This window comes from Geotrypetes seraphini, chromosome 5, assembly GCF_902459505.1.
Source record: "Geotrypetes seraphini chromosome 5, aGeoSer1.1, whole genome shotgun sequence".
Classification (NCBI taxonomy): Eukaryota; Metazoa; Chordata; class Amphibia; order Gymnophiona; family Dermophiidae; genus Geotrypetes; species Geotrypetes seraphini.
In genome coordinates this window covers 270,606,434-270,850,226 of record NC_047088.1, presented here as the reverse complement: position 1 = coordinate 270,850,226, position 243,793 = coordinate 270,606,434, and the positions used below count along the sequence as shown (strand labels likewise).

General features: G+C 43.0%; 1 protein-coding gene across 2 annotated transcripts; it reads left to right on the top strand.

Annotated features, from left to right (window-relative positions):
* Positions 1-893: 893 nt before the first annotated feature.
* On the top strand, positions 894-235,274 carry OBSL1 (obscurin like cytoskeletal adaptor 1). Of its 2 annotated transcripts, XM_033947137.1 has the most exons (24): positions 894-1,031; positions 10,330-11,360; positions 41,558-41,827; positions 45,833-46,093; positions 47,060-47,362; positions 63,667-63,957; positions 86,904-87,179; positions 87,456-87,728; positions 99,910-100,185; positions 100,462-100,734; positions 108,843-109,115; positions 109,411-109,686; positions 110,364-110,639; positions 125,139-125,414; positions 148,627-148,902; positions 162,387-162,662; positions 162,751-163,017; positions 186,326-186,595; positions 187,487-187,753; positions 187,889-188,155; positions 201,427-201,539; positions 210,922-211,075; positions 223,128-223,289; positions 234,920-235,274. In XM_033947137.1, the coding sequence occupies exons 2-24, from the start codon at positions 10,334-10,336 to the stop codon at positions 235,042-235,044; spliced, it is 6,528 nt and encodes a 2,175-aa protein (XP_033803028.1). In that variant the 5' UTR covers positions 894-1,031; positions 10,330-10,333; the 3' UTR covers positions 235,045-235,274. The 2 variants fall into 2 exon arrangements, with proteins under 2 accessions (XP_033803028.1, XP_033803029.1); XM_033947138.1 differs by lacking the exon at positions 99,910-100,185.
* Positions 235,275-243,793: the final 8,519 nt, after the last annotated feature.

Sequence of the window (243,793 nt, the reverse complement as noted above, 5' to 3'; positions counted from 1 at the left end):
TTCCTCATCACTCTCCACATATCGGTTCATAGCATCTTTTAGTTTCGCAATTCCATTTTTTCATCTTCCTCCTTTCACTAATACATCTGAAAAAAATTTTGCCTCCCTTTTTTTACATGTGTAGGCATTTGCTCTTTCGCCTGCGCTTTCGCCAGACGTATCTCCCTCTTGGCTTCTTTCAGTTTCACCTGCTAGTCCTTTCAGAACTGAAAACTTTTCTCTTCCAATTTGCTTTTAACCCATCTTAAGCTCTATCTATGAGCTAGACTTGTCAGCAGGGATCATTCACCAGATACTATTCAGTTTTCTTGAATTTTATTTGTTCCAGTAGAGTACCTGGGTTATACTTTTCTATATTTACTGGGATCCACTATGATTTGCCTGTACAATTTTGGCGGTGCAGCAAATTGTAATAAAAGATAAACGAAGCTATGAGTTTATCTTGTTGGGTCTTTTTCTGCTATCATCTGATGCTGGCATGACAGGACATCCAGAACTAGGCCCTGCAGTTTTCCATCGGCTACTTCTGGAGAAGTGAGGACTTGAGGAAAGCAATGGACAAAGATCCTGGGAGGGAGGGAAAGAGTGAATGTAACTTGAGGGGGTTATAGAAGAAGTAGATTGGGGTCCATGCTAGAGGCTCCTAAATGTATTTGCCTAGGTCCCAGTATTGGGTTACTAATGCCCTGAAAATGATTCAGGGAGGAAGAAGGAGAGAGAATTCTTCCCCCTCCCCCAGGATTTTCTATACTTAGCCTCCAAGAGCTGCTGTACTGAACACAGGCACACACCCTTATCTCCCATGCAGTGTCATCACAGAGTATTTTTGGGGACAGCAGCTGCAGACATTTATAATGCTAGAAACCTCCTGCCATCCCCCTGATGTGAGACAGCAGACATAATCCCTGGCTCACTGGGGACAAGCAGAGCAGCTGAAGAAAGAGAGAAAGTCCAGCTCGTGCAGCGTTTCTTAGGAGAGGGGTCGTAGCTCCCATGTGTGGTTAAAGAGAAGACCACTTGGCCTACGGAGGGTAAGTTCTTACAGCAAAAACTTTCCTTTTTCCCTTCCCCCAACACCTTGGCATTACCCAGACCTTCAGGATCTCTGTGTACTGCTTAAAATCTGAGAAACAGCAAGTTCCCCATCTCAGCAGACATGCAGCCCTTTCCCTGTTCCTAAAATGCAGAGTCTGACCCACGAGACATGTTTCCATTTCTACATCTCTATTGCAGGGACCCATCCCATGGGACATGCTGCATGTCTCTGTCTCTCTAGAGTGCACAGTCTATCCTATATTGCTATGGGAGGGATCCCATCTCTGGAGACATGTTGCTCGCTCTCTCTCTTTTGAACTTAATGAGACACATTGCGATTTTTGAACCTCATCACATGGGACTTTCTGCCATTTTTCTTTGAAAAATGCAGTCTGTCCCTTGAGACATGTTTCTATTTCTATATCGCAGAGACTCCACCCCATGAGACATGCCGCCCTCTCTCTTTCTCTCTAGAGTCTGTCCCTTGAGACACATTTCTTTTTCTATATTGCAGAGACTTCACCCCATGAGACATAGAAACATAGAGTATGACAGCAGAAAAGGGCCATCGGCCCAACAAGTCTGCCCACTCGAAGAACCCTCTCCTGTAAGCACTTCCTCGAAGTGACCTCACATGTTTATCCCATTTTTTCTTATAACCGAACACCTTGCTGGCCTCAACTACCTGAAGTGGAAGATCATTCCAACGATCAACCACCCTTTTGGTGAAGAAATTCTTCCTAATGTCACCATGAAATCTCCCACCCTTGATTTTTAATAGATGCCCTCTAGTGGCCGTAGGTCCTGTAAGGAAAAAGATGTCTTCTTCCACCTCAATACGGCCAGTAACATATTTGAACGTCTCTATCATGTCTCCCCTCTCTCTGTGTTCCTCGAGAGAATATAGCTACAACTTACCTAGACGTTCTTCATATGGGAGATTCTTGAGTCCTGAGACCATCCTAGTGGCCATTTGCTGAACCGATTCCATTCTCAGCACATCCTTTTGATAATGTGGCCTCCAAAACTGAACACAATATTCCAGATGAGGTCTCAGCATGGACCTGTACAGCGGCATTACAACTTCAGGCTTTCGGCTGACAAAACTTCTTCGGATGCAACCCAGCATTTGTCTAGCCTTGGATGAAGCTTTATCCACTTGATTGGCATTCTTCATATCTTCACTAATGATTACTCCCAGGTCCTGTTCTGCAACAGTTCTTGTTAAGGTCTCGCCATTCAGAGTGTAAGTTCTGCATGGGTTTCCGCTACCAGGGTGCATAACCTTACACTTTTTGGCATTAAAACTCAGTTGCCAAATAGTAGACCATTGCTCCAGTAAAAGTAGGTCCTGCGTCATAGTGTCGGGCCTGGTAACTCCGCCCACTACGTTGCATACTATAGCGTCATCGGCAAATAATGCAATTTTACCTCAAAGTCCCTGAGGTAGGTCCTGTACGAAATATTAAATAGGATTGGACCCAAGACTGAGCTCTGCTGTACTCCACTGATCACTTTCGACGTTTCGGAGGGAGTACCATTTACCACCACCCTTTGAAGTCTGCCACTGAGCCAGTCTTTAACCCATGCAGTCAATGTTTCTCTGACTTCTCTCTTTCTCTCTAGTCTGTCCCTTGAGACAACTTTCTTTTTCTATATCGCAGAGACTCCACCCCATGAGACATGCCTCCCTCTCTCTTTCTCTCTAGAGTCTGTCCCTTGAGACACGTTTCTATTTCTATATTGCTGAAACTCCACCCCACGAGACATGCTTCCCTCTCTCTTTCTCTCTAGAGTCTGTCCCTTGAGACGCATTTCTTTTTCTATATCGCAGAGACTCCACCCCATGAGACATGCCTCCCTCTCTCTTTCTCTCTAGAGTCTGTACCTTGAGACACGTTTCTATTTCTATATTGTTGAAACTCCACCCCACGAGACATGCTTCCCTCTCTCTTTCTCTCTAGAGTCTATCCCTTGAAACATATTTCTATTTCTATATCGCAGAGACTCCACCCCACGAGACATGCCGCCCTCTCTCTTTCTCTCTAGAGTCTGTCCCTTGAGACACATTTCTATATCGCAGAGACCCTATCCCACAGGACATGCTGTCCTCTTTCTCTCTGTCACTCTGAAGACTCTGTCCCTTGAGAGACGTTGCTTTAGCTCACATTCAGGTACATTCGTCATGCTATTTCTATATCTCCAGAGCAGGGACCTCAGACAGACTGTGAGCCCACCGTGACAGATAGGGAAAATGCTTGAGTACCTGATTGTAAAACCGCTTAGATAACCTTGATAGGTGGTATATAAAAACCTAATAAACTTGAAACTTAATAATCCGAGAGAACATGTACCCACTTGTGCTCTCTCTGTCTCAAAAGTAGAGTTCCCCATTCCTACTATTACTTATTTCTGGAGCACTGTAAACAAACACGAGAAAGTCCCTGCTCAATATAGCTTCCATTCCATTCAAGACAAGCAAAGAGGACAAATAACTAATTAGTTCTAATTATTACAGGAAATGATTTTCCCAATATGGGTAAGACAATAAGCCGTATTTTCAAAATAGAAAGGCATCTAAAAAACAGCATAAAGTAGCACTTGAACGTTTTCTCGCAAAAATGTCAAAGTGCTGATTTTCAAAACAGACTTTTAAGATGTCTTGCAGATACGTCTAAAGGGGGCATGTTAGAGGTGTTTTTTTGGCGGGATTAGAGCAGCCTTAAGACTTGGACATCTTGCAGGGTTAATTAAACCTTTTTGAAGATGTCTGGGATGTCATTTAGACATTCAGAGATAGACCTGTTTTAAAATCACATAAGGACCAAAAAGGTACCCAAACTGCACAGATGACCACTGGATTCAAGAAGTTATGACCCCTCTCACACTCTGCCAGTGGTCACTGATCCCCTGCCACCCCCCCCCCCCAAAAAAAAAAAAAAGATATGAAAGAAACAGTATATGACAGCTGCAGATATGGGAAATCCTAGCAGAACAGCAAGCTTGTGTCTGGAGCAGGCTGGTGGATGGTGTAGTGAACCATAGAGAGGGGGATCTAGGCCTATATTCCACCTGGTGGATGGTGTAGCGAACCATAGAGAGGGGGATCTAGGCCTATATTCCACCCTACCCACTACTTTAATGGTGGAAAGTGTGAGGCAACCAAAACTCACCTGTTCCTGAAATTCATTTGACTTCTCAATCATTATAATGTTTAATAAAGATAAAACCTACTATATTGTCCTATAAGTGACACCTGCAGCCATAAGGGCTATTGAGATGGTAGACAGATGGATATAGTAGGTTTTAGGGGAGTTCTGGAGAACATACGAATAGCTTTACTGGGTCAGACCGATGGTGGCCAGTACAGATCCCAAGTAACTGGCAAAACCCCAAATAGTAGCAACATTCCATACTACCAATGCAACCCCATATCTTTCTCAATAGCAGACTAATGACTTTTCCTAAAGGAACTTATCCAAACCTATTTTAAAGCCAACTAGTTAACCTCTCTTACCATATCCTCTGGCAATGCGTTCCAGAGCTTAACTATTCTTTGAGTGAAAAAATATTTCCTCCTATTAGTTTTAAAAGTATTTCCCTGTAACTTCATCGAGTGTCCCCTAGTCTTTGTAATTTTTGATGGAGTAAAACCTCGATCCACTTGTACCCATTCTACTCCACTCAGGATTTTGTAAGCTTCAATCATATCTTCCCTCAGCCATCTATTTTCCAAGCTGAAGAGCCCTAATCTTTTTAGTCTTTCCTCATACGAGAGGAGTTCCATCCCCTTTATTATCTTGGTCGCTCTTCTTTGAACCTTTTCTAGTGCCGCTATATCTTTCTTGAGATAATGAGACCAGAACTGAATGCAATACCCCAGGTGAGGTCGCACAATGGAGCGATACAGAGGCATTATAATATCTTTAGTCTTGTTAACCATCCTTTTTAAAATAATTCTTAGCATCTCGTTTGTTTTTTTGGCTGCCGCCACACATTGGGTGGAAGGGTTCATTGCATTGTCTATGATGATACCCAAATCCTTTTCTTGGGCGCTAACCTCCAAGGTGGACCTTAGCATCTGGTAACTATGATTTGGGTTATTCTTCCCAATATACATCACTTTGCATTTGTATTTGTCGACATTAAATTTCATCTGCCACTTGGACGCTCAGTATTCCAATTTCCTAAGGTCTGCCTGCAATTTTTCACAATCTGTATGCGTTTTAACAAATTTGAACAGTTTAGTGTCATCTGCAAGTTTAATCACCTCACTCGTTGTTCCAATTTCCAGATCATTTATAAATATGTTAAATAGCACTGGTCCCATAACAGATCCCTGAAGCACTCTACTATATACCCTCCTCCATTGAGATTAATGGCCATTTAACCTTACCCTCTGTTTTCTGTCCGATAAGCAATTCCTAATCTACAACTGAAATTTGCCACCTATCCCATGACTCTTTAATTTTCTCAGAAGCCTCTCATGAGGAACTTTGTTAAAAGCTTTCTGAAAATCTAGATACACTACATCAACCAGCTCACCTTTATCCACATCTTCAAAGAAGTCAAGTGAATTGGTGAGGCAAGACCTCCCTTGGCTGAACCCATGCTGACTCTGTGCCATTAAATTATGCTTGTCTACATGGTTCACAATTTTATTATTTTTTTAATTGTTTCCACTATTTTACCCAACACTGAGGTCAGGCTTACTGGTCTGTAATTTCCCAATATCTCTCTTGGAATCCTTTTAAAAAATCAGCATAACATCGGCCACCTCCAATCTTCAGATACTACAAACTATTTTAGTGACAGGTTACAGATCATTAACAGCAGATCAGCAACTTCATGTTTGAGTTATTTTAGTACCCTGGGATGTATACCATCCAGTGAAGGTGATTTATCACTCTTTAATTCATAAATTTAGCTTAGTACATCTTCCAGATTCACCAAGATTTCTTTCAGTTCCTCTGCATCATCACACATGAAAACCATTTCAAGTTCAGGTAGATCTCTTACATCGTCTTCCATAAAGACAGAAACAAAGAATTCATTCAGTCTCTCCACTATGGCCTTATCTTCCCTTAGCGCCCCTTTCTCTCCTTGATCATCCAATGGTCCCACAGATTCCCTCATAGGTTTTCTGTTATACCTAAAAAAATTGTTACTATGAGTTTTTGTCTCTTTAGCAATTTTCTCTTCATATTCTTTTTTTTTTTTTTTTAGCTTTCTTTATCAATCCTTTGCATCTAGCTCTTGGGAAAGTTTCTCTTCATATTCTTACTTAGCTTTCTTTATCAGTGATTTGCATCTAACTTGCCGGTGCTTGTGTCTTTTCTTATTTTCTTCATTTGGATCCTTTATCCATTCTTTAAAGGATGTGTTTTTTTCAGCTCTAATAGCTTCTTTCACTTCACCTTTTAGCAATGCTAGCTCTCATTTCCACCTTTCTTAATACATGGAATATATCTGGTCTGGGCTTAAGTGATGACATTTTTCAATAATGTCCATGCCTGGTTTACAGTCTTATCCTTTGCCACTTATCCTTTTATCTTCTTTTTAACCATTTTCCTCATTTTATCATAGTTGCCCTTTTGAAAATGAACTGATACTACAGTAGATTTCTTTAATGACATCACACCACATAGCTCAAATTTGATCCATGTTATGATCACTGTTTCCCAGTGGACCCAACACAGTTACCTCTCATACTATGCCCTGCATTCCACTAAGGACCAAATGTAAAATAGCTCCCCCTCTTGTCAGTTCCTGGACCAGTTACTCCAAGAAGCAGTCATTTATGACATCTAGGAATTTTACCTCCCTAGAACTCCCTGATGTAACATTTAACCAGTCAACGTTGGGGCAATTGAAATCAGTACTTTTCACCATCCACTACTCATATACAAAATGACAGGAAGATATCTCCTAGCAGACTGATACTGCTTTATCCCAAATCATTAGCCTAAACACTCCACATCCTTAACCAAGGCAAAAAAATACCAAAATTGGGAGAAAACAGCCTCAGATGAGCTTCATGGACCAAAAAAAACCCTCCTAATACATTCCACATAAACTCCTCTTCTGGTTTTGGTTTTGTAAGGTAACACAGTTCAAACTTCAAGTGCAAAAATCTCAAAACTTGAGTTGGTCAACATAAGAACATAAGAATAGCCTTTTTTTCTTTGTATCATCTGATATTGTAACTATTAAATTTGCATAAATAAAATAAAAAAGAATAGCCTTACTGAGTCAGACCAATGGTCCATCAAGCCCAGTAGCCCGTTCTCACGGTGGCCAATTCAGGTCACTAGTATCTAGCCAAAACCCATGGAGTAGCAATATTCCATACTACCGATCCAGGGCAAGCCGTGGCTTCCCCATGTCTTTCTCAATAACAGAGTATGGACTTTTCCTCCAGGAACTTGTCCAAACCTTTCTTAAAACCAGCTACGCTATCCACTCTTACCACAACCTCTGGCAACGTGTTCCAGAGCTTAACTATTCTATGAATAAAATAAAATTTCCTACTATTGGTTTTAAAAGTATTTCCCTGTAACTTCATTGAGTGTCCCCCTAGTCTTTGTAATTTTTGACTGAGTGAAAAATCGATCCACTTGTACCCGTTCTACTCCACTCAGGATTTTGTAGACTTCAATCATAACAGGTTGCTTCGTGGTCTTCTCCTGCTGGGTCCTACCCTCTGCCGCATCACTGATGATGTCAAGGCACAGGGAAGGCCCCAGCGGGAGAAGACCATGAAGCAACCTGTTTAAAGTGCTGCCAACGCTGCTGTTTGGTGGGATGTATGTCTGTTTCATGGTGGGAGGGTTGGCAGGGTTCCGCTGCCTGGAGGGATGGGAGGGAGGGATAGAAAGATGCTGGTCATTGGTTCTGCTTCATGGGGGATGGGAGGGAGGGGGGATTTAAAGATGCTGCAGAAGGAAAGCACAGGGGATGGGTGAGAGGGGAGGAAAGATGCTGCACATGTGGGGGAGAGAAAGGAAAGAGGAAGAATCAATTGGGGTGAAGAAGAGGAAGGGAGAGATGATCATGTACATGAAAAAAATAAGACCTACCACGAAAATAAGCCCTAGTGCATTTTTTGGACCCAAAATTAATATAAGACACTGTCTTATTTTTGGAGAAACACAGTACCACAATGCAGACAGATTTTATTCCTGATACAAAATACAGTGTTCAAAATGCAAAAAAATCACTTAGCTTGCAGCTCCGTTGTTCACTCAGCAACTGTTTCCCATGGCGTCTTTTTTCAAACTAACAGCAATTCACTGTTCTGTTTAAACAAAAATGCAGAGATCCAACAATGTCATTCACATTTTGTGATTCTGGCTTCCTCAGGAATCTTCCACATGAGCAGCAAAACAATAAACTTTTGAACTGTGTTACCTTACAAAACCAAAACCAGAAGAGGAGTTTATGTGGAATGGATTGAGAGATTTTTACCCATGAAGCTCATCTGAGGTCTTTTCTCCCAATTTTGGTATTTTTTGCCTTGATTAAGGAATTGGAGTGTTTATGCTAATGATTTGGGGTAAAGTAGTCTCACTCTGCTAGCAGATACGTATATTCCTGAGTAGTGGATGGTGAAATGTACAGATATTGAGAACTTACTCATTCTCCATAGAAATTTGGGGCAATTGAAGAAATCAACCATTATTATACTGTTGCCTAATTTGCCAGCTTTCCTAATCTTCTTCATCTGTCTGCTCATTCTGTCCTGGGGATGGTAATATAACCCTACCGTTATATTCCTTCCCTTCACATTTGGATTCCACACTGCTATCTATATCATACGGAAAGTTTATTTATTTTTTTTTTTTTACGTTTTACATTTTTATTGATTTTTTCTTCATATAACAACAAGTGTGTCATAAAGATTCATACAATTATCTTAAGTATACACTTGATATATCAATAACATATTGTACATACAATATATCTTATATAATCCTTACTATAATTAGACATCATATAAACATTTTTAATAATGTTATCAACTATTATTCAATTATGAATCCCTTTCCCTCTCCTTATTTTGTTAATTGTACACAATATAACAACTATTATAATAATTTATTTATGTATTTATGATAAAGAGAATAAACCAACCCCCCCCCCTCCTTTATCCAGTATCTTATTATGGGAAAAATTTTATCAATCATTACAAAAATCTGTTAATGGTCCCCAAATCTTTTTAAACTTATCGATATAACCTTTTTGTGTTGCAAATGTACGCTCCATCTTATATACATGGCAAACTGAATTCCACCAAAAATTGTAATTTAATCTGTCATAATTTTTCCAATTATATGTTATTTGTTGTACTGCTACTCCAGTCAATATAAATAAAAGTTTGTTATTATTTGACGAGATTTGACTCTGAGCTCTCATTGCAGTACCAAACAAAATCGTATCATATGTCAAGGCTACCGGATTTTCCAACATCCTATTTATTTGAGGCCAAATTGATTTCCAAAATAGTAATATGAATGGATAATAAAATAAAAGGTGGTCTAATGTTCCCGCTTCTAGATGACAATGCCAGCATCTATTAGACTTAGAGCTATCAATTCTATGTAAACGAACAGGGGTCCAAAAGGCTCTATGTAAAAGAAAAAACCATGTTTGTCTCATAGAAGCTGATATTGTACATCTTAACCTCCAAGACCAAAGTCATACGGAAAGTTGATGAGTAGAAAGGGAAGCAAAAAATACCAGAGCAGTCGAGAAATAGTAACATAGTAAATGACGGCAGATAAAGACCTGAACGGTCCATCCAGTCTGCCCATTAGTTATATCCATTAAAAATACATGATTAAATTAACTTCTCTTCTTTGATATTTCTGGGTCATAGACTGTAAAGTCCACCTGGTATTGTCCTAGGTTCCAAATGCTGAAGTTGCCATCCAAGCTCACTCCAGCCTATCCAACCATCCTGTTTGCAGGATATCTATCATAAAGTCTGGCCAGTAACATCCTCATGTTCCAAGTTAGTAGAATTCCCATTGATGCTCTCCCCAACCCAATCCTACACCAAATCATCACATATGGGACACAGACTGTGCAAGTCTGTCTTTAATTTATATCATTTGCTTGTTTTCTACTTCACGATCTTTTGTGTTTATCCCACGCTTTTTTGAATTCCATGGTAGATATCCTGCAAACAGGATGGTTGGATAGGAACACACTGTGCAAAACCAGTCTGGCAAAACAGCATTTAGCATTCGTACTTCTGATTCCTCTAATCCTCTCCTCTTTTTGCTTCTCTAGACCAATGACGGCGGTGGCTTTACATCCTCGAAGTCTGCCAGCAGTTATGGATGACTTTGGAGGGGCTCCAAGGTTCCTGGCTTATCCTCGCACACTCACGGTATGCAGTGGCAGCCAAGCGCTTCTAAAATGCCACATTATAGGAGACCCCAGCCCTGCAGTGGTCTGGGAGAAGGCAGGAATAGTGATTGAGCCATGTGGTCGGTTCCAGCTGAAAGAAGATGGCGACCTGTATAGTCTACTGATTTCCTGTGTGACAGTGACTGACAGGGGCCAGTACACCTGCAAAGCCAAGAACAGCATTGGGGAGACCTACGCAGCCGCTACGCTGAATGTGGAGGGGTCAACGGACCAACGGCCACAAATCCTCACAAAGCCACTTTCACTGAAGGTCTGCCAGGGAGAAGATGTGTCCTTTGTGTGTGAGGTGTCTGGGCAGCCAAGCCCAAGTGTGTCCTGGGAGAAGGATGGGAAAAGGCTGTCGGATGTGTTTGAGACTTCTCATTTCTCCTTGGAGAATAGACTGCTGAAGATTCGTAATGCCCGACCCCAAGATGCTGGGATCTATGTCTGTCGAGCACATAACTCTTTTGGGGAGGCAGTGGCTGTGGCCGTGCTGCTGGTGGACCCTGCTGTACAGAAAGAGGACAAGCGTCAAAACTGCTTCACTTCCATATCAGAGCAGCATGGGAACCAGTATTCCTGCAGACCTGATACTGAATCTGATCACAGGGCCATACTCCAGAATGGTGAAGTGTCACATGCGCCCACTGCCAAGATATTCACCGTGAGTGAGGGCAAGCATGCCAAGTTTCGCTGCTATGTGACTGGCAAACCTCAACCAGAGATTGTGTGGAAGAAGGATGGACAGAGCATTGTGGCAGGCCGACGGCACCTTCTCTACGAGGACAGGGAGGGCTACTTCACACTGAAAGTGCTGTACTGTCAACAGCGGGACCACGGGCTCTATGCTTGCAGTGCTTCCAATGTTGCAGGACAAACGCTGAGTGCTGTGGAACTGTATGTGAAAGGTACAAGTCAGCATGCACCTCCCCACAGTTCTCCCTCTCTCACTCACCCCTCCCTCTTTTGTTGACGTATTTATTTAAAATTTTCTTCCCCGCCTTTCTCCAAAGCAGGTTAAAATAGAACACATACATATTATAAATTTACTCAAACATAGTACAACAAATACATCCTATCCATCCTTTCAAATATAATCATTAAAAATAGCATAACAGAGAGAGTGGTTGATCATTGGAACAAGCTTCCAGTGCAGGTGATCGAGGCAGACAGTGTGCCAGACTTTAAGAATAAATGGGATGCCCATGTGGGATCCCTACGAGGGTCATTAGGGCATAGACAGGGGGTGGGTAAGCAGAGTGGGCAGACTTGATGGGCTGGAGCCCTTTTCTGCCATCATCTTCTATGTTTCTAATGCTAATAAAATGTTCACCCCATATGAACTGTAAAATACATTTATCTTCAAAACTAATAAAATGCTTTAATAAACAGGTAAGTTTTCAACTGTTTCTTAAATGAGAGTTTCTTTCTACATAATCTTAAAAACCCTGGCAGTGTATTTCACAAATGTGGACCTATAACAGAGATAGCTGTTGCTTGAGGTTTTTTTAATTACATGTTTCACCTAATCCATCAAGCCACAACCTCATCCTGGATTGTGATCTCAAATTCCTAGAAGGAATATATTGTTTCAGAAGCTGTTGAAGGTACAAAGGCGTCCCCCCATAGATTACCACACCTCTCATAAGAACATAAGAATAGCCTTACTGGTCCGACCAGTAGCCCGTTCTCACGGTGGACTGGCAAAAAAAAAAACATGTCTTATCATGAAAACTTTTATTGATCAGGGGCTCCTTTTACAAAAAGAATTTGTCTCTCCCACTTGCATTCCTCCGTCTCTCAGCACACTCTGTCCTCTCTCTCTAACTTCCAGTCTCTTACTCACTGAGTTCCACTCTCCTCCATTGCCACACGGCTCTCTCCCTCCCTCTCTCACCAAATCCCTCCCTCTTTCATTGATTTCCACTCTCTTCTCTCACCACACCTCTCCCACTTGCATTCCTCTCTCTCACCACACTCTGTCCTCTCTCTATGACTTCCAGTCTCTTTACTCACTGAGATCCAGTGTGCTCCATTGCCACACTCCTCCCTCTCTCACTACACCCCTCCCTCTTTCATTGATTTCTACTCTCTTCTTTCACCACACCTCTCCCACTTGCATTCCTTGGTCTCTCACCACATTCTGTCCTCTCTCTATGACTTCCAGTCTCTTTTCTCACTGAGTTCCACTTTCCTACATTGCCACACTCCTCCCTCTCTCACTACACCCCTCCTTCTTTCAATGATTTCCAGTCTCTTCTCTCACCACACTTCTCCCACTTGCATATCTCCTTCTCTCACCACACTCTGTCTTCTATCTCTGACTTCCAGTCTCTTTTCCCGCTGAGTTCCACTCTCCTCCATTGCCACACGGCTCTCTCTCTCCCTCTCTCACTACACCCCTCCCTCTCTCATTGATTTCCACTCTCTTCTCTCCCCACACCTCTCCCACTTGCATTCCTCCGTCTCTCACCACACTCTGTCCTTACTCTCTGACTTCCAGTCTCTTTTCTCACTGAGTTCCACTCTCCTCCATTGCCACACTCCTCCCTCTCTCAATAGCCTCCACTCTCCTCCATTGCCACACTCCTCCTTCTCTCACTACACCCCTCCCTCTTTCATTGATTGCCACTCTCTTCTCTCACGAAACCTCTACCACTTGCATTCCTCCTTCTCTCACCACACTCTGTCCTCTCTCTCTGACTTCCAGTCTCTTTTCTCACTGAGTTCCACTCTCCTGCATTGCCACACCCCTCCCTCTCTCACTACACCCCTCCCTCTACCATTGATTTCCACCCTCTTCTCCCTACCACACCTCTCCCACTTGCATTCCTCTGTCTCTCATCACATTCTGTCCTCTCTCTCTCTCTGACTTCCAGTCTCTTTTCTCACTGAGTACCACTCTCCCCCATTGCCACACTCCTCCCTCTCTCACTAGCTTCCACTCTCCTGCATTGCCACGCTCCTCCTTCTCTCACTACACCCCTCCCTCTTCCATTGATTTCTACCCTCTTCTCTCTACCACACCTCTCCCACTTGCATTCCTCTCTCACCACACTCTGTCCTCTCTTACTGACTTTGTCTCTTTTTTGATCACACTTCTCCCTCTCTCACTATCTTCCACTCTCCTCCATTGCCCCACTCCTCCCTCTCTCACTACACCTCTTCCTCTTTCATTGATATCCACTCTCTTCTTTCACCACACCTCTCCCACTTGCATTCCTGTCTCCATCACATTCTGTCCTCTCTCTATGACTTCCAGTCTCTTTTCTCACTGAGTTCCACTCTCCTCCATTGCCACACTCCTCTCCCTCTCACTAGCTTCCACTCTCCTCCATTGCCACACTCCTCCCTCTCTCACTTGCTTCCACTCTCCTCCATTGCCACACTCCTCCTTCTCTCACTACACTCCTCTCACTTTCATTGATTTCCACTCTCTTCTCTCACCAAACCTCTGCCACTTGCATTCCTCTATCTCTCACCATACTCTGTCCTCTCTCTCTCTCTGACTTCCAGTCTCTTTTCTCACTGAGTTCCACTCTCCTCCATTGCCACACTCCTCCCTCTCTCACTAGCTTCCACTCTCCTCCATTGCCCCACTCCTCCCTCTCTCACTACACCTCTTCCTCTTTCATTGATATCCACTCTCTTCTTTCACCACACCTCTCCCACTTGCATTCCTGTCTCCATCACATTCTGTCCTCTCTCTATGACTTCCAGTCTCTTTTCTCACTGAGTTCCACTCTCCTCCATTGCCACACTCCTCTCTCTCTCACTAGCTTCCACTCTCCTCCATTGCCACACACCTCCCTCTCTCACTAGCTTCCACTCTCCTCCATTGCCACACTCCTCCTTCTCTCACTACACTCCTCTCACTTTCATTGATTTCCACTCTCTTCTCTCACCAAACCTCTGCCACTTGCATTCCTCTGTCTCTCACCACACTCTGTCCTCTCTTACTGACTTTGTCTCTTTTTTGATCACACTTCTCCCTCTCTCACTATCTTCCACTCTCCTCCATTGCCCCACTCCACCCTCTCTCACTACACCTCTTCCTCTTTCATTGATATCCATTCTCTTCTTTCACCACCCTCTCCCACTTGCATTCCTGTCTCCATCACATTCTGTCCTCTCTCTATGACTTCCAGTCTCTTTTCTCACTGAGTTTCACTCTCCTCCATTGCCACACGGCTCTCTCTCTCCCTCTCTCACCAAATCCCTCCCTCTTTCATTGATTTCCACTCTCTTTTCTCACCACACCTCTCCCACTTGCATTCCTCCGTCTCTCACCACACTCTGTCCTCTCTCTCTCTCTGACTTCCAGTCTCTTTTCTCACTGAGTTCCACTCTCCTCCATTGCCACACTCCTCCCTCTCTCACTAGCTTCCACTCTCCTCCATTGCCCCACTCCTCCCTCTCTCACTACACCTCTTCCTCTTTCATTGATATCCACTCTCTTCTTTCACCACACCTCTCCCACTTGCATTCCTGTCTCCATCACATTCTGTCCTCTCTCTATGACTTCCAGTCTCTTTTCTCACTAGGTTCCACTCTCCTCCATTGCCACACTCCTCCCTCTCTCACTAGCTTCCACTCTCCTCCATTGCCACACTCCTCCCTCTCTCACTAGCTTCCACTCTCCTCCATTGCCACACTCCTCCCTCTCTCACTAGCTTCCACTCTCCTCCATTGCCACACTCCTCCCTCTCTCACTAGCTTCCACTCTCCTCCATTGCCACACTCCTCCTTCTCTCACTACACCCCTCTCACTTTCATTGATTTCCACTCTCTTCTCTCACCAAACCTCTGCCACTTGCATTTCTCCATCTCTCACCACACTCTGTCCTCTCTCTATGACTTCCAGTCCCTTTTCTCACTGAGTTCCACTCTCCTGCATTGCCACACTCCTCTTTTTCTCATGAAACCCCTCCCTCTTTCATTGATTTCCACTCTCTTTTCTTACCACACCTCTCCCACTTGCATTCCTCTGCCTCTCACCACACTCTGTCCTCTCTCTATGACTTCCAGTCTCTTTTCTCACTGAGTTCCACTCTCCTCCATTGCCACACTTCTCCCTCTCTCACTAACTTCTACTCTCCTCCATTGCCACACTCCTCCTTCTCTCACGAAACCCCTCTCACTTTCATTGATTTCCACTCTCTTTTCTCACCAAACCTCTGCCACTTGCATTCTTCTGTCTCTCACCACACTCTGTCCTCTCTCTCTGATTTCTAGTCTCTTTTCTCACTGAGTTTCACTCTCCTCCATTGCCAAACGGCTCTCTCTCTCCCTCTCTCACCAAATCCCTCCCTCTTTCATTGATTTCCACTCTCTTTTCTCACCACACCTCTCCCACTTGCATTCCTCCGTCTCTCACCACACTCTGTCCTCTCTCTCTCTCTGGCTTCCAGTCTCTTTTCTCACTGAGTTCCACCCTCCTCCATTGCCACACTTCTCCCTCTCTCACTACACCCCTCCCTCTTTCATTGATTTCCACCCCCTTCTCTCACCACAACTCTCCCACTTGCATTCATCCATCTCTCACCACACTCTGTTCTCTCTCTCTGACTTCCAGTCTCTTTTCTCACTAAGTTCCACTGTCCTCCATTGCCCCACTCCTCCCTCTCTCACTACACCTCTTCCTCTTTCATTGATTTCCACTCTCTTTTCTCACCACACCTCTCCAACTTGCATTCCTCCGTCTCTCACCACACTCTTTCTTCTCTCTCTCTCTGACTTCCAGCCTCTTTTCTTACTGAGTTCCACATTCCTCCATTGCCACACTCCTCCTTCTCTCACTACACCCCTCCCTCTTCCATTGATTTCCACCCTCTTCTCTGTACCACACCTCTCTCACTTGCATTCCTCTATCTCTCACCACACTCTGTCCTCTATCTATGACTTCCAGTCTCTTTTCTGATCACACTTCTCCCTCTCTAACTAGCTTCCACTCTCCTCTATTGCCCCACTCCTCCCTCTCTCACTTCACCTCTTCCTCTTTCATTGATTTCCACTCTCTTCTCTCACCACATCCACTTGCATTCCTCTGTCTCTCATCACATTCTGTCCTCTCTCTATGACTTCCAGTCTCTTACTCACTGAGTTCCACTCTCCTCCATTGCCACACAGCTCTCTCTCTCCCTCTCTCACCAAATCCCTCCCTCTTTCATTGATTTCCACTCTCTTCTCTCACCACACCTCTCCCACTTGCATTCCTCTGTCTCTCACCACACTCTGTCCTCTCTCTATGACTTCCAGTCTCTTTACTCACTGAGATCCAGTGTGCTCCATTGCCACACTCCTCCCTCTCTCACTACACCCCTCTCTCTTTCATTGATTTCCACTCTCTTCTCTCACCACACCTCTCCCACTTGCATTCCTTGGTCTCTCACCACATTCTGTCCTCTCTCTGTGACTTCCAGTCTCTTTTCTCACTGAGTTCCACTCTCCTCCATTGCCACACTCCTCCCTCTCTCACTACACCCCTCCTTCTTTCAATGATTTCCAGTCTCTTCTCTCACCACACTTCTCCCACTTGCATATCTCCTTCTCTCACCACACTCTGTCTTCTCTCTCTGACTTCCAGTCTCTTTTCCCTCTGAGTTCCACTCTCCTCCATTGCCACATGGCTCTCTCTCTCCCTCTCTCACTACACCCCTCCCTCTCTCATTGATTTCCACTCTCTTCTCTCACCACACCTCTCCCACTTGCATTCCTCCGTCTCTCACCACACTCTGTCCTTACTCTCTGACTTCCAGTCTCTTTTCTCACTGAGTTCCACTCTCCTCCATTGCCACACTCCTCCCTCTCTCACTACACCCTCCTTCTTTCAATGATTTCCAGTCTCTTCTCTCACCACACTTCTCCCACTTGCATATCTCCTTCTCTCACCACACTCTGTCTTCTCTCTCTGACTTCCAGTCTCTTTTCCCTCTGAGTTCCACTCTCCTCCATTGCCACACGGCTCTCTCTCTCCCTCTCTCACTACACCCCTCCCTCTCTCATTGATTTCCACTCTCTTCTCTCACCACACCTCTCCCACTTGCATTCTTCCGTCTCTCACCACACTCTGTCCTCTCTCTCTGACTTCCAGTCTCTTTTCTCACTGAGTTCCACTCTCCTCCATTGCCACACTCCTCCCTCTCTCACTACACCCCTCCCTCTTTCATTGACTCTCACTCTCCTCTCACTCCCCCCCCCAATACTCCCTTCTTGTCATTCTTCACCCCTGATTGCCTTCTATCTGCTTTTCTCCCCCTGCTCTTCAGCCCCTAGTTCTCCTGATTGCTTCCCTATTCTCATTCAAATCTAGGAAGCTCTGTGGATATAATCATTTTCTTATAGATATCTCATAGGGGAGATTTCAAGCTGTGGAGATTGGGTCAAGGGCCACAGGCTTTTTTCCCTGCAGAGTTTGCAATAGTTTTTAATTGAATCTGAAATGGGTAAAAAGTCAATACAGTCACTCCTTTTATTTTTGCTGAAAAAGTAGTCACAACATGAGATCAGAAATTACACTCTCTCCTCCCTCATGCTCCAGAGACATCAGAGGCTCTCAGTGCTGCTAAAAGTGAGCAGAACTAAGGGCTGAACATTTTCAGACAGAACACTTTCTCTACTCCCACAAATAACCTTGAGATTATCCTCCCAGTGGAAAAATACAGAATCCCATTAATAACAGTAAAATAAAATAACATGGGTCAATATTTAAAGCACACAGTCGGTGTTTTTTAAACCCTAGTGCTGGTGATTAAATCATTCTTTTGTATCTATTGACGTTTGCTTAGCTATAGCTAATGTGCTGATGTCCAGATAGTGAAGCAGTTTGATTTGGGATTGCCTTTCTTCAGGATTTTGATACAATGGGCTCAGACCAAACTATTATAGATACAGTTTCAGGGCCACTGCTGAGAACCAAGAACTTACTTTAGATGTTCAAATGAATTCTTTAGTTAAAAAATGTCATTTTTTGTTATGGAAGCTTCGGACGATCAGACCTTATTTTGCTTTTGATGCATTTAGACTTTTGGTCCAATCCTTAGTTTGAAATATTCTAGATTAGTGGTTCCTAACCCTGTCCTGGAGGTCCACCAGGCCAATCGGGTTTTCAGGATATCCCTAATGAATATGCATGGAGCAGATTTGCATGTCTCTCACTTCCATTATATGCAAATCTCTCTCATGCATATTCATTAGGGCTAACCTGAAAACCCGATTGGCCTGGTGGTCCTCCAGGACAGGGTTGGGAACCACTGCTCTAGATTATTCTAACCTGATATATTTAGCTACAAGTAAAAAGAACATCAAAAGGATGCAGATCATCCAAAATACAGCCATCAGATTGATATTCAACTTAAATAAATTCATATTTCGAAATGCTACCGACATGTACACTGGCTGCATAGTAGATTTCTGCAGATAAAGACCCAAATGGTCCATCTAGTCTACCCAACCTGAAGCTCTCCCCAGCCCATCCTCCACCAAAAGGCCATATACAGACAAAGGCCTTAGTTCTTCAAGATTTACTATTATTTTCTGATTCTAGATCCTCTGTGTTCATCCCACGCTAATTTGAATTCTGTCACCGTTTTATCTTTCTGATCATTTTAAGTTTGCAGGTACCTTGCATTCTGTACAAGGCCTGAGATTATTTGAATTTCCATCAGTAAAGGGTTGCCGATATAAAAGATTTTTGAATTGAATACTGGCTTATCAGGCAACCTTTTGGGATTGTAATTTTGGCACATTGATTCTAACATCGGACTCATATTTAAGCATTAGGAAATATTAAAGACCTACCTTATTTTTTGCTCCATAAGACGTACTCTTTTTCCCCCCAAAAGTGGGTGGAAATGTCTGTGCGTCTTATGGAGTGAATATTGCATCACAGACCATGATGTGCAGTGTTCTCCCTATTGTCTTTTAGCCTGGCGCTTTGCCCGGCTAATTTAGGTGAGCGCCCAGCTATCTGCCAGGGAAACTTACAGTATATATGGTACCTTTTTTTGCCTTTTTAAATCCTGTGGTCCAGCGGTGAATCAGCAGGAGCGAGCTTTTTGTGTTCCTGCCCCACACTGAGCCCAGTGAGGGAGGGGTTCAGCGCAGGGCAGAAGCGCAGAAAGCTCGCTCCTGCCAATGCACCACTGGAATACCAGGATTTAAAAAGGTGAAAAATGGTATGAAGGAAGAGGGGGTAAAAAATTGTTAGTTGGCTGGGACAGATTCCTCCTGTCTCGGCCTACCACTAGACCACCAGAGGGGGGACAGGGTAAAGAGCAGGGAGGTAGGACAGGGGACAGAGCCTGGCAAGGAGGTGGGACAGGGTGCAGAGCCTTTCAAGGAGTGTGAGGTTGGGTGCAGAGCCTGGCAGCGAGTGAGGGGGGCTGGGTGCAGAGTATGGTAGGGAAGGGAGGGAAGGGGGCTAGGTTCAGAGACTGGCAGGGAGGGGGGCTGAATGCAGATCCTAGAAAACTAGAAGAGTGCTTGAACCTTAAAGTCTCTCCTCATTTGTTAATCACAGTGATGATAGTTGACTTTACATGGTTGAAATATTATTCTGCTATATTGTATTAAATATATTAGTACACCCTTTGGTTCAGAATATTTTTTTTCTTGTTTTCCTCCTCTAAACCTAGGTGCGTCCTATGGTCAGGTGCATCTTATAGTGCGAAAAATACGGTACTTATTTAGAAAAGTACTGCAAATGTGCAGTATCTTGGAATTGTGAACCTCACAGAACTGCGAGGAAGATGTGGTATATAAATGATTATGTTATGCTGCCAGCTATATAACTGCTTTTGGACAGAAGCTAATAGCAAGTTCTGACTCTGCTCCGCATGTTTGCTGCTTAGGTCACATTTCTGGCCCGGAGACAGGATGAAATATATTTTGCAGTTGCAGCTGCCGCTTTTCCAAGGATTTTACAGTTTTTCTGCTTATTTTCTTTCTGTTTTAGGGAATGTGTGTCCAATATATTTGTAGTTTGCATAATACAATAAGAAATGCATATTTATTTGATTTTATAGCCTGTCCTCCCAGAACGGGTTACATGATCTGTTTCTATTTCTCCAGTCTTGCACTGCAGGCAGTCTGGCTTCTTAGGATTGTTTTCAAGAAGTTTATATTCCATCTTCCTGAAGACATTGCAGATGCTCACAGAAAACAAAACAATCATAAAAAACATGGAAAAAGCTCCCAAAGAGGTCCAAACCCCCAAATCACCCCTATTGACCTATACAAGCATTTTTTTTCAATTAGTCCTCAACCATCTTCCATTCCCAATCCCTTTAAGGGAATAAATATTTCCTGCAAGTCCACAAATGCCAGTAAAGCATTCCAAATCTCCAGACTGAGTACTCCAATTGTCTGAGCCCTCCACATACCCTGCCTTCATTTTGCAATTGATGGAATTTGTGAAGAATTCCCTCGGGAGAACAAGGACCTCCAATTCCTTTTTGGCACATAACTTTTAAATGTATTGGTCTTTGAAGACTTAACACCTTAAAAACTAAAACCCTCAATTTGAAACAACAACAACTCTGGATCAGCAGAAGCCAATGTAGCGATTGCAATATTGGCCAAATACTTTGAAATCTATTTGGCCCAACCACCAATCTTGTTGCCATATTTTGTGTTATCTAAAGTTTCTGACTAATCCTATACTAGCAATATTCACATACAAAGCATTATGATAATCCAGATGACTTAAAACCAGATGTTACCATAGCGCCATTTACACATGTAGACAGATTCATCTGTAGAAGGCTAATGCAGAAAGCCACGCTTTACTGTACATATGGAGGTCCACAGCACACCGAGATCTCACAGCGGTAAGGACAAGCCAGAAATGTACACATAAGGGAAAGGGAAACAATTTACTGATTTTTAAAATGTGTTTATATGAGGGATTAAAAGAGAATTGGAAGATTAGGTTCTTATCTTTGGTAATCTTCCTTCTGTTAGTCTCTTCCGGAATCCATCTACTTGCGAACTGGGTCTTGCAGAAATCCAAAGACTTTTCTCTGTACTGCTCTTCCCACTTAGCTGAGGAACCCAGAGCCCCCTGTAGTTAAGTCCAAAAGCCACTGAACAGCACTGGACCAAAGCATAGGTACACAGAGGGAATGGGGAAGTTCTCCGCTAAACAACAGAAAGAACAATTAATAAACAGGCAACAAGGAAACATAGCCAGGACCATGGCAACCACATGGAACCAACTGGAAATCTACTTCCCATACACCTATCAGAACGGAATCCCCACAGAGCCTGTCTGCAGGCTAGAAGATACTGAGGCCTGAAAGGAGAAACATCTGAGGCAGAAATATGTAGGCAATACTGAGAAACACAGAGTAGGTAAAGGACGGGCCGTATGGATTGCCAAAGGTAAGAACCTAATCTTCCATTCTGTTAGGTCCCTTCCAAAATCCATACTAAAGGTGACGTACTAAAGCAATGGGTGGGACAGAAGAGCCTGCCTATAACACCGAAGCCCCAAATGCAGCATCGGATCAAGCCATCACATCCGCTCTGTAAAATCTGGTCAAGGTATGAAGAGAGGACCAAGTGGCCGCTCTACAAATCTCAGCTGGATGAATCATTCAAGACTCCACCCACAAAGTGGCAACACCTCTGATCAAATGAGCTTTGAAAGATACCGGCAGCTGCCTGCCACAGGTGATGTGAGTCGATGAAATCGTCATGCAAATCCGCCTGACAACAGAGGCCTTAGACGCCAGCCTGCCCCGTCTGGACTAGCTAGTCAGAACAAATAGATAATCAGAAAGACAGAAGTAGTGAGACAAGACTCTTCGGATATCCAGTTTCCACAAGATCTTATCCTTGTCATGTGATCCGGTGGAACAAAAGGCAGGCAGATGAACATTGTGGTTGACATGGAATTTCAAAACTACCTTTGGAAGAAAGGAACTTTAGGGAAAAAAATATAAAAGAAGCAGAGCAGATCAGAAAGACTTCTGCATGGTCCGCTAGCAGGAATGAAAAACTACACTGTGTTCCTCAGCTAAGTGGGAGGAGCAGTACAGAAAAAAGTCTGTGGATTTCTGCAAGACCCGGCTCGCAGGTAGAGATGAAACACCTTTGGTATGGATTCTGGAAGGGATGTAACAGAATCTCACTGAAATCAGTTGTTCTTATTTCCACTTCCTACATGAAAATAAAAAATTGTGGCCTCACTGCTTAACTCTGAATTAATCTGGAAAGAGAGAATGGAAATGGAATTTACATAGGTGTGATATACAAGAAATAGACAGAGACAGAGATTAAATTGAAGGTTTTTCTATCAGTACATTCAAATAGCCATTCTTAGGCGTAATCCATAACGCTGCTCACCCAGCCCTGAGACTGCATCCTGAAACATGACTTTTGGAGCTTGTTTTACTGTGAATATAACATATCTGGGATTGTTTCTCTGGTTTGATCAAATTTCGTTTATTTACGACTTACTATTTCGCTTATCAAACAAATGTCTAAGCGGCTTACGGTCTAAAATCGTTTCAAGTCATATAGACGAGTAGGGGGAGGGGAGTAAAGGGGGACGCACATGAGGGCCTTGTGTGGCTTTGGCTCAGTCTGATCATGCTGTCTGTCATTAAACAAGAAGGTTTTAAGTTTATCTTAAATTTTTGCACAGATGTTTGACATCATAAATGAAAAGGACTGGCTCGTGGCATCATAGATAATGTCTCATGTGAAGATAGTAACATAGTAACATAGTAGATGACAGCAGACAAAGACCCGAATGGTCCATCCAGTCTGCCCAACCTGATTCAATTTAAATTTTTTAATTTTTTTCTTAGCTATTTCTGGGCAAGAATCCAAATCTCTAACCGGTACTGTGCTTGGGTTCCAACTGCCGAAATCTCTGTTAAAACCTACTCCAGCCCATCTACACCTTTCCAGCCACTGAAGCCCTCCCCAGCCCATCCCCTACCAAACGGCCATACACAGACACAGACCATGCAAGTCTGCCCAGTACTGGCCTTAGTTCAATATTTAATATTATTTTCTGATTCTAGATCCTCTGTGTTCATCCCAGTCCAACTGTGTCCAACTCAGTCATACTTTTACTCTCCACCACCTCTCTCAGGAGCACATTCCAGGCATCCACTACCCTCTCCGTAAAGTAGAATTTCCTAACATTGCTCTTGAATCTACCACCCGTCAACCTCAAATTATGTCCTCTGGTTTTACCATTTTCCTTTCTCTGGAAAATATTTTGTTCTACATTAATACCCTTCAAGTATTTGAACGTCTAAATCATATCTCCTCTGTCCCTCCTTTCGTCTAGGGTAAACATATTCAGGGCTTCCTGTCTCTCCTCATACGTCTTCTGGCGCAAGCCTCCTATTATTTTTGTCGCCCTCCTCTGGATCGCTTCAAGTCTTCTTATGTCCTTCGCCAGATACGGTCTCCAAAACTGAACACAATACTCCAAGTGGGCCTTACCAATGACCTGTACAGGGGCATCAACACCTTCTTCCTTCTACTGGCTACGCCTCTCTTTATACAGCCCAGCATCCTTCTGGCAGCAGCCACTGCCTTGTCACACTGTTTTTTCGCCTTTAGATCTTCGAACACTATCACCCCAAGGTCTCTCTCCACGTCCGTGCAAATCAGCTTCTCACCTCCCAGCATATACGATTCCTTCCGATTATTAATCCCCAAATGCATTACTTTGCATTGAATTTTAGTTGCCAGGCATTAGACCATTCATCTAACTTTTGCAGATCCCTTTTCATATTTTCTACTCCCTGTTCGGTGTCTACTCTGTTACAAATCTTGGTATCATCTGCAAAAAGGTACACGTTTCCTTCTAACCCTTCAGTAATGTCACTCACAAACATATTGAATTGGATCGGCTCCAGCACCAAACCCTGAGGGACTCCACTACTCATCTTTCCTTCCTCCGAGCAACTTCCATTAACCACCACCCTCTGGCGTCTGTCCGACAGCCAGTTTCAACCCAGTTCACCACTTTGGGTCCTAACTTCAGCCCTTCAAGTTTGTTCAACAGTCTCCTATGAAGAACTGTATCAAAGGTTTTGCTGAAATCTAAGTAAATTACATCTAGCATATGTCCTTGATCCAGCTCTCTGGTCACCCAATCAAAAAATTCAATCAGGTTCGTTTGGCACGATTTACCTTTTGTAAAGCCATGTTGCCTCGGATTCTGTAACCCATTAGATTCAAGGAAGTACACTATCCTTTCTTTCAGCAACACTTCCATTATTTTTCCAACTGACGTGAGGCTCACCAGCCTGTAGTTTCCTGCTTCATCCCTGTGACCACTTTTATGAATAGGGACCACATCCGCTCTCCTCCAATCCCCAGGAATCACTCCCGTCTCCAGAGATTTGTTGAACAAGTCTTTAATAGGACTCGCCAGAACCTCTCAGAGCTTCCATAGTATCCTGGGATGGATCCCGTCTGGTCCCATTGCCTTGTCCACTTTCAGTTTTTCAAGTTGCTCATAAACACTCTCCTCCATGAATGGCGCAGAATCCACTCCATTTTCTCGTGTAACTTTGCCAGACAATCTCGGTCCTTCTCCAGGATTTTCTTCTGTGAACACAGAACAGAAGTATTTGTTTAGCACATTTGCTTTTTCCTCATCACTCTCCACATATCGGTTCCCAGCATCTTTTAGTTTAGCAATTCTATTTTTCATCTTCCTCCTTTCACTAATATATCTGAAAAAATTTTTGTCTCCCTTTTTTACATTTTTAGCCATTTGTTCTTCGCCAAACATATCTCTCTCTTGGCTTCTTTCAGTTTCACCCTGTAGTCATTTTTGCACTCCTCTTCTTGGGTTTTTTATATTTCACGAACGCCAACTATTTCACCTTTATTTTCTCCCCCACTAGTTTGGAGAACCATATCAGCTTCCTTTTTCTCTTGTTTTTATTGATTTTCTTCACTTAAAAGTCTGTAGCCATTTTTATCGCTCCTTTCAGCTTAAGCCACTGTCTTTCCACTTCTCTTATGTCCTCCCATCCTAACAGCTCTTTCTTCAGGTACTCTCCCATTGCATTAAAGTCTATACGTTTAAAATCTAGGACTTTAAGTATCGTGCGGCCGCGCTCCACTTTAGCCATTATATCAAACAAAACCGTTTGATGATCGCTACTTCCCAGGTGAGCACCCACTCACATTAGAGATGCTCTCTCCACTTGTGAGGACCAGATCCAATATCGCTTTTTCCCTTGTGGGTTCCGTCAACATTTGTCTGAGCAGAGCCTCTTGAAAGGCATCCACAATCTCTCTACTTCTTTCCGATTCCGCAGACGGAATATTCCAGTCCACATCCAGCAGGTTGCAATCTCCCAACAGCAGAACCTCCTCTTTCCACCCAAACTTTTGGATATCCACAATCAGATCCTTATCAATTTGCTGTGATCGAGTCGGAGGTCTGTAGACTACACCCACGTAGATAGAAGTTCCATCTTCTCTTTTCAGAGCAATCCATATCGCTTCTTCCTCTCCCCAGGTCCCTTGCATTTCGGTCGCTTGGATATTGATCTTTACATAGAGAGCTACTCCTCCACCTTTATGACTATCTCTGTCCTTTCTAAAAAGATTATATCTCGGTATGTTTGCATCCCATCCATGTGATTCACTGAACCATGTCTCTGTGATAGCAACAATATCTAGATCTGCCTCTAACATCAGGGCTTGCAGATCATGAACTTTGTTACTTAGACTGCGAGCATTTGTGGTCATCGCTTTCCAGCTATTTTTCAGCGATAATCTCCTTTTTCGTATGGATTTTTGTGTCGTTTCACTTTCCGTTGCAATACTAAGAAATGAGTTGCTGATATTGCTTATGTTGCAGCCTTTACTACTATCACATCTTTTCTTTTGCCGGGGGTGGTCTCTATAATTGTCCTTCGTACATACACCTTCTAGTTTAAATGCCTAGAAAAATATTGTCTAAATTTCTCTGCAAGGTTTTTTTTTCCTGCTGTAGTAATATGTAGCCCATCAGTGCAATATAGCTTCTTGTCCTTCCATGTATTTCCCATCCTCCTATGTACCTGAAGCCTCTGTGTTTTTCACTCTTTGCTCTCCCTTTCCATATGCAGGCAGTATTTCAGAAAAAGCTAAAGTCTTTACAAAAGGTTTTACGCCCTTACCAAGCTCCCGAAAAGCTTTCTATGCTGCAAGTGTGGAGTTGTTGGCCAGGTCATTTGTTCCCAGATAGATTACAACATCAGTGTTAAAATCCTTAGTTTCTTCCTTAATTATAGTCAGTATTTGCCTGGAACTCCTGGTAGCTGAGGATCCTGGAAGACATTTCACTATTTTGGACTCCTCGCCCTGTGTTCCAAGGTTAATGCCTCTGATGATGGAATCCCCCAACAGTAATAGTTTTCTGTTTTTGGCCTTTTTATTTGTGCTTAGGGTGCGCTTGTTCTCTTGAGTTACCTTCATTGGTTCCAGTCCCACCTCCCTTCTGTTTTCCTGAGTATCGCAGTGCACTAGTGGAGCGAAGGAATTCTGTAGAGGTAATATTAGTGAAGGTGGATGTTTCTGTGTTACATGTCGCAGTCTTCCTGAGCCTACTGTGACCCATTTATTCCTGGGCTGTTTTATTCTTTGAGGTAGAGGTGGTAAGTTGGTATGATTTTGTGGAGTGATGGAAGCTGCTTTAATTGTATTCAATTCCTGTTTAAGTTTGCAGAGCTCCTCCTTAATACTGGCAAGTTGAAGACAGATGGGGCAAGCCTTAAGCCTCCAAATAGTATGTCTTGGAATTAAAGCACCACAGTGATTGCATAGAATAAAGGTCATCTTGATTGCTTGTGAAGTGACTTGATTTGAGTAGTCCTGATTATATGGGTCTCTATATATGAATAGTGGTCCCTGGGGTTGGTGGGACTATAAGTCTTACCCTTATTCCTATGAAGGGAAAGGGAAAGAGGAAATAAAATTTAACAATAGAAAGAGAAGGGTTTATTTTTTGTGGTTTTTTAAAGTAAGAAACAGGGAGCAGGAGAAGAGAAATTAAGCAGATATAATGCTGAAAACCAGTGAAAAGAGCAGAATATGAAATGCTGAGAAGTTCACAGAAGATCTTAATTGCCTGATTAGATGTCATGAGAGCTATTGATGTTCATAACAAGACTAGCCGGTATCCTGATTCCGACAGTGGCCAATCCAGGTCACAGGACCTGGCAGAAACCCAAAGAGTAGCAACATTCCATGCTTCCGATCCCAGAGCAAGCACTCTGAACTTTTCCTCCAGGAACTTGTCCAACCATCTCTGTTAACCACATCCTCAGACATTGAGTTTCAGAACTTAACTATTCTTTGATTGAAACTACTACTACTATTTATTATTTCTATAGCACTACTAGACGTACGCAGCGCTGTACATTAAACATGCAAGAGAGAGTCCCTGCTCGAAAGAGCTTACAATCTAATTATGATAGACAAACAGGTCAAAAGGGTGAATCTGCTCAGGTAGGGAATTACAAAGGGGGTGATACGGCAGATAGGGTAGGGGACTATAGATATGGGTGTTTTACAAGTGGGCTGGGGTTAGGATTGAAATGGAGATTCAAAAATTGGGCTTTCAGCATGGATTTGAATACTGCCAGAGATGGAGCCTGACGTCCCGAGTCAGGCAGGTAATTCCAGGCATATGGCGCAGCAAAGTAGAAGGGGCAAGAGTTGGGAGTTGGCAGTAGAGGAGAAGGGTACAGATAAGAGAGACTTACCCAATAAACAGAGTTCCTGGTGCCAAGTATAGGGAGAAACAAGAGAGGAGATATACTGAGGAGATGTAGATTAATTAGAGGAGTTTAAACTGTATGTGGAAATGGACAAGGAGCCAATGAAGTGACTTGAGGAGAAGGGTAATGTGGGCATGGCGACACTGGCAGAATATCTAAGCAGAATGAAGGGAAGAGAGATGGTTTAGCGGAAGACCGGTGAGAAGTAAGTTGCAGGAGTCTAGGCAAGAGCTGATGAGTGTGGATGAGGGTTTTAGCAGTGTGCTCAGAAAAGAAAGATCAGATTTTAGCAATGTTGTAGAGAAAGAAATGACAAGTTTTGGCAATCTGTTGGATATGTGAAGAGAAGCAGAGAGATGAGTCAGAGCAGTGGCGTACCAAGGGGGGGGGGGGGCAGGGGGGAGGTCCGCCCAGGGTGCACGGCCCAAGGGGGTGCACAGCTGGCCACTCGCCGGGAAATAGGCTGCTGCCGGGGAAAGGCTGCCACTGCCATCATCAGGAACAAGCCGGCACTGAGTTCTCCCTCCCTGCTTCTCTTCCCCGCGAGCTGACCAACTCTAGCCGTCCGACGTCAATTCTGACTTCGGAGAGGACATTCTGGGACAGCCAATCGCTACCTGGCTGGCCTGGAACGTCCTCTCTGACGTTAGAATTGACGTCGGGCAGCGAGAGTTGGTCGGCCCGGGGGGAAGAGAAGCAGGGCGAACTCGGCACCGGCCTGTTTCCGATGGCCAGTGGCAGCCTTTCCCCGGTGGCGTGGCAGCAGCATGTTTCCCAATGGCGGTGGCATGGTGGAGGGCAGGGAGAAAGAAAGAAAGGGGGGGGGAGACAGAGAGACAGAAAGAAAGAAAGGGGGGACAGGGATCCAGAAAGAAAGAAAGGGGGCAGGGTGAAACAAAGGAAGAAAGAAAAAAAATGGGGCATGTGAAGAGAGAGAGAGAAAGACAGACATAGAGAAAGAAAGGGGGCATGGAGAGAGAAAGAAAGAAGGGGGCAGGGTGAAAGAAAGAAAGAAATGGGGCACGGAGAGAGAGAGAGAAAGACAAACATAGAGAAAGAACGGGGGCATGGGGAGAGAGAAAGAAAGAAGGGGGCAGGGTGAAAGAAAGAAAGAAATGGGGCACGGAGAGAGAGAGAGAGAGAGAAAGACAGACATACAGAAAGAAAGGGGGCATGGCAAGAGAAAGAAAGAAGGGGCAAGATGAAACAAAGAAAAAATTGGGGGAGGGAATAAGGTCTGGAGGAGAGGAAGCATACAGGAGACTGAAAGAAGGGAAGAAATGTTGGATGCACAGTCAGAAGAATAAAGTGCAACCAGAGACTGATTAAATTACCAAACAAAGCTAGGAAAAATGATTTTATTTTCAATTTAGTGATCAAAATGTGTCCGTTTTGAGAACTTATATATGCTGTCTATATTTTGCACTATGGCCCCCTTTTATTAAACTGCAATAGCGGTTTTTAGCGCAGGGAGCCTATGAGCATCGAGAACAGCGTGGGGCATTCAGTGCAGCTCCCTGCGCTAAAAAACGCTATCTCGGTTTAGTAAAAAGGGAGGGGGTATATTTGTCTATTTTTGTATAGTTGTTACTGAGGTGACATTTTATAAAGTCATCTGCCTTGACTTTGAAAACCCGCGGAATATAAATGATAATTAACATTTTCTCTGCGTACAATGTGCTTTGTGTTTTTAAAATTTTATTGTTGGTACTTGGTAGATCATTTTGACTTGGCCACAAAGGTAAGGGGGAGGGAGGGAGGGGAGCTGCTGAAAGACATCTAGTAATCCTTGCAGGCTTGACTGTGCAGGGAATTATTTTTGTAAAATCATGTTTTGTTATGTGACTGGCATTATTTAGACTTTAATTTCTAAGAATGAATAGAATGAAAATGATATAAAATTACTTGCTTGTTTTTATGTGCGTGCGCTGAAGGAAAGTGGAGAGAGAGTGGGCTGAGGACGCTGAAGGGAAATGGGGAAAAGAGTGGGGAGAAGACGCTGATTTATAAATTGACAATTGTACAGAATATTGTTTCTTTTTATACTTTAATATAATAAGTTCAATATAAAACAATTCAAGGCTTGTGTGGATGGAATCAGGTAGTTTGTGGGGATGAGGACCGAACTTACGGGGATTAGTCCAATAAAATGGTATTTTCTTATTTCTCACTATTTGTTAATTTGTAAAGTGGTGATTGTTATGTATCAGCTTTTTCAAATTTACATCTACTGTCTTTATATTTTACACAGTATTAATCAGAAAGGGATTCTTTACTCTCTGGAAACTCAGATCCATTAAAGCTTACTTCGATACATCGGCATACAGAACCCTAGTCCAATCCCTCGTACTAAGTCTACTTGACTACTGTAACATCGCTTATTTAGCAATTTCCCAAAAGAATATGCAACGTTTACAATTGATGCAAAACGCAGCAGTCAGACTGATCTTTGGGCTGAGGAAGTTTGACCACGTGACACCCTACTACCGGCAGCTGCATTGGTAAAGTTTAAATTTGCCTGCTTCTGCTTTAAGTTTTATTAGGATTTTATATACCGCCTATCAAGGTTATCTAAGCGGTTTTTACAATCAGGTGCTCAAGCATTTTCCCTCTCTGTCCCGGTGGGCTCACAATCTATCTAATGTACCTGGGGCTATGGAGGATTAAGTGACTTGCCCAGGATCACAAGGAGCAGCGTGGGGTTTGAACCCACAACCCCAGGGTGCTGAGGCTGTAGATCCAACCACTGCGCCAAGCACTACACGGACTTGCCCCTAAATACATAACTGACCTTTTCTTCTTCTCAGCCAACAGACACAAGAGAAGCTCACATTCCAATTTCGTTTCCCCCCCAGTTCGAGGTTGTAAACTGAAAAAACACCATGAACACCTTCTCTCACACCAAGCAGCATCATGGGGTAAAGACCTAGAACAATTGCTTTCACCCACTACTTATGGGGAATTTAGGAAACGTCTAAAAACTCACTTGTTCCTAAAGCATCTAGACAACTGATCCTCTTTTCTCTCTCCCCTCTATAGCGATTAACTTGTCCTTTTGATCACTCTCTCCTCAACAATGAATTTCCTCTCCTATTAATTCTCTTTCTTCCTCCCCTCTTAAAGTCAATTCAATTTGTTACCTTTGCTTAATCTTCTGTAAACCGCATAGAACTTCATGGTATTGCGATATATAAGCAGTTGTTATTATTATTATTATGTATTACTGTTTTTGTGGTGGTGTGGTTTTGCATTGTATGCAGAGTCTGGTTTCTTGGCAGTTCAGTTTAACTTTTGTCTACATATTTCTATTTTTAGTTTGTGATTATTCCATATTGGGCGAGGGTGTATCTGTCTGTGTGTATGAAAGAGACATGGCTTTCTGATAGCATTGACTGTACAGGATCAATTGACTGTACAGGATCTGGCTTGTTTAGTTTTACAATGTATGTGTTGGTGTTCTAGTGCTCACTGCAGTGTTTAAGATGCTGCCTTTTCCTAGGTACACTCTTGTGCAATATGTGGATTGTTACTAAAAATCATATTTTTCATATAGATGGGGGGGGGGTTCAAAAAATGATGGGCCCCGGGTGTCACATATGCTAGGTACGCCACTGAGTCAGAGATGACCCCAAGGTTTCAGGCTGACAAGACAGGGAGAATAGGAGCATTAGCCACAGAAATAGAGAACAGAGGAAGAGGAGAGGTTGGTGTAGGAGGAAAGATAAAGAGCTCAGTCTTGCCAAGTTTCATTTTAGGTGGCAGTGATGCATACAGGTAACAATGTCAGACGAGCAGACTGAGATTTAGGCCTGGATTCATGTAGAAATTTCAGGTGTAGAAAGGTAGATCTGCGAGTCATCAGCATAGAGGTGATGCTGAAAGTCATGGGAGGAGATTAGAGACCCAAGGGAAGAAGTATAGATGGAAAAAAGAAGAGGTCCCAGGACAGAGCCCTGAGGTACCCCGACCAATAGCGGGATGTCATTGGTGGAGAATACACCAGAGCATAAGAAGTGCAATGGGAATGATAAGAAGAAAATCATGAGATAACAAAGCCCTGAAACCCAAATGAGGGAGGCATATCGATGAGTAGGCAGTGATCTACAGTGTCAAACACTGCAGATAGATCAAGGAGGACAAGGATAGAGTAGAGGTCTTTAGAGTTGGCCAGGAATAGGTCATTGGAGAGTTTAGCAAGAGCAGTTTCCTTAGAATGAAGAGGGCCAAAGTCCGATTGAAGTGGGTCGGAGATAACTCAAGATGAAAGAAAGTCAAGACAACAGCAGTGAACAGCATGTTCAAGAAGCTTGGATAAGAAGTGGAGGATGGAGACGGTGTGATAGATGGAGGGACAAGTAGGGTTTTTTGAGAAGAGGTGTAAACCATCTAGATTGTTGAGGTAGACGGTATATCAAGAAATAAATAAACTTGGAAACTACGGCATGTTTGAAAGCATCAGGCACAGTTGCAGTGGAGAGTGATAAGTTTGGGATTTGGTAGATAGAGGGAATAAAAGTAGGAGAGATAGTGATAAGTAGATGGGTGGGATCAGAGGAACAGGTAGTGAGTTTGGAGGAGGAAAGAAAAGGTGCAGTTTTCTCTTCAGTGATTTGATAGAAGGAAGAAAAGGTAGCAGGGGTTAATAGAGGCTTGGCAGAGCAGACTGGGAGAGGGAGATGTGGAGGTGACTTGGATGGGAATTCAAGGTTAATCTTGTGAAATTTGTCATAGTACTCAGCAATAATAATAATAATAGTTTTATTTATATCCCATCATGCATTTCAGTTCAAGACAGTGTACAGTAAGCGGTGCTGATATCAGTGAATTAACATTGGTTGGAATTGGGAAGGGGTAGTTGGACAGTTATGTGGTTGGGCAGCATAGGGAGTGGGAGGGGGAACGTATAAGAAGAGGTAGGTGTTGAACCATTTTAGAGGTTCAGACAAATCTGTCAAATAAGTGTGTTTTTAGTGATTGTCTGAATGTGAGTTATGTTAATGAGCAAGATTAGGTCGCTTAGGGCTCTTCAACTTGGAAAAGAGATGGCTGAGGGGAGATACGATTGAAGTCTACAAAATCCTGAGTGGAGTAGAACGGGTACAAGTGGATTGATTTTTCACTCCGTCAAAAATTACAAAGACTAGAGGACACTCGATGAAGTTACAGGGAAATACTTTTAAAACCAGTATGAGGAAATTTTTTTTCACTCAGAGAATAGTTAAGCTCTGGAACGCGTAACCAGAGGATGTGGTAAGAGCGGATAGCGTAGCTGGTTTTAAGAAAGGTTTGGACAAGTTCCTGGAGGAAAAATCCATAGTCTGTTATTGAGAAAGACATGGGGGAAGTCACTGCTTGCCCTGTTTTGGTAGCATGGAATATTGCTACTCCTTGGGTTTTGGCCAGGTACTAGGGACCGGGATTGGCCACCGTGAGAACGGGCTACTGGGTTTGATGGACCATTGGTCTGACCCAGTAAGGCTATTCTTCTGTTCTTATGTAAGGCCAGGAGGGTAGGACGTAGGACAAACAGAAGAGCCACAGAAACTCTGGGGAACAGGGGTTGCTTTAAATGTGGAAATACATTGTTCTTATCATAGGTCCATAGAAGAAATCCACAACCTGTTCCCCAATGCTTAACATTTTTTACCTGTGGATCTCTGTAGCCTTTGATAAGGAAACGCTATTGATGTACTTCCAATCGATTTCTGAGTAGCACAAAGTAAAATCCATAAAAATAAACAACCCAACTAAGACAATGGTGACACAGATGAATCTTTTCTAGAGATGGCAAAGTGCCAGCTTGGTCCCTGGTCAAATCCTTCCATATACATTAGCATGATAACAACAAAATACAAGCTGACATACAAGACGTGGGATTAGGCAGCAGGGAATGTGTCCACTTACAGCTGTCAAATTAACATTCCAGGAGCAGTGCCAGGGAATAGGGCAGGGAGATTAGATAAAGCTCTGCAGCCAGGAATCTAATTCAGGAAACCTTAGCATGGCATTGCCAAAGGAAGACCCGAGAGGTGCATCAAGCCAGCTGCTTTGCACTGGTGTCCTCAGAAGAGACATTGGAGGAAGTATGAGTACGAAGAAAGTCATTTTGGCATGTGCCAAAGAGACTTTCCTACAATTCTGCATTGATAATCATATGCTTCACATAGATATTCCTGACATTCTTATAAAATACACACACAAAGGCATAGAGGACGGTGCTTGCCTATATTTCCACCTTCCACGGAGCAGAAATACCTTCGTTTATTTTATGGATAAAGGCTCTTTCCAGGGTAAGTACATTCTCTCTGAGATGCATCTCGACACTTTTGGTCCAATATTAAGCAGGTTGTGTGTGGGGTGCCTCAGAGCAGAGGTTTATTTTAAAGATCTGGAGGGGCATTTTCAAAAAAAGATCTAGATTTCCTGTTCGATTATGGCTGTGAGATGAATGTTTATGCACTGAAAATGTGAAAAGTCCAACTTCAGAATGAGAAAAATCCAGAGACTTCTGTCTGGTATCATTTTCAAAATCACAGCCAAATTGCTGTTACAGCCCTAGTGGTTAGGGCAGTGGACTGTGGGTTCAAATCCCATGGTAACCCTTCACAATTTAATTCTTGTATTCAGCATAACATAAGAACATAAAAAATGCCGCTGCTGGGTCAGACCAGTGGTCCATCCTGCCCAGCAGTCTGCTCACACGGTGGCCCTCAGGTCAAAGACCAGTGCTCTAAATGAGTCCAACCTCACCTGCGTACGTTCCAGTTTAGCAGGAACTTGTCCAACTTTGTCTTGAAACCCTGGAGGGTGTTTTCCCCTATAACAGACTCCAGAAGAACGTTTCAGCTTTCCACCACTCTCTGGGTGAAGAAAAATTTCCTTACATTTGTACGGAATCAATCCCCTTTCGACTTTAGAGAGTGCCCTTTCGTTCTCCCTACCTTGGAGAGGGTGAACAGTCTGTCTTTCTCTAAGTCTATTCTCTTCAGTATTTTGAACGTTTCAATCAAGTCCCCTCTCAGTTTCCTCTTTTCAACTCCTCTAGCCCGTTAACCATTTTAGTCGCTCTTCTCTGGACCCTTTTGAGTAGTACCTTGTCCTTCTTCATGTATGGGGACCAGTGCTGGACACAGTATTCCAGGTGAGGGCGCACCATGGACTGGTACAGCGGCATGATGACCCTCTCCGATCTGTTCATGATCCCCTTCTTAATCATTCCTAGCATTCTGTTCGCCCTTTTTGCTGCCGCCGCGCATTGTGCAGACAGCTTCATCGACTTGTCGATCAGAACTCCCAAGTCTCTTTCCTGGGAGGTATCTCTAAGTACCGCTCCAGACATGAAAGATATAGCAGTACTAGAAAAGGTTTAAAGAAGAGTGACCAAGATGCTAAAGGGGTCGGAACTCCTCTCGTATGAGGAATAACTAAACATGTTAGGGCTCTTCAACTTGGAAAAGAGACGGCTGAGCGGAGATATGATTGAAGTCTACAAAATTGACTCAAGAGACAGAGATAAACATTTAGAAACCCTGACTGAATCCTTCAAACAAAAAGGATACAACCCTAAAATAGTCTCCAAGAATATCGCCTCATCCCTTAAAACATCCAGAGAAAACTTACTACACTACAAAGACAAGAAAACCACAGAGAGGACCCCCTTGCTAGTGACATACAATCCAGAACTGGAAAAACTAAGAAAAATTATAAGAGCTCTACAACCACTACTCCAGGAAGATGAATTACTAAAATAAATATTCCCAGCTCCCCCTGTGCTGGCCTTCCAACAGCCACCTAATTTGAAACAAAAATTGGTGAAAAGCAAGCTCCCCACACAAACCCATGAAGAAGAGAATGGCACACATCCTTGTGGTGTGATGAACTGCAAACTGTGGACCCAACAGTCACTCATATGGGAAAAACATTCAGTATAAAGGGATCCTTCACATGTTCATCGTCTAATGTGGTAGACATTGTAAAGTGCAAAGAGGCAAGCTACATTGGTGAAAGAAGCCAAATGCTATAGACCAGAATCAACCTACATAGATCTCATATTAAGAATTGCAATACCAGCCAGGATGTCACCTCTGTCGGACAACACTGACCACTGTACCAATGATTTTATGGTGAGAATACTAAAAAGGAACTTTAAGACAATCCAAGAACCTAAAACCTTTGAAATCAAAATGTTAAGGTATTTTGACACCTACTAGACAGGACTTAACCAAGATCTGGGCTTTCTTTCCCACTATAAAGACATTTAAAACTGCTCTGTCACCTTTCTGTCTCCTGCCATCCATCTACGCCTCCCTCTTCCTATCCCCAAAATGTGTTCATGTTGTACTGATATTTGTCTAAGTTTGCTTATTTCTGATCTGAAGAAGAAGAGTTACCTTCGAAAGTTCATCAAAAAAGGCATTGAGTTAGTCCAATAAAAAAGGTGTCACCTTATTTCCTTTGTTTTATTTCTTTATATTACCTTCATGTTTATTGAAATTCTATGGGCAAATTGATGATTAGATTGGGTATTTTTCTGTTGTTCTACGATGACGATATTTTTTCTTTTATGTCGTGAGGTAGATTCTTTTGAAGAAACATTACAATTGGTAAAACATATTTCACTTATAGATACCTGTACTCATATCAACTTTTAAACCTAAGGCCCCCTTTTGCTAAGCTGTGGTAGAGGTTAATTCCGCTACATTCTCCGACACTGCTCTGATGCTCATAGGAATTCTATGAGCATCAGAGCAGCGTTGGCGCATTTAGTGCTCCAGGCCATGGTAGAAACCGAAACCGAAACCATGGTTTAGTAAAAGGGAGATAAATAGAAAAGAAATGCTGGGTTTTACTTAGCCATGGTAGAGGTTTCTCTGATGCTGCTCTGACACTCATAGAATTACTATGAGTGTTGGAGCAGCGTTGGACAATTCGTCATTCCCCTACTAAGTCCTTTCCTCACCTTCTGTTTGTCCTTTCTGTGTTCCTTTTTAAAAAATTTTGTAGTTCTATCACTCTTTCCTTTTGTTAGTTTGTCGTATTAACTTTCCCCAGTGATGTTTATATTTACTAACTCAGATGTTCTTTTTTATTTTTTTTTAATGTACCTTATATAATTACCTTTTTACTGATGTACACTGCCTAGAAGTCTGATTAGGTGGTATAATAAATTTTTAAATAAACTTGAAACTAAATTGGTATGATTTGGAGTATATTTTCCATACTAACTATGGAAATCATTCTTTCACCAGGTGACTCTAGATCAGTGGTCTCAAACTCGCGGCCCTCAGTATGTTTATCATAATCACAAAAGTAAAATAAAACAGTTTCTTGATCATATGTCTCTTTAGCTATAAATTATTATTAAGACTTAGCCAAAAGGAAAGATTTATAAACTATAAAGAGTTTTACCTCATTTCTTTAATAAAACATTAAATATTTTATCTGAGGCCTTCCAAGTACCTACAAATCCAAAATGTGGCCCTGCAAAAGGTTGGAGTTGGAGACCACTGCTCTAGACTGACCTATGAATTCCAGAAAATTAAATAACTAGAACATTCTGTTTCAAACTGCACCAACTGGGAGCTATTCATGCCTTATTAAGAACTCAACATTGTAGGATTGTTCTTCAGTGTATTCTATTTCCACAGTTTGATTATTGCAACTCTGTATAACGCCATTTTGGTTAATAATAATAATAATAATAATAATAACTTTATTTTTCTATACCGCCATAGTCAGGCGACTTCTAGGCGGTTTACAGTATAAGAAGGCTGGACATTCAGCGAATAGCAAAAATCTTAATACAATACGGTGTTATAGATCGACTTACGATACAATATAGTGAGTCTAAATACAATAACATATAATACAGTTTAAATTCAATAGTATAGAATACAGTGTGTCTAAATACAATAGCATATAAAAGTCTAAATATAATACCGTACAAGGAGTCTTAATGTAGTACGATAGTCTGGATGGGAAACTTGCGTGTTAAATTGGAGATCTATGGGCAAAGAGTATCTGAGAGATTTAGGACATCCATCAGATGGAGTCCTAAGGGTAGAGGAGATCAGAAAAGGAGGGGCTTCTTGAGAAAGAGAAGGGCGTTTGTTGAGGAGGAGTCCTAGTGAGGGAGGGGGCTGTTTTAGTCAATGAATTTTGCGAAAAGGGCGGTTTTGATTGATTTGCGGAATGCACTATAAGTCGTATTGGGTTCGTTTATGTGGTTTTTCAGCCAAATTTGTTGTCTGTTCGCTTGGAACTTAAAGGTTCTGTCCAAGAAGGATTTGTATCTGCAGCCTGTAATCTTTGGGTAAGCGAAGATGTTTTTATTTCTGGTCGTTCTAGTGGGGTTGTGTAGGCTGAAGTGAGTTGCAAAAAACATAATTACAGTTCTTACAGAACACCTCTGTAATAAAGAAAATTTGAAGGGTCCACCCCACTTCTGGAGAGTTTTTATTGGCTTTGGTTAAAGTCACATGTTAATTTTAAAATAACTTTTAAGGGGTTCTTTTACGAGTCCTAAGCAATGGCGTACCAAGGGCGGGGTGGAGGGGGGGGAGGACCGCCCCGAGTGTACACCCTAGGGGGGGTGCACAGCTGGCCTGGTCCGGAACCTCCCGAGCTGCTCTACAACAGGACCTGCACCTTAGCACGGCTGTCGTTCTTATTCCAGAGCAGAGTCAGCAGCCGCTCTGAAGTGCAGGAAGGTCCGACGATAACCCTAATCCTAACCACAAGTGACATCGGAGGGGGGTGGACTGGCAGCCACAGTCATCATGGGACTTTGCCACAACTCCCTGCGTCTGCTGGTCCACCCCCTCCGATGTCACTTACGTTTTCGGAAGCAGAGGCGGCAGACGCAATCATCGCAGGACCTTGCTGGTTTGGAGGGAAAGAGAAAGGGGCATAGAAGAGTGGTGGAGAGAGAGAAAGAGGCAGATGCTGATAGAACTGGTGTGCAGGGAAAGGGGAGAGAGACATAAGGGAGAAGGATACTGGATGGAATTGGAGGGAAAGAAAGGAAGGGGGCAGATGCTGATGGAAGTGGGGTGAAGGGAGAGGAGAGAGTGAAATGCCAGACCATTGGGATGTGGGAGAGGGAAGGGGAGGAGAGAGATGCCAGACCAATGGGGGTGAAGGGAAAGATGGAAGGGAGAGGCATACAGTTTCTGGAAGGGCCATAGAAGGAGAGAAGATGCCATATAGAAGGGGCAGAGAGAGGGTAGGTAGTGGATGAAATGAAGAGAGTGACAAGAAGACGAGGAAAGCAGAAACCAGAGAAGACAAGGAAGAAAACAATTTTCTATTTATTTATTTTTTTGCTTTAGGAAATATGTGTCACTGTTTCTGTGGTGTTGCATTGTATGCAGAGTCCAGTTTCTTGGTGGTTCAATTTAACCTTTGTCTATGTATTTCTATTTTATCCCCCCTTTTACAAAACTGTAGAGCGTTTTTTAGTGCTGGCCGTGGTGGTAACAGCTCCGACACTCTGAATTCTATGAGAGTCTGAGCTGTTACCAATAGGGCTAAAAACTGCACTACAGTTTTGTAAATGGGGGCGGGGTTAGTTTGTGATTACATATTCTATACTAGGCGAAGGAATTGTTTGTGTTCTGTGTGTTCGAAAGACGGGTTTCTGTTAGGATTGACTGTGTAGGATTGATCTGAACTAGTCTGGCTTGTTTAGTTTTACAATGGGTGTATGAATGCACTGCTCACTGCTATCTTTTCCTAGGTATACTCTTGTGTGACGTGTGGATTGTTACTAAAAATCATGTTTTTCATACAGATGGGGGGGGGGGGGGGTCACATATGCTAGGTACGCCACTGGTCCTAAGTGATGCTTCCCACAGCTTAACATTTTGTCCAGTAGAGCGTGCTCAGGCCTTCTGCGGGAGTTTTGGCGTTGGCACTTGCTATTCCTCATCTTTTTTCACAAGGCTTTAAAAACATATCTATTTTCTAGACAATAGGCTTTAATTGTTTGTGCTGTATATTAGATACATCTGCTGTGAGTTACTGTTTTGATGAGGTTTCTTGCTTTGTAATCCATCTTGCAAGATTAAAGTGGAATATAAGAGTTAGAATCGAAAATCTGCTCCTATCTCCCAGCTCTAGCATCAGACCTTTTCCTCAGCTCCCTCTGTCACCCCACCATCTGCCATCCCAGACCCCTCTAACCCTCAAGCCAGCCTAAAGCCCTTTTCTTCCACTCCTAGCCCCAGTTGGAGTCTCTCCCTCTGTCCTTAATTTCAGGCTCCAATACTACTTCTCCCTCCCTCCCTTCCAACTCTCCACTGGCATCTCCCCTCCACTTCTCTCCTTCCCTGCCTGTGGTCCTGCATCTCTTTTTCTCAATCTTCCCCCATCTACATATAGGAACAGCATTTGAAAATTGCTCCTCCTTGTGGTCACACCTAAAACTTTTTCTCCCCATGGGTAAAGTGGGATGGGACTTGAGACTTTTCCTGTGTGGTATACATGTGGCCCCTGAACTGCTCCATCTCTCTGGGGCCTTGAGGCTTGGCTGCAAATTTTAGTGTGCCATCTTGTTAATTGTTGCCTTTCCTGTCTTATAAGGAGTCACTTTCTTGACTTTTCTTTTAGTTGGCATGTATCCCCACTCTGACCTGTCTTCTCAGACCAAAACAAACATCTTTGAAATTGTTTCACAGCTGCTGCCTTCTGCCCGTCCCACATGGAAAACCCAGACATGCCCTCTTTTTAGAGGCCTGTCCGGGGTTTTGGAAGGCCCCAAGCTTGGGGCTGCATCTGGAGGGCCTCCAAGTATGCATGGATGTAACACAATGACATCACACACATTTGCGCATGCATGTGATGTCATCATGTCACATCCACGCATGTTCAGAGGCCGTCCAGATGTGGTCCGGATTCAAGGAAGAAGAGACGAAGTTTGTGTGGGGGTGGGGCAGAACGGTGTGGGCCATGTGTCCTCCTTTTTTGTTCATCAAATCTGGGAACCCTATACCTGGAAACAGGAAGTGAGGATGGGACTAAACTCAGTTAACAGCGTCCAAATTTGGTCACCCCCCAAAATTAGCACTGAGCACTATTCTATGAATTGCAGTCGAAGATGGAAACTAGATAGCGCATGGTGCCAGCATCCGGGCACAAGAATTTATAGCAATTGGAAGCTGCGTGTATCTTTGGTGAGTGCCCAAGCCACCCCTGCCCCTCCACCTTTTCAGTTGCATATTAAGACTTTCTAGAATACCAGCTAGCAGGATGTGTGCATACAGCAGTAATTTCTGGCAGCCATTTATAGACTTTGGGGGAGAGCGTCTTGCATGTTGCTAATTCTTCTTCTCCCCTTTCTGCTCTGGTTTCAGAACCACAAGTGAAGTTTCAATGCCAACTGCAGGATGCAGTGGTTTCCGAGAGGGGGGATGCTGTTCTGGAGTGCAGGGTACCAGAGGCCTCTATGTCCACCACGTGGTACATGGAGGACCGGAAGCTACAAGCAAGCCAGAAGTATGTGATAGAAGAACAGGACACAATACGGCGTCTCACTATCCATAATGCCTGCACAGATGACGATGGCATTTACCTCTGTGAGATGAAGGGTGGAGGAAGGAATATTGCAGAGGTAACAGTTAAAGGTGAGCTTGGATTCTGGCTTTATCCCTCACCAGGCTATTAAAGGAGTGTTGGAGAATCCCTGTATCTGCCACTAGTCAAAGGAAGTGGAGAACTGTCAATCTTTTCCTTCTAAATTGGCAAACAGAGCATCTCATATATTATTTCAATGGAGTATCCGCAAGCCTTTGAATATGGCTGAAAGCCCATACATAGGGAAAGAAATAGTCTACACTATATAGAATATCACAGGAGTGATATTCTGGTCTGACTGCTGATTGAGGGTAGTTGCCAACGTCCATTGACCAAGCCTTAAACAGAAATGAAATGGACTAGGGCAGAAGCCATACCATTAGGTTTGACTTGTACCCCAGAGCTACGCTTAGGACCAGCACCAACCTGAAAGCCCTTTACCATCTCCTGGAGGAAGAGATATTATGGACAATTTCAGGAGTGTCACTAGCCATTTCAGCTCTCTACCGCCATCTGCAGCTAGGAAAGGGAACACAATCCCACTGGTCTAGAGTACTAGTGCGGCCCGATTTCCGATTCACTTTGGGTGAATCGATTCGAATCGATTTAAATTTTAAAAAAATCGGCTTCCTGATTCAGACCCTGCCCCCTCGCTCCCTAAAGCAGAAACGGCAGCGCTGCTCTTGCTGGCCAGCCGCTGCCGCATCTGCTTTAGAGGGCAGGAGGGAGGGTCAGTGGGGAAGTGCTGCTGTCAGCTTCCCCCATGGCCTCCCCGAAGGACTGCACATCGCATCGCATCACATCCCCCCCCCCCGGAAGGCCTTCGTGTTCCCTCTGACCTCCCTGCAGCATTTACCTTATAGCTGCAGCCTGCAGCGAAGATCGTGGTAACAGCGTCTTTGTAAACTTGCTTTCAGTTGTTTCCTCCATCCCGATCCTGCCTCTGATGTCAGAGGAGGAGCGGGACCGCAGCAGAGGAAACAGCTGAAAGCAAGTTTACAAAGATGCCGCGATCTTCATTGCAGGCTGCAGCTATAAGGTAAACGCTGTGGGGAGGCCAGAGGGAACACAGAGACATTCCCGGGGGGAGGGGGGTGTGCAGTCCTTCAGGGGGGGGGGGCAGGTCTTCACGGGGTGGGACAGGCCTTGGGGGGTGCAGGCCTTCAAGGGGGGAACAGGCCTTTAAGGGGGGGTGCAGACCTTTAAGGGAGGGACAGGCCAGGGATGCAAGCCTTTAATGGGGGGACAGGCAGGCCTTTTAAGGAGGGACAAACAGGCTTTTAAGGGGGGGGCAAGCCTTTAAGGGGGGGACAGGCCTTCAAGGGGGGAACAGGCCTTTAAGGGTGGAACAGGCCTTTAAGGGGGGGTGCAGACCTTTAAGGGGGGGACAGGCCAGGGATGGGGGGACAAGCCTTTAATGGGGGGACAGGCAGGCCTTTTAAGGGGGGACAAACAGGCTTTTAAGGGGGGGACAGGCCTTCAAGGGGGGGAACAGGCAGCCTTTAAAGGGGGACAGGCCTTTAAGGGGGGACAGGTCTCAAAAGAGGGGACAAGTCTTCAAAGGGGGGATAGGCCAGGAATGGTGGCATAGGCCTTCAGGGGGGACAGGCAGGCCTTCAAGTGGGGGGACAGGCCTTCAGGGATGGGGGGGACAGGCCTTAAGAGGGAGGTGCAGGCCTTCAGGGGGGACAAACCTTCAGGGGAGGGGGGCCCTGGTGTAGAAGTACACAGAGGGAAGGAAGGGGGGTTCAAAGAGACGTGCATATGCTGGACTTTAGGGGGGAAGAAATAATGGGTCTAAAAATAGAGGAGAGGGAGAGAGATGATGGACAATGGGATTTAGGGAGGGAAGGAACAGAAAGGGAGAGAAGTTGGACACAAGGAATGGTGTGGAGGGGGGATAGAGATACTGGATAGGAGGGTAGTTGGGAAAAGAAAGGGAGAGATGGTGGACCCTGGGGTGGTGGGGAAGGAGGGAGAGATGCTGGATGAAAGGGTAGTTAAGTAAAGGTGGATCTGTGGATGGAGACGAAAAAAAAGAAAGATGCCAGACCTCCGGGGGAGGGAAGGGAAACAGAAGGGGAGGACAGAGATGGCAGATGGATGGTTAGAACGGAGAAAGAAGAATGAAGGAGACCCTGGCAAGCAAGTTATCAGAAGACAACCAGAGCCTGGGACCAACAAGATTTGAATAATGACCAGACAACAAAAGGTAGAAAAACTAATTATATTTTCCATTTTGTGATTACAATATGTCAGATTTGAAACGTGTATCCTGCCAGAGCTGGTGTTAGACCGCAAACATGAGCTAGGATTTGAGAGAGAGAGGAAAAGTCTTTTTTGTTTATTTTGTTTACACCACAGTGCCAGTGTGGTTAGGAGAAGGCAAAAGGAGTGAAGAGGCTATAAAAGGGGTGAAGAGGCTGTAAAATAAACCCATTATGAAAGGGAATTATAATGGCAAAACAAGGGTGATACTGAAAATACTGCTTTGATTAGTCACCCATCAGCAATCTATAAATCTTTGTATATATAAAAAATGAACACACAAAATATGATATGTGCTTAATAGTGAACGCTCAGACCCACAACTATATCCCAGTGAAATATCACAGAGAAGCTGTGTAAAGAGACCATCATTGCTTGTTCACAGTCTCACCCACCATTACTATATAACATAAGTTCTAACGACATCCACAGCTCCTGAAAAAGGAACAAAAACTACTTATCTTAGTAAGGTGGTACTGTAGTCTTTACAGCTACTCCGGGTACATTCTTAATCACCACTGCTGCACAAAATGCATGTTCACCGACCCCCCAACCCATGTTTCACCAGTTGGCTTCATCAGGAGGGGTATTACAAAACAAAATTATACCCAGTCACTACTCTCCTCACCACACCAAACAAAGTTCACCAAACGCACTAAATCATACAATAGAATGTTAAAACTCACTCAACTTCAAATTATACTTCTTACAAATTCTTATAACAGGCTTACCGGGACAAACAACTTCCTTCCTCCAGCACACAGCACACTCTGGCATCGCATTACAAACCAGCAGGCCACACCCCTTAAATACACTCCCTCTCCAAGCATTCTGAAAAACGTCACTCCATGAGAACTCATGGTTTACAATACGTAGCTAGTAAAATGAAAAACCCCCCCGATAACAGTTAAAATAAAATGGGGAGGGTTAATTATACTGACAGGACTGACTGGACATTATGGTAAGGACATAAGGGGATGAAAAATATATCGAAATAAGATTAAATATAATAGGGAGGGAGTAGGTCCAGAAACTAACCCAATAGCAATTTTTCTGTCCTAACTTTATACAGATAGTTATCTGGATTGATAGTGCTCTGATTATCGCTGCTGATTGGATAACTGCTAGCACTAGGGTTACCAGATATCCAGGAAAACCCAGACATGTCCTCTTTTTAGAGGGATTTCCAAACCCGGCAGTCTATCCAGCTTTTGGAACTGGACATTGATGCGATGACATCATGTCGAAGTCTGCTCATGTGCAGACACCCTAGAGATGCGGCCCCAAGCTTGGGGAAGGAGATGCAAGGTTTGTTTGGGGCTGGGACAGGACCAGGTGTCTTTTAAAGAGGTAATCTGGTAACTCTAGCTTGACCCACCCATGCACTGCTCTAATACTGTCTGGATGCAGCCACAACAGTCAGTAATATTTTCAGTGCATCTGTCCGGCTAGTGCTACTGAAAATCAATTCATGGCCCCAGATCCTTTTCTCAACACAGGTACTTATGTGTAAATTCTAAAGTTTTAACTTGTGCGTTGCCCTGGGGGTCTTTGGACAGAAAGATGGTTTAGAAATCTTATAATAACTAAACAACAGATTTTTCTGAATTTGGCAGGAGAGGGAGCCTCTGTAAATAAGAGAGGTGAATGTGCTGTGCTCCCCTGCACTTGGTCTTCTTTCCATGAGGAGGCACCATTTTTCTTTCCTCCCAGCGGTTTCCCAGAGCATCACAAGCTCATCTTCAGTATTTGCTTCTCAGGCTGATGTTATTCTTTTATTTTCTTAGGATCAATAGTGAAACGCCTTCCTACTAAGCTGGATGTGCTGGAGGGAGAAAACGCTGTGCTCTGCGTGGAGACGGAAGCTACCACAGATGACATATGCTGGTCCAGAAATCAACAGCAGATTCAGGAGAACCCCAGAACTGTTTTGAAAAGCTTCGGAAACACCCACCTTCTAGTGCTGGTCAATGTGACCAGGGAAGATGCTGGCAGAATTACGTTTTCTGTTAAAGAGTCTCAAACTTCAGCCCAGCTGCGAGTAAAATGTAAAGCATTTTCTTTGATGCTTTTTGTTTTTTGTGTGAGCACAATTCTAAAAATAAATTCATTTCTTTAATGCTTTGTTGAGACATAATAGGCACAATATAGATGAGGTTCCCAAAACCTAATACACAGCTGTATGAGTCCCTGCATTAATGTAGACCTGTAAAACTTTTCTCTGTAGCGGCATACACAGATTTACTGCTCTGTGTGTCTGCAGTGAACTGCATTTCAAAAGTGCACTTGCCTGATCAGCTGGAGATAATATATTTTCCAGAGACCCAGGAGAAACTCTAGAAAAATTGATTGAGACCTATGTGCAGGAGACTGCATTAGGAAGAGAGAGCAGTCACGAGGAGATGGGTTGGCTGCACAGATGGGAGAGGAGAGGAGAAAGTGAGGGAAAAGGGTGAGTAAAGGGGGTACAATCATGAGAGAAGTTTGGTGAGGAAAGAAGGAGAAAAGGGTTGTGACAAGAATGAAGAACAGAGAAGATTGTGGCAGGTGGGGGAGGGATGTGCAGTGGAGGAGAGCAATATACACTAGGGTGAGGTGGAGTGAAGGACAGAGAGGGGGTGAGAGATGTACTCATCATACACTTTGACCATCCTTAAACAAATTGAGGGGAAGGGGGACATGAAGAATGAATACCAAATGCTTTTTGACCCTTCAGAATTCTGGATACATCATACTAATATGCAGATATCATTTGTCATGCTTGCGTGAATTCTCGCACAGATAGCAAACGTGTACTCACTCCTCACACTTATGATAGCTGTTGTGCAAGTTATTGCACAGATGGGGGTGTGAATGCTGGCACTTGTGTGTATCCTGTGGAGCTCAGAGCCAGGCACTGTGAATGATTTGATCTCTTTGTTCAGCTACTGTGATGGTTGGAAGAGGAAAGGGGGATGTTTGTACTCTAAGCTCTTCAAAAGAAAATGATTAAGCTGAATTTCTGTTTGTTGCAGGTGTAGCTAGAGCCCCTCCAGGTGTTCCTGTGGCAGTGAAAATGAAAGAAAAATCAAATGCAGCTCTTCTCAGCTGGTGCCCTCCCCGCAATTTACAGGGGACCCCGCCAAGCACCTTCATCTTGGAACGTCAGGAACTGGGGGACAAAGATTGGGTGAACTGTTTCACAACAGATTGTGCGAGTGTTGTAGAAATCCAGGGAGAGAGTGTCCCATCTGAGGCCAAGTACAGATTTCGCATCTGCTCTGTGAATAAGTATGGGAAAAGTAGATATGTGGAGTTCCCTGGAAACATACACCTGGGTAATTAGGGGAAAGGGAAGGGAATGGGACTCGTATACCACCACACTCAAAGTAGATAGAAACATGATGACAGATAAAGGCCAAATGGGGCATTGGAGGATTAAATGACTTGCTCAAGGTCACAAGGAGCATGGGGTTAAGGTAGCAGCTCAACCACTAGGCTACATAGTGCTCATCTCTGGGATTAATAGTGTTCTCATCATCCACAGAGCCAAAGTGTACTGTCATTTTAAAAGATTGAAAAGTCTTGAGACCGCCCATACCATGCAGGCGATGTGCCTTCCCATTTGACATCAGCTTTGGGAACCATCAGTTTTTAGTTTTCCGCAGAGCTGAGAAACTGTGTTTTCTCCAATGCGTCAAACTCTTCTTTTGTAGCACCTTCCCATTTGTTTTTTCCTCTTAGTTTCTTCATTATTTCTTTTTTCTTTATTTTGGTAAAATCTTTTTCTACTTTTTACTGATTTTTCATTTTTGGACTTTTGGGCTCATTTCAGCCTGTTTCCAGGCTGGGAATGTCAAGCTTTTTTCCATACCATATCTACTCGACCTCCCCAGACAATTGAGTCCTTTGATTTCACGTCAGCGGTTTTTCCCTTAATGTAAAGCCTTCCAGTGGCTTCAAACCTTCCCTGTAAATTGCAACAGGACTATTTCAGCTACTGACCCATATATCTGGTATGTTGCAGGAGTGTGTGGCGCAGTGGTTGGATCTACAGCCTCAGCACCCTGGGGTTGTGGGTTCAAACCCTGCGCTGCTCCTTGTGACCCTGGGCAAGTCACTTAATCCTCCATAGCCCCAGGTACGTTAGATAGTTTGTGAACCCACCGGGACAGATAGGGACAATGCTTGAGTACCTGATTGTAAAAACCGCTTAGATAACCTTGATAGGCGGTATATAAAATCCTAATAAACTTGAAACTTGAAACTTCAGTGCCTAGGTCCTGAACACTGTCCTGACTCTTGTCCATGCTTCTCTAGACTGCAGGAGAGGTCACTCAAGGCTCGTCAGCTCCAAGTTGAAAAACTTTTCAAGGCAACTTTGGATATATTAAGGATGTCTGCTGATTCTGACACTGATGCCCAGAGACCATCTTCAGCATTGATACTGGTGCAAGTATCAACACCTCAATCAACCTCTACATCATCGGTGCTATCTCCATCGTGGGTATCAGCTAAAAGGCTAAGAAGCATTAATAATCTTCCCCATCCATGCATACATCGGTGGCATCTCAGGCATCAACACCATCAACACCTCCCAAAGACACAAAGAGACAAGATCGCTGTCCTTGCATGTGGTGTCCCCTCAGAGATGTGCCTCCTTATCAAGGTCACTAACGCCTCAGCACCCAATACATTTTGCACCATCTGTACCGGTGACTGCCATGGAACCGGTGCTATCCCTAAAGGACCAAATCAGAGAATTGGTTCATAGGGAGTTGGCTGATATGTTATAGTCCCATGCATTGCATACCCCTACCAGCCCAGTCCAAGCAATGCTTCAAAAAACCATCAAGATCCAGATATCAGATTCTATACCATCGATATTTGATGTTCAGGAGCCTGCATCATTGAGACATCGCAGTTCTTCTTCCCAGTCCAGACACTCATTGGATCGGCACCACAGAACATCTCAAAGTTCTCCTCTTGAGTTTCTCCTCGATGACAAGAGTTGACACTCTCCTGCATGCTCACCTCGATGTAAGTAAGCCTCGACACTCACCTTGACGTCCATCATGGCAATCTCCTTCTCTGAGGCAAGACATTGAAGAATATGATTCTGATTTAGCTTACCATTCCTCCTTTGATTACCCAGAGCAGTCTGCTGAGGAGTCTTATGGAATTCCATCAGATCTATCTCTTCCACCTCCTTGCAGAAGGTCACCACCAGAGTCTCTCATTTACTAATTATATCAGGCGAATGGGACAATTTCTGCCAATAAATATGGAATCAGAGTCTGAGCCTAGAGCAGAGCTCTTCAATGCATTAGACCAGTGGTTCCCAAATCTGTCCTGGGGGACCCCCAGCCAGTCAGGTTTTCAAGATATCCCTAATGAATATGCATGAGAGAGATTTGCATACCTGTCACTTCCATTATATGCAAATCTCTCTCATGCATATTCATTAGGGATATCTTGAAAACCTGACTGGCTGGGGGTCCCCCAGGACAGGTTGGGAACCTCTGCATTAGACTATAAAGAATGGCCAAAAGATTGTATGCAGCTTCCTTTCCATAATTTGATGAAGTATGCTTTTTTATAGGGTGTGATTTGTCCTGATTGAGGACTAACTGTGAACTTAAATGTTGATGATTTGACTCTTCATTGTATTGTTTTTAGGCATTATATATGTGAACATACTGTAAACTGCCTAGGAACTAGACAGTATAGAAATTTTAAAAATAAATACTATGTTCAAAAATTGGGAAGCACCCTTCTAGTTCCAGTGGCTCTATGAAAGCTGAACACTGTACAGAGTCCAATCTTGCCTGGGATTTGACAAGCCTCAGTTGCAGCACCAATCACTCCTGGTAGAGTCTGCATTGAAGAAGGCAAGCATTTCAAGAACCTATGCCAGCACTCCTCCTGTCATGGAGGGCAGAACCTTAGATAAATTTGGTCATAGACTTTTTCAAAACACCATGTTAACAGCAGAACACTCCGTTATAACTTTTACATGACCCTTTACATGAAATCTTTGGTACAGATATTATCCCACTATGAACAATACACACCTGAAGACCAACTAAATGCATTCCAGTATATTTTCAATGATCTTCTTGAAACAAGAAAGTATATGGCATGCTCTGCCATTGATGCCTTTGATGTCACCTCATGAACATCAGCACTATTCGACACAACGATTGCAGTAACGGAGATGATTGGAAATGCTGGCCCCTGGCAACTAGTAACATCCTCTACGGGCAAGCGAAGTAAACCCACCTCATTCTCACTCTCTTCTTCTTCTTCTTTTTCTCTTTAACAGGATAGCCGTTCATCAATACCACAGCTAACTCTCAGAAATAGATTTCAAATCTTACAGGATGGAACCACCGAGGAAATAGCAGAAGGGACTCATGAGGATAACCAGCTCACAACGTCAAATCCAGAGCACGCAGACCGGCCCCCTCGGAAGGAACGAAGAGTGGTAGTCATTGGTGACTCCATGCTAAGGGGCACCAAGGGACCAATTTGCAGGCCTAATTTGCAGTCACGAGAGGTCTGCTGTCTCCCTGGAGCCAGGATCCAGGATATTACCACTAGCCTAGACAAAATTCTAAAACCTAATGATCATTTTCCCATGTTTCTCATCCATGTAGGCACAAACGACACTGCTAGGAATGCCACAGAGAACACCCCCAGAGATTTTGGAGCGCTGGGAAAGAAGTTGAAGCAGGTAGGAGCACAGGTGGTCTTTTCATCAATTCTTCCAGTAAGAAACAAAGGCAGAGCTAGAGAAGAGCGTATTCAAAGGACTAACGAATGGCTCCGAGAATGGTGCATAGAAATGAACTTTGGATTCCTAAACCACGGCGAAACGCTCCAGGGACTACAAGGACCAGACGGACTCCACCTAACCAGAAGAGGTAGAAACGTATTTGGACATCGATTGGCCCACCTACTCCATAGGGCTTTAAACTAGGTAAGTTGGGGGAGGGTACATACTTATATCCCAGAGCAGTAAGAAACCACCCTGAGGAGGCAAGTCGCACTCACACTACCAAGTCTAAGGTAAGTACCAATGATATCCACAATAATTCAGGGAGAAATATCACTGATAATTTAGGAGCCACACTAGCTCGTAAAGGAATCTCTTCACAGATATGGAGGGCTATGTATGTTAATGCACACAGCTTGGGCAATAAAATTCTAGCATTAGAGACTGAGATAACAAACGCCGATCTTGACGTGATAGCGATATCCGAAACCTGGTTCACGGAATCGCATGGGTGGGATATGGTTATACCAGGGTACAATCTACTTCGTTGCGACCGAGAGGGTAAATTGGGAGGAGGAGTAGCGCTATACACTAAGGAAAGCATCAATACCACCAGAATCACAGATGTTAGATACACCGGGGAATCCCTCTGGGTGAACCTGGCCAGAGGGAATGAAAAATGCCTATACCTTGGGGTGATATATAGACCTCCCAGGCAACAGGAGGACAAAGACATGGAATTAATTGAGGACATAGAGAACATCACAGTGTGCGGGGACACAGTAATGCTAGGAGACTTCAACATGCCAGATGCAGATTGGAACACACTCTCCGCGACTACGGGTAGCAGCAAAAGAATATTAACCTCCATAAAGGGTGCACGTCTCAAGCAATTGGTATTGGAGCCCACCAGGGACCAGGCATTACTAGACCTAGTTCTCACCAATGGAGATAGTGTCACGGAAGTCTCAGTAGGAGACACACTGGCCTCCAGCGACCATAATATGGTATGGCTCAACCTCAAGAAAGGTTTCCCTAAGACAAACACAGCAACAAGGGTTCTCAACTTTAGAGGCACAGACTTCAACCGCATGGGAGATTTTGTCCATCAGGAGCTACATAAACAAGCAATATCTGACAATGTGGAGGATATGTGGTCGTCTCTGAAGTCCATCCTACACGAAGCAACAGACCGAAACATAAAGACAGTAAGTAAACGCAGGAGAAACAAAAGACCCCAATGGTTCAGTAAAGAAATTTCAGACCTAGTTAAACAGAAAAAAGACGCATTTATCACCTACAAACATTTAGGCAGAGAGGGGGCGAAAGAGGACTATCTAGACCAGTGATTCCCAACCCTGTCCTGGAGGAACACCAGGCCAATCGGGTTTTCAGGCTAGCCCTAATGAATATGCATGAGATAGATTTGCTTATGATGGAAGTGATAGGCATGCAAATTTGCTTCATGCATATTCATTAGGGCTAGCCTGAAAACCCAATTGGCCTGGTGTTCCTCCAGGACAGAGTTGGGAACCACTGATCTAGACAGATCTAAAGCTGTCAAAACAGCAGTCAGAGAAGCCAAACTCCGAATGGAGGAAGAGCTAGCACGGAAAATTAAGAAAGGGGATAAATCTTTCTTCAGCTATATTAGTGACAGGAAAAGAAAGAAAGATGGGATAGTATGCCTGAAGCAATCGGACGGTAACTTTGCGGAATCAGATTCTGAGAAGGCAGAACTACTAAACAAATACTTCTGTTCAGTGTTCACCCGCGAAGCGCCGGGAGCTGGTCCACAGCTGCAGATGGGAGATAACCAGAAAGACCCGTTTCAAGATTTCGAATTTACGCCCAGTAGCGTCTATGATGAACTATCAAGACTTAAAGTAAACAAAGCCATGGGACTGGATAACCTACATCCCAGAATGCTCAGGGAGTTAAGGGAAGTCCTGGCAGAACCATTATCTGTTCTTTTAAATCTTTCCCTAAGCACAGGAAGGGTCCCCTTGGACTGGAAAACCGCCAACGTAATCCCACTCTACAAAAAGGGCTGCAGGACAGAGACAGCAAACTACAGACCAGTGAGTCTCACGTCTATAGTGTGTAAACTCATGGAAACACTGATCAAACAGAATCTTGACACAATCCTAGACGAAGAAAAACTGCATGATCTACACCAACACGGGTTCACCCAGGGTAGATCCTGCCAATCTAATCTGATTAGCTTTTTTGACTGGGTTACTAGACAACTGGACGCCAGAGAGTCACTGGACGTGGTATATTTGGACTTCAGTAAAGCATTTGATAGCGTCCCTCATCGAAGATTACTGAACAAGCTGAAATCGATAGGATTAGGAGACACTCTAACTACATGGGTTGGGGATTGGCTGAGCGGTAGACTTCAGAAGGTGGTGGTGAACGGTACCCCATCCGAAGCATCGGACGTGATCAGTGGAGTGCCGCAGGGCTCGGTCCTGGACCCGATTCTATTTAACTTATTCATAAGAGATATGACGCAAGGACTTAGAGGAAGGATATCACTGTTCGCCGACGACGCCAAACTTTGCAACATAGTAGGCAAAAGCTTATTACCTGATAATATGACACACGACCTACTGTTGCTGGAACAATGGTCAACTACTTGGCAGCTAGGCTTCAATGCTATAAAATGCAAGATAATGCACCTGGGTAAGAGAAACCCGCGTAGAACTTATGTACTAAATGGTGAGACCTTGGTTAGGACCACGGCGGAATGCGACCTAGGGGTGATCATTAGTGAGGACATGAAGGTTGCCAATCAAGTGGAGAAGGCTTCCTCCAGGGAAAGACAAATGATGGGGTGTATCCGCAGAGGTTTCGTCAGCAGGAGACCTGAAGTTATGATGCCGTTGTACAAAGCCATGGTGAGGCCTCACTTGGAGTACTGTGTTCAGTTTTGGAGACCACACTACTGAAAGGACGTGCTGAGGATCGAGTCGGTTCAGCGAACGGCCACCAGGATGGTCTTGGGGCTCAAGGATCTCACGTATGAAGAAAGATTTAAAAAATTGCGGCTGTACTCACTTGAGGAAAGAAGAGAACGGGGAGATATGATTGAAACATATAAGTACATCATGGGACGCATCGAGTCAGAAGATGATATCTTCTGGCTCATGGGACCCTCGACCACCAGAGGGCATCCGCTGAAAATCAGGGGAGGGAAGTTTCATGGCGACTCCAGGAAGTACTTCTTCACCGAAAGAGTAGTGGATCATTGGAACAGACTCCCACGCCAGGTGATAAAGGCCAGCAGCGTGACAGATTTTAAGAGAAAATGGGATACTCACGTGGGATCTTTAAGGGAGTAAATTCAGGGGAGGGGATACTTGGAATGGGCAGACTTGGTGGGCTATAGCCCTTTTCTGCTGCTTTTTTCTATGTTTCTATTCATTGCTATGAGGTAACAGGCATGGTTCTGAGTGTCTAAGCTGGATGCCAACATCCAGGTGCATTTGGACAACATTCCATGCCTGGGGGATAAGTTATTTGGAGACAAAATTGAGGAAGCCACCCAAAAAAATTCAAAAAGCATGAGGACTCGATGACTAATGTATCATCTTCAAAGTCATCCAAGATTCAACCTCCTAACTGTTTTTATAATTCTAAACATTCCTCATACTATCCGAAATGCAGATATATTCTACCATCTACATCTTCCAAAGCTTCTCCACAAAGACAGCAAAGGGCTTAAAAATTCCAATCACAGCAAAAATCTCAACAGTCTTTTTTACTTTGTCCTGAAGAGTCTAGCCAGCATAATACAACCTATTGCTCAAACTCTCCATATAGGAGGTGGTCTCATTCACTTCCACTAATGATGGGCCCTTATAACAACAGATCATTGGGTCCTCAAAGTAGTGAGACAAAGTTATGCTCTTCACCTACAGAAAAGACCTCCAAGCTATCCTCCAAGAGAGACTCTTTCAACTCCCATCAGACCACCCTTCTTCACTGGGAGCTCTTGGCCCTCCAGCTCAATGCGATAAAACAAGTTCCTCTGCAGGAAAGGGCCCGAGGGTTCTACTCAAAATATTTCCTCATACCAAAAAATACCAGAGGTTTATTTATTTTAAAACACTTTTATTCCGCATATCTAAACAATCTATGTGGGTTAAAGAAGTACATGCATAAATCAATAAACAAATATAAAATAACACATTTCTTAAAATGCTAAAATCGTATATAAAAAAATAAGCAAAAGCTAATCATTCAACAGCTCAATTGAACAGATCTCAATTTCCAAAAGCTTTCTGAAAAAAATAAGACATAGCGGAGAGACTGAATGAATTCTTTGCCTCAGTCTTTATGGAAGAACATGTAAGAGATATAGCTGAACCAGAAATAGTTTTTAAGGGTGATGATGCGGAGGAACTGAAAGAAATCTCGGTGAATCTGAAAGATGAACTAAGCCAAATCAACAAGTTAAAAAAGTGATAAATGGCCTGAACCAGATGATATACATCCCAGGGTACTAAAAGAACTCAAACATGAAATTGCTGACCTGCTGTTAGTGATCTGTAACCTGTTGCTAAAATTGTCTGTAGTACCTGAAGATCGGAAGGTGGCCAATGTTATGCTGATTTTTTTAAAGGGTTCCAGGGGAGATCCAGGAAATTACAGACCAATAAGCTTCACTTCAGTGCCGGGCAAAATGGTGGAACAAATTATAAAAAATAAAATTGTGGAAAACGTAGATAAACATGATTTAATGAGACGGAGTCAGCATGGGTTCAGTCGAGAGAGATTATGCCTCACCAATTTCCTTCACTTTTTTGAAGGTGTGAATAAACATGTGGATAAAGGTAAGCCAGTTGATATAGTGTATTTAAATTTTCAGAAAGCTTTTGATATAGTTCCTCAAGAGAGGCTCCTGAGAAAATTAAAGAGTCATGGGATAGGTGGTAAAGTTCAGTTGTGGATTACGAATTCGTTATTGGATAGAAAACAGAGGATAGCGTTAAATGGTCATTTTTCTCAATGGAGGAGTGTAAACAGTGGAATGCCACAGGATCTGTAATGGGACTGGTGCTATTTAACTTATTTTATAAATGATCTAAAAATTGGAACGATGAGTGAGGTGATTAAATTTGGAGATGACACTATATCCCATTCAACCCACTATGAAGATATTGGGAGTAACACTGGACCAGAACCTGACCATGAAAAACCAAGTAGACTCCTTGATCAGAAAACTCTTTCACACCCTTTGGAAGCTTCGGTCCATCAGAGCTTACTTCGATGGCTCATCATTCCGTATTCTGGTACAATCCCTTATACTGAGTCAACTAGATTATTGTAACATCGCCTACTTGGCACTTCCCCAGAAGTATACGCGACGATTGAAACTAATTCAAAATGCAGCGATCAGACTACTCTGTGGATTGAAAAAGTTCGATCACGTGACACCTTCCTATCGACTTTTACACTGGCTGCCGATGGAGGCACGTGTGAAATTCAAGCTTGGTTGTTTCTGCTTCAAGGTACTCTACGGCCTAGCCCCTAAATACATAACAGACCTTTTCTCCTTCACAACCAACAGACACAAACGAAGCTCACATCTGAACTTTGTTTCTCCACCGGTCAGAGATTGTAAATTTAAAAGTCATTACCAACATCTTCTCACACATCAAGCAGCACTATGGGGTAAAGACCTCGAACAATTGCTTGTGCCCACTACCTATGTGGAATTCAGGAAATGCCTAAAAACACATCTGTTCCTGAAATACTTAGGAAACCAACCTATACAATCTCAATCCTCAACAAATGATCGCTAGAACTATCAATAATTAAGTCTGTACTTTGTTTATTCCATTTAATCTGTAACATTTCTAATCTGTAACATTTCTAAAAATTGTAAACCGCATAGAACTTCACAGTCCTGCGGTATATAAACTGTTATTATTATTATTATTATTAAACTGTTTAAAGTTGTCAAAACACATGCAGATTGTAAAACATTGCAAGCAGACCTTAGGAAATTAGAATACTGGGCGTCCAAGTGACAGATGAAATTTAATGTGGACAAATTCAAAGTGATGCATATTGGGAAGAATAACCTGAATCACAGTTGCTAGGGTCCACCTTGGGGGTTAGTACCCATGAAAAGGATCTGGGTGTCATCGTAGACAATATAATGAAATCTTCCACCCAATGTGTGGCGGCGGCCAAAAAAGCAAATAGGATGCTAGAATTATTAAAAAAGGGATGGTTAACAAGACTAAGAATGTTATAATCTTGTATCGCTCCATGGTGCGACCTCATCTGGAGTATTGGGTTCAATTCTGGTCTCCTTATCTCAAGAAAGATATAGTGGTGCTAGAAAAGGTTCATAAAAGAGCAACCGAGATGATAAAGGGGATGGACCTCCTCTCGTATGAGGAAAGACTAAAATGGTTAGGGCTCTTCAGCCTGGAAAAGAGACGGCTGAGGGGAGATATGATTGATGTCTACAAAATCCTGAGTGGAGTAGAACGGGTATCAGTGGATCGATTTTTCACTCTGTCAAAAATTACAAAGTCTAAAGGACACTCGAAATTACAAGGAAATACTTTTAAAACCAATAGTAGGAAATTTTTTTCACTCAGAGAATAGTTAAACTCTTCAATGCATTGCCAGAAGTTGTGGTAAGAGCGGATAGCATAACTGGTTTCAAGAAAGGTTTGGATAATTTCCTGGAGGAAATGTCCATAATTTGTTATTGAGAAAGACATGGGGGAAGCCACTGATTGTCCTGGATCAGTAGCAAGGAATGTTGCTACTCTTTGGAATTCTGGAATCTTGCTATTCTTTGAGGTTCTGTATGGAATGTTTCTACTCTTTGGGTTTTGGACAGATACTAGGGGCCTGGATTGGTCACCGTGAGAACGGGCTACTGGGCTTGAATGACCATTGGTCTGACCCAGTAAGGCTATTCTTATGTTCTTATGTTCCCCTGAGATAGGCAACATCTTGCAGACTATATGAATGTGGTAAAAAAAAAAAAAAAAAAAATGCTTTCTTCCTCCTGATCCAGATTGCTGCACATGGAACAGAGGCCACAGAAGTTCGCCCTGCATCAGCCACAGTTGCCATCCAAGAGAACTCCAGCCTCTCTCGATTCATCTTACCACACACTGGATCCAGACTGTTGTAGTCTGTCTGGCATCAGTTTCACTGCTGGGGCTGCCATTTAATCACCACTCCTGCTCATCATAATGAATTGTTACTATCCTCTTTTTATTCAGGGATCCAGGTCCAGACGGCATTCACCCAAGGGTACTCAAGGAACTAAGGAACGAAATAGCAGAGCCACTTCGACAAATATGTAACCTATCCTTAAAAACTGGAGAGATCCCGGAGGACTGGAAAATAGCAAATGTCACGCCCATCTTCAAAAAGGGTTCAAGGGGGGACCCGGGAAACTACAGGCCGGTGAGCTTGACCTCGGTCCTGGGAAAGATGATGGAAGCACTGATTAAGGACAGCATCTGTGAACACATAGAAAACAATGGACAGCTAAAGTCAAGTCAGCACGGCTTCTGCAAGGGTAGGTCATGCCTCACAAACTTATTGTACTTCTTTGAGGGGGTAAACAGCCAGGTGGATAAAGGGGAATCCATTGACATCATTTACCTTGACTTTCAAAAAGCCTTCAACAAGGTACCGCACGAAAGACTGCTTAAAAAGCTGTGGAAACACGGGGTGCAAGGGGAGGTCCACTGATGGATCAAAAACTGGCTGGCAGGCAGGAAACAGAGGGTTGGAGTAAAGGGCCATTACTCAGATTGGCAATGGGTCACGAGCGGAGTTCCGCAGGGTCGGTGCTGGGATCGCTCCTGTTCAATATATTTATTAATGACCTGGAGGCGGGAACAAATTGTGAAGTTATTAAATTTGCAGATGACACCAAACTCTACCGCAGGGTTGAAACCATGGAAGACTGCGAAGATCTGCAAAGGGGCCTAACGACACTAGAAGAATGGGCCAAAAAGTGGCAAATGAGCTTTAACATAGGGAAATGCAAGGTCATGCATGTAGGGAAAAAGAACCCGATGTTCAGCTACAAAATGGGAGGATCACTGCTAGGGGTAAGTAACCTTGAAAGAGACCTGGGAGTGATGGTAGACACAACTTTGAAGGCATCGGCACAGTGCGCCACAGCCTCAAGAAAAGCAAACAAAATGTTGGGTATCATTAAGAAGGGTATCACGACCAGGACGAAGGAGGTCATCCTGCCACTGTATCGTGCAATGGTGCGCCCGCATCTGGAATACTGTGTCCAGTACTGGTTGCCGTACCTCAAGAAGGACATGGCGGTACTTAAGGGAGTCCAGAGAAGAGCAACTAAACTGATAAAGGGTATGGAAAACCTCTCATATACTGACAGACTGAAAAAGCTGGGGCTGTTCTCCCTGGAAAAGCGGAGACTTAGAGGAGACATGATAGAAACCTTCAAGATCCTGAAGGGTATAGAAAAGGTAGACAGGGACAGATTTTTCAGATTATGGGGAACCACAAGTACAAGGGGGCACTCAGAGAAATTAAAAGGGGACAGGTTTAGAACAAATGCCAGAAAGTTCTTTTTCACCCAGAGGGTGGTGGATACATGGAACGCGCTTCCGGAGGCTGTGATAGGCCGGAGCACGTTACAAGGCTTCAAAGAAGGTTTGGATAGGTTCCTAGAGGATAAAGGAATTGAGGGATACAGATAGGAGTAGAGGTAGGTCATAGGGATAGTCTGGGACCACTGCTCAGGCAATGGGCCTGATGGGCCGCCGCGGGAGCGGACCGCTGGGCGAGATGGACCTCTGGTCTGCCTCAGCGGAGGCAACTTCTTATGTTCTTATGTATCTATCCCACACATTTTTTAACTTGTCACTGTTTTTGCCTCTACCACCTCCCCCGGAAGGACATTCCAGGCATCCACCAGTCTCTCCATGAGTTTTCTGATGTTCTTCCTGAACCACCTCACAATTTCATTTTATGTCTTCTAGTATTACCGTTTCTCCATCTCTTGAAGAGATTTGTTTGTAGATTAATACCCTTTAAGTTTAAATGCCTGTATCATATTTCCTCTATTCCTTCTTTCCTCTAGGGTAAACATATTCAGGTATTCAAACCTCTTCTCCTGTGTCTGTCTTGGACGACTAGACTGACATCTAGACTCAGAACATGAGCTCCAAAATACAGGTCCTGGCCTGGACATTAGGGAAACTTTCTTCTCCAGTGTGCTGGAGAGGAGCATCCCCCCATCCTGATGCCGGCCCACTTCTAGGCACCAGTATCATGCCCAGTGAACTGACAAGGCATGGGCCTCCAGAATTGGTTGGGGAAAAGCTATGGCTGGCATCAATGCCCTCGAGGCCAAGATTCTCTCCAACCCCTCCTGCAGCATGGCCAAGAACCATTCCTCAGAGGTCAAGGTAAGGCTGGTGTCCATTCAGTGACAACCTGTGTAGGTCCCAGTGCTGAATTGAATGGCTTTTTGTAGCTTAGACTAGCACATTGGCACCAACTCCACAGAGAGTGAGGGGAAGTGGCCCTCATGGTATTGGGAATTCCAATGATCCAGGGCTTCTAGCTTCAAAGGGGACCAATGTTAGTGCTTCTTTGCCTTCACTCGAAGCACGACATCATGATTCTTTGGTGGTCGATGATGATGTCTAATACAGACAAGTCCTTGGTGTCAGGTCCAATGCAGAGTGGTCTGATGGGGCCCTACTAGTGCCTGATGTCAAGGCAGGAGGGAGACCTCCACAATGCCAGTGCACCCCTAGTGTCCAATGCAGCTGCTCCAGCCATGTGGACCAATACCTCCAATGCCAATGCTGATTGATCTGCTCTGGAAGAGCCAAAAGGTTTGTTATGCAGGGATTTTCTACTTTTCTGAGTATGTTTCTGCATTTTTAAACAGAGAACACAATTAAGGGTCTCATGGTCAGGGACTACGGCATGATTGAAGTCTACAAAATCCTGAATGGAATAGAATGGGTACAAGTGGATCGATTTTTCACTCTGTTAAAAATTACAAAGACTAGGGGACACTCGATGAAGTTACAGGGAAATATTTTTAAAACCAATAGGAGGAAATATTTTTTCACTCAGAGAATAGTTAAGCTCTGGGACATGTTGCCAGAGGTTTGTGGTAAGAGCAAATAACGTAGCTGGTTTTAAGAAAAGTTTGGACAATTAGTCCCAGAAATAACTCTGTTGCACCTACTGTGCCATTTGAAACCACTGGGAGTTTTCTGTGACATCAAAGGAAAACTAGTTGCTGTCAAATCAAATAGCTGAATTATGAAAAAATAAAGAAATCTCCTCAAAGAGAGAAAAACTACCCTGGCTAGAACTTAGGCCTAAGTAGGCCTCAGGATCAGTGAAAAAAATAAGGAAACTTAAACTTGCCGAAAGCACTAATCAAATAAAGGGGTTAGGAGTAGATACCGAGAAAAAGAAATTAATGAAGGAAAAAGCTGTACCACAAAAGAAGGCACTTTGAAAACCAAAAAATAAACCTAACACTGAGGAGAGCTGACTGTATGCAACCCCTCTGCTCCACGGACAAACAAAGACTGCTGGTCCTACATGCTCACCTCAGGCGGGAAGGCATTTTCACATGTGCAGGCTTTTTAAAGTGATAGAAGCATTGGGCTCTGTCGGATGATGTCACCCCTAGATGAGAATCCATATCCTACCTGTCCTCGGTGAAACAAGGTATTTGGGAGAAATGTTATTCTTTATTTATTTAAAAATTTATAGCCTGCATATCCAACAATTCTATGCGGATCACATCAAAACATACATAATGAAGTTACAGTGGTGCCTCACACAACGAACTTAATTGGTTCCAGGAGCAAGTTTGTTATGCGAAAAGTTCGTTATGTGAAACGCGTTTTCCCATAACAATACATGTTAAAAAAAATAATTCGTTCTGCAGCATAAAATATGCTAAGATGACATAAAAAAAGATAAATTTTTTGTTATTATGTTTATTTAGATACATCTAAAAACATAATTGTTTTTTAAAACAACACACATTTTTTAAATTTAAAGACAGACTAAGTAGAGTCTAATTTTACAGTGAGAGAGGGCAGAGTCTCAGCGGCAAAAACTGGGACTTAACTGTTCATTTACATCCTTTAATTTACATTTGGTGCACTGACTTGCTGCCCTTTCTATTGTCTCCCATTGGAAAAAAACAGTCATTCCTTTGCATTTCTTTTGTGTAGCATCTCAAAGGCTACCCTGACACCCCAGTGTATGTTTGAGAAAACATCATGTTTAGCTGCTGTTTGGCTCCTGGAGCCCAAAACAGAGAGACAGACTTGACTCCCTTGTAACCATATAGTATCTCAAGTACAGGGCAGCTTTAATGCAGAAGTGTAAGCATGCATCGGATACAAAAGAACGCAAGAGCAAAGCTTAACAAATTGCCAGATGCATGAAAGAAAAGTCAATTTAATAAGGTCAGTTGGTTTCTGTACAACAATGTTTTTTTTTTTCTAGCATCGGGGAAGCGGCGAGAGTAGCTCCGCCCCCCCCAACGCATCAGCAGTAGGCGCCGGGCCCCTGCGAGCCGACGGTCCGCCACTGCACAGGGAGCCAGGCGGAGAGAGGGCAGTTAAGCGCAGTGCCTGCGCGGAAGGATGCAGCTCGGGCGACTTCGTTGTGTGAAACGAAGTTCGTTGTGGGAAGCAAGACCTGAAGTTCGTTGTGCGCAGCGTTCGCTGTGCGAGGCGTCCGTTATGCGAGGCACCACTGTATAACAAGAACATACACATACCATTAACAATAAAAATAACTCAAGAAGACTAACAACAGTCTTGTCTGATTAAAACACTAAAATCATTAAAACAAGCTTACTAAATTGCACAAAACCCCCTATAAATCAGCTCTTCTACTGAGCCTACCATTGAAATGCCAACATGCACTGATTCATGTTGCAAAAGTGTGTGCAAAGAATAGTTTTTAGCCCCTTCCTAAACTGTAACACATTGGAGGATCCAGGAGTAACTTATTCCAACAGATAATAATAATAACAACAGTTTATATACCGCAGGACCATGAAGTTCTATGTGGTTTACAATGATTAAAAGTTACAGAATGAGTAGTACTATCAGAGTTAAGATTTAGCGGTCAGTTATTGTGGGGAGAGATTGTTCAGTGTAGCTGGGGGGGTCTGTACTGAAAACATAGTATTACGGTGACCTGATAATTATACGATATATGTATATGTTTTCCTGTCCAAGTTGTGGTGAATTTACAATACACCTGCTTTGTAGCACTGAACTTGTAGCTACATTTTCAAAAGAGCACCCACGGATGGTAATTTTGATAAAAGTTCACCTAGGTGAGAAGTTTCCATTGTGTCTTCACAAAAGCTGCCAAAATGGAGCTGTGAATATTGACAGTGCTTGGGAGCAGGTACAAATAAACATGGGCTGACCAGGCTCTGGTGTGTGTCACATAAACGTGTGAAGCTTCGACTTTTCGACAAAGCCCCAAAGAAACATTTTACACAAAAGTCATAAAACAACATTCCACTCAAAAAGTTCTTAATAATGAAGTCCCCACCCCAGAAATCCATCTAGGCAGACTTCCACATTTATAGGATCAGGCAGATAATTTTCATCAATTCTCCTCTTCCTGGCTAGCTGTCAGCAATTTGCTCTCATTTCTTGAGGTCTGAACAGCCGTCATACCCTGTTCTGAGCTGAGCAAGGGACAGCTAACTTCCCCAAACCCTCTCCAATGAAAGGGCTCACTGATATTATAGTCTTTGCTTTCATTTCTGACATGTTCTCTCTCCTGTCTCAACTTTGCTTTAATCCTTCTGCTCTTTTTCAGTGCCACGGGCTCAGATACGGAGACCCTTGCAGAATATACTTGTGAGAGAAGGGGAGGATGCTAAGTTTTTCGTGGAGCTGTCAGCCTCAGTCACTGGGAGCTGGCTTGTGAATGGGAAACAGGTGAATAATGATCTTCAGGAGGAGGAGGGGAAGGGCAGAAGATGCCACGTGAAGCAGGAAAGGACCCTGCACTCCATGTTGATAGAAGGAGCCCATCACAATCAAGATGGCACCGAGGTCACATTTATTGCAGAAGGCATCAGACAGTCAGCTCTTCTACATGTACAAGGTAAACTTTACCAAGAAGCTCTCTTGCTTGGGGTGGACACTTTTCACAAACCATTTCCCAGGGGAAATATGATGCTTATGAAGACAGGCTTTTCTAAAGGAGGATCCATGGCCCTGAGTCCAGGCTAAGTATCATTGAGAGCCACATGAGGGTTGTGAAATGATCCACCTTCTTTATTTTATTCTTAATTGCTTGTCATCAATATTAAGAGACACTGAAACAGGTGATGCTGCTGAATATTGCCTCAGATCAGCCACAGAAACGTGGGCAGTAAAAGGGGGAGTGTTAGGGAAGAGTCTGGGAGAATAGACCAAAGGTCCATTAAGCCGAACGTCCTGTGCATCAAAGTTTGTGGATTTTAGTTTTGTTTTGACTTGGTCACTCCTTTGGCTTTTAAACTTTCGGAATCATATGGTATGGTTGTTTTTGGTTCACCTAATTTCATTTTACCCTGCACTTTATTATGTTGGTTGTCTTTTCAAAGCATATAAGCTGGTTTTATCCACTTCCATCCTTGCCTTCTATGGCTTCACATACTTTGAACTTACAGTTGCTTATCCTCATGATTTTTTCATCTTGCATCACATTTGTTTTATATATACTGTTCATTTGTAGAAGCACAATCTATCTATCTATCTATTCTCTCACTTTTTCTTACATTTTTCAATGGTTTTATTCCAATATATCTGTTTTAGTGATGCTTTTATTATATGGTTCTGTTTTAATATGTTCTCATTATACGCTTGTTTACATGTGCATGTCATTATGATTGTATATACAGTACTGTATGTATATTATATGTTTTACATGTGTTTTATTTTTGTTTTATATGTTCGCTTAGTGTCCCCTGAGGAAGGCGTTGTTCATACACTGAAACAGGGATCCTTGTTGGGACCATATTTTCGAATAAAGACTTTGTCATTGGTTGAAAGGATGTCTCTTTTGCCTTCTGTTGTTCTGTCCATTCCCAACGTGAGGTGTTCTTCTTTTGCCTGTCTGGGTTGCTGCTACTACACTAGGCACTTGGTGAATACTCTTGGAGAAGAAGCTAGGCCGAATGGCAGAACTTTGCACTGCAAGTGTTGATGAGCTATCCAAAACCACAGAAATTTTCTGTGATCGGGATGTATGGATATGTGTGTAGAGGCCTCTTTGAGGTCTAGAGAGCACAACTAATTGTTTTGTTCTAGAAATAGGTAAAGGGGCCCTAGAGATAGCATGCAAAACTTTTCTTTGACTAGATATTTGTTTAAGGCTTGGAGGTCGAAAATGGGATGAAGACCTCCTGTCTTCTTTGGAATTAGGAAATACCTGGATTAAAATCCCTGATTAAAACTACTTCTATGGCATTTAGCTGAAGTAGAGCTTTGATTTTCCAAAGAAGATGTTGCAATGTGAAAGGACTCTCTTGGAGGGTGGTCTGGAGAAATGGTGATAAAATGGAGAGGAACCTTTCTTGATGACTTTGATGACCCAGGTGTTTATGGTAATGAGAGTCCAGCACCAATGATATAAGAGAAGTGAGCCTCCAATGGGTTGGGGAGGAGGCTGAGAAGGAGGAATTTTAGCTATGCTCTCTAAAGACAGGTCAAAAAGACTGGGCTGGTTTATGAGGAGCCGAAGACTGGAGTTTCTGAGGTCTCTGTTGTTTTTGCTTCTTCTGCGGTAGAGGCTTAAAAGGAGAAGATGTTGTTGGATACCATCTCTTATAAGAATAAGAAGTAGATCTTTGAGGAGGCTAGTAAGTTTTTGAGTAGCATCCTCCACCTTGTCGCCAAAGAATTCTTCACTGAGACAAGGAATGTTGGCTAATCGGTCTTGAAGACTGATATCCATGTCAGAGATTTGCAGCTAAGCAAAACGTCTCGTAGCAAGACATTGCTGATACTCTGGATGACATTTCAAATGCATCAAATGCTGTTCTTGCCATAAATTTTTGTGTTTGAAGTAGACTGTGAGTAGTCTGTTGAAAATCTGTTAGGCAGTCAGATGGAATATTCTGCTAAAAATCAGCCAACTTCTTTATGAGATGTTTAAGGTAAAAAGACATGTAGAAGTTCTAATTAATAATAATAATATAATAATAACTTTATTTTTGTATACCGCCATTCCCAGAGAGTTCTAGGTGGTTCACAGCAATTAATTAAGATTACAGACAGTGAAAAAAATTGGAGTTACAATACAATAAGTGTGCAATAGTAAGGTAAAAAAAATTATTTACAGGAAAAAACGGTCGTTGAAGTTAAATTGGTTTGGTGGGCAAAATAAGAGGGGACAGTGGAGGTTCATGTGGATTGAGGGGTATTAAGGAGGTGAGAGGGTGTGTTAGGGGTTCTGTTCATGGAATAAGTGAGTTTTGAGTTTTTTTCTGAAGTCAAGGTAGGAGGGGGCGTCAAGTACAATTTGGGCAAGCCATGAGTTTAGTTTGGCTGCCTGGAAGGAGAAGGTTTTGTCGAGGAACTTTTTGAGGTGACATAATTTTAGGAGGGGGGGAAGGCAAACAGATGAATTCTGCAAGAGTTCTTATTGTTGTGATTTAGCTTGAAGTTTAGCAGAGGGTTGAGGTAGCTTGGAGATAGACCAAATACAGTTTTGTAGCAGAGGCATGCGAACTTGAATAGGACTGGATTCAAATGGCAGCCAGTGCAGTTTATGGTAGAAAGGGGTGATGTGTTCCCGTTTGTTTAAGCCAAATATAAGGCGGACGGCGGTGTTCTGAATCAGTTTTAGTCTCCTGGAGGTTTTCTTCATGGAGCCTAGATAGATGATGTTGCAATAATCCAGGATGCTGAGAATGGAGGATTGTATTAATAGGCGGAATGAGTTGTCATCGAAGTATTTTTTTATGGTGCGGAGTTTCCAGAGCACCAAGAAGCTTTTCCTAACGGTAAGATCAGTGTGTTTCTCAAGGGATAGGTGTTTGTCTAAGGTGACTCCCAGTATTTTTAGGGTTTGTTCTAGGGGGAAGTCCGATCCATTCACTTGAATTGAGGTATCTTTGATTTTGTCGTTGGGGGTGGCCAGGAAGAATTTGGTTTTGTCAGAGTTTAGTTTTAATCTATAAGATAGCATCCAGAGTTCTATCTGCCTGAGTAAGTTTGATAGTGAGTTGAGCAGCTCTAGAATGAAACTGGTTAGTGGGATGATTATCGTGATGTCATCTAAAATCATGACAACTGCCCCCCTAGAATTTAAAAAGGAACTTTTTGCATGGCTAACATCCGCCCTTGCAAACGGAACACTAAACAAAAAAATGGGACATATACTAATCACTCCAATCCCCAAAGATCAGAAAGCCTCCCCAGCACTGACACCCAATTTCAGACCCATAGCAAGCATTCCCCTCTTCACAAAGATACAGGAAGGATTGGTCAACCTTCAACTAGTCAATTACCTAGACAAATTTAACCTCCTTAACGATCACCAATCAGGATTCAGAAAAGGATACAACACAGAAACTGTCCTAGCCTCCTTGCTGAACCACCTTTATGATCTCTTTAGCAAGGGCAAAAGCGCACTGATCCTACAACTAGATCTCAGCAGCGCGTTCGACCTGGTAGACCACGAAATCATGCTACTGTGCCTTGAAGCAATGGGAATCTCGGGAAAGGCAAAGAAATGGTTCCAAGAGTTCCTAACAAATAGATCCTACCGAGTAATCAGCAATGGAAACTACTCTAAACCATGGAAAAACCCTTCAGGCGTACCTCAAGGTTCCCCCCTATCCCCCACACTTTTCAATATCTATATCGCCTCCTTAGGTCACCTACTACAAAAACTAAATTTAATATACTACATTTATGCGGATGACATATCCATCCTCATACCCTTAAACGACATCACAAAAGAAATTGTAGATAATCTCTCAAACACAATGACCGAAATCGATAAATGGACCACTAATTTCAAACTAAAACTAAACGCAGAAAAAACAAAAGTCTTTCTGGCTAGTCCCAATGACAAAATTACGAGAACATCGATAAAAATAAATAATCACGAATACGCAATTTCCAAAAACATAAAAATACTGGGCATCACTCTTGACACTCACCTAACTATGACCGACCACACAAACTCACTAGTGAAAAAATGCTTTTACACGCTATGGAAACTAAGAACCATAAAAAAATACTTTGACCCTTCTTCATTCAGGTTGCTGGTACAGGCACTGATCCTATCCCTCCTTGACTACTGCAACATCATCTACCTAGGCATCCCACAAAAAACAATAATAAAACTGAGACTAATACAAAACACCGCCGTTCGCCTAATTTTTGGACTAAGAAAAAACGATCACATCAGCCCCTACTACAAAAAACTACACTGGCTTCCAATAGAAGCGCGAATTCTATTCAAATTCGCTTGCACCTGTTTCAAACAAGCCTGGGGACTAGCACCTTCATACCTACAAACTCACTTCACCCTATACAACCCCACAAGAACGACCAGAAACAAAAACATCTTTGCATACCCAAAGATTACAGGCTGCAGATACAAATCCTTCTTGGACAGAACCTTCCAGTTCCAAGCGAACAGACAGCAAACCTGGCTGAAAAACCACATAAACGAACCAAACATGACTTATAATACTTTCCGCAAATCGATCAAAACCACCCTATTCGCTAAATTCATTGGCTAAAACGGTCCCCTCCCCACTAAGACCCCTCTCACGGATGTTCTAAATCTTTCAGACACTCATTACCCTTAGATCTCCAATTAATATGTAAGTTACCATTTAGACTATTGTACTGCATCTAGACTCTTTATTCGGTACTGTATTTAAACTTATTGTATGTTTTGAATTTGGACTCACTCTACTGTATTATATGTGGATTTACTGTATTGTATTAGTATTGTACTGTACTTGTTATTCGCTGAATGTCCAGCCTTCTTACAATGTAAACCGCCTAGAAGTCGCCTGACTATGGCGGTATAGAAAAATAAAGTTATTATTATTATTATTATCTGCATAAATGAAGAATTTAAGATTGAAGCTGTGTAGGAGGTTTCCCAGGGAGACGAGATAGATGTTGAACAGGGTGGGGGATAGGGGTGAGCCCTGGGGAACCCCACAGGAATTGGCCCAGCTGTGGGAGAAAGAGTCATTCTTGATCACCCTGTAAGATCTATTTCTAAGGAACCCCTGGAACCAATTGAGAACCTGGCCGGAGATGCCGATGTGTGCAAGGCAGTCTAGGAGAATGGTGTGGTCAACTAGGTCGAAGGCACTGCTTAGGTCAAGTTGCAAGATCAGGGCGCTGGAACCCTGGCTGAAGAGTGGGTGCAGGTGGTCAAGTAGAGAGGCTATGATGGTTTTGGTGCTATGGCCAGAGCGAAAGCCCGATTGGTTGCCGTGTAAGATGTCGAATTTGTCCAGATATGTGGTGAGTTCTGCATTTACCGCCCCTTCTGTTATTTTGGTGACTAGTGGGATGCTGGCGATAGGTCTGTAATTAGATGGGATGTTCGGAGGTTCTTTTGAATTTTTTATGATTGGAGTTATCAGGATGTGGCCTTGCTCTGCTGGGAAATTTCCTGTGAATAGTAAAGCATTGACCCATGTCAACATGTTGACTTTGAAGTGGATAGGGGTAGTTTTCATGACATTTGGGGGGCAGGTGTCCAGTTTGCAGTAGGAGTTATTGTATTTGTTGTAGTGTATGTTAAAGGATCGCCAGTCTATGGTTTTGAAATGGTTCCAACTTAGGTCAGTTCTGGACCCTAGGTCAGAGTTGGATATGTTTGTGTCATGGAGGATTGGAAAGTGCTCGTGGAGATTGGCAGGGGCAGTTATTGATGATCTTAATTTTTGTATCTTGGAATTGAAGAAGTCTGCTAGGGTGCTGGCTGTTAAGGTGGGTTCCTCCTGGGTATCGGTGAGTGTCTTGAGGTTGTAGAGTTCATTGACCAGATTGTAAAGGTTTCTACTGTTGGCTGTAACATTTCCTATTTTTTGGGCGTAGAAATTTTTTCTTTTTTCTTGGTGAAGTTTTTGTAGATTTTTACTTTTGATCTCCATATAACCCTGTGTTCCTGAGTACCAGATTTACCCATACTCTTTCTGACTTTCTTAGGTCCCTCTTTAGCAGTAGTAGCTCGGAATCAAACCATCCCTCTAGATTTGTGGCTCTAATTCTGCGGGTTTTTAAGGGGGCAATTTTGTTTAGAATGTTAGTGCTGTCTTCAGTCCAGGAGGGCATGAATTGATCTGATTCTGCGTTCTGATTTGTGATATTCTCATAGTAGGACCAGAATTCTGTCGGGTCGATCTTACCTCTGGAGGTTTGAGTTTTATTATTTCTTGTGTTATTGTTTTTGTTAGTTTTTTGTTGACAGTCAATAGTGAAATTATATAGTCTATGGTCGGACCATAGGGAGACTGACCAGTTATCTTCTTTCCAGTAGAATTTGGGGTTGGTTGGTTCTTTGGAGAAGAAAGTCACCAGGTCTAACTGATGACCTTTTTGATGGGTTTCGGTTGGGGGTGGTATGAAGTAGCCTAATTGGGAAATAAGTAACCAGAGATCTGATAATTCTGGTTGGTCTGATTGCTCTAGGGTGAATGTTGATATCTCCACATAGTAAGTTGTATGGGCCTGCTAATGAGTTGGTTATTAAAATTCCATGAAGTCCTCCTTGGCTAGGTTCCATTTTTTTGGTGGGACATAAAACAGAATAGTTGTTAGAGAGGCTGTTAGGGATTTTGAAGTGAGCGATATTGCTAATATCTCTAAGTTGGGCGACGATTCGGAGTTACGAACCGCGCAGTTTAGGTAGTCTCTGAAGATTATTGCTAATCCTCCTCCCCTTCCCCAGGTTCTGGCTAGCGTTAGAATCTTGAAGCCTGGGGGAAGACAGTCTTTGATAATAATGTTGTTGTCAGAAAGTAGCCAGGTTTCTGTGAGTAGAAAAAAGTCTGGGTTGGTTTCATTCAGCCAATCTTTGATCAGGATGGATTTGTTTCTCATCGATCTTATGTTTAGGTAGAAACCTCGTAGGTTCTGGTGGGTGGGGAGTTCGTTTGGGGAGTAGTGAGAGTAGGCAGGTTTTTTAGTGATCGTTGTTTTATAGTGCGGGGCTTGGATGAAGTGTGGAGGGCGGTGGAGTTGGGAATGGGAGTGGACCTACCTCTGGGTAGTCAATTGGTTTATAGGGTGTGGATGGTGGGAATTTGGTCTTGGCCGCACGGTGTGAGGTGTAGTGAATTGGGATTGGGGCTGGGTATAATGGGTTGGCTGTACAGATTCTGGTGCAGACAAGATAGAGTAGGAGCAATAGTGTGTATTGATGGGAGTTTGGCAGAGCCATGGCTCAGGGCTCCGGAGGGAGGGGGATAAATTATTATTATTATTTTTTTTTATTTTAGGAAGAAGAGGTCAGGGGGGAGAGGTGGGTTATAGGGGCAAGGTGGGTGAAATTTTGGAGAGGGGGAAAAGCAGTACTTGATGGGAGGGGGCAAAACAGTACTTGATGGGAGGGGGCGGAGCAGGGCTCCCACGCTTCTCTCTTCGGTGCAGAGGGGGCCGGAGAAAAAGCCAGGCTCCTCCGGTGTGGATGTCTTCAAAGGTCGGCTCTCCTGTGTCGGGAGGGGGGCGGAGCAGGGCTCCCACGCTCCTCTCCTCGGTGCAGACGGGACCGGAGAAAAAGGCAGGCTCCTCCGGTGTGGATGTCTTCAAAGGTCGGCTCTCCTGTGTCGGGAGGGGGGCGTCCTCTCCTCGGTGCAGAGGGGGCCGGAGAAAAAGGCAGGCTCCTCCGGTGTGGATTCTTCAAAGGTCGGCTCTCCTGTGTCAGGAGGGGGGTGGAGCAGGGCTCCCACGCTCCTCCCCTCGATGCAGAGGGGGCCGGAGAAAAAGGCAGGCTCCTCCGGTGTGGATGTTTTTAAAGGTTGGCTCTCCTGTGTCGGGAGGGGGCGGAGCAGGGCTCCCACGCTCCTCTCCTCGGTGCAGAGGGGGCCGGAGAACTCAGTTGGTCACATAGAGCTCTGGTAAAGACGGTAACCAAATTTAACGTAGAAACAGGATGGCAGATAAAGGCCAAATGGCCCATCCAGTCTGCCCATCTGCAGTAACCATTATCTCTGCCTCTCTCTAAGAGATCCCACTTGCCTATCCCAGGCTTTCTTGAATTCAGACACAGTCTCTGTCTCCTCCACCTCTTCCGGGAGACTGTTCCATGTATCTACTGCCTTTTCTGTAAAAAAGTATTTCCTTAGATTACTCCTGAGCCTATCACTTCCTAACTTCATCCTATGCCCTCACATTTTAGAGCTTCCTTTCAAATGAACGAGACTCAACTCGACTCATGCACATTTATATCACCTATTTAAAGCTTTATCATATCTCCCACCTTTCATCCAAAGTATACAGACTGAGATTTTTAAGTTTGTCCCTATGTGCCTTATGACGAAGACCACGCACCATTTTAGTAGCCTTCCTCTGGACTGACTCCATCGTTTTTATATCTTTTTGAAGGTGCAGCCTCTAGAATTGTACACAATATTCTAAATTAGGTCTCACCAAAATCTTATATAGGGGTATCAATACCTCTTTTTTTCTACTGGCCATACCTTTCCCTATGCACCCTAGCATACTTCTAGCTTTCACCGTCACCTTTTCAGCCTGTTTGGCCACCTTAAGGTCATCTGAAGCAGGTCAACTGAACGAATGGCTAGGCAATATTATCACACACTCCTCATCCTACCTAAGTTTCAGAAAATTAGTAAAAACAAACTTGTTTAACCGATTTGTAACCTAAGACCTCTTAAGCCTCATCTCTTCAACTCTAACTAAATTGTTTCCCAAGATCTCTTTTGCCTTACCTCTGTATCCTGCTTACCTGTATTTTGATAACTTTACATTGTACCTACATTCGTTGATTGTCCAGCTCTTCTTCGTTGTAAACCGCCTCGAACTACTATGGCTTTGGCGGTATATAAGAATAAAATTATTATTATTATTATCACATTCAATCACACCTAAGTCCCGCTCCTCTGTTGTGCAAATAAGTTCTTCACCCTCTAAACAGTACTGTTCCCTCGGGTTTTTGCAGCCAAAATGCATGATCTTGCATTTTTTTAGCATTAAATTCTAGCTGCCAAATTTCAGACCATTATTCAAGATTCACCAGGTCTTTCTTCATGTTATTCACACCATCCTGGATGTCTGCTCTATTGCAGATTTCGGTATCATCTGTAAAGAGGCAAATCTTACTCAACAGCCCTTCAGTAATATCTTTTATAAAAATGTTAAAAGAACAGGCCCAAGAACAAAACCTTGAGGCACACTACTTGTAACATCCCTTCCCTCAGAGCAGTCTCCATTGATCACTACCCTCTGTCGTCTTCCTCTCAACCAGTTCCTGACCCAGCCCGTCACTTTGGGACCCATCCCAAAGGCACTCAGTTTATTTATTAGATGTCTGTGTGGAACACTGTCAAAGGTTTTGCCAAAATCTAAATACATCACATCTAGCGCACATCCTCTATCCAATTCTCTGGTCACCCAGTCAAAGAAATTGATTGGATTTGTCTGACAAGACTTACCTCTAGTGAATCCATGTTACCACTGGTCCTGTAATCCACAGGATTCCAGAAACTTCACCATTCTCTGTTTTAAAAGTGTTTCCATTAATTTGCTTACTACAGAAATTTATCCATAGTATGACCCTCATGTCCTGGTGGTACAGTGGCATAAACCCTGGAGCTTGAAGATTTTTTTAAGAGTGGATTCAACAAGCAACAATTGGTGAGGTAGTTGCAGTTTATCAAAGCCAGGGCAAGATTGTATCCTATAGAGAGTCAATCTTCCTAGGAGCTGTAGTGATAGAGAGAGGGTTCTCCCAGACAGAGCTACAAGCAATAAACGCATGGTTGAGGAGATGGTGCGAAGAAGAGGGATTCCACTTTGTGAGGAACTGGACAACTTTTGGGGGAAGAATAAGATCTTCAGGAGGGACGGACTACACCTGAGCACGGCAGGAACGAGACTGCTAGCAAACGTCAAGAGAGAAATAGAGCAGGCTTTAAACTAAGAAGAAAGGGAAAGCCGACAGTCGACCTGACATCGACGTTTTGGACAATAGTATACAAAGAAGATACTGAGCGGGGAAAATGCTGGGAACAAGCAAAGGACAAACAACAGGAGTTCAAGGAGCAAGAGAAACTGACGAACAATAAGAAGGGCAAACAGAAAGAGCTAGAAGAACAGGAGAAATTGAGAAATCAGGTTGCGTCAAAAAAGATGCACCAAAAAGAGAGGAAGAAAGGAACAGAAATCAGGGACTGGCAGCTCAAAAAGGGGATGGCAAGATGAGTAAATCACAAGGAAAACCAGCAGGGAAAAGAATAAACCAGGACTTAAATTGCTTGTACGCAAATGCGAGGAGCCTTAAGACCAAAATGGGAGAACTAGAAGTCACAGCCAAAAAAGAGGACCTAGACATCATTGGAATCACGGAAACATGGTGGAATGAGGATAACAAATGGGACATAGTACTGCCAGGGTACAAACTCTATAGAAGAGACAGGACTCACAAGAAGGGTGGAGGAATAACACTATACATAAAAAACACCATTCACTCGACCAGAGTGGATATGGAAACAAAGGCGGAAGGATTGGAATCATTATGGGTTACATTACCAGGAAAGAATGCTTTTGACATAAAATTGGGACTGTACTATCGTCCGCCTGGACAAACGGAAGCAAACGACAAAGAACTGGCAGCAGAATTGAGATTCTCCATTCTTCACCCCTACCAACATGGCTTCAGACCCTGCTTTAGCATTGAATCCCTCCTAGTTTCCCTAATTTCAAAGGTACAACAACTACACTCACGTAACAAATTCGCTGTCCTACTACAATTCGATCTTTCCGCTGCTTTTGATGTCGTCCATCACGACAAACTACTTTACCAACTTTCCGAGATTGGAATCGACTCCACCGTCCTAATGTGGTTCTCAAACTTCTTACGCTCCCGTTCCTACACCGTCAACACAAATGGCACCATGTCCACTCCTTGGACTCCATCTTGCGGTGTCCCTCAAGGATCACCTCTTTCCCCTATTCTCTTTAACATCTACATGTCCTCCCTGAAACTCTTTCAACTATCCCCCCTGGAAACAATCTACACTTATGCAGATGACATCCTTGTCCTCCTTGAGACTGACCAGAACCTCACCAACCTCCACGAAAACATTACAGCTTGCATAATGAGACTCCGTGCCTGGTCCCTCTCGGTACAGATGAAACTAAACGAATCTAAAACAAAACTACTCTGGCTCGGCCCAAAATTCGAACACCTGCCCACACTTTTCGCACTACCCACAGGCGATACACTACAGCTCGAGTTCTCATGCAAGGTCCTTGGTATCACTATCGATTCCTCTCTCTCCCTCAATGACCACCTCAACTCCTTGGCAAAATCATGCTTTTTCAGCCTTCACATGCTGAGGAAAGCTAGATCCTACTTCAGCCAACAACACTTTGCCATCCTTGTCCAATCCATCATCCTCTCCAAACTAGATTACTGCAACGCCATCTACTTAAATCTATCAAAAAAAAGTATTCTAAGACTCTAGCTAATCCAGAATACTGCAGCCAAACTGATCTTCTCAAAATGCAAGTCTGACCATGCCTCCCCACTCCTTGCCAAACTTCACTGGCTTCCAATAATCTCCAGAATCCATTTCAAATGTTCCTGCCTGGCTTTCAAGATCATTCACGGAATCCTGCCTCCTCTTATCCCACTGTCTTTCAACTCCTCCAGTCCCGACTCCTCCAGAACTGCCCAAAGGCTAAAACTAGCCTCCCCCTCTCCACGCGGCATCCACTATTCAGGCAAACTGGGAAATCTCAGTTCAAACTGGGAAATCTCTTCAAAATCACAGGTCTTTGGAATGACCTCACCACCCCGCTGCGGAACCTGAGCTCCCTTCAGTTATTCCGCAAACAACTGAAAACCTGGCTTTTCAACAAATTGTAGCTCTATCCTTCCCCCCTTTCTCTCCCCCCTTCTACACATAAGTTCATGTAATCCTTTTTTTTCTTCTCTACACACTATTTTAAGTTCTTGTAAACCGTGTCGAGCTCCATTCTCATGGAGATGATGCGGTATATAAACTTAAGGTTTAGATTAGATTAGATTAGGCGGGAATGCAAAAACGGGAATGTGATGGTAATGGGGGATTTAAACTACCCCGGGATAGACTGGAGTATTGGAAACTCGAATTGTGCGAGGGAAACAGAATTCCTAGAGGCTGTAAGATACTGCTTTATGGATCAGCTCGTCAAGGAACCAACAAGAGGAAATGCCACTCTTGACCTAATCCTCAATGGGGACCTGCAAAGGAAGTGGAAGTAGTAGGACCACTAGGAAACAGCAATCACAACATGATCCAGTACAAATTAGAAGTAGGAACATCAAGAGGGAAGAGGACCACAGTGACAACGCTCAACTTCAAGAAAGGGAACTATGATGCTATGAGAGTAATGGTGAGAAAAAAACTCAGAAACAGCTCAAGGAAAATAGAAACCGTGGAGCAAGCCTGGTCCTTATTCAAGGGCACTGTGCAAGAAGCACAACTTATGTACATCCCCAGATTTAAAAAAGGGTACAAAAAAAAAAACGAACAAAAGACCCAGTATGGATAACAAATGAAGTGAAGAAAGCGATAGGAGACAAGAAAAAATCGTTCCGGAAATGGAAAAAGGACCAAACTGGGGAAAACTGGAAGGAACACAGGAAATGCCAAAAAGAATGTCATCGAATGGTTAGGAGAGCGAAAAGGGAATACGAAGAAAGACTAGCTGGGGAGGCAAAAAATTTCAAATCGTTCTTCAAATATGTTAAAGGGAAGCAACCGGCGAGGGAGGAAGAAGGACCGTTGGATGATGGAGACAGAAAGGGAGTGATAAAGGAGGAAAAAGAGATAACTGATAGGTTAAACAAGTTCTTCTCATCAGTCTTCACAAGCGAGGACACATCCAGTGTACCAGAACCCAAAGAGATCTTCAATGGAGACCAGGATGAAAAACTGTCGACAATAGAGGTGAGCCATGAGGATGTCCTCCAACAGATAGATAGATTGAAAAGTGGCAAATCACCAGGCCCAGACGGAATCCACCCAAGGGTACTAAAAGAACTAAGAAATGAAATAGCGGAAATACTCCAACGAGTTTGCAACCTATCCTTGAAAACTGGCGAGGTCACGGAGGACTGGAAGATAGCAAATGTTACACCTATCTTTAAAAAGGGATCGAGAGGTAACCCGGGAAACTACATGCCGGTAAGTTTGACATCGGTTCCGGGCAAGATGGTAGAAGCACTGATAAAGGACAGCATCTGTGAGCACATTGAAAGAAATGGACTAATGAAAGAGAGCCAACATGGCTTCTGCAAAGGAAGATCGTGCTTAACAAACTTACTGCACTTCTTTGAGGGGATAAACAGTCAGATGGACCACGGGGAACCCATAGACATCGTTTATCTCGACTTCCAAAAGGCCTTTGACAAGGTACCCCATGAGCGGCTGCTTAGGAAGCTGTGGAACCACGGGATGGAAGGGGATGTACACAGATGGGTTAAACACTGGTTGGCAGGCAGGAAGCAAAGGGTTGGAGTGAAGGGCCACTACTCGAACTGGAGGAGGGTCATGAGCGGAGTTCCGCAGGGGTCAGTACTTGGACCGCTGCTTTTCAATGTATTTATTAATGACCTAGAAACGGGGACGAAATGTGAAGTTATAAAATTTGCGGATGACACTAAACTCTGTAGCAGGGTTAGAACTGTGGAAGAGGGGGGCGCTAGTGGGCGCGTGCACGTATGGCAGCCTAGCGTTCTGGCTCCGGAGACCTCGTGCTTGTGCCTCGAACAAACATCATCTTTTCTTTTTTGTATTTCTTTTTTTTTTGCATTCGCCGACGTCCGAACATGTCTGCCACCAAACCCAGCAAGCGGAAGAACGCTGAGCCCACCTCCCCGCTAAAACAAAGCGCTGGTAAGTCGGACGATGAATCGTCCGCCATTTTGGCTGAGCTCCGCGGCATTCGCGAGCTCCTCACTGACACCAAGCAGGACATTGCCGAGATAAAAGAAGATCTTAGCAATCTCAACGGCGAATTCGCCAAAGCTCTTACCCGCATTGATACTCTGGAATCGAAGGCAGCTGCGACGGATGAGTCGCTCAAATTGTTGAGACGCCAGGCAGCACGTGTGACCCTGCTAGAGAGGGCCCTTGAAGACGCCGACAACAAGGCCCGGCGGAACGGTTTTCGTCTCCTCGGTCTTGCTGAGGGAAGAGAAGCTTGTGATATAGCTGAGTTCCTGGGTGCACTATTGCCACAAATCCTTAAACTACAGGATTCTACAAAGCTTGAAATTGATAGCGCTTTCCGCGTGCCACATCAGCGCCACCAACTCACCAAGTTTCCCAGGCCGATAGTTGTGACCATGCTGCGCCACAGCCAGACCATGCTCATCATGCAACATGCCAAACTCCATGGTCCGATCACATTTGAAGGCTCCAAGCTGCTTTTTGTCCCCGATTTAGCAAAAGAGTCTGCTAAAAGACGCAAACAATTCCTTGCGTATAGACCTAAATTAAAAGATATTGGCGCAAAATATGGCATTCTTTTTCCAGCTCGCATGAGAGTGACATACAACAACAAAACCACTGATTACTCTGATCCTGCTGTCCTGGCGGAGTTCCTGGAATCTATTCAGCCTTCTTCTATTGATAAAATCTGACTGTGAATATGTCTTATTCAATGTCTCACTCTGATGTCTGTTTCTTTCTGTTGTCTGTTGGCATTGACAGATTTTCATATGAATAATTGATAATGATGTTTGTTCTGATTATTATTGATCTGCCTCCGTTGCAGTTAGTTCGCTGGTCTCTATGTGCCACTCACTTACCCATAGATTATGCTAGCACGTTTGCTAGCTCCTTACACTGATGCAGTCTGTACTTTGCTTCTTATTTTATTATCACAGGTTTATACTTCTGATGCTACATTTTCTTGCAATTGCTATCATGTTTTTATTGCTTTTCATACTATACTTTTAGTGTCTTGTTCCCATTCACCACATGCCTATAAGCTGTCTATCCCTCAATGTTAAGGGTCTTAATAACCCTGTGAAAAGAGTTAAGATTCTGAAGTACATTGAAAGTTATGCTCCTGATATAGTTTTGCTTCAAGAGACCCATTTATCTATGCAAGACTCTCCTAAGCTCTCATTAAAAGGGTTTTACCCGGTGTTATTCTCTGCTGCAGTGCACAAGAAGGGAGGGGTGGTTACCTTTCTTCGTAGACGTGCTGACTTATCAATCACCTCTCACGTCACTGATAGAGATGGCAGGTGGCTGATTGCTCATGTGACTATTAATAACCTACCAATCAGCATTGTAAACATATATGCACCTAATGTGGATCTCCCTACATTCTTTGATGACATTGCAGATATTATCTCCTCCTCTTGTGGATCACACTATATATTGGGTGGAGACTTTAACCTGATTTTGAACCCTCTCCTAGACAGGAAGTCGTCTGTCCCTTATCGTAAATCGAGGTCCTGGTTCAAACTCCAAGAACTGCTGGAACATCTGAAGCTTGGAGATCCATGGAGAACATTACATTCTGGAGAATTGGACTACACTTTTTTCTCAGCACCACACGCATCTTACTCACGCATAGACTTTTTCTTGATTAGTTTCAATCTTATGTCCAAGGTTGACTCAGCCACCATTGGAGAAATTTCAGTATCTGATCATGCTCCCATTTTTTTATCTTTTGTTGATATAGGAGCACCCATAAATAAGAGGACATGGCGCTTTAACTCTTGTCTACTTTCGGATGACAGTTTTGTTTCCTTAATGCGAGGTGCCATCAAAGAATTTTTTGACTTCAATCTACCGGAAGATACGTGCTGGACTACTACCTGGGATTGCTTCAAAGCCTATATTAGGGGATTGATAATCTCCTACTCAGCAAAAAAGAAAAAGTCTCTCCTGGAACGTGAAACTGGTCTCTTGCAGAAACTACGTGCGGCTGAAGACCTTCATAAATCCTGTCCTAACGATCAGGTACTCCTGAAATCTCTGCGTGACTTGAGATTTGAATACAATTTGTTGCTCAGTTCCTCAGCTGCCAGAGACGTGTTCATGAAATCAGCTTATTACTATGCTAATATTAACAAGTGTGGTCATCAGTTAGCTGAATATGTTAAGATCAAATCTGAAAAAACTATGATTCCGGCTATTCAAGATGACAATGGTAGATTGTGGCTCAACAATACTGATATCTGCGCACAGTTTCAAAGTTTCTATACCACTCTCTACTCATCAGAGTCTCCTGATACTTCTGCTATTGATCCTTTTTTGGACGCTCTGCCTCACAACACGCTGCTGGAGGGTCAATCTGATCTCCTTTCTGCTCCGCTGTCTCAATCTCAGATTGCTGAAGCTCTGCTTTCCATGGCGAAAAAGAAGGCCCCTGGCCCTGACGGTCTCACCACTGAATTTTATCTTGCATTCCAGGATCTGCTTACTCCTATACTATTGCAGTTGTATCTTTATCTGATTGATTCTGGTCAAGTGAAAGGCACATTTACGGAAGCAACCATCATCGTCCTGTTAAAACAGGATAAAAATCCACTGTGTGTCTCCAATTATCGTCCCTTATCATTGATCAACACTGATGCGAAGATATTTGCTAAAATTTTGGCTATCAGATTGCAATCTGTTCTTCATACGATCATCCACCCTGATCAAACTGGTTTTATGAGTGGTCGTCTCTCTTCAGACAACACTAGATTGTTTGCTCATATTATTCACCAAGCCCAATTTTCTACTAAGCCTCTTCTAGCGGTTGCACTAGATGCCGAGAAGGCCTTCGATCGCATAGAGTGGCCTTTTGTATTTGCTGCCTTGAAATGGTTTGGGCTTCCGTCTGCATTTATAAACATGGTGCGGGTACTGTACATGTGCCCTTCCACCACCCTGCGCATCAATGACTTGACTTCCACTCCCTTCCGACCTACTCGGGGTACCAGACAAGGATGCCCTCTGTCCCCACTGCTGTTTAACATCGCGCTGGAACCACTCCTTATTGCCATCAGATCTGCATCTTCCATTCAAGGATTTATTAGTGGTGACTTTCATGTGAAACTGTCCGCTTATGCAGATGATGTTCTGTTATATGTTGATCCTGCATCTTTACCACATCTGTTTTCATTGCTGGACAGATACTCACGAATTTCTGGATATAAACTTAATATCTCCAAGACTGAGATAATGCCTCTTAATGACTTGGTTGATCATGACTCTTTTAGAAGCCTTCAACTGCAACCGGCTTCTCAGAAAATGAGATATTTGGGGATCCTTTTTGGTCCTTCACTCGAGGATACCCGGGAATTTAATTCTGACTTGATGTTACAGATTGCTACCTCTTTGACTGAACGATGGTCCCCGCTTAAGCTCTCGTGGTGGGGTCGTCTGGATACCATCAAGATGATTTTGACTCCTAAACTCAACTATATCCTCTCTATGATTCCTTTTTTATTGGACTCTAAGATTTACGCCAAATTGGAATCCATCATGGTTGCTTTTCTGTGGCTACGTAAACCTCCTCGTATTGCCCTGAAGAAACTCAAGGCCTCTAAGGAGAATGGTGGTGTGAACTTTCCGAGCTTATACGAGTATCATCTAGCCTTTCTTGCTCGCCAAGGATCCAGATGGTTGGCCTCTCCACCAAACGAATCACCACCGCCTTGGCTCTCCTTTGAAACTAGTTTACACTCTACTCAGTGCTTAAAACATATTTCCTTCATGGCTCCAAATCACATTATAGATGGTAATATCATTCTGGCTTCCACTGGTACTGCAATGCGGGCTGTTGACAAATGTGCGGACCTGTCATGGAATTCGTCTTCATTATCTTCTGTATGGAATAATCCTTTGGTTAAAATCCAGGGACAACATATAGAGTGGAAGTCATGGATCAAACGAGACATTTGGTCCTTCGCTCAAGTGATGGAGAACTCTACCTTGTTGCCATTCTCATGCCTGGCTACTACATATCATCTACCTGCTACCTATCATTATCGTTGGCTACAACTTCATCACTGTCTATCACTCCTTTTAAAGCTCCATCCAATATCGTCATCATCTCCATCTATTTTACTTTGGTGTTCTAAGTTTTGTGGAGCAAAGAAAGAAGCATCATCGTGGTACCATATCCTCCGGGATTATAAATTTACGTCTTGTCTATCTCTCCAGTCGACGTGGGAGGACTCTGCTCATATTACTTTTGAGCCTTCTACCTGGAAATTGGTTTGGAATTCATTGAGACGCTCCCTCAAATCCTCGTCCATGATACAGCAATCATTCTTCTTTATGCACAGGGCCTATTGGACCCCACATAAGCTTTCACTAATAGATGTGAAACACACTAACAAATGTTGGTCGTGCACCTTAGAAGTGGGCACTTTAGCTCACATGTTCTATCATTGCCCTTTAGTGTACATGTTCTGGTCTGAAGTTTGGGGGATTATTTGTAAATACTTACCTATCACATCTCCTCTTTCATATGCTGCAACTGTATTTGGTGCTCATGCTTTACCTGATGTCTTAGATAAATATCAATCACGCTTACTGTATTGTTTACTTCAGATAGCTCATAAATCAATTCTGTCCAATTGGAAAGATTTCTCATCGTTAACAGTACATTTCTGGTGGAATTTAGTCTGCCTTTCTGCCAAATTTGAAAAAGTAGCTGCAGAGAAATCTGGAAATATATCTGGTTTTAATCAGACTTGGGCTTCTATTATAGACATGTGTTAACTCATATCCTATGTTCTCATTCTGTGATAATTGATGTATATTTTCCACTGATGTTACATTTCTGCATCTTGGTGTATTCTTTTTGCTGTTTGTTATTCCTTTTCTATTTGGAAAAATTTAATAAAAAAGATTGAACACAAAAGAACTGTGGAAGAATGTGAGGACCTACAAAGGGACCTGAACAAACTGGAGGAGTGGGCGAATAAATGGCAGTTGAGCTTCAATGTAGGGAAATTCAAGGTCATTCATATAGGGAAAAAGAACCCGATGTTCAGCTACCAAATGGGGGGATTAGTACTAGAGGGAAATAACCTTGAAAAAGACTTGGGTGTGCTGGTGGACACAACAATGAAGTCAACGGCATAATGCGCAGCAGCCTCAAAGAAGGCAATCAGAATGTTGGGTATTATTAAGAAGGGTATTACAACCAGAACGAAGGAAGACATCATGCCACTGTATCGTGTGATGGTTCGACCGCATCTGGAGTACTGTGTCCAATATTTGTCGCCGTACCTGAAGAAGGACATGGAGATACTTGAGAGGGTTCAGAGAAGAGTGACAAGAATGATAAAGGGTATGGAAAACCTTTCATACGCTGAGAGGCTAGAAAGGCTGGGCTCTACACCCTGGAAAAGCAGAGACATGATAGAGTCTTATAAGATCATGAAGGGCATAGAGAAAGTGGAAAGGGACAGATTCTTCAGCCTATTGGGAACTACAAGAACAAGGGGGCACTCGGAGAAATTGAAAGGGGACAGGTTTAGATCCAATGCTAGGAAATTTTTCTTCACTCAGAGGGTGGTGGACACCTGGAATGCGCTTCCGGAGGTTGTGATAGGACAGAGTACATTAAGGGGATTCAAAGAGGAATTGGACAAGTTCCTGAAGGATACGGGGATTGAGGGATATAGACAAAGGTAGAGATAGGATCATAAAAGGGTATAGATAGAAGAATAATGGGAATTGAAAGGTTTTAGTCAAAGGATCACTTACAGGTCATAGACCTGATGGGCCGCCGCGGGAGCATACTGCTGGGCGCGATGGACCCCTGGTCTGACCCAGCGGAGGCAACTTCTTATGTTCTTACCTCTTTGAGGAGATTGTGTAGAGGCAACTTATGAAGCTCTTCAGGAGGCTCATCGTAATTCAAAACATCAAGAAGCTCTGCCCTGGGCTCAATGTCTGCCTCCAATTTCCCCAACTGTCTGACATACTTGGTAAATGAAAGTTCCTCTGGAGAAGATCTTCTTCTAGGAGGAGGAGGAGATGGCTCTGAAGGGATACCATAAGATTCCAGAGCAGACAATATAGGCTCATACTCGGTATCAGTATTGTGATGAGACAAGTTAGAATCAACTTCTTGTACCCCAGGAGATTCTTTGTAGGACAAAGATTTTCTAAGTTGAGACTGATGAGTATGAGAGCGTCAAGAAGAGCTTCTTCAATGATGTCAGTACCGATCCGATGATGATGATGAGTGACGCAGTGATCTTTTGGATCTAGAAGCATGTGATATCGATGTTCGTTGATACTGGAATAGAACATACGCAAGGTAAGGCTAGACTGAAATAGGGTACTGGTCTTTGACCTAAGGGCCGCCGTGTGAGCGGACTGCTGGGCTCGATGGACCACTGGTCTGACCCAGTAGCTGCTTCAATGCAGAGTGTCGATACTGTAATGCAGTGTCGATGCTATGATGTAGAGTGGCGCTGCATTGATGCAGACCTGAAATCAGTACCATATGGCCTCGAAGTGCTACGTTCAGGCTGAGCCAGTACCAAGGGAGTTGATGTAAGCACCAGTGCCGATGCAACTTAAAAAGGTCACCGAGCTCCCTCTAGAAAAACTCTGAAGAATTATACTAGGACTCTTGGCTCAACAACCGGTACAATTGGTCTATAGGAGGTCGAGGGATGGGAGACCTCGATGAGGATGCACCGTAGGAGACACAGCCTGCACTGTAAGGAGATCAATGGCATCGACGCTTGGCCTGCATTGAGGGGCTCGATGCTGTAGAGGCCTACAACACTTGTTGGGAGGAGGATGGCTTCTTAGTGGGCTTGCCCAATGGAGGAACAACTTCCGATGTCAATGCTGATACCACCAGTACCAATGGCTTGAATTTGTCACTAGAGTCCATGGTCGAGCCAAACAGCTTCTCCTGCTGGATATGTCGAGTCTTTAATGAGCATTTCTGTAGTGTAGAACAATGAGTACAAGTGTCTACTCAGTGCTCAAGCCCCAAACACTGTAAGCACCAACTGTACAGGACAGTGATTGAAATAGGGTTCTGGCACCAACAGCACTTTTTGAAACCTCTCAAAGGTTTAGACATGGATGGGAAAATCTTGGCTGCGAAGTCAAAAGACTCAATGAAAAATGCCGAAGTAGAAAAAAGAGGGCTGAAAGTACCAACTGAGGTATAAAAAACAAAAAATTTTATTTTTTTTATTTTTTTTACAGACCAAAGAAGAACATGACATAAGAAAACAAAGGAAAATAAAGTTGAAGGGCAAAGAAATAGAAAACAGTGATAGGAAGGCAATGTGCTCCACAGAAAACCAAGAACTGAGGTACCGTGAGCCGATGTTGGGCGGAAGAGCAAGTTGTGGCGATGCGTCAATGCACTTTTACCATTGTCCGTACTGGGCTCTGTGGATGATGCTGCCTGCTTGTCCTTCGGATCTTGCAAGGTACAAGGTGAACTGGGTTGGACACTTTTGGAAACAGGATCCTGGACTAGATGGACCTTCAGTCTGTACCAGTATGGTAACTCTTAGGATGAATACCTCTAGCTAGGGTTACCAGACATGTCTGGGGATCCGGACGGCTTTTCATAACCTGGCACTTTGTCCTAAAATCACATCAGGCAGGGAAGAAATCTGCGCATGCGCAGAGCAGGCAGCGGGGGCGGGGCTAGGGTAGGACTGAGGGTGGGATTAGGGGGGTCTGGATTTTCCAATTGGAAAATCTGGCTAGCAGTGGACTGAAGAGGTGAGTCACAAGAGGCTTGCATTTCAGGTGAGTCTACCCAAAGATTTCTAACAAAATCTGCTTTCAGAGCTCTACCATTTCCATCACCCTTAGGGGAGGATTTCAGTCCTGTTACAGGTGGGCAATTTTATTTTTCTTGGAGTAGTTCATTTTGAGCTTGACTGTGGGACAGGATGCGCTGAAGTTGTGGAAATGTGTCAGGTTCTCTTCGCCTTCAGTTCAAATTATTTATTCATTTTGTCATTTATAACACTTCCTAACCCACACAATCTGAATGTTCTTGGCTTCTTATATAAATAAATGATATGAAGCCTCCCCCCCTCCCCCCCCTCTCTGCTCTTCAGGTAATTCTCTCTTATCTGTACCCTTCTCTTCTATGGCAAACTCAAGACTCGGTTCTTGCTGCATTATATACCTGAAACAAACTGCCTGACTCAATTCTCTGGCAGTCTTCAAATCCAGACTCAAAGCCCACTTCCAAACTCCAAGACTGTCTCATCATTCCCTCACCTGAGCACTGTGTATTCATGCACCTTCTTGTCTACATCATAAGCTCTTGTGAGCAGGAACTTTCTCTTCTGTGTTTTCATGTACAATGCTGCGTATGTCTATAGAAATGATTAGTAGTAATATTTGACAGCTCTTGTGGTAACTGTTTAAAAATGAACTCAGATGCCATTCTGGTGCCTGAAGGTGTTGGTTTGTAGGTAGTTGTGAGTGAGGATGAATTCAGTTGATTTTGCAACAGTTTCTGCTGTGTATCATGATGCAGAGACTGAGCTTGAAACATGCGTTTGGGCCACTCGCTGTTGTGCTTCTCATTTGCACTTTTCCTGTGCGTGAGTGCGTGTCTCAATAAATAAATGGGTCAGTCTAGAAGATACCACCTTGGTCTGCCCATTTTATTTCACCAGACTGATACGGCTAATCCTTTTAAAGATTTTACCAAATCAGTTGGCATCTGTCAACTTACAATTAGTCACAGTAAAGCTTATCCTTTGGCATCAGTCTGGTTTACATCCACTGATGGCTTCTGCTACATTTAGTCAGTCCTTGTGAATTACGTCTCTTAGTGTCGGTCTCACTTTCAGCCAGTGACAGTGGCTCTTTCTTTTAGCCCCTCAGGTCAGCATCATGCAGATCCCAGAAGAAGAGCGCAGAAAGACCGTCGTCTCAGGCCAGTCCTTGCTCCTGGAATGTGAGGTCTCCAGTCCTGAGGCACCGGTTCACTGGTTCCGGGATGGGCAGGAAGTGCTTCCAAGCGATACTGTTTCCATCCAGTCTGAGGGCAAAAAGAGAAATCTGCTGATCTCCTGCCCTTGCCCCGAGGACTCTGGGATGTACAAGTGTGATGCACTTGATGACACAATGACATTCACAGTTGAAGTGTCAGGTAGACAGTCTGTAGATCATGTGGATGTTTATTTAGAAAGGGAAACAGAATCGCATTACTGCCACAGAATACTTTCATTCACAGTTCTCTAACTTATCAGCTTGGTCCTCCTCACTTATTCTGAGTACTGCCAACTTGACTATGAATAATAACACAGGCACGGCCAGACTGGTTCTGGGCAGTACCAGCCTGGCTGTAACAGGTTATGCTAAGATAGGTATTTACTAAGAGTTACCTTTGTTTGCACATTTCCTGTGTGTGTTTGTACTTTTGCAGAGCCACCCGTAAGAATCGTGAATACCAGTGATGATGCCATACAGGAATACATGACCGGGGAGTCTGTGGTACTGAGCTGTGAGCTGTCACGAGCGGGTGTCCTGGTGCACTGGTACCAGGATGGCGTGGAGGTAGAGACGAACAAAGACATGAGAGTGGAGAGCGATGGAGTCCATCACAGGCTGATCATTCCCTCAGCCAAGATGCAAGACTCAGGGGAGTTTGTCTGCGACGTGGGAGACGATTCTGTTTTCTACACTGTGAAAGTGACAGGTCAGGAAATTGGGGTTAGCAGTACTGAACCTCCTATCCTATGTTGTCAGTGACAGCAAATCCTGTCTCTGGGTGACATGATGAAAATTAAAACTATACTTGAAGTTTCAGGTCAATAAATAAACTTTTCAGTCAATATCTTCAATATGGGTTAACTTTAAGAATCATGTTTAAACATAGGGCCTCTTCTATTAAACTGTGCTAGCAGTTTATAGCACGGTGATCCAGACAGTTTAATAGAAGAGGGGGATAGTGTGTCCACATTTGTACTTATAATGAAGCATTCTGAGAGGATGGACTTTCCAGGACGGTCAGGGGAGTATTGGGCACGCTATTTTATGGGGGGGGAGGGGATAAAGTGAATTGGGTTTTTTTACTCTTTTATAAAAGTACAAAGACTAGGGGACACTCAATGAAGTTACATGGAAATACCTTTACAAAGAAATCAGAGGAAATATTTTTTCATTTGATGAATAGTTAAGCTTTGGAACTCCCCATCAGATGAAGTGGTAAGGGCGATTAGCATATTTGAGTTTAAAAAAAGGTTTGCAGAAGCTCCTAGAGGAAAAGTCCATAGTCTACTATTGAGACATATGTAGGGGAAGCCCTGGGATAAGTAGTATGGAATCTGGCTACTCTGGGTTATGACCTGGATTGGCCACTATTGGTAGCAGAATACTGGGCTAGATATCATGATTTAATCAGGGCTAATTGAAACCGTCTTTTAGGGCTGTTTGAAACAGTCTGCATGTGATGCTTTCTGTGAATAAGCACTCAGGGTCTATCTGCATCCACATACCAGAATCAGATTGATATAATTTCCCAGAGGCCTTTGCTGACATTGGTTATGGCAACCAAAACTGCTGATTGCTAGCAATACTAGGGCTGACAGGCTCCTCTTATAAATTCATCCGAACTCTTACCCTCCCAACCAGAGTTGGGTTCTATGAGGTCTGTAGGGCCATAGGTGACTCAGACATCTGGGGAGACTAAAGTGGGGTAGGTCTAGGGCAGAACTGGAGTGGGATGGGATGTGGTGGGCTAAGTTCAAATCCTTTTGGTGGCGACACCTATGTCAGCAGTAAAGGGACAGTGGGGGGTACTTTTGAACACAGTTTCCTCCCTAGCCTAGTTGGCGTTATACACAATGAACACACTCCAGGGAATTATGTGACAAAAATAATTGAAATAATGCACCAAAATAGTACAGTATTTGCGCAGTATTCTGGAAATATATGTAGGTAGTTTAACTGCCAAGCAGCCCAACATCTTCCTTTTGGACGTGCGAGCAGTTATATTTAGGTTGGCTGCAAAATGGCCTCAAGTCTCAGATCTGCTACCCTATAGTTTCTTGTTGAATTACCAAACCTGTGTAAATTACGTAGTATCAGCATTAGCTGTGTTGAGAACCAGGGAAGCCAGATTTCAAATCTAGCTGCTGCTTCTTAAGCTCTTAGACCCTCCATTGCCTCAGTACAAACTTCAAATCCAAGCACGATAGTCAGCCACTTTGACTGCCTGCCACCGGTTTTTAACCCAAATATCCAATGCCAGGCTATTTCCTGCAACTGGCATTGAATATCCAGGAAAAGCAGTAAAGGGGTTCGGGAAACCCCTTTTAGACTCTTAGGTAGAGGACTAGAAACCAGAACTGCCAGGGTAGCATTTTCAGAAGTGCTCCCTGTTCCAGGCGCAGGAGACAGGCAGAGCTCCAGAGTCTCAATGTGTGGATAAGGTGATGGTGCAGTGAGGAGGGTTTAGATTTGTTAGGAACTGAGCGACATACTGGGGAAGGGGGAGCCTATTCTGCAAAGATGGGCTCCTCCTTAACCAGGGTGGAACCAAGCTGCTGCCGTCAATATTTAAAAAGGAGATAGAGCAGCTTTTAAACTAGAAACTGGTGGAAGGCTGACAGTCACGCAAAAGAGCATGGTTCAGAACAAGGTATCTTTAAAAGATATCATTATAGGGAAGACAGAGCATCCTGATAGTGAGATTGCAATATAGGTCACAGTAATAATAATAATTTTATTTTGTATACCGCCATACCCAGGGAGTTCTAAGCGGTTCACAGCAGTAGACCATGTTACCAGGTTTCCTTAAATACAAAGCAGCCAATTTTAAAGATTGCAAATTATCCATGTCAATTGCTGAGCAAGTTGTAAATAGGAATGGCAAACATTGTTTGAAATGTCTGTATACAAATGTCAGAATATCAGTACTGTATAGTAAGTACTAAATGAAAAGATAGATACAGTATAATAGGAATCTCTGAGACATGGAAGATAGCCAATGGGATGTTGTGATACTGGGGTACAAATGTTATCACAGTGGATCAAATTGGTGGAAACATAGCATTACATGTTAAGGAGGGCCTTCAATCCTTCAGAAAGTGAAAGAAGGATCTGACTGAAAATAATTAGGAAGAGCACAAGGAATGGCAAGTCAAATGCAAAGTGCTGACAAGGAAGGCAAAGAGAGATCTTGAAAAGAAGATTGTGTTGGAAGCAAAAACACATAATAAAAACTTTTTTAGGTATATTAAAAGCAGGAAGCTGGGAAAAGAATCAGTTGGACTGTTAGATGACTGAGGGGTAAAAGGGGCACTCAGGGAAGACAAGGCAATAGCGGAGAGATTAAATGAATTTTTTGCTTCGGTCTTCACCATGGAAGATGTGGGGGAGATACTGGTGCCACAAATGGTATTCAATGCTGATGAGTGAGAGAAACTGATACAAATCTATGTAACACTAGAAGATGTCATGGGTCAATTTCACAAACTGAACAGTAGCAAATCACCTGGACTGGAAGGTATACATCCCAGAGTGCTGACAGAATTGAAAAATGAACTTGCAGAGCTATTGTTAGTAATTTGTAATTTATCTTTAAAGGTCATAAAAGAAATAAGGTGATACCTTTTTTATTGGACTAAGTTAGGGCTCCTTTTTCTAAACCATGGAAGAGCTTCACTGTGGGCTGGTGAGATAAATGCTCCAACACTCATTCAATTCCTATGAGTGTTGAAGCATTTACCTCAGCTGGCCCGCAATAAGAAGTTAACATAAAAACATAAGCAATGCCTCCACTGGGTCAGACCTGAGGTCCATCGTGCCCAGCAGTCCGCTCACGCGGTGGCCCAACAGGTCCAGGACCTGTGTAGTAATCCTTTATCTATACCCCTCTATCCCTTTTTCCAGCAGGAAATTGTCTTCTCCGTTTGATTCATTGACTGACAGGATTTTCACTCAACCCGGCTTTACACATCCTTAAGATCAACTCACTCCCTGCCAAAATCCCTCGTCCCAGCTTAGTGGAGCGGTACCTTTAAAGGTTTCTCAAACCCCATTCGTTCATTCTGTTTCAGTAGGGCTATCAATTTATCTAATATACACATTTTTTTCTCTTTTGATTCATTGACTGACAGGATTTTCACCCAACCCGGCTTAAAGATCCCTGAAAATCAGGGGTGGGAAATTTCATGGCGACACCAGAAAATATTTCTTCACAGTAGGGCTATCATTTGATTTAATATACACTTACTCCCTCTTTTGATTTATTGACTGACAGGGTTTTCACCCAACCCGGCTTTACACCTCCCTGCGATCAACTCACTGCCTGCCAAAATCCCTCCTCCCAGCTCACTGGAGCGGTACTTTTAGAGGTTTATTAAGCCCCATTCATTCATTCTGTTTCACTAGGGCTATCATTTGATCTAATATACATTTCTTCTCTCTTTTTATTCATTGACTCACACACAGGGTTTTCACCCAACCCGGCTTTACACTAGAGGTCTGCACGGGAACGGGGTTCCCCCCCTGGCTCATGGAACTCCCACGGGGATGCCCCCTGGCCCACGGGACTCCCACGGGGATGAAAACAGCCTACCTAAATTCTGGCGATGCAGGCATGCAGCTTACAAGTCCGGCGTCGCGGCGGGAAATAGCCATGCTGAGCAGTGAGCTCAGCATGTACACAGATGAAAGCCTTGCTTGCTGATTGGTAAGCTTGGGACAGCGGTGGCTTGGGGGCTATTCCCCGATGGCGGTGACAGCAAACCGAGTGGCTTGGGGGAGGGCATGGAGAAAGAAAGAAAGGGGGCAGACAGGGAAACAGAAAGAAGGAGGAACAGGGAGACAGAAAGAAAAAGTTGGGGGAGAGAATGAGGTCTGGAGGAGAGGAAACATACAGGAGGCTGAAAGAAAGGAAGAAAGATTGGATGCACAGTCAGAAGAAGAAAGTGCAACCAGAGACTCATGAAATCTCCAAACAGCAAAGGTAGGAAAAATGATTTTATTTTCAATTTAGTGATCAAAATGTGTCTGTTTTGAGAATTTATATCTGCTGTCTATATTTTGCACTATGGCTCCCTTTTACTAAACCGCAATATCGTTTTTTAGCGCAGGGAGCCTATGAGCATTGAGAGCAGCGCGAGGCATTCAGCGTAACTCCCTGTGCTAAAACCTACTATTGTGGTTTAGTAAAAAGGGAGGGGGTGTATTTGTCTATTTTTGTATTTTGTTACCGAGGTGACATTGCATAGAGTCATCTGCCGTGACCTCTTTGAAAAAAACCGGAATATGAATAATTAACATTTTCTCTGCCTTTCATTGTGCTTTGTGTTTTTTTAAAATTTTATTGTTGGTAGATCATTTTGACTTAGTCATTATAAAAGTAGCTCGCAAGCCCATAAAGTGTGGGCACCCCTGCTCTAAGTCTTCTTACTCTGGGGCACCAGACCTCCCTCATATAAAGGCCGGGAATGCAGAGTTGGTTCCATTCTCGGTAGGGGATGCCTTGGTAGGCTCACTGCTCAGCCACTGGGAACCCAGATTCGGTCCTGTTCTGGGTGGAGGACACTTGTGGGGTGGGGTGGGGTGGGGAGGGGGGCTAGTTTGCGCCATCGTTCAGGCTCACCACTCTGCCTCTGCTGGCAAAAGCACAGTCTGTCCCAATCTAGGGGGAGAAAACCTAGCAGGGACCAGGCTGCACCACAATACTGGCTTCTAGAAAGCACAATGGACTGGGGGGGGGGGGGTCTAGCAGTGTGTGGCACCATTTGGACCCATGTAAACTTGCACGGCCATTCAGATGCTGACCTGAGGTCCCTTTCCATCCAGCATCTGCCCCTCCTCCTCTTTCCATCCTGCATCTGCCCCTCTGTCTGCTGCTTCTGCCCAGCATCTGATCTGTCTCCTCTCTTCCTCCTTTCTGCCCCCTCTGTCATCCCATCCATCATCCACCCTTCTTTCTCCCCCTTCCATCCAGCATCTGCTCATCTTTCCCCCCCCTTTCAGCCCAGTATCTGCTTCATTTCTCTTTCTCCCCCTTCTATTCAGTGTCTGCTCCATCTTTCTCTTTCCTCCCTTCCATCCGTATCCTCCCCTTCTCTTCCTTTCCATTCAATGTCTTCCTCCCCTCTCCTTTTCTTTACATCCATCATCTGTCTTTTTCTCTCTCCCCAGGCATTCTAGCTTGTCTTATCTTTCCCCTTTCATCCAGTGTGTCTGATCCCTTCCCATTTCTATCTACAGTCTGTCTCCTCTCACCTCCTACATCCAGTATCTACCCCCTCCCACCTGACACCTCAGCCACCGCCAGACTGATGCAAATCCTTCCCTCCGATGTCAGCTCTGACTTCGGGGGAAGACTTCTGGGTCGGCTACATATGGCTTGCTGCAGGCTGCCTCCAACCCCTGCTGTTATCTGGACTCGAATGAAGTAGTGGAAGGGAGTGCATTTTTGGACACAGAAGTCATGAACTGGGGAGAGAGGAAGGGAGGGAAAGAGATGCTGAGGTGGGGGAGGGAATAGAAAGAGAGAATTGGGTGTGGGTGTGTCAATGAGAGATGGTTGTGTACATATGGCAAATGGAAGAAAGAGGAGAATTTTTGGTCGTAGGGAGGAAGGTACAGAATGTGATAGGGAAGAAAAAGATGAGAGTGAGAAATGTGGCAAGGGAACAATGGGACAGATTGAAAGGGATGCAAGAGGGAGGAATATTGGACAGTGGTGAAGGGAATGGAGGGAGAGATGTGGCATAGTGTTGGAGAGGGGTGATAGAAGGAGAAATGTTGGGCATGGGGCTGGTGGGCAGGCACGAAAGATGAGAAAGAGATAAATGCTGGACCATGGTAGGGGAATCCAATGGACAGCAACAGAAGAATTTACAGAAGATGGGAAAGCGGAAAAAAGAAACTGGGACCAACTTTATGGAAAAATAAGTCTCCAGACAATGAAGGTAAAAAATGGAATTTATTGACTAAAATATGTTAGCTTTGGGAAATGTATATGGCAGATGTCTTTGTTTTGTGTTCAAAAGAAAAGGAAATGCATTTTTGGTTTTATTTCTACAGTGTTGAAGTACTTGTTGACCCTTGCTGTGACTGGTGGGGATCCCCAAGCACCGCCAGCAGAGGACCTCCTCTAGAGATGGCCAGAACTCCCCTCCACCAAGCGCAGCAGTCGCTGGCAACATCCATGAGCCACTGAGGTGCCAGAATCTGTGACTCAAGGACGCTACTGCTGCCTGCCAAGCTTGGCAAAAGGGACCCCCGGCCAACTGCAAAGGAAGTCCTCAGCTGACAGTTTGTGGGTTCTCATCAACTGAGTATTTATATTTTATATTTACATTAGAGGTTCTGGTAGAAACCCATTTACAAAGTATGTATTCTTCCCAATTAATATTTCCAAATTAATAAAGTCTCTTTGCTTATTTGTAAATGGGTCTCTACCAGAGCCTTTAATTCAGTAGCATAATTAAATAAAATAACTATTTCTGAAGTTTATAGGGAAGGATGGTGACGGAGGGGATTCCTCGCGGGGACGGGTGGGGACAGAGGGGATTCCTCGCGGGGACGGGTGGGGACGGAGGGAATCCTCACAGGGACGGTGGGGACGGGTGGGATTTTGGCGGGGACGGGTGGGGACGGGTGGGATTTCTGTCCCCGCGCAACTCTCTACTTTACACCCTCCTGCGATCAACTCACTCCCTGCCAAAATCCCTCCTCCCAGCTCAGTGGAGCGGAACCTTTAAAGATTTCTAGAACCCTATTCATTGGTTTTGTTTCAATAGGGCTTTCAATTTATCTACATACACATCTTGTCTCATTTTCAATCATCCTGTCTTTTAGACATCCTTGCGATCAACTCATTCCCTGCCAAAATTTCTCCTCCCAGATCAGTGGAGTGGTTCCTTTAAAGGTTTATATAGCCCCATTCATGCATTATGTTTCAGTAGGGCTATCAATTGATGTAATATACATATTTTTTCTCTTTTGATTCATTGACTGACAGGGTTTTCTTCTGCGTTTTAGTAAAACCCAGCGTTAATGCATTTTTGATTAGCTTTCAAAGACAACCCTTCTTCAGATCAGAATGTAACTTTAGCTGAGAACAGCATGATCTAAATCCAAATTCCAAATCTAGTATTAGGCCTATTGTGAAGTAATACAAAATCTTAGTCACGCAGGACCTATGAAACTCTTCTGCCAGAAGTCATATAACAAGGACTTACCTAGGAAACATATCAGTGGGCATTAGAACATTAATAGACCAGGACATTTCATGCTCTCAGAATAACTGGCCTCTTTAACAAATGCAGAACACAGGCAAACTCTCACCAAAAGTAGAATATGGAACCACAAACTCAAAAAAGAAAGATGTAGACAAAACTGAAACCCCAAGAAGCCAGACTCTGATATATTTCCTTCTGAACTGTACAAAATAAAGAGAGGGGATGTCAATTTTAAAATCTGATACAGTCTACCCACTAAATTAAAAATTAATATATAAAAATAAAACTAAAATAGAAAATAAATGAATACCTTTTTTTGGATTAATGTAATAATTGTTTTGACTAGCTTTCAGGGGCCATAGACTCCTTCCTCAGTTTAGGATAGTCTGATCAAAAGGTGTCCTTTTATTTTCCATTAATGTGGACCAACACAGTTTCCACATTATTTTACCCTAAATTAAAAATAACCCCGCCCCTTTTTACAAAACCGTAGTTGTTACCACCGCAGCTGGTACTAAAAACCACACAACAGTTTTCTTAATTGTGTAGGTCTCTGGTTACTCTTTTCCTATCTTCTCTTAACTCATATTCATGTTTCATGTTGTTCTCTCCTCATCTTTTCTTTGCCTCTTCCACCACATCCATCTTTGTCATTCATTTTTCCCATTCAGCTTTCTTCTATTTTGGACTCTCTGTCCACTCAGATATTATTTATTCCTGCAGGCTCATAATCAAAAAACATAAACGTCCAAAAAGCATCCTAAATCAGCACTTGGGCATCCTAATCGCCAGGACCAAGTGCCAATAATCAAAATCATTTTTCTAGACTTCTAGCAAAGTATTCCAGCCTCTGTACATTCAGAGCACGAGATGGGAATGGTGGAGGTGTGTTATGTGTGGGCTTTGGGCAGTCTCAAGGGTGGGTTAGACATGGACATCTTGCAGCCATAATCAAACATTTTGCAAGACATCCTGGATGGAAAATATACATTTGGACCTAGACCTGTTTTAGAAGGGTCTAAGTACCACAAAGGTGCCCAAAATGACCAGACTACCACTGCATACATCAAGGTAAGACACCCCCCCCCCACTCCACCAGTGCTCACCGACCCCCTTCCACCACACAAACATTAGAACAAAAAGGTGCATACCTGGCTCTAGAACAGCAGCATATGGTATGGGGAAGCCTAGGTGACTTAAATAGCCCAGTGGGTGGGCTAGTGAACCATAGAGAGGGGGGCCCAGGCCCATGAGCCACTCTAACCATTACATTTATGGTGGAAAATGTGTGCCCACCAAAACCCTCCTCTGCTGCCATATAGGTGCCACTTGCAGCCATATTGAGGTTGTAGACAGGTGAGTAAAGTGGGTTTTGGGAATTCTGGTGAGATGTTTATCTGGCACTCTTTTTGTGAAGTTCACAGCAGTGCCCTATAAGGTGCCCCACTGCTCTATTGCTATGTCTGGGTGGCCAGTTCATCACAATGCTGGCCCCTCCCATGGCCAAAGGTCTAGTCCTGGGCATTTGAGACCTGGATGAAATTTTGGTTGAAAATGTGGTATAAAGATAGATGTCCTAAGGCTCTGGGCATCCCAATGGCCTGGACGTCCAGATAGAGGATTTGGAAAAAAAAAAAAATTATAGACATGTGGTGGTTTTCCTTATGAAAATAGGCATTTTATTACTGCTAACTTTGGACATCTAGTGCCATGTGTCCAAATCGGACTTAGACATATGTTTGAAAATGCCCCTCTTAGTATCCATCTTTTTCCTTCACCCAGGTCGTTCCATTCTGCTTCTCTTATTTCTCACAAATGTTTCCCTCTCTTTTCCCTGCCTTGCAGCATCTCCTCTCAGTCAGACATGCACAGACTTTTCTCCGTAGCTCTTTCTACATAGGCAAAGCTTGTTTGCGGTTTTAACGGATTCTTTTTCCATTTGGGACCCCTGATGAATGCGTGTTTTCCAAAACACGGACCGTGTCGGGTCCATTGGTTCGTTTGCCTTTAGGTGATGTTTTTAACTCTGTTGGTTCTCCCCTTTTGTTGCCTGCTCCCTCTCTTTTCCCTGCCTTGCAGCATCTCCTCTTCATGTTTCTCTCTCCCCACAGCCATACAGCATCTCCTCTCAGTCAGACATGCACAGACTTTTCTCCGTAGCTCTTTCTACATAGGCAAAGCTTGTTTGCGGTTTTAACGGATTCTTTTTCCATTTGGGACCCCTGATGAATGCGTGTTTTCCAAAACACGGACCGTGTCGGGTCCATTGGTTCGTTTGCCTTTAGGTGATGTTTTTAACTCTGTTGGTTCTCCCCTTTTGTTGCCTGCTCCCTCTCTTTTCCCTGCCTTGCAGCATCTCCTCTTCATGTTTCTCTCTCCCCACAGCCATACAGCATCTCCTCTCAGTCAGACATGCACAGACTTTTCTCCGTAGCTCTTTCTACATAGGCAAAGCTTGTTTGCGGTTTTAACGGATTCTTTTTCCATTTGGGACCCCTGATGAATGCGTGTTTTCCAAAACACGGACCGCGTAGGGTCCATTGGTTCGTTTGCCTTTAGGTGATGTTTTTAACTCTGTTGGTTCTCCCCTTTTGTTGCCTGCTCCCTCTCTTTTCCCTGCCATGCAGCATCTTCTCTTCATGTTTCTCTCTCCCCACAGCCATACAGCATCTCCTCTCAGTCAGACATGCACAGACTTTTCTCCGTAGCTCTTTTGCGGTTTTAACGGATTCTTTTTCCATTTGGGACCCCTGATGAATGCGTGTTTTCCAAAACACGGACCGTGTCGGGTCCATTGGTTCGTTTGCCTTTAGGTGATGTTTTATTACTAAACTTTGCCTGCATCATTGTACGCCTGTCTGCAGTTTTTCTTGTTTTGGTTTGTCTTCATATTCTTGACTGCAAACTCTGTTGGTTCTCCCCTTTTGTTGCCTGCTCCCTCTCTTTTCCCTGCCATGCAGCATCTCCTCTTCATGTTTCTCTCTCCCCACAGCCATACAGCATCTCTGTGGCCCTCTCTTTTTTTTCCCCCATGTAGTACGTTCCTTCTGTGTTTCTCTCTTATCCCTAGCCATACAGCATCTGCTATCTAGTCTCTTTCTCTTTTCTCCCATCCATGCAGCATCTCTTCTTTCTCTGCCACCTGCTCCAGCCATGAAAGATCTCCTCTCTCCCCCATGCCCCTACCATATTAATCCAGGATCTACCCCTCTATCTCCCCCCTTCCCTTTCCCCATCTCACCCACTCTACCCCAGCTATCTACAGCATCTTCTCTTTCTATCTGTCTGTCTGTCTGTCTCTCTGCCCTCATACCCTACCCCAGCCATACTGGATCTCTTCTCTCCCACCACTTCACCCAGCCATCCAGGTTCTCCTCTCTCTCTCTCTTACCTCCACCCAATATTGCCCCTCTGTCCCGCTCACATCCCACTATCCAATATCACTTCTATCTTTCTTCTTCCCATCCAACATTGCTCCTCTATCTTTCTCACCCTTTCTTTTTCCTTCCCAACATTGCCCTTCTGTCTCTCATCCCCTTAAATCCAGCATTTCCCTCTCTTCCCCCTCCATCCAGCATAGCCTGTTTCTCTGCCCCATAAGTATCCCACCCTCTTCATGCAGCATCATTCATCTTTCTTCCCCTCACCCCACCATCACCCCATATCTCTCTCTCTTCCACCCCATCCCTTCCTGATTAATCACTCCTAGACCACTACTTTCTAGAGTTCATGAACTTTTGTTCCCTCCCCTTCACTCCCTGATTTGTGCCATTGACTCAAAACAAAATGAAATCATATGAAAGCCATAGTCCTTGGTACACTGTCGACTCTGCCAGTCTCACTCTTCCTTCTCCTCACTCCCACCCATGATGTAATTTCCTGTATTGGAAGGAGGGAGGAGAAAGAGAGTGGAAGAGCTAGCAGTACGCTGAGGTCTATGGCGCCAAGTGTGGTTTAAATTTGTTTCCAGCTGGGAAGACAGCAGCATGAATCAGGAAGTGAGGGGAAGGGGAGCTTTCAGTTCTAGTTTGCTATTCAGCTGTGGATGTCAGAAAGCAGTGTGACGGGGAGGGAAAGGTAGCAGTTAAAACTTAGCCTATGTGTAGGGCCTCAACTTCTGAGGCCCTATAAATTTTCCTAATCTGTTTCCATGAGAAAAATAAGCCTTGGTAAATGTCACTTTTAATACACTTGCCAGAAGTCAGCGGCCTCTCTTTCCTGACGTAGGATGCAGTTAGTCATAATTGTAGTTAGTCATGGTGAATCATATCTCTTGGTGTTAGTTGAGATACTGGTCCTGGATGTAAACAAAACTCTTTCGAAAGAGACAGGTTCCACATTATAGGCTAACCAGTTTAAGGCATGAGCTTTCAAAGACCAGTGCGCTTCGTGAAATCTCATGCCTCAGTAAATAAATTTTCAGACTAGAAAATACCACCTTGGTCTGTCCATTTTATTTCACCAGAATGATACGGCTAATCCTTTTAAAGATTTTACCAAATCAGTTGGCATCTGTCAACTTACAATTAGTCACAGTAAAGCTTATCCTTTGGCATCAGTCTGGTTTACATCCACCGATGGCTTCTGCTACATTTAGTCAGTCCTTGTGAATTACGTCTCTTAGTGTCGGTCTCACTTTCAGCCAGTGACAGTGGCTCTTTCTTTTAGCCCCTCAGGTCAGCATCATGCAGATCCCAGAAGAAGAGCGCAGAAAGACCGTCGTCTCAGGCCAGTCCTTGCTCCTGGAATGTGAGGTCTCCAGTCCTGAGGCACCGGTTCACTGGTTCCGGGATGGGCAGGAAGTGCTTCCAAGCGATACTGTTTCCATCCAGTCTGAGGGCAAAAAGAGAAATCTGCTGATCTCCTGCCCTTGCCCCGAGGACTCTGGGATGTACAAGTGTGATGCACTTGATGACACAATGACATTCACAGTTGAAGTGTCAGGTAGACAGTCTGTAGATCATGTGGATGTTTATTTAGAAAGGGAAACAGAATCGCATTACTGCCACAGAATACTTTCATTCACAGTTCTCTAACTTATCAGCTTGGTCCTCCTCACTTATTCTGAGTACTGCCAACTTGACTATGAATAATAACACAGGCACGGCCAGACTGGTTCTGGGCAGTACCAGCCTGGCTGTAACAGGTTATGCTAAGATAGGTATTTACTAAGAGTTACCTTTGTTTGCACATTTCCTGTGTGTGTTTGTACTTTTGCAGAGCCACCCGTAAGAATCGTGAATACCAGTGATGATGCCATACAGGAATACATGACCGGGGAGTCTGTGGTACTGAGCTGTGAGCTGTCACGAGCGGGTGTCCTGGTGCACTGGTACCAGGATGGCGTGGAGGTAGAGACGAACAAAGACATGAGAGTGGAGAGCGATGGAGTCCATCACAGGCTGATCATTCCCTCAGCCAAGATGCAAGACTCAGGGGAGTTTGTCTGCGACGTGGGAGACGATTCTGTTTTCTACACTGTGAAAGTGACAGGTTAGTCATGGCTCTACCATCTTCACTATTACTGAACTTTGCACAGGAAATTGGGATTTAGGAGAGGAATCCAGTGCCTTCGGTCAGTTTATTAATCTTGAGCTTTTCTGTTATATCTGACCTAAATAGTATTCTAAAAATTCTAGCAGAATATAAGAATAGTCTGACTGATTCAGACCAGTGGTCCATCAGGCCCAGTAGCCCACCTTCGCAGTGGCCAAGCCAGATCACTAGTACCTGGCAACATTCCCTGCTTCCCCCATGTCTGTCTGAACAGCAGACTATGGATTATTCCTCCAAAAAATTGTCCAAACATTTCATAAAACCAGCTACATTAACCGCTCTTACCACATCCTCTGGCAATGCATTCTGGAGCTTCACTATTCTTTGGGTGAAAAAATATTTCCTTCTATTAGTTTTAAAAGTATTTCCCTTCTATTTCATCGAGTGTCCCCTAGTCTTTGTAATTTTTGACAGAGTGAAAAATCGATCTTGTACCCGTTCTACTCCACTCAGGATTTTGTAGACTTCAATCATATCTCCCCTTAGCCGTCTCTTTTTAGTCTTTCCACATACGAGAGGAGTTCCATTCACTTTATCATCTTGGTCGATCTTCTTTTCTAGTTCTGCTATATCTTTCTTGAGATACGGCAACCATAATTGAACGCAATACTCAAGGTGAGGTCGCACTATGGAGTGATACAGAGGCATTATAATATTCTTAGTCTTGTTAATCATCCCTTTAATAATTCTTAGCATCTTGATTGCTTTTTTGACTACCACTGCACATTGGGTGGAAGGTTTCATCATATTGTCTATAATGACACCCAAATCTTTTTCTTGGGAGCTAACCCCCAAAGTGGACCCTAGCATTTTGGTAACTATGATTTGGGATATTCTTTTACTTTAAGGAAGGCAAAGAGGCAAATGGAAAAAAGAAACAGTTAATACAGTAAAACTGGGGACAAGATATATTTTTGATATGCAAATGATAGGAGGAAGTGCCAAAATGGGATTGTGAGGTGCAAGTCTGAAGGTGAAGATTATGTAGAAGTTGATGAGGATAAAAACATAAGAATGGCCTTACTGGGTCAGACCAATGGTTTATCAAGCCCAGTAGCCCGTTCTCATGGTGACCAATCCAAGTCCCTAGTATCTAGCCAAAACCCAAGGAGTAGCAACATTCCATGCTACTGATCCAGGGCAAGCAGTGGCTTCCCTCATGGCTTTCTCAATAACAGACTATGGACTTTTCATCTAGGAAATTGTCCAAACCCTTCTTAAAACCAGCTACGCTATCTGCTCTTACCACAACCTCTGGCAATACATTCCAGAGCTTAACTATTATCTGAGTGAAAAAATATTGGTTTTAAAAGTATTTCCTTTCTATTTCATCGAGTGTCCCCTAGTCTTTGTAATTTTTGACAGAGTGAAAAATCGATCTTGTACCCGTTCTGCTCCTCTCAGGATTTTGTAGACTTCAGTCATATCTCCTCTCAGCCATCTCTTTTCCAAGCTGAAGAGCCCTAAACTTTTTAGCCTTTCCTCTTACGAGAGGAGTTCCATCCCCTTTATTATCTTGGTCGCTCTTCTTTGAACCTTTTCAGTGCCGCTATATCTTTCTTGAAATAAGGACACCAGAACTGAATGCAATACTCCAGATGAGGTCGCACCATGGAGCGATACAGGGGCATTATGACATTCTTAGTCTTGTTAACCATCCCTTTTGTAATAATTCCTAGCAACCTGTTTGCTTTTTTGATCACCGCCATACAGTAGGCGGAAGGTTTCATCGTATTGTCTACAATGACACCCGGATCCTTTCTTGGGTACCAACCCCCAAAGTGGACCCTAGCATCCGATAACTGAACTGCTTAACAATTATTTCTGTTCTGTGTTCATTGATGAAGGGCCAGGGATAGGACCACAGACAACAAATGCTAATGGGAATGGATTTGTGGTAGACCAGGACCAATTCACAGAAGACTATGTAAACTAAAAATAGACAAATTGATGGGTCCTAATGGGATACATCTGAGGGTATTCAAAGAATTCGGAGAAGTACCAGCAGCTCCATTTTCTGACCTTTTCAATGCTTTTTTAGAGTTGTCCAGGAGGACTAGAGAAAGGCAAATGTGGTCCCTCTGCAGATGAAGGGGGTTGGGAATTATAGGCCTGTTAGTCTGACCTCAGTGGTCAGTAAACTAATGAAACACTTCTAAAGCAGAAGATTGTGAGGTTTCTAGAATCAAATTGTCTACAGGACTTGAGGCAGCATGGCTTTACTACTATTAGTAGGTCCTGTGTTCTGGTTATTGGAAAGAAAATAGAGGGTAGGGTTAAATGGCCATTTAGTGGAGTGTACTGGGACATTTTTATAAATATATTTGGAAATTGTAATGACAAATGAGGTAATTAAATTTGCAGATGACCAAAACGATTGAAAGTTGTTAAAACATGCGGAGTGTTTCTGAATTCAAGAGGGCCTGAGATAGGCGCGTGGGATATCTCGGAGAGAGAAAGAGATAATGCTTACAGTGGATGGGCAGACTAGATGGGCCATTTGGCCTTTATCTGCCGTCATATTTCTATGAACTGTGAAAAATTGCAGGAAGACTTTAAGAAACTTGAAAACTGGACATTCAAATGGCAGATGAATTTTAATGTGGAGAAATGCAAAGTGATTTACATTGGGAAGATATAAAAAGGATGGTGTCGGTAATTCACATGGTGATTTTTCCGCGTTGGCTGTATGTGTTACAAACTTTGCCACTTCGTGTGAACTTGGCCTTTCCTCCAGGCTGGGATAACCCTGCTTTTCTCAGCTGGGCTACTCGCGGATTTCATCTCGTGGAACATCTGTTGACTGAGGCAGGCTGTTTGAAACCTCTTGCTGCTTTTGGGGACCGCTTGGGTGGGTGCTGGGGTGATACTTTTGCCTATTATCAAGTAAAGCATTATATTCTTTCTCTTCCACAGGATCGGCTTGCTCTACCGTGCGTCTCTGGGCTTTTTTTGAAGGGGTGGCAGTTCATTCTACTTTGGTGTTGGCGTTGTATAGGGCCCTGTCAGAGCTTTCAGGCCCTAAAGATGTATCGCATCTTCGAGAGAGCTGGGGTCATGAACTTCGCATCGATCTTAGTACTTGGGATATTCTGTGAGCCCTGCGGGGGGTCCCTAGCTTGATAACGGGAGCAGTGTATTGTGAGTGTTATTTAGAGTGATCTATAGGGCCTATTATACTCAAGTCCAATTGCATAAAATAAGAGGTATTGACTCCCCCCTTTGCTTGAAATGTGGCCGGGATCCCAATACTTTAGCTCATTCATTTTGGGATTATTGGACTATACAAGTTTTTTGGAAGTCTATCGTTCATTACTTCCGAGGCTTGTTTTTGAGACCAATTGTGGGTACCATGGAGCAGTTGGTTCTTGGTCTGCTTGGGGCTTTTTGTGGCTTTCCTCTGATGTCGTAAGGTGTGTCTTCTTGCTCGCAAATGCATTTTGCAATCCTGGACTGTTTCTGAGCTTCCCTCTTTTTGGACCTGGAGAACTCTGGTGCATACTTTGGCCACATGGGAGACCCAAGAGGCAGTTGGTCGCCCTCGTTCCCGACATCGCTTTATGCTTGTGTGGGGAGCCTATTTGGACTCCTTATCTCCTAGAAGTCACAGTCTCCTTTTGAATCCTCTTGCTTAGCCTTGTTGAGGTTCATCATGCTCACTCCCAGGATTGGTCAACACAAGCACTTCCTTTTTTTTTTCTCTTTCCCTTTGTTGCCTTGTTTGTTGGGAGGGAGGGCTTTCCTCTTGTGACTGCCAAGGGCCACCAGAACCCGGGCCTTTGGCATTTTGTAGTTTTGTTGCTTGACTTCTGTTTGCTTCATGGGACAAGGGGGGGGGATTTTGTACAGGTGGTTATTGCTGTTTGGGTAGCGTTCAGGGGAAAGGGGGGGCAGGGGGATTTCCACTCTTGTTTCACCAAAACAACGTGATAACTTTTGATTTGTTGGAAGATCTTTCCTTTGACTTTGCTGTCTTTGTTCTTTGTTGTTTTGTATTCATAATAATAAAACAGATTTGAACATAAAAAGAATGGAATTGGTCCAGAGGAAGGCTACTAAAATGGTATGTGGTCTTCATCATAAGGTGTATGAGGACAGATTTAAAGATCTCAATCCGTATACTTTGGAGGAAAGGCGGGAGAGGGGAGATATGATAGAGATGTTTAAATGCCTACGTAATGTAAATGCGCATGAGTTGAGTCTCTTTCATTTGAAAGGAAACTCTGCAATGAGAGGACATAGGATGAAATTAAGAAGTGATAGGCTCCAGAGGAAATACTTTTTTATGGAAAGGGTGGTAGATGCATGGAACAGTCTCGCAGAAGAGGTGGGGGAGACAGAGATTGGGCGAGGCACGTGGGATCTCTCAGAGAGACAAATAGATAATGGTTACTGCGGATGGGCAGACTAGATGGGCCATTTGGCCTTTATCTGCCATCATGTTTCTATATCAGGGATCTCAAAGTCCCTCCTTGAGGGCCGCAATCTAGTTGGGTTTTCAGGATTTCCCCAATGAATATGCACTGAAAGCAGTGCATGCACATAGATCTCATGCATATTCATTGGGGAAATCCTGAATACCCGATTGGATTGCGGCCCTCAAGGAGGGACTTTGAGACCCCTGTTCTATAGTTACCAGATGCTAGGATTCACATTAGGGTTCAACGCCCAAGAAAAAGATCTAGATATCATTGTAGACAATACATTGAAATCTTCAACCACATGTGCATTGGAGACCATAAAACAAACAAGATGCTAGGAATTATTAAGGAATGGTAAATAAGACCAAGAATATTATTTATTTATTTATATATTTATTTAACAATTTATATACCGCATAAAACTATGCGGTTTACACATTGCTTACATACATATTATCCTGATTGTCCTTTAGTCGCTGAACATTTGTAAAGGAAGAATAATAATGGAGAACTGGTTGTGTTAATTTAAACTAAAACTTAATAGGGGGGGAAAAAAAATTTATGGTAATAGGTAGTAATTTTAGCCAACTAACTAGTAAGAGATTCATTGTTAAAGGTATTCCCTATAAACTAGAAAGTGAGCTACAAATCCTAGGAGTCATAGTTGATCATTTACTATCTTTTGATCAAGTATCAAACAGGATGATTAAAGTGCTCTAGAAACTGAGAAGAATTAAATCGTATTTTGACTCTACTGTTAATTAATATTGCAATTTGATATATGCCAGCTGTAAAAAGAAACTCCTTAAGAGATTATAACTTTTACAAAATACAGCAGCAAGACTGATCTGCCAAACAAATTTGAAAGTATAACACCTTGCTTTATTCAGTTACATTGGCTTGCCGATAGAAGCCAGAGCAAGTTTAAAAATATGTGTGATGGTTTTTCAGATCATTAATGGTCAGGCATACATTGCAGCAAGATAGAAGGGACAGAGTCTGGAGGTGGCAGTGCAGAAGGGTACAGAGAAGAGGGACTTGTGTGATGAACAGAGTTCACAGGGGCGGGGGGGAAGCATAGGGAGAGAGAAATATGGAGAGATATTGAGGGGCTGCAGAGTGAATACAGAGTTTGAACTGTATTCGGAAATGGATGGGAAGCCAATGAAGTGACTTGAGGAGAGGGGTAAGGTGAGCGTGGTGGCTCTCACAGAATATAAGTTGTGCGGCAGAATTTTGCATGGATTGAATTGGAGAGAGATGGTTGAGTGGAACACCTGAGAGAAGCAAGTTGCAGTAGTCTAAGCGAGAAGTGATGAGAGAGTGGATAAGGGTTGTAGCAGAGTACTCGGAAAGAAGAGGTTGGATTTTAGTAATATTATAGAGGAAGAAGCAACAGGCTTTAGCAGTTTGTTGAATCTGAGCAAAGAAGAGGAGTCAAAGATAACCTTGAGGTTGCAAGCCAACAAGATAGGGAGGAGGAGAGTGTTGTCCACAGAGATAGAGAATGAGGGGAGGGGGGAACTAGGTTTAGGTTGGAAGATAAGGAGATCAGTCTTAGCCATATTCAGTTTTAGATGGTGGTGAAACATCCAGGGGGCAATGTCAGACAGGCAGGCTGAGACTCGATCCTGGATTCCTGTAGAGATATCTGGTGTAGAGAAGTAGAGCTGAAAACCATGGGAGGAGATCAATGCACCAAGGGACCAGGTAAATATGGAGAAATGGAGAGGTACCAAGACAGAGGCTGAGGTACACTGATTGACAGCGGGATAGCAGTAGAGGAGGATCCCCCATTGTATACACTGAAAGTGTGATGAGAGAGATAGGAAGAAAACCAGAAGCGAACAGAACCCTGGAATCTCAGCGAGGACAGCGTATCAAGGAGTAGGTGGTGATCAACAATACTGAAGGCAGCAGATAGATCAAGAAGGATGAGGATTGAGTAGAGGCCATTGGATCTGGCCAGGAACAGGTCATTAAAGAGTTTAGCAAGAGCAATTTCCGTGGAATGAAGTGGGCGAAAACTCAATTGAAATGGGTCAAGAATAGCTTGAAATGAAAGGAAGTCCAGGCAAAGGCAGTAAACACCACATTCTAGTACTTGGATAAGAAGGGGAGGAGGGAGGTTGTGGGTTCAAGCCCAGTACTGCTCCTGGTGACCCTGGGCAAGTCACTTAATTAAACTAAATTAAACTAAACCTTAAGCTTATATACCGCATCTTCTCTATAAAGATAGAGCTTGGCACGGTTTACAAAACATTTAAAGAAAGGAAAATATAATAAGTATTAGTGATTGTATAGAGAGCAGCGAAGTTTACATTTTGGAAAATAGTCAGGTTTTCAGATGTTTTCGAAATAATTGGAAAGAGCCCAAATTACGCAGCTGGACAGGGAAATTATTCCAAAGCTCAGTGATTTTAAAATAAAGAGATTTCCCTAATTTTCCAATATAGATAATGCCTTTTAACAAGGGGAAAGATAATTTAAGCTTTTGGATAGATCTGATAATATCAGGTCTCACAGAATTCCAGGATAGAGGAAGAGTGCCATGCAAGATCTTAAATGTTAGGTAGGCACATTTAGAGTAAACTCTAGAAATTACTGGGAGCCTGTGAAGTTTTAACAAAAGCGGGAAAACATGATCAAATTTGCTTTTTGTAAAGATCAACCTAGCCGCAGTATTCTGGAACTGTTGAAGTCTTTGAAGACTTTTCTTGGTTAGACTTAAATAGACCGAATTACAATAATCCAATCTCGAAAGAATGATTGTATAAAGACAGCAAAATGTTGTTGGTGGAAACAGGATTTCACTTTCCTCAACATAGGGAGACTAAAAAAACATTTTAAAACTTTACTTGAGAATTCAATCTGCAATGAAGATCCAGAAAGCAATGAAATGAATGAAGGCAGCTAATCTGATTTTGGGCCAAGCTATTGCCCCAGGTACGCTAGGTAGACTGTAAGCCTGCCAGGACAGATAGGGAACAATATTTGAGTACCTGAATGTAACCCACTTCGACAACCTCCGTTGATATTAAATATATAAATTTTTAATAAACTTAGAAATTGGAGATGGAGGGGCATGTGAGGTCTGGTGAGGTTTTTTTTTAGGAGAGATATAACTACGGCCTGTTTGAAGACATCAGGAACAGTTGCAGAGGAAAGCTTATGGATATGACAAATAGGAGGGATGGCAGTGGGAGAAATCAGTTGTAGTACCCTGCAAGATCAATTTTCATCACATAGTTTGAAAAGGGTTTAGTCTATTGCTGATAAACTAGGATTAGCCAAGTAAGCGTGGGAAAGCCACTGCTTTTCTCTGGATGTGAGCAGTGAGGCATGGATCTATTGATGTAATTTATGAGTTCTGGAAACGTTTTGTTTAATGATTTTGGATGGTTTTACTGTAAGTCGCCTAGGTTTTAGGCAAATAATAAATATTTTAAATAAATAAATACTCCAAGGGATCATACCAGTACTGGACTGACCACTGTAGGAGAAAGGATGCTGGAGTCGATAACCTTTGGTTTACCACAGTATGGCAATTCTTATGCACTTATATTCTTAATTAGACTTTGGTTTTCATTTGCACATGTCCTGTGTGTGTTTATGCTTTTGCAGAGCCACCCGTAAGAATCGTGAATACCAGTGATGATGCCATACAGGAATACATGACCGGGGAGTCTGTGGTACTGAGCTGTGAGCTGTCACGAGCGAGTGTCCTGGTGCACTGGTACAAGGATGGTGTGGAGGTAGAGACGAACGAAGACATGAGAGTGGAGAGCGATGGAGTCCATCACAGGCTGATCATTCCCTCAGCCAAGATGCAAGACTCAGGGGAGTTTGTCTGCGACGTGGGAGACGATTCTGTTTTCTACACTGTGAAAGTGACAGGTCAGTCGTAGGTCTGGAAGACTCAGAGCCTAATTTTAACCCCGACCACGTGATTTAAATAGCTAGGAGCCATTTGATTGGTTTGGCTTATTTAGCCCACATGCTCTGTTCTCCCAATTCACAGCAAATGCAATAAAAGCTATATGTGAAGAAATTGAATGGACATAGTAAAAGGGATATTGGATGAGGATACTGAAATCTGGTGTATATTACGTATATTGTAGATGCTTCTGAAGGTGACTATATGAGATACTGGAGTACAAAATAACCTTCTGGATCCTTCTCTCTATTTCAGACCCTGTGGTGAAAATAGTTCACCCCACTGATCACAGTGTGAAGCTGAAGTTTCAGACTTTGGATCGCATTGAACTGAAATGTGAGCTGTCTCACCCTAATGCTGAGGTTCGTTGGTTTAAGGATGGTCTGGAAGTAAATGAAACAGAGAACCTGTGCTTGGAGACTGAAGGTGCAGTCCAGCATCTTCACATCCTTAGTGCCTCCATGGAAGATTCTGGAGAATACATCTGTGATACCAGTGAAGATTCTGTCTCATTTGATGTCAAGGTGACAGGTGAGAGTCAGGTGATGCTGTTGTGAGGGCTTTAGGAGAATTGAAACTTACTCCTACTACTTCAACTAATCATTTCTCAGAATCAGCTGCTAATAACAAGCAGATTGCAAATAGAAATAAAAATAGTGGGATCAATATAGAGGTAACTAGGCTGGAAGTAAATATGCTGAATATGGCTTCTGACCGCTGTGGCACTCTCAAGTTGATGCTAGGGTGGTCCAGGGCAGAGGCAAGGCAAAGCTGGAAGTTATTCAGACTCTGCTGCTGATGAGTACCAGTGCCTGGAGAATGATGAGGCAAGTAGGACTGCACAAATACCACTGATGACTTGCCTAGATAGATACCCAGGTACCAACACTGAATACTGGCCATATCTGGTTAAATTCCAACAGCCGCGAAAGACCCTGCTTATTTGGTGCAAGTACACAGATAGAAGCCAGAACTGAATAGCCAGGACCAACTCAGCTGGAGGCAGCCATCAGCTGAATAGTGACCTGGATCTATTTGGGTGTCTTTATACAAAAGCCAAAGATCTAAAAACTGTACAACTAAAGTAGGCAAAGGTCAAATAGATATCTCAGTAGGACTCTGTGATAAGTTCCTGGAGGAAAAGTCCATAATCTGCTACTAAGTGTTAAACAACTTTCAGGATCTTCCTCTCTTTCTTTCTGTATTAGACCCTGCAGTGAGAATAGTCCACCCCAGTGACCACATTGTGAAGCTGGAATTTCAGAGTTTTGATCGCATTGAACTGAAATGTGAGCTGTCTCGTCCTAATGCCGAGGTTTGCTGGTTTAAAGATGGCCTGGAAGTAGATGAGACAGAGAATCTGCACCTGGAATATGAAGGTCCAGTCCAACGTCTTACCATCCTGAGTGCCACTAAGGAAGATTCTGGAGAATATGTCTGCGATGCTAATGATGATTTTGTCTCATTTGATGTCAAGGTAACAGGTGAGAGGTCAGGTGATACTAATGTCAGAGTCTAGGCTAGTTAAATCATGTGACTTTTCAGGACGTTTCCATAAAGTCTTACGGTTGCTCTTGTAGTCTAGTTGTACACTATATGGAAGACAAAAGGCAAGCTTACCGAAGACTTTATTAATGTCGATGGATCGTTGATTTTTTTTTATGATGTATTATTATTTTTTGTTATTTATGGCATTTTAATTTATACATCACGTCAAATCTATAGTTTAGGTGATAAGCTAACATGAACCCCCCCCAAAAAAAACAAAAAACAAAACAACAAAAACCCCAGATACATTGTAGGTGCAAGTTTTTGACTGGCCTGGATTGTGTTCTAGACATCTCTATCTTCAACAGATCAGTGCAAAAGAAGCTCCAACGCTCCATTCATCCAGGAATCATTCTGCACAGCTCTGGAAAACTCATTTGTCCAAAATAAGTCCAATTAGCATTTGCCAATAACAAGGTCTCGACTACAAACTGTTCTGGAACCTGCAACGATGTGAATTGTCCCACTGAGGTTTTAAATCTTTCCACCTGAATAATCCAAAAGAGCTGTTCTTCCTGGTGGCGAGGCAAGGACCACATTCCTTTCATACTTTGTCGATTGTGTTGTTTCAAAGAAAGAGTGAACTCTACTTTATAAAGGAGTTTTTAGTTTTGCGATAGAGTCTTTTTCATACCTAACGATTCTCTCTATTTATTTATTTGGATTAAGCTCACATCTTTTTCTTTATCAGCTCAAAGGTGAATGCAACTTTAGAGTTATAATGAATATGTTTTCATCATTAAAATATTATTTGGGTGTTTTTTAAATGTACCATGTACTGTATAATATACCTCTATTTCACAACTTATCTAAACAGTTTACAATAATCAAATAATAAGAAATAGAAAAGAGAGAGAGAGAAACCACAAAATAGTTACCTCTTTAGCAAAGGAAAAGCTTCTTTCCTGGGACTCCAGCCCAGCCCTGGGGCTCAGAAAGAGATGTTCAGCTTTCCTTCGTCTGATTTTTAGTTTCCATACGTGGTGGCCTCACATTGCTATCCCACAGAAAATAACAACCCCTTAATCACCCACTTCTTCTTCCTCTGTATCTCTATCATATCTCTTAAAAATCTCCAGTCATGGTGATTCCATATAACTATATAACTCCTTCTATTCCATGGCAACATGGCTGGTGGACAGACTGGGAGGCCCACAGACAAAAGGGTGTAGTGTAAATCAAAAGGCAATTTATTGCTAAACAGACAAAAAAAAGCAGTCTGTTTCTATCACAGACTCAGAGGTTAACATATCAACAGTCACATTAACAATGGCTTCTCCTCTCCTCATACCTACGGTAATTCAGGGTCTAGTTCTAATTGGGACAATCAAGTCTGAGCCTTCAAACATAAACTTAAAAACACAGAAATCTGATGACAGATAAAGGCCAAATAGCCCATCCAGTCTGCCCATCCGCGAATAGGGATGGACTAGTGGTAGACCATGATCAATTTTCAAAGGGTTGTGCTTGTGAGGAGCTAGCTAAAATAAAGGTAGACAAAGCGATGGGGCCGGATGGTGTACATCCGAGGGTGCTGAAGGAACGTAGGGAAGTTCTGGTGACTCTGCTGACTGACCTTTTCAATGAGTCTCTAGAGTCGGGAGTGGTACTATAGGACTGGAGAAGGGTAAATGTGGTCACTCTCCACAAAAGTGGAAGTAAGGAAGAAGAAGGGAATTACAGGCTGCTAAGTCTGACTTCCGTAGTAAGCAAATTAATGGAAACTCTTTTAAAACAGAGAATGGTCAAGTTTCTGGAATCCTGTGGATTACAAGACCGGAGGCAATATGGATTCACTAGAGGTAGGTCTTGTCAGACAAACCTGATCAATTTCTTTGACTGGGTGACCAGAGAATTGGATAGAGGGAGTACGCTAGATGTGGTGATTTAGATTCTAGCAAAGTCACATAGACATCTAATAACTAAACTAAACCTTAAATTTATAGACTGGGTCATCTTCAAAAAATGAAGCTTGACTCGGTTAACAATCATTAGGTCAGCCAGTAATAACAAAAAATAAAATGAAAAAAAATCAGATAAATCTAAATATAAAGCATAAAAAGAAATTTAAACAGAGCGAATTGTTAAATGCTTAGAAAATAAAAAGGTTTTTAGGGAAAGAGAGTTTCAATGTTTGTGTATTTCACAAGAGACAAGATCTTTGAGCGTTCCAGATTAACAGAACCAAAGGAGTGAAAATACCAAACAAGAGTTTAAAAACGATACAAGCACATTTAAATTGAATCCTGAAACAGACAGGCAGCCAGTGTAGTCTTTCCAGTAAAGGGGATATGTGGTCAAATTTCCATTTCCCAAAAATCAGCTTGGCCACAGTGATTTGTATCAATTGCAATCTTTGCAAGTTGCCCTTAGTCAATCCTAGGTAAATAGAGTTGCAGTATCCAACCGGGCTAGTATAACAGACTGTACCAAAACTGTAAAGTGTTGATGATGAAAAATGCCTTAATACTCTTCAGCATACGCAAACTAAAAAAACATTTCTTGACCAGAGAATTTATTTGATCTTTAAACATAACTGAAGAATCTAAGAGAATTCCCAAAACTTTAGAAGAAAATTCAATTTGTAATTTAATTCCTGAGGTTAGTGTTATCATAGGAGGGAGGTAATTAAGATTTGGCCCTATCCACAGAAGTTTAGTTTTTGCTTCATTTAATTTCATTTGTACCGATAGTGCCCAATTCTGAAGCTTGGAAATACAATGACTGAAAGATTAGGTTTCTTACCTCTGCTAATCTTCCTTCTTGTAAATCTCCTCTGGAGGCTAAACTCATGGGATCTTGTATCCTCTTTAGCCTCGGCTGCAGGGCTAATAAAACTTGTTCCCTCCTCTCTAGGCTATCGCCTGGTAGCTTCCTGTCATGCTCAGCTTGTCGAAAAACCAGTTATATCTAGTGCAAACAGGAAACAGAAAAAGAGAAGAGGGTGCGGGAACTCCTGCTACCAGTCAATTCTGCTCATTAGTACATCAAACACAAGGAACCATGTACAAATTGCAAAATAGATAAATCTACCTAATGCAGCCTGAAATTCAGATGGGGCCCCACCCAGGAACCCCAGCAACCCTTGAACCCAATCTAAGGGAACATGTATGGAATTCTTAATGAGTCTGATCAAAGACAGTAATCCATCTTACCAGTAACTGAAGAGGTGATCTGCGAATCGGACAAAACAAATGGGCAGGATTTCAGCCTTTAGAGGAGATTTACAAGAAGGAAGATTAGCAGAGGTAAGAAACCTAATCTTTCATTCTTGTACAATCCTCTGGAGACTGAACTCGTGGGACGTATCAAAGCAGTCCCAATTCTCAGGGGGAGCCCGATGAGCTCGCCACCAGAACGGAAACGCCAAAGGCTGCATCATCCTTAGCTGCCACATCAAGCCAGTAAAACCTGGTAAAGGTATGAAGTGAAGCCCACATGGCTGCCCTACAAATCTCAGGCGAAACCGCCAGAGACTCCACCACTGAGGAAGCCATGCCTCTGGTAGAGTGAGCCTTCTTCCCTGCTGAAATATAGGCAGTGGAAATGGCCACACGTATCCAACGCGAGATGGTTGCATAGCAGCAGGCCGACCGACAGATGGAAATCATTAGTGGCCTCCAGGTATCTCAAAAGGAGACTCCACACAACCAGAGACCACAAAACACGGTCCTTAGACTTGGAACCTGAAGGAACAAAGGCTGGCAGCCGAACATCCTGGTTGACATGGAAAGAAGAAATCAGTTCTGGAAGAAAGGAAGGCACAGTCCTCAAAATCACCACCGACACAGTGATGCGAAGAAAAGGAGCTCTGCACGACAGAGCCTGAAGCTCCGACACTCTCCACGCCAAAGTGACATCACAAGAAAAATGGTCTTAATGGTAAGCTCTGTAATGAGAGGGCATAGGATGATGTTAAGAGGCGACAGGCTCAGGAGTAATCTATGAAAATATTTTTTTACAAAAAGAGTGGTAGATACGTGGAACAGTCTCCCAGAAGAAGTGGTGGGGACAGAGACTGTGTCTGAATTCAAGAGGGCCTGGGATAGGCACGTGGGATCTCTTTGAGAGAGAAAGAGTTAATGGTTATTGTGAATGGGCAGACTAGATGGGCCATTTGGCCTTTATCTGCCATCATGTTTCTATGTTTCTAACTTGCGCCTTAAGCTTGAGCCTAGAAAAGTTACTGGAAATGAGACATCAAATACAAGAACGTCAGGAATAGAATGTTCTCAGTGATGGCCCTAATATGGTGGAACTCCCTTCCGAGGGAATTAAAACTAGAAAAGTTCAAGAAAGGCATAAAGATGATTCTCTTCACATAACATTTTAGCAAATAAAGAAACAATTAGGGGGAATAGTAACATGGAGGAAATAGCGGGCTTCTACCCACTTGGAACATGAAAGGGTGAACAGAGGAATAATACAAAGAAGAATGAATATATGATATACATCAACTATAATAGTCCATGTGCAGTACATAGCTGGTATAAATAAGTAACTCATGTATTGTAACACCATTACTGAAGCTCATGTAAAGCACTCAGAATGGACTCCCCAGTCATCAGTAGCAGAATAGAAGCTTCCAATAAACATGAAGTTAGAGCAAAACAGCTCTCCTGACTTTATGCAGTGAGTTAAGCTACTTCAACATTCAAGAGACAGTCCTGGCTCAGTAGAGCTTACAATCTAATCAGATACAAACAGGACACGAAGGGGGTTAAGGAGTTTATCAGGCTTGGGTGCTTTACAAGTGAGTGGGGATTAGGAGTTAAAAGCAACCTGGAAAACATGGGCTTTTAGCCTGAATTTGAATAGTGCCAAGGACGGAGCTTGACCTTCTGATTCAGGTGTAGGGTGCAGCAAGCGAGAAGGAACGTGGTCTGGAGTTGGCAGTAGGGGAGAAGGCTGGTCCCAGTCTGAATATTGGCTGGTGCCTGGTTAACCTCTGGGTCAGTGTGACTAGGAGTGGCTTACCAACTGCTTAATGCCACAGGCCGAATATCAAGCCTTAATTTCTTATTATTATTACAAATAAGCGATCAAGGAATTTACTGTATGTACTTGAAATTCTGATTTCATATAATTGTAGCTGTCCATTGATATTTGGGCTGAATATTACATTACATTACATTACATTACATTAGGGATTTCTATTCCGCCATTACCTTGCAGTTCAAGGCAGATTACAAAAGAATTATCCAAGATGTATTACAACAAGAACTTACAAAAAAAAAAAAAAAAATTGGTCATTTTCAAAAAGAGTAAGAAATGGGTAAGGTTATTTGTTTCGGGTAGTTAGCTTTAGTGAGAGGTGGAGTTTGAGACTTGCAGTATTATTTATTTTTTCAGAGTTTTCTTGAAGAGTATGGTCTTTATTTCTTTTCTAAAAGTCTTGTAGTCGAGGGATGCTGTCAGTAGATTGGCGATTTGGTTGTCTAGTTTGGCTGCTTGAGTGGCCAGGAGGCCATCATATAGTTTTTTCCATTTGACCTCCTTAATTGGGGGGTATGAGAATGGGGTGTGAGTTTTCCTATGTCTGGTTGCGGTGTTGTGGATGAGGCGGTTAGTCAGGTAGTTTGGACTGTCTCCGTATAAAGTCTTAAATAGTAGGCAATAGAATTTAAATTGTATTCTTGTTGGGATCGGAAGCCAGTGCGATTGGAGATATGCTTCTGTAATGTGATCATGTTTCTTTAATGAGTAGATGAGTCTTAGTGCTGTATTTTGGATAGTTTGTAGTTGTTTTGTTATGGTTGTAGGGCATGGGAGGTAGAGGATATTACAGTAGTCAAGTAGGCCTAGTATTAAGGACTGAACTATGAGCTGGAATTGAGTTTTCTCAAAGAATTTCCGAACTTTTCTTAAGTTTCTCATGACTAAGAATGACTTTTGTATTGTTTTATTGATTTGCGGTTGCATGGTGCAGCATCTGTCAATAGTTATTCCTAGCAGTTTTAGGGTGGTTTGTATGGGGTAGTTGATTGCGTTGATTTCAATGTTGGTTATGGTTGGTATTTTGTTGTTTTCTAGGAGGATGAATTTCATTTTATCTAGGTTCAATTTCAGTTTGTGATCTTTCATCCAGGTTGCTATTGATTTTAGTGTTTGGTATATTGTGTTCGTCATGGAGAGTTCAGGTTGATCGAAGGGTATGAGAATGGTAATGTCATCGGCATAGCTGTTGGAGGTTATGCCTTGTTTCTCCAGGTGAGAGCTGAGGGAGGCTGTATAGAGATTGAAGAGAGTCGGGGATAGAGGGGATCCTTGGGGAACTCCGCAGGGGTTTGACCAAGGTTCAGATTTTTGTTTGTCTGATTTTACTCTATAGGTTCTTGATTTAAGGAATCCTTCAAACCATGTGTATACTTTATCTGTGATACCTATTGTATCCAGGATTTGTAGTAGAATGTTATGGTCCACCAAGTCGAATGCAGCGGTAAGGTCTAGTTGTATGGGCATCATTTTTTTTCCTGTGCTGAGATGTTGTCTGGCTGTGTCCAAGAGAGATCCTAGTAGTGTTTCCATGCTGAAGTTGTTTCTGAAGCCGGATTGTTTGGGATGGAGTATGTTATGGTTTTCTAGGTAATTGGAGAGTAATTTGGCAACTAGTCCTTCTATTATTTTGACGTAGAGTGGAATAGAGACAATGGGTCTGTAGTTGGCTGTTTGGTCTATCGGTCCTTTGGGGTCTTTGAGGATCGGGGTGATGATGATTTCGCTGAGGTTGGTAGGGTAGTGGCAGTTTATTAGCGAGATTTGTATCCAGTTTAGAAGAAGAGCACGGAATTTTGTGCTGGATGTTTTTAGGAGATATGGTGGACAGTTGTTGAGGTCACAGGATGCATGGCTGTATTTTTTGTAGTATTTGTTGAATTCGGGCCATTGTATGTTGGGGAATTGAGACCATATTCTATCTGCTGCAGTAGAATCTCTATCTATGGGGAGAATTGTGAATTCGTTAGGATGGGTAGAGGTGTCATTGAGGGTAGCTCTTGCATTGGTAATTTTATTTTGGAAGTGTTCTGCTAATAGAGTGGCTGAGGGGGGGGGGGTAGTATTGTTAGTGGTCAGGTAGGGTTTGGTGTCGGTTAGGGTGTTTAGAATTTGGAATAGTTTTTTGGTGTCTTGGGTTTCAGTGCCTATTAGGTTGGTGTAGTGTGCTTTTCTCTTGTCCTTTAATTGTGACTTGTATTGTTTGTTGATTTTTTTCCAGGCGGATTTTGTATGATCCGAGTTCGATTTTCTCCATTTTCTCTCTAGTCGTCTACATTGTCTTTTGAGTTGTAGCAGTTCGGAGTCGAACCATTTATCTGATCTCCTGCTGGGTCTGGATTTGGTTTGCAGTGGGGCTAAATCATCAAGGGTGTTGGAGCAAAGTCTTTCCCAATGTAACATGAAGTCCTCGGGGTTGTTTTCTAGAATAGTTTCATCTATTTTAGACCAGAATATGGAGGGTTTGATGTGTTTGCGTGAGGTGTATGTTACTTTATTGAGTTTTGTTATAGTTTTTTTGTTGTTTTTGGTCCAGTTGATGTTGAAAGTGTAGGTGTAGTGGTCTGACCAGATGGATCTGGACCATGTTCCGTTAGATGTATGAATTTCTGTTAAGGATGGTTGGTGGGTCATGAAGGCTGCAATATCAAGTTGGTGGCCTTTTTCATGAGTTGTTTGTGGATTTAGCATTTGGAAGGATAAGGCTTTGAGAAATGAGAGAAAGTTGTCTACTTGTTTGGATGATTGATCATCTAGGTGTAGATTTAGGTCTCCTAGGAGTAGGTTGTAGGTTGCTATTAGTGAGTTTTGGTATATGAAGTCTTCCACTTCGGTTCTTGCTAAAGACCAGTTTCCCGGTGCTATGTAGCAGAGCATGCAGTTTAGTGTGTCTTTTAGTGTGGTGCTTGAGAGTTGGCAAGCTAAAAGATCCATGTACGGGTTAGATGTTTTCTCATTATATTAAGGGTTAGATCTTGTTTGATTAAGATTGCTAGGCCTCCGCCTCTTTTTTTTTTCTCTGCAGACCACTGTAATTTTGTATCCTTGTGGGCAGACTTCAGTTATTCTGGGGTCTGAGTCGGAGGTTAGCCAGGTTTCTGTGAGGAAAAGACAGTCCAGGTTTTCTTGTGTTATCCAGGTTTTTATAAGCTCTGTTTTTGGACCTAGCGCTCTGATATTTAAGTAGGCGCATTTGAGTGTGGATATCTCTGTGTGATAGTTGTGGGTTGTGTTTGGATATATAAGTGATTTGGTGTGCCGGTATGGTTTGGTCTTAGTGTGTGTTGGTCTTCTTCCCCATGCTGTGGTAATGGAGTGTAGAGTGTTAGATTGTAGGTTTGAGTTTCTGTCACTTGATGTTCTCTTATTTTGGAAGAGAGATTTATTTATATCTGTAGCGGGTGTAGGGAGGAGGTTATTTGCTGCTGTCTTCCCGCTGCTTAAAAGAAGGATTAACAGTATGAAGTGCTGGGCTAGTGAGGTTAGCTTCATTTTGGGGTTTTGTTTTTTTTAATTTAATTTAATTTTTTTTTGTTGTTTGGTGGTTGGTGGTTAGTGAAAGGTGGTAGAAGGGTCTTTGGTGGTTTGGCTGCTGCTTTTCGGTTGGTTATACGTTTGGTAGTGTTGTGGGGGTGGATCGCTTCTTGGTCGCTTCACAAAGGTGCTATGAGCGTCTTAGACAGCGTGCTGTTAGACGCTGAATCTTTTATTGGTTCAGCGTAGTCCCGTCAGGTGGGGAGGAGGGGCGGAGTGTGCTCCCACGCCAGCAAGCCTCCCTGCCTGCTCCTGGGTCCAGCTATGTCGGCCAAAGTGAGATTCAAATAAAGCAAAAAGAAAAAGAGACAAACTAAAAACGGGTGCTGGGAGACTCCCTGAGTCTTCCAACTGGCTCAGTGTAGTCCTGTCAGTTGGGGGGAGGGGCGGAGTGTGCTCCCATGCCGGCAAGCCCCCCTGCCTGCTCCTGGGTCCAGCGATGTGGCCAAAGTGAGTTTCAAACGAGAAACAAGAAGTAAACAGAAACTAACAGAAACACGGGTGCTGAGAGACTTCCTGAGCCTTCCAACTGGCTCAGTGTAGTCTCGTCGGGTGGGGGGAGAGGCGGAGTGCGCTCCCACGCCGGCAAGCCTCCCTGCCTGCTCCTGGGTCCAGCTATGTCGGCCAAAGTGAGATTCAAATAAAGCAAAAAGAAAAAGAGACAAACTAAAAACGGGTGCTGGGAGACTCCCTGAGTCTTCCAACTGGCTCAGTGTAGTCCTGTCAGTTGGGGGGAGGGGCGGAGTGTGCTCCCATGCCGGCAAGCCCCCCTGCCTGCTCCTGGGTCCAGCGATGTCGGCCCTGTGCAATCCCGATGGGAGGGGGGAGGGGCGGAGTGCGCTCCCACGCCGGCAAGCCTCCCTGCCTGCTTCTGGGTCCAGCAATGTGGCCAAAGTGAGTTTCAAACGAGAAACAAGAAGTAAACAGAAACTAACAGAAACACGGGTGCTGAGAGACTTCCTGAGCCTTCCAACTGGCTCAGTGTAGTCTCGTTGGGTGGGGGGAGGGGCGGAGTGCGCTCCCACGCCGGCAAGCCTCCCTGCCTGCTCCTGGGTCCAGCGATGTCGGCCCTGTGCAGTCCCGTCGGGAGGGGTGAGGGGTGGAGTGCGCTCCTAGGCCGGCAAGCCTCCCTGCCTGCTTCTGGGTCCAGCGATGTGGCCAAAGTGATATAGATGGCAAAAAGACAATGCAACTTACAGAAGGCCCTAGAAGGTCAGAGTTTCTAGAAATGACATCTCAACCCAGGGCATGAAAGCAGGGAAATGTCAGTGAGCTTCGACAGTGAAGATTGTAAAGGCAGGATATAAATAATGAACTCTAAACTATGACATGACCTGAGCAGTACATCTCAGAGGAATATAGTACGAGACATAACACCACAAATTGGGTGTGCAGAAACATCAGACATGGACACACCTGAATGTATCTCAGCCCATATGTCTAGCAGCTGTCTTCTGCTGCCATCATCATCCCCATTCCCACACTCATCAGTCTGGAGTACACCATTTTCACATATATGTACTGACACAGAGAAGCCCCTGTGAATTCCGAGTTGCCCTCAGAAATTTCAAATGCTAGCTGTACACCACCTCTAGCTAAGCCTAGGCAGTTGCTAAAAGGAAAACCAGAAACTGACATCTCCTATTTATATTTTTCTAAAGAGGCTCAGCAGGTAGGAAAAGTTAAGTCACCAAGTGTGGGACGGAAGGGACTATTTAGTTCCAAAAGGGAATATAAATATTAGGCCAGGTCAACACAGCTCCTAGCACTGCACCAATCAAAGGCAGGCCGACCCTTGAGGCTGGCCATAAAGCCAGAGAGGAGGAGGAATTATAAGCAGGTCAGCAATTGCAAGGAAAGCCGCCTCAGCTCGAGCCACACTGGACTCAGAGCCAGATCTTCTACAGCCCAGCTCAGAAGCAGTAAATGAAATAGAAATGGATTCAGAGACTGAGTTAATTTAGGGGGCTGGACTGGAATGCTGTTTAATCGATATGCTATATTGCAGTTAAAGCTGAGAGAAAAGGCTGCAGCTGGGGAAACCGCTAGAAAGTGGAGAGTTTGATCCAAAGGGAAACCTCCTGAAGGTAAAAGTTAGCTGAATGAGATGACCAAGAAAAGTTCAGCTATGAATTCTGATGAAACCCAGTGAAAGATATTAAGGTATAAGCTGAAGGGTTATTCCGAATGATTCTGGGAGGCAGAAGCCGCTCCTTTGAGCTATGCAGTAAGGCTCAAAGGTAGATTTATCAGGTTGGCTTGCTAGTGGTGGAATTCACACCATTTATTTAAGTATTGAAGGCTTATGAGTGAGGGCATGTGTTAGGCCGCAGCCATTGAGGCCTTCTACTAGAGCAGAGATTTGGGGACTGTGCAATTCCTGCCCAGGTGCTGGCTTGATAAAGCTATATTTTGGGGAGAAGTTAATCATTTTGTTTTTCTTCCATTTCTGGCTGAATTGCTGGAAGCAAGTATGAAAAGGACCAGAGATTTGAAGCTAGAAGCCAGAGAAATGAGGACCAGTAAAGGAAACTGAGACCTAAAAGCACTCAAGTGAAGATAAGCAGTTTCACAGTGAAATTATAACTGTTGCATTCTTTGTTCCCTACAAACATATTGATTTATAGTTTTTCAATAAAAATACTTCATTGTACCAAAGCAGAAGTGAATGGGACTCTTTTTCTTTTTTTTCTTGTGCATACCAATTATACTCCACTAGCCTCTAGTCTTGTTTACCTGTGATCCACCCTAGGCTGGGCACCTGCTCTGCCTATACTCGGTCACAGCGTACATATCGACTGCCCAGCCACACAAAAATACTGTGTCACACACACAAGTAACCTATTATGGAAACATTTTCTTTCATAGATACACAAGGTTTCAAGACTAAGCTGGACAAGTTCCTGTTAAGCTGGGACTTAAGCAGGTGAGGCTGGACTCATTTAGAGCTCTGGTCTTTGAGCTGAGGCCGCCGTGTGAGCGGACTGCTGGGCCGGATGGACCACTGGCCTGACTCAGCAGGTCAGCTATGTGAACACTTTCACACACAGACCAACACTTAGCAACACACATAGAGCCTGGTCATGTAAACATTTCCTTTCTCACTTCTTGGCCACGTAAGCCTGTTGGAGTGTGTAGTGACTCTCTCTCCCACCCTGAGGGGCATAATCTATAAACGGCATCCCAATTGCAGGTGGTGGTAGGTGTTCTACCGCTGCCTAACCTGCCATTTTCTAAAAAAACAAAACAAAAAACCTCGAGGCAGGCCACCTACACTGTAGGCACCTGTCGTGGGTCAGGGAGGTACCTAGAGGTGCTTTAGTTCAACCAAGGCTAAGTGTATGTGTGGTTTTACCCAGAAGTGGCCTTAACCGAGCTTAAGCAGCCCTAGGCATCTCTCTAGGTCCTAAAATGTAGGCCATTGAAATGCTGGCATACATTTCAAATAGATAAGAACATAAGAAGTTGCCTCCACTGAGGCAGACCAGAGGTCCATCTCGCCCAGCGGTCCACTCCCGCGGCGGCCCATCAGGCCCTTTTGCCTGAGCAGTGGTCCCTGACTAGCTTTATAACCTATCTCTACTCCTATTCCTGTAACTTACCTCTACTCCAATCCCTATAACCCATCTCTACACTTATCTATACCCCTCAATCCCTTTGTCCTCTAGGAACCTATCCAAGCCTTCCTTGAAGCCCTGTACAGAGCTCCTGCCTACCACAGTCTCTGGAAGCGCATTCCATGTATCCACCACCCTCTGGGTGAAAAAGAACTTCCTAGCATTTGTTCTAGACCTGTCCCCTTTCAATTTCTCCGAGTGCCCCCTTGTACTTGTGGTCCCCCTTAGTTTGAAAAATCTGTCCCTGTCTACTTTCTCTATGCCTTTCAGGATCTTGAAGGTTTCTATCATGTCTCCCCTAAGTCTCCACTTTTCCAGGGAGAACAGTCCTAACTGTTTCAATCTGTCAGTATATGAGAGATTCTCCATACCCTTTATCAGCTTAGTTGCTCTTCTCTGCACTCCCTCAAGTACTGCCATGTCCTTTTTGAGGTACGGCGACCAGTACTGGACACAGTATTCCAGATGCGGCCGCACCATTGCACGATATAGTGGCGATATAGTGCAGCCGCTAAACTGATTGCGACAAGGATATTTATTTATTTAGATTTTTATCCCGTCCTCCCAGTAGCTCAGAACGGTTTACAAGTAAACATTCACAATGGAGTGAATTGGACATACAAGATTATACAGTAGATTTAAATACTTGGACATACGAGATTGTGCAGCAGTATAAATGTAGGGACTATACAGCAAATTAAGAACAGTAGTTTAAATATAAGTAGTTTAGTTTAGATACAAGTTATTTGAGTATAGGCTGAGAGTGGACTATCTCCCTGCTGTGATCAGCTGAGTGGTCGCGGCAGGGAACTCCCGAACCCCACCACAAGTCAGCCGACTAGAGGGATGCCCACTCCCTCCCACCACCACCCCGAACCCCCCCCCCCCCACACACACACACACTGTCTGCGGCAGGAGGGATGCCTACTCCCTCCTGCCGGCACCCCCTGCAAGATCCCAGGCAGGAAGGGCTTTAGGTATCTAGCCAATCGGAGTCATAGGTCCCTCCCAGTGCATCCCAGAATGGGAGAGGCCTTAGGCATCTGAGCCAATCAGGGCCTTAGGCTCCTCCATGATGCATTCCAGAATGCACCGGGAAGCGGAAAGCCCACCATTTTTCAGTGGCAGGCCTGTCAGCCAGAGGGTGTATGCCTCCCTACAGCCAGACGTTCTGTTTACAAGGTATGGGGGGGGGGTGAGTTGGAGGTGACAGTCTTCCCTTTAGGGGGATCACCGGGTGGGGGGGTCGGTAGGTGTTTTGGGGGTGGTCTGGCAAGAGAGAGTGGGCATCCCTCCTGCCTATCGTGGTTGGGGGGAGTTTCAGGGGGGTTCTGGAAGGAGGGAGTGGGCATCCCTTCTGCCTATTATGGTTGGGTGGGTGGGTGTTTTGGGGGTGTTCCAGCAGGAGGAATTGGGCATTCCTGCCGGGGGATGCTTTAGGGGGTGGTAGCAGAAGGGAGTGTGCATCCCTCCTGTGGCCAAACTTTGCGGGGGGAGTTTTGAGAGTTCCCTGCCACTCTGGTTGCCACTGAGCTGATCGCGGCAGGGAGATTCCCTTGCTGTGATCAACTCAGCGATGAGGCAGAAATAGTCCAAAAAGGGTTCACAAAGGGAGCGCTCAGGAACCAAAACTGTACACACCACGCAAGCCGCGTGAAGGCTGACAAGATAATATCAAATATTAAGGGTGCTCTCAGTGTGAGCAAGCCTTGTCAGCCTTCATGCGGCTTGCGTGGTGTGTACAGTTTTGGTTCCTGAGCGCTCCCTTTGTGAACCCTTTTTGGACTATTTCTGCCTCATTGTTGTGTTGAGTTCAGGTTGTGGCAGTATTTTTTTGAAGTGTGTTTTGGTGATCAACTCAGCAGCAACGCGATTCTCTAACCAGCGCCTGTGACATTGACGCCGGTTAGAGAATCGGGCTGGTTAGGCAGGATTAGATGGGGTTAGGTGTCTGCACGATTCTGTATAGGATACCCATGTGTGATTCTCAAAAGCCAGTTAGACGGCTGCTGAGACTGGACGTCCTATACAGAATCAGGCCCTGAAAGCACAGATCATTTTCTGGAAGTGGGGGTCAGTTTCTTGATTTTCTGTCATGCTAAATTCATTATTATCTTAATGGTAAAATGCTTCTGTTCTATATCGTTTATTGTAAATTGGGTGTTTTTTTTGCAATCTGTGTTAAAACTGATATACAAAGCAGTATAACAAATGATTAATATGAATGAAAATGTCCAAGGCAGACACATATGTAGTCATAGCAATACGTTATATTTTGGTTTTCACAAGAGCCCTTGGTGAAAATTCTGGGCAGAGAGAATCTGAAGACACGTCTTCGCTGCTTGCCACATGAGGATTTAGCACTGCAGGTCCAGCTCTCTGTAGCCAGCGCTGATCTGAAGTGGTTCAAGGATGGGGAGAAGATCGTGGACAGCAGCCGCACCCATGTGGAGGAGCAGGGGGCTTTGCGCTCACTCCTTCTTCTAGGAGCAGAGAATGGGGACTCTGGCGAGTATCTCTGTGTCACCAATGATGATAACTGCATCTTTTCTGTCACGGTGGAAGGTAAGACATCTTTAGCTCCTGAGGAAGCTTAAAGTGCCTTTGGTCTTGCATGGCTTAGCTATGCTCCTCCCTCCCTCCCTTGGAAGTATCTGATTTCCTACATTGAGGGATAAAGCATAACACACATGACTCTGAAGAGATATCAGTGAATACATTTCTGAATATTATCATCACTACTACTACTTAAAATTTCTATTGCCTTGCCAGACTTATGCAGCATTATACATTAAACATGTAAGAGAGTCCCTGCTCAATAGAGCTTACAATAATAATAATAATATAACAGTTTATATTCCACAGGACCATGAAGTTCTATGCGGTTTACAATAATTAAAAGATGCTACAAATTGAGTGGATTTAACAAAGTTAAAAACTAGTGATTAACAGCTCTAGGGATCAGTTATTGTGGGATGAGATTGTGCAGGTTAGTTGCCTAAGTACTTTAGGAAGAGATATGTTTTTAGGTGTTTCCTAAATTCCCCATAAGTAGTAGACGTAAGCAATTGTTCTAGATCTTTACCCCATAATGCTGCCTGATGGGAGAGATGTTGATGATGTCTTTTAAATTTACATCCTCTAACCGGAGGGGAAACAAAATTAAAGTGTGAGTTTCTCTTATGTCTGTTGGCTGAGAAAGAGAAAAAGTCAGTTATGTATTTAGGGGCTAAACCGAATAGTACCTTAAAACAGAAACAACCAAACTTGAACTTCACATGTGCCTCCATCGGCAGCCAATGCAGAAGTTGGTAGGAAGGTGTAACATGGTCAAACTTCTTCAACCCGAAGATCAGTCTGATTGCTGTATTTTGCACTAGTTATATTTGCCGTATATTAAACTAAACTAAACTAAACCTTGGGTTTATATACCACACCATCTCCACGAATGCGGAGCTCGGCACGGTTTACAGGAAGAAAGATGAGAGAGGAACTACAGTGGAGAGATTAAAGAGTTAGGTGTAAAGGGGGAAGGTGAGAGGCCTAAGAGGGGGGAAGTGTTACAGTTTTGAGAATAGCCAGGTTTTTAGGTGTTTGCGGAAGAGTTGGAGGGAGCTTGAGGTTCGGAGTGGGGAGGTGAGGTTATTCCAGATCTCAGTGATTCTAAAGGGGAGGGATGACCCAAGTTTGCCTACATGGGAAATACCTTTTATGGAAGGGAAGGATAGTTTAATTCTTCAGGGAAATTGCCAAGTAGGCGATGTTACAGTAATCAAGTTGACTCAGTATGAGGGATTGTACCAGAATTCTGAATGATGACACATCAAAATATGCTCTAATGGACTGAAGCTTCCAAAGATTGAAGAAACCCTTTCTGATTATGGAGTCCACCTTGTCTTTCATGGTTAGGCTCTGGTCCAATGTTACACCCAGTACCTTCATAGTAGATTGAATAGGATAACTGAGTTTATTGATGCATAGTGATGTTTTGGTATCAAGCAGGTGTGGTGAAGCTACAAAAAATTTTGTTTTTTCTGAGTTAAGTTTCAGTCTGAATTCTGTCATCCATTGCTCCATCAAATTTAGTACTTCTGTTGCTTTGGGAGTGACTTCCAAGAGAGAGTCAGTGAATGGGATAATGATCATGAAGTCATCTGCATAGCTAAATAATTTTATCCCTAGCTGGGACAATTGCGCACCTAATGAAGCCATGTAGACATTGTAAAGCAATGGGGATAGTGGTGATCCTTGCGGCACGCCAGATGGATTGCTCCAAGTATCAGAGAGATCGTAATTGAAACGTACTTGATAGGTGCGAGACATAAGGAAACCTTGAAACCAGTCTAGCACCTCTTATCAGATATCAATTGCATCTAAGCATTGGAGTAGTTTCCCATGGTCTACTAAATCAAACGCAGAGTTCATATCGAATTGCATGATCAGGGCGTTAAGTCCCTTACTGAACAGGAGACATAAGTTATCCAAGATAGCTGCAATTACTGTCTCAGTACTGAGCAAAGGTCTAAAACCAGATTGAGTTTCATATAAGAGAGAGAATTGATTAAGATATTCCATTCATTGGGTATGTACCAATCCTTCCATGAGTTTTACAATAAATGGAATTGATGCTACTGGTCTATAGTTGGTGACTAGTGCTGAAGATTCTTTACTATTTTTTGGAACTGGGGTTATTATTATGTGGCCATTGTTAGTGAAGAATTTTCCATTTTTTAGTTTGTTGGTTAAATAATTCAGCAAAGATAGTTTAAAATCTAATGGAGCTGCTTTCATAATTTCTGGGGGACATGAGTCCAAAACACAATATGATTTTGAGTACTTGCTATATAATTTGATATAGTTATTCCATTCTAAATCTTGAAAGGAACTCCAAATCATGTCAGCTGGTATAGCATTTCCTTTTATGTTGGCTATTTGATATTCATATGTGTCATTTGTCGAAGTTATTTCTTAGGTTTTTAATTTTTGAATCGAAATGCTGTGCTAAATCATTTGCTGAAGGTAGTTTGATATTATGCACGCGTTGAGTGTGGTTTGTGGTGTTAAATAAATTCGTAACCAGGTTGAACCACTCTTTTGTATTGATTCCTTTTGGGCTAGTGTTAGATAAGTCGATTATGGAAGAGTAAAATGCTTTACGTTTTTCTTTTATCAGTTGTTTATAGATTTTTATGTTGGATCTTCAGTTGTTCCGGTCTGTCAATTTTCCTGTTTTTTTCCAAATTCTTTACAATCTACTTAAAAGACAAACAGAACAAGTAGGAGTTAGTAACCTAACCTCCATGTTTAACACCTAAACCCAATCTCTGCTATGTGATCACTACAATTGAAGACTGACAGGAAAGATAAAGACAAAATCATGTGGGCTTCACATGTTTATTTAATCTTTATATACCGCCTTTACTGGCAAGCAGGCCAAAGCAGTGAACATGAAATAAAAACAAAAAGCAAAACAGGAAATAGAATACCATAGGTTTATAGTTTATTAAAATTTTGATTAAATGCTTATCATTACATTCGAAGCATCTACTATAATAAAACGCTAAGCAAGCATGCGCTCTCCTACCTGCGTGATCTGTGATCCATGATCCGTAGGATTATGGCCGGCAGGAGTGCGCATGCACGCTTAGGGATCCTTTAATCAAGCTGCGGTAGGGTTTTAATGCGCGTAATACCGCGCGTTAAACCGCCTGCCGCGCTAGCCGCTAGTTTTTTAGTTGGCCGCAGAGGTTAGTGCGTGATAAAATGTCCGACGCGCTAACCCCTCTAGCGCGGCTTGATAAAAGGAGCCCTTAGGGTTTTATTAGCTTGGGAGGAAATACGAAAACGACCCCACACTCGCGCACCCCAAGGTATAAGCTGCGAGTCCCCAGGACTATCTTCTGCAGCAGTGCTGTGGCAATTGCGGGGTTAAGCGCCCACGTTTCAGCACTGATTTGAAGGGAGGTATGGGGAAGCATTTGCAGCTTCTGCCGGCAGCGCCAGAGCTCGGGCCTGTCACCCTTACCTGCTTGCACTCGCACACAGCAGCAGCAGGGCCGTCGTCGAAGGGAGCACAAAACATGGCAGAAATTTTTTAGCCGGTGCGGGTGGTTGTAGACACCAGGAAAGCGAGCGGAGAGGAGAGAGGAGCAGCGTGGGAGAAGGCAGGCAAGCTAGAAGGCAGGCGGACAGCGTGGGGTAGCGGCAAAAGGAAGCTCCGCCCACTCCCCAGCATCACAGCAGTGTCAGCAAGCCCGGACTCCCCCTTAAAAGGGGGGGGGAGCCAACGGCGCGCAGCAATTCGGCGCATGGTGAAGGCGAGCAGCAAAGGCACTCGCCTTAGCGAGAGCGCCTTTGCGAAGGAGTCTTGAGAAGGAGCCAAGAGCCCAGGCTGCCTAGCAGCAATTTCAAACTAATAAAAAAAAAAAACAACAACAAAAAAAACAGGTACTTTTCTTCACTTCTCATTCTTTTCTTCTCTCTCTACTCTTTCAGCTAGCTACACACCGGGCACACTCCAACACACCGAGGAACTTTAGGTACGAGAAAAGAGAAATGGAGGCAGCAGAAGCCCAGCGAAGCTTCCCAGTATACTGCATCGAGTGTCATATGTATGACTACCTCCCCTCCAGGAGACAGGCGTACATATGCAGACGATGTCAGGAACTGGATAGCCTAAAGAAGGAAGTCGGGAGACTGCAGGTCAAGGTCCAGGAGCTGGAGGGACTCCGCACCGTTGAGGAACTGTGGCAACTGAGGCAACGGAGGATACCACCAGAGAGAGCCACATGAATGAGCAGGTTAGAAAGCTCGAGAGATTCATCGAGGAGGCCTGCAAGATGGTAGAGACACAGGATCACCATCAATTCAGAAGGGAACCAACAGATGGAGGACAGAACCCACCAGACACCAGGGGGGGAAGGACCTTGCAGAGGAACTGAGGAGGCAGAGACCCATCAGAACCAGGAGGATGGATTGGAGGATCAAGTCACTGATACGGACCTGAGACCCAAGAGGAAGCTGAGAAAAGGGAAATCTGCAATCGTGGTGGGAGACTCAGTCCTGAGAGAGGTGGACAGTCACATAGCAGGAGGCAGAGAAGACCGACTCGTGACATGTCTCCCATGGGCGAGGACAAAGGACATCTCCGACAGAATCGAAAGAATCCTGAAAGGAGCTGAGACGGAGGAGACAGCAGTAATAATCCACGTTGGAACCAACAACATCAGCAGAAGGAATTACAACAGGACTACACTGACCGAGCAGTTTAAGATCCAGGGGAGGAGACTGAAGCTGAGGACAAAGAAGATAGCCTTCTCAGAGATCCTGCCAGTACCGAGGGCGGATGCAAGGAGGCAGACCGAGCTGCAAGCAATAAACGGTTGGCTGAGGAGATGGTGCGAAGAGAAGGGTTTCCACGTTGTATGGAACTGGACAACCTTCCTGGGGAAAAACAAGCTTTACAGGAGGGACGGACTGCACCTGAGCGTGGCTGAGACGAGGATGCTGGCACGCAACATCCAGACCGGCATAGACATGGCTTTAAACTGAGGACAAGGGGAAAGCCGACAGTCGATCTGACATCGACACATCGGACTACAGTATCAAACAAGGATACTGAACCGGGAAAAGGCGATAGAGGGCTCGAGACTGAGTGGACATTTAAAAAAACAAACAAACCATAGACGCAATGCAGGGGCCCAAGGAACTAATGAAACTAAAGAGGAAAAGGAGGAAACAGCCGGAGCCAGAGGGATGTCCAAAAATGGGGAAGCAGGTAGAGGATGAGATAGGCACACCACAGGAGGGGGATGAGGATGAAACAGACACACCACAGGAGGAGGATGAACGGAACGAGGCTCGGGGACTGGCAGCCCATGAGGGGGTCGGCAGGAGCACCAAACCACGAGGAAAACCAACAGAGAAGGTAAACAGCCGGGACTTAATTTGCCTATACACAAATGCTAGGAGCCTAAGAACCAAAATGGGAGAGCTAGAATTTATAGCCAGTAAGGAGGACCTAGACATAATTGGAGTCACAGAAACATGGTGGTCTGAACTGAGGCGGAAATGCAAAAACGCTAACACCATAGTTATGGGAGATTTCAACTATCCCAGGATAGACTGGTGTCTTGGAAATTAAAAATGTACAAAGGAAGCAGAGTTCCTGGAGACCATTCAGGACTGCTTCATGGAGCAACTTGTCAAGGAATCAACGAGAGGGTCAGCGATTCTGGATCTGATCCTCAATGGGCTGAAGGGACCTGCAAAGGGAGTGAGAGTAGCGGGACCATTAGGGAACAGTGATCACAACGTGATTCAGTTCAAAGTGGAAGTAGGATCACCAAAGGGAAAGAGAACCAAGGCAACAATGTTTAACTTCAAGAAAGGGAACTATGAGGCCATGAGACAAATGGTGAGGAAGAAGCTCCAAGAAAGCTCAGACTGTGGAGCAAGCCTGGTCCTTATTCAAAGATACGATAAACGAGGCACAAAACCTGTATATACCCAGATTCAGGAAAGCAAGCAAAAAGAATCCAACAAAAGACCCGGCATGGATAACCCGGCAAGGAAGTTAAGAAAGTGATAGGAGATAAGAAAAAATCGTTTCGAATGTGGAAAAAGGACAAAACCGAAGAAAATTGGAAAGAGCATAGGAAGCATCAGAAAGCATGTCACCAAGTGGTCAGGAAAGCCAAGAAAGAATACGAAGAGAGACTAGCCAAGGAAACAAGAAATTTTAAACCATTCTTCCGATATGTAAAAGGAAAACAGCCAGCGAGGGAGGAGGTGGGACCTCTGGATGAGGGGGACAGGAAGGGGGTGGTGAAGAAGGAAAAAGAGGTGGCTGATAGACTAAACGTTCTTCTCGTCGGTCTTTGCCAAAGAAGACACATCCAACATGCCGGAACCGGAAAGAATCTTCAAGGGGGATCAAGAGGGAAAATTATCATGCATGGAGGTAAGCCACGATTACGTACTCGGACAGATAGATAGATTAAAAACTGACAAATCTCCGGGCCCAGACAGAATACACCCGAGAATACTGAAAGAGCTCAGAAACGAAACAGCGGAGTTGCTGCGCAATATTTGCAACCTATCCTTGAGAACAAAGAAACATAGAAGATGATGGCAGAAAAGGGCTACAGCCCATCAAGTCTGCCCACTCTGCTTACCCACCCCCTGTCTATGCCCTAATGACCCAATTTTCTTATCTTGACCCTCGTAGGGATCCCACATGGGTATCCCATTTATTCTTAAAGTCTGGCACGCTGTCTGCCTCGATCACCTGCACTGGAAGCTTGTTCCAATGATCAACCACTCTCTCTGTGAAGAAATACTTTCTGGTGTCGCCATGAAATTTTCCGTCCCTGAGTTTAAGCGGGTGCCCTCTTGTGGCCGAGGGTCCCTTGAGAAAGAAAATATCATCTTCCACTTCGACACGTCCCATGAGGTACTTAAATGTTTCGATCATGTTTCCCCTCTCCTATGTTCCTCAAGAGTGTAGAGCTGCAATTTGTTCAGTCTCTCTTCATACGAGAGACCCTTGAGCCCCGAGATCATCCTGGTGGCCGTCCGCTGAACCGATTCAATTCTGCGCACATCTTTACTGTAATGTGGCCTCCAGAACTGCACATAGTACTCCAGATGATGTCTCACCATGGCCCTGTACAACGGCATTATGACTTCAGGCTTTCGGCTGACGAAACTTCTATTGATACAACCCAATATCTGCCTTGCCTTAGATGAAGCCTTCTCCACTTGATTGGCAGTTTTCATGTCTGCACTGATGATTACTCCTAAATCTCGTTCTGCTGAAGTCCTAGTTAAAGTTTCTCCGTTCAAGAAGTACGTCCTGCATGGATTTCCGCTTCCGAGGTGCATGACCTTACATTTCTTAGCATTGAAGCCTAGCTGCCAGGTTGAGGACCAACTTTCCAATGTAAGCAGGTCCTGCGCCATATAATTCTGTGAACTGCATTCACTTACTATATTACATAGTTTGGCGTCATCGGCGAATAGTGTTATTTTACCTTGAAGCCCTTGAGTCAGATCCCCTATGAATATGTTGAAAAGGAGTGGACCCAGGACTGAGCCCTGCGGCACTCCACTGGTCACCTCCGATGTTTTAGAGAGGGTACCATTAACCACCACCCTCTGAAGTCTGCCACTCAGCCAATCATTGACCCATGCAGTTAGTGTCTCTCCTAACCCCATTGATTCCATCTTGCTTAGCAGCCTGCGGTGTGGGACACTGTCAAAAGCTTTACTGAAGTCCAGGTACACGATGTCCAAAGACTCTCCCAAGTCCAACTTTCTTGTTACCCAGTCAAAGAAGCTGATGAGATTGGATTGGCAGGACCTACCCTTGGTGAATCCATGCTGACTGGGATCCCGAAGATTCCCTTCATTCAAGCAGATCGAGCTACAAGCAATAAACGCATGGCTGAGGAGATGGTGTGAAGAGGAAGACTTCCACTTTGTGAAGAACTGGATGACTTTTTGGGGGAAGAACAAGCTCTACAGGAGGGACGGACTGCACCTGAGCGCAGCAGGAACAAGACTGCTGGCGAACAACGTCAAGAGAGAAATAGAGAAGGCTTTAAACTGAGAAGAAGGGGAAAGCTGACAGTCGACCTGACATCGTCGCTTCAGACAAGAGTATCCACTGAAGATACTGAGAGGGAAAAATGCTGGGAAGAAACAAATGATAAACTACAGGGGTCCAAGAGTCAAGTGGAACTAGAGACCAATAAGGGGAGCTAGATAGAGAAACGGGAGATAGAGAAACAGGTGAAAACGAGGAAATAGGCTGAGGACAAAGAAGACGCACCGCAGGATGAGGAAGAACAAAACGAAATTCAGGGGCTTACAACCCATGAGGAGGACAGCAAGAAGAACAATTCACAAGGAAGAACAGCAGGGAAGAGAAAAAATCAGAACTTAAACTGCTTATACGCATACGCAAACGCAAGGAGCCTAAGGACCAAAATGGGAGAACTGGAAGTCATGGCCAAAAACGAGGACATAGACATTATTGGAATCACTGAAATATGGTGGACTGAGGACAACAAATGGGACGTAGTATTGCCAGGGTACAAACTCTACAGGAGAGACAGGACTTACAAGAAGGGTTGAGGAATAGCACTGTACATAAAGGACACCATTCAGTCGACCAGAATGGATACGGCAGCAAGGGCGGAAGGACTGGAATCATTATAGGTTAAATTACCAAGAGGAAATGGAGCTGACATAAAATTGGGACTGTACTATCGCCCTCCTGGACAAACGGAAGCGAACGACAAAGAGCTGGAAGCAGAATTGAGGCGGGAATGCAAAAGCGGAAGGGTGATAGTGATGGGGGATTTCAACTACCCCGGGATAGACTGGAACCTTGGAAATTCAAACTGCGCGAGGGAAACAGAATTCCTGGAGGCTGTGAGAGACTGCTTCATGGAACAGCTTGTCAAGGAATCAACGCGAGGGGATGCCACTCTCGACCTAATCCTCAACGGGCTAGGGGGACCTGCAAAGGAAGTGGTGGTAGGAGGACCATTAGGAAACAGCGACCACGACATGATCCGGTACAAATTAGAGGTAGGAACATCCAAAGTGAAGAGAACCACAGCAACGGCGTTCAATTTCAAGAAAGGGAACTACGATGCTATGAGAGCAATGGTGAGAAAGAAACTAAAAAACGGCTCAATACGGATGGAGACCGTAGAGAAAGCTTGGTCCCTATTCAAAGACACGGTGCAAGAAGCACAAAACCTGTACATCCCCAGGTTTAGGAAAGGATGCAAAAAAAAAAATCGGACAAAGGACCCAGTATGGATAACAAATGAAGTGAAGAAGGCGATAGGTGACAAGAAGAAATCTTTCCGAAAATGGAAAAAGGACCAAACCGAGGAAAACCGGAAGGAACATAAAACGCACCAGAAAAACTGTCATCGAGTGGTTAGGAAAGCAAAAAGAGAATACGAAGAGAGGCTGGCTGGGGAAGCAAAAAAACTTCAAAACGTTCTTCAGATACGTTAAAGGAAGGCAACCGGTGAGGGAGAAAGTAGGATCGTTGGATGATGGAGACAGAAAGGGAGTGGTAAAGGAGGAAAAAGAGATAGCTGACAGATTGAACAAATTCTTCTCGTCAGTCTTCACAAGCGAGGACACATCCTATGTACCAGAACCCGAAGAGATCATAAGTGGAGATCGAGAAGAAAAACTGGCGCATATAGAGATAAATACTTTCACTAGATCACCTTGCTTTCACTTGCTAGTGAAAGTATTTATTAACAATATCACCTTGGATAAGTAAGTTCCCTTGTGGTACAGCATATAGAGATAAGCCATGAGGATGTCCAACAGCAGATAGATAGACTGAAAAGCAACAAATTGCCGGGTCCGGACGGAATCCACCCAAGGGTTCTAAAAGAGCTAAGAAACGAAATAGCGGAAACACTCCAACAAATTTGTGACCTATCCTTGAAAACTGGGAGATCCCGGAAGACTGGAAAATAGCTAATGTCACACCTATTTTTAAAAAGGGATCAAGGGGTGACCCCGGGAACTACAGGCCGGTAAGCGTGACTTCAGTTCCGGGCAAGATGATGGAAGCACTGATAAAGGACAGCATCTGTGAGCACATAGAAACAAACAGACAACTGAAAGAGAGCCAACATGGCTTCTGCGATGGAAGGTCGTGCCAAACAAACTTACTGCACTTCTTTGAAGGAATAAACAGCAAGATGGACAAAGGGGAACCCATAGACATCATTTACCTCGACTTCCAAAAAGCCTTTGACAAGGTACCCCATGAGCGACTACTTAGGAAACTGCAAAACCACGGGGTGGAAGGGGATATATACAGATGGATTATCAACTGGTTGGCAGGCAGAAAACAAAGGGTTGGGGTGAAGGGACAATACTCGGACTGGCGGAGGGTCACGAGCGGTGTTCCACAGGGGTCGGTGCTCGGACCACTGCTGTTCAATGTGTTTATAAATGACCTGGAAACGGGGACGAAGTGTGAAGTTATAAAATTTGCAGATGACACCAAACTCTGCAGCAGGGTTAGAACCGCGGAGGAATGCGAAGACCTACAAAGGGACCTAAACAAACTAGAAGAGTGGGCAAACAAATGGCAAATGTGATTTGGTCATGCATATAGGGAAAAAGAACCCGATGTTCAGCTACAAAATGGGGGGATCGGTGCTAGGGGAAAGCAACCTTGAAAAGGACTTGGGTGTGCTAGTGGATACAACAGTGAAATCAATGGCACAATGTGCAGCAGCCTCAAAGAAAGCAAATAGAATGTTGGGTATTATTAAGAAGGGTATCACAACCAGGACGAAGGAAGTCATCATGCCGCTGTATCGAGCGATAGTGCGCCCGCACCTGGAGTATTGTGTCCAGTATTGGTCGCCGTACCTCAAGAAGGACATGGCGATGCTTGAGAGGGTCCAGAGAAGAGCGACGAAAATGATAAAAGGCATGGAAAACCTTTCATATGCAGACAGGTTAGAAAGGCTGGGGCTCTTCTTCCTGGAAAAGCGGAGACTCAGAGGAGACATGATAGTGACTTTCAAGATCATGAGAGGTATCGAGAAGGTAGACAGAGATAGATTCTTCAGACTAATGGGGATCACAAGTACAAGGGGGCACTCGGAGAAGCTGAAAGGGGACAGGTTTAGAACCAATGCTAGGAAGTTCTTTTTCACTCAGAGGGTGGTGGACACATGGAACGCACTGCCGGAGGTTGTGATGGGACAGAGTACACTACAGGGTTTTAAAGAAGGATTGGATAAATTCCTGAAAGATAGGGGGCTTGAGGGATACAGATAGAGGTAGAGATGGGATATAGAGAGAGTATAGATAGAGACCAAGGGGATTCAAGGGTTCAGACAATGATCACCGTACAGGTCATGGGCCTGATGGGCCGCCGCGGGTGCGGACTGCTGGGCGCGATGGACCTCTGGTCTGACCCAGCAGAGACAACTTCTTATGTTCTTATGTTCTTATGTTCTTAAGATCGTGTCCAATTTGCTTTTAATTAGTGTTTCCATGAGTTTGCACAGTATTGATGTGAGACTCACCGGTCTATAATTCGCAGCCTCTGCCCTGCAACCCTTTTTATGCAGAGGAACAACATTACCTAATTTCCAGTCCAGGGGAACTTTCCCCTTACTTAGGGAGAGATTGAATAGCTCAGCCAACGGTTTTGCCAGGACATCGCTCAATTCTCTGAGCACTCTTGGGTGCAAATTGTCTGGTCTCATGGCTTTGTTCACCTTGAGTCTTGCCAGTTCACTGTAAACTTCACCTGGTGTGAACTCAAAATTCTGAAATGGGTCTTCTGTGCTTTATGTTGCCTTCAACTGCGGACCGTGTCCCGGTGCCTCACATGTGAAGACTGAGCAGAAGTATTCATTCAGTAGTTCGGCTTTATCGGAATCTGCTTCCACGTAACTTCCGTCCGGTCTTCTAAGGCGTACTATCCCGTCTGTGTTCCTTTTTCTGTCACTAATATACCTGAAGAAGGATTTGTCCCCCTTTTTAATGTTTTTTGCCAGAATTTCTTCCACTCGAAGTTTTGCCTCCCTAACTGCCATTTTGACCGCTGTAGACCTGGTCCTATATTCTACCTTTGCCTCTCTTTTCTCCGTGCGCTTGTAGGATCTAGAGGCAACCCGGGGAACTACAGACCGGTGAGCTTGACCTCAGTTCCGGGGAAGATTGCTGAATCACTGATCAAGGAAAGTATCAATGAGCATATAGAAAAAAATAAACTGAAGAGAACAAGCCAGCATGGTTTCTGTAAAGGAAGATCATGCCAAACTAACCTACTGCACTTCTTTGAGGGGATAAGTGAACAATTGGACAAAGGTGACCCCTTAGACATACAGAGACAGTCCAAACTACCTGAATAACCGCCTCATCCACAACACCGCAACCAGACATAGGAAAACTCACATCCCATTCTCATACCCCCCAATTAAGGAGGTCAAACGGAAAAAAACTATATGATGGCCTCCTGGCCACTCAAGCAGCCAAACTAGACAACCAAATCGCCAATCTACTAATGGCATCCCTCGACTACAAGACTTTTAGAAAAGAAATAAAGACCATACTGTTCAAGAAAACTCTGAAAAAAGAAATAATACCGCAAGTCTCAAACTCCACCTCTCACTAAAGCCAATTTTTTTTTTTTTTTTGTAAGTTCTTGTTGTAATACATCTTGGATAATTCTTTTGTAATCCGCCTTGAACTGCAAGGTAATGGCGGAATAGAAATCCCTAATGTAATGTAATGTAATGTAATATATCTTGATTTCCAAAAACCCTTCGACAAGGTATCCCATGAGCGCCTACTGAAGAAACTGTGGAGCCATGGAGTGGAAGGGGATGTGCACAGATGGATCGAAAATTGGCTGGCGGACAGGAAGCAGAGAGTGGGTGTAAAGGGACACTACTCTGACTGGAAAGGGGTCATGAGTGGTGTCCCACAGGGGTCGGTGCTGGGGCCGCTACTGTTCAATATATTCATCAGTGACCTGGAAACAGGGGTAAAGTGCGAAGTTATTAAATTCGCGGACGACACAAAACTCTCCAGCAGGGTCAGAACTGTTGAATGCAATGAATTACAGAGAGACCTGAACAAACTGAGTGAGTGGGCAAATAGATGGCAGATGAGCTTCAATGTAGAGAAATGTAAGGTCTTGCACATAGGGAAAGGGAACCCCGTGTATAGCTATACGATGGGAGGGAGGTTACTGGGGGAAGGCAACCTAGAAAAAGACCTGGGGGTATTGGTGGATAAATCAATGAAGCCGGCAGCACAATGTGCAGCAGCCTTGAAGAAAGCGAATAGAATGCTGGGCATTATCAAAAAAGGTATCACTACCAGAATGAAGGAAGTTATCCTGCCGCTGTATCGAGCAATGGTGCGCCAGCATCTAGAGTACTGCGTCCAATACTGGTCGCCGTACCTTAAAAAGGATATGGTGATACTCGAGAGGGTTCAAAGGAGAGCAACAAGGATGATTAAGGGCATGGAGAACCTTTCATATGCCGAAAGGTTGGACAAGCTGGGGCTCTTTACCCTGGAAAAGTGGAGACTTAGAGGGGACATGATAGAGACCTATAAAATCATGAAAGGCATAGAGAAGGTGGAGAGGGACAGATTCTTCAGACTAGCAGGGACAACAAAAACACGAGGTCATTCAGAAAAATTAAGAGGAGACAGATTCAGAACAAATGCTAGGATGTTCTTCTTCACTCAGAGGGTGATGGACTTCTGGAATGCACTTCCAGGAGAGGTGATAGGACAGAGTACATTATTGAGGTTCAAAAAGGGACTGGATGACTTTCTGAAGAGGATAGCAGGGTACAGATAGAGGGTTACTTACGGGACATTAAGTAAATGGGATATAAACATCCCAGGTAAGGAGCACTTACAGGTCATGGACCTGGTGGGCCGCCGCGGGAGCGGACTGCTGGGCATGATGGACCCCTGGTCTGATCCGGCAGGGGCAATGCTTATGTTCTTATGTTCTTATTCAATCGACCGGAGTGGATGCAGCATCGACAAATGACCAACTGGAATCAATATGGATTAAAATACCAGGAAGAAAGGGAACCGAAATAAAGATGAGCCTGTACTACCGCCCACCTGGGCAAGCAGAAGCAAAGGATGAAGAACTGAGAGCCGAGTTGAGGCGAGAATATAAAAACGCAACCACCATAGTTATGGGAGATTTCAACTATCCTGGGATAGACTGGAGCCATGGAGTTTTAAAATGCTCAAAGGAATCGGAGTTCCTGGAGGCGGTACGGGACTGCTACTTGGAACAGCTTGTCAAGGATCCAACGAGAAGGCAGCTACTCTGGATTTAATCCTCAACGGACTGAGAGGACCTGCCCATGAAGTGGAAGTAATGGCACCATTAGGAAACAGTGATCACAACATGATCCAATTCAAAATGGAAATAGGTAGGCCAAAGGGGAGGAGAACCATTGCAACAACGTTCAACTTCAAGAAAGGGAACTATGATGCCATGAGACTAATGGTTAAGAGAAAACTCAAGGACAGGCCCAGAAAGGCACAGATGATGGAGCAAGCCTGGACCCTATTCAAGGACACAGTGAATGAAGCGCAAAATCTGTATATACCCAGGTTTAGAAAGGGGTGCAGAAAGAACCAAACGAGAAACCCAGCATGGTTAACCAATGAAGTTAAGAAGGTGATAGGAGACAAGAAAAAATCCTTCAGGACGTGGAAAAAGGATAAAACTGAGGAACATTGGAAAGAGCACAGGAAGCATCAAAAAGAATGTCACCGCTTGGTCAGAACAGCAAAAAAAGAGTATGAAGAGAGACTTGCCAAGGAGGCATGGAATTTTAAACCATTCTTTCGATATGTGAAAGGAAAACAACCAGGGAGGGAGGAGGTGGGACCCCTGGATGAGGGAGACAGGAAGGGAGTGGTAAAGGAGGAAAAGGAGGTGGCGGATAGATTAAACATGTTCTTCTCGTCGGTATTCACAAAAGAGGACACATCCAACGTCCGGAACCCGAAAAATTCTTCAAGGGGGACCAAGAGGAAAAATTACTGTGCATGAAAGTAAGCCTCGAGGACTTATTCAAACAGATAGATAGAATAAAAATGGACAAATCTCCGGGCCCAGACAGAATCCACCCGAGAATAATAAAAGAGCTTAGAGATGAAATAGCAGAGTTACTACAGCAGATTTGCAACCTATCCTTGAAAACAGGGGTAATCCCGGAGGACTGGAGGATAGCGAATGTTACACCTATCTTCAAGAAGGGATCCAGAGGTGACCCGGGGAATTATAGACCGGTCAGCTTAACCTCAGTTCCGGGGAAGATGGCCGAATCACTAATCAAGGACAGTATCAACGAGCATATAGAAAAAAATAAGCTGATGAGAACAAGCCAGCATGGTTTCTGTAATGGTAGGTCATGCCAGACGAACCTACTACACTTCTTTGAGGAGATAAGCGAAAAATTGGACATAGGTGACCCCATAGACGTAGTGTACCTGGATTTCCAAAAAGCCTTCGACAAGGTGCCTCACGAGCGCCTACTAAGGAAACTGTGGAACCACGGAGTGGAAGGGGACATACACAGATGTATCAGAAACTGGCTGGCAAATAGGAAACAGAGAGTAGGAGTGAAAGGTCACTATTCTGACTGGAAAGAGGTCACGAGTGGTGTCCCGCAGAGGTCAGTGCTGGGACCGCTCCTGTTCAATATATTTATTAATGACCTGGAAGCAGGGATGAAGTGCAAAATTATAAAATTTGTGGACGACACAAAACTCTCCCGTAGGGTTAGTACAGTTGAGGAATGTAGAGAACTCCAAAGGGACCTGAACAAATTGAGTGAGTGGGCAATTAAATTGCAGATGAGCTTCAATGTGCAGAAATGTAAAGTTATGCACATGGGGAAAGGAAACCCGATGTACAATTACATGATGGGGGGGATATTATTGGGGGAAGGCAACCTAGAAAGAGATTTGGGGGTTATGGTGGATAAAACAATGAAACCGGCGGCACAATGTGCCGTGGCCTTGAAAAAGGCGAACAGAATGTTAAGCATTATCAAGAAAGGTATCGCTACCAGAAGCAAGGAGGTTATCCTCCCGCTGTATAGGGTGATGGTGCAACCGCATCTGGAGTACTGCATTCAATACCGGTCGCCGTACCTTAAGAAGGATATGGTGATACTGGAGAGGGTCCAGAGAAGAGCAACAGAAATGATAAAGGGCATGGAGAACCTTTCGTATGCTGAGAGACTGGATAAGCTGGGGCTCTTTTCCCTCGAAAAGCGGAGACTTAGAGGGGATATGATAGAAACTTACAAGATCATGAAAGGTATAGAGAAGGTAGAGAGGGACAGATTCTTAAGACTGGCGGGGGCAACAATAACTAGAAGGCATTCAGAAAAATTGAAGGGAGACAGATTCAGAACAAATGCCAGGAAGTTCTTCTTTACTCAAAGGGTGGTTGACACCTGGAATGCACTTCCAGAGGAGGTAGTAAAGCAGAGTACGATTTTGGGTTTCAAAATGGGACTGGACAAATTTCTGAAGGAAAAGGAGATTGAAGGGTACAATTAGAGGGGTACTATACAGTACAAATGCTTTAGAGTAATAGATCACTTACAGGTCATCAACCTGGGGGGCCGCCGCGGGAGCGGACTGCTGGGCATGATGGACCTATGGTCTGACTCAATGGAGGCGATGCTTTTGTTATTATGTTCTTACTGGCTCACCACTGTTGGACTGTTGGGCGCACCTCACCCACCCAATGTTGCAGGATAAGTTTTTTAGTAAGCCTCAGAGCCACCAATATAAAGTGCCGATAGGGCTCAAAATTGAGTTTTTAATTAGATTTTAAATTGATGTTTCTTTACAAATTAATACTGGAAGAGAATTCCAGTGCTGCATCATGGGTAATTTGAAGGTGAGCATGTGAGGATGAAGGAATGGAGAGACGTTACTCATGTGTGTGGCACAGTGGTTAAAGCTACAGGCTCTGCACCCTGAGGTTGTGGATTCAAATCTGCGCTGCTCCTTGTGACTCTGAGCATGTCACTTAGTCCCCCCATTGCCCCAGGTACATTAGCTAGATTGTGAGCCCACCAGGACAGACAGGGAAAAATGTTTCAGTACCTGAGTCAATTCATGTAAACCGTTCTGAGCTCCCCTGTGAGAACAGGATAGAAAATTGAATAAATAAATGAACTGAGTGAGTAATTGAAGAAACTGTGTTAATAAATTAGACAAATAAACTGGAAATTGTTTAAAGATTGAAGTATTTTAAATTGGGTGTGATATTGGATTGGAAGCCAATGTAACTTTATCGAGTAATGAAATATGCTCAACCCACGGTCTTAAAAAGAAATCTAGCGGCTTTGTTTTGTAACAATTGTAAACTCTTCAATGAAACTGTATCAGTCTTGCAAAAACCATATTGCAGTAGTCAAGTCTTGAACAGAACAATGAAATTACCAAAGAAACTAAAGTAGAAAAATCAAATAAATGACACATCTAAGAACCTGAACGCCTTTTTGCATAACAAATGATACTTGAGAGTTTAAAAGATAATTCTGAATCAAATATAACTCCTAAATATTTTAAAGACTTGGGTATAAAAGGAGAACCCCATAGAATAACTGGAATGGACTGTCTTAGAGGTGTTTAAAGCATTATTGTTTTTTAACTACAAAGATATTTTTGTAAACAAATTTGAAGTTACAGGTCCGAAGCTGTAGCTGATTTTAGAAATATCAGCAAGCTGTCATTAGCATAAAAATAGCAGCTGATACTATATTGTTGGATTAAAAGTGCTAGAGATGTTAAACAATGTTAATGATCAAATAGATCCTTGTAGGAGTTGAAGAGTTCTCCAACTCAATCAGCTTTGAAAGTTCTTTCTGAAAGGAATGATCTAAACCAGTGTTCTTCAACCGCCGGTCCGTGGACCGGTGCCAGTCCGCAGAAATTTTCTGCCAGTCCACAGGGCCGGCACCTCCATTGGGCCCAAGACAGTGTTCTGCAGCCACCGGTCCACGGTGTGATCAATGCAGCATCTTCGGGCCAGCTCCCTGAATGCTATAGTGCACAAAGCCATGGGAAAAGGCTCCTACGCATGTCCTGCGCCTGAACTGGAAGCCTTCTCTCTGATGTTGCAACGTCAGAGGGAAGGCTTCCAGATGAAGCGCGGGAGGCACGTGGGGAGCCGCTGCCCACAGCTTTGTGCAATGCAGCACTCAGGGAGCCGGCCTGAAGATGCCGCGTTGATCACACCGTGGACCGTCCTGAAGATAACACTGGGGGGCAGGCCAGAAGGCAAGGCACAGCATGGAGGGAGAGAGACAACAGTAGGGGGAATGCTTTTATTTTTGTATTTAGTGATTGATTTACATCTGCTGTCTATTCAGGAAGAAATGCATTTGTTTCTTTTCCTCTGCAGAGTCTTGCATCTTAGGGTTTGTTTGTAAATATTAGTACTTTTAGTTTTTGGTCCTGCATTTGCATGGGGTTATCTGTTTTCTGGTAGGAATGAATGGTGAAAAGCATACAGTGTGCTTTGTGTATTTTAATTTTGTGGTTAACCATTATGTGTTGTTAATACGATTATATTGTGTGTGTGTATATATATGAAAAAAGGATGGAAAAAAATGGTGTTACAATTAATATTATTATGGGGGCAGGGGCTGGGGCAGAGATTGGGTGGAGATGGGCAAAACTTAGCCCAGTGTTCTTCAACTGCCGGTCCGCAGACCAGTGCTGGTCCACAAAATAATTATTTTATTTCCGCCGGTCCATAGGTGTCAAAAGGTTGAAGAACACTGATCTAAACCATTCCAGAACTGTCCAGCCTTTGTACATTTCTCCCTTCATATTCATGGGGGCTAGGGTCAAAGACGGCTCACGAATAACTTTTTGCATATTCACGGGGTTTGTGGTATAGCCCTTGCGAATACCACGAATAAAACGTATCGTTGGTATTTGCGATTGTTTAAGAAAAACAAGTTATGTATTGCAGTTCTTGCCTTGTACTGTATTATAGAACTGACCACGTACATACAAGCATATATTGTCCTATAATCCCATTATACTGTAACACGTACCGATCTCTTATTCAGGCGGTGCCTTCATCCTTGTCCTGTACATGTTCCACATGTGGTGCAGGAGGAGAAGACAAGAAAAGTGAGCACCAGGTGCCTCCTCAGGCAGTGGAATTGGATCTTCGGTGTCTTCATCCTCATCCTCGGTGCTTGGACCTGAGATGTGCTCTTCAACATCTTCATAAACGATCTGGACATAGGTACGACGAGCGAGGTGATCAAATTTGCAGACAATATGAAGTTATTCAGAGTAGTGAAGACACGGGGATTGCGAAGATCTACAACGTGACATAATCAAGCTCGAGGAATGGGCATTGACATGGTAGATGAGGTTCAACGTGGACAAGTGTAAAGTGATGCATGTTGGTAACAAAAATCTCATGCACAAATACAGGATGTCCGGGATGGTACTTGGAGAGACCTCCCAGGAAAGGGACTTGGGAGTTCTGATCGACAAGTCGATGAAGTCGTCTGCGCAATGTGCAGCGGCGGCAAAAAGGGCGAACAGAATGCTAGGAATAATAAAGAAGAGGATCACAAACAAATCGGAGAAGGTTATCATGCCGCTGTACTGGGTCATGGTGCGCCCTCACCTGGAGTACTGCGTCCAGCACTGGTCGCTGTACATGAAGAAGGACATAGTGCTACTAGAAAGAATCCAGAGAAGAGCGACTAAGATGGTTAAGGGGTTAGAGGAGCTGCCGTACAGCGAAAGATTAGAGAAACTGGGCCTCTTCTCCCTAGAACAGAGGAGATTGAGAGGGGACATGATTGAAACATTCAAGGTACTGAAGGGGATGGACTTAGTAGATAAAGACAGGTTGTTCATCCTCTCCAAGGTAGGGAGAACGAGAGGGCACTCTCTAAAGTTGAAAGGGGATAGATTTTGTACAAATGTAAGGAAGTTCTTCTTCACCCAGAGAGGGTAGAAAACTGGAACGCTATTCCGGAGTCTGTCATAGAGGAACACACCTTCCAGGGATTCAAGACAAAGTTAGACAAGTTCCTGCTGGACAAGGACGTATGCTGGTAGGGCTAGTGTCAATTAGGGCGCTGGTTTTTGACCAGAGGGCTGCCGCATGAGCGGACTGCTGGGCATGGTGGACCATTGGTCTGACCCAGCAGCGGCAATTCTTATGTTCTTATCATCTTGGGAGGAGGAGGATACGAAGGTGGGGCCTCCTCATGGGTAGCTGATGTGGAAGAGGTGGATAGAGAGTCGGGCAAGGGCTCTCGGTATCTTCTGGAAATACATTGTGATTTCAGTCTGGCTCTTCTGCTTCTTCATTTCTGGATATATATTTGTGAATGTAGGACATTGCTGCTTCTGCTAACTCCTTCACCTTCAAGGCACATACCATGGATGGTTCGATGTCATTAAAAAGTCCATGACAGCAACCTGCGTAGAGCCTCTGCAATATTGCCCAGTATAAACTTGACTTCTAGCACTTGTTCTTCTTCTCCATCCCACATAGTAATATAGTAAATGACAGCAGATAAAGACCTGAACAGCCCATCTAGTCTGCTCATTTGTTATACTCATTAAAAATATGATTAAATTAACTTGTCTCTTTTCTTTGGTATTTCTGGGCCTTAGACTGTAAAGTCCACCTGGCACTGTCCTAGGTTTCAACTGCTGAAGTTGCCATCCAAGTTCACTCCAGCCTATCCAACCATCCTGTTTGCAGGATATCTACCATAAAGTCTTAGCTTCTTTTGACAACTGATACTATTAGCTTCTTTTCATCTCCCACTATTTAGACCTCTCCCACTTGTCCTTCTCTTCCTTCGCCGCCCCCTCCTCCCTCTCTCCTTCCTTTTCACTGTAAGTCGTTTAGAGCCTGCTTAGGTTAGTGAGACACACAAATGGAAGATTAGATTAGAAAACCATTCTTCTATCTTCTGCAGATCCTTTTTCAAGTTCTCCACTCCCTCCAGGGTATCAACTCTGTTGCAAATCTTGGTATCATCCAGAAAAAGGCTAACCTTACCTTCTAACCCTTCAACAATGTCGCTCACAAACATATTGAACAGAATCGGTCCCAGCACCGATCCCTGAGGCATCCCACTACTCATGTTTCCCTCCTCCAAGCGAATTCCATTAACCACTACCCTCTGGTGTCTGTCCATCAACCAGCTTCTAATCCAGTTCACCACTTTGGGCCCTAACTTCAGCCCATGGAGTTTATTTAAGAGCCTCCTGTGAGGAACCGTGTCAAAGGATTTGCTGAAATATAAGTAAATTACATCTAGTGCACATCCTTGATCCAATTCTCTGCTCACCCAGTCAAAGAATTCAATCATATTCGTTTGGCACAATTTACCTTTAATAAACCCATTTTGCCTTGGATCTTGTAATCCAGTGTTTCTCAACACGCAGTATGCATACCCCTAGGGGTACAAGAGCCACTTGGGGGGGTACATGGCGGGAGTCTCTCACCCCCCTTCTCTAGTGGCATGCCCCCTTCAAGCCGAAGCTGACCCGGAAGGCTTCCCTCTGATGTTAGAGCTGACATCAGAGGGAAGCCTTCCCGGTCAGGCAGGGTGGCCCCACAGTTCAGGTAACACCAAGCTAACTCCAGCGACAAAGAGCCCTCCGTCTTCTTCCACCCTCCCACTGCCTGTCAGGGAGTCTGAGTCTATGCAAGGCCCGGCACTGGTGCTGGCTTAACTTATGCAGAGCCTTCAAATCTATCCGCTCGTGAGACCCTGTTGGTACCGCCCCTCTGATGCACAGCCAGTTCTTCTCTTCACTCTACAGGCTCCACATTCTTCCCTACAGCTCTCACCATTCTCTAAAGCCTTCTCCACGATACTCTACAGCTTCCCTTACAGCTAGTGCTGCTTTATTATATCCTTCTGACCTCCTTCCCCGGCATACTCACCACGTTCCCTTTATAGTACTTCCTGTTCACATAAGTTCTGGAGAAACAAAGTTGGGACAACCAGATAATAAGTATATGATGGTAAGTGAGGTCCAGATAATTAATCTATTACACTGGTCAACAACAAAACATTTTTTCTTTGCTACTTAGAACTTAAGAAGTGTTCTTAGTTAATTTAATGACCCTGATTTCAGATCTGTAATTGAAATTCAGCTAGAATGTCAGGTTTCTGAGATACATGGCACAATATTGCAAGTATGAGCTGTGTCCCACCAAACTTGTGTTAAGGAGTTTACTCTGAAAACAAACACAAAGACAATAAGGAGACATGTTACAGCATACAGTATATTTACACCTCTCTTAACTCATACAAAAGTGATGTCAGCATGTTCAGAAATGTTTGAGACACTTACTTTTACGCTTGTACTGTACATTTGTGTCTCTCTGCAAGAACCAACAATAGTTTCCCATCATACTGGGATTGAACTTTCCCTGATATCTGCTTTCCATCACCTTGATATCTTGATGAAATCTTTCCCCATTCTCATCGCTGACATCACCAAGATTAGGTGGGAAGAAGTCGAGGTGAGAATGTAAGCAGTGCATTTAAGTGATATGAATTTTAGTAACAAACCTAGTTAGCCCGTAACCCTATAGGTGTTCTAAGAAAAAGAAGAGAGCAGGTCTCACTTTGGAATTTCTGTATTAATTATGGTTCATTGAGATTTGATTGTTTTATTGTTTTACTCTTAGAATTGTTATTGTTGAGATATTCGCTATGATATTTTATGAAAAAATAAAATAATTTTTTTTAAACTTTTGCTTTTAATCTTTCCTTTTCTACTTTTAATGGAGTTCTTTTCTTGATGAATATGAACTATGTATTGTAAACCGCTTAGATCCTTTCAGACTGTTATGTGGTATATAAAGTTCTTAATAAACATAAACATAAAATACTGATGCTTCACGGTAGCGTTATTGACGAAAATGATATAAACACAAACTGACGCATAACCTAAAAACAGGATATGATAGATGAAAACTGTTTTCAGATTTAGAGTCAGCAGGAGGCCCTTGTTAAGGTACAGGTGACAGAACTCCAGTCGTAAAATGCTTGTTGACCAGTGCAGAGCCTATCATATCATCCCTGGCTTTCCTCAATTCTGTTGCTGTTTTGCTTTCACTGCCTGACCTTAGAAGTAGTTACTCCTTAAACAACCATTTTAATTTTTTTTTCAGAGCCTCCAGTTCACATTGTGAATAAGGAAAATGTTCAGACCACCATAGCAGTGCTTCAAGGGGAGAAAATAACCCTGACTGTGAAGGTCTCTGAGCCAACAGCCTCTGTTCAGTGGCTGAGGAACTGCCAACAGCTGAGCTCTGGTACAAAGGTTCAATTTAGCAACAAAGGTTTGATTCATGTTCTCATCATTGAGCAGGCCGAGATCCTAGACAGCGGTACCTATACCTGCAAAACCACTGGTGATGAGCTTCACTTCTCTGTCCAAGTGAATGGTAAGGTGCTAGATATATGAATAAACTAAATTAAATCCAGAGCTTGTGAGACCCTTAAATAGTTCTTGCTTATTGCTCAGTCCATCAAAACTTTCTGAGGGCCCTTGAGTAGTCCCAAGCTCTTCAGGACCTTCTGAGAAATGTTGGGCCTATTTCAGAAAGCTGTTTTAGGAACTTTAAGTAGTCCTGAGTTCTCAGATGAATCCTCAATAGCCCCGAGTCTTTCAGTATCCTTAAATAAACTTGACCTACGCTTTTCAAAGCCTTCTTAGAGTCTCTGAGTGGTCCTAAACTATTAGAGCCTTTCAATGGACTCAGGAAAGCCTTGAACCTGTTAGTTTTACTGGATACATTTATGGTTACTTTTCTAACTTTTCAACATCAAGACAACAGCAAACAGTGATGGTCTGTTTCTAGTAACAACAAGTTTTCAAAAAAAAATTTTGTTGAAGACACATAATTAATGATTTATAATAAAAAGTGGGGCCAATGACGATTTAGGTGAATCACAAGCTGTATGTTCATGTGAAATGAGTCACCTCTGCAGCCACTGCAGGATTTAACAGCTGCAAACGTTGATTTGAAATAACTATGAACCATTGAAGATTTAGAGCGTTGAGCATTATTAGTTTACTTATTTCTTCCAAAGCATACATGTTGAGATCTTTAAATCTATTCCCTAGCAAGGACTGTAGCAGAATGTGACTTGAGGGTGATCATTATTGAAGACATGAAAACGGCCAACCAAGTGGAGAAAGCTTCGTCCAAGGCTAGACAAATCATCGATTGTATCCGATGAAGTTTCGTCAGCCCACAAGCCCGAGGTCATAATGCCGTTGTACAGATCCATGGTGAGACCCCCCCATCTGGAATACTATGTACAATTCTGGAGGCCACATTACCACAAAGATGTGGTGAGAGTTGAGTCGGTTCAACGAATGGCCATTCGGATGGTCTCGGGTCTCAGGGATCTACCATATGAGGAACGGCTGGATAAATTGCAGCTATACTCACTCGAGGAACGCAGAGAGAGAAGTGACATGATCGAGACATTCAAATATGTCACAGGCCGTATCGAGGTGGAAGAAGATATCTTCTTTCTCAAAGGTCCCGAGGGCAACAAGAGGGCATCCACTGAAATTCAGGGGTGGGAAATTTCATGGCGACACCAGAAAGACCTTCTTCACCGAAAGGGTAATTGATCGCTGGAATAATCTTCCACTACAGGTAATTGGGGCCAGCAGCGTGCCAGACTTTAAGACAAAATGGGATTGGCACGTGGGATCTCTTCATAGAAAAAGGTAGGGGTGGGTCATTAGTGTGGGCAGACTGGATGGGCCTTGGCTCTTTTCTGCCGTCAGTTTCTATGTATCTATGTTTCTATATGCTTTGTGATGAAGATCATTGACCATTTTAGTAGCCACACTCTGGACCAACTTATATCTTTTTGGTCTCCAGAATTGATAGGCTTAAGAGCGATAAATCCCCGGGACTGGATAGCATCCATCCGAGGGTCATCAAGGAACTGAAAGGGACCATAGCTGAGCTACTTCAACTAATAGCCAATCTGTCAATCAAAATGGGAAAGATTCCGGAGGACTGGAAGGTGGCGAATGTTACGCCAATCTTCAAAAAAGGTTTGAGGGGAGATCCGGGAAACCACAGACCGGTGAGTCTGACCTCGGTACCGGGAAAGATGGTAGAGGCACTGATAAAGGACCGCATCATTGATCACCTTGATGGACATGGTCTGATGAGGACCAGCCAGCACGGTTTCAGCAAAGGCAGATCTTGTTTGATGAACTTGCACTTCTTCGAGGGAGTAAACAGGCAGATAGATAAGGGTGACCCAGTCGACATTGTATATCTGGACTTTCAGAAGGCGTTCAACAAGGTTCCACATGAACGACTACTTTGGAAAATTGCGAGCCATGGAATAGAGGGAGAAATACTCACGTGGATTAAAAACTGGCTGGAACATAGGAACAGAGAGTGAGGGTGAATGGGCAATGCTCAGACTGGATGAGTGTCACCAGTGGGGTGCCGCAGGGCTTGGTGCTTGGACCCATACTCTTCAACATCTTTATAAACAATCTGGATATAGGTACAACGAGCGAGGTGATTAAATTTGCGGACGACACAAAGTTATTCAGAGTAGTGAAGACACAGGGGGATTGCAAGATCTGCAACATGACATAACAAGGCTCGAGGAATGGGCATCGACATGGCAGATGAGATTCAACGTGGCTAAATGTAAAGTAATGCATGTCGGTAAGAAAAATCTCAGGCAAGAGTATAGGATGTCCAGGGTGGTACTTGGAGAGACCTCCCAGGAAAGGGACTTGGGAGTTCTGATCGACAAGTCGATGAAGCCGTCCACACAATGTGTGGCTGCAGCGAAAAGGGCGAACAGAATGCTAGGAATGATTAAGAAGGGGATCACGAACAGGTCGGAGAAGGTTATCATGCCCTTGTACTGGGCCATGGTGCGCCCTCACCTGGAGTACTGTGTCCAGCACTGGTCATCGTACATGAAGAAGGCCATATTAATACTCAAAAGGGTCCAGAGAAGAGCGACTAAGATGGTTAAGGGGTTGGAGGAGCTGCCGTACGGTGACAGATTAGAGAAACTGGGCCTCTTCTCCCTAGAACAGAGGAGATTGAGAGGGGACATGATTGAAACATTCAAGATGCTGAAGGGGATAGACTTAGTAGATAGGTTGTTCACCCTCTCCAAGGCAGGGAGAACAAGAGGGCACTCTTTAAAGTTGAAAGGGAATAGATTCGGTACAAACGTAAGGAAGTTCTTCTTCACCCAGAGAGTGGTGGAAAACTGGAATGCTCTCCCGGAGGCTATCATAGGGGAAAACAATCTCCAGGGATTCAAGACAAAGTTAGACAAGTTCCTACTGAGCAAGGTCGTATGCTAGTAAGGTTAGTCTCAGTTAGGGCACTGGTCTTTGACCAAAAGGGCTGCCGCGTGAATGGATTGCTGGGCGCGATGGACCACTGGTATGACCCAGCAGCGGCATCTCTTATGTTCTTATGTTCTAATACTCTACATGCCATTCCTCTCCCTGTGGACCCAAGGTGCGTCCTGACTTATGTCATCAACTTTTTTATCTCAAGATCATCAGATATGATTAACCTTAGGTCGTGTTCTTCTATTGTACACAGTTTCCAGAGTTTATTTGTGCTTTGAGTAAAATATTTTTATTTTTAAAATGTGGTATTTGGTAACTTCATGACATGTCCCTAGTCATAAGAACATAAGCACGCGCAGAAACGGGGCCTTTGATGTTAAGGCTCCATCTTGTTCCAGACATTAAACCAAAATATTTTGTTCTATGAATTCTATTAATCAGCTATAATATTAGTGTCTTTTAAAGTCTTAACTAAAAGTGTATCTAATACTGTTGACTTATAATTAATGGTTGATAAACAACGTATTGATAGACTTCTTGCCCCAACCTGTTTAAACATCTATTAGCACCAAGAACCAGTCTCAAGTCTAACTGCTGGTTTTACTTAACAGTTGGTTTACCTTGTTTTATTTAACTGTAGACTCATACTTAATGGTTGATAGACAACGTGCTGATAGACAGCTTGCCCTAACTTGTTTAAACATATATTAACACCAAGAACAATTCTCAATACTCACTCACACATCCTCTCAAAACTCACACACGAACCCTACTTATAGGCTTAGGCCCTCCAAAAAGACAGGTAACACCAACAGAGCAAAGAACTCCAGAACTAACACCCCTATCCACGCAAAAAAAAAATAAAATAAAAAAATGGCAACACTCACAACCAAATTCTGCCTAGTCCTACTACTGCCCTCCCTTCTCATAGATAAATGGAAAACAGCTGGATACCACACTCATTCTATACCCATCCTCACAACAACACACAGATTGCTTCAACCCATTAGGAAACTGCAAACCCCCAGAACCCTGATACCTTGTCCATCATCCAATCACGAAAACATTCCCGCTACCTGGGGAAAAAGACCACCATCAAAAACTAAGGCCAGCTCTCAAAAACCTCAATCACCATCCAGAACACTTATCAATACTCACACTACGCAATCTCCCACTAAACTCACATCAATAGCATGCGCATATTTGAATATACGGTCCATCAGCCCAAAGACAGAACTAATCAAAGACTGGCTGATCAAAGATAATTTAGGCTGCCTCTTCCTAGCCGAAACCTGGCTCACTTCCGACTCAGATCCTCGCATTACTGAATTCTGCCCAAACGGATACAAACTAGAGCTAGTTTGCAGAGAAAACAGAAGAGGTGGAGGTCTAGCAATCATTGTAAAAAACAACCTCAACATTAAAGTCCTAACCAAGCACTCCACCCCTCACCTAGACCTTCTTGCCTGCCAACTCTCTGACAATTCTCTCACAGAAACTCTGAACTGCCTTCTATGCTATGTCACACCAGGAAAATGGAACACCTCTAAACAAGAACTAGAAGAATTTATCTTCCAGAATTCCTTATCTTCCCCACACAACCTGATCCTAGGAGACATTAATCTCCACCTAGAAGACCACACCTCCAAACAAGTAGCAGACATTCTTTCATTGCTCAACACCCTATCTTACCAGATACTCAATCCTGAACCCACGCATGAAAAGGGCCATCAACTTGACATTGCCGCTTACACATCTCCCAACCTCAACACACAAAACATCCACATCACCAACGGCTCTTGGAATCCAACCTTATGGTCCGACCACTACAAGTACACCTTCACCATCAACTGGGTGCATAATAACATCAAACCTATTCCAAGCACAACCAGCTTCAAGTCCAGACAGAAAATCGAACCCACCACCTTCTGGGACACAGTAGACCCAGCATTAGACTTAAACAACCACAAGGAATTCATAAACACATGGCGTTCCATTAGTGAGACCGCTTTGAATAAACTAGCACCACTAAAAACAAAAAACAACATATGCAGACCATCAGACAAATGGTTTGACGCCGAACTCCTACACCTAAAGAGGTATTGCAGACAACTAGAAAGGACATGGAAAAAACAGAAACAAGACCACAATAAAACAGAATGGAGATCCCAAATCAAACAATACAAAATCAAACTGAAGGAAAAACAAAAAGACTACTACTCCAAACTCATTGGCACTGAAAAACCAGACACCAAAAAACTTTTCAGCATTGTTAAAAACCTCACGGATACCAAACCCTTCCTCACCACCCAAGGAACCCAGACTCCAACAGCTTCACAACTATCGGACCACTTCAAAAATAAAATCATCACAATCAGAGCCACATTCAACAATTCTCAAAATATCATAGAAGAGACACTAACAAAACCCACAGAAGACGAAGCCATCTCAGCAGATAGGACCTGGACCAACTTCCCAACGACACAATGGTCAGACCTGGACCGGCTGTACAAAAAATACAGCAAATCCTCCTGTGATTTGAACAACTGTCCTCCTTACCTATTAGCTACAGCATCCACCAAATTCATAGCTTGTCTCACGCTATGGTTGCAAACCACCCTCAGGGAAGGTCAGTTCCCTCTGGAACTTGGTGAAATCATAATCACCCCCATACTAAAAGACCCCAAAGGCCCAATAGACAACCCAACAAATTATAGACCAATCGCTTCTATCCCACTATACATCAAACTCATAGAGGGTCTAGTAGCACAATATCTATCCAATTACCTAGAAGACCACCACATTCTGCATCCAACTCAATCTGGTTTCAGAGCTAATCACAGCACAGAAACATTACTGGTATCTTTACTAGATATAGCCCGACAGCACCTCAGCAAAGGAAACAAGTTACTAATCATCCAACTCGACCTTTCAGCAGCATTTGACTTAGTAGATCATCTAATACTTCTCCAGATACTAGATGCCATAGGAATAACTGGTAAAGTTCACAACTGGTTCCAAGGATTCCTTCAAACAAGATCATATAGAGTTAAGTCAAAAGATCTTTTATCCGACCCCTGGACAAACCCCTGCGGAGTACCACAAGGATCCCCACTATCGCCCATGCTATTCAACCTCTTCATAGCTTCCTTAGGCACTGCCCTAGACGCCCTAAATATAACTTCTTTCAGCTACGCAGATGACATAACCATCATTCTCCCATTTGACATCCAAGACCCCATCTCCAATGGACACCTGAAAACAACACTGGAAACTGTAGAAAAATGGATGATGAACCATAAGCTGAAACTGAATGCGGAGAAAACCAAATTCCTACTACTAGAGAAGGAACAAAAGCCATCACTAACAGAACTGGAAGTAAACGCAATCAAATATCCTATACAGAGCACTCTCAAAATTCTAGGAATACAATTAGACAGACGCTGCACTATGCAGACACAGATACACAAAGTCATACAGAAGGCATTCTTCACCATGCAAAACCTAAGAAAAATAAGAAAGTTCTTTACCAAAGAACACTACAAGATCATTGTACAATCCCTCACACTCAGTACCTTGGATTACTGAAACAGCCTCTACCTACCATGCCCAAACAACATGATAAAACAACTACAGACCGTTCAGAACACAGCCATCAGACTCATCTACTGTCTCAGCAAATTTGACCACATCACCCCTGCCTATTTAGACTCTCACTGGTTTCCGATAAAAGCAAGAACTCAATTCAAGTTCTATTGTCTACTATTTAAAGTAACCCATGGAACTGCCCCCTGTTACCTAAACAACCGCCTATATCGCTACCACTCATCCAGATCAAGGAGAACTCAAAACCTATTCACCTTCCCCCCTCATAATGGTACCCGACATAAGAAACTATACGACAGTCTTCTAGCGACACAGGCAGCGAAAATTGACCCCACCATCACCAAACTAATGATCAACACAACAGACATCAAAGTGTTTCGAAAAGAAATCAAAACATTTCTATTCAAAAAATACGTCCCTACTAACTAATCTCCTCCCCTTTCGCACAAGCTCTCCCTCTCTTGAATAACACATTAGTCAACTCCTAGAACCTTTCCTTCCAATAATATTCTGATTCCTAAATAAGCATCTACCTCACTATCCAACAAACTTCTTACGTCATTGTTAGGTAACTTCTTGTCTGTAACCCGTATATACTGAAATTCTCCACTGTATCCTGTTATCACTTGATTCTCTGCTATGTAATTCTTATAATTGAATCCTCTACCACACCATGTAAAGTACATGAATCACTGTTATGTAATTTCTCTAGATAATCTTTGCTACGCAATTCTCTCGGTAATGTCCAGATCTCTTATAATTTGTAATCCGCCTAGAACCGCAAGGCACAGGCGGAATAGAAATCACTAATGTAATGTAATGTAATAAGAATTGTGGTTACTATATACAAGGCAAGCTGAATATCTTTAGATATTATAACCACACAAGATGATATTCATATAGTAGTGCTATCAGAAATATAGTGCTCAACTCATTTCAATAATGAAAACGGTATAGACCTCAGTGTTTCCCAAGATAAATCTTGTGAAACAACCTATGTCAGTAATCATACTAACATAGGAAATACATCCTTGGTCTAGTTATTTACCGTACTTTTTATGTCCAAAAATTTTTAAATATAGTTTCAAAACTTTTTAGGAAAGTGAGCACTTATCTTATTTTCTTCTGATGACTCAAAACCACCGCAGTTGCAGTTTTAGCGGTATATACATACACCGCTTACGATCAGTATCAAAATTGGTAAATATCCCAACTGGTAAATATCCCAACAGGCCCTGTTTCGCCCTACGGCTGCATCAGGGGATTATCTATAAACAAAACACATTGTTACTATGAAATACAGGAATACTTCCCATATAACACTCTATATACTAAAACTACTTACAATTTAAACATGAGCTACTGCTTCAATGATTCCTAGTAATGAAATGGCGGCTCGGCGTACTTCCGGGGTTTTAAAGGGAACATCGGAGCGATATTACACCAATCAGCTCCAAGTGCTCACAGGGCTATAACCAATCCTTATAGCTTCCGGGTTTTTCTTCAGAAAAACGCGTGCCATTCAACCCTAACATTTAAACCATATGGGGTATAAGTTTTTAATCTGTATACCCATTTCTGTTCTTTCTGTCTTAGATATAGTTTAAAGTCTCCACCTTTAGTTGAGGGGTATAGCTTTTCTATTACCCAGCAACGCATTTCTGAAAATTTATGATTATTATCAAGGCAATGCTGTACCATGGGTGCCTCAATTTTACAACAGTTAACACACGACCTGTGTTCTATAATCCTAGTCTTGAATTGTCTGGAAGTCTGCCCTATATACAATAGGTTACAAGGACAACAGATGGCGTAAATAATCCCACTAGTTTCACATGACGTCGACGAGGTTAGTCGATACTCTCTTTTATCATAAGGATTAACAAATACGAGACCTTCTTGCATATTTTCACATACTGAGCATCTACCGCATTTCCGATGCCCAATCTGACTACTTAGAGATAATCTTTCTGTCTGATCTAAAACTGCTCCCTTACTGGTTGGGCTTAACAGCTCTTGCAAATTTCTATTCCTAGAGTATGCAGTTGTAACTTGAGTGTTCTGAAAACATGAATGGACTGATAAACAGTTCCAATGACGTTTTACAATCTTAGAAAAATGCCTAGATTGTTGAGTATGTCTTAATACGCATACCAATTTTTCAGCTTCCTGTTCAGGAGTTTTATATTCTAAAAGGAGATCCCTTCTATTATATAGGGCTCTAGTGTATGCTCTTTTAATACAAGTAAGTGGATACCCCCGAGTCAGGAATTTATCACTTAATACTTGAGCTTGTTTCTTAAACTCATCTTTAGATGAACATATTCTCCGATAACGGAGAAATTGTGAATATGGAAGGCCCTCTTTTAAATGAGACGGATGAGAACTTGAAAATTCCAATAAGGTATTTTTATCAGTGATCTTCCTATATACTGATGTCTCAAACCCTTCTCTATTTTTGGTAATTGCTACATCTAAAAAAGAGATTTTCTCCATGTCCAAAGTGACATCAAATTTGATTGTAGGTAAGCATGAATTCAAAAATTCTATAAACAAAGATAAGTTTGCCACAGAATCGTCCCATAGTACAAAAATGTCGTCAATATAGCGACACCAAAGGGCTATCTTTGAAAACCACTGAGATGTGTACACAAATTGCTGTTCAAAGCTCGCCATAAACAGATTAGCTAGGGACGGTGCACAAATAGCTCCCATCGCGGTACCACTTAATTGTTGATAAATTACTCCTTGAAACATGAAGTAGTTTTTCTTTAACGATATACTCAACAATTGAACTAAAAATTCTGATGGTACTGCATGCGGACGTTCCCTCTTCTCTAGATATTCTTCAATAATTAACAAGGCTCGGTCCTGAGGGATACTTGTATATAACGACTGCACGTCCAACGTAACCAATACAGTAGTTGCACTTGGCTGAGCTGCAGATAGTATTCGCAAAAAATGTGTGGTGTCTTGTACATAAGATTGAATTAAGGGAACAAAAGGTTTCAAAAAAACATCCAAGTACTCATTAACACGCTCTAACAGGGAACCACACGATGAAACAATGGGACGGCCTGGAGGAGCAGTCAAATTTTTGTGAATTTTGGGTAAGATGTAAAAAAATGGAATATTAGGATATTGTGGACTCAAATAGTTTAATTCATTTTGTGTTATGAATCCTTGTTGATATCCTCGTCCTATTAACTTCAGTATCTCTTCTTTCAAAACATTCGTAGGATCTCTATCTAGAGGACTATATACTGATGTATTACTGAGTTGGCGCAAAATCTCTAAGGTGTATTGTTGATGGTCCAAAATCACAATCGCTCCCCCCTTGTCGGCACGTCTAATGATAATATTTTGATTAAATTTTAAAGAGTTTATAGCTTCTCTTTCTTGTTTGGAAGTATTCCATGTACAAAAAAATTTTTTTGATTCTATTCGTTCAATATCTTTCATCACCAGATCTTTGTATAAAGCTAAAGCAGGGTCTAATGGACCACTCGGAGTCCATGTCGATTTCATTCTCACTACTGAACGATCCACTTTATTATCATCAAGTTTAGAAAAATGCAGACGAAGTTGGAGTTTTCTAAAAAATTTTTCTAAATCCACTCGTAGTTGAAAAGGATCAACTCTCGATTCCGGCACAAAAGTTAGTCCCTTGGCGAGAACCGATCTCTCGGCCTCTGTTAATTCATACTGAGATAAATTCACAAGTGTTATTTGTTCGGTTGCTGCGATCGCGTGTTGGGTCGAGTGGTGTTCCGGTTGTTGCCTCTGGTTTTTCTTTGTCCTCTTCGTTTTCCTTGATAACCTCTGGCTAAAAAATTCCCCCCTTCACTACCAGATGACGAATTAGATGACAAATGGAAACGTACTGATTGTTTATTTCCTTCAGTATTTTCTTCAGGGTTAGTTTTCATCCATAAGTATACATATCCATCTTGGTAATCCCTCTCGTCTCTTTTGAATTTTTTTATTTTTTGCATCCTCAAATCTGTACGTACTTTCTCAAGTTTTGAATCTAGCAGATTTTTTTGAGATTCAAAGTCCAGATCATTCTGCATCGACATCATAGTTGACTCTATTTTGATTTTTTCTTCATTAATCTTATTTTGAGCTGTGCGGATAATCAACACCATTAGGGCCAAGGAACAACGATTAAGGATCTTGTTCCATTGAGAAACAAAATCTTCGTCGTCATTATATAGACGTGGAGCTTTCTGCATTCCAAGTCCTCTCGGTATGATCTCTCTTTTGCAATAGTCAACCAAAGAGGCACTGTGCAGTTCCTGTCTAATTAAACCTTTGTGGACATTAAACAGACTATCCCACATAGATACTGTCGAAGATGATGTATCACCAGAAAAAAGGCAAGGAGCCTGTAAAGTTGATTCCCATTCTTGTTCAGTAAAGCCCAACCCTGTTTGCCATGAAGTCGCCATTTCGAAACGCTTGATAGTTTAATTATGGTTACTATATACAAGGCAAGCTGAATATCTTTAGATATTATAACCACACAAGATGATATTCATATAGTAGTGCTATCAGAAATATAGTGCTCAACTCATTTCAATAATGAAAACGGTATAGACCTCAGTGTTTCCCAAGATAAATCTTGTGAAACAACCTATGTCAGTAATCATACTAACATAGGAAATACATCCTTGGTCTAGTTATTTACCGTACTTTTTATGTCCAAAAATTTTTAAATATAGTTTCAAAACTTTTTAGGAAAGTGAGCACTTATCTTATTTTCTTCTGATGACTCAAAACCACCGCAATTGCAGTTTTAGCGGTATATACATACACCGCTTACGATCAGTATCAAAATTGGATGTGCTGAGACTGGAATCAGTCCAGAGAATGGCCACCAGGATGGTCTCGGGACTCAAGGAGCTCCCATACGAGGAGCGGTTAGGGAAGTTGCAGCTCTACTCACTCGAGGAACGTAGAGAGAGGGGAGATATGATCGAGACATTCAAGTACCTTACAGGTCGCATCGAAGTGGAAGAGGATATCTTCTTTTTCAAGGGTCCCACGGCAACAAGGGGGCATCAGTGGAAAATCAGGGGCGGGAAACTGCACGGTGACACTAGGAAGTTCTTCTTCACCGAAAGGGTGGTTGATCGCTGGAATAGTCTTCCACTTCGGGTTATTGAGGCCAGAAGCGTGCCAGATTTTAAGGCCAAATGGGAAAAACATGTGGGATCTATCCGCAAAGATAGATAGGGAGGGTCATTGGAGTGGGCAGACTTGATGGGCCGTGGCCCTTATCTGCCGTCTATTTCTATGTTTCTATGATTGTATCTGAACGGGAAGGTCATTCCATAGTGCAGTCAATAGGAAGGAAAAAGATCGAGCAATTTTGACAGTTGATTGAGAACCTTTGACTGAAGGAAAAGATAACATGTATATGAAGAGTTCTTGCTAAGGTCTCACCATTTAGGGTGTAAGTTCTGCAAGGATTTCTGCTGCCAAGGTGCATGACCTTACACTTTTTGGCATTAAAACTTAGTTGCCAAGTTATGGACCATTGTTCCAGTAAGAGTAGGTCCTGGTCATATAGTTGGGCACTGTGCTTTTGCCTACTATGTTGCATAGTTTGAAAAGGGCAACCTGCAAACAGAAGGCTAGACATGTTGAAAACAACCAATGGGGATGACACTGGAGGACCTTACCGGACTAGCACAAAACCAATCTCTTTTTAAATCTGTAATTCATCAAGTCTCTAGGACTCGAACACGAGTTGATGGCACCTAACTACACATTATAGAAAAAAATTGATACAATTTTTCTTGCTTTTAACCATTTAATTGTTGATGTTTATTCGATTCATTGAATTTATGTGCAACTACCTTCCTAGTGTTGGTTTAAGCAAGAAAAATTGTACCAATTTTTTTCTATAAAGTTTATATATTATTGGTATTTATATTTTTGGTTTTGTGAAACGTAACTACACAAACACAAACATACTTTCAGGCTCTCAGGTGACAGTTGGTAGGGCATGAAAGATACCCTGATCTCCATGCTTTGCACACTCTGTGTATACAAAGTACAAATTAAATTGAAGAACAACAAACTCATTCAGCAAAAGCTGATCTTCTTCAAGAAAAATGTCAAAAACTGATTTGCAATGTTGAGGTCAATATTCAGCCCATGGTGGCAAGTGGTTGGTAAATCGTGTGGCTCCCGACATTGAATATCTGGGCATGTCCGCCACATAAAAGAGCTTTATAAAATGATGTACTTCAAGAGTTATGTCCATAAAAAAACAGGTGTGCACTTTTACATGAACCACATGTGTCTTTTTAAACTACCCACAACAGGGGCACCTGCTTTGGAATAGAATTCCACATTGTTTACGCGAAGAATCAAATCTTAATAACTTTAAGACGAAGCTAAAGACATTTCTCTTCCTTGATGCCTTTGAGACCTAACTGTCCTTTTAAGGGCAATCGAGCGAAAATACTATTGAGTTTAACAGCAGCCCTCCCTCTTGTTTTTTCCCTAATTGTTCTCTTTTAGTTTGCCTATTGTAGTTCTTGCCTTTTACCTTTTGTTCTTGTTTGTCTTTGTTTTTAATAGTTTTTATAGTTTACGGTTTGGGGACGTATTGTCATCTCAAACTTGTATTTTAGTTAAAGTTTGTTCTCTGTTTTTACAAATTTGTACACCGCCTAGAAGGCTGTTTGGGCGGTATAAGAAATTTTAAATAAACTTGAAACTTGAAACTTTGACCCTGTGCAGGGTTTCCCTTTGAAAATAGCCTAAATCCAGGCCTGCCTGCAAGTTGAAAATTTGCAGCATAATTTTTCCTATCATTTTCTGCACCTTCTAAATAAAAATAAAAACACATAAAACATTCTGCAAAAGTGCTGCAAAGTTTTCCCTTCAAGCCGTAGCCTCTTTTCCTGCTTCACTTAAAATCCTGTTCTCTCTCTCTAGAGGGTCAAGTGAAATTTGTAAACAAGAAGAATACTGCGGAGGACATTTTGGCATTGGAAGGTGGTAGTGCCATGCTTGTGGCTGTGTTGTCAAAGGAGTCTGCTGCAATTACCTGGTATCGACATCAGCAGGCTCTGACCACTGGACAGAAGTATGAAATGAGGCACGAGAGCTACACACACAGCCTGGTGGTGACCAGCATTGACAGAGAAGACTCAGGTCTGTACACCTGCCTCAGCAAGGATGATCAGATGCAGTTTGATGTACGAGTGAAAGGTGAGAAGAACATTTGCTATAATTATTTTTGCCTCTTCATGTATAGAGTAGCGCCCAAGTAACTCTTCTACTGTCTCTCTCTATCCAGAGCTGCCAGTGGTATTCACGCGAGGTCTGTATGACCTGACTGAACAAAGGGACAAAACTATTGTTTTCCAGTGTGAGCTGTGTAAGGTGCTGGGTGATGTAATGTGGATAAAGGATGGCCGTCTCATCAAGCCTAGCAGAAGACATATTATTAAAGCTGAGGGCCGAGAGCGTTCTCTTACCATCCTCCATGTGGATATGGCAGATGCGGGCGAGTACTCCTGTGAATCTAAGGATGATAAGACATTGGCTACACTGATTGTGGAAAGTAAGTTAGGGGTAGAATCCTTTGTGGCATTACTGACCATATATAACGTTCTCTGGATCTCTAAGCCTTAGGTAGCGATCCCTGCTGAGGTCAAGGTAGACAAAGTCATGAAGGATTACATTACATTAGTGATTTCTATTCTGCCAATGCCTTGCGGTTCAAGGCGGATTACATCAAAGTTATCAAGAATTACATTAAAAGTTTGCAGGAACAGCATAAGCGATGTCATAATATTTACTTAAGAAGTATCAAAGAGTTGTCGAGATCTTAAGGTGATAAATGTTGGGTAATAAGAATTGCAGCACAACAAAGAAAAATGGGGAGACCCAATGATCCACAATGAAAACAATCCACCAATGAAAACAAAACCAAAAACTGTGGGTACAGATGTTCTGGAGATAATTTATTAAACACTGACATATAAAACCATGAAAATTCAATTTAAAAAATACAATGATAAAAATTACAGTGATAAAAATCCAACTGGACCCTACATGGTCTGTGTTTCGGCGAACACACCTTCCTCAGGGGTCCAATGGTTTGCAAACTCACATATAAAGAATTGGACTGAAAACAGTCTATTGTCTTTAAACCTGTGAGCAAAGAACACCGCAGACAAGCTGAAATAGCAAAAAAAATGCATCTTTATATGTGAGTTTGCAAACCATTGGACCCCTGAGGAAGGCATGTTCGCCGAAACACGAACCGTGTAGGGTCATAAGAATTACCAAAGAGAAGTCGAGATCTTAAGATGCTAAGTATTGGGTAAATTAGAAGCATTTTAGACTTTGTTGGGTAGTTAGAAGCACCTTAGAGAGTGTTAAGGGTATAGAGAGGGTTGGGGGAGGTTGGGTAGGGGCTGGTTGTGCTAGATGGGTTTTATGTATTTTTTGAAGAGTATGGTTTTTGATATCTTTCTTGAAGGTTTTTTGTAGTTTGTGGTCGATGATAACAGAGTGGTGATTTGTCTGTCCAGTTTAGCTGCTTTGGAGGCTATTAGGTTGTCAAATAGTTTTTTTCGTTTGACATTTTTGGATGATGGATGTGTAAATAGTGAGTGGGTTCTCCTGTGCCTGGTTGAAGAGGATTGAGTTGTCGGTTATTCCAGTAGGTTGGACTTTCTCCGTTAATAGCCTTGAAAAGTAGGCACTAGAATTTGAAGTGTACTCTTGCTTGTATTGGAAGCCAATGTGAGTCATGGTATGCCTCTGTGATATGGTCGTATTTTTTCAGTGAGTAGATGAGTTTCAGGGCTGTATTTTGTATTGTTTGTAATTATTTTATCATGGTCGCTGGGCAGGGAGGTATAGTATGTTGCAGTCAGGGCCGGATTTTCCTACAGGCTAACTAGGCTTTAGCCTAGGGCCTCAAGATCAAGAGAGGCCTACATTCAAATTGTTAGCAAAATTAAAATTACACTATTCTAAAAACAGTGAACACTAAAACACTGAACCGAAAATAAGGAGAAATTCTACGCTTCGGGATCGGAACCGGCTCTGGGCGCAACGGGGCGCCGACTCGGCTTCTCCCTTTCTTTTTCTCGCCCTGGGAAGAGGATCGGGGAAGGAAAGACGTTAGCCCGGAAACAGCTGGGCAAAGCCCAGCCCCGCGGGGAGAGAGGCAAAACGTGGATCCGTCAGGACAGGGCGGCCCAGACTGGCATCGGGGGTGGGGGGTGGTGAGGTGGGGTGGGGGTTTCAGTGGAAGGGGGATGGGAGGTAGGCAGCCTGGCATCAGAAGGGGGGTGGGGGGGTTTAATGGAAGGCAGGCAGGCAGGATGGCATGGGGGGGTGTTCAATGGAAGGGGGATGGGAGGCAAGCGGGCATCGGAGGGGGGGTGAGGTGAGGAAGGATGCACTGGGGGCACTATGGACATAGGAAGGGGCAATGTTGCGTGTTATGTTTGATTAGTTATTGTTACAAGTACTATATATGGTGCTGAGAATAAATGTCCAAATAAGTGTTCTCGACTTTTTTTTATTTATTATCCATGTCACATTTTTTATAAAGGTTAGTACGAATAACAACATGTTTCATTTAACATATTGATATGTATCACAGTAATGATGTATTTTATTATCTCTCGTGTAATTTACAAACTTAAAAATGGGAGGTGAAAGGGCCTCATAAGTGGAATAGCCTAGGGCCTCTTTTCATCTAAATCCGGCCCTGGTTGCAGTAGTCTATTAGTCCAAGGATAAGAGATTGTACCAAAAGTAGGAATTGCTTCCTGTCGAAGAATTTTCGGATTTGTCTTAGATTTCTCATGGTCATGAACGATGCTTTTATTACTCCCAGAAGTTTTAGTGTGGGTTGAATTGGGTATGAGATCGAGTTTATTACTAGATTTGTTAAGGTTGGAGTTTTGTTGTTTTCTAGGAGGATGAAGTTTGTGTAGTCAGGGTTAAGTTTTAATTTGTGCTCTGTCATCCATGTTGCTACTGTTTCGAGTGTTCTGTGTATTGTGCTTGTCATGGTGGGTTCTGGGTGGTCGAAGGGGAGGAGAATAGAGATGTCATCTGCATAGCTGTATGAAGTTATGCCATGATTGTCTAGATAGGAGCTGAGGGAGGCTAAGTATATATTGAATAGTGTGGGTGATAGGGGTCATCCTTGGGGAACTCCGCAGAGGTTGGACCATGGTTCTGATTTTTCTTGCATTGTTTTAACCCTGTATGTTCTGGATTGTAGGAAGCCTTTGAACCATGCAAGTACTTGAAACACACCTGTTCCTAAAGTATCTAGACAACTGATCCTCTCTTCTCTCTCCCCTCTATAGTGATTAACTTGTTCTATTGATCACTCTCTCCTCAAAAATGGATTTCCTGTCCTATTAACCCTCTTTCTTCCTCCCCTCTTAAAGTCAATCAATTTGTACCTTTGCTTAATCTTTGTAAACCGCATAGAACTTCACGGTATTGCGGTATATAAGCTGTTATTATTATTATTATTACTTTGCTTGAGATTCCTATGGAGTCTAGGGTTTGTAGAAGAATGTCGTGATCTACCAGGTTGAAGGCTGCAGAGAGGTCTAGTTGTATGAGCAGGATTTTCTTGCCTGTACAGAGGTATTGTCTTGTAGTGTCCATTAGTATTTCTAGTAGGGTCTCCATGCTGTAGTTGGCTCTGAAGCCCGACTGTGTGGGGTGGAGTACGTTGTGATTATCTAGGTATGAGGCTAAAGTTTTGGCTATGAGATCTTCCATCAGTTTGACGTACAGTGGGATTGAGGCTATGGGTCTGTAGTTGGATGGTTGGTCTGTTGCTCTTTTGGGGTCTTTTAATATCAGAGTTATGATGATTTCGCTGAGTTCTTGTGGGAAATGACCCTTTAGTAGTAAAGAGTGTATCCATTGTAGAAGCAGAGAGCGGAATAATGTACTTGAGGTTTTCAGTAGGTATGGGGGGCAATTTAAGGTCGCAGGCTGCATGGCTGTATTTATTATAAAGATTGTTGAAGTCTGATCATTGTATGGGTGAGAAATGGGACAAGGTTCTATCTGCTGCGACTGGTTCTTTTTCTGTAGGGGGAAATGATGTCTCTATGTGTGTGGGTGTTCCGTTGAATGAGGCTCTGATGTTTGCGATTTTTTTTTTTTTTTTTTTGAAGTATGTGGCTAAGAGGGTGGCTGAAGGTGGGGGGGAGTTGCTGTTGGCTATGTAAGGTGTGGTGTTTGTGAGGACTTTTAGTAGCTGGAATAGCTTTTTTGTGTCTTGGGGGTCCTTCTATTTGTTTTGAGTAGTATGTCTTTCTTTTTTCTTTCAGTTTTTGTTTGTATTTTCAGTTTGTTACTATCCATGCTGTTTTTGTGGGCTCTTGGCTGCTTTTTCTCCATTTTGTTTCTAGTTGTCTACATTGTCTTTTGAGTTGGAGTAGTTCGTTGTCGAACCACTTGTCTGATTTTCTGTGGATTTTGGTTTTGGGTTTTTCTGGGGGTAGTTCGTCCAGGGTAGCAGTACTTAGATGGTTCCATTTTGAGATGAAGTCTTTGAACATAAGAACATAAGCAGTGCCTCTGCTGGGTCAGATCAGAGGTCCATCATGCCCAGCAGTCCGCTCACACGGCGGCCCATCAGGTCCAGGACCTGTATTGTATTCCTCTATCTATACCCTTCTATTCCCTTTTCCTTCAGGAAATCATCTAATCCCTTCTTGAACTTCAATACTGTACCTTGTCCTATCACGCCCTCTGGAAGCGCATTCCAGGTGTTCATCACCTGTTGGGTGAAGAAGAACTTCCTAGCATTGGTTCTGAATCTGTCCCCTTTTAATTTTGCCGAATGTTCTCTCGTACTTGTAGATTTTGAAAGTTTGAAGAATCTGTCCCTCACCACTTTCTCTATGCCCTTCATGATCTTGTACGTCTCTATCATATCCCCTCTAAGTCTCCGCTTCTCCAGGGAAAAAAGCCCCAGTTTCTCCTTTTATCAAATGTGTCACTCTCTTCTGAATCCTCTTGAGTATCGCCATATCTTTCTTTAGGTACAGCGACCAATACTGGACGCAGTACTCCAGATTGTGGCCACCACTATAGCCCAGGGCAGGGCTCTGCAGTAATTTTGATGGCTACAACAAACTGTGCATTAGCGTGTGACCCGACATGGAGCCACCCTGCAGGACTGGACTTTTCAACCGAACTCACAATCAATTCAAACAAAAATAAAGCCTCAACCCTAGGGTTGTTTAGAAAAATAGTTCTTTTTACTTGATTCGTTAAGGCAGGTAAGTACTTCCTCCAACTTTGTAACATCAGTTAGGGCTTCTTATAGCATTAAAGAGAACAAAAACAAAACTGCCAAAAAGGGCAAGAAACTAAAGCAGTTCATAATAAAGTCCCAACTTTCTTCCCCTGCTTATCAGGTCCCAATGGCTCTGGGGATCCAGCTCTTTGTACAGCCAGTACTGCCTGCTCCAAAACAGGTATTTTATTCCATCAAAATAAAGTTCAGCATTTAAGTTTCCTCGATTTCCAATCATTAAATGAAATAAAGGAAAGCCTCTGACAAACATATCTGTCTGCCAGGAATAGGAGAGTGAACCAGGTTTTGCTAACATAAAGGCCTTCAGATAGGCTTTCAAAAATTCCCTCCCAAGGTGGCAGCAAAACCTTTCCCCACCCACTCCCAGCTTCCTTCCAAAACACCATTCAAGAAAAAACAAAAACAGCACACAAACAGTTCCAAAAGAACCACACTCACTGTTTGTGGATTAAAGCCAAGTCCACCTGCATTAGTTCAAGATAATTGGAATCACAGTCAGCACAAGTCTCTTGGCAGTCCATAGGCTCTTCCTTTGGGAGTAGTAAATCTTCTGCTTGCCCAGCCTCAGCCAGTTCCATCGGTATAGGGCTGTTACTCCTGTTTGCCCTAGGTGAAGCTTTAGGGAGACAAGACCTAAACTTCCTCCCTAACCAGCTTGCTGGTTTGAATGCCACTGCTGGCTTATCTACTCTAGGGGCGTGCCCTGTTCTGAGTGTGTCAGCAGAACTCCAGGGGCCTCTTGAGCTCCCCTGGTGTTGACTTGGACAAAACTCACTCCCTTCATTTTCAGATAAATCTTGCTCCTCCTGGTGGCCACTGGCATTATCCCCCACATTATCATCCTGGGAAATCCTAGCATTTTCCTTCCGGGATTTTACTTTTACTTTATTCCTAAGCTTAGCTGGGACCTTGGCAGGCCTTGTGTCTGCCTGGTCACAAGATGCGGGAGCACCATCGCCCGATACCGTGGCAGGATAACTTCTTTCGTTCTGGTTGTAATACCCTTCTTGATTATACCTAGCATTCTATTCGCTTTCTTAGCGGCCGCTGCGCACTGTGCCGACGGCTTCATTGTCTTGTCCACTATTACCCCCAAGTCCCTTTCTTGGGTACTCTCACTCAATAACAACCCTCCCATCTTGTAGCTGTATCTCGGGTTTCTGTTTCCTACGTGCAAGACTTTACATTTTTCTACATTGAACTTCATCTGACATCTCGTCGCCCACTCCCCTAGTTTGTTTAGGTCCCTTTGTAAATCTTCACAGTCCTCTATAGTCCTAGCCCCACTAAATAGTTTGGTGTCGTCTGCTAATTTTATTTCACACTTCGTCCCTGTTTCTAGATCAGTGTTCTTCAACCTTTTTACACCTGTGGACCGGCAGAAATAAAAGAATTATTTTGTGGACCGGCAAACTACTAGGACTAAAATTTTAAAACCCCGTTTATGCCCCATCTCCGCAAGCTTGGTCCCCGCAAACCATCTGATCCCATCTGCACAAGCCGCAATTATGATTTTATATTGAACGTATTTTATTAAAGTATAAAAAGAAACAATATTCTGAACAATTGTGATTTTATAAATACAAATATACAGAGCACGGACCAACAAAACCCCTGTCTCCTCTCCCCTTCACATATATCCCCTCTACTATCAAGAAAACTGAACAAGCCAAGTTATTATAGAATGCTACATAGAAATATCATGCTAACAGAATACTGCAGTCCCCAGTTATGTCTCTAGCAGGATATATATTTCAAATCTGATATATTATAATGACAAAATAGAAATAAAATTATTTTTTTCTACCTTTTGTTGTCTCTGGTTTCTGCTTTCATCTTCTTTTCACTCTTTTCCTTCCAGCATCTGCCCGTTCCATCCAATGTCTGTCCTCTCCCCCTTCCATATGTATCTGACTTCTTTCTATGCCCCTCTTCCCTGTCCATCCAGCCTGTTCCTCCTCTCTCCTTTTTACATCATTCATTCCAGCTTCACTGCCTTCTTCATTTTTATCTCTCCTACACCAGATCTAGCATCTTTATCCCTCTCTCATTTCTCTGCTGACCCCCTTTCCAGCAACAATGTCTCTCTACTTTCTCATTCCTCTCTCTCCCCATTCCATCATCTGATCTCTCCATTCCACCCTGACCCCTTTCCCCTCCTGTAATCTTCCTGCCAGCTGTTTCCTTCCTTTTTTTCTTTATCCCTTCACTCCTTCCTTTTTTTCCTTCTCCCTTCCCTCCTCCCTCTATCCAACATTAATTCTCTTCCCATCCCTTTCCCTCCTCCCCTCCCAGCAGCATCTCTCCTTCTTCTCCCTCTATCCAACATTAACTCTCTTCCCATCTCTTTCCCTCCTCCCCTTCCAGCAGCATCTCTCCTTCTTCTCCCTTCCCTCATCCCTCTATCCAACATTAATTCTCTTCTCATCCCTTTCCCTCCTCCCCTCCCAGCAGCATCTCTCCTTCTAACTCCCTTCAAGTCCAGTAACAGCTCTCCCTTTATCCAGCAGCTTCCCAGCCTCCTACAGTGGCTTCCTCCCCTTCCAGCAGCTCTCAGTACTTGCCTGTAGGAAATTGCCGGTAAAGCACTGCCCTGGCAAGTAGGAGAGCTGGTGGGCGGGAAGACAGCCACTGTGAAGGCTCCCCAGGATCTTGCTCGCACATGCTGATCATCTCCCTCCACCTGCACCTGAATCTGCAGCTCTCTCCGTTCTACTCACAGTTTCCCCGTGGCCCTCTTCAGCAACTCGGCAGGGGCAGCAATCAAGACAGGCTGCCGACGTCGGGACCTTCACTCTCTGAGTTCCGCCTATTTTGTTTCAACTTTCTGTTTCCGAACAGGCGAGACTCAGAGAGGGAAGGCCCTGACGTCGGCAGCCTGTCTTGATCGCTTGAGGCTGGGAGGAACATTAGTCAGCAGGAACCGCAGTCGGGAGGAACTGCAGTCGGCAGGAAATTTAACTGCCGACTTGATCTCGCGGCCCTGCGTGGACCGGCAGAAATTTTCTGCGGACCGACATCGGTCCGCGGACCAGCAGTTGAAGAACTGTGTTCTAGATCATTTATAAATACATTGAATAGCAGTGGTCCAAGCACCGACCCCTGTGGAACACCACTCATGACCCTCCCCCAGTCCGAGTAGTGGCCCTTCACTCCTACCCTCTGCATCCTACCCGCCAACCAATTCCTGATCCATCTGTGTATGTCTCCTTCTACTCCATGGTTCTTCAGTTTACGAAGTAGGCGTTCATGGGGTACCTTGTCAAAAGCTTTTGGGAAGTCTAAGTACACGATGTCTATGTGGTCCCCTTTGTTTATCCGTTTGTTAATTCCTTCAAAGAAGTTCAATAAGTTTGTTAGGCACGATCTTTACTTGCAGAAGCCATGTTGGCTTGTTTTCATAAGTTTATTCCTTTCTAGATGCTCCTCGATACTATCTTTTATCAGCGCTTCCGCCATTTTCCCTGGAATCGAGGTCAGACTTACCGGTCTGTAGTTCCCCAGGTCACTTCTTTATCCCTTTTTAAAGATGGGCATAACGTTGGCTATCTTCCAATCCTCCAGGATCACACCTGTTTTCAGGGATAGGTTACAAACTTGCTATAGTAGTTCCGCTATTTCCTCCTGTAGCTCTTTCAGTACCCTAGGGTAGATTCCGTCCGGGCCCGGTGATTTGTCAGTTTTTAATTTTTCTAACTGCCTGTGTACGTCTTCAATGGATGTTAATTTTTCTGCTTGTTCTCCTTTGAAGATTTGTTCAAGTTCCGGTATGTTAGATGTGTCATTTATAAATACCGATGAAAAGAACGTGTTTAGTCTTTCTGCCACTTCTTTCTTCTCCTTCATCACTCCCTTCCTATCTCCGTCGTCCAGCGATCCAACCTCCTCCCTAGCCGGCTGCTTCCGTTTAACGTATCTGAAGAATGGTTTGAAATTTTGTGCTTCCCAGGCTAGCCTCTCTTCATGTTCTCTTTTTGCTTTTTTAACCGCGAAGTGACATTCTTTTTGATACTTCCTGTGTTTGGGTGTTTAGTGTTGGATTATGGTGTCTGTTTTTGTCCAGAAAGTGGTGGGATCTATATGTTTGTGTGAATTGTAGGTTGTCTGTTGAGTAGTTGGAATGTTTTTGTTACTGGTCCAATTGATTTCGAAGAAGTAAGTGTAGTGATCAGACCAAAGGGAATGGTTCCATTTTCCGTTTGAAGTTTGGATCTCTGGTTATGTGGTCTGTTGGGACATGTAGGCTACAATGTCTAGTTGGTGTCCTTTTTCGTGTGTGGTTTGGGGATCTAAGATTTTGTATGTTAAGGCTTCGAGATATGCTAGTAAGGTTTCTGCATTTTTGCAGGATTGGTTTTCGAGGTGGAGGTTGAGGTCTCCTAGAAGGAGGTTGTAGGTTGTCGCTAGAGAGTTTCGATAAATAAATTCTTCAAATATTGGTTTAGCTGTGCTCCAGTTACTTGGGGTTATGTAGCATAGTATGCATGTTAGTGTTTCTTTAAGTGATGTGCTTGAGAGTTGACAGGCTAGTAAGTCCATGTATTGGTTGGTTGTTTTGTCTTATATTTTTATATTTAATGTGTCTCTGGCTATGATGGCAATTCCTCCTCCTCTTTTATTTTCTCTGTATACTAATGTTATTTTGTGGCTCTTTGGGCAGACTTCAGTTATTCTGGGGTCTGTGTCAGAGGTAAGCCAAGTCTCTGTGAGGAAAAGGCAGTCTAGGTTATCTTCTTCTATCCAGTTTCTTATGCGTTCTGTTTTAGGGCCTATGGCTCCGATGTTCATATCAGCACATTTGAGAGTGGTGTATTCTATTGGTGCGTTGTGAATTGTTTTTGGGTATATGAGTGATCTTTGGTGGCGTTGTTTGTTGGTTTTTTACTTGTTGATTTTGGGGAGGGTTGGTAAGTGAAAGACTGATGGTTTGAGTTTCTGTTTATTGTGAAATGCCAGTTTGGTTGGGTAATTCCTTTGGAGTTTGCTATGATTGGTATTGGATATATATTGTTTGCAGTTGCTTTCCATTCTGTTAGGAGTAGGAGTATCAGAAGGATTGCTTGTGTATAATTTGGAGGTGTGATTCTCATGGTGGTACTAAGTGTGGTGATCATTGTTCCTAACTTATCTAGTTCGGTATGGGTTTGAGGAGTTAATCAGTTCTAATACCTTAATCAATTCTAATATTGAGTTTCTAATCTAAAATTATTTTGTCTTTTAATGGTAAAAGTTTCCAGTCTATTATAAATCTGTCATCTAGTGGCTAATTAATTCTAATACATTAATCAATTCTAATATATTGAATATTTAATCTAATATTATTCTGTCTTCTAGTGGTAATATTTCCAATCTGCTTTAAGTCTGTTATCTAGTGGTAAAAGTTTGCATTAGTCAGACTTTTAAATTCGGCAAGCATTTAACAAACTATTAAGACTTTTAAACTTTTACCTTTTTTTTTTTTGAGCTAAAACTGGTTGTTATACTTATCAGTCTATCTGTTCATTTTCTGGATTCTTCCCTCCTTCCGTTCAGTCTCTTCGCAACGGCCTTGTTAGAACTGTGGGGATTAATCCATCTGTGAGAGATGGGAGGTCTGGCCGGGATTTTTCAAATTGGTCGCTTCACTAATCCGTCGCTTCACAAAGGCGCTCACTAAGGCATAGGCGCCTTTGCCGGCACGCCGAACGGCTGTGCGCCTTTGACGCTGTTGGTTTTAAAAGAATCCCCGGCAGATTCAGAGGAGGGGCATCGTTTAAGACAAAAAAAAAGCATGAGCCAATTGGGATCTAGATAACTATTATTTTAATTATGGCAACTCATGGGCCAGCTCAGTAGCAGAGCCATGTGCTGCCATTTGCAAGATCTGGGCATGATTCCCAGTCAGGACTTCTACTCCATTAGTGGTCTGAGGCTGGGAATGCTACAGCACACAGTGATCCCATCTAGCCATCCACCGGGCACACAATTACTGGGATTCAGTCTGAAAGTTGAGTGGCTTATGGAGGGCCAGGAGCTTGCAAAATAGAGAAAACTACTACAACTAGATGTGAACATGAAATTACTTCACCACAGTTCTGATGGAAGAGTAATTTACAGTGGTTGTGGTCAGCTTGCAGACTTACAAAGTTAAGTGGAGGGGAATTTTCAAAAAGGAAGTCTAAGTCTGACTCGGATGATTCCCACTAAATGTCCAAAGTCGGAAGCATAGAAACAACCATTTTCGAACTGGATGTTCAATTTTTTATTTTTAATCACCTACTTGGACGTCTTGCCCACCAAAACGTCTAGACTAGCAGGATGTCTAATTTTATTACAAAAAACTGCACTGGCTGCCAATAGAGGCAAGGACCATCTTCAAATTTTGCTTGCCTCTGCTTCAAAACCCTAACAGGCTCCTCCCCTGTCTACCTGTCGGAACACTTTGAACTTACAGGCCCCACTCGCACACGTAGTGCCTACCTGTTTCCCGTCCCTAAAGGGTTGCATCTATAAGAGATTCCTGGATAGATCTCTAGCATTCCAAGCAGGCAAATGGAATAAATGTCTTACCACCCTCATCACTAATTCACCCTCCTATCAAACCTTCAGGAAATCAATAAAAACCTATCTCTTGGATAAATTCCTCTGACCACCCAGCCTCTCTCTCCCGACTCGCTAAGTTAACCTGAATGTCTAAATTAAACGAAACGCTATGCTAAATGGAATGTCTTATCTGTATCACCTCTATCTTATATGTAACAGTGCTGTCTTGTATGTTTCATCGCTGTAAATGTACAGTCTCTTCCCCTGTAAACCGCTCTGAACTGCGGTATACAAAAATAAAGTTATTATTATTATTATTATTATTAACTATAGTTCTTCTTTGAAGTAAGTTTAGGATCTCTCCTTGAAAGCTAAACTTAGAAGTTTTCTTTAAAGCAGTGAAGTGTGGATGGTTTCCTGGATTGTTACCAAGCTGAGCAATTACGTTGCCTTCCCTCTCAGCTGTGCATAGTAACTACAGCAACATTTCCAAGGGAAAATATGCATGATATAGTACAGTAAGACCATGTAAAATTTATACCTGCTGCACTGCACAGTCTGTTATAAGTTTGTTTTTCTGTTCATTGAGAAACCAAGTATTGCTGACCTTATTTTTGTATGAATTGTGTGTAAAGCCTGCAAAGTCAAAGTATTACTGCTCTGGTGAAGAGGACGGTGCTACTTACCTTGTTAAAGTCCAGAAGCAGGGGACTGTATTCAATTCAGTGCTGACCCAACTTGAACATCCTGATTGCGTTGTTTGAACCTTTTTGTTATAATTCCATGCAATATAAGTTTATCCTGAACTGCAAGGCTGAAGCCTGTATTTTGGTTTATTTGGCCAGTGGCTGAAATAAAGCTATGTTGTTTTGCCATTTCTGACTTAGACTCTTTACCTTGCATGCCCATTAGGCAGATACTGTGCCTGAATTAAGACCTGAAGGGTCCCTTGGAAGTAAGGGACACACTGGATCTGAGGTTTCGGTCACGTCCCCGTGAGCTCGCTGCGAGGGGTTAGACACCACACACCATTTTAGTAGCCTTCCTCTGGACTGACTCCATCCTTTCTATATCTTTTTGAAGGTGCGGCCTCCAGAATTGTACACAATATTCTAAATGAGGTTTCACCAGAGTCTTATACAGGGGCATCAATACCTTCTTTTTCCTACTGGCCATACCTCTCCCTATGCAACCTAGCATAACATAACATAAAACTCACTTGTATACTGCAAATACCATTAAGTTCTATGCGGTTCACAAAAATTAGTAATACAAATGAATAAGGGTCCAGATTCTAACTTTCAAAAGATTCCCTAAAAAAATATGTTTTTAAGGCACGACGAAATTGTTGGTATGAAATTGGAAATGTAAATATCTGAGTTAAATCCCTAGTCCATGAGGCTGCCTGAAAAGATAGCAGTCGTTCCTGAAATTTCTTGTATTTACATGCTTTAACTGAAGGGAATGAAAACAGTGGATGCGATTTTCTAAGATGTTTAGATCTTATAATAATAAAAGATTCCATGAGATACTCAGGAATTGAGCCTGTTAGTGCCTTAAAGCAAATGCAGCCGAGCTTAAACTTAACCCGCACCTCAACTGGAAGCCAATGCAGTCGACGATAAGAATCAGTAATGCGGTCAAACTTCCTCAAGTTGAAAATCAATCTGACTGCTGCATTCTGAATTATGCACAGTCTATGGAGGTTTTTCTGGGTACCAACAAGATGAACAATGTTGCAATAGTCTAACTGACTAAGGATAAGTGATTGAACCAGCAATCGAAAGGAATTAACATCAAAATATGCTCTAATAGTTCTTAGGTTCCACAAAGTATAAAAGCCCTTTCGAATCAACAAGTCAACCTGATTTTTCATTGTAAGAGTACAATCTAAAATTACACCAAGTATCTTTATGGTCGACTGGATGCTATAAGTTGTTTTATTTACAACAATTGATGCAACGTCTTTATTTAAATTTGGTGATGCAAAGAAAAACTTGGTTTTTTCCATATTAATTTTCAATTTAAATTCTGACTTCCAAAATGCAATTATCTGTAAGATCTCTACTACAGTTTGATTTACTTGAGAAAGAGAAGTATAAACAGGGATTAAAATAGTAATATCATCTGCATAACTAAATAGTTTAATTTTAAACTGAGATAATCTGTTGGCAAAGAGGCCAAATAAACATTAAAAAGTAATGGAGACAGAGGAGGCCTCTGGGGTACTCCACATTGATTACTCCAACTGTTTGAGAGCTCATTATTAAAACGTGGCCGTGTATACCTATGGCATCCAGACATTCTAACAATTTATCATGATCCACAAGATTGAATGCACTATTCAAGTCCAGTTGCAAAATCACAGCACTGGCACCTTTACTAAAAAGACTACATACATTATCTACCAAGGATGCCAGCACCTTTTCAACCTGATTGGCCACCTTAAGATCATCACATACAATCACACCCAAGTCCCGCTCTTCTGTCATGCACTTAAGCTCTTCACTCCCTAATCTGTACCATTCCCTTGGGTTTATGCAACCCAAATGCATGACCTTGCATTTCTTAGCATTGAATTTTAGCTGCCAAATTTCAGACCATTCTTCAAGCTTCGCCAAGTCTTTCTTCATGTTATTCACACCTTCCTGGATGTCTACTCTATTGCAGATTTCGGTATCACCTGTATAGAGGCAAATCTTACCCGACAACCCTTCAGCAATATTGTTTATAAAAATGTTAAAAAGAACAGGCCCAAGAACAGAACTTTAAGGCACACCACTAGTAACATCCCTTTCTTCATAGTGATCTCCATTGATTACTACCCTCTGTCGATTTCCACTCAACCAGTTCTTGACCCAGCCCATCACTTTGGGACCCATCCCGAGGGCACTCAGTTTATTTATTAGACGTCTGTGTGGAACACTGTCAAAAGCTTTGCTATACCCTAGAGCACAGGTGTCAAAGTCGGTCCTCAAGGGCCGGAATCCAGTCGGGTTTTCAGGATTTCCCCAATGAATCTGCATGAGATCTATTTGCATGCACTGCTATCAATGCATATTCATTGGGGAAATCCAGAAAACCCGACTGGATTCCGGCCCTCGAGGAGGGACTTTGACACCCCTGCCCTAGAGGAAAGGAGGGACAGGGGAGATATGATTCAGACGTTCAAGTACTTGAAAGATATTAATGTAGAATAAAATCTTTTCTAGAGAAAGGAAAATGGTAAAACTAGAGAGCATAATTTGAGGCTAAGGGGTAGTAGACTCAAGAGCAATGTAAGGAAATTCTTCTTTACGGAGAGGGTGGTGGATACCTGGAATGCGCTCCCGAGAGAGATGGTGGAGAGGAAAATAGTGATGGAGTTCAAAAAAAGAGAGGATCTAGAATCAGAAAATACAGTTCTCCCCTGAAATTCACGGGGGTTCCGTTCCAGGAACCCCCACGAATCAAGAAAAACTGCGAATAAAGATTTTTGTGGGGGAGACTGGATAGGGCAGCGTGAGAGCCAGGAGAGAGAAGCCGTAGCACCGGCAAGTGAAGGAAATCACTCGCTGTATGCTCCGACCCCCTCTTCCTGCACTAAAGTTGGGCCTTACCAATCAGAAGCTGTGTGTCAAAGCAGCTCCTGATTGGTAAGGCCCGACTTCAGTGCAGGAAGAGGTGGTCGGAGCATACAGTGAGTGATTTCCTTCATTTGCCGATGCTCTGGCTGCTCTCTCCTGCCTCTCCAGCTGTCCTCTTCTGGTCAGTGGTCGCAGTCAGAAAATACCGTGAATGATTGGGACTGTGAACCGCCGACCGTGAATGACCAGGGGAACACTGTAATAGTAAATATTGAAGAACTAAGGCCATCACTTGGCAGACTTGCACGGTCTGTGTCTGTATATGGCCACTTGGATGAGGATGAGCTGGGGAGGGCTTCAATGTCTGGGATGTGTAGATGGGCTGGAGTGAGCTTTAATGGAGACTTCATTAGTCAGAACTTAAGCACAGTACCGGGCAGATTCTTGGATTCTTGCCCAGAAATAGCTAAGAAGAAAAAAAATTTTTTTTAATTGAATCAGGTTGGACATTGATCAGGATGGACCATTCGGGTCTTTATCTGCCATCATCTACTATTTACTTAAAGATTTCAATCTGTATACTTTGAAGGAAAGGCAGGAGAGAGGAGATATGATAGAGACATGTCACTCACCAGCAGTGGACTCAATTTCTCAGATCTTACATTCTGAGAAATTGAGTCCACTGCTGGTGAGTAACATTTCATAAATTATTTGGTTTTATTGTCACTTCAATTTATTTTTGAGATACATTTAAATATCTATATAATATAAATGTGCATGAGTAGAGTCTCTTTCATTTGAAAGGAAGTTCTGGATTGAGAGAGCATAGGATGAAGTGAAGAGGTGATAGGCTCCGGAGTAATCTAAGGAAATACTTTTTTACAGAAAGAGTGGTAAATGCATGGAACAGTCTTCCGGAAGAGGTGGTGGAGACAGAGACTGTGTCTCATTTCAAGAAAGCCAGGGATAGGCACGTGGGATCTCATAGAGAGGAAGAGATAATGGTTACTACGGATGGGCAGACTGGATGGGCCATCTGGCCTTTATCTGCCATCATGTTTCTATGTTTATCATTTTTGTTGCCCTTCTCTGTATCTTTTCTAATTCTGCTATATCTTTTTTAAGATATGGCAACCAGAACTGCAATAAGTATTCGAGGTGCGGCCATACCATAGAGCGATATAAAGGCATTATAAAATTTTCATCTTTGTTTTCCATTCCTTTCCTGATCATTCCTAACATTCTATTTGCTTTCTTAGTAGCTGCTACACATTGAGCTATAGTTCGGGTTCCTATCATCTGTCATTTTGATGCCCAGTCTTCTAGTCTCACAAGCTCTTCTTGCAATTTTTCACAATCCTCTTGCGATTTAATAACTTTGAACTAGAGAATGACACGGGGACTGTTTACCGCGGTAAACTGTGGTCACCGCAATAAATCCGCAGGAATGGAGACATTTGCAACTGGTTTACCGCAGGAATGGGGACAAGACCTTTCACCGCCCCGTGGGAGCGGTGAAAAGTCTTGCTCCTGTGGTAAAAAAAAATTGCGTCCATGTCAGACTCGGCATCTTCTCCCCAGCTCCTCATGCGCCTATTTTACCTTCAGGAGCCATCCATGCAACAATGAAGACAGAAGGAACCCAAAACCAAAGCCTGAGACCAATGTGATAAGGACATAAGAACATAAGAATTGCTGCTGCTGGGTCAGACCAGTGGTCCATCGTGTCCAGCAGTCCACTCACACTGTGGCCCTCCAGTCAAAGACCAGCGCCCTGAGACTAGCCCTACCTACGTGCGTTCTGGTTCAGCAGGAACTTGTCTAACTTTGTCTTGAATCCCTGGAGGGTGTTTTCTCCTATAACAGATTCCAGAAGAGCGTTCCAGTTTGATTTGAAGAATAAAATTACCAGACAACAAAAAGTAGAAAAAAATTAATTAATTTTATAATTTGTGATTAGAATATTTCAGACTTGAAATATGTATCCTGCTAGAGCTGGTATTAGACAAAACTGGGGACCGCAAAGCCCAGGCTGTGCTTCTTTAGCTTCCAGCTGGCTTAGGGCTCTCTCTCTGACCAGTGGGCAGTTGCCCTAGTTGCACTCCCCTAACACTATTCCTGTCATGTGTGACTGCAGTATTCTGTTAGCATGATATTTCTGTGTAGCATTCTGTAGTAATTTGGTTTGTTCAGTTTTCACAATAGTGGAGGGGATATTTGTGAAAGGGAGGGGAGACAGGGGTTTTGTTGATCCTTCCTCTGTATTATTTATGTTTATAAAATGACAATTATACAGAATATTGGCTCTTTTTAAAACTTTAATAAATAAGTTCAGTATAAAATCATAACTATTTGAGGCTTGTGCAGATGGGATCTGACAGTTTGCAGGGCGGGGATGGGGACTGAGCTCATGGGGACGGGGCAGGGACGGGTCCGAGCTTGTTGGGACGGAGCAGGGGCAGGGACCGAGCTTGCGGGGATGGGGCAGGGAAGAGGACCAAGCTTGCGGGGACAGGGCAGGGATGGGGCGGGAATGGTGATAAATTTTTTCCCCATGTTATTCTCTACTTTGAACAACTTTATGTCATCACCAAATTTAATTATCTCACTAGTTATTCCTGTCTCTAGATCATTGATAAATATGTTAAAAAGCCCAGCACAGACCCCTGTGGAACCCCACTAGTTAAGCAAAAAATATGCAGAAAATTGAGAGAGCAAATCTATATATTCAAGAAATATAGTAACATAATAAATGGTTCATCCAGTCTGCCCATAAATGATACTCATTTAAAAAATACATGATTAGATGAACTTGTCTCTTTTTTGATATTTCTGGGCTGTAGACTGTAAAGTCTGGTATTGTCCTAGGTTCCAAATGCTGAAATTGCCGTCCAAGCTCACTCCAGCCTATCCAACCATCTGTAAAGTCTGGCTAGTAAAATCCTCATGTTCCAAATTAGTGGAGTTCCCATTAATGCCCACCCCAGCCCATCCTATATCAAATTACCATATATGGCACACAGACCGTGCAGGTCTGTCCAATACCGGCCTTCGTTCTTTAATTTACATTCTTCATTTTCTAATTAGAGATCCTCTATTATTTTTATCCCACACTTTTTTGAATTCGATCACTGTTTTCCTCTCTACCACTTCCCTCGGGGAGGGCATTCCAGGCAGCTACCACCCTCTCCATGAAGAAGAATTTCCTAACATTACTCCTAAGTCTTCCTCCCTGTAACCTCAAATTATGGTCTCTAGTTTTACCATTTTTTCTTCTCTAGAAAAGATTTGGTTCTATATTTAAACATCTGTATCATATCTTCCCTGTCCCTCCTCTCCTCCAGAGTATCCATATTTAAGTCTTTCAGTCTCTTCTCATACTTCATTTGGTTCAAACCTCTTACCATTTTCGTCGCCTTCCTCTGGACCGCTTCAAGTCTTTTTATATCCTTCCACAGATCCAGTTAGAGACTGCAAAATGAAAAAACACCACAAACACCTTCTCTCCTATGGGGCAAAGACCTAGACCAACTGCTTTCGCCCACTACATACGGGGAATTCAGGAAACGTCTAAAAACATACCTGTTCCAGAAATACCTAAACAATTGATCCGCTTTCCCTCTCCCTCCCCCCTCCCTATTCCACCTGAACTTACAGCACTGTTATAAATATAATCTGTTCTCTTCATCTTATTTTTTTTTTTTTTTTTTTCAGAACTGCCATCTCCGGATCAGACCCATGGTCCATCGAGTCCGGCGATCCGCACACGCGGAGGCCCAGTCAGGTATACACCTGATGTAGTTTTAGTCACCCATATCCCTCTATGCCTCTCATAAGGAGATGTGTATCTAATTTGCCTTTGAATCCCAGCACAGTGGATTCCTTAATAACCTCCTTTGGGAGAGCATTCCAGGCGTCTACCACTCGCTGCGTAAAACAGTACTTCCTGACATTTGTCCTGGACTTGTCCCCCCTTAGCTTCAAACCATGTCCTCTTGTCCGTGTCGCGTTGGACAATGTAAATAATTTATTTTCCTGCTCTATTTTATCGATGCCTTTCAGCATTTTGAACGTCTCGATCATGTCCCCTCGCAGCCTCCTCTTCTCAAGGGAGAACAGTCCCAGTTTCTTGAGTCGTTCCTCATATTCCAAGTTCTCCATACCTCTTATTAACTTCGTTGCTCGTCTCTGCACCCTCTCCAACAGTTTTATATCCTTCTTTAGGTTGGGAGACCAATGTTATGGTAACTTTACGTTGCTATTTATCCCCAACAGGTCCTGTCGGACGTTTCCTACTATTGTATTTCTATACTATTGCCTCCTGAGGTCTCTGATCTCTGTATTTCCTCTGAATATCTACTTATTGTATTTCGCTGAATGTCCAGCACTCTTGATTGTAAACCGCCTAGAAGTCGCAAGATTGTGGCGGTATAGAAGAATAAAGTTATTATTATTATTATTATACAATGATTTGGCCATTTCTTAAGAAACAAAACTCGAACCCTCCATCACTAGATTGTTAACCTCAACATCTGACTTCAATGCATTCCGTAAAGAAATCAAAACGCTGCTCTTCAAAAAGTATTTACAAGCTACCTAATCTCCCTCTCCTCTTCCACCAACCAGGTTTGCTCACTCCCTGGCACCATACCATCAATCGACAAAAAATACATATAAAAAAATAATAAATAAATAAAAAAATACCTGGAACCTAATTCACCCTACCGAAACCGATTACCTACCAACGTATGGAAACAGAATATTTGATATGTATAGTAATGTAACCTGATTTATCTTCCAATGTTATTAAGTCTATACACTCATTCTGTTATTAAGTCTATACCCTCAATCTGTATTCTCCAATGTCATGTACCCTCCTGGAAATGTCCAGCTCTCTTCTTATGTAATCCGCTTTGAACCGCAAGGCACAAGCGGAATAAAAATCACTAATGTAATGTAATGATAAGAACATAAGAATAGCCTTTCTGGGTCAGAGCAATGGTCCATCAAGCCCAGTAGCCCGTTCTCACGGTGGCCAATCCAGGTCACTAGTACCTGGCCAAAACCCAAGGAGTAGCAATATTCCAAGCAAGCAGTGGCTTCCCTCATGTCTTTCTCAATAACAGACTATGATCCAAGTAGGGCGGAAAATTTCTGGCCAATTTCAAATCTGCCTTTGTTAAGAAAGATCAATTAGAAAGCAATCGCTGCTCAGTTATTAAGTTTTTATCTACCATAGAAATATTGGGTAGTAATCAGTTCAGTTTTCATCAGCAGCATAGCACTGGAATAGTGCTCAAGGTATTTTTTAATTATATCCACTGCTAACTAGACAGAGGATTATCCATGATAGTACTTATGTTAAATTAGTGCAGCATTTGATACTGTCAACTGTTCTGTGTCACTGTGGGCACTAGGCGAGGTTCGTATGTCTAAGGAACACAATTAGGAACTGGAGCTCTTTGTTCTTGATGGGGATGTCGCAGTGGGTGCAAGTGTGGGTGGCTTGTTCTCAGCATGTTGACCCCTAATTTTCAATGGGTCTCAGGTATGGGTTTGCTAGCCACGATTTATTGATATAGCCTACGCCCAGTAGAGTCAGTGACCACATTCACAAAAGCCTACATTTAGGAATAGGTAAGAGAGGCAATAGGCACTGGACACCTTTCTGTGGTACACTCAAAGTAGTTTACACATATTATATACAGGAGGCAGTTGGGTTGGTAGAGTATAGAGTTTTTACTGTTGAGGAAGATTTTTATGTATTTGTTTACCAAAGGAAGCAATACATGGAGAATGAATAAATAAAAATACTTGAAAACTTCCCACCTTCCATGTGGTAAATGTACATGCTGATAGTTTTGCCTGTCTGGATCTTTTTTGCTTGACTGCAGCTTCTTTTTGCTGCTTCCTAGAAGCTGTCGCCCAAATGACCATCTGGCCTGGTTAAGGCAGCCCTGGCATCACTATCCCCTTTTCCTCCCATTGCTCCTCTCCCATCTCAGGAGCCCAGAGAGCATGGCTCAATCATCTCTCTGCCATCTTACATTTCCACATACATAGCACTACCCCCATTCTCCCCATCTCCTCTCTCCAAGAACCCCAGACGACAGCACCATCTCATCACCCTACACCTGCCCAGGACCAGCACACAGAAAGAACTGTCCCCATCAATTGTTTCTCAAGGCAAGACCCCCCAGGAATTTAATAATTTATTACGACTTATTAACCTCCTTTATGAAGAGATTCACCCAAGGTGGCATGCAGCAGGTATAATTCAAGAAAAAACTTACAATTCTATTAACAGCATAACAGTAGTAAAACAAAGACAATAAATGAGTCACTCAAAATTAGCAAATTGAAACCTAATAATAGGACTACTATGAAACCATATGAAAAATATACACCTTTAGCAGCACCGAAATTCAAATAACAGAGATAGACAGTAATACTTATGAAAGACCTAAGAAGCAAGCATTGAACCATTCAGATAATATACGTAGAGCTTACCATGTAGCCCAGGGACCAAGTGCAGTTATATGGGTGGTACAGAATCCGTTGGGCTAGACACGCAATCCAGCAAGTTTCCGTTTTTTTCATAAGTTATTTTTCCTACGATACAAAAAAAATGGAAACTCGCTGGATTAAGAGTACAGCCTTCAATGGAGACCACGTTGTTTAACTTGCTTTTTTACCAAACTTTCCAAACCACCCTTGAAGAAGAGTAGTTAAACTCAAGGTAAGTTTTTTGTACAGTTAAACAAGATATAAGGAGCCCATGTAAGTTAGTGTGTAGTATGCTAGTCCAGGTGCAGATTTCACCTGCTTCCTGAAGTAGAGGTAGCTTAGAATTAGACAAAGCACCTCTGGGAGTAAATTCCAGAGTATGGAGGCTACTCTTGAGAATGCTTGCTGGTGACTTTTGGTGGTCTCAAAGGTGTGTAAAGGGCTAATCTATTCTTTATATATTTGGGCCTGTTTTGTCTTCCATTTTAGTAATATTTTTGATTTTTTTGAAAATTTTATTGTAAGTTTTTTTTAGATTTTGAGTTTTATAGATGCAGAGAGGCATAATCAAAAGATACGTCTAAGTCCATTTTGGGCCTAAGTCGCTAGTCACCCAAAGTCGATAGTGTCTAAAGTCCATTCTCGAAAACTACATCTAAAATATTTTTTCCCAAAGATCGTCTAATTATACATCCAGTCGTTTGATCGGCCAGACCGCTAAGTCGTCTATCTTTATACCCCATTCTCAGCCAAAAAATTATCCAAATCAAAAACGCCTAGAACAAGACCTTTTGGACATGGGAGGGGCCAGCAAAGTGATGGACTGGACACCCAGACATGGCAACACAATAGTGGGGCACCTTACAGGGCACTGATGCGAACTTCACAAAAAGGGTGCCATATAAACATCTCACAACAACTCCCTTATAGGTCATGGTGAGCCCCCCCAAACCTACTAGACACACCTGTCTACAACCCCAATAGCCTTTATGGCTGCAGGTGGCATCTATATGGCAGTACAGCAGGGTTTGGGGGATTTGGGGAGATGCACATGTTTCACCATGAATGCAGTGGTTAGAGTAGCTTACGGGCCTGGGTCCTCCTCTCTATGGGTCACTAGTCCACCCCCCAGACTACTTAAGCCACCTCTGTGGCTTTCCTATGCTAGCTGCTGATGTTCTGGAGGCAGATATGTAAATTTTTTATGGAGGTGGGGGGGGGGGTCAGTGATCACTGGGGGAGTGTGTGGGGGTCTATACTTTGTGTCTACAGTGGTTATCTGCTCACTTTGGAGACCTTCTGGGCACTTAGACCTGGTTTTACATGGCCTAAGTCACCACACACAATTTCCATCTAGGCAGTCTTGTTACACTTTTGGTTATACTTGCAGTACGACTTAGTCTAGGCCGGCCCACGTCCCACCCAGATCCCACCCTCACCACTCCTCCTAAAATGTCCCTTTTAGCTCTGGGCGTACAGCAGCACTGAAAGGGCCTAAGTCGTTTTGAGATATGTCTAAATCCCAGTTCGATTATCAGCACTTGGACGACTTGTCTTACAGGTTGGTTTTTAGAAGTATTTCCATTTTGATTATGAGCCCCATATTGTATATATTATATTTGAAGTTTGTAGCTTTGTAAAGTGCTTAATACATCAGTACAAGCGATACATCAAGAAAATAAATCCAATCCAAATTTAGCTCTGTAAGGTATTGGTAACCAATGTAGTTTTTGTGGGAAAAGTGTGATGTGGTCACACATTCTTATTTCAGAACCCTACACACAGAAAAAGCCTATCTCCCCACTTTTCTATGATCTCATTTCCTTTTTAGGCCATATGCTTCTTTCTGAATTGTTTTCTTATAGGATTTCTTCCTTCCTTCCATGCATTTTTGTCTCTTTGTCTCTTTCCCACCCTTCCTTTCTTTTTTCTCACTCTGCCTTTTATTTCAGCTCCAAGGGCCGTTGAATTTATCTCTGAACTTCATAATATCACCGTGCTGGAAGGAGATAGTGCCACCTTTAAATGTGTGGTATCTCCAGAGGATGTTGATGTCTGCTGGCTGCTGAATGGCTCTGCATTCACTCCTGACACCAAGTACATCATGAAAAGAAATGGCATGTGCCATTCTCTCACCATTCGGAAATGCCAGATCAGTGATGGGGCCACCGTGACTGCAGTGGCTGATGGAATTATCACCAAAGCCAGACTGAATGTGCAAGGTCAGTGAGAATAACAGACAAAAGAGAAAGGTTGGTGACCCCATCTTCAGATCCAGAAAGATTGATATAATTTATGAGCACATTTGATGGGGAGGCTTACTCAAACTACTGACTCTAGGGCTCATTGAAATTACCAAGCTCAGGCTCATCATGGGATGAAGTGAACTAGCTACTCTTTGTTCAAAGCAGGGGGAATTTAAACATTGACTTCAGGGATTGAAATATTCCCCCCCCCCCCCCCGACTCTCACTTATCTCATATGTATTTGGGATAAGGGAAAGGGTTTAAGATTTAGAGTTTCAGGTTGATACCAAGTTTAATTGCAGGGTTTTAGATTTGTTTTAGGGTTACAATTAGGTCTAGAAGTTGGATTTTCTGTTTAAGATTATGATGGAAACTGGAACTAATATTAGGTGTAACACCTAAACAACTCAAATATGTCAGTTAACATATAAATGATTGGCTTAGAGTTAGGGGTGGAGTAAAGGTTTGGATTTAGGGATATGGTTTAGATTAATGGAAGAAGTTGAGTTTGGTTTAGGGGTAGAGATTGGGTTTAGTAATGAGATTAGTAGCAGGGTGTAGGCTGGAGCTGGGATTAGGGATATGGCTCAGGTTAATAACTGGAATTGGGTATTATGCTGGGATTGAAAGTAAAGTTTGGGTTAGAGTTAAGATTAAGAATACAAACTGGAGTTGGGTATGGGGGTGGAGTTTGGGTTTAGTCTGGGATTAGCAGTAGGATTTGGGATTAGGAAAGAGTTTGGGTTTAGGGCTGAATTCAAGCTTAGGAGTAGAGATTGGGTTTAGTGTGCAGAACGAGGATAATGTTTGTGGTTTGTACAGAGACTAGTATCATTAATTAGGTAATATCTATCCATTGTTTTGCAGAAGCTCAGGTCATGTTTCGGAAGAAGCTACAGAATGTGATAGCAGAAGAAATGCAAGATGTGACTCTGGAGGTAGAAGTAAGCGTGGAGGGAGCCGAGGTGCAGTGGTTGAAACAGGGAGTAGTCATTCAGCCAAGTAGAAAGTACACCCTGGAGACATCCGGCCAAAGACATATGCTGACGATTCACAATGTTACATTCTCTGACCGAGGGAATTACCGCTGTGAGAGTCTGCATGACAAGACACAGGCCAGACTGTGTGTGGATGGTGCGTATCTCCTGTAGGCCAACCTGTGAATGTCACTCTTGGGGGGGGACTGTATGTGTATGCTGCATGTCAAGGATAACCTGATTCCAGTGTTTCCATACTCCTTCTGCTTTTCTGATATCTGTAATACACCAGCTCGCAAGGTCGTGCTGCGAAACCCGCTGGTGGACATGGAGGTGTATGAAAAAGAGACTGTGACCTTCCAGCTGGCGTTATCACATCCAGGTGTGGAGGGTATGTGGATTAAAGATGGCATCCGTGTCAAACCAAATACCAGGGTCAAAGTCAGTGCCAGTGGCTGTCTACACAGTTTGACGCTCTCAGCACTCCTACTAGAAGATTCTGGAAATATTATATTCAGTGCAGAAAACATTCGGTCCAGTGCAAAGCTCACAGTGCGAGGTACGTCCTTAGCAACATATTACATAGTATTCAGTGTGTCACCTTAACCCTGTTGTCTTACTTCTCCATCACTTACTGACCCTATCCTTCCTTCATTTCGCAATGGATTAGGTTTACGCATACCAAGACAGAAATGAACTTCACTCCTAAAGCCAAAGTATGCAGAGTATGTTTGGCATGTTATTTGATTTATTTTTCCATATGTCTTTTCAACACTGCAGACTCTATTATTTTTCACTGTTTCCATGGTGTTATGGGCCCAAATTCAAAATATGAAGCCTAAACATGTGGGTATACATTGGCACGTGTAACTGATGTATGCGCATAACTTAATATGCCTAATCAGTGCTGGTAATTGGTAATTAATGCCTCATAATTGACACTAAATGGAGTTAAATGAAATTAGAGTTTCAAGTTTTTTAAATATTTGATTAATCGCTTACTCAAATATCTAAGCGATGAACAAATCTTTCAATTTACAGATAATACAGGGGTTATAAAAGACAGATGAACACTGAACAAAACATTTTAAATTAATGACTAACAAAATAAACAGAATAGGAAAACAAAGGGAAAGGCAGGGTAAAAAAAACAAACAAAAAAAACCTGTTGTAACTTCACTGGAAATGTCCAGTTAGTTCTTTTGTAATCCGCCTTGAACTGCAAGGAATAGGCGGAATAGAAGTCCCTAATATAATGTAATGTAATGAAATACATTAATAATGATAGAAAGAAGGACGATTATGGTAAAAAAAAAACAATAGGAGGGAAATAAAAGAAGTAGCCTTATGAAAATAAGCAAAAATAGGCTGGGATTCCTAAATATCATAAGCGTCTTTGAAAAGAAAGCTCTTAAGTTTACTTTTAAATTTATCTAAGTTCTTTTCTTCTCTGAGATAAATAGGGAGGGCGTTCCAAGTTTGAGGAGCTGTAACAGAGAAGATAGAGTGCTGCCATGTATTAATAACTTTAAGTGAGGGCTTAACTAATAGATGTTGGTCATTAGATCTCAGTGATCTAATTGTAAATGAAAGTTGGGGTTTTATATAATAGGGATTTGAAAGTAAGTAGATTTAGTTTATATTGAATTTGATGCGCAACTGGAAGCCAGTGCGCTTTCTTAAGAAGAGGAGTGACATGATCAAATTTCCTTGCTTTCATTATGAGTTTAATTGAGGTATTTTGAATGATCTGCAAACGTCTAATTTCTTTTTGAGCTATTCCCATAAGTAAAGCATTACAATAATCAATTTTCGAAATAACCAGGGCATACAACTTGGTAGGTACATAGCACAAAATGCATCATGAGCAGTGCATGTATTTAAAAGTGGGTGTGGTTAGGGATGGATTATGACGTATGCACCATTGTGCGCACATTAGGTGCAGGCATATCTTTCACTAAGATCTTGCCTTTGGAAGACCCTAACCTCTCTGTGGAGAAGTCCAAAGTACCTAAAACCCGTTGACAGAGGTAGAAGGTAAAGTTGTGCTATCCCCTGAACTTGGGGGCTGTGGTAGATGAGGATCCAGAATCAGGAGAAGAGGGACATCCCAGGGCGTCAAGAGAGTCCTGGCCGAGGATGAGTCCCTTAGGACAGCCAGAGCTTAAGTGGTGATGATGGATGGGAACCCTGTGGTCAATCAAGATCCTTCTAAAATGGCAATCCTGCACTTCATAATTAAGAGGTATCTGTATAGTGTGACCAAGAGAACCCTGGAGGAGGAGGAGGAGATAGAGCAGTTGTTAGAACCCCAGCCATATCACAAGGAAGTCATGCAGTTAACCCATAGTCATCTGCTAGGAAGGCACTTGGGGGAGGAGAAAACCTGAGAACAGATTTTGGCCCGGTTCTTCTGGCCAGATATATAAATGCAAATAGAATTATTCTGCCAATCTTGCCCAACCTGCCAGTTGAGTAGTCCTGCAAGGGTTCCACTGGCCCCTCTTGTGCTCATGCCACTGGTCAATACCCCTTTTGATCGAGTAGCTATGGACACTGTGCAACCTCTGGAGTGCACCACACAGGGCAACAAATATATTTTAGTCATTCTGGACTATGCCACTAGATATCACTCTGCACAACATGAAGATCAATGCAGTAGCCAAGGCTCTGTGTGCAGTCTTCTCCAGGATGGGAAACCCTATGGAAATACTGACAGACCAAGGAACCACCTTAATGTCCAGGGTGATGAAGCAGATGTGTGCCCTGCTAAAGGTGAAGACCTTATGGACATCCATTTACCATCCACAGACAATTGGCCTGGTGGAGCATTTTAATATAATTCTTAAGCAAATACTAAGAAAATTTATGGCCAAAGATGGAGAAAACTGGGATTCTCTCCTTCCATAATTGCGGTTTGTCATTCCTGAAGTACTCAAGAGCTTGATGGGGTTTTACTCCATTTGAATTGTTTGGACGGAGACTGGGAGGAATCCTGGATGTGGTTCAAGAAACCTGGAAGGAAGAACCCAGTCAAGAGAGGAATTTGTCTGAGTATGTACTTACTATGCAGGAGAGACTGGAAAAGGCCGCGGAAGATACCAAACTCTGGAGAAGGCTCAGGTGGGCCAAGTCTGAGCCTACAATCGGAAAACTGTGTAGAGAATCTTCCAGCCGAGAGACTGAGTCTTGGTCCTCCTGCCATCCTCCGAAAGCAAGTTAAAACATAGAAACATGATAGCAGATAAAGGCAAAATGGCCCATCCAGTCTGCCTATCCACAACATCCACTATCTCCTCTCCTTAAGAGATCCCATGTACCTGTCCCATGCTTTCTTGAACTCAGACACAGTCTTTGTCTCCACCACCTCTACTGGAGACTATTCCATGCATCTAGCACACTTTCTGTAAAAAAAGTATTTTCTTAGATTACTCATGAGCCTACCACCTCTTATCTTCATCCTATGCCCTCTCATTCTGGAGCTTCCTTTCAAATAAAATAGATTTGCCTCATGCACATTTATGCCACATAGGTATTTCAACATCTCTATCATATCTCACCTCTCTCGCCATTCCTCCACAGTACACATTTTGAGATCTTTGAGTCTGTCTTATATGCCATATGACATAGACCAAGATGTTAAAAAGAACAGGTCCAAGAACTGAAGCTTGAGGAACGCCATTGGTAACATCCCTTTCCTCAGAGAGATCTCCATTGACCACTACCCTCTGTCACCTGCCTTTCAACCAGTTTCTGAACCTCCAAGGATTCAAGACAAAGTTAGACAAGTTTCTGCTGAACAAGAACATGCACTGGTAGGGCTAGTCTCAGTTAGGGTGCTGGTCTTAGATCAGAGGGCCGCCGCATGAGCGGATTGCTGGGCATGATGGACCACTGGTCTGACTCAGCAGTGGCAATTCTTATGTTCTTATGTTCTTTGAGGCTCATCCCAAGGGCACTCAGTTTATTAATTAGACGCCTGTTTGGAACACTGTCAAAGGCTTGGCTAATATCTAAATACACCACATCTTGCGCACTCCCTCTAATCAATTCTCTGGTCACCCAGTCAAAGAAATTGTTCAGATTTGTCTGTTAATCCTGCCTCTAGTGAATCCATGTTGCTTCAGGTCCTGTAATCCACAGGCTTCCAGAAATGTCACTATTCTGTTTTAAAAATGTTTCTATTCATTTACTTACCACAGAAGTCAGACTTACCAGCCTGTAGTTCCCTACTTCTTCCTTACTTCCACTTTTGTGAAGAGGGACCACGTTTGCCCTTCTCCAGTTCTCCAGTACCACTCCCAATTCTAGAGAAGCATTGAAAAGATCAGCCAACAGAATCACCAGACCTTCCCTAACTTCCTCCAGTGCCCTCAGATGTACACCATCGCTTTGTCTACCTTTAGTTTAGCTAGCAAGTCATGAACACAATCCTATGAAAATCAATTAATAATAATAATAATTTTATTCTTATATACCACCAAAGCCGTGGTGGTAGTTCGAGGCGGTTTACAACAAAGAAGAGCTGGACAAACAGCGAGTACAGGTACAATGTAAGATCATCAAAATACAGGAGAGCATGATACAGAGGTGAGGCATAAGAGATTTTGGGAACAATTCGGTTAGGGTTGGAGAGGAGAGGATTGAGAGGACTTGGTTACAAATTGGTTAAACAAGTTTGTTTTTACAAGTTTTCTGAAACTTAGATAGGATGAGGAGTGCGTGATAATCTTACCCAGTCAATCGTTCAGTTGACCTGCTTGGAAGGCAAGTGTTTTGTTCAGATATCTTTTCTAACGGCAGGCCTTTAGTGTTGAGTGGTTAAATAGGTGTAGGCTGCGTGTGGGTCTGGATGGACATTCTAAGTTGAAATGGGGAACCAAGAATAAGGGGGCCGAATCTAGAATGGATTTGAAACAGAGGCAGGCAAATTTGAACACCACTCTCACTTCGAGGGGCAGCCAGTGGAGTTTTTGGTAGTAGGGAGTTAGGTGTTCCCATTTTTTTTCACCCAAAAATCAGTCGGATTGCCGAGTTTTGGATGATTCGGAGTCTTTGAGTGATTTTTTTGAAAGACCCCAGATAAATGATGTTACAGTAGTCAATTAAGCTTAGAATGGAGGATTGTACCAGTAAGCGGAGTGAGATAGTATCGAAGTACTTTCTGATGGTTCTCAATTTCCACAATGTTGAAAAGCCTCTTCTAACCAGCGAGTCTGTGTGCGCTTCAAGGGTAAGGTAGCGATCCAGAGTAACTCCCAGAATTTTTATGGAATCCGCAATCAGAAAGACTAGACCATTCAAGGAAATTGATGAATCTTTGATTTTGTCGTTCGGGCTCGCCAGGAAGAATTTGGTTTTATCAGAACTGAGTTTTAATTTGAAATCAGCCATCCATAGTTCGATTTGCTTTAAGATGGATGCCAGGTGATTCTTCGTCTCGGGTGTTAAGTTTGTTAGGGGAATGATAATGGTGATGTCGTTGGCGTAGATGTAAAATTTGATTTTTAAACTTTGCAATAGGTTACCCAGTGTGGCCAGGTAAATGTTGAACAGAGTGGGGGACAGGGGCGAGCCCTATGGGACTCCGCATGAGTTTACCCAGCTGAAGGAATGAGTGTTGTTGCTGTAAACTTGATATGATCGTTTACTCAGAAAACCCTGGAACCATTTTAATACATTACCAGAGAGACCGATTGACTCCAAACAGTCCATAAGAATAGCATGATCAACTAAGTCGAAGGCACTACTTAGGTCAAATTGCAGGACAAGTGCACTTGTGCCCTGGCTAAATAATCTGTGGAGGGAATCTAGCAGTGAGGCAATAACCATTTCAGTGCTGTGCCTGGAACGAAAACCTGACTGGTTGTCATGTAGTATACTAAATTTGTCCAGATAGGTTACTAAATCCTGGTTGACTAGGCCTTCCATCAATTTTACAAAGAAGGGAATGCTTGTGATGGGTCTGTAATTAGAAGACAGTTTAATTGATTCTTTGGGATTTTTTACTATCGGAGTGATCAGAATCTGGCCTAGGGCCTCTGGAAAAGTACCTGACCATAAAAGGGAAAAAAGCCAAGTGTGTAGCTTGGTTTTGAAGGTGGCCGGGGCGACTTTCATCACATTTGGTGGGCAACAGTCTAATTTGCAATAGGAATCAGCATATTTAGAATAGAACTTGCAGAATTGTTGCCACACCTCCATCCCTATTTGCATTTGTCTTCTACAGTCCCACTCCTAGTACTTCATCCGTGAAAAAAAGAAGAGAAATATTTTTAAACAATTCAGTCTAATCTTTATCAGCTTCTATGTATTTCTCCCCTTCACCTTTGAGTCTCACAAGGCCACTTTTACACTTCTTCTTATCACTAATATACCTAAAAAATGTTTTCTCTCCCCATTTTACTATTTTTTCTTCCATTTGCATCTTGGCTGTCCTGACCATTCAACCAGACTCTTAACTGAAGGTCCATGAAGCCCAGTATCCTATTTTCAACAGTGGCCAACCCAAGTACTTAGCTAGATCCCTAGTAGTAAAACAGATTTTATGCTGCTTATCAAAGGAATAAGCAGTGGATTTCAAGTTTCAAGTTTAATAAAAAAATTGATATACCACCTATCAGTCTTCTAAGTGGTTTGTACATAATAAAAATAGTAAAATAGGGTAACATACATTAAAACATACAGGACCTACTGGAATGATAGGATTAAGGTAAAGAATTCAGGATCTCCCTACATCTAGAAGACCCTGCAATAGATATACCCCAATCAACATTCGGCATGTTAAAATCACCTATTAGCAAACCTTCCACTTTTTTAGATTTATTCTGAATGTCTATTAGTAAATCTCTATCTACTTCTTCCATCTGTGAAGGAGGCCTGTATATCACACCAATGTTAAATATATTTACAATTCCCTCTTTCCAAATTGATCCACAATGCCTCTTCATTGCCCTGCAGATCCTGCAATTGTGTGGCTTCAATATGATCTTTAACATATAACGATACTCCCCCTCCTTTTCTTCCTACCCTGTTTTTCCTAAACAGATTATAGCCCGATATAACTACATCCCAGTCATGGTTCTCCGTGAACCAAGTCTCTGTGATCCACACTATATCCAACTCCTCTTCTTCCATCACAGCTTCGAGATCCAGAATCTTGTTTCCCATACTTCGAGCATTAGTATATACTGCTTTCCAGACATTGCCCCCTTTTCCCATCCGTGTAGAGGTTTTCAGTGATTTACTTACCTAAGGACTTATACTCACCTGGGAGCTTTGATCACCCTGCCCCATCACTTCTAGTTTAAAGCCCTCTTCAGTAGATTAGCCAGCCCGCTGGTGAAGACATTTCTTACCTTCTTTGATAGATGCACACCATCCCTGTTCAGTAGCCCTTGGAAGATCATCTCATGACACCATCTATGTAGCCACGCATTCATCTCCAGGATGCGAGCTTCTCTGCCCTGGCCTTTACCCTCAACAGGGAAAATGGATGAGAATACCACCTGTGAACCTGACTGCTTCATTTTCTCTCCCAAAGCCATAAAGTCACTTTTGACATGTTTGCAGGGGTACCTGGCAGTATCATTAGTGCCAATGTGGATGAGCAGCATTGGATAGTAGTCATTAGTTTTGATAACATAACATAACATCATACTTCTTAACCGCGTAACCATGAGTTCTACACGGTTTACAAAACATTATAAACTAAAAACTTCTTTGCCAGCACAATCAACTACTCTAGCCTGTTGCTTGCGCAGGCCTGGCTCCCTCTGAAATCAATTCCAGGTCATGTCAGAGGGAAAGCCAGTGCAAACGGCAGGCGTAGAAGCTGCTCTCACTGATGAAGATTTAGAGGTACAGGGGTGGGAAGGGATGGTGGGAGTGTGGAAGGAGCGGGGGACGGAGAGGAGGGCTCAGGAGGGGCGCCTCCTACTCTCGCCACTGTGTGCTGGAACATGAACCAAAACTTAGTCTTTAGTAAGTTGTGCAGGCTCCTGGCTGGAGTATCTTGATATTTTAAAAAGATTGCACTGGTTGTCGATTTTATTTCATATCCAATTCAAAGTTTTGAAACTTGTCTAACAAGGTGTTTATGACATCCTGCCAAATTATTTGGCAAAATGCCCAACACTATATATTCCGCCAAGGACACTGAGGTCCCAGTGTTAGACACTGGTTGTTGGTTGTTAGACACATCAAAGGGGAATATTTTACAATATGTATGGACCCAAAAGTCATGTTTCTCCATTGTCTGGTACCTTATGGTTTTATAGAAATCTATTGCAATTTAGAAAGTTGCTTAAGACACATTTGTTTGTTCAAGCTTTCTTAAGCTAATATTCTGCTTCCTGAGTTAATATTTTACTTTCTGAATATCATCTTTTTTGCAGGTAATTAGAATTGTGCTTCTTGATTGAAATAATGTGGTAAACAAGCAGCTGAAATGATATAATCATGATTTTTGCTGATGTTGGGGATCTTTATGTTGAGGTAATGTGGCTAATCGGACTCTCCCCTTCCCACTGTAGCACCTCCCTAGCAACATTTACATAGTAGATGATGACGGCAGATAAAGACCCGAATGGTCCATCCAGTCAGCCCAACCTGATTCAATTTAAATTTTTTATTTTATTTTATTTAATTAAATTTTTCTTCTTAGCTATTTCTGGGCAAGAATCCAAAGCTTTACCCGGTACTGTGCTTGGGTTCCAACTGCCAAAATCTCCGTTAAGACTTACTCCAGCCCATCTACACCCTCCCAGCCATTGAAGCCCTCCCCTGCCCATCCTCCACCAAACGGCCATACACAGACACAGACCGTGCAAGTCTGCCCAGTAACTGGCCTAGTTCAATATTTAATATTATTTTCTGATTCTAAATCTTCTGTGTTCATCCCACACTTCTTTGAACTCAGTCACAGTTTTACTCTCCACCACCTCTCTCGGGAGCGCATTCCAGGCATCCACTACCCTCTCCGTAAAGTAGAATTTCCTAACATTGCCCCTGAATCTATCACCCCTCAACCTCAAATTATGTCCTCTGGTTTTACCATTTTCCTTTCTATGGAAAAGATTTTGTTCTACGTTAATACCCTTCAAGTATTTGAACGTCTGAATCATATCTCCCCTGTCTCTCCTTTCCTCTAGGGTATACATATTCAGGGCTTCCAGTCTCTCCTCATACGTCTTCTGGCGAAAGCCTCCTATCATTTTTGTCGCCCTCCTCTGGACCGCCTCAAGTCTTCTTACGTCTTTCGCCAGATACGATCTCCAAAAATGAACACAATACTCCAAGTGGGGCCTCACCAATGACCTGTACAGGGACATCAACACCTTCTTCCTTCTACTGACCACACCTCTCTTTATACAGCCCAGCATCTTTCTGGCAGCAGCCACTGCCTTGTCACACTGTTTTTTCACCTTTAGATCTTCGGACACTATCATCCCAAGGTCCCTCTCCCCGTCCGTGCATATCAGCTTCTCTCCTCCCAGCATATACGGTTCCTTCCTATTATTAATCCCCAAATGCATTACTCTGCATTTCTTTGCATTGAATTTTAGTTGCCAGGCATTAGACCATTCCTCTAACTTTTGCAGATCCTTTTCCATATTTTCCACTCCCTCTTCGGTGTCTACTCGGTTACAAATCTTGGTATCATCTGCCAAAAGGCACACATTTCCTTCTAACCCTTCAGCAATGTCATTCACATACATATTGAACAGGATTGGCCCCAGCACCGAACCCTGAGGGACTCCACTAGTCACCTTTCCTTCCTTCGAGCGACTTCCATTAACCACCACCCTCTGGCATCTGTCCGACAGCCAGTTTCTGACCCAGTTCACCACTTTGGGTCCTAACTTCAGCCCTTCAAGTTTGTTCAAAAGCCTTCTATGAGGAACTGTATCAAAGGCTTTGCTGAAATCCAAGTAAATTACATCTAGCATATGTCTTCGATCCAGCTCTCTGGTCACCCAATCAAAAAATTCAATCAGGTTCGTTTGGCACGATTTACCTTTTGTAAAGCCATGTTGCCTCGGATCCTGTAACCCATTAGATTCAAGGAAGTACACTATCCTTTCTTTCAGCAACACTTCCATTATTTTTCCAATAACTGAAGTGAGGCTCACCGGCCTGTAGTTTCCTGCTTCATCCCTGTGACCACTTTTATGAATAGGGACCACATCCGCTCTCCTCCAATCCCCAGGAATCACTCCCGTCTCCAGAGATTTGTTGAACAAGTCTTTAATAGGACTCGCCAGAACCTCTCTGAGCTCCCTTAGTATCCTGGGATGGATCCCGTCTGGTCCCATCGCTTTGTCCACCTTCAGTTTTTCAAGTTGCTCATAAACACCCTCCTCCGTGAACGGCGCAGAATCTACTCCATTTTCTCGTGTAACTTTGCCAGACAATCTCGGTCCTTCTCCAGGATTTTCTTCTGTGAACACAGAACAGAAGTATTTGTTTAGCACATTTGCTTTCTCCTCATCACTCTCCACATATTTGTTCCCAGCATCTTTTAGCCTAGCAATTCCATTTTTTATCTTCCTCCTTTCACTAATATATCTGAAAAAATTTTTATCTCCCTGTTTTACATTTTTAGCCATTTGTTCTTCCGCCTGTGCCTCCGCCAAACGTATCTCTCTCTTGGCTTCTTTCAGTTTCACCCTGTAGTCCTTTCTGCTCTCCTCTTCTTGGGTTTTTTTATATTTCATGAACGCCAACTCTTTCGCCTTTATTTTCTCAGCCACTAGGTTGGAGAACCATATCGGCTTCCTTTTTCTCTTGTTTTTATTGATTTTCTTCACATAAAGGTCCGTAGCCATTTTTATCGCTCCTTTCAGCTTAGACCACTGTCTTTCCACTTCTCTTATGTCCTCCCATCCTAACAGCTCTTTCTTTAGGTACTTTCCCATTGCATTAAAGTCCGTACATTTGAAATGTAGGACTTTAAGTATCGTGCGGCCGCTCTCCACTTTAGACGTTATATCAAACCAAACCGTTTGATGATCGCTACTACCCAGGTGAGCACCCACTCGAACATTAGAGATACTCTCTCCATTTGTGAGGACCAGATCCAATATCGCTTTTTCCCTTGTGGGTTCCGTCACCATTTGTCTGAGCAGAGCCTCTTGAAAGGCATCCACAATCTCCCTACTTCTTTCCGATTCCGCAGACGGAACATTCCAGTCCGCATCTGGCAGGTTGAAATCTCCCAACAGCAGAACCTCTTCTTTCCTTCCAAACTATTGGATATCCACAATCAGATCCTTATCAATTTGCTGCGATTGAGTCGGAGGTCTATAGACTACACCTACGTAGATAGAAGTTCCATCTTCTCTTTTCAGAGCAATCCATATCACTTCTTCCTCTCCCCAGGTCCCTTGCATTTCGGTCGCTTGGATATTGATCTTTACATAGAGAGCTACTCCTCCACCTTTATGACCATCTCTGTCCTTCCTAAAAAGATTATATCCCGGTATGTTTGCATCCCATCCATGTGATTCACTGAACCATGTCTCTGTGATAGCAACAATATCTAGATCTGCCTCTAACATCAGGGCTTGCAGATCATGAATTTTGTTGCTTAGACTGCGAGCATTTGTGGTCATCGCTTTCCAGCTATTTTCAGCAATAATCTCCTTTTTCGTATGGATTTTTGTGTCGTTTCACTTTCCGTTGCAATACTAAGAAATGAGTTGCTGATATTTCTTATGTTGCAGCCTTTACTACTATCACATCTTTTCTTTTGCCGGGGGTGGTCTCTATAATTGTCCTTCGTACATACACCACCCCCACCTTCTAGTTTAAATGCCTAGAAAAATATTGTCTAAATTTCTCTGCAAGGTTTCTTTTTCCTGCTGTAGTAATATGTAGCCCATCAGTGCAATATAGCTTCTTGTCCTTCCATGTATTTCCCCATCCTGCTATCTACCTGAAGCCTTCTTGATGACACCAGGCTCTGAGCCATCTATTAAAGTCCTCTGTGTTTTTCACTCTTTGCTCTCCCTTTCTATATGCAGGCAGTATTTCAAAAAAAGCTAAAGTCTTTACAAAAGGTTTCACGCCCTCACCAAGCTCCCGAAAAGCTTTCTGTGCTGCAAGTGTGGAGTTGTTGGCCAGGTCATTTGTTCCCAGATGGATAACAACATCAGTGTTAAAATCCTTAGTTTCTTCCTTAATTATAGTCAGTATTTGCCTGGAACTCCTGGTAGCTGAGGATCCTGGAAGACATTTCACTATTTTGGTCTCCTCGCCCTGTGTTCCAAGGTTAATGCCTCTGATGATGGAATCCCCCAACAGTAATAGTTTTCTGTTTTTGGCTTTTTTATTTGTACTTAGGGTGCGCTTGTTCTCTTGAGTTACCTTCATTGGTTCCAGTCCCACCTCCCTTCTGTTTTCTTGAGTATCGCAGTGCACTAGTGGAGCGAAGGAATTCTGTAGAGGTAATATCAGTGAAGGTGGATGTTTCTGTGTTACATGTCGCAGTCTTCCTGAGCCTACTGTGACCCATTTATTCCTGGGCTGTTTTATTCTTTGAGGTAGAGGTGGTAAGTTGGTATGATTTTGTGGAGTGATGGAAGCTGCTTTAATTGTATTCAATTCCTGTTTAAGTTTGCAGAGCTCCTCCTTAATACTGGCAAGTTGAAGACAGATGGGGCAAGCCTTAAGCCTCCAAATAGTATGTCTTTGAATTAAAGCACCACAGTGATTGCATAGAATAAAGGTCATCTTGATTGGTTGTGAAGTGACTTGATTTGAGTAGTCCTGATTATATGGGTCTCTATATATGAATAGTGGTCCCTGGGGTTGGTGGGACTATAAGTCTTACCCTTATTCCTATGAACGGAAAGGGAAAGAGGAAATAAGATTTAACAGAGGAAAGAGAAGGGTTTATTTTTTTGTGCTTTTTTTTTTAAGTAAGAAACAGAGATGAGAAGAGAAATTAAGCAGATATAATGCTGAAAACCAGTGAAAAAAGCAGAATATGAAATGCTGAGTAACTTAGCTTTTAGAAGTTCACAGGGCAGCCTTGTTCACAGCAATGTCCCAAAGATAATGCAATTAACCTTAGAAGTAAAACAGAGCCCCTCCCTTCTCCACCTAATCAGCAGAAAACAATGGCTGAATGCTAGTAAGACAGAAATATAGGCTCTATACCACCTAAAACACAGTATTTTAAACAAAAATGCAGGTTCTATCAGTGCTATCCTAAAACACAGGATTTATAACAGGATTTTCCCTACTTTAGTCACCCTGAGCCACAGGCACCAGGATTTAATTAGAGTTAACAAAGTCTTACCCTTTTTCCTATGAAGAGGAAGAGGAAATAAGATTTAACAGAGGAAAGAGAAGGGTTTATTTTTTGTGCTTTTTTTTTTTAAGTAAGAAACAGGGATGAGAAGAGAAATTAAGCAGATATAATGCTGAAAACCAGTGAAAAGAGCAGAATATGAAATGCTGAGTAACTTAGCTTTTAGAAGTTCACAGGGCAGCCTTGTTCACAGCAATGTCCCAAAGATGGCAGCAGTTGTGTCAGCTCCTGTAGTGGGAGTATTAATAGTAGGAGAGTGTGAGGCACTGAGTAAAACTACATCCTCAGCTCCCTGGGATTGTGTGTTCAAATCCCCCCCATTGCCTCAGGTACATTAGATTGTGAGCCCACCGGGACAAACAGGGAAAAATTCTTGAGTACCTGAATAAATTCATGTAAACCATCGTGAGCTCTCCTGGGTGAACAGTATAGAAAATTGAATAAATAAATTTCTCGGCAACACTGCTGGTTCTGAGGGTCACTTCTCTCTTTGTGCATCTTTCTCCCCTCAGAGCGTCCTGTCACCATTATTAGAAAGTCACAGGATGTTGGTGTGCCAGAGACTGTTGGCGCTAGATTTGAGTGTGAGCTCTCTCGTGCTGCTGCTGAGGTGAAATGGTATAAGGTAATTGCTCATTTGAAGAATCTGGTTTGTGCTGTTGATAACTGTATTTGTCTCCCCAGGTCTTCTGCTCTCTCATGTCTCTGCCTCACTCTCTGTGTATGTCTCTTTCTGTTCCTTTGTCTCTTCCTGTATCTATTACTGTCTCAATTTTTAAAAAGTTCAAACTGTTTATAAAAGGAAGCCTAAACAAAAATGTAAAGACCAGATTAAATAAAGTATAATAATCCAAAGTTTTATAGACTGCCTCCAGCAAAAGCTTGATGAACTTTTATAATTTTATGCAAATAAAATATACATACGTTGCAGCAAAAAAAATATTCAAATTCAGAAAAATGTTTAGAAACCAACTTTGTTTTTATAATTTTTCTAAACTTCCACTAATCATTCTCTAATTATAAAGTGAGGGATGAAGTTTATTGAGGTGAACATAGTGAGACAAACGTGACCTTGATGGAAGGTGTGAGGGTAACAGCTCATGCTGACCCCTACTGGTTGGTATAAGATATAGACATGTAAATGTCTAATGACAAGGTCCCAAAGTTCAGAATTACATTACATTACATTAGTGATTTTTATTCTGCCATTACTCAACTAGATACCATGTTGTCCTCCAGACTTAAATCATCTCTCAGAGATTAAATAAGTCCCTAGCCCCCTCCCTGAGCTGTCGCTAAACCTCTCCTCTGCTGGAGATTACTTGCACGCAAACCAAATTCAGCCCTGCCTCCCAGCCCAAAGGCTTCCCTCAGCCTCACCATGAAGCCACCCCTCTGGCTCCTTCTTCTCCTACTATGCTCTTCTTTCAACACTTCCCTCTGCCTGAAACCTCCCACTCCCATCCCACTCGACTCCCCAAATGCCAGTAATATCTGCCCTGGCCTCAGAATCCCCAAGCTGATGCGCACCAGAAGTCACCTTTTCAAAAAAAAAAAAAAAAAAAAAAAAAACCCCAAAAAGTCAACCATGCGTCCTTAAAGCCTCTGCCCCCTGCTAATCTCCCCATCCATGCCTCTGACTCTGTCACCCCAGTCCCGACACTTTATTGCAATGCCAGATCCGCATGCAACAAGATTCAAATTTTGAAAGACCTTCTTGATGATTTTGACCCTGGATTCTTGTGCATCACAAAATCATGGATTGCTAAAGATGACCTATTTACACAAAACGAACTCTGTTCCCATGGTTACCAAGGCCTCTTCTCACCCAGATCTAACCGAAAAGGAGGCGGCCTGGCACTCCTCTACAAATCTTTCTTTGATGTTCAGCTCCTTGAAAAGGGCAGCCACCCCTCACTAGAATATATGCTAGCCTCAGTCAACGATGAACTCCGCTTTCACCCACTGGGTATCTTGTTACTATACCGGCCACCTACCCCTTGGATCAATTCCTCTGATCTCGTCCTCAAGACCATAACAAATGCCTTCCTTAAATTTCAAAGATTACTGATCAATGGCGATATTAATCTCCACCTTGACGACATCACTAGCAAGGACGCGATTGAATTTAACAACTCCCTCACCTCTCTAGGTTTTCCCCCCCTGCTTCCTCTCCAACCCATGAAAAAGGGCACACACTAGACTTCATCAGTTTCCTCGATCTTACCACTTATAAAACTTCAGCCGATGACGCTCGTTGGGAACACGTCCCTTGGTCAGACCACTTCTTAGGGGCTTTCTGTCTCCCCATTTTCATGTCGCATCTTGGGGCCCCATCCCGTTCCTCCAATTCCATTACCTTCCGCAAAAAAATTACGAGTGATCTGTTCTGGACCAATTTCCTCAATCATTTCTCCTCTGTCCTCAAGCTCGCAGATTCAGAAACCAATTGGCACAACTGGATCGCCCTCTCCGAATCCTACCACTCTCTTGCCCCACTATCCACTAAAACCATCTCCTACCCTCATAAGGCCCCCTGGTACCTTCCATTTCACAGAGAACTGAAGCAGAAATGTTGAGCTTTGGAGCGCAAATGGAAAAAATCTAAATCCCCTACAGATAGACAGACCTGGAGGGTCAATATTAAGCTCTACAATACAATATTAAAAAAAGCTAGGAAGAACTACTACAGAGACAAGATCTCCAGATCCAACAACCAGAATAGTGAATTGTTTAACATATGGCGCTCCTTAACCTCTAAAAACGACTCCACCCTGCTCCCCTCTTCTCCGTCAGCCGATGTTCTAGCAAAATTCTTCTATGAAAAGGTTACTTCTTTAAGATGCTCCTTCCCACCTGTAATCTCCTATAACTCCCTGGTGCCCACCGATTCCATCCCTACCCTACCTATCTCCAACCCCATCCCAGCCAACAGATCCTGGACTGCCTTTGAGCTTGTATCCGAATCGCAGGTCTCTAAACTCTGCCTCAAACTAAAAACTTGCAACTGTACCTTGGACCCATTCCCCTCCTACCTATTTGAGAAAATTCCCACACAGGCCATCGCATCTCTCACCAAACTTATAAACTCTGCCCTTCTATTGGGCCTATTCTCTTCTGAAATGGGACACATTGCTTTGACCCCATTACTGAAAAAATCTGACCTAGACCCCTCCACACCATCCAGCTATCATCCAATAGCAAATATCCCTCTCCTAACCAAGATGCTAGAGTCTATCATATCTTCCCAACTCTCATCCTACTTAGAAAGATTCTCTATTCTCCTTCCTTACCAATATGGATTCAGACCCAATTTCAGCACCGAATCCCTATTGGCCTCACTAATCTCTAAGGTTCAACAACTTCATTCTCGTAATAAGTTCGCTGTTCTTCTACAATTTGACCTTTCTGCAGCTTTTGACATTGTCCATCATGATATTCTAGTTTTCCAACTCTCCGAGATAGGCATCAACTCCACAGTTCTAGACTGGTTCTCAAAATTCTTACATTCCCGTTCTTACACCGTTAACATGAACGGCACCTCATCCTCCCCCTGGAAACCGACATGGGGAGTCCCGCAAGGTTCACCTCTATCTCCTATTCTTTTCAATATCTATATGTCCTCTCTGAAACTCCTCCATCTATCCCCCCTAGAAACATTTTATACTTATGCTGATGACATCCTTGTCCTCCTCGAGACCGACTCGAACCTTACTAACCGCTCAGAGAACATATCCTCATGTATAACGAACCTCCAATCCTGGGCCCTCACTGTACAAATGAAAGTAAACGAGTCCAAAACAAAACTACTTTGGCTTGGTCCAATATTAGACCATTTACCCACCTCCATTCCATTGTCCTCCGGCCCCACATTACAGCTTGAGTTCTCAAGCAAAGTTCTGGGCATCATCATGGACTCTTCACTATCCTTCAATGACCATCTCAACTCCTTGGTAAAATGTTTTTTTAGCCTTCATATGCTGAGGAAAGTGAGATCCTGCTTCCATCAAAAACACTTTGCCGTCCTTGTACAATCCATCATCCTCTCCAGATTAGACTATTGCAACTCTATCTACTTAAGCCTAACTAAGAAAAGCCTCCATAGACTCCAGCAGATTCAGAATGCCGCGGCTAAGCTTATTTTTGCAAAAAGTAAATTTCACCACGTCTCACCACTTCTGTCCAAGCTTCACTGGCTTCCAGTAATCTCCAGAGTCCACTTCAAATGTGCCTGCCTAACTTTCAAGATCCTACACAGCACTCTTCCTCCTGTTATTCCACTATCTTGGAATTCCTCTAATCCTAATTCCACCAGATCCTCTCCAAAATTAAAACTATCCTTCACTTCTATAAAAGGTATATCCCATGCTGGAAAACTAGGGACATCCCTCCCCTTTAGAATCACTGAGCTCTGGAACAACCTTACATCCCCACTCCGAAATTCAAGCTCCCTCCAACTCTTCCGTAAACATCTGAAAACTTTTCTCAAAAATGTAACACTTCCTCCCTCTCTGGCACCCTAAAACCCTCTATATCTTCTTTACACTTAATCCTATAACCCTCCTCTGGAGTTCCTTTCTATCTTAGCCCTGTAAACCATACCGAGCTCTATGATTGCGGAGAAGATGCGGTATACAAACCTAAGGTTTAGTTTAGTTTAGGTTATCTGGACAATTCTAGAAGAGTTACATAGTTGAGCGGGTTACTTTGGGGATTGAAATGCTTCCTGCGAAGTTAGTTTATCTTGATTGATTTCTTGAATAGCAGGATTTTTATTTCTTTTCTGAAAGTTTTGTAGTCTGATGTTGTGAAGTGTTTTGGAAGTACATCAGGTTGAAGTGGGGTCAGAGAAATTTGTCAAAGAGATGAGTTTTTATTGACTTTCTAAACGTTTGGTACGAAAGTGCATTTGAGATGAAGTTGGTTAAAAATGGAGCAAATGTTTAACCAACTTCATCTCAAATGCACTTTCGTACCAAATGTTTAGAAAATTCATCTCTTTGACAAATTTCTCTGACCCCACTTCAACCTGATGTACTTCCAAAACACTTCCAGATAAACCTGACTAAACTTAGCATGCCAATGTAATTTTGAAAGTTCTCTGTAAAGTCTGTATACAGTCTCTTCCCTTGTAAACCGCTTAGAACTGTTTGTGGTATGGTGGTATATAAAAATAAAGTTATTATTATTATCAGTAGATTGGCTAGTTGGTGGTCAAGTTTTGCTGCCTGCGTGGACAGTAAGCCATTGTACATTTTTTTGCATTTAACGCCTCTGATTGGGGGATAAGTGAATGGTGTCTGGGTTCTCCTTAGTCTGGTTATGGCAGGTTGGATAGGGTGGTTGTTCAAGTAGATTGGGCTGTCTCTATTCATTGCTTTAAATAGTAGACAGTAGAATTTGAATTGTATTCTTGCTTGTATTGGGAGCCAGTGTGAGTTGATGTATGCGGCGGTGTTGTGGTCGTATTTCTTCAGCGAATAGATCAGTCTCAGGGCTGTGTTTTGTACTGTTTGTAGTTGTTTTATCATGACTGTGGGGCAGGAGAGATAGAGGATGTTGCAGTAGTCTAGAAGTCCTAGGACTATGGATTGGACCACGAGCTGGAATTGTTTTCTGTCAAAGAATTTTCGGATTTGCCTTAAGTTTCGCATGACCACCAATGATTTCTGTATTGTTTTGTTGATTTGTGGTTGCATGGTACAGCATCTGTCTGTCATCACTCCCAGAAGTCTTAGGGTGGGTTGAATAGGGTATGTGATTGAGTTTATTACTAAGTTTGTTATGGTTGGGGTTTTATGTTTTTTCAAGAAGTATAAATTTTGTTTTGTCTGGGTTCAGTTTTAGTTTGTGATCTTTCATCCATGTTGCCACTGTATCTAGTGTTCTATTTAGTTTGTCTGTCATGGAGTGTGTTGGTTGATCAAAAGGGAGGAGGATGGTGATGTCGTCTGCATAGCTATAAGAAGTTAATCCTAATTTGTCTAGGCAGGTGCCGATGGATGCAATGTAGAAATTGAAGAGTGTTGGGGATAAAGGCGACCCTTGGAGTACGCAGCAGGGTTTGGATCATGGTTCTAATTTTACTTGTTTGTCTCTTCTATTATTCCCTGATAAGCAGGTTTATCAGGTTTCAGGTTTATTTAAAAATTGATAATATCGCCTATAAACCTTCTAAGCGATGTGCATAATAAAAACATAGTCATTATATTACAGCTTAAAATCTAGACAGAATCAGACAAGAAGCCACAAGGACCCACACATAACAAACAGAAAAGAGTTTATTTACAAAGATAAAGTCTACAACAAAAATGGAAACAGTAGTAAGACTAGACATTGGAAGGTCCCCTGAATGAATGAAAAAAATTATAAAAGTGATATGGAATCCCAGCACACAGGCCCAGATTCTGAAAGTGGCGCCATAATCAGCAGGCGCTGGTCATATGCCACTCTGATTACAGCACTGGAGTTTTGCAGTCCTACATTTCCAGTGCCTACTTTTAATGCAGAATTATGCTTAGTAGCCGGTGCCAAACGTCAACCCCGCCCATAACCACACCAAGTTTTGTATGCACCTCGTGGCGCCTACTTTATTTCTTATAATTGGATTTCAACAATGCAGTCAATTAAAATAATTAACGTAGGAAGGTGCCAGTAGGCACTGGACCAGCACCTAACAGTGCCGGATTTAGAATCTGGGCCTCACTCCCTAAGGCAAAAACTACCTGAGAGCCCAGAGTATTCACAAACTGTAGAATGAAAGATATAAGAACATAGGAATTTGCCACTGCTGGGTCAGACCAGTGGTCCATTGTGCCCAGCAGTCCGCTCCCGTGGTGGCCCCCAGGTCAAAGACCAGTGCCCTGAGACCAGCCCTACCTGAATACGTTCCAGTTCAACAGGAACCCGTCCAACTTTGTCTTAAATCCCTGGAGGGTGTTTTCCCCTATAACAGCCTCTAGAAGAGCGTTCCAGTTTTCCACCACTCTGGGTGAAGAAGAACTTCCTTATGTTTGTACGGAATCTATTCCCTTTTAACTTTAGAAAGTGCCCTAGCGTTCTCTCTACCTTGGAGAGGGTGAACAACCTGTCTTTATCTACTAAGTCTATTCCCTTCATTTTCATGAATGTTTCGATCATGTCCCCTCTCAGTCTTCTCTTTTCAAGGGAGAAGAGGCCCAGTTTCTCTAATCTCTCACTGTACGGCAACTCCTCCAGCCCCTTAACCATTTTAGTCGCTCTTCTCTTGACCCTTTCGAGAAATACTGTGTCCTTCTTCATGTATGGCAACCAGTGCAGTGTATTCCAGATGAGGGCGTACCATGGCCCAGTACAGAGGCATGATAACCTTCTCCAATCGGTTCGTGATCCCCTTCTTAATCATTCCCAGCATTCTGTTCACCCTTTTTGCTGCCGCCGCACTTTGTGCGGACGGCTTCATCGACTTGTCGACTAATACTCTCAAGTCTCTTTCCTGGGGGGGGGGGTCTAGAACCTCAGTCTGTTGTTTATCAGGTTGTCTACTTAGGCAGCTGGCATGGCAGATAATGAGGAGCTTCTGTTGATGTTCTTGGTCCTGTTCCCCTGTGCCTTTTACAGAAGCATCTTTTATACAAATCTTTATCAGAACTTTCCTTTTATTAATTAATTTTATAAATTTAATTGTATATCCCTGAGCTTTGGCTATGCCACAGTTTGGCGATATATCAAATTTGGAATAAAGATAAATCAAGATATTGTACAGCCATTATGGACTTTAACAGCGAATTGAATCAATTAATTGGTTGTCAGAACATAATTTGGTACTTAATATTGAAAAAGCATTGGCAATGTGGATCTGTTGAACTCATAATATATTGTTGAGAGCTTTTCCAGAAATCCAGGGCGCATGGCTACAACTATTTTCCCATATGGCTGTTTCAATCTTCAAATCAGTCATATTGTAAAATTAAGTTTACATCAACTGTGCATGGGGATCACATGATGCCATGCTCAGGAGAGGATAGTGATCTGTGACTCTCCTGCCGCCCTTCGAAAATCCTTAACTTTTCTTCAACTTTAGGATGCCCATAATAGATCCACTGCCTTAGAATCTCTTTAGCGCTCCTGGTGTGTGTTTTGGGAGAATTTAGAGAAGCCGGATGACTTCAAAAAGAGCGAAGAAAGACCAAGAGCGTATACAGGGGTCCAAGGACAAGTTGGCAGTGGCCGCTAGTCCCACGAGCTCGATGATCAGCTCAGTGTGGGTCGACAAAATCACTTTGGAGGTGACAGTGGCCCTAAAAACTGTCCTAGTAAAACAGCTGCTCCTGATTGATACCAAGTTGGCACAACTCCAGGGCCAGGATCTGGTCACTCGAGAAACTAAAGAACAGGAACCGACTCTAGAGACTCATTGAAAAGGTCAGTAAGCGGAGCTACCAGAACTTCCCTAAGTTCCTTCAGCACCCTTGGATGTACACCATCCGGCCCCATCACTTTGTCTACCTTTATTTTAGCTAGCTCCTCACAAACACTACCCTCTGAAAATCGATCGGTGTCTAATACCCTTCCATCCCTATTCATGTTTGACTTCTGCGGTCCTGCTCCCAGTGCTTCAGCCATGAACACAGAACAGTAATATTTGTTAAGCAATTTGGCCTTTTCTTTATCAATTTCTACATATTCCTCCCCTTCACCTTTGAGTCTCACAATGCCACTTTTGCACTTCTTCCTATCACTAATATATCTAAAAAATGTCTTGTCTCTCCCCGTTTTACTGTGTTAGCTAATTTTTCTTCCATTTGCTTCTTTGTTTTCCTGACTACACAACCAGCCTCTCTTAACTTTTCCAGATATTTTTGACTGTCTTCCTCTTTCTGCAATCTTTTGTAGTTTATGAGAACCAAAGTGGCCTTCTTTTCCTCTTACTTTTACTTACTTGCCTCACAAAAAGGTTTGTCGCCCTTACAATCGCTCCTTTCTGTTTTGCCCACTGCATTTCCACTCTTTCCAGACATTCCCTTCCAGATAATAATTCCTTGATGTAAACCCCCATCCGAACAAAGTTAGTTTTTTTTTTAAAGTCTAGAACCTTTGCTTTTGAATGAGCCCTCTCTATATCTATCGTAATATTAAACAGTACCATGCAGTGATCACTGGATGCCAGATGATCACCCATTATAACATCAGAAACACTTTCCCTGTTTGCAAGCACTAAGTCCAGTATGACCCCCATTCCGTGTAGGTTCCATTACCAACTGCTGGAACAGTTCTCCTTGTAGAGAATCCAGAATCTCCCTACTTCTAGAAGACCCTGCAATAGGGATACCCCAATCAACATCCGGCATGTTAAAATCACCTATTAGTAAGACTTCCCCTTTTTTAGATATACTGTATTCTGAATGTCTACTATTAATTCTCTGTCCACTTCTTCCATCTGTAAAGGAGGCCTGTATATCAACCAATGCAAATATATTCACCATTACCCCCTCTTTCCAAATTCTTCCTTGCCCTGCAGATCCTGCAATTGTGAGGCTTTAATATGATCTTTAACATATAACGCTACTCCCCCTCCTTTTCTTCCTAACCTGTCTTTCCTGAACAGAATATAGCCTGGTATAACTACATCCCAGAATAGAAGGTAGGTGTGCACAGCTCTGTTCATGATTTCTGGAACTGACGGGTTCAATTAGTGACCTCTGACACCTGCTCTCCCCCCTCCCCCCCCCAATCCTGTAATAGCACCTTTTACACTTCCTCAGTAATGCAACTGCAGGTGACAGATAACTCTATGGCATGGTCACTTTTATAACATGAAAAAGACAAAATGCCAATCTCATTTACTTTTAACAGATGAATTGCTTTCTTGTTCAGGTGTTCAGACATTGGCCTTCAAAATTTTTAAGAAAATAATGTAGTAATTGCCTGATTTTACAGGTTGGGACAAAAATCTAGTTACATTAACAGATAATTGAATTCAGTAGACACAGAAGCATGTAATAATCTTCTCTTCTCTTATGCCTTAGGATGGAAAGGAAATAGAACCCGGTCCAAACTGCCGTATCTACTCCATGGGACGTCGTCGCATTGTGCAGCTCAGTCACTGCAGATTGGAAGATGCTGGAACCTATACGTGTGATGCTGGAGACTGTGCAGTGTCTTCCACACTACAGGTCTATGGTAGGGTCATAGAGGAAGAGAGGCTTTGTGAGATTGTATTTTGAACTGTAGAATATCAAACTATAAACTACTACTAGATGGTGAAGTTCTGAAATTAATACCAGATATGTTAGGTAGATATCATCTCTGGGCACCAACATTCAATATTGATATTTGACTGGACTGAAGATAGCCACCAGGACCAATGTGGATCCTGACCAATAATCAACTGACTATCAGCCTGGACCTCCATAAGCTTAGGCTGTACATCCCCCAATGTACAGTAGAGATGTGTATGAGACATAACCAGATCCCTAACCCCACCCCGCCCCCCAATTTTCTATATTGTTCTCTCAGGGGAGCTCAGAATGGTTTACATGAATTTATTTATGTACTCAAGCATTTTTCTCTGTCTATCCCAGTGGAGGGGATTAAGTGACTTGCCCAGGGTCACAAGGAGCAGTGTGGGTTTAAACCCATAAGCTCAGAGTGCTGAGGCTGTAGCTTTAATCACTGCACCACACTCTCCCCTCACCACCCCTAAATTTCTTTCCCATTCCCAATCCACATTTAAAAGATCATATAAATTCAAGCAAAACATAAAATGCATCCTATAACTTGTTAAAATTACCAAGAAACAATGGGCATAACAGTTAAATAGCAAGAAAACCATTATTAACATGGACAGTAAGAAAACAATCATTTCAAACTACAGTATGCAAAAATAACTCCTCATTATTATTTTGGAACCATATTGCAGCAATGGTAACATAGTAAATGACGGCAGATAAAGCCTAGAATGGTTCATCCAATCTGCCCAACCTTACACTCTCTATAAATTAATGATTTAATTTAAATGGTCCTTTTTCTTAGATATTTCTGGGTCAGAAACCCAGAGCTCTGCCAAGTACTGTGCTTAGGTTCTATCTACTGGAGTCTCCATCCAAGCGCATTCCAGCCCATCTAAACCATCCCAGCCGTCGAAGCCCTCCGCAGCCCATCCTCAATTGAGTAGCCATATACAGAACACAGACCGTACAAGTCTGCCCAGTATTGGCCTTATTTCTTCAATATATACCATTAGTTTCTGATTCAAGATCCTCTGTGTTCATCCCACTCTAGTTTGAACTCTGTCACCATTTTCCTCTCTACCACCTCCCTCAGGAGTGCATTCTACACATCAATCACCTCTCCGTAAAGAAGAATTTCCTAACATTACTCTTGAGTCTACCACCCCTCAATCTCAAATTATGCCCTCTGGTTTTACCATTTTCCTTTCTCTGGAAAAGACTTTGTTCTATGTTAATACCCTGACTCTCCTCGCCTCTAGAGTATACATAGTCAGTTCTTTTAGTCTCTCCTCATACATCTTTTGGTGCAAACCTCCAACCATTTTTGTTGCCTATCTCTGGACCGCTTCAAGTCTTCTTATGTCCTTTGCCAGATACGGTCTCCAAAACTGAATACAGAAGTGGGGCCTCAGCAATGACCTATACAGGGGCATCAACACCTTCTTTCTTCTACTGGTTACGCTTCTCTTTATACAATCTAGCATCCTTCAGTCACCGCCTTGTCACACTGTTTCTTTGCCTTCAGATCTTCAAACACTATTACCCCGTGGTGAACTGGGACTGGTGCTATTTATTTTACTTATAAATGATCCATAACTTGGAACTTCGAGTAAGGTGATTAAATTTGCAGATGACACTTAACTGTTCAAAGTTGTTAAAATGCATGAAGACTGAAAAATTTCAGGTAGATTTTAGGAAATTGGAAGACTGGGCATGCAAATAGCAGATGAAGTTTAATGCAGACAAATGCAAAGTGATTCATATTGGGAAGAATAATCCAAATCATAGTTACTAGATGCTAGGATCCATCTTAGGGGTCAGTGCCCACAGAAAAAGATCTGTCAGTGTAGACCAGTGGTCTCAAACTCGCAGCCCAGGGGCCACATGCAGCCTGCCAGGTACTATTTTGAGGCCCTCGGTATGTTTATCATAATCACAAAAGTAAAACTAAAACAGTTTCTTGATCATATGTCTCTTTAGCTATAAATTACAATATTATTATTAAGACTTAGCCAAAAGGAAAGATTTATAAACTATAAAGAGTTTTACCTCATTTCTTTAATAAGACATTAACTTTTTTTTTTTCCTGAGGCCCTTCAAGTACCTACAAATCCAAAATGTGGCCCTACAAAGGGTTGGAGTTGGAGACCACTGGCATAGACAATACACTGAAACCTTCCACCCAATGTGCAGCGGTGGCCAAAAAAGCAAACAAGATACTAGAAATTATTAGAAAAGGGATGGTAAAAAATACTAAGAATGCCTCTGTATCTAATTGAATCTGAGACTTGTGAATTGCACTATGCCCAAAAAGGTTCAAGGCAACTTACAGTGCAAGTTATGGAGATACAGTTTAGTACAGTGCAAGAATTAGAGAGTTGCGCGGGGACAGAAATCCCACCCGTCCCCGCCAAAATCCCACCCGTTCCCTTGAGGAATCCCACCCGTCCCCACCCGTCCCCGCGAGGAATCCCTCCGTCCCCACGAGGAATCCCCTCCGTCCCCACCCGTCCCCGTGAGGAATCCCCTCCGTTCCCGCCCGTCCCTATAAACTTCAGAAATAGTTATTTCATTTAATTATGCTACTGAATTAAAGGCTCTTGTAGAAACCCATTTACAAATAAGCAAAGAGACTTTATTAATTTAGAAATATTAATTGAAGAATACATACTTTGTAAACGGGTTTCTACCAGAGCCTCTAATGCAAATATAAAATATAAATACTCAGCTGATAAGAACCCCCAAGCTGTCAGCTGAGGACTTCCTTTGCAGTTGGCCGGGGGTCCCTTTTGCCAAGCTTGGCAGGCAGCAGTAGCGTCCCTGAGTCACAGATGCTGGCACCTCAGTGGCTCATGGATGTTGCCAGCGACTGCTGTGCTTGGTGGAGGGGAGTTCTGGCCATCTCTAGAGGAGGTCCTCTGCTGGCGATGCTTGGGGATCCCCACCAGTCACAGCAAGGGTCAACAAGTACTTCAACACTGTAGAAATAAAACCAGAAATGCATTTCCTTTTCTTTTGAACACAATACAAAGACATCTGCTATATACATTTCCCAAAGCTAACATATTTTAGTCAGTAAAGTCCGTTTTTTACCTTTGCTGTCTGGAGACATTTTTCCATAAAGTTGGTCCAGACTTCATTCCCTCCCCCAACTTTTTCTTTCTTTCACCCTGCCCCTTTCTTTCTCTCTCCATGCCCCCATTTCTTTCTTTCTCCCTGCCCTCCTCCAAGCCACCGCCATTGGGGAACAGGCCGCCACCGCCAGGGAACAGGCTGTCACTGCTGCCGCAATCAGGGAACAGGCCGTCGCCAAGTTCTGAGATCTCCCTGTTTCCCTTCCCCATAAAGAGGATGCTGAAGTGCCGGGCCGACCAACCTTCCCATCTCCACCCCAGACCCCACCCCCATAATAGTACTAATTGTAACACCATTTTTTCCATCCATTTTTCATATATACACACATACAATATAATCATATTAACAACACATAATGGTTAACCACAAAATTAAAATACAGAAAGCACTGTATGCTTTTCAACATTCATTTCTACCAGAAAACAGATAACCCCATGCAAATGCAGGTCTAAAAACTAAAAGTACTAATATTCAAACAAACTCTAAGATGCAAGACTCTTCAAGCAGTACAACCCCCAGAGAAAACCAAACAAATGCATTTCTTCCTGAACAGACAGCAGATGCAAAATCACTATATAAAAGCATTTCCTCTACCGTTGTTGTCTCGCTCCCTCCATGTGTCTTGCTTTCTGGCCTGCCCCCCAGTGTTAGCTTCAGACTGGTCCATGGTGCGATCAACGCAGGGTCTTCGGGCTGGCTCCCTGAGTGCTGCATTGCACAAAGCTGTGGGAAGCGGCTCCTCATGCGCGTCTCACACCTCATCTGGAAGCCTTCCCTCTGACTTTGCGACGTCAGAGAGAAGGCTTCCGGGTCAGGCGCAGGCCACTGGTAGAAGCCTTTTCCCATGGCTTTGTGCACTACAGCACTCAGGGAGCCAGCCCAAAGATGCCGCATTGATCGCACCGAAAACCGGCGGCTACTGAACAATCTCTTGGGCCCGATGGAGATGCTGGCCCTGTGGACCAGAAGAAAATTTATGCGGACCGGCGGTTGAAGCTGAGCTGCGAGCCGCACTCAAGTGGATAAAGAGCCGCATGCGGTTCACGAGCCATGGTTTGCCGACCACTGATGTAGAGTAAACGGCAATCTCTTATGCATTAAGATGGCAACACCCCTTTGCCTCCCACTGAAGGTAGAAGAGTAGACTTCCCCCACTCAACCCCTCAGCAGCTTGGCATGCTCGATCTGAGAAAGGTGGGTCTCTTACAAATATGCTATATCAGTACCCAGCTTCCTGAGATGAGTCAATATCCGTGAACGCTTAATGGGAGACTTGACTCCATTCACATTAAGCGTAGTCACTTTCAAATCAGCCATAACCACAGACTATCTGGATGCCCAGCTAAACTCCACTGCAGATTGAGTATGTGCTACCAACCTCAATGCCCTCAGTACCTCATCCCACTCCCACACCCACCCTCCCCCACACACCCCACAAACATACACAGGCATACCCCCCCACACCAGACATACCATAGCCATCCAGAACACCCTTTTCAGAAACAACTATTTCTCATAACCAATCCGCAGATGCTATAATAACTGTCTATTTAGAATTAACTACCTTAGTTTCTTATTAAAAAAAAAAAAAAAAAATTTACTTTGAGTTTGGAGCATTGGTTTCTTATTTTAAAGCATGCACACTATATATTTCCGTCCACAGTAAACCAGTTTAACTCTGAAAATACTCTGCATGCATCTGCTTCCCTGGCTGCAAACGGTCCCTAGCATCTGAAATAAGAGAAATGTTGTTTATTCCAAGTAAGAGAACTCTGTCCCCTTCTTTTACCTTGCCTTTGCTTCCCTCGAAGGTGGATTACTTTTTGCGATCACCTCTCCCCTGGCTCCCCTTTTCCTATTTGCTAATAAGGAAGAATCAAAGAGAGAGAGAGAAAAAGAAAAAAAAAAGTCAAGCAGCCCCTGTTTTTTGGAAAGCTCGGTTGGTCTTCTTTTCCCTACCTGCCCTGCCGTAGCACACAGCTGACCGGAAGTCTTCCCAATGTCAGCTCTGACGTCAGAGGGAGGGAGGGCTTTGCTTAAGCCCTCCCTCCGACATCAGCGCTGACATCGTGGAAGACTTCCGGTCAGCTGTGTGCTATGGCAGGGCAGGTAGGGAAAAGAAGACGAGCCTCGCGGCTCGAATGCATCAGAACCCCGCAGGATCCCCGCGACCTTAGGAGGCGTCCCCACGGGATCCCCGTGACCCTAGGGGGCATCCCCACGGGATCCCCACGACCCTAGGGGACGTCCCCAGGGGATCCCCGTGACCCGAAGGGGGAATCCGCGGGATCCCCATGGGTCCCACGGGATTCCCATCATCCCCGTTCCCATGCAGCTCTCTAGCAAGAATGCAATACAGATATCTTATGGATTCTTTGAGGTTCAATGAGGTTATTTAGGTGCCATCGACTCGTGTTTGAGTCCTAAGCACTTCATGAATTACAAATCTAAAGAGATTAGTTTTGAGCTAGTCCAGTAAGGTCTTCCAGTTTTGTTTCTGACGCTCTCTTCGCCTGGTTCTTTCGATCTTCCCAAACATAATGTCCTTTTCCAATGATCTTTCTCTTCTGACAGTGTGACCAAAATATGACAGTCGTAACTTCATCTATGAGGTAGTGATTATCATATCCTATTAAATTTTTCAATGCTTTTTTGGTTCCATCATGCTCCCTTATATATTGCCCTATCATGTCATGATTTAAAATGTACTGTCAATACTTTTAAGATTCAACTGCTCCGTCTGGAGTTTTCTTAAAAGACTTATGGGCGCCTTAGCATTTAGCTATATCGGTTAGCACGCCTTAGTAAAAGGACCCCTTAGAGCTGAAAGTGATGGATTCATTCCTCCTTTCTTTCTTGTCTAGACTCAGTTAAAGTCCAGATGTACAGCTATTTCTAGCTTATTTTACAAAGACACATAGATGTCTACATATCTTATTCCACTTATTCCGTTTATCCATCATCCATTTATTTTTTATGATGACTGTGTAATATCTTGTCTCCATCTTAATTTTATTTTTATATACCGCCCTACCATATAGTTCTAGGTGGTTCACATACAATACTAAAAATATACAAACAGGAAACTGAAGCTGAGGACACAGAAGATAGCATTCTCAGAGATCCTGCCAGTACCGAGGGCAGATGTGAAGAGGCAGTCCAAGCTACAAGCAATAAACGCATGGCTGAGGAGATGGTGTGAAGAAGAAGGTTTCCACTTTGTGAAGAACTGGACAACTTTTTTGGGGAAGAACAAGCTCTTCAGGAGGGACGGACTACACCTGAGCACAGCAGGAATTAGACTGCTGGCGAACAACGTCAGGAAAGGAATAGAGAAAGCTTTAAACTGAGGAGAAGGGGAAAGCCGACAGTAGACCTGACGTCGACGGTTCAGACAAGAGTATCCAATGAAGATACTGAGCGGGAAAAATGCTGGGAAGAAACAAAAGACGAACTACAGGGGTCCAAGGATCAAGAGAAACTAGAGAACAAAAAGAAGAGCAAACAGCAGGAGCTAGAGGAGCAGGTGGAAATTAGAAAACAGGTTGAGGATGAAAAAGACGCACCACAGGAAAAGGAAGAACGCAACGGAATTCAGGGGCTGGCAGCCCATGAGGGGGACAGCAAGAGGAGCAAATCACAAGGAAAAAGAGCAGGAAAAAAAAACAAACAGGACTTTAATTGCTTGTACGTGAATGCAAGGAGCCTAAGGACCAAAATGGGAGAACTGGAAGTCACAGCCAAAAAAGAGGACCTAGACATCATTGGAATCACGGAAACATGGTGGACTGAGGAAAACAAATGGGACGTAGTACTGCCAGGGTACAAACTCTATAGGAGAGACAGGACTCACAAAAAGGGTGGAGGAATAGCACTATATATAAAGGACACCATTCACTCAACCGGAATGGATACGGCAGCAAAGGTGGAAGGATTGGAATCATTATGGGTCAAATTACCGGGAAGAAATGGTGCTGACATAAAATTGGGACTGTACTATCGCCCACCTGGACAAACAGAAGCAAACGACAAAGAACTGGAAGCAGAATTGAGGCGGAAATGCAAAAGCGGAAATGTGATAGTAATGGGGGATTTTAACTACCCCGGGATAGACTGGAGTATTGGAAACTCCAACTGTGCGAGGGAAGCAGAATTCCTAGAGGCTGTGAGAGACTGCTTCATGGAACAGCTTGTCAAGGAATCAACGCGAGGGGATGCTACTCTCGACCTAATCCTCAACGGGCTAGGGGGACCTGCAAATAATGTGGAAGTAGTAGGACCACTAGGAAACAGCGATCACAACATGATCCAGTACAAATTAGAAGTAGGAACATCAAAAGTGAAGAGAACCACAGCGACAACGCTCAACTTCAAGAAAGGGAACTATGATGCTATGAGAGCAATGGTGAGAAAGAAACTCAAAAACAGCTCAAAAAGGATGGAGACCGTGGAGAAAGCCTGGTCCCTATTCAAGGACACCGTGCAAGAAGCACAAAACCTGTACATCCCCAGGTTTAGGAAAGGGTGCAAAAAAAAATCGAACAAAAGACCCGGTATGGATAACAAATGAAGCGAAGAAAGCGATAGGTGACAAGAAAAAATTGTTCCGAAAATGGAAAAAGGGCCAAACCGGGGAGAACTGGAAGGAACACAAAAAACACCAAAACGAATGTCACCGAGTAGTTAGGAAAGCAAAAAGAGGATACGAAGAGAGGCTGGCTGGAGAAGCAAGAAACTTCAAAACGTTCTTCAGATACGTTAAAGGGAAGCAACTGGCAAGGGAGGAAGTAGGACCTTTGGATGATGGAGACAGAAAGGGAGTGGTAAAGGAGGAAAAAGAGGTAGCTGACAGGTTAAACAAGTTCTTTTCGTCTGTCTTCATAAGCGAGGACACATCCAATGTATCAGAACCCGAAGAGATCATAAGTGGAGGTCAAGAAGAAAAACTGTCGCACTTAGAGGTAAGCCATGAGGATGTCCTCAAACAGATAAATAGATTGAAGAGTGACAAATCATCAGGCCTGGAGGGAATCCACCCAAGGGTACATTACATTACATTACATTACATTAGTGATTTTTATTCCGCTTGTACCTTGCGGTTCAAAGCGGATTACATAAGAAGAGAACTGGACATTTCCAGGAGGGTACATGACATTGGAGAATACAGGTTGAGGGTATAGACTTAATAACAGAATGAGTGTATAGACATAATAACATTGGAAGATAAAACAGGTTACATTACATTACATAGCAGATTGTCTGTTTCCATATGTTGGTAGGTAATCGGTTTCGGTAGGATGATTTAGGTTCCAGATAGGTTTTATTTATTTATTTTTTATTGGTCGATTGAGGGTATGGTGCCAGGGGGTGCGCAGAACCTGGTCGGTGTAAGTGGAAGAGGAGAGGGAGATTAGGAAGATTGTAATGGTATTGAACAGTAGTGTTTTGATTTCTAGGGGAAGAGGAGAGGGAGATTAGGTAGATTGTATATACTTTTTGAATAGCAGCGTTTTGATTTCTTTACGGAATGCTTTGAAGTCAGATGTTGAAGGTACTAAAAGAACTAAGAAACGAGATAGCGGAAACACTCCGACAAATTTGTAACCTATCCTTGAAAACTGGGGAGATCCCGGAGGACTGGAAAATAGCAAATGTCACACCTATCTTCAAAAAGGGATCTAGGGGAGACCCGGGGAACTACAGGCCGGTAAGCTTGACTTCAGTTCCAGGCAAGATGGTAGAAGCACTGATAAAAGACAGCATCTGTGAGCACATAGAAAAAAATGGACAACTGAAAGCGAGCCAGCATGGCTTCTGCAAGGGAAGATCGTGCCAAACAAACTTACTGCACTTCTTTGAAGGGATAAACAGCCAGATGGACAAAAGGGAACCCATAGACATCATTTAACTCAACTTCCAAAAGCCTTTGACAAGGAAGCTGTGGAACCACGGGGTGGAAGGGGACGTATATAAATGGATTAAACACTGGTTGGCAGGCAGAAAGCAAAGGGTTGGAGTGAAGGGCCACTACTCGGACTGGAGGAGGGTCACGAGCGGTGTTCTGCAGGGGTTGGTGCTTGGACCGCTGCTGTTCAATGTATTTATAAATGACCTGGAAACGGGGACGAAGTGTGAAGTTATAAAATTTGCGGATGACACCAAACTCTGTAGCAGGGTTAGAACCGCGGAAGAATGTGAAGACCTACAAAGGGACCTAAACAAACTGGAAGAGTGGGCAAATAAATGAACTTTAATATAGAGAAATGCAAGGTCATGCATATAGGGAAAAAGAACCCGATGTTCAACTACAAAATGGGGGGATCAGTGCTAGGGGAAAGTAACCTTGAAAAAGACGGGTGTGCTGGTGGATACAACAATGAAATCAACGGCACAATGTGCAGCAGCCTCAAAGAAAGCAAACCGAATGTTGGGTATTATTAAGAAGGGTATTACAACAAGGACAAAGAAAGTCATCATGCCGCTGTATCGGCGATGGTGCACCCGCATCTGGAGTACTTGTCCAATATTGGTCACCGTACCTCAAGAAGGACATGGTGATACTTTAGAGGGTTCAGAGAAGAGCAACGAAAATGATAAAAGGTATGGAAAACCTTTCATACGCAGACAGGTTAGAAAGGCTGGGGCTCTTATCCCTGGAAAAGCGGAGACTCAGAGGAGACATGATAGAGACTTTCAAGATCATGAAAGGCATAGAGAAGGTAGAAAGGGACAGATTCTTCAGCCTATTGGGAACCACAAGAACAAGGGGGCACTCAGAGAAATTGAAAGGGGACAGGTTTAGAACCAATGCAAGGAAATTCTTTTTCACTCAGAGGGTGGTGGACACCTGGAATGCACTTCCGGAGGTTGTGATAGGACAGAGTACACTACCGGGTTTCAAAGAAGGATTGGATAAATTCCTGAAGGATACGGGGATTGAGGGATATAGATAGAGGTAGAGATAGGTTATGAAAGAGTATAGATAGAAGGACAAGGGGAATTAAAGGGTTTAGACAAGGATCACCTTACAGGTCATGGACCTGATGAGCCGCTGCGGGAGCGGACTGCTGGGCGCGATGGACCTCTGGTCTGACCCAGCGGAGGTAACTTCTTATGTTCTTAAGTTCTTAAAATGCATTCACAAAAATAGATAGATATTCCTTTAAAAATACAATTATAAAATCAGTGTGTAAATTTCCAATCAATATTCTGAAACATCAATTTACAAACTTTTTGAATAAATCAGTTTTCAATAGTTTCCTAAAGGACATATATGAATGGGCCTGAGAAATAATAGAACTTAGCCATGAATCCACTTTACCTGCCTGAAAACCAAGCAATTTGTCAAAGAATCTCTTGTAGCGACAAGGCGTAATATTCGGAAAAACAAATAAGTATTGCCCCTTTAGCTACTATAAGATAATCTTTAAAAGTAATCCACTTTGAACTTGACGGTGAGGTGGAATATAAGTACTGATATTAAATTTAATTTTGTGTATTTCTGATACTATTTCATGTTGTTAGCTCTGTTACTACATTATGTTTTATTATGTATGTAAACTTGTAACCCGTTCTGAACTCTTCTGGGAAGATGTGATATAAATCCAACTAAATAAATAAAGAAATACAGTTCAGAGATGTTGCATAAGAGTTTGGGGGGGGGGGGGTAAATAAAATGAGGTGAATTAATACAGTTTGATGAATGATGCCATGAGGTAGATAGAGTCTGCTATAGTCATTAGCTGGTGGCTAGTTGTGTACATGGTGCCGTGGGGGCGATGGGGTGAAATATGACTACATGGTTCAGTTTTATACTGAGGTCTGGTTTAGTTCTGATGGTTGTTGGGATGTGGATTCGAAGACATATGTCTGTCAAGCATAATATTCTCACCTGTGGATGATATCATCCTTAGAACCTGTATGGACCCTGCCAAGTGCACTGTCACTTTAAATCTTTAGGCAATGCCCATACTGTTCATGTGCCGATGCCTTCCCACCTGACATCAGCTCGTGGGACCATCAACTCTTAGTTTTCCATGGAGCCAAGAAACTGTGTCTTCGATTTCTCCTATGTACATCAAACCTAGATATCTTTTGTGCCTTCCTGGTTTCATTTTATTGTACTTTTGTTTATAATTCTTCATTTTTCTCCTTTTTCTAGCTATTCCTTCAGATTTGGAAAATTTTTTTCATTTTTAATTTTTTTGGTCTTCAAGCCACTTCAAGACCTTTTTTGCCCCAGGCAGTGTCAACAGTTTTCAGTATAATTTTCACTCGAGCTCCCCAGGCCATTGAGCCTTTTGACTTTATGTCAGCCATTTTTTCCTCTATGTCAAAGAGGGTGCCAAGTGGCTTCAAGAAATGTACTCTATAATTGGACCATTTCAGGCTCTGATCCCATAAGGAGTAGGGTTACCAGTCCCCTAGACCCATCCCCGTCCCAGTCCCACCTCCAATCCCGCCTCAGCCCCGCCCCCTGTTCTCATCAGGCAGCACATTCACGCATGCGCAGATGAGATGCAATGACATCACGCGCACGTGCACAGGTGCGTGACATCATCGCATTGTATCCACACATGTGCGGATGCCCTCCTGCACGAAAGAAAGCTGTTCAAAACACGGACACAGTGCCAGGGAAATCCGGATGTCTGGTAACCCTAATAAGGAATGTTCAGTGTCTAGATCCTGATCACTCTTTTTCAGTCAGGGTTTTGGGATGTTAATCTCTGTCTCGGTTCAGAGCAGATACAATTCTGAGCATATTGCTAGACGGAGAGAATTCAAGAAAAAAGGTTTCTTTGTATTTGCATGTGTGCACATCTCTATGGGCCCTGTGCAACTAATTCACTCTTTTTCCATTGGTTCAGAACGAGAAGTGAAGATCCTGAAGGATATCAAAACCACTGATGTACAGGAAAGTGACAGTGCTGTGTTCATGTGTGAGGTTTCACAGCAAGATGTGGGAGGTGAATGGTTCAAGAATGGAGAAAATCTGAAGAGCACAAATAGGATTAAAATACGGCAAGAAGGTGAGGAAACCTGGGGTGTCAGGGGGAGGTTAGGGCCTTCGGGAGAGCTAGAATAGGCTAGGGATTTGGGTATGGTTCTAGGGAAGTCTAAGACTTCAGGTATGGAGAAAGGCTTGCCAACCAGCCAGAATTTGGTCAGCCTGGCAGGTTTTCTGCATAGGAGGTCAGCAGCTTGCAAGAGAGACAATCAGTGAAAAAAAGAGATTAGGTTCTTACCTTGAGAATATCTTTTCCAGTACAAAAGAATGGTTTGCTGAACCATAGGGTACTCTGTCATTCTCACGAGCATATTGCAGAAAGATGTCAATCACAGCTTTTGAAAGCTCCTCCCTCTCCCAGGAGTTTGCTGCTCCATTCCATGCATTCCAAAGCATGCAGGAGTTCTTGAGTAAAAGACAGGAGAAGAAAGGACAAATGCAACGCCCCAAAACCAAGGTTCTGATCTGCTCATATAATGTTATAATGGTCAATAATGAAACATATAACTAGCAATCTTAGGGGAACTTAGAGGACATATTCCAACTCCTGTAGAAACTTAACAAAGAAATCACTAATATTAAGATGCAGGCAGTAGTCCAGCAGCAAGATGGGGGTTATCCATTCTTTTACACTGAGTGTTACATTTTTATCTCCCAGTTGGTGAGAGGTCTTATGTGTGTGCTTGGTGCAAAGAGCTCCTAGCACTCAGGGAAAAGGTCCGATCTCTTAAGGCTAGAGTAGCAGACATGGAGGAGCTAAATGAGACAGAGAAATACATCTTCATCATTTTCTGTGTTCTAATCCCATGTTGACTTTTGGTTTTGGCTTTTCTCAGTAGATACATGTCTTCTTTACTGCTGATAATTAGTGTTGTATCATCTGCATAGAACAGGTTGTTTATATTTGGGCCACCAACTCTGAAACCAATGCTCTCTTCTTCCAAATTTGCTTTTCTAAAAATGGCTTTGTTGTAAAAGTTGAACAGGTAAGGTGACAAGATGCATCCTTGCCTGATGCCACATTTTATTGGAAACCAATCAGTGTTGCCATATTCTGTTCTAACTGCAACTTCTTGATTTTCATAGAGGCTCTTTATAACCTGAGTTAAACATAGAAACATAGAAATAGACGGCAGATAAGGGCCACGGCCCATCCAGTCTGCCCACCTAATGACCCTCCCCTACCATTACCCTGTGAATAGATCCCACGTGTCGATCCCATTTGGCCTTAAAATCAGGCACGCTGCTGGCCTCAATCACCTGAAGTGGAAGACTATTCCAGCGATCAACCACCCTTTCAGTGAAAAAGAATTTCCTGGTATCACCGCGCAGTTTCCCGCCCCTGATTTTCCACGGATGCCCTCTTGTTGCCATGGGACCCTTGAAAAAGAAGATATCTTCCTCTGCCTCGATGTGGCCCGTGAGATACTTGAACATCTCGATCATGTCTCCCCTCTCTCTGTGCTCCTCGAGCGAGAATAGCTGTAGTTTATCTAGCCGTTCTTCGTACGGGAGATCCTTAAGTCCTGAGACCATCCGGGTAGCCATTCACTGGACCGACTCCAGGCTCAGCACATCCTTGCGATAATGCGGCCTCCAGAATTGCACACAGTATTCCAGGTGGGGCCTTACCATGGATCTATACAGTGGCATAATTACATAAGAACATAAGAAGTTGCCTCCGCTGAGGCAGACTAGAGGTCCATCTCGCCCAGCGGTCCGCTCTCATGGCGGCCCATCAGGCCCACTACCTGAACAGTGGTCTCTGACTAATTTTACAATTTACCTCTAATCTTATCCCTATAACCTTACCTCTACTCTTATCTATACCCCTCAATCCCTTTGTCCTCCAGGTACCTGTCCAGACCTTCTTTGAAGCCCTGTAGCGTGCATCTGCTTATCACATCCTCCGGTAGCGCGTTTCATGTATCCACCACCCTCTGGGTGAAAAAGAACTTCCTGGCATTTGTTCTAAACCTTTCCCCTCTCAATTTCACTGAGTGCCCCCTTGTACTTGTGGTTCCCCATAGTTTGAAAAATCTGTCCCCGTCCACTTTTTCTATGCCCTTCATGACCTTGAAGGTTTCTATCATGTCTCCTCTAAGTCGTCGCTTTTCCAGCGAGAAAAGCCCCAGCTTTTTCAGTCTGTCAGTATATGAGAGGTCCCCCATACCCTTTATTAGCTTAGTTGCTCTTCTCTGGACTCTCTCAAGTACCGCCATGTCCTTCTTGAGGTATGGCGACCAGTACTGGACACAGTACTCCAGGTGCGGGCGCACCATTGCACAATACAGTGGCAGGATGACTTCCTTCGTCCTGGTCGTGATACCTTTCTTAATGATACCCAACATTCCGTTCGCTTTCCTTGTGGCTGTGGTGCACTGCGCCGACGCCTTCAATGTTGTGTCTACCATCACTCCCAGGTCTCTTTCAAGGTTGCTCACCCCTAGCGGTGATCCCCCCATCTTGTAAGTGAACATCGGGTACTTTTTCCCAACATGCATGACCTTGCATTTCCCTATGTTGAAGCTCATTTGCCATTTTTTGGCCCACTCTTCCAGCGTTGTCAGATCTTTTTGGAGGTCTTCGCAGTCCTCCATGGTTTTGACCCTGCTGTATAGTTTAGTGTCATCCGCAAATTTAATGACCTCACATTTTGTTCCCGCCTCCAGGTCATTAATAAATATATTGAACAGAAGCGGTCCCAGCACCGACCCCTGTGGAACTCCGCTCGTGACCCATTTCCAATCTGAGTAATGGCCCTTTACTCCAACCCTCTGTTTCCTGTCCGCCAGCCAGTTTTTGATCCATCGGTGGACCACCCCTTGCACCCCGTGGGTGCTACTTCCATAGCTTCCTTAGCAGTCTTTCGTGTGGTACCTTGTCGAAGGCTTTTTGGAAGTCAAGGTAAATGATGTCTATGGATTCCCCTTTATCCACCTGGCTGTTTACCCCCTCAAAGAAGTATAATAAGTTCGTGAGGCATGACCTACCCTTGCAGAAGCCATGCTGGCTCGACTTTAGCTGCCCATTGTTTTCGATGTGTTCCCAGATGCTGTCCTTAATCAGCGCTTCCATCATCTTTCCCGGGACCAAGGTCAAGCTCATCGGCCTGTAGTTTCCCGGGTCTCCCCTTGAGCCTTTCTTAAAGATGGGCGTGACATTTGCTATTTTACAGTCCTCCGGAATCTCTCCAGTTTTTAAGGATAGGTTGCATATCTGTCGAAGTGGCTCAGCTATTTCGTTCTTTAGTTTCTTGAGTACCCTTGGGTGAATGCCGTCCGGACCTGGCGATTTGTCACTCTTTAGCCTGTCTATCTGCCTGAGGACATCCTGATCTCCTTTTACGATCTCCTCGGATTCCGGAATGTTGGTTGTGTCCTCCCTTGTGAAAACTGACGTGAAGAACTCATTTAACCTATCTGCTATCTCCTTTTCCTCTTTTACCACTCCCTTTCTGTCTCCATCATCCAAGGGTCCCACTTCCTCCCTAGCTGGTTGCTTCTCCTTGACGTACCTGTAGAATGATTTGAAGTTTGTTGCTTCCCCTGCCAGTCTCTCTTCATATTCTCTTTCTGCTTTCCTATCCACTCGGTGACACTCCTTTTGGTGTTTTTTATGCTCCTTTTGGTCATCCTCTGTCTGGTCTTTTTTCCATTTTTTGAATGATGCCTTCTTATCACTTATCGCCTTTTTCACTGCATTTGTTATCCACACTGGGTTTTTTGTTCTATTTTTTTTGCACCCTTTCCTGAACTTGGGGACGCACAGGTTCTGTGCTTCGTGCACCGTGCCCTTGAGTAGGGTCCAGGCTTTTTCTACGGACTCCATCTTCCTTGCGGTATCGTTGAGTTTCTTTCCCACCATTTTCCTCATGGCATCATAATTCCCTTTTTTGAAGTTGAGTGCTGTCGTTGTGGTTCTTTTCACCTTTGATGATCCAATTTCTAGCCTGTACTGGATCGTGTTGTAATCACTGTTTCCTAGTGGGGCTAGTACCGCCACCTCCTTAGCGGGTCCCCCTAGTCCGTTGAAGATTAGGTCAGGCTTACGGCTGACGAAACCCCTGCGTATGCAACCTATGATTTGTCTTGCCTTGGATGAAGCTTGCTCTACTTGATTGGCAGCCTTCATGTCCTCACTGACAATCACCCCTAAGTCTCGCTCTGCTATCGTTCTTGTTAGGATCTCGCCATTAAGGGTATAAGTCTTGCATGGATTTTGGCTGCCCAGGTGCATAACTTTGCATTTTTTGGCATTGAAGCTGAGTTGCCAAGTCCTAGACCAGCGCTCCAGTAGGAATAGGTCGTGCATCATGTTGTCGGGCATTGAATTTTTGTCCGTTGTGCTTTTGCCCACTACATTGCTTAGTTTGGCGTCATCGGCAAATAATGTTATTTTACCTCGGAGCCCTTCTGCCAAGTCTCTTATAAAGATGTTGAATAGGATCAGGCCCAAGACCAAGCCCTGGGGCACTCCACTGATCACCTCCGCCATTTCAGAGGGGGTGCCGTTCACCACTACCCTTTGAAGTCTACCTCCAAGCCAGTTCCCAACCCATTTTGTCAATGTGTCACCCAATCCAATTGTGTTTTTGCGTATTCTCATTTGTGCTAGAGTTCTCCATAGTTTATTGTTGTCCACACAATCAAAAGCTTTGCTGTAATCAATGAATCAAAAGTATAGGGACTTCAGATATTCTTTGCTCTTCTCTAATATCCATCTAACATTGGCAATAATGTCTCTTGTTCCTCGACCTTTTCTGAAACCAGCCTGAACTTTTGGTAGTTCTTGCTCAACGTATGATTGTAGCCTTCACTGTATTATTTTCACCAATATTTTGCTGGCATGTGGAATTAATGCAATTGATCTGTAGTTGTTACAGTCCTTGGCATTGCCTTTCTTTGGTATAGGTATGAACAGTGATCTTCTCCAAACGATTTTTTTTTCCTCCCATATCTGTTGACACAGTCGAATGAAGGCAATGATAGCATCTTCTGAGCCTTTAATTTAATTGGAATACCATAGATACCAAGTGACTTGTTTTTCGATAATTGCTACTATGACTTCTTCTTTTAAAATATCTGACTCTTCTTCAGCATCATTCCAACTATTCCGAACACACCTAAAAACTTGGCTATTTTCAAAAATGTAGATTTCCACTTCCCCCTACCACCAATTCCTACTGTACTTCCCTTTTAATTTTTGTAAACCATGTCGAGCTCTATATTTATAGAGAAGATGCAGTATATAAGCTTAAGGTTTAGTTTAGGCATCAGTTTCCAGTTCAATTTCCCCAATGTTATCCTCTTTGCCTTTTTTGTATAGATTTTCTATATATTCTTTCCATCTCTTTTTAATGTTTCCTGGATCATTTAATATCATTCCATTGGTGTCTTTAAGCATCTCCAATCGAGGATGGAATTTCTGCCCCAATCTCTTAACCTCCTGATATGCTAATCTAGTTTTTCCATTTACATGTTCTGATTCAGTTTTCTGACAAATATTCTTTAGATATTGTTCTTTGTCTTGCTGAACTTGACATTGAAACAATGGGTTCATTTGTGATACTTTTTCTCTATCGTCCGAAAGTTTTGCTTGTCTTCTTTTTCTGCTACTTTTCTGATTTCTTCTGAGATCCAAGCAATTTCTTGGCTTTCTTTCTCTTCTAGAGTGTTTTTTTAGCTTCATCACTAATTACAGTTTTGATGTCATTTGATAACTCTTCGGGCTCTCTATCTCCTGTATCAAGACAGGCAAATACGAGTATGTTGTCTAGTTTTATCCAATAGTCTGATGGAATATTTTCAATGGCAAATCTGATATAAAATCACCCAACTATATTCAGATATTACTTTTAGAAATCATATCAACTTATAATGAAACGTGTGCTCAGAGACATGGAGGCAAAAACCAATGGGCGAACCCCAAGAACATTGCCTCACCACCCAATCATCGCATTTTCAATAGATTGCAGTTGATATAAAAAAAGTCTTCACTCTGTTGTGTACCCACAGTCTATCACTTGCTCATATAGTTATTTTTGAACTATTAACTATATGAGCAAGTGATAGACTGTGGGTACATAGCAGAGTGAAGATTTTTTTATATCAATTGCAATCTATTGAAAATGCGATGATTGGGTGGTGAGGCAATGTTCTTGGGGTTCGCCCCTTGGTTTTTGCCTCCATGTCTCTGAGCACACGTTTCATTATAAGTTGATATGCTTTCTAAAAGTAATATCTGAATATAGTTGGGTGATTTTGTATCAGATTTGCCATAGCACCTTTAATCACTCACATAATATCAAGTACCCGATTTGTGGGCCCCCTTATCAATTTATTTGATGGAATATTTTCAATGTCATATTTTGGGAGGTCTCTAATGATTTTCTTCTTGCGAAGCTTTACTTTGATCTTGCATGTCAAAACCTTGTGGTTACTTCTACAATCAGCTTCTGGTTTAGTCCTTCAGTCAAAACTACAGACTTCTATCTCTGTTTTATGCTGATATAGTCAATTTGATTTTGATACTTGCCATTTGGAGAGCTTCATGTATACTGGCAATGTTTGTGGTGTTGAAAATGCGTATTGACAGTTGGTTCATTTTGCAAAACTGTACTAAGTTATCACCAGCTTCATTTCTCCTAAGCCATGCTTTCCAACTACTGCACCTTCAGGTGTACTTTCTACTTTTGCATTGAAGTCCCCCATAATGATCAGTAGATCTTGTTTCGGCGCTTGATCTACTGATCATTATGGGGGACTTGATCATTTTGAAGTTGTTCATAGAACAACTATACATCCTTATTTTCTGCATCTGTCATTGGAGCATATACTTGGATCAAGATGACATTGATTGGCTTTCCCTGTAAATGGATTGACACGACTCTATCACTGATAACATTGTACTTTAGTACCATCTTTGAAAGCTTATTGTTGAGTATGAATGCCACACCATTTTTCCTGTTTCATGATCAGAGTAGCAGATCCATTACTTGCTTGATTGAGAATGGCCATGTTTTGTCCATTTGCGTTCACTGATCCCTATCAAATCAATTTTGGATTTTTCCATTTGATCTTTAACAATTTCCAATTTCCCTTAATTCATTCTTCATGCATTCCATGTTCCTATGTTAAGAATATCTTTACAGCTTCTGATCTCCCTTTTTTTATCCAGCAATATCAGCATCAGGATGTCCTGGTGACTTTGATTCTTTAGCTTTACAAACACTGGGCATACTCTGAGTGATGATCAGTTCTTCCCTAGTAACACAGTGAGTGCCTTCCAACCTAGGGGACCACCTTCCAGCACTATACGTCAATTCTTTGTCTCATCATCATTATCAAGGTTTCTTGACAGAATACAGAAGTAGACTGCCAGACCTTTCTTCTGCGCAGAATAAATTCAATATTGTCACCATTGTTGTATCAAACACAACCTCCACTTTCAGTACTGCTACCCAGATGGGTGGTACATCGTTAGTCTTACATTTCCACTGAAACTTGTCTGCCTTGGGAGGCCCTGTTGGTAGTGAAACTACCAATGGCATAGCTTTTAGCTTCTCAGATGTGCACAAGCTCCAGTGGCATGACAACTAAGATTGTTAAAATGCCCCTGTATTGCTCCATGGTGAGACCTCACCTTAAGTATTGCATTCAATTCTAGTCACCTTATCTCAAAAAAGATTTAACAGAACTAGAAAAGGTTCAAAGAAGAGCACCAAAATGATAAAGGGGATGGAACTCCTCTCATATGAGGAAAGACTTAAAAGGTTAAGACTTTTCAGCTTAGAAAAGAGACAGCTGAGGGGAGATATGATTGAAGTCTACAAAATCCTAAGTGGTTTTGAATAGATACAAGTGGATCAATTTTTTATTCCATCAAAAATTAGAAAGATTAGGGGACATTCAATGAAGTTACAGGGAAAAACTAGGGAAGTTACAGGGAAAAACCAAAAGGAGGAAATATTTTTTCACTTAGAGAATAGTTAAGCTCTTGAACGCATTGCCAGAGGTTGTGTTAAGAGCTCTTAACTTAGCTGGTTTTAAGAAAGGTTTGAACAATTTCCTGGAACAAAAGTCCATAATCTGTTATTGAGACAGACATGGGGGAAGCCATTGCATGGAATGTTGCCACTTTTGGATTTTTTCCAGGTACTAGTGACCTGGATTGGCCACAGAAATGATGGGCTACTGGGCTAGATGGACCATTGGTCTGACCCAGTAAGGCTAATCTTATGTTCTTAAAATGTGTGTATTGTCCATGCCATATGCCTGCCAGAACAGATTAATGAACTCTGGGGTAAAGACCTTAGTAGACAACTTCCCCTTTAGAAGGGAGGAGAGGCCTCTTCTTTGGTTGCGGAGTCTCTGCACCAGTTTGACGCACTGTGCTACTGTTTCACTCTCCTAACAGGCTCCAAAGCTGTGTGTCATGCCCCAGAGGCCTTGTGGGAGCTGAACTTCCCACTTCCCCTCTTCACTCATCACAGCATCTGGTGCAAGAGCGCTCTTCTGCCAATCATCCTTCACAAACAAAGCATGATATAGGGGTATTCGTGTTAGAGGACTTCATCCCTGGCAATATGGAAGCAAAATAAGGTGTTTTGGAGAAGTTTGAGAACTTAGAAAAAAACAAATTGGGAAAATGAAAGATGACTGCTGCTGGAGAATTTTATTGCTAAAAAACAGCTTAAAATCACCTCAGGGCTGGACAAAAACCTCAAAAATTGGATTTTATGGGAGGCTCACAATCTATCTAATGTACCTGGGGCTATGGAGGACTGAGTGACTTGCCCAGGGTCACAAGGAGCAGCGCGGGGTTTGAACCCACAACCCCAGGGTGCTGAGGCTGTAGATCCAACCACTGCGCCACACACTCCTCCACTCCTCCATTTTGCTGGGATCTCTGGGATGCCGGTTGGACCTCCATGGACTACCCCTCAACCCCACCCCACCCCCATCTCATAAAAAAAAGAGGGAGGGGGAGATGAAACATAGTTGGCAACATGAGAACCCCAAAGGAATGCTCTTAGTTTCAAGTTTATTAAAAATTTTTAAACTGCTTAATCAGGTTTCTAAGCGGTGTACAATATTAAAATTACATAAGAACAAATGTAAAAGTTAGGGATACTAGACAATACCAAAATAGATTATAAGACACATAATAAGACATAAAGACTAACTTCAAACAATGGGGAAGAAGGGTGAGAACTACAATTGTGAAAGAAAGAGCACAAAAAGGAGGAAAAAACAATAGGTTAGGGTAAAAAGCTGTAAAGCTTGTTTTAGTGCCTAAACAACCTACGTTCCAGCCCCTGACCAAGTCAAAGGGGTGAGCAAACACCAGGGGAATGAACCCTGATCCCACTAATCTTCAGCAAGCTGGCTGAAACAGGTCACCCGAAGGATACACCTGCCAGCTGCAGATTTAAAATCTACTCCTCTCCCCACAGGCAGAGTAGACCCTTATCAAAAGGGATCTCTGCGACTAGAGTAAAAAACCACAAAACATCTTTCATGCTCGCCTGCACAAAGAGAAACTGAAAGGGGCAGCAGACTCCTGGGAGAGGGAGGATGTTTCAAAAGCTGTAATTGACAGTATGCTTTCTACAGTATGCTCGCAAGGTTCAGCATACCATTCCTATTGCACTGGAATAAATGTCAGTTTTCTGCCAACTGACAATACCCATCTGTTTTCAGCTGTTGCCTTCAAACTTTGTCCACCCCTTCCTCCAAATCGTAAGGTATCACCTCTGGACCTGCATCCACTGCAGTAACAAATAAGAAATGTGGGGCCCTGGGCCTGTGCTTACCCCACAAGGTTCCATTCTTTTTATCTACTAGGGTAAATCGAAAAGTAAAGGCAAAATATACTCAACAGCTTTAATAGAAGTAACTATGAGCAAGTGAACAAATCGCTTTTCCTACAGAGTCCCTATGCAAGATGACACATTTGTTGTATTGTTCAACTAGCTTCTGCATTCCTGCATTGGGCTGCTCTTGAAGCCAGGTGAGCACCACTTCATCATAAGAGGTGAATATGTGACCTTGCAGTATCTCCTTCAGTGGACTGAAAATGTGATCATCGTTAGGTGCCAGATCTGGGCTGTAAGGAGGATGTGGAAGATGTTCGAACCCAAGCTGTTGCACTCTTCTATCACTGCTGCTGTATGAGGATGTGCATTGCCATGGTGCAGCAAGACTGTTTTGCTGTGAATTGCAGATTGAAGTTCATTTTGCAGCAATGCACAGTCATTTTCACTGTTTAGTATTTGCCCGTGCTGAGTCAATATCCAACAGTGAATTTCCACAGGCTTTATTTTACTCCCTCTGCCCAAAGAAAGTGCACTACTGCAGGTTGTTCTTCAATGGTGCAGTCGTGCAATGGAGAGTCCATGTTTCTGACCTCATGGCTGCCATAAGACTAAAGGCCGAGCGCTGCACTGTGCGTGGATGACCTATCCAACAGGCAATGTACGAGTACATATGTTGCATTTCGCTAACTCCATTCCATTTATTGAGTGATTTAACAATTGCCTTTAATTTTTGATTTGCCCTCGTATTACTGTGGCAAATGCATGTATAGGAGGAGGATGCATTTTGATTGGCCTTGGCCAGCCTGGGCACTGGAGGGGAAAATTGGTACCAGTCTTGGAGGGAAGGTGAGAACAGGTTGGAGGACACAGGATGGACCATTCCACCAGAGAAGAGAGAGACAGAAACAAAAAAGACAGACAGGGAGACACTGGACATGATGAGGAAGAGAATAGTATATTGAAAGATGCTAGACATTAGGGAGGACTAGATTTGTTCTAAGGGACCTGAGTAATTTTTTAAGTTTGCATTACTTCACAGTATGCCTGATAGTGAGGGGGTTTATGTTGCTGTTACTAAAATGATACTAGAATCACAATTTGTTTTGTATGGTAAATTTTATGGGGAACTATCCTAGCTCTGCTCTATACCCATTGTTTAGGGAGGTCTATGGATACAGGATTTAATATCATATGTGTTAGGGGACTGTGGATCAATAGGGGCTAGAGTGCAATCTCTTGGATTCATCCCCTCCCCCAATGCAGCGTGTAGGCACTGAAGTCTGCATTGCTGCTCTCATTGCAAATATCTGTTGAGGGCAGGGGTGAAATGTAGGCAGAGATAGATGGTGGGTTTTTCTCTTTCAAAAACTTAGCAACCCTGTATGAGAGTCATAGTAGACTGGAACTTTGGGTGTGTCACATAGTTTAGACTAGGACTTTGGCAGGAGGGCCTGAGTTAAGCTAGAGTTCCATGCATGAGGGCTCATGAGAAGCGGGAGTCCTGGGTACAGGAGGAGGCCATGCTGGGAATCCAGGTATAAGGAGCTTTTGAGGATGGGGCTATGGGTATTGGGGCTCATTGAGTCTTGAGCTCCGAGTATGAGGAGCAGTGGAGGCTAGACATGTGAACAATGTATGCGGAAGCTAGTAAGGGTTGGGAATTGGATATAAGGGGGCTGATGGCTAGAGCTCTGACGTTTGATTGGAGGACGATACTAGGAACATAAGTGCCAATGAAGGATAGGGCTTACGCATGAGGCCCAGTGAAGATTAAAGGGCATAAAATTTAAGACTGATCTCATCATCATGCTTCATTTTTCTTCACTTGTTAGGATCAAAGCATTTCCTGCTTATCTGTGATATCAAGGATGAAGATGCTGGAGAAATAGTATTCATAGCAAAAAAGGCCGTATCCAAGGCTCAACTCACTGTTAATGGTTTGACCACCATGCTATAGGAAACGTTGTAAGATACATTTGTTTCTGACATTGAGGGGAGCACATAGTAACTTTGGGGTTTATAACCAAGTGTTAGGGGAAAGCCCAGCAGTGTAGCAAGGCAAGGAGGCACCCGGGGCAGGAGCACTTGGCATTGCCGTACCACGCACAGCTCCTCTCCCCGAGTACTTCTTGGCAAAGCCAGCACCTCTCCTCCTTGCCATTCATTCATCTCTTCAAATCTTCACCAGCAGTGAGTAGCATTACCTACCTGCTGCTCACACTGGCCTCAGCTCTCCCTCTGACATCACTACCTGGCCCCCTGACCAGGAAGTGACATCAGTCGGAGAGCTGAAGCTAGCATGAGAAGTAGGTAGGCGATGCTGCTTGCTGCCAACGAAGATTTGAAGAGATGGGTTGGCAGCAAGGAGAGAGGTGCTGGCACCCCTGCCACAACAGTGCCCAGGGAGGTTCACCCCATGCCCCCCCCTCGCTACGCCACTGGGAAGGGCATGATGCTGTTTTATAAACAAATGTGAGGAACAGGGAATGCTGCCGAGGTTTATAATCCAGTGTCCAGGTGAGGGCATGGTACTGGGGTTTACAACTGAATGTCAGGGGGTGAGGGCATGCTTCTGAGATTTATATTCCAGTGTCTGGGTGAGGGCATCATACTGCGGTTTACCACTGAGGGTCCAGGGGTGAGGGCATGCTGCTGCATCAGCTCCCACTATTCTTGCCTCAATAGCCATGTTGTGTTTTCAACTTCTTCATCCCGAATCTATTCCATGTATTTTTTTAAATTTGTATTCTTTCAGAAGGGCATTCCAAGCATCCATCACCCTCTTTGTGAAAAGTATTTCCTGACATTACTCTTGAGTCTACCTCCCTGCAACCTCCATTCATGTTCTCTAGTTCTATTAATAGATGATTTCAATATGATGGATGTTGATTGGAGTATCCCTGTTGTAGGGTCATCTAGAAGTAGGGAGATCCTGGATTTTCTGCAGACAGAACTTTTCCAACAGAGATCCCATGCATGATGGGGCCATACTGGACTTAGTGCTTACAAATGGGGACAGTATTTCGGATGCTTTAGTGGATGATCATCCTGCATCCATAGGATGGTGTGGCTCAATAGTAAAACACAATAAACCACACTCCAGTAAGCTGGTAGATATGTACTAATAAACACAGAGGCAAAAAAGCCTCAGAAGGCACATAGAGCCATTTCTCATGTGACTACTGAAGCTTATGTTTATGTTGATTAAAATCTGTATATACCGCCCAATTTGCCTACAAGGATCAAAACGATTAACAATCCAATCAAAGTAATGAAAAGAACTCCATTTAAAAATAGGAAAGACAAAGCAAAATAAACTAAGCATCTAGCTCTGTTTCATATTGTCTATCAAAGGCAAAAAAAACCCCTTTACCATGCATTATTCAAACCAGTGTTAATATGCCGAAAACGGTTAATGTTGCATAAAGCTTCTGGAACTACAAAAGAACGATTACAAGTAGTTACTCATTTGCTTTGAGTTGTAATAATACTTGGAATAAACTTTAATTTGTTTATCTTGAGAAAGCACAGGATCCCCTGATGGTGGCCATCGTTTCATGGCTTAAGCTGCCGTCAAACTGTCCTACAGCATTTTTCTGCTCTAGAAGATTTTAAGTCCTGAAGCAGCAGCAATACAGCTGTGAAATGATGGCCACCATCAGGGGATCCTGTGCTTTCTTAAGATAAACAAATTAAAGTTTACTACTACTATTATTTATTATTTCTCTAGCGCTGAAAGGAATACGCAGTGTTGTACATTTTAACATACAGTACCTGCTCAGAAGAGCTTACAATCTAATTTAGACAGAAAGAAGAAATGATACAGTGGGTTTAGTTATCTGACAGCAGTGAGTGGGAGTTAAGAGTTGAAAACAGATTTTTTAAAAAGTGGGTTTTTAGCTTGGATTTGAACATTGTATTGATTCAGGCAGCCTGTTCCGAGCATACGGTGCTGCAAGAAAGAAGGGACGGAGTCTGGAGTTGGCAGATAAGAGGGGCTTGCCCAATGAACGTAGATCACAGGGAGGAGCATAGGGGCAGATAAGTGGGGGCTTCAGAGTGAATCCACTTATATTCAGAGATGGACGGGGAGCCAATGAAGTGACTTGAGGAGAGGGGTAATGTGAGAATAGCGGCTCTCATGGAATTTATTCCAAGTCTTACTAGCAGCTCATGCAGCATAACAATTCAAAGCATATGAGTAACTGCTTGTGATTGTTCTTTTGTAGTTCCAGTAGTTTTATACAACATTTAACAGTTTTCAGCCTAAAAACACTGTGACTGCTATTTTTTGTCTGCTGGTTTGAATAACATATGGTGAAGGTTTTTTGCATATGAGAAACATTATGAAGTAGAGCTAGAGGATCTCAGCTCACTTCATTAGGCACATGAGACATGGCTGTGTGTGCCTTCGGAGTCTTTTTTCCTTCACCTAGGTTTTCTCTGTGATTAGTACATATATACCAGTTTACTGAAGTGTGGTTTATTGTGTCCTACAGTTAGTTTATATTTTGATTTTGTTCAATAGTAAGACATATAGAGAGAGGGTTTATTCAAAAGTGCAGACTCTAGACTTAAAAAAACGGAAGGAATTGTTAACTCGATGGGAACATCTGGGGTAAGCAGAACAGCAGTAAAACTAAAAGGAGCTATTTTAAGTACAAAAATCCTTTTTGTAAGGAAAAGAAATAAAAATAAGAGGAAGAGACCATGTTAGTTCTCAAACGTAGCAACTGAAAAAGGTTAATTAAAACAGATTAGCTTTCATAAATCTAATCTACAATTTCTGGGTCGCTTTATGCTTATCTAGGTTGAAGGTGACTTACAATTCAGGAGCTATACAGGAAGTTTAGATAATACAACAGTAAACGAGGACAGACAGAATAGTATGTGATATATACTGGAGATAAGAGAAAGTTGAATCCATCATAGCAGGAAGTACAGTGAAAACACTAGACATACTGTAGTTTCAATTGCAACCCAGTTGATTGAGTAAAAGGTAGACATAAATGATGAGTAGGTCATTCAATACTTGAATGATGCAATGTTATGTAATTTGTTAAGTGTCCATGGTGCATATGTTTTCAAAGAGGAGAGTCTGTCATAGGGGAAAACACCCTCCAGGGATTCAAGACAAAGTTAGACAAGTTCCTGCTGAACCAGAACATATGCAGGTAGGGCTAGTCTCAGTTAGGGCGCTGGTCTTTGACCAGAGGGCTGCCGCATATGCGGACTGCTGGGCAGGATGGACCCCGGGTCTGACCCAGCAGCAGCAATTCTTATGTTCTTATGAAATCTGAGGTAGTTAGGTTCAGCCCTGATAATCATTGGAAGATTGTTCCATGTCTTTGTGCCAAGATAGGTGAGTAAATTACAATAGATCACAGAAAAGGAAAACAGGCAACAATATCTAAAAAAAATCTAAGAAAAGTAGTCAGGAAAGCAAAGATGCAAATATAAGAAAAATCAGTCCATACAGTAAATTTGGGGGAGGCAAGATATTTTTAGATATACTAGTAATAGGAGTAAACGTAATAGTTGCATTATTAAACTTAAGGATGATAGGGAAGAATATGTAGAAGCTGATAATGATGAGGCAGAATTGTTTCACAAATATCTGTTCTGTGCTCTCAGAAGAAGGTCTACAGAAGACAAGCATAAAGGTGTGGTAGACCTTGAACAATTTTCTGAAGACTGTGTTTGTGATGAGCTATAGCCAAACAAAAGGTGGACAAAGCAATAGAGCCAGAGAGTACCGGTATCTATTTGAGGTTATTGAAATAACTCTGCTATCATATCTCTTCAATTCTTCCTTAGAGATGGGAGTGGTCCTGGATAACTGGAGAAGGGTGGATGTAGTCCCTCTCCATAAAAAGAGAAGTAAGGAAGAGGTTGAGAACTATAGTCCATTTATTCTGTCTTATGTGGTCAGTAAATTATGGCAATCATTCTAAATAGGATAGTGAGATTCCTGGAATCCAGTGGATTTCAGGACCCAAAGCAGCAGGATTTTATTAGCTGTAGGTCTTGTCAGTCATATCTGATTAATTTATATCCTTGGCTGCAAGAAACTTAGATTGAGAGAGAGAGTGCTAAATGTGGTGTACTTAAATTTTAGCAGAGCCTTTAACAGTTCCACATAGGCAACATCAATAAATTAAGTATCTTTGGGATGGACCCTAAAAGTGATTGATTGGGTTAGAAACTGGTTAAGTGGAAGACAGCAAAGGGTAGTGGTAAATGGATTCTCTCTGAGGAAAGGGATGTTACTGATAAGCCACAAGGATCAGTTATTGGTCCCTTTTTTGACTTTGTAAGTGATATTGCATAAGGGTTTTCTGGTAAGGTTTGCCACTGCAAATGATACCAAAATCTGCAACAGGGTAGATAATAATAATAATAACTTTATTTCTTCTATACCGCCATAATCTTACGACTTCTAGGTGGTTCACAGTGAAGAGAACTGGACAGTCAGGGAATTATAGAATACAAATGGCGAGGATGATAGAGTACAGTGTGGATAGAAGCCAGGGGAACAGTACAATATAGGGGATGAAGTGCTTATATGCACAAAAGAAAAGTGGGACTTGAGGGTGTGCCTTGTGACCCTGGGCAAGACACTTAATCCTCCATTGACCCAGGTTCGTTAGGGATATTGTGAGCCTGCCAGGACAGATAGGGAAAATGCTTGAGTACCTGAATGTAATACTGCTTAGACAACCTCCATATAAATACTAATAAAACTTGAAACCTTAAGGTAGCCAAACAGGGTAATAAAGGTGATGACAATAGCCATAAATATGCTTTATGTTTATTAAAATCTGATATCCTGTAGAAGCTTATAACAGTTCTCTGTGGCTAACAATTAAAACATACATTGGAATTCCATAACATATAGGACCATGCAGAGAGCCGCGCTTAATGGCCCGCGCTGCTCCTGACACTCATAAGAATTGCCTCCTGCTGGGTCAGACCAGTGGTTCATCGTGCCCAGCAGTCCGCTCACGCGGCGGCCCCCAGGTCAAAGACCAGTGCTCTAAATGAGTCCAGCCTCACCTGCGTACATTCCTATGAGCATCGGGAGCAGCGCAGGCCATTCATCGTGACTCTCTGCGCTAAAAACTGCTAGTGCAGTTTGATAGCAGAGGCCCATAGTAAAGACCCAGAGAAATGGGCAGCAGGAAAAAGGAGGTAATAGTGAATTGTATAAGTCTCTGGTTCATCCCCATTTAGAGTACCAAGAACAAGCCAAGGAGACCCCCAATGGCACATGAACCAGTCAAGAAAGAGAGAAACCAGATCAGTACCTGGTCCCTAATCCCAAGAGGAAAAAGGGATAGAGCTCATACTGAGGGCAGTGCTCAGGCCTAAAGAGTTGCATGAAAAGCCAAAACAAAGTCAATAAAGGGGATGGTGTGAAAATATTCAAAAATGGAAAATATTCGAATGGAAAGGCATAAAAAATATCTGTTGTGACATGCTGAGGAGAAATCAAAGATATGACCTCTCAGTTTGAGAAACCTGCGCTTGCGCATCAGGTGAGAAAGCAGCCATGCATGGTGGGATGCTGTTATTAGTTTCTTCAGGCTGGGCAGAATCCACACTGAGTGCCATCAGATGACGTCACCCAGATGTGAGAATAATATTCACCTGTTTGTCCTTAGAGAAATAGCTTTACAACAACCAAGGCATACATCTGCCCGTGTTCAGCACATCTTGTGACCTCTTTAGCAAGTTAACCAGTTAAATTTTATCCATATAAGGCTGAAAATATACTTGCCAGCAAACATATAATTCCCTTTGAATATATCAGGCCCATAGAAGAATGTTATAATGCCTCTGTATCGCTCAATGGTGCAACCTCACCTTAAGTATTGCGTTCAGTTCTGGTTTCCTTATCTCAAAAAAGATATAGAAGAGTGACCAAAATGATAAAGGAGATGGAACTCCTCTCATATGAGGAAAGACGAAAACGATTAGGGCTCTTCAGCTTGGAAACGAGAAGGCTGAGGGGAGATAGGATTGAAGTCTACAAAATCCTAAGTGGTGTAGAACGGATTCAAGTGGATCGATTTTCTACTGATCAAGATTTAAAAGATTAGGGGTCACTCAATGAAGTTGAAGAGTAAAACTTTTAAAACCAGTAAGAGGAAATATTTTTTCACTCAAGAGAGTAGTTAAGCTCTGGAACGCATTGCCAGAGGAAGTAAGAACGGTTAATGTAGCTAGTTTGGAGAAGTTCCTAGAGGAAAAGTCCATAGTCTGCTGTTGAGAGAGACATGGGGGAAGCCGCTTTTTGTCCTGGATTGGTAGAATAGAATTCTGCTACCATCTGGGTTTTAGATTAGCCACCGTGAAGACGGGATACTGGGCTAGAAAGACCATTGGTCTGACCCAGTAAGGCTATTCTTTTTTTTTTTTTTACATATATATTTTATTATTACAGATAACCATACAAAGCAGTACAATCCATAAACAAAAACTGCAATATACAGAGAATGAACAAGAAAAAGCATTTTTAATTTCTCCCTCCCTCCCTTCCCCCCCAAATCTAAAGAGTTCTTAAGCCTGCTCCATAAGAAAAACATAGCCAGATTGATCACAAGTTGAGTATTTATTTATTTTAAAAATGCATATACCGTTTAAACCTAAACGGTTTACTTATCATTATATACATAATTCAATAAGACAAATAAAATCAAACAAACATTAACATATAATCATCAGAGTAGTTTATTTGGGCAACAGGTGTCAATGAGTTCCAGAATGGTTCCCAAGTAAACTGTAGCCTTCTTTCTCTAGGAGTGTCTAAGGGAAATACTTTTAAAACCAATAGGAGGAATTATTTTTCACTCAAAGAATAGTTATGCTCTGGAATGCATTGCTAGAGGTTGTGGTAAGAGCGGATAGCATAGCTGGTTTTAAAAAAGGTTTGGACAAGTTCCTGGAGGAAAAGTCCATAGTCTGTTATTGAGAAAGACATGGGGAATGCACTGCTTGCTACTCCTTGGGTTTTGGCCAGGTACTAGTGACCTGGATTGGCCACTGTGAGAATGGGCTACTGGGCTTGATGGACCATTGGTCTGACCCAGTAAGGCTATTCTTATGCTCTTATGAGAGTCCTCCACTGTTCCATCTGCAAATGATGTATAAGGAGTGCCCTCCACTGCACCAGGGAGAGAGTCTCTGAAGTCAACCAAAGCAGCAATATGGCCTTTACACCCAAAAGGGATATCTTTAAAAAATTTCACATACTCTTGGGCACAGGGGCAACTATTACATATTGAGAAAAGATTAACATGAGTGTTCATGAACAATGTGCCTGCCATAGAACAGAGATATGTTGTAAAATCCTCCTCAAAAAATGCTGGATAGCTGTGCATAGATAAAACATATGACTAAGAGTAGCATTCAGGTTACCACACTTTGGACAAGTAAAATCGGAACGGAATGTTATACGTTGGGCTCATCTAGGCGAGATGTAGTAGTGCATAACAGTTTGTAGCTAATTTCCTACAGAGAAAACCGATAAGTGTAATTTCATACAGATATAATGTTTGAGTTTATCAACCGATAGGGTCATGCCTAAGTCCACAGACCATTGAGTACTAAGACGCGAGTAATTGTAGTCCGGCTGTAATTCTTGTAAACTTTTATGATGGAAACGTAAAGGGATAGCATTTTGGGCAACTAGACAAAGAGCTCCTTTCAGTTGCTCAAGAGATTCAGAAGTCAGTGCTGAAGAGGGCAAAGAGAGCTCATAATGGCGCAATTGCCAATAAGCATATAAGTCCTGTGCTGGTAGAAGGAACTCCGTCTGTTAAGCTGAGAAAGACTTGAAAAAGATAAGTTATGCCCCAAGCCCTCCAATATTGAAATACTCGCGAGGTCCTTCCCAGTTCATAATCAGGGTTGCCCCCTATTTGTAGCAACGGGGAAGTAGTCAGTTGAGTCTTCAATCAAGAGCAAAGCCATCGCCATGCCAATCGCATGGTGGAGTAGATGAAGGTTAGGACTTAAATGAGAAACCAAGGTGGCAAGGGAGCCTCTTCTGGTGATACAGACAGGTCGTGACCAGTTTGGGCTGCCGCGGGAGCAGACTGCCGGGCAGGATGGACCTATGGTCTGACCCGGCGGAGGCACTGCTTATGTTCTTAGGACAAAAGTGTTTCTAAGAGGCATGAAATAAAGCACTAAAGTGATAGGGAGATAGCAGGACTATCTCTGCCAAAGTAAAAGAAAATGTAGTAAGATCTCTAAACCAGTTATTAATAAGACGGAGCTGGCAAGCCACAGCAAATAACTGAATATTTAAAAGCCACAGCCCTCCTTTATCCCTTGGGAAAGCAACTACTTTGTACGCCAACCTAGGTTTCTTAACATTCCACAAGAACTTGTTTAGAGTCTGTACTATGCATTTATGGGTTTGAGGCGTGGGTACCAAAGGCAACATTTGAAAAAGATACAATCAGTAGGGTAATAATAACATGTTGTATAAAGAGATTTAACCCAGGAGAGAAAGAGGAAAAGCCCTCCACATTGATTTCTGTTCCATAAAGCATTGGCGGGAAGTAATGTTAAGGGAGTATAATTGAGATAGATCACAAGGCACCCAGACACCTAAATATTTTATTGCTCCCTCTGCCAACGCTAGGGGGAAATCTGCCTGGCATGTTGCGGGTATTCCCAGTTTATGGGAGGACTAC

Excerpts from the sequence above, each read along its gene's own strand:
- OBSL1 (XM_033947137.1), top strand. The coding sequence starts at position 10,334 with ATGACGGCGGTGGCTTTACATCCTCGAAGTCTGCCAGCAGTTATGGAT. Across the intron at positions 109,687-110,363 it reads ATTTGATGTCAAGGTGACAG|ACCCTGCAGTGAGAATAGTC; the intron begins GTGAGAGTCAGG and ends TTTCTGTATTAG. Across the intron at positions 188,156-201,426 it reads TGCAAAGCTCACAGTGCGAG|AGCGTCCTGTCACCATTATT; the intron begins GTACGTCCTTAG and ends TTCTCCCCTCAG.